The sequence below is a fragment of the Capricornis sumatraensis genome, chromosome 4 (assembly GCF_032405125.1).
Source record: "Capricornis sumatraensis isolate serow.1 chromosome 4, serow.2, whole genome shotgun sequence".
NCBI lineage: Eukaryota > Metazoa > Chordata > Mammalia > Artiodactyla > Bovidae > Capricornis > Capricornis sumatraensis.
The window spans coordinates 101688531-101969083 of record NC_091072.1 but is presented as its reverse complement, the minus strand read 5'-3'; the positions used below and the strand labels follow the sequence as shown (position 1 = coordinate 101969083).

The following is a 280553-nucleotide window of genomic DNA, read 5'->3' as shown; positions in this document are numbered from 1 at the left end:
CAGGAGATCTTCCCAACCCAAGGATCCAATTCACGTCTCTTGTGTCTCCTTAATCAGCAGATGGGTTCTTTACCACTGCACCACCTGAAAAGCCCCATGCAGCATCTCAAAGGGATTAGGCTTCCTGGCAGAAAGGGTTGACATTAAAACAGAGAGAAATTGCAAACTTACCTTCTCTCCCAGACTCACTCTCAAAGAATGAGTTATGAGGGCAAGGCAGAATGGGAAGGAATACTGCCTATGGAGAAGAATACTGAACATCTTCTAGGTTGTTCTGGATCCCTGAACAAGGTGATTGTCATGGCTACACCAGTCATCAGAGGCCCATGTCAGTCATGAAGGCACATGTCTATGAACATGACATCCAACTAAGTGACCCACCTAGAGGCCATGGAGTTTACCTTGCCCTCCATCTCCTTTCTCCCAGAAACACACTGCAATCTTATGCCCTGGATGCCTTTTAGAAGAGAGGGAACTGTTATCCCCTCGAAATATTCCACATGAATGTTCCTTCCTGCCTGTCCCAATCCTTGATTTCTGACATCATCCTTAACTGATGATAAGATGTCCAACTGTCAAGAGCATCTCCCCATTGTCCCCTGTTCTTCTCCCAGCCTGTACCATCAGCTTGATTCCAGACCTCCTTCATATGCCCCTCAGACCATATGAAGCCCAGAGGCCACGCTGGATAGAAATTGGAAAGTGGGCACTTAACAGTCAATGTGGCCGTCCAGCATTGGACCCTCCTTCATTGTTAGGAGAATCCTTCACTTTAGAAGTCTGGCAGGGAGAAAAACTACCTCCTTCTGAGAGCTGAGAACAGTTCTTAACCCCCCACCCAGGCACATGACCCGTTTCCACCAATTGGAGGCACCATTGCCTAACTTTGACCAAAGCTCCAGCGCCCACAAAAGGCAGAGAGCAGCCCCTCTCTCTGAAAACAGCAAAGAATTCTGCAGCTGAAGAAGCAAGTTGCTGCTGTAGAAGTGGCATCTGGTCTCTCATGACAACATCAATTGTTTCCTCAACTGACCAGCTCATGTTTGGGAGTTACTCCTGGTTAAAGATTGATTTATTCTTCAGAGGTGTTTCTGGAAGGCTTCCTGGAATAAGTGACTTGATGTAGTGTTTCCAACCTTCCTCACATCATGGCACACATAGAAAGTGCTCATATTTCAGGGCAAACTGAAGGGGATTTGGAGGCATCTAGAAAGGACTTGCCCTTGGAGGAGGGCATGGCAACCCACTCCCATATTCTTGCCTGGAGAATCCCATGGACAGAGGAGCCTGGCAGGCTGCACTCCATAGGGTCACATGGAGTCAGACAGGACTGAAGAAACTTAGCATGCACACGGAAAGGACTTGATAGAAAAAAAATTCAATGCACCCTCTTTTTACTATATAATTATTGGGAAAACAAAATATATAATAATATGAAAGTTTTTAAATACAGGTTTTACATAAGGCTTCCAAGTAAAATATTTAAACATTTATAAGGAGCTTGCTTCTGTGAACATAATTTTTTGTTTTGTTTTGTTTTGTTTTGTTTGTATTTTTTAATATAAATTTATTTATTTTAATTGGAGGTTAATTACTTTACAATATTGTATTGGTTTTGCCATACATCAACATGAATCTGCCACAGGTATACACGTGTTCCCCCTCCTGAACCCCCCTCCCTCCTCCCTCCCCATACCATCCCTCTGGGTCATCTCAGTAATTTTTATATTAGGTTTTGTGCTTGAAAAATGACTAAACACCTCCTGATCAAAATTTTTTATTTATTTTTAGTTGAACTATAGTTAACCTCTTGATCAAGCCTTTAGAGTATTAATTTCTTAAAATAACTATGTTCATCATGAACGAAAACTGCTCACAGACGTGGATGATAAAAAAATGCAAAACATGTTTCAAAGTCATTCAAAATTTTGCAGTAGTTGAAATTATACCTAAATATATATTTATATTTACTAGCTCTTTCTTTTCTTTTATTTACAAGGGTAATCTTGAAAATCCTCATTGATAATGAAAAAGAATTTCATGTCCAATCATACTTTTCATGCACACTGAACATATGTGCCTTGTTAGCACACCCTCTGTGAAGAGGGCACATCAGCAGGGAACAGACAGAAGATCTAGACGACTGTGGAGAGCTGGACTCTCAGGAAGCCCCTTGAACTCCCCACCCTTCCACCCTGAGGGCCACACCTTGGGCTGTGCACCATGTTCCATGGTCACATGGGAAGCCCACCTCCTCCACTAGTCCCTCCTCCACAGTGGGCAGCAGGACAGGCAGGAACTGGCTGCAGGGAGTAGGCATGAAGGTTGCAGAGCACTTTAGTTGCCCCGCAGCATCTGGGATCTTCCCAGACGAGGAATCAAACCCATATCCCCAGCACTGGACCACCAGGGAAGTCCTTAGTCTTTGAATCTCACACATTAGCCAGTTTGCCCTCTAGGTTTTCACAGCAGTAGCCTATTAAATGGGCTTCCCTGATAGCTCAGTTGGTAAAGAATCCGCCTGCAATGCAGGAGACCCCAGTTCAATTCCTGGGTCAGGAAGATCCCCTGGAGAAGGGATAGGCTACACACTCCAGGATTCTTGGGCTTCCCTGTGGCCCAACTGGTAAAGAATCTGCCTGTAATGTGGGATTAAACAAAAACTTCTGGCAGGAGCATCACTAGGTGTTGCCGCCACTGGAAGCCAGGCTGCAGGAGAGAGTGATCCAGTTGACCTGAACAAACTGCTGAGATGGAAGGGAAAAATGTAACCTAGATGGAGAAGTCTTGAGGCTACTGTAAGAATAAGATCCAGAACAACCTAGAAGATGTTCAGTATTCTCCCCCATAGGCAGTATTCCTTACCATTCTGCCTTGCCCTCATAACTCATTCTTTGAGAGTGAGTCTGGGAGAGAAGGTAAGTTCGCGATTTCTCTCTGTTTTAATGTCAACCCTTTCTGCCAGGAAGTCTAATCCCTTTGAGATGCTGCATGGGTTGCAGCAGTTACAGATAAATATCCTGGAGACAAGGATTGAGAAGATGCGAGATATGTTTAACAAGGACCTAGAAGAAATAAAAAAAGAATCAGTATATAATGAATAATCCAATAAATGAGATCAAAAACATTCTGGAGGGAACCAACATTAGAATAATGGAGGCAGAAGATAGGATAAGTGAGGTAGAGGGTAGAATGGTAGAAATAAATGAAGCAGAGAAGAAAAAAGAATTAAATGAGGACAACCTCAGGGACCTCTGGGACAATGTTAAATGCCCCCAACATTCGAATCATAGGAGTCCCAGAAGAAGAAGACAAAAAGAAAGACCATGAGAAAATACTTAAGGAGATAATAATTGAAAACTTCCCTAAAACGGGTAAGGAAATAGTCACCCAAGTCCAAGAAACACAGAGAGTCCCAAACAGGATAAACCCAAGGCGAAACACCCCAAGACACATATTAATCATGAAGGAGAAATCAAAAGCTTTACAAACAAGCAAACGCTGAGAGAATTCAGCACCACCAAACCAGCTCTCCAACAAATGCTAAAGGATCTTCTCTAGACAGGAAACACAGAAAGGGTATATAAACTCGAACCCAAAACAACAAAGTAAATGGCAAAGGGATCATACCTATCAATAATTACCTTAAATGTAAATGGGTTGAATGCCCCAACCAAAAGACAAAGACTGGCTGAATGGATACAAAAACAAGACCCCTATATATGGTGCCTACAAGAGACCCACCTCAAAACAAGGGACACATACAGACTGAAAGTGAAGGGCTGGAAAAAGGTATTCCATGCAAATAGAAACCAAAAGAAAGCAGGAGTAGCAATACTCATATCCGATAAAATAGACTTTAAAACAAAGGTTGTGAAAAGAGACAAAGAAGGACACCACATAATGATCAAAGGATCAATCCAAGAAGAAGATACAACAATTATAAATATATATGCACCCAACATAGGAGCACCGCAATATGTAAGACAAATGCTAACAAGTATGAAAGGGGAAATTAACAATAGCACAATAATAGTAGGGGACTTTAATACCCCCTCACATCTATGGACAGATCAACTAAACAGAAAATTAACAAGGAAACACAAACTTTAAATGATACAATAGACCAGTTAGACCTAATTGATGTCTATAGGACATTTCACCCCAAAACAATGAATTTCACCTTTTTCTCAACTTCACACGGAACCTTCTCGAAGATAGATCACATTCTGGGCCATAAATCTAGCCTTGGTAAATTCAAAAAAATTGAAATCATTCCAAGCATCTTTTCTGACCACCATGCAGTAAGATTAGATCTCAATTACAGGAGAAAAACTATTAAAAATTCCAAAATATGGAGGCTGAACAACACGCTGCTGAATAACCAACAAATCACAGAAGAAATCAAAAAAGAAATCAAAATATGCATAGAAACAAATGAAAATGAAAACACAACAATCCAAAACCTATCCGTTCAGTTCAGTTCAGTCACTCAGTCGTGTCCGACTCTTTGCAACCCCATGAATCGCAGCACGCCAGGCCTCTCTGTCCATCACCAACTCCCAGAGTTCACTCAGATTCAAGTCCATCGAGTCAATGATGCCATCCAGCCATCTCATCCTCTGTTGTCCCCTTCTCCTCCTGCCCCCAATCCCTCCCAGCATCAAAGTCTTTTCCAGTGAGTCAACTCTTCACATGAGGTGGCCAAAATACTGGAGTTTCAGCTTTAGCATCATTCCTTCCAAAGACATCTCAGAGCTGATCTCCTTCAGAATGGACAGGTTGGATCTTCTTGCAGTCCAAGGGACTCTCAAGAGTCTTCTCCAACACCACAGTTCAAAAGCATCAATTCTTCAGCCCTCATGGGACACTGTAAAAGCAGTGCTAAGGGGAAGGTTCATAGCAATACAGGCTTACCTCAAAAAAGGAAAAAAGTCAAATAAATAACCTAACTCTACACCTAAAGCAACCAGAAAAGGAAGAAATGAAGAACCCCAGGGTTAGTACAAGGAAAGAAATCTTAAAAATTAGGGCAGAAATAAATGCAAAAGAAACAAAAGAGACCAGAGCAAAAATCAACAAAGCCAAAGGCTGGTTCTTTGAGAAGATAAATACAATTGACAAACCATTAGCCAGACTCATCAAGAAACAAAGGGGGAAGAACCAAGTCAACAAAATTAGAAATGAAAATGGAGAGATCACAACAGGCAACACAGAAATATGAAGTATCATAAGAGACTACTATCAGCAACTATATGCCAATAAAATGGACAACTTGGAAGAAATGGACAAATTCTTAGAAAAGTACAACTTTCCAAAACTGCACCAGGAAGAAATAGAAAATCTTAACAGACCCATCACAAGCATGGAAACTGAAATGTAATCTGAAATCTTCCAGCAAGCAAAAGCCCAGGACTGCATGGCTTCACAGCTGAATTCTACCAAAAATTTAGAGAAGAGCTAAACAAAAACAGCTCACAGAAGTGGATGATAAAAAAATGTAAAACATTTTTCAAGGTCATTCAAAATTTTGCAATAGTTGAAATTATACCTAAATATATGTTTATATTTACTAGCTCTTTCTTTTATTTACAAGGGTAATCTTGAAAATTCTTATTGATAATGAAAAAGAATTTCATATCCAATCATACTTTTAAGCACACCAACATTTTCTTCTTTGATGTCAGTATTTTATGTCTAATCAGCAAGAAATCTAAATCTTTTCCCAATGTGTTTATGTGACTTACTCCTCTTCATTAACTGGGTAGTATTGAAGTTATCTATTGCCAGTGGTTCGGAGAAGGCGATGGCACCCCACTCCAGTACTCTTGCCTGGAAAATCCCATGGACAGAGGAGCCTGGTGGGCTGCAGTCCATGGGGTCGCAAAGAGTCAGACAAGACTGAGCGACTTCACTTTCACTTTTCACTTTAACACATTGAAGAAGGAAATGGCGACCCACTCCAGTATTCTTGCCTGGAGAATCCCAGGGACAGGGGAGCCTGGTGGGCTGCCATCTATGGGGTCACACAGAGTCGGACACGACTGAAGTGACTTGACAGTAGCAGTATTGCCAGTGATTAAGACTTCCCAACCCAGGGACTGAACCCAAGTCTCCCGCATTGCAGGCGAATTCTTTACCAGCTGAGCCACAAGGGAAGCCCCCAAGAGCCTATACTTCATGCTGAATCTGTCTGTTCCTCATAATGAATGACTGTTTTTATTATAATACAATTTGAAATTTCTATTGTAATTTACTTCTCATATAAGAATAATTTCACCATTCATCTTTATCCATATTTATGTAATACAAATATTTTTATTATTATTTTTTTTATCTAGGTTTGCTCTCACTTCCTTTATAAATATTTACATTCAAATCAATGAAAGTGTTTTGATTTCCTACTTTTTCATTGAAACATTCAAAACATGTCTTCAAATTTCAATTAAAATGAAATATTTGCAAAGAAGGCAATGGCAACCCACTCCAGTACTCTTGCCTGGAAAATCCCATGGTCAGAGGAGCCTGGTAGGCTGCAGTCCATGGGGTCACTAAGAGTCGTACACAACTAAAACAACTTAGCACCAGCAGCAACAGAGAGTGAATATACCAATGGATAATCAATAAAAAGGTGATCAACCTTACTAGAAATCAATGACAAGTGGTGCTGGGAAAACTGGTCAACCACTTGTAAAAAAATGAAACTAGAACACTTTCTAACACCATACACAAAAATAAACTCAAAATGGATTAAAGATCTAAACATAAGACCAGAAACTATAAAACTCCTAGAAGAGAGCATAGGCAAAACACTCCAACATACATCACAGCAGGATCCTCTTTGACCCTCTCCTCCCAGAATATTGGAAATAAAAGCAAAAATAAACAAATGGGACCTAATTAAACTTGAAAGCTTCTGCACAACAAAGGAAACTATAAGCAAGGTGAAAAGACAGCCTTCAGAATGGGAGAAAATAATAGCAAATCAAGCAACTGACAAACAACTAATCTCAAAAATATACAAGCAACTCCTACAGCTCAATTCCAGAAAAATAAACGACCCAATCAGAAAATGGGCCAAGGAACTAAATAGACATTTCTCCAAAGAAGACATACAGATGGCTAACAAAGACATGAAAAGATGCTCCACATCACTCATTATCAGAGAAATGCAAATCAAAACCACAATGAGGTACCATTTCACACCAGTCAGAATGGCTGCAATCCAAAAGTCTACAAGCAATAAATGCTGGAGAGGGTGTGGAGAAAAGGGAACCCTCTTACACTGTCGGTGGGAATGCAAACTAGTACAGCCACTATGGAAAACACTGTGGAGATTCCTTAAAAAACTGGAAATAGAACTGCCTTATGACCCAGCAATCCCACTGCTGGGCATACACACCAAGGAAACCAGAATTGAAAGAGACACGTGTACCCCAATGTTCATCGCAGCACTGTTTATAATAGCCAGGACATAGAAGCAACCTAGATGTCCATCAGCAGATGAATGGATAACGAAGCTGTGGTACATATACACAATGAAGTATTACTCAGCCATTAAAAAGAATACATTTGAATCAGTTCTCATAAGGTGGATGAAACGGGACCGATTATACAGAGTGAAGTAAGCCAGAAAGAAAAACACCAATACAGTATACTAACACATATATATGAAATTTAGAAAGATGGTAACGATAACCCTGTATGCGAGATAGCAAAAGAGACACAGGTGTATAGAGCAGTCTTTTGGACTCTGTGGGAGAAGAAGAGGGTGAGATGATTTGGGAGAATGGCATTGAAACATGTATAATATCATGTAAGAAACGAATCGCCAGTCTAGGTTCGATGCAGGATACTGGATGCTTGGGGCTGGTGCACTGGGACGACCCAGAGGGATGATACAGGGAGGTAGGGGTACAGGGGTTCAGGATGGGGAACACCTGTATACCTGTAGCAGGTACATGTTGATGTATGGCAAAACCAATACAATATTGTAAGGTAAAAATAATAATAATAAAATAAAATAAAATGTTAAAAAATAAGAAATCAATGATATGTAAAGTGAATAGAATCTGCTTTACACCAACAGAATGAGGAAATGTTGCCAGTGTGAGTAACACTGACATAACTTTTGGAAAAGCAACTTAATAACTAGTAAAGCTAAGTATCAGACATCATTTTTTGGGGGCTCCAAAATCACTGCAGGTGGTGACTGCAGCCATGAAATTAAAAGACGCTTACTCTTTGGAAGGAAAGTTATGACCTACCTAGATAGCATGTTCAAAAGCAGAGACATTACTTTGCCAACAAAGGTCCGTCTAGTCAAGGCTATGGTTTTTCCTGTGGTCATGTAGGGATGTGAGAGTTGGATTGTGGAGAAGGCTGAGCGCCAAAGAATTGATGCTTTTGAACTGTGGTGTTGGAGAAGACTCTTGAGAGTCCCTTGGACTGCAAGGAGATCCAACCAGCCCATTCTAAAGGAGATCAGTCCTGGGTGTTCATTGGAAGGAATGATGCTAAAGCTGAAACTCCAATACTTTGGCCACCTCATGCGAAGAGTTGACTCATTGGAAAAGACCCTGATGCTGGGAGGAATTGGGGGCAGGAGAAGAAGCGGATGACAGAGGATGAGATGGCTGGATGGCGACTCCATGGACATGAGTTTGAGTGAACTCCGGGAGTTGGTGATGGACAGGGAGGCCTGGCGTGCTGCAATTTATGGGGTCTCAAAGAGCTGGACATGACTGAGCTACTAAACTGACTGAACTGAAAGCTAAGTATCTTTTGTAGAAACTAGAATAAGGAAATTAATTGCATTGCTGTTTATAAGTGGGGGAAAAGCAGGAAAAGATCAAGGATCTTTCCACTAGAGAAATGGAATAAATTAATCTACTCATGTAATTGAAATATTATACAACAATTATAATGAAGAGCTAAGTTTTCCTGTTTAAAAAAAATGAAATATTTGAATTGAATCAAATCCCCCATTCCTATTTTTTTAATAAATGGTGGGTTTATAACTATATATGTTCCTGCGTTATCAAATGCATTTCTGATAGAGGAGAACTTTTTTCACTTAGAGGATGAAAATCAAATCCTGCTTATAACATTACACATGTGATGACTTGAGTGATTTTTGCCATATGCTAACTCCTCTATCCATATATTTCTAATCTTTTTTCGCCTCCATTTCCTGTATATTTTCAGTGCCAGGCACATTCAGACACATTCTTACCATAACACAACATCTGGTACTTTACTCTGGGTTGAAATGCTAAGTGATATGGCACTATGGATAGAAGGCACATTCCTGGAAGTCATTCCTGCATCAGGACAACTACCAATAACTTAACTATACTCAAAAGCAACTGTGAACAACATAGATCCAAACACTATCATCCTACCAAACTCAATCTACCCCCAACGCAACTTTGCCTTAGATCTAAAATTATCCATCAACATTTCAACAGTACACATCACAAGGGGAAAATGGGCTGAGGAAGTCATAGAGGAGAGAGACAGAAGTCACAACAGATTAAATAAAATTAAATTTAAAAAAAAAGAAGAAGAAGTTACAGAACTTTCCTGGTGGTCCAATGGCTAAGACTCTGTGCTTCCAACGCAGGGGACCCGGGTTCAATCTCTGGTCAGGACACTAGATCCTCCATGCTGCAACTAAGACTGGGCACAGCCAAATAAATAAATATTTTTAAAAAAGAAGAAGTTACAACAGATTGCAGTTAAAATATATCACTATGTAATTTTTGTAAAAATATATGACCAGAGGAACACAATTGCTAGAATTTTCTGGCCCTTTTAAGGAGTCTGTGCAAGTGGATGGTAAGCATCACAGTAAATCTACCTCCAAGTTTAAGCTTCACAGTGTATCTTCCTCTAAGCAGACACTGTTGTTATACCAATTGCACAAGATGAGGAAACAAAACTCAGAGATGTTGAACAGCTTTCCCTAGGTAACGCAGCTAGAGAATAACACACTTGAGCTTTCAACACTACAGCCCATATTTTTACTCTGTACAGGATTAATTCTCCCTCTGATAATGTGAGTTTAGAGAAAGTAGGAAGATGGGAACAGACAAGGAGGGGAGCTCTCTGGCAGTCCAGTGGTTAGGATTCCATGTTTTCACTGCCCTGGCACTGGTTCGGTCCAGATTCAGTATGTTTTCTCTGGGCAGGGATAGAAATTCACCTTTCTTGTCTTGCCTCAGAGTTACACCAACTCTAGCGGTGTGCCATCACTTAATTCCCAGGCATCTTGCTCATCCCACCAAGCTATAGGACACCACATGACCCGTCATATTCATGAGACTATGCTGACAGCACCTGGAAAAAAGCAAACGGTAGGCATGGTAGATATACATTCACACCAGAGGGCAGGAGATAAGTCCCATCCAATGCAGAGACGTGTCACTCAGTGGGGATGTCAGTGTTAGTCACTTGGTCGTATCCAACTCTTTGTGACCCCAAGGAGCATAGCCCACCAGTCTCCTCTGTCCATGGGGCTTCTTCGGGCAAGAATACTGGGGTGGGTTGCCATTTCTTCCTTCAGGAGATCTTCCCAACCCAGGGACTGAACCCAGGTCTTCCTGATTCTTTACTATCTGAGCCACCAGGGAACCCATTGTGGGAATGTCAAGACATCTCCTCAAATATTAAGGACAAGCTGCCTTACGTTTTTCTCTCTACAATAAGAAAAAGACCTCCTGAGGATCTCGGACTGGGGAAACAACATATAGTTCATATGGATGTGCTGCTTCAAACTACTTAGCAGTTATCTTACAGTCAGAGCATTAAAAGGCTCTCTAGCTGGTCCAGGCCACAGTTCTGCCCTTTGGACCTTCTGAACTACTCAGCAGACTCTAAGAAGCTCCACGGCAGTGGCACTGGACTCTGTGCTAAGTCCAAGTGACAAACCCACATTTGAGAACCAAGGCTTGCCCTTTGGAGCAAATAATTATCACAAAATAGTTCTCAGGCTCCTTATAGGCAAAAATGTATACTGAACACCTCACCACTAAACAACAAGTGACTCTTGAACTGCATGCTCAGAATAGATTGGATGAAATTGTCATCCAAGACAAGGAACCTCTCAGAAACTGAGACAAAACAGCTAAATGTATCTTGGAAGAGATACATTTTGTACATTAGGCAAAAACTAAAGAAATCTGAATGAAGTGTCAATCTTAGTTCCTAGTATTGGTTCACTAATTCTGACAGATGTGTCATACTAGTTTAAGATGTTAAACATACAAGTAACCAGATTTGGTGTATTTGAGAATCATGTGTATTATTTAGCTCCATCCCGACTCTTAGTCCATTTCCTTGCCCTAGAAATTCGACTGCTCTCAACTGGACCATAAAACAACAAAAACTCTCTTAGAGGGCATTTGGCAATAAGTTCTGAAAACTCAAAAAATGTGCCTATATTTTGACTCAGCAATTTTATTTCTAGAAGTTTATGATCAGAAGAATATAAAAGTACACAAGTATAATGACATCTATTCAGCAATAAGTTCAGTTCAGTTCAGTCGCTCAGTCGTGTCTGGCTCTTAGCAACCCCATGGATTGCAGCATGCCAGGCCTCCCTGTCCATCACTAACTCCCGGAATTTACTCAAACTCATGTCCATTGAGTCGGTGATGCCATCCAACCATCTCATCCTCTGTCGTCCCCTTCTCCTCTCGCCTTCAGTTTTTCCCAGCATCAGGGTCTTTTCCAATGAGTCAGCTCTTCTCATCAGGTGGCCAAAGTATTGGAGTTTCAGCTTCAACTTCAGTCCTTCCAATGAACACCCAGGACTGATCTCCTTTAGGATGGACTGGTTGGATCTCCTTGCAGTCCAAGGGACTCTCAAGAGTCTTCTCCAACACCACAGTTCAAAAGAATCAATTCTTCGGCGATCAGCTTTCTCTATAACAAAACAATTAAAACTATTCTCTGCCCTGTTTCCACCCAAGTCAGATCTCCCACCTGGAGTAAAGGCGTTCATGTAGAAGCAGAGGCAACTGACAAGAAAGAGAAAGGTTTGCAGTGAGGAGTCTGGGAGGAAAAAAAGCACTGTCTCCAGAAATTGTAGCCCCAGGAAGGGGCCCTAAGCCTCAGGAAAGACCAGAAGTGCTCAAACATGGCACTAGATGGGTACAGTCACCTTCACTCCTCTTAGCAACCCCATGGATCCCAGCCTCCACCCAATGCATGTCTTTCCAGTTTTGTACCTAAGAACAAGTCAGATTAGGGCCAAAAGAGCAGGCTGCAGAAGCCAAGCTCTGAGCAACAGCGCACTCAAGCTGGGCAGGCTAGGGACCCCGACACACCGCTCAGAGCTGGGGCTTCTTTCTCACTCTTCCTTGAAAGCCTCCAAGGATCAGGGCCTCCAAAAATGAGAGGAGGTCAAGGACTCCAGAGGTATTTCTTCACAAGCCGCCTCATTGCCCCTGTGACCTCCTTGTTCCTCAGAGTGTAGACGAAAGGGTTGAACATGGGAGTGACAACCGTGTAGAAGAGGGCAAGGATCTGGTCCTCGGCCTGGGAGGAGCCTGCCCCCAGCCGCATGTAGGCAATGGTTCCTGTTCCAAAAAAGAGCATGACCACAAATAGGTGGGAGGAACAGGTAGAGAAGACTCTTCGACGTCCCTGAGATGTCGCAACCCCAAGAATGGTGACAAGAATACAGGCATAGGACACTATGATCAGTGAGAAGGGTGTCAGGATAAAGGCTATGGTGATGGCAAGATTGCCCACTTCACCCCAGAAAGTGCTAGCGCTGGCCAGTCTCAGCACAGGCAGGATGTCACACAGGAAGTGGTGGATGGTGTTGGTACCGTGGAAGGGCAAAGTGAAGATGAGGATGGAGTGAGTGGTGCCGGTGATGATGCCCATGAGATAGCAGGCACCCACCAGGCACACACAGGCTCCCGGGTTCATCAGGGTGCTATAATGCAGCGGCCGGCAGATGGCAGCATAGCGGTCATAGGCCATGGCAGTGAGCAGGCCACATTCAGCGATGCCAAACAGTGAGAAGAAATACAGCTGGGTAAAGCAGCTGGCTGGCAGGATGGTGGGGCAGGAGGAGAGGAGGTCGGCCAGCATCCTGGGGACCACAGTCGTGGTGTAGAGCATCTCCAACCCGGAGAAGTGGCGCAGGAAGAAGTACATGGGCGAGTGCAGGGCCGCGTCAGCCAGGGTGAGGAGGATGATCAGCGAGTTGCCCAGCAGGGTGACCAGGTAGACCAAAAGCACCCCCCAGAACAGAGGGCCCCGGAGGGAACCGTAACCCGAGAACCCCAGCAAAACAAATTCAGTCACTGCTGTGCCATTGCCACCTCTCATGTCCCCAAGGCCAGACTGGAAGGGGGAGTGAAGGGGGCAGCCCGGCAACGACAGAGGCCCCAGCTGCAGCAGGGAAGGCATGTGGATAGGTCCACAAGACCCTCCCAGGGGTCAGGAGTGGATATATCAGCACCTGGGCGGCTGACATTGCCCCTCAGGACAGAAGGACAGAAACCAGGGGAGTTGAGGGTGATGACAGTCCCTCCTTGAGGCTGGAACTGGAAAGACACAGAGGATTGGCTCCACTCACCAAGTTCTGGGTTCTGGAAGCAAAGAGATGGGACAGAGAGAACATCTCCCCTTTGGGAAAGCAGTAGAGGATATGGGCAGAAAGCAGGGTGCACAGACAGAGTAAACAAAGCTGGCAGAAGGAGACGGGGAGAAAAATGGATCCAGCAGGAGGCAGGGCTGGAGTGAGAGCAAGAGCGGGAGAGAGAAAGACAAGACAGAGGATCAGGGCTTCAGAGAGAAGGCAGGTGGGGCTTCTACCTGCTCCTGCGTCCACATGGCCCCAGGTCGGCCCTCCCTGCAGCCCAGGAGGGAAGCTCAGTCCCCCAGAGCCCGATTCCCAGAGGAAAGGTGGGGATGGGAACTATCAGGGGAGGCTGAAGAGGGAGAGAGGGACCTGTCTGATGACGGGGAACAAGGGAGCAGCGGCGAAGCCTCTCTAACTCCCTGCAGTCAGGCCTGGGGGCTGGAGTCCACACCCCAAGGACAAAACAGATGCCACAAGGCAAAGGAGTCTGGGTTGTATCCAGGGTCCCTCAGCCAGGCCTGAACGAAGCCAGGTTCAGAAATCTTGTGTTCCAGCTCCCCAGCCAGGGTCTACCTGCTGAACTGCCCAGCTCACTGCCCCAGGGGCTGCCCTCTGCCCACTGCCACAATGAGCCCCTAGGCTTCCTCTTTCCAGTGCCTAGAAACAGGGACAGCACTTTCTCAAAATCCTTCTGTAAGACAGTGCTAATCATTCAAAGACAAGAAACTGCTAAAATAGTAACAGGTCTGACTTCTGCTTGAACTTTCCAACCCACCCCAGGTATCAACATGGTCCCCAGCTACTGAGGAAGAAGTTAGAAAGAGGAAACAAATCTCAGCTGGAATAATGTCACCAACAGCGGGGGAGGGGGGTAACACAAGTGACTAGAGAGGATGCCTCAAACCCTAGTGGCTCAAAGAGTAAGGACCAGAGAGAAATTCCAGTCCTTGGAAAGATATGTATCACACAACCAAGAAAGAAGCTTCCTTTGCCACTGGTTCATCTCCTGTTTAAAGGGGTGTGTGTGTGTGTGTGTGTGTGTGTGTGTGTGTGTGTGTGCACGCTCAGTTATTCAGTCATGACTGACTTTTATACCTCCATGGACTATGGACTTCCAGGCTGCTCTGTCCAGGGTACTTTCCAGGCAAGAATTCTGGACTGGGTTGTGATCACCTCCTCCATGGTGATAGCTCACAGTGAACAATGTCAGATTGGTGATCTCCAAAGAAGATTTAGCTTCGGGACCAGGGACCAGACTTGATCACTCAAGAGTTTTGCGCAGCAGAGTTTTATTAAAGTATAAAAAGAGACAGAGAAAGCTTCTGACAGACATCAGAAAGGGGACAGAGGGTGCCCCTCTAGTCTTAGCAAGAGAGCTATATAATTTTTCAATTGGTTATTACAGTAAATCAGAAGAATGTCTCAAGGTTGTAAAGGTCTTACCAGACCCACCCCCACAATATACATTTTAAGGTAACAGGATTAGTCAGAAGGTTCTCAAGGAAGAGAAACATGTCCTCCAGCAGGATACATTGTTACGTAATACTGAGTACAGACTTTAAACTGAGTTGTTGTGTAATCTTTAACTCTGGGCTTAAAGAAAAAAAAAAAAAAAAGAAAACATTTTCTATGACTAAGACTAAGGAATGTAGAAAAAAATGTTTGTCCTTTCCTCCTCCTCAAGAGTCCCAGACCCCTTTCTCCTCCTCGGGGACCCCGGGCTTCTTATCAGCCTACCTAAGAATTGATTCTCTCAATGGTAGCTCAGCCGGGTAAAGAATTCCCCTGCAATGCAGGAGACGCCAGTTTGATTCCTGGGTCAGGAAGATCCCCTGGAGAAGGAAATGGCAACCCACTGTAGTATTCTTGCCTGGAGAATCCCCATGGACACAGGAGCCTGGTGGGCTGCAGTCCATAGGGTCACAAAGAATCGGACATGACTGAGGGACTCAGCACAGCACAGCAGAGTTCTATGAAATCCTCCTAATTCAAGGCAGTCTCTTGTATTTGGGTTTTTTCTATTTTAGGTTGCAATAGATTTATTTATTAAAAATTCAGGGTTTCCCTAGTGGCACAGGAGATAAGAATCACCTACCAATGCAGGGGACATAGGTTCAATAGGTCTGGGAAGATCCCATATGCTGTGGAGCAACTAAACCTGTGCCCCACAAATACTGAGCCTGAGTGTATTCCAGCCACTGAAGTGTATTCAGCCTGAGTGTATTCCAGCTCCTCAACAAGAGAAGCCACTGCAAAGAGAAGCCCTCACACCAGAACGAAGAGTAGCCCCTGTTGCCGCAAATAGAGAAAGCTGAGCAAACCAACAAAGACCCAGGGCAGCCAAAAATATATATATTAAAAATAATTTTTGTAAAAAATAAATAAAAGACAATTATTTGTTTAAAAAAAATTCAAGACTTCCTTGGTGGTCCCAGGGCTAACAGTCTGCCTTGCAATGCTGAAAACTCGATAGCTGGTAGGGGAACTAAGGTCCCCCATGCCACGCAGTGAGGCCAAAATATATTTAAAAAAAAAAAATTCAAACAACTTAAGTAGATAGTCCACCCTCATGGAAGGGAAGCATAATCCCCACTCTTTAAGTGTGAGCTGTACATAGAGCTTTCTGGAAAGAAGCAGTAAAAACAGTCACTTTACAGAGTAGCCTGGAAAACACCACTTTGTGATCAAGGTCAACATCAGTAGTGTGAAATCAGGTGATAGTGTGCACCTTTGATCTGATGTGATGGGAAAGGCACGTCACCTCTTGGCTTTCCTCCTAAAGCCCATAATTCCAGTTTCTTCATCAGAAAATTTCAATACAGGAACAGACTACAAAATATCTCACCAGTACTCCTCAAAGCTGTCAAGGTCATTCAAAACAAGGAAGCTCTGAGAAACTAAAGAGACATAACAGCTAAATGTACTGTGGTATCCTGGAAGAGGCAAAAGGACATTAGACAAAAACTAAAATAAAATATGGATCGTAGGTAATAATAATGTATCACAGTTAGTTTACCAATTGTGACAAATGTATCATACTAATTTAAGGTGTTACTAATACAGGAAACCAGAAGTGGGGTGTATGAGATTGCAATTTTTCTGTCAATCTAAAACTTTGCAATTTTTCTGTCAATTATCTTTGTAATTCTTCTGTCAACCTAAAACTATTCTAAAAGAAACTTTTTATTTTTAAAAGTTGATTTATTGACATGGAAAAATATTCACAATGTATTATTAGCTGATAAAAAGCAAAGTAAAGAACAGCAAATTGTCCATATAAAATACATATTCTGGTAAATAAATAGAGAGAGAGATAGTTAAGGTAGACATACAACAAAGTATTAACAATGATACGCTTTGGATGAAATGTCCTTGGAGCGCATAACTTACATAACTTTTGCTTGTGATTTTATTAAGTATGTTTTTGACCCACTGATAACACAATAGTAAAAATCATATATGAAACATTAAAAGAAAATGATGAAATTTGTTTTAACATATTTTGGTATTATTAAGTATCTGATTTATTTTCAACCATTTATGCCTACTTATGCCTTTGGAAATGTTTCTTTTTATCAATAGTTTAATTTTTTAGTCAACAAATGAATGTTTCTGATTGTCAGTGCACATTTTTCAAACATAGGTCATAGAAAGGCTGTGAATAGAACACGTAGGCTGTTTTCAGATTTACGATGTTGAGCATGTCTGTAATTTCCAATTTTAAAAAGTTACCAATAAAAAACAGGAAGGAGATGTTATAGAGTCCCATCAATGGACCAAAAAGGCAGATTTTTTTTTTTTTTTTTTTGAGTAGCAGTTTAAATACGGAAGCTGTTCAAATGAGATCACATTGCCCCCGTGTGGTCAATCTCCAAATAGCCACATTATACATGGTCCTCTCTCTGAGCTGTATGGGTGAGATGGTCGAAGGCAGGTGCCTTGAAGATCTTATACTTGTTCAAACTGCAGTCCACAGAGGAGAAAACTGAGGTCTAGAAAAGCTCCTTTAGTTCACCCAAGATCGTTCAGTTGAGAGCGGAGCTGAGCGCACCTGACAGGAAGGAGCCCACACCCCTCAGGTAGGACATTTCCATCTGGGCCCACAGGTAGGTCAGATGATTTCTGCCACACCAGATTCCCACTCCTGGAATACACCTGCTTGCTCTTCCCTGCCTGAGAACCTTTCTCCCCTTCTCAAGTTTATGTCCTGTCTGCCATTCCAAACCACGCACAGACAGACACAGCTCCTCTGAGAAGTCTCTGCTGCTTCTCCCAGAAAAACTACACCCCTCAACAGCCTTCCATGCTGTGTCATCTCAGAACTTAGTGACTTAAAGCAAGAAGCATTTTATAACTCATGGTTTCTGAGTCAGAAACCCGAGTGCAACTTAGCTAGGTGTCTGTGGCTCTCACAAGACTGCAGTCAAGATGGCAACCGGGCTCCCCTTGTCCCAAGGCCGCCCTGGGAGAGGGGCTGCTCCCAGCTTGTGCCTGGGCTGTTGGCAAGTGTCAGGGGCTCACTGGCTGGGGACACCAGTTCCTCACCATCGATGCCAGCTCACTCCATGGGAGCTACCTCCCCTCTGAGTGGCCGAGTCAGGGAGTGATGGAGAGAGTGAGAGAGTGAGCAAGATGAAAGTCAGCAGCTTTTTGTAATCTAATCTCGAAAGTGACAGCCAATTACTTTTGCTGTGCACAATCAGTTAGAATTTGAGCCCTTAATTTTAGCTCTAACACGGCAAGGTTACAAAAAGACTGTGACAGTGATCGTGCTCACACCCTCCCTCCCTCACTCACTCAGAGGAAAGGCATCTGCCGTGTTGTGAGCCCCATGTATCAAGGACCTGGTGCGTCCATTTACTCAAGAGGAGACGAAATGATGACACAAGGGCCTGGGCACCAGGAAGTGGGGTGGCTGGGGGCCAGCTGCAGGGCAGCCTTTCACGTGCATGCTGCTCTGCTACAGTGGACATTGCCCGAGCAATGCGGAGTCCAGCCCTGGGTTAAGTAATCACTTTACTTAAATCCCGTCATCCGCCTAGAGAACCAGGCATCATGATTAATTCTTTGCACTTGAGAAGGCTGAGGCTGAGACACACAATAGGTATGACTTGCCAAGGTCCCACTAGTCAGTGATGGAGCCAGGATCCAAACCCAAGCCTCTGACCCCAGGGGCAAGTGGGTACCCCCAAGTAAGTGTCTTTTCTACCTTAGCTGCCTGCCCTGACCACTCTCCAAGTCAGACTCTTGGCCACTCACAAGCTGTGTGACTCTGACCTCTCAGAGACTAGGTTTTCTCATCTGTAAAACAAAGACAATCCCTACCTCACAGGATTGTCATGAGAATTAAATAATAATACACCGTGTCTGGTGTATAATACAAGTCAGCATTTGGCCACATGAATCAGGGGAGATGGAGAAAGTGAGTGAGTTCCCCACCTCCATTTCCACCCTACTCTGGAAAGACAATAAAATCAAAACAAAAAAGCTGCCCAAAAGATACCGAGATGGAAGAAAGTATGGGACTGAAGGAAAAGTGCCTTGGAAGTCTCCACTTTGAGTGGAGAGGTGCGGGAGGCCCTCTACTCCAGCTGGGAAGGCAGGAAGCAGGCTTTCTTCATCATGTCCTGTGGCCTTTCTCAGAACAACATTTTTTTATTCAGGTGAAAATAGAAATAGGTTGGTTGCAGTATCTAGAGTGTGTGTGGATGGAAGGACATGAGGAGAGTCAAGGAGAGAGAAAAAGAACTGAAGAATAATATGAAAAAGAGAAATGGGATCCATGACTGTCAGTCAACCCCACCAAGATCAGAAGATGAAACTGGTCTCAAGTTGCAGCTGAAAACATTAGGTTAGACCCAGGAAGAGGCTTCCTTGCTGTGTCAGAAGGTAAAGAAGGTGCCTGCAATGCAGGAGACCCCGGTTCGATCCCTGGGTCGGGAAGATCCCCTGGAGAAGGGAATGACAACCCACTCCAGTATTCTTTCCTGGGAAATCCCATGGACAGAAGAGCCTGATGGACTACAGTACATGGGGTCGCAAAGAGTCAGACAGGACTGAGCAGCTTAACACACAGGTCTAGACCCAGGAAACTAGAACTATAGTGGCCTCCACCCTAGCGATCATGAAAAAACACCTAAGTCTAGGAAATCCATGTACCGTGAAGCCCAGACCTTCCTGAATTTCTGGGGCTGAACTTTGACTTTGTGGGGAAAATGGGGAAGGGAAGATATCACAGAACTCTGAGCTCCTGAGAGAGAGCTTGGGGCAAGAGAAGGCTCCTCAACCCCCTGAGATCCTCTTCAGCTCCACAAGTCTAAGCAGTGTCTTGCAAACATTCACAGGCAGCTTAATAATTAATAGGTACTTTCTCCTCTGGGTTGCTGTGAAAGTTTTAACTAGTTCCCCAGGGTCAGCCAAAGCTCCCTCAGACTGGGTCCCTGGTCCCACAACCCCCAGAGCCTCAGCAACAATAATGACCTTAAATGAGAAAATGAGAACTTCTCCAAAAGTACAATGGTAATCACACCCGCAATAATGCCACAATTTGGCAAAACCAATACAGTATTGTAAACTAAAATAAAGTAAAAATAATAATAATAATAATAATAATGCCACAATTGTTTTTGTCCCTCAACATTTAAAAAAAGAAAAAACACAGGGAACTATACCCAGTATTTTGTAATACCCTATAAGGGAAGAGAGTCTGAAAAAGATATACATGTGTATATATATATGTGTGTGTGTGTGTGTGTGTGTGTGTGTATATATATGTGTGTATATATATATATTTGGGCTTCCCTGGTGGCTCGGGTGGTAAAGAATCCACCCACAATGCAGGAGACCTGGGTTCAAACTCTGGTTGGGAAGATCCTCTGGAGAAAGGAATGGCTACCCACTCCAGTAATCTTGCCTGGAGAATTCTATGGACAGAGGAGCCTGGAGGTCTACAGTCCGTGGGGTCAAAGAGTCGGACATGACTGAGCAACTAAGCACTAACCGCCTATATATAGGATTGCATCACTGTGCTGTACACCTGAAACTAACATGATATTGTAAATCAACTATACTTCAATTTTTAAAATAAATAAATAAAAAGAAAATTAATAGTTTGCAGCCTAGCAATGAACAGAGCACTTCAGCAATTTCACGATCTCATTTGTCCTCACCTCACACCTAGAAATAGGCCTCGCAGGTATCACTGCTGTGTTTTAATGACAGGAAAACTAAGGAGCCATGTGACTGCAAAGTCACTTGGCCAACAAGGGTGGAGCTGAGACTTGAAACCTAGAAGTCACACCCCAGGTTCCCGTCCAGGACATACACCACCTAGTCCTGCCTATCTAGACCCACCCACCCCCCCACCAGCTCTGTCCCCACATCTGTGAGGTGTCCTCTGAAAGTCCAGCTCCTTTCAACATCAAGAGGCCACAGTGTCTTACATAGCAACCGAGGAATAGCTGACCTCCTCTAAGAATCCCCTTATCCCTCACCACCCAGCTGGCATCTGGGACAAGAACACAGGCATCCTTTGGGGGGTGGGGGGAATTAGTCCCTGCCCACAGTCCTTACTCTGCTTCTGTAACTTCATCCACCACTCTGCCTAAGAGCTTCCAGAGCTAAGGGGAGACTTACTGTTTATATTTATTAATTTGGTGTTTTCTTTCTTGTTGCACAGCATAAATAGCTTACCAAGACCTATCAAACAAACCCCTCCCCCCCAAAAAAAAAGAGCTAAAATTAAAAGTAGAAGCAATGGAAATAAAGATAAAAAATAAAATTTTAAAACAGAAAAAGAGAGGTAGGGATATAAATAGAGTTAGGAACGAAAGTAAAAAATGCAGACTATAAGACTCATGCCCTCCTAAGGGTGGGTCACAAGTTTGGCTCAAAACTGTTTAGCAATCAACCCAGAAAGGAAAGTCTGGTTAGTTCCAGAGTCTACAGTGTCCGTGAGATAAAACAGAGACAGACTGCTTGGGGCACCACAACTATTCCTGGAGCTAAGACCAGACAGAAGTTTCTCCGAAGGATACCCCTAGAGAGATGACTGTGGTTCACGTCCCTACGGTTCTTTAACAGTGAGTTTGTTGGTATGGCCTCTAACAGCTCAACACAGGGGATGCCATGGCACCAAGGGACACTGGCCAAGGTGGGAGGGACTGGGTACACCACATTCCCTGCTCTGTCCTCATGGGGCTCGAGGTAGGGCAGGATTTCTCAATCTTGATGCGCCTGACATTCAGGGCCAGGTCATTCTTTGTTGTGAAGGACTGTCGTTGCCTTAGAGGAAGGCTGGCAGCAGCCTTGGCCTCTGTCCACTAGATGCCAGTAGCACCCTTCCCCCCAGCTGTGACAAACAGCGTCTCCAGAGGTAGGCAAATATCGACTGGCCCCAGCTGAGAACCGCCGATCCAAGGGTAGAAATCACTGCTCCTGTTTTCTTTGTCTTTTTTAATTTGTTTACTCTGCTGTGTCTTAGTTGCAACACACAGGACCTTCCATTGTGGCCCTCGGACTCTAGTTGTGGCATGGGTTTAGTCACTCCGCAGCACGTGGGATCTTAGTTCCCCAACCAGGGACCGAACCTGTGGACCCCTGCGTCGCAAGGCAGATTCTTAACCACTGGACCACCAGAGAAGCCCCTTCTATTTTCTTTTTAATGTGGAGGAGCAAAGAGGAACCTGGCTTTTTCTTTCCCCTGCTTTTGTTTTTTTTCCATTGGAGGTAATTGCTTACCTAGATAATCTTTGGGCTTTTTAATTTTTGAACTACATATTTTTGCATTGGGTGTAAACCAAACTTATGAGGTGCTTAAGTTGATTTAATCACATTATTCTTGTAATATATATGCCAAATATAGACGTACTTATATATGTATGTATCTTTTAAGACTTTTTATTTTCTATTGGGGTATAGCCGATTAACAATGTTATGACAGTTTCAGGTGAACAACCAAGGGACTCAGCCATACGTATACATGTATCCATTCTCCCTCAAACTCCCCTCCCATCCAGGCTGCCACATAACACTGAGCCGAGTTCCCTGTGCTATATAGCAGGTCTTTGTTGGTTACCTGTTTTAAATATAGCAGTGTGTACATGTCCATCAGGAACTCCCTAACCATCCCCTCCTTCCCCTCTCCCTTCCCCCCAGCAACCATTCTAAGTCTGTAAGTCTAAATCTGTGAGTCAGTCAGTCCATTTCTGCTTTGTAAGCGCATTTGTATCATATCTCTTTAGATGCCACATATAGGGGAGGTCAAGAGGAAACTGCTTTTATTTTTATTTTTTACAGTTTTATTGAGGTCTAATTTATGGACCATAAAATCCACTCATAGAAAATACAGAGTTCTGGGACTTCCCTGATGGGGGGACTTCCCAATGCTGGGAGCCTGCCCAATTCAGGGGGCCCAGGTTTGATCCCTGATCAGGGAAGTAAGCCCGAATGCCAGGCAGCACTGCCAAATAAAATAAATAAATGAATAATTTTAAATATATAGTTTAAAAAAATAAAGTACACAGTCCAGTGGGTTTTAGTATACTCACAGCATTGTTTAACCACCACACACGTCACTTCAGAAAGTTACTCTGCACCCCTTAGCCTTCCCTTTCTTCCCTCCTCCCAGTATCTCTTGGACAGATTTGCCTCTTTTAGGTATTTCATATAAATAGAACGGTGGAGCAGGCAGTGTTTTGTGTCTGGCCTCTTCCACTTAGCATGTTTTCAAGGGTCATCCATGGTGTAGCAGGAATCATTACTGATATCTTTTTGTGGCTGAATAATATTCCATTGTATGGATATGTCATATTTTATTCATCCATGCATCAGTTTAAAAGTACTTGGGTTCTTTACACTTTGGGGCTTCTATGAATAACTTCGCTACAAACTCTCACATACAAATAACTTTTTTTAATTATAGTTGATTTACATTGTTAGGTTCAGGTGTACAACAAAGTGATTCAGTTATACATACACATATACCTATTTTTTTCAGATTCTTTTCCTTTTTATGTTATTATAAAATTCTGAGTATAGTTCCCTGGTGTGCAATGTTTTGAGAGGATATATGTTTCCATTTCTCTTTGGTATATACATAGAAATGAATTGTTGATATGAAGCTCTATGTTGTTTTGTTATTGCTGTTATTTTAAAAAGGAAGATGTATTTGTTTATATTCATTTTTTTAGATCCTACATGTAAGTGATAACATGATATTTGCCTGTCTCTGACTTACTTCGCTTAGTAGGATGGTCCCTAAGGTCCATCCATATTGGGCAGTTGCAATCTTAAAATATTGTCGCTGATTATTTGATCAATGCCCTGATGATAGGGCTTTCCTCACTAACAATAAAGACAAGCCTGGTGAGCGGGGCTTCTCAGGGATCTTCCAGAAAGGTCAAATAGTGACAGCTCTCTGGGGATCTGCTCTTTGGGGAGTGCTTCAGGAACCAGGCAGGACTGGAGTTGCTTGGGTGAGGAGTGAGGTCACAAGCTTTTGTGATATTAGTAAAATGGTCCATTAGACTGACATTCATGATTCCCTATTGTTTTTAGTTCCTTTCTTGAAAGGGGAAATGCAGTTTTCACAGTTTTGAAACCTTCAGAACCATGAATTAACTGACTGCACATCCTATCTACAACCCACATGTGGCAGGCAAGGCCACCCAGAGGGTGAGAGAGGACTAGTCTTCTTCCATTTCTCAGGCTGTGGATGTATCAGAAAATGAAGAAATGCCAGAACAGAGTTACTAAAACATTGGTGTACTTTTTATGTTTATTTTTAACCAATCTAAACTTTGAATATCATCAATAAATGCAAAGACAGTGTGACCTTATTAGGCAATAATAGCAAAGTCCTATACTGGAGGTCTTTCATGAATATAAGCCCTGGGCCATGTAACTTCCCTGGTACCCTGAGTGATAATGAGACCCTTCCTTTCTGTCCTGCTGTGGATTTCTCTGCTCCCTATGGGAGGAAGGGGGTGAAAATTCAGATAAGTAAACCTCCAGTTCTCTCTTACCAGGAAAGCAGCAGCATCCTGGTAGATCAAAGTGGTGCCTCCTCCAAGCAAACCCAAGGAGGTCAGAAGAAGGTCATCCTCCCCCATCCATGGCCATATCTCAGCCCCTGCCAGCATTCTCCTGCCTCTCCAGGCTTCCCTACGGGAAAAAAGTCACTCCTATTGCTATAACGGAGATTTACACCATTCCTTTTCTGTCTGGCCTGGGCACTCTGCACAGAGCAGTATAGAATAAAAAGACTTGATGTCCTGCCTTAACTCATTCCTTGTATCACACAAGCGAAGGAGCCCTTAAAACCCAAGACTTAAGAAAAAAAAGGTTTCTTGTGGAGATTTCCTCTTTCTCCACCCATGTTCAAGTTTCAGACTTTAGCCTTTTAGCCAAATGTTAATAAAACTTTTCGTCTACCAGATTTTACCAGATCCAAAGTGAGGAGGAGTTCTCTGATTTCATGAATGGAGTATGCTGTAGGCAATTTTTTTACAAGTTACCGAAAAAGTAAGCACACCTCACTATAACAAGGATTAATTTTTCTCTCAAGTCAAAAAAATCGGATTCCATATTAAGAAGGCATATATTCCCCCTAAGGTTCAGATTTGGATTCTATTCCTAGCAAAATGCTAGTCTATGCTAGGGACACAGGACTTCTTACCAAGCCTTAGTGAGTTCTGCTGGGTCACACAGCCCTCCTAGGTCAGGTGCCAGCTGCAAGTTCCCATCCTCAACACTCTCCTCTGAGAGAAGAAAGAGGGAGAGCTCGGTAAAAAGAACTACCTGGGGAAATTCCCTGGCAGTTCAGTGGTTAGGTCTCTGTGCTGACAGTGCAGGGGCCACCAGTTCAATCTCTCGTCAGAGAACTAGGATCCTGCAGTGCTCACAGCACGGTCGAACAATCTGGCTTTGACTGAAGCTTTAAGCTGATCTTCCACATCTTGATATTTACTAGGCAGAATAATAACAGCCACACAGTAATATCTTACCTCAGGGTGATGCAAGTGGTTTGCAAAGCGCTCTCGCTTGCATTTCTTCATTTGAGCCTCATCTGAGAGGTAGGCATGACAGATGCTTCCCATGGAACAAACGAAGAAACTAAGGCTCAGATAAATGACAAGCTACATAGCCTGCACATGGTAGAATGGTAACTAAGTGCACAATTTCGGCCTCACAGTTCAGTGCTTTTTATATAACATGTCATTGCCTATAGAGTGTTACTTCTTCAATATTGTTGTGTCTGTTTTGGATGTATGCCTTCACCTTTTTATGCAAGTTGTAAAAAAATAAGAATATATGTTACTATCTTGAGACTTCCCTGGTGGGTCCAGTGGTTAAGACACACTTCCACTGTGGGGGTTGAGGGATCAATCCCTGGTTGGGGAACTAAGATCCTGCATGCCGCAAGGTGTGGCCAGAAAAATTAAATTAAATTTAAAATAAATAAATAACGATATTATCTCAAGATGAGGACAACAACAAAAGGGGAAAAAAAAAAGGAGCGCTCAGTACTTCTTAACAAATATAGTTGGCACGCTAGGTCATATCTGATGGCCTCCAGTATTTTTGCTGTGAAATACTAAAGCATCATATTGCGACATGAGAGAGTGCACACAGAAGTTGCACAACAAGTATGTGTAATGAGAAGAGCACACTGGGTTGCTAGAGGGCTCACACTCTTCTTGTCACTCTCCCTGTGCGTCTTGAGAGTTCCTTGTGACCAGAGGGCATCTCAGCGAAAGTCTGCCAACTGCAGTATAAAGCCGGGCATTCTAGCAGAGCCACCCCTCCTAAAGGTGAAAATACTGCTCAGAGTTGCCAAGAATGATGTTTGCACTAGACATTCTAACCCCTACTCCAACTCTGAGCCTCGCCCCATTCCTGAAGCTAAGGGCCCAGCCCCAGTCCCTGCCTTAACACCAGGAATTATCTCATGTGATCCTCTGGCCTTGACTCCTGCTCACTGACCGGACCTCTGTCTGTCTCGCCTACCAGTTCCATCCAGTTTCACCTTCTGCCTCACTGACTTGGTTTGATCCTCGCTGGACTCCGTTTGGGCTTAATTAGCCATGCCCAGGCACAGGCCCCAGGCAGGTCCTGTTTGACCCTGCAGTGAGGTGCTAAGTCTGTACATCTGCCCACCTAGGCGTCCCTTAAATGGAGGCCTTGCCGCCACTCCTTCCTGAAATCAAGCTCTGGAATGTCCAGGCCTCCCCAGAGAGCACTGCCTCTTGGAGGAACCAAGGGAACCAAGCACCCTGAACTCACAAGCTCCATCTCCCTTTTCAGTCGATAAAGTGGTTTCTTAAGACAGAGCTTCTCAATGTACATACGGACACAGATATGTATGTGAATGACCTGGGGATCTTGTTCTAAATGCAGATTCAGATTCAGTAGGTCTGGGGTGGAACCCAAAATGCTTCATTTCTAGCAAATGCCCCAGTGAAACCAATAATGTTGGCTTTCAGAGCTAGGGGCACTTTGAGGACCAGGGTTAGACACACTAAGTTGTGTCTGATTCTTTTCTGTCCCCATGGTCTGTAGCCTGCCAGGCTCCTCTGTCCTTGGGATTTCCCAGGCAAGAATATATAGCAGAACCCACTGGAGTGGATTGCCATTTCCTTCTCCAGGGGAGCTTCCCAACCTAGGGATCGAACCTGGGTCTCCTGCATTGCAGGCAGACATTTTACCACTGAGCCACCAGGGAAGTCCAGAGTTCTAGAATACTGATTACTGTGGTATTGCAAAATTAAAAACAAACAAACAAGCACAGCAACAGCAACTACAAAACCAAACAGTCCACGGAATCTTGAGTGTGTCACCGCGTGTTTTGTTTTTGCACTAATCACGTGCAGCACTGCTTTATCTTTCACTTAGAAGTTTCCTGCAAGTTTCCTACTCAGGCGTCAGTTCCTTTACAGCACTCATCCATTCTGCAACCTGTGTTGGTGCTACAGGAAATTGTAAGACCATCCTTGTGTTCAACAGGCCCTTACAGGTAGACAGACCTGTAAACCGGTATCTTCAGTGCAATGTGATGAGTATAATAATAGTATTAATATCTGTATATAGCATGAGGAAAAAGAGGCCTAGAACCACATCAGGTCAGGAACTCATCAGGAAAGCCATACCAGGCAATGAAGAGCCTGAGGTGAATCTAACCAAAGAAAGGAGCGAGCCTGGTGTGGTGCAAGGGACCTGCCTGGCAGAGGGAGAAACAGCCCAGAAGTGGGGGAGAGGGGTGGGCTGCGAGGAAGCCTCAGAGAAGAGGCTGCAGTTTCTTTCCATCAGGGGCCGATCACAGAGGGCCTTCTCCACCACGTTAAGGCACTTGAACCTTATCCAGCAGACAATGAAAAAACTATTCAGAGTTTTAAATAAGGGTGTGACATGGTCATGTATGTGTTTTTGATAAAGCATATTTGGCAAAAGTGTGGAGAATGGATTTCAAGATGCCAAACTAAAAACCTAAAGGGAGGGAGGCTCAAGAAGTAGGGGATGTATGTATACTTACACCTGATTCACATTGTTATATAGCAGAAGCCAATACAACGTTGTAAAGCAACTATCCTCCAATTAAATTTTTTTAAAAAAGGAGGGAGAAACCATTAGGAAACAGTTTTCATCCCAGTGCACCAGCCCCAAGCATCCTGTATCCTGCATCAAACCTGGACTGGCGATTCAAAGGGATGGTATGGGGAGGGAGGTGGGAGGGGTGTTCAGGATTGGGAACACGTGTACACTAGCGGCGGATTCATGTTGATGTAGGGCAAAACCAATACAATATTGTAAAGTAATTAGCCTCCAATTAAAATAAATAAATTTAAATTAAAAACAAATAAAAGATATTGAACATAGCTCCCTGTGCTATGCAGTAAATGTGCTAATATTTTATGAGTTTAACCATAACTTAAAAGTACTTCATGGAGCTGTTTAAGCATTAAAGTTAACCTGGGAATTTTCATGTTCCAAAGTAAAAGTTACATTTATGTGTTGTGAGTACAAAGTATGTTGAATTTTAATAGGTCACCAAAATTTAATTTTAAAGTTAATTAATTAATTTTTTTGAAAAAAGAAACAGTTTTCATGGTCCAGAAACCAATGATGGGGGCTTGAACAAAAGCCCTGGTGGTTAGAATAAGAAAGAGGAGACAGATTCAAGATATGTTTAGAAGGTATTTGGAAATACATGGCAAGATTTTGTGGTTTATTGAATGGGGATGGGGTCAGTGAACAGGAGGGTGAAGAATGACTCCCAGTGGTTGGCCTGGGGCAGTTTCACTACATCCAACCAAATCTGAGAGCACAAGAAAGCTTGCTTGTCTGGAGTTCAGGATCAGATCCAATCTCTGTGCTAATGGGTTTCAAATATTTATCTCCAGCCTAAAATGTTCTTCAAAGTTCTAGGTTCATATGTTTAAAATCAGCATGCTAAAACCAAATTCACCATCTTCAACAGACAACATTTCCTTATTCTGACAAATTGAATCCAGTGACCCGAGTCAGAAGCCTCAAAGTAATCTGCTAAGAATTATAAATGCTTAGTGGCTGCCAAGGGCTCTTGGAGAGTTAATGTTCAATAGGTACAGAGTTTCAGTTGGGAAGATCAAAAGTTCTGGAGGTGGGTGTTAGGTGATAGTGGCACAATAATGGAAATTAATTTAATGCCACTGAACTATACGCTTTAAAATGGTTTAAACAGTTACTTTTGTGTTATACTTAGTTTACCAAAACTTTTAAAATGAAAAACGGGATTAAATACCTTCTTATAAATCTCCTCTCTGCCCCCACCACTGTTGTTCCAAATATTATCCCTTCACCGGACCATAGAAAATCCTCTCTGAACTGGTCTTCCTGCCTCCAATCTTTTTTCCTTAAATCAGTCATCAGACAGATGTTTCCAACAAGTCAATCAGATCATATGACTGATTCCCATTACCTATAGACTAAGATCCAAACCCCTTAGGTTAGCAGAGAAGGCTCTCAATGGCATGGACCTTTTCTCAATGATATAGACCTTTTATTCATCCACATGATAGATATATGTTGAATGGTCCCAGACATAGGCACTGGAAATGGCCCCAGGGACATAGCCGTGAAGAGGAAAATATGCTCTCTGACTCTGTAGAGCTTTCTCAACAGAGAAAACAGCAGGGGTTTTTTGTTATAATTCTTTTTCATTTTATTTATGTTTGGTTGCACTGGGTCTTCATCACTGCCTCAGACTTTTCTCTAGCTGCGATGCATGTGCTTGTCCCTGGGGTGGCATCTCTTGTTGCTGCACAGGTGTTCAGAGGTTGTAGCGTATGGACTTAGTGGCCCCACAGCAAGTGGGATTTTTCCAGGACCAGAGATTGAATCCATGTCCCCTGCATTGGCGGGCAGTTTCTTAACCACTGGACCACCAGGGAATTCCCAGATTTTAAAATATAGACAAATTTTTTTAAGTTACAGATTGTGATGAATCTATTGGTCGTGGATGATGTTGTTGTTATTATTGTTTTGGCCTTGGCATATGGGATCTTATTTCCCTAACCAGCCAACAAGGGACAGAACCTATGCACTCTCTGCTCCCTACAGTGGCAGCAAAATCCTAACCACTGGACCACCAGGGAATTCCTTATTGGTCGTTTTTTGACATACATGTTTTCAGTATTTACTACTTGCCAGGCACTGTGCTAGGTACTGGAAATGTGATGAGGAAAAAAAGACACAATTCTTGTTCTTATGGAATGTATTAACAGAGACTAATTAGATAGTAGTAAGAGTACACAGCGAACTATACAAAAGGGGTTTTAATGATCCAGATAACCATGATGGTGTGGTCCCTCACCTAGAGCTATACATCCTAGAGTGCAAAGTCAAATGGGCCTTAGGAAGCATTTCTATGAACAAAGCTAGTGAAGGTGATGAAATTCCAGCTGAGTTATTTCAAATCCTAAAAGATGATGTTGTTAAAGTGCTGCACTCAATATGCCAGCAAATTTGGAAAACTCAGCAATGGTCACAGGACTGGAAAAAGTCAGTTTTCATTTCAATACCAAAGAATGTTCAAACTACAGCACTTCTGCTGCTGCTGCTGCTGCTGCTGCTGCTAAGTCACTTCAGTCGTGTCTGACTCTGTGCAACCCCATAGATGGCAGCCCACCAGGCTCCCCCATTCCTGGGATTCTCCAAGCAAGAACACTGGAGTGAGATGGATGAAACTGGAGCCGATTATACAGAGTGAAGTAAGCCAGAAAGAAAAACACCAATACAGTATACTAACACATATATATGGAATTTAGAAAGATGGCAATGACGACCCTGTATGCAAGACAGGAAAAAAGACACAGATGTGTATAACGGACTTTTGGACTCAGAGGGAGAGGGAGAGAGTGGGATGATTTGGGAGAATGGCATTCTAACATGTATACTATCATGTAAGAATTGAATTGCCAGTCTATGTCTGACGCAGGATACAGCATGCTTGGGGCTGGTGCATGGGGATGACCCGCAGAGATGTTATGGGGAGGGAGGTGGGAAGGGGGTTCAGGTTTGGGAACGCATGTAATAATTAAAGATTTTAAAATTAAAAAAATTAAAAACTAATAATAAATAAATAAATAAAAATAAAAATAAAGAACACTGGAGTGGGTTGCCATTTCCTTCTCCAATGCATGAAAGTGAAAAGTGAGAGGGAAGTTGCTCAGTCGTGTCCGACTCTTAGCGACCGCATGGACTGCAGCCTACCAGGCTCCGCCGTCCATGGGATTTTCCAGGCAAGAGTACTGGAATGGGATGCCATTGCCTTCTCCATTGTGCTTATTTCACATGCTAGCAAGGTAATGCCCAAAATTCTTCAAGCTAGGCTTCAACAGTATGTGAACAGAGAACTTTCAGATATACAAGCTTGATTTAGAAAAAGCAGAGGAACCAGAGATAACATCTGATGGATCATAGAAAAAGCAAGGGAATTCCAGAAAAACTTCTGCTTCTGCCTCACTGACTATGCTAAAGCCTTTGACTATGCGGATCATAACAAACTGTGGAAAATTCTAGAAAGAGACGGGAATACCAGACGACCTGACCTGCCTCTTGAGAAACTTATATGCAGGTCAGGAAGCAACAGTTAGAACTGGACATGGGACAACAGACTGGTTCCAAATAGGAAAAGGAGTACATCAAGGCTGTATATTGTCACCCTGCTTATTTAACTTCTATGCAGAGTACATCATGAGAAATGCTGGGCTGGAAGAACCACAAGCTGGAATCAAGATTGCTGGGAGAAATATCAATAACCTCAGATATGCAGATGACACCACCCTTATGGCAGAAAGTGAAGAGGAGCTAAAAGGCCTCTTGATGAAAGTGAAAGAGGAGAGTGAAAAAGTTGGCTTAAAGCTCAACATTCAGAAAACGAAGATCATGGCATCCGGTCCCGTCACTTCATGGGAAATAGATGTGGAAACAGTGGAAATAGTGTCAGACTTTATTTTGGGGGGCTCCAAAATCACTCCAGATGGTGATTGCAGCCATGAAATTAAAAGATGCTTACTCCTTGGAAGAAAAGTTATGACCAATCTAGATAGTATATTCAAAAGCAGAGACATTACTTTGCCGACTAAGGTCCGTCTAGTCAAGGCTATGGTTTTTCCTGTGGTCATGTATGGATGTGAGAGTTGGACTGTGAAGAAGGTTGAGTGCCAAAGAATTGATGCTTTTGAACTGTGGTGTTGGAGAAGACTCTTGAGAGTCCCTTGGACTGCAAGGAGACCCAACCAGTCCATTCTGAAGGAGATCAGCCCTGGGATTTCTTTGGAAGGACTGATGCTAAAGCTGAAACTCCAGTACTTTGGCCACCTCATGCGGAGAGTTGACTCATTGGAGAAGACTCTGATGCTGGGAGGGATTGGGGGCAGGAGGAGAAGGGAAAGACAGAGGATGAGATGGCTGGATGGCATCATGGACTCGATGGACGTGAGTCTGAGTGAACTCCGGGAGATGGTGATGGACAGGGAGGCCTGGCGTGCTGCGATTCATGGGGTTGCAAAGAGTCGGACACAACTGAGCGACTAAACTGAAATGAACTGAACTGAACTGAATGGCAGAAAGCAAAGAGAAACTAAGGAGCCTCTTGATGAAGGTGAGCGAGGAGAATGAAAAAGCTAGCTTAAACCTAAACCTTTAAAAAAAAAAAAAAGATCATCACATCCAGTCCCATCACTTCATGGCAAATAGATGGGGATAAAGTGGAAACTGTGACAGATTTTATTTTCTTGGACTCCAAAATCACTGCGGACGATAACTGCAGCCATGAAATTAAAAGATGCTTGCTCCTTGGAAGAAAAGCTATGACGAATCTAGACACAGTATTGGAAAACAGAGACATCACTTTGCTGACAAAGGTCCATATCATCAAAGCGATGTTTTTCCAGTAGTTTTTCATGTACTTTTATGAAAGCTGGACCATAAAGAAGGCTGAGCACCAAAGAATTGATGCTTTCAGGGACTTCCCTGGTGGTTCAATGGTTAAGACTTTGTGCTTCCACTGCAGGGGGCACAGGTTCAATCCCTGGTCCGGGAACTAAGATCCCACACACCATGTGATGTGGCCTAAATAAATAAAATAAAATACATTTTTTTAAGAAGAATTAATACTTTCAAACTGTGGCACTGGAGAAGACTCTTGAGAGTCCCTTGGACTGCAAGGAGATAAAACCAGTCAACTCTAAAGGAAACCAACCCTGAATATTCATTGGCAGGACAGATGCTAAAGCTGAAACTTCAATACTTTGGCCACTTGATTTGAAGAGCCTTTGGTAAAGACCCTGATGCTGTGAAAGTTTGTGGGCAAGAGAAGGAGGTGACAGAGGATGAGATGGTTGGATGACATCACCAACTCAATGGATATGAGTTTGAACAAACTTTGGAAAATAGTGAAGGACAGGGAAGCCTGGTATGCTGCAGTCCTTGGGGTTGAAAAGAGTAGGACACAATTTAGCAGCTAAACAACTCTATTCAGAAAGCTGACTGACTGAGAAGATTGCAGACTAATGTTTCAAAATAACTATCTGGATGGATCTAGATGCCAAGTTCTTTTATAGGACAGAGAGGGGGAGGAGTTGAAGTAAAGACCATTATTTTGCAAATATCTCCTGGAATGGCCAACATCAGAAGGAGAGGTGTTAATCTCTTTAGGCAGAGTGACAGGGTTCCCTGAGGCAGGTGGTTATGTATGGTTATAATAACAAAAGCAATGAAAAACAAAGATTAAAGTTAAAGAAACAGATCCATCATGGAGTCAGAATCGTCTCTTCTCTGCCACAATATGTAAGAAGTGGATTTATTTAGAGAGATACTCACTCCACAGACAGACTATGGGCCATCTCAGAAGGCAGAGTGAAAACGTTTACCTCAAAATGGGACTTTGAACCCATGTGCTGGGACTCAAACCCAGCTGAAATCCAGTTTAGGACTTGAACCCTCATGGCCAAGACTTTCAGTCACTCAGTCATGTCCGACTCTTTGTGACCCTATGGACTGCAGCACACCAAGCCTCCCTGACCATCACCAACTCCTGGAGTTTACTCAAAGCCATGTCCATTGAGTTGGTGATGCCAACCAACCATCTCATCCTCTGCCGTCCGCTTCTCCTCCTGCCTTCAATCTTTCCAAGCATATGAGTCAGCTCTTCACATCAGGTAGCCAAATTATTGGAGTTTCAGCTTCAACATCAGTCCTTCCAATGAATACCCAGGACTGATCTGCTTTCGGATGGACTGGTTGGATCTCCTTGCAGTCCAAGGGACTCTCAAGAGTCTTCTCCAACACCACAGTTCAAAAGCATCAATTCTTAGGCACTCAGCTTTCTTTATAGTCCAACTCTCACATCCATACATGACTACTGGAAAAACCATAGCCTTGAGTAGATGGACTTTTGTTGACAAAGTAATGTCTCGGTCTTTCCCATTCTATTGTTTTCCTCTATTTCTTTGCACTGATCACTGAGGAAGGCTTTCTTATCTCTCCTTGCTATACTCTGGAACTCTGCATTCAAATGGGTATATCTTTCCTTTTCTCCTTTGCTTTTGGCTTCTCTTCTTTTTACAGCTATTTGTAAGGCCTCCTCAGATAGTCGTTTTTGGTTTCTGCACTTCTTTTTGGGGGGAATCGTCTTGCTCTTTGTCTCCTGTACAATGTCATGAACCTCTGACCATAGTTCATCAGGCACTCTTGTCTATCAGATCTAGTTCCTTAAATCTGTTTCTCACTTCTACTGTATAATCATAAGGGGTTTGATTTAGGTCATACCCGAATGGTCTAGTGGTTGTCCCCCACTTTCTTCAATTTGTCTGAATTTGGCAATAAGGAGTTCATGATCTGAGCCACAGTCACCTCCCAGTCTTGTTTTTGTTGACTGTATAGAGCTTCTCCATCTTTGGCTGCAAAGAATATAATCAATCTGATTTCAGTGTTGACCATCTGGTGATGTCCATGTGTAGTCTTCTCTTGTGTTGTTGGAAGAGGGTATTTGCTATGACCAGTGTGTTCTCTTGGCAGAACTCAATTAGCCTTTGCCCTGCTTCATTCTGTATTCCAAGGCCATTGCCTGTTACTCCAATGTTTCTTGACTTCCTACTTTTGCATTCCAGTCCCTGATAATGAAAAGGACATTTATTTGGGTGTTAAGTCTAAAAGATCTTGTAGGTCTTCGTAGAACCGTTCAACTTCAGCTTCTTCGGCATTACTGGTCAGTGCATAGACTTGGATTGCCATAATCCAAGTGGTTTGCCTTGGAAACAAACAGAGATCATTCTGTCATTTTTGAGATTGCATCCAAATACTGCAATTCAAACTCTTTTGTTGACTATGATGGCTACTCCATTTCTTCTGGGATTCTTGTCCACAGTAGTAGATATAGTGGTCATCTGAGTTAAATTCACCCATTCCAGTCCATTTTAGTTCACTGATTCTAAGATGTTGATGTTCACTCTTGCCATCTCCTGTTTGATCACTTCCAATTTGCCTTGATTCATGGACCTACCATTCCAGGTTCCTATGCAGTATTGCTCTTTACAACATTAGACCTTGCTTCCATCACCAATTACATCCACAACTGGGTGTTGTTTTTGCTTTGGCTCTGTCTCTTCATTCTTTCTGGAGTTAGTTCTCCACTGATCTCCAGTAGCATATTGGGCACCTACCAACCTAGGGAGTTCATCTTTCAGTGTCCTATCTTTTCGTCTTTTCATACTGTTCATGGGGTTCTCAAGGCAGGAATACTGAAGTGGTTTGCCATTCCCTTCTCCAGTGGACCACATTTTGTTAGTTTAGGACTCTAACCCACATGGCCAAGACTTGAATCCAACCAAAACCCTGCTTGACACTTGAACCCATGTGGTATTGAAACACCTGCTTTCAGGACCTAATGGAGCTCAGGTTCTTGAGGTCTTATCACAGAAAGAATTCCGTGAGAGACAAAGTGTTAGGAAAAAGTGGATTTATTCAGATTCAGAGAGAAGCAAATGCCAAAGGCTGAGTGTGGGCCATAACAGAAGGTGAGTCTGACAGCTGTGAAATGTGGTGTGATTAGTTTTTATTCAGTTCAGTTCTGTTCAGTTGCTCAGTCGTGTCTGATTCTTTGCGACCCCATGGACTGCAGTACGCCAGGCTTCCCCTTCCATCACCAATTCCTGGAGCCTGCTCAAACTCATGTCCATCGAGTTGGTGGTGCCATTCAACCATCTCATCCTCTGTTGTCCCCTTCTCCTCCTGCCTTCAATCTTTCCCAGCATCAGGGTCTTTTTTAATAAGTCAGTTCTTTGCATCAGGTGGCCAAAGTATTGGAGCTTCAGCATCAGTCCTTCTGTTAGGGGAAGCACACTGATTGAATCTGCCCACACTGGTCAGGCACCATAGTAACCATTTGCATGAGTTGTTTTATGACAGGAGACCCTGATAAGGAATATGGAACTGATAAGCCACCACCAACTGGAAGAGTTTGGGAAAGGTCGAGAGGAGACACTGCGTGTCTGTCCACTTTCCAGAATCCCTCTCGCTAGCATGCATCTTGGCTGAGCAATGTGTGTGCCACCAGGAAAGACTGTGAATTAGAGTGATTGGCCAAAGACGACCCTGAAACTAATCCCATCACCATAAAACCTTGAGACTGCAAGCCACGCGGCAGAGCTGTTCTCCTGGGTTCCCTTACCCTACTGCTCTCCACCCAGGTGCCCTTTCCCAATAAAATCTCTTGCTTTGTCAGCACATGTGTCTCCTTGGACAATTCATTTCTGAGTGTTAGACAAGAGCGCAGTTTGGAGCCCTGGAAAGAGTCCCCCTTCCTGCAACACTTCCAATAAATATTCAGGAATGATTTCCTTTAGGATTGACTGGCTTGATCTCCTTGCAGTCCAAGAGACTCTCAAGAGTCTTCTCCAACACCACAGTTCAAAACTATCAATTCTTCAGTGCTTAGTTTTCTTTATAGTTCAACTCTCACATCCACACATGACTACTGGAAAAACCATAGCTTTGACTAGATGTACCATTGTCAGCAAAGTAATGTCTCTGCTTTTTAATATGCTGTCTAGATTGGTCATAGCTTTTCTTCTAAGGAGCAAGCATCTTTTAATTTCAGGGCTGCATTCACCATCTGCAGTGATTTTGGAGCCTGAGAAAATAAAATCTCTTAATGTTTCCATTGTTTCCCCATTTATTTGCCATGAAGTGATGGGACTGGATGCCATGATCTTAGTTTTCTGAATGTTGAATTTTAAGCCAGCCCAATGAGTGGAAGGATTATTCCATCTATTTTGGGAAAGGGGTTGAGATATTCAGTAATTGAGCCACTACCCATTCCTTGGTCTTTTGAGAATGGCAACAATACACGGAAGAACTGTACGAAAAAGATCTTTACGACCCAGATAATCATGATGATGTGATCACTAATCTACAGCCAGACATCTTGGAATGTGAAGTCAAGTGGGCCTTAGAAAGCATCACTACGAACAAAGCTAGTAGAGGTGATGGAATTCAAGTTGAGCTGTTTCAAATCCTGAAAGATGATGCTGTGAAAGTGCTGCATTCAATATGCCAGCAAATTTGGAAAACTCAACAGTGGCCACAGGACTGGAAAAGGTCAGTTTTCATTCCAATCCCAAAGAAAGGCAAAGCCAAAGAATGCTCAAACTACCACACAATTGCACTCATCTCACACACTAGTAAAGTAATGCTCAAAATTCTCCAAGCCAGGCTTCAACAGTACATGAACCATGAACTTCCAGATGTTCAAGCTGGTTTTAGAAAAGGCAGAGGAACCAGAGATCAAATTGCCAACATCCGCTGGATCATGGAAAAAGCAAGAGAGTTCCAGAAAAGCATCTATTTCTGCTTTATTGAGTATGCCAAAGCCTTTGGCTGTGTGGATCACAATCAACTGTGGAAAATTCTGAAAGAGATGGGAATACCAGACCACCTGACCTGCCTCTTGAGAAATCTGTATGCAGGTCAGGAAGCAACAGTTAGAACTGGACATGGGACAACAGACTGGTTCCAAATAGGAAAAGGAGTACATCAAGGCTGTATATTGTCACCCTGCTTATTTAACTTCTATGCAGAGTACATCATGAGAAACACTGGACTGGAAGAAACACAAGCTGGAATCAAGATTGCCGGGAGAAATATCAGTCACCTCAGATATGCAGATGACACCACCCTTATGGCAGAAAGTGAAGAGGAACTAAAAAGCCTCTTGATGAAAGTGAAAGAGGAGAGTGAAAAAGTTGGCTTAAAGCTCAACATTCAGAAAACGAAGATCATGGCATCCGGTCCCGTCACTTCATGGGAAATAGATGTGGAAATAGTGTCAGACTTTATTTTGGGGGGCTCCAAAATCACTCCAGATGGTGATTGCAGCCATGAAATTAAAAGATGCTTACTCCTTGGAAGAAAAGTTATGACCAATCTAGATAGTATATTCAAAAGCAGAGACATTACTTTGCCGACTAAGGTCCGTCTAGTCAAGGCTATGGTTTTTCCTGTGGTCATGTATGGATGTGAGAGTTGGACTGTGAAGAAGGTTGAGTGCCAAAGAATTGATGCTTTTGAACTGTGGTGTTGGAGAAGACTCTTGAGAGTCCCTTGGACTGCAAGGAGATCCAACCAGTCCATTCTGAAGGAGATCAGCCCTGGGATTTCTTTGGAAGGACTGATGCTAAAGCTGAAACTCCAATACTTTGGCCACCTCATGCAAAGAGTTGACTCATTGGGAAAGACTCTGATGCTGGGAGGGATTGGGGGCAGGAGGAGAAGGGGACAACAGAGGATGAGATGGCTGGATGGCATCATGGACTCGATGGACGTGAGTCTGAGTGAACTCCAGGAGTTGGTGATGGACAGGGAGGCCTGGCATGCTGCGATTCATGGGGTCGCAAAGAATCAGACACGACTGAGTGACTGAACTGAACTGGAACTTTCATGGCACTTCTGGGCTTGTCATTTAGCTTGCTGACTGAGGATCAAGTTCTTGTCTTGTCTGCCATCTTGGTCCCATTTGATTCTAATTGGTTTATGTCATGTCCTTGGGCTATATCATTCTTCCAAAAGTTGCGCCCTGCCCACTTCCCTCCAGTTACAAGAAAGTGAAGTGAAAGTGAAGTTGCTCAGTCATGTCCAACTCTTTGCGACCCCATGGACTATAGCCTACCAGATTCCTCCATCCATGGGATTTTCCGGGCAAGAATACTGGAGTGGGTTGCCATTTCCTTCTCCAGGAGATCGTCCCAACCCAGGGATTGAACCCAGGGCTCCTGCATTGTAGGCAGACACTTTACCATCTGAGCCACCAGGGAAGTCCATTCCCGTTACAAAAGCAGCCTTGAACTATGGCATGGTTAGTTTTTATGGACTGGATAATTTCATAGACTAATGAGTGGGAGGATTATTGAAAATTATTTCAGAGGGGGGTGTGAATTTCTAGGAACTGCACCACCACCCACTTTTTGGCCTTTTATGGAGGGTCTGTCCCAAAGAAAGGCAATGCCAAAAAATGCTCAAACTACCACACAATTGCGCTCATCTCACACACTAGTAAAGTAATGCTCAAGATTCTCCAAGCCAGGCTTCAAAAGTACGTGAACTGTAAAATTCCAGCTGGTTTTAGAAAAGGCAGAGGAACCAGAGATCAAATTGCCAACATCTGCTGGATCATCAAAAAAGCAAGAGAGTTCCAGAAAAACATCTGTTTCTGCTTTATTGACTATGCCAAAGCCTTTGACTGTGTGGATCACAATAAACTGTGGACAATTCTGAAAGAGATGGGAATACCAGAGCACCTGACCTGTATGCAGGTCAGGAAGCAACAGTTAGAACTGGACATGGAACAACAGACTGGTTCCAAATAAGAAAAGGAGTACATCAAGGCTGTATATTGTCACCCTGCTTATTTAACTTATATGCAGAGTACATCATGAGAAACTCTGGGCTGGATGAAGCACAAGCTGGAATCAAGATTGCTGGGAGAAATATCAATAACCTCAGATATGCAGATGGCATCACTCTTATGCCAGAAAGCAAATAAGAACTAAAGAGTCCCTTGGACTGCAAGGAGATCCAACCAGTCCATCCTAAAGAAAATCAGTCCTGAATATTCATTGGAAGGACTGATGCTGAAGCTGAAACTCCAATAATTTGGCCACCTTATGTGAAGAGCTGACTCATTTGAAAAGACTTTGATGCTGGGGAAGATTGAAAGCAGAAGGAGAAGGGGACAACAGAGTATGAGATGGTTGGATGGCATCACCAACTCAATGGACATGAGTTTGAGTAAACTCCAGGAATTGGTGATGGACAAGGAAACCTGGCATGCTGCAGTCCATGGGGTCACAAAGAGTCAAACACGACTGAGCAACCGAATTGAACTAATTGATGGAGGGTCTCAGAACTGTCATGGCACTGATGGGTGTGTCATTTAGCTAATGTATTACAATGAAGGTATAATGAGGCTCAAGTTCTATTAGAAGTGGAATCTTCTACCATTTTAGACCTAGTTGGTTCTAACCAGTTTTTATCATGTCCTTATGGCTTTGTCATTCTTTTAAAGGTTGTGTGCCCTGTCCCCTTCCCTCTTGTTTCAAAATGATGTCAGCTACAAATTGGTGCTTGCCAAGGGCATTTGCCATCTGTCTCTAAAGAGATTGAATCTCATCCTCCTGCAGCTGTTAACCTTCAACACACCCTAAAGGGAGTTCAGGGTGGAGAATGAGACACTCTGTGCTCCAAGGAAACTGGTGGAGCAGATCTTTAGATAACTAGTCATTTTCAGGAACTGATTTCAGGATTCCAATCCTTGCATCTTCTCATACCTAAGTGAAGTGAAAGTTGCTCAGTTGTGTCCGACTGTTTGTGACTCCATGGACTTTGGGACCCCATGGAGAGTATTCTGGCCTGAATTCTCTAGGTAGTCTTTTCCCTTCTCCAGGGAATCTTCCCAACCCACGAATCGAACTCAGGTCTCCAGCTTTGCAGGCAGATTCTTTACCAGCTGAGCCACAAGGGAAGCCCAAGAATACTGGAATGGGTAGCCTATCCCTTCTCCAGCAAACCTTCCTCATCCAGGAATCGAACCAGGGTCTCCCGCATTGCAGGTGGATTATTTACCAACTGAGCTATCAGGGAAGCCCTCTCATACCTAGAAAAGTGCTAAATCCCTTTAAGGTGACATCAGCTCCTCGTGACTAGCAGAAAACCTTCTGTAAGATAAGTGCTGGATTGCATTGAACTCCCCCTTCACCACAATCATATATATCGACCTTCCCCCTCTACCTCTCTGGAGCAGTTTCTCAGGGCTACCTGAAGTGCTGTCTCCCAGGTTGCAGTCCTTATTTTGCCCCAAGTAAAATTTGCAACACTCAGGTTGTATATTTTTTTTAAGTTGACAATGACAAGTTTGCCTCAAAACAGTATTCAGTAGGGGTGGGAAGGGAAAGTGGATGAGCATGTAGATGAAGCAAGACTGCCCATGGTTTGAAAGTTGTTGGGACTGGATGATGTATACATGGGTGCATTATACTATTTTATTCATTTTTGTTCAAATTCAAATTTTTCCATTATACAAAGTTTTTAAAAAGAGAGAATGATAAGATACAAGAAGAAGGAGAAAGAAGTCAGGGGGAGGGGGAGATTGAAAGGAAAAAGAAGGAGAATAAATTAAGTCCTAGGTTTTTGCTTGAGCAATTGAGCAATTGATTGTGCCATTATTGAGCTGGTGAAGAGAATGAGCAGAGTTAAACAAGAGGTTTGAGGGGTATCATAAGTCCCATTTTGGACACATGAAGTTTGACACAACCAAGAAACATGCTGAGGAATATGTAAACAACTGAATATGCAAGTCAAATGAAACTCAGAGGGAAAAACTGCCCCAGAGATAAATACGTGGGAAAAATAGCATAGACATGGTATTTAAGTCATGAAAATGAATGGTATTACTTAATGAGAGAATATAGACAAAGGGAGATCCAAAATCAAACCCAAAGAAGCAAAATTTAGAAGACTGAGCAAATGAGAAAGACCTTAAAAGGGGTTGGGGGGAGTCTAAGAAGTAACACCTAGGGGGATGATATAGAAACAAGAAGACTGGGGAGTTCCCTAGTGAACCAGTGGTTTAAGAATCCATCTTCCAATGCAGGGTTGCTGCTGCTAAGTCGCTTCAGTCGTGTCCGACTCTGTGCGACCCCATAGATGACAGCCCACCAGGCTCCCCCGTCCCTGGGAGTCTCCAGGCAAGAACACTGGAGTGGGTTGCCATTTCCTTCTCCAATGCTTGAAAATGAAAAGTGAAAGTGAGGTCACTCAGTCATGTCCGACTCTTCGCAATCCCATGGACTCTGGCCTACCAGGCTTTTCCGTCCATGGGATTTTCCAGGCAAGAGTACTGGAGTGGGATGCCTTCACCTTCTCCACCAATGCAGGGTACACCTGTTCAATCCCTGGTGAAAGTGAAAGTTGCACAGTCGTGTCCAACTCTTTGCAACCCCAAGGAATTCTCCAGGCCAGAATACTGGATTGGGTAGCTTTTCTCTTCTTCAAAGGATCTTCTCAACCCAGGGATCAAACCCAGGTCTCCTGCATTGCAGGCAGGTTATTTACCAGCTGAGCCACAAGAGAAGCCCCAGTCCCTGATCAGTTCAGTCCCAGTTCAGTTCAGTCTCTCAGTCATGTCTGACTCTTTGTGACCCCATGAATTGCAACATGCCAGGCCTCCCTGTCCATCACCAACTCCCAGAGTTCACCCAAACTCATGTCCATCGAGTCAGTGATGCCATCCAGCCATCTCATCCTCTGTCGTCCCCTTCTCCTCCTGCCCCTAATCCCTCCCAGCACCAGAGTCTTTTCCAATGAGTCAATTCTTCGCATGATGTGGACAGAATTTTGGAGTTTCAGCTTTAGCATCAGTCCTTCCAAAGAACACCCAGGACTGATCTCGTTTAGAATGGATTGGTTGGATCTCCTTGCAGTCCAAGGGACTCTCAAAAGTCTTCTCCAACACCACAGTTCAAAATCATCAATTCTTAGGCACTCAGCTTTCTTTATAGTCCAACTCTCACATGCATTCATGACTACGGGGAAAAACCATAGCATTGACTAGAGGGACCTTTGTTGGCAAAGTAATGTCTCTGCTTTTGAATATGCTATCTAGGTTGATCATCACTTTTCTTCCAAGGAGTAAGTGTCTTTTAATTTCATGGCTGCGATCACCATCTGGAGTGATTTTGAAGCCCAAAAAAATTAAGTCTGACACTATTTCCACTGTTTCCCCATCTATTTCCCATGGAGTGATGGGACCAGATGTCATGATCTTCGTTTTCTGAATGTTGAGCTTTAAGCCAACTTTTCCACTCTCCTCTTTCACTTTCATCAAGAGGCTTTTTAGCTCCTCTTCACTTTTTGCCATAAGGGTGGTGTCATCTGCATATCTGAGGTTATTGATATTTCTCCCGGCAATCTTGATTCCAGCTTGTGCTTCTTCCAGCCCGGCGTTTCTCAGGATGTACTCTGCATATAAGTTAAATAAGCAAGGTGACAATATACAGCCTTGACGTACTCCTTTTCCTATTTAGAACCAGTCTGTTGTTCCATGTCCAGTCCCTGATAGAAGAATTCAAATTCCACATGCCACCTGGCAACTAAGCCTAACCACCACAACTAGAGCACCCATGCACCAAAATGAAGACCAAGCGATGCCGAGCAGAGCCCTACAGGGCTCCTGGCATGGGGGCTTTTTTGTCTCCCATTTCTTATAAGCAAGACTTCAGCCTCCATGACCTTTTCTCAGTTCCCAACAGAATAGTTACTAATCATAGGAGGAACAGCAATGAAACCACCTGAGGCAAGATTAAAGGACCAAAGAAGTTAACCAAGATTAGGAGACTGGACCGCCTAAGACCCTAGTGCATACGTGCTCAGTCATGTCCGACTCTCTGTGACCCCATGGACTGTAACCTGTCAGGCCTTCCTGTCCATGGAATTTTTCATGCCAGGATACTGGAGTGAGTTGCCATTTCCAACTCCAGAGGATCTTCCTAACCCAGGGATTGAACTGCCTCTCTTGCTATCTCCTGTACTGGTAACCTAAGACCCTGCACACACCCTAATCTTGTCAGCAACCCCACCTTTTTGACACTTTACAGAAGAAAGAATACAAGACTGTTACTACCTTGGTGCTTATCACATACTCCTGCCTGACTATATAACCTTTCTCTACTCACCAGGGACAGGGGGCACAGTTCTTGAGGTGCTATCCTACCATCTTCCCCCTTTACCTGGCAAACTAATAAAGCCACTCTTTTCTTCTCCTCCATAATTCTGTCTCTGTATTTCTGTTTGGCTTTGGTGCACAGAGAGCCAAGATTTGGTCAATATAAATGCAGCCCCCCAAAAATGAAGAATAAGACTGTTGTCCTCAACATTCAGAAAACGAAGATCATGGCATCTGGTCCCGTCACTTCATGGGAAATAGATGGGGAAACAGTGGAAACAGTGTCAGACTTTTTTGGGGGGGCTCCAAAATCACTACAGATGGTGACTGCAGCCATGAAATTAAAAGACGCTTACTCCTTGGAAGAAAAGTTATGACCAACCTAGATAGCATATTCAAAAGCAGATATTACTTTGCCGACTAAGGTCCGTCTAGTCAAGGCTATGGTTTTTCCAGTAGTCATGTATGGATGTGAGAGTTGGACTGTGAAGAAGACAGAGCGCTGAAGAATTGATGCTTTTGAACTGTGATGTTGGAGAAGACTCTTGAGAGTCCCTTGGACTGCAAGGAGATCCAACCAGTCCATTCTGAAGGAGTTCAACCCTGGGATTTCTTTGGAAGGAATGATGCTAAAGCTGAAACTCCAGTACTTTGGCCACCTCATGCGAAGACTTAACTCATTGGAAAAGACTTTGATGCTGGGAGGGATTGGGGGCAGGAGGAGAAGGGGACAACCGAGGATGAGATGGCTGGATGGCATCACGGACTCAATGGACATGAGTCTGAGTGAACTCCAGGGATTGGTGATAGACAGGGAGGCCTGGCATGCTGCGATTCATGGGGTCCCAAAGAGTCGGACACGACTGAGCAACTGAACTGAACTGAACTGAACTGGGACAGCCTACAGAAGATAATATTTTAAGGAGGATGTAGTAGGCAACTGAAGCTGTTAAGGGGTCAAATAATATATAAGAACAGGGAATAGCCACTGGAACTTGCTATGTGAAGGTCATCGACAGCCATCATAAGAACGGTTTTTATTGGAGCAATGGGTGAGAGGGCGTGGAAGCATGAATTAAATGTGAGGAAATTTAGATAACATTAGCAGTGACTCAAGAATTATGACTGTGAAGTCAATCTATAAAACAGGGTGGTAGCTAAAAGCAGGTGTGGAATCAAGAGAGTTGAGTTTTTATTAAACTGGCATATATTAGAGCATGTTAGTATGTTGAAAGATCCATGAAGAGATAGAGATAAATGATTTAGGAGAAAGAAGAGATAAAACTAACATTAGAATTCATAGTGATATGGGCTTCCTTGGTGGCTGAGAAGGTAAAGCATCTGCCTGCAATGCAGGAGACCTGGGTTCGATCTCTGGGTAGGGAAGATCCCCTGGAGAAGGAAACGACAACCCACTCCAGTACTCTTGTCTGGAAAATTCCATGGACAGAAGAGCCTAGTATGCTACAGTGAATGGGATCACAGAGTCCTGAAGTGATAGAGATAAATGATTTAGGAGAAAGAGGAGATGAAACTAAGATTAGAATTCATGATAGCATTGCTCATAACACAGAAAAAGTCTAAACAACCCAAATGAACATCACCTATGAATACATAAACAAATTGTAGTACATCATACAATGGATGTTGTCTGGACATAAACAAGGTGAAGCATTGAAACGTGCTTCAACATAAGTTAACACTGAAAACATTAAACAATGTGAAAGAAGCCCATCACAAAAGGCTTGATTATAAATAGAATGATTCCATTTACATGAAATGTCCAGAATAGGTAAATCCATAGAAACAGAAGGCAGTTTGGTGGTAATGGGAAAGTTGGCAAAAACAGACTGAGTGCTACTTAAGCCTAGAGTTTCTTTCGGGGGTGATGAAAATGTTCTAAAATTGACTGCTGTGATGTTTGCCCAGTTCTAAACATACTAAAACCACTGAACTGCATAATTTAAATGGGCAAATTTTATGGTATGTGAATTGTGAATTATCTCGATAAAGTTGTTATGTAAGTAATTAAAAAAAGGTTGGGATACAATAGAGACCTAAACAGAGAAATTAACCCTAGGCAGAACAACACAGCCTCCGTTGTAATAAAGGAAGGAAGGACGGGAGAAGATGCAGAAAATCTGTAGGTCTCGTGATAGAAAATAAAGTTTACATCTGATCATTTCTCCCATAAAGTATGAGGTAAATTCATCAACTGGGAGTAAGGATAGAAGAAAAGTTACAATAGGATTGAGGACAGAGGACTCGGTATGAAATATTCATCTCAATACTTACTTAACACTATTAAGTACTTTTATCTCAACCTCAAAGTCCACATCATTCTGAATGGATGCATTAGTCAAGGTCCACTCTAGCAATTTCAAACAGAAGCAATGGAATGTACAGAACGGGTTTGAATGGAGATGTTAGGAAGTTTGAAGAAGGAAAAGGAGGAAAGGATGATACCCAGAGATCATAAGCTGCAGACACCCCAGGGCTGGGTCCCACCAGTTCCTGCTGCTGTTCTGTTGTCAACACTGTCACAGCATGTTCTCCACTTGCCAAATACAGCGGAGCTCGAGTTGCTGAAAAAAGTACAGACTTTGGCTCAGGCTTACGGAGCCTTGAATCACCCATCCCCACTGTGGCTCTAGAACTGCCACTGCCAATAACAGCCACACTGTCCAGCTGGAAAGAGGAGGTGCCCTCTTCTTCCCACAGTCTGATCTCCTCAAGTGCTTACTATTGGCAGAACTCACAAGCAAGGGAGCCAGGTAAATGTAGCCTGCAGACTTTTAATCCCAGAAATATGGAGCAAAGTATAAAAGGGTGGATGAAAGCCTGAGAGAAAAATACGTATAACCTGTGGGACAGTATTAGAACTATTCCTATTAATTTCAAGAACAAGAAAAAGGTATGGCAGAAACCAAAACATCATTGTAAAGCAATTATCCTCCAATTAAATCTTTTTTAAAAAACTACAAATAGAAGAGGGAAAAAAAAGAACAAGGTCAGGAATTTAGTATCCATACTACTATTCCCTGGTGGCTCAGAGGTTAAAGCATCTGCCTGCAATGCGGGAGACCTGGGTCGGGAAGATTCCCTGGAGAAGGAAATGGAAACCCACTCCAGTATTCTTGCCTGGAGAATCCCATGGATGGAGGAGCTTAGTGGGCTACAGTCCACAGGGTCACAAAGAGTCAGACACGACTGAGCGACTTAACTCACTCACTCACTCACTCACTACTATTTAACATTGTTCTGAAAGCATAGTTAAAGCAAGTAAATAAAAGAAAAAAATAAAAGATATAAAAATTGGAAAGGAAAAAGTAAAATCATCATCATTTACACAGATCATTTTAGACCCAGAAAGTCCAAATAATTAAATAGAAACAATTATTATAAATAATGAAAGGGATTTCCCTGACAGTCCAGTGGTTAAGACTTCACCTTCCAATGCAAGGAGTGTGGGTTTAATCCCTGGTCAGAGAGCTAAGATCCCACATACCTCGTGGCCAAAACCCCAAAGTATAAAACAGAAGCAATATTGTAACAAATTCAATAAAGACTTTAAAAAAATAAGTAAATAACATAAACAATGAGAGTATAAGATGACTAGGTACAAAATAAATAAACAAAAATCAAAATTATATATATGTGTGCAAATGGAAACCAGTTAGAAGGTACAAATGAAAAACAGATGTCTTATATTGACCAAAAACTGAAATAACTAGAAATAAACTTAAGAAACATTCGATGTATCTGAAATACTGCTGAGAGGACCAAAGACGATGTAAATAGAGCAGGCATGACACACTCTTGAACAAGATATGTTGGTTCCCTCTAAAATATCGTTAACACTATCCTAGTAAAATGGCCACTGCAAACATCATACTCGTAGCAAAAGACTGAAATCTCCTTGAAAGTAAGGAACAACAAAAGGATAACTGCTTTCACCACTTCTATTCTACACAGCACTATAAGTTCTAGCCAGAGCAATTAGGCAAGAAAAATAAATTTTAAAACAATGAAATTGAAAAGAAAGAAGTAAAATTATCTTTGATTGCATATGATATGATCTTTTATGTAGAAAACCCTAAAGATTACACACACACACACACACACACACACACCCAAAAGCTTTTAAAACTAATAAGCAAATTCAGCGAAGTGGAAGGTTACAAAGTCAATACACAAAAGTCAGTTGCACCTCTATACATGAACATAAACAATATGGGAAAAATCCATTTACAATAGAAAAGAACAAAATATTTCAGAATTAATCAAGGAGGTGAAAGATGTACAATGAAACTATAAACTATTGCCAAATGAGAGACTTCCCTGGCGGTCCAGGGGTTAAGACTCTGAACTTCCACTGCAGGAGGCACAAGTTCGATATTTGGTCAGAGAACTAAGATCCCACATGTTGTATGCAGCTATAAAAAAGAGATAGAGAGATTTCAGCCTTAAAAAGGAAAAAATTCTTCTATGCGCTACAACATGGATAATCTTGAGAACATTATGCTCCGTGAAATAAGCCAGTCACAGGAATATAAACACTGTATGACTTCACTTACGTGAGGTACTTAGAGCAGTCACATAGAATCACAAAGACAGAAAGTACAATGGTGCTTGCCAGGGGCTAGGGCAAGGAGAGAGTGAAAAGTTACTGTTTAATGGATGCAGAGTTTCAGTTCTACAAGAAAAAGAGTTATGGGGATGACTGGGTGATGCCTACACAACAGTGTTAATAAATTTAACACCATTGAAATGTACACTTAAAATGGTGAAGACAGTAAGTTTTATGTTGTATGTATTTTACCACAACCAAAAAAATTAAATGACATTGCCGAAACAAAAGAATATTTGTTGTTGCTATTGTTCAGTTACCAACTCTTTATCCAGATGTTTATGACCCCATGGATTACAGCACATCAGTCTTCCCTGTCACTCACCATCTCCCAGAGTTTGCCCAAGTTCATGTCCAAGAATAATTACACATTCTAAATAAATGAATACATAGCCATTCCACATGCAGGTATTTACACATGGGAAATGCAAGCATATATCCACACAAAGACATATATAAAAATGTTCATAGCAGTTCTGTTCATAATAGACAAAAACTGGACACAACCCAAATGTTCATCAACAACTGAATGGATAAATAATTTGTGGTAAATCCATAAAATGGAATACCACTCAACTATTTTCCGTAAAATAGAATACCACAAATCAGTTTTGCTGATTATCTAAGGTTGTCAATTTTCTTTTCTCTAAATGAAAACTTCCTTTGGCCACTGTGCATGGGGACTACACAAGAGAGAAATGACAATCTAAAATCTCACAAACAGCCTTTTCCAGGGCCAGTGATGGCCTCTGGGGGAGGATGAGTTTAAACAAGGTCCCTGGTTGGGGCAGGTGCTCTGTCAAAGTCCATTGCCTCTGCCCTGCTGGTCAAACCCACTGCCCGGTCCAGTGGGGGCACTTAGGGGAAAGGTGTGGAGACAACTCCTGAGTCAAGCAGGAAAGTGTCCTTTACACAGGAAAAGTGTAAAGTGTAAAGTGTCCTTTACACAGGGCTGCAGTTGGTGGAGCTGGGGCAGCCCCTGGGCCAGTGCCCAGCAGAGAAGTTTTGTGACCCCGACGCGCCCCACTCCCAAAGTTAAGACACTTTTGTTTCTGTGCTTCTATCTGGGGCAGAGGCCTGTTACAGTTTACAAAGCCCTGGGGGTGTTCCAGGGGCACTCAACCAGAATCCCCAGCTTACATAAACTGAGCAGAACCTGAGGCCAGGACGTGCCTATGAGTCAGCTCTGCCTTGGCATTTGGCCCCCCGAAGCTGTGATCTGAGATGGAGCTCCCTTCCCCCTCCCCAGAGCCCTCTGAGATGACCACACACACCAACCTCTTCAACCTGGCAGAGCGTCCCAGAACTCAGGACACACCAGCACCGCCTGTTTCTTCGCCTCCACTTTATTATGCCCCTATGTAATAAAATTTGTTAAACAGCCTGTGGGACTTTGGGATTGGTGCTCTTTGCAGGAATTCAAACATCCACTGAACCCCAGCAGAGAGGAAACTGCCGATTAGGAAACGGAGCAAAGTCCTCTTGCAAGGCGAAAGGAGACTTGCACGCAGGTCAGCGGCAGCTGAGCAGAGACCGGTCAGTCTCCCCAGGGAAGCTCCACTGAGGGCCAGGCTGCCATGGACGCCCTGGTCCGACTCCTGCAGCTGCTGGTGTTTCTCCTGACCCTCCCCTTGCACCTCATGGCTCTACTGGGTTTCTGGGAGCCCCTGTGAAAGACCTATTTCCCCTACCTGATGGCTGTGCTGACGGTCAAGAGCAACCGAGTGATGGAGAGCAAGAAACGGGAACTCTTCAGCCAGATAAAGGGGCTGGCAGGTACCTCGGGGAAGGTGGCCCTGCTGGAGCTGGGCTGCGGCACCGGTGCCAACTTCCAATTCTACCCAGCTGGCTGCAAGATCACCTGCCTGGACCCCAATCCTCACTTCGAGAAGTTCCTGACAAAGAGCATGGCCGAGAACAGGCATCTTGAGTATGAACGGTTTGTGGTGGCTTTCGGAGAGGACATGAGACAACTGGCCGATGGCTCCATGGACGTGGTGGTCAGCACCTTGGTGCTGTGCTCAGTGGAGAGTCCAAAGAGAGTCCTGCAGGAAGTTCGGAGAGTTCTGAGGCCGGTGAGCAGAAAGGGAAGGATCTGGGCACGGAGCAGCAATGTAGCATCAGCCACCCCAGAGTCCAGGGCACCCAGGATGGGGTATCTCATGTACTAGAACATGAGTCACCCATCCCCAACTGCTTTTGATCAGGAGATATGACCAGGGCCTGGATGGGGCAGGATAGAGTGCTGTAGAAGCACACAGCAGAGCCCGAACAAAGTGGGGGCAGATCAGTGAAGGACATCTAGGGACATGGTGTTTAAATTGAGACCCGAGAGATTAAGCAGAGGGTGGAGAGAGTATGGGAAACAAAAGCGCGTTCTAGGTAAAGATGTTAGGAAACATGGAATCCATAACAGGACTTCCATAGTAGCTCAGATGGTAAAGAATCTACCCGCCTACCAGAAGATCCGAATTCGATCTCTGGGTCAGGAAGATCCCCTGGAGAAGGGAATGGCTACCCACCCAAGTATTCTTGCCTGGAGAATTCCATAGACAGAGGAGCCTAGCGGGCTTCAGTCCATGAGGCCACAAAAAGTCGACACGACTGAGCAACTAACACACAGAATCCATAAGATTGGGAACTGGACGTGAAGAGAAAGGAGTTTAGGATGGTTTCCAGGTTTCTGGCATAAACGACTAGTGGAGGGAGTGAAGGATGCTAGAGGGAAGTGCCATCTGCAAGAAAGGAGAAACCCGTTCTGGACTTATGAGGTCTGAGGTGCTATGGAGACAGCCAGGCAAGAGACACAGAGGCAGCTGGATGTCTAGATCTGTAGGTCAGCAAAAGATGTAGCCTGGAGATTTAGATTTGGAAGTCACCAGCTTGTAACTGGTAAATTCCAAGCATAGGGGTGAGATCACCGAGGGAGGGTACAGTGAGGAGGGAAGAGCTGGAGGAGCTCTTGCTTAATAAGGAGCCCAAGTGCAAAGTGTCCCTGGGATGCTGGCTGAGATGTCCGGAACACAGGCATCTGGGTCTCTGGGGAGGGTTCTGAGAGGGCTCTAGGGGAACGTCTTTGTGTCCAATGAGGTCTGTGCCCCTGGTTCTCCACCTCCCCATCTGTCTGCCCACAGCTAAGCTGTCCTGGTCATCGTTTAAAGATCTCTCACCAGGCAACCCCCTGGGTGACCGGAGGCTTTTCACATTGGCTTTGAGTAGACAGGTAGGAGTCAAGGGATACAGAGAAAGTCAAGAGCAGGATGCTATCTGCTCCCTAAACTCACAGACTGGCACCTCCCACTCCACCAGGAGGCTCTGATGGCTTGGTCAGCGGGATGGCATGAGGTCAGAGGAAGGTCGCAGAGTGGAGCAGGTAGGTGAGGTGCCCTCTTCTCTCACAGGGAGGAGTGTTCTTTTTCTGGGAGCATGTGGCAGAGCCACTTGGAAGCTGGGCCTTCCTGTGGCAGCAAGTTTTAGAGCCCACGTGGAGGCACATTGGGGACGGCTGCCACCTCACCAGAGAGAGCTGGAGAGATCTGGAGAATGCCCAGTTCTCTGAACTCCAAGTGGAACAACACCCCCCTCCCATCAAGTGGTTACCTGTAGGGCCCCACATCATGGGAAAGGCAGTGAAATAACCCTTCCCCAAATCCTGCTTCCAGTCGGTCAGTCGGATGATCCCACCTACCCAAGTCTCCCTTCTCCTAAGAGGGATCCAGGCAGACCGAAACCATCCCCCGCCACCCCAATCTCTCCTCCCCCCATGTCTGCTGGGGGGACATCTAACTTCAACCCTTCTTCAGTGAAAAAGCTCTATTCCCACCCTTACCACAGGGAGAAGAGAGTTATACTCTGTCATCTCAACTGCAAAGTCATGCACTGGGTCTCCCAATTTTTTCCCACCCACCCTTAAGACACCTCCCCATCCCTTCCCCGTGTTCCCCCTCCCCTGCTTCTGTGACTACACCCAAGTGCCCCCTGGATGTGATCACAAAAGTCAGCAAAGTCCCTGCCAGGCCCCTGCGCCCCCTCCCACCACCACCTGAGCTGTGGGATCCAGAGAGAACAGGCCTCTCTGGAGACCCTGGGCATGAGGAAGCAGGACTCAGCATAAGAGGTTTTGTCCTCAAATATTTTTTAATAAATAGACAAAATCCACTACATTGATGCTTCAAACTAAGGTCAGAGGAGAGGGGAAGCTAGGGAGGGAAGAGCCCCTGAGTCAGCGACGTAACCTCCTCCCCATCCTCTGGGCTTAAGGCACTTTCGGGAGACAGGTCCTTGGGGTCCCATTATACAGACTGAGTGGGAAAGGGAGGGACTAGAGTCCCTTCTCCCCACTTTTGAATCAGGATACCGCTGCCCTTCTCACCCTCGCCCACGACCCATCCCTGATTTACCCCCTCTCATCTCACAGCATCATAAGGGGAAGTTTGGCGGGGGGGGTGGTCCTCATGGGGGGCAGAGATCTGTGCCCCAGAGGAAAGAGATCCTGCCAAATCTGGATAGGACACCAGCAACCCCAGTCTACCCTCGTCATCCCCAGGAGCCATCTCTGGGGAAGGGGTTCAAGGGGCCTATGGGCCAGGCCAGGGTGGAGAAGGCTAGGCTGTGCCTGGCACCGGGTGCCCATCAGAGCCCAGCTCTGGGTTCCCATCCCCAGCCAGGATGGGGTGGGCGTCTGGGCCCTCCCGCCGGGGGCTGCCCCAGTTGTTCCTCAAGATGGTGCCCGTCTTCTCCTCCTTGAACTGCTGCCGGTCTTCCCGCGGGATCTTCACCGCATGGTACTGGGGTATGGTGGCTTCGGGGTACCGCGCTCGCTTGAAGAATCCCATCTGGAAGAAGAGCAGGCCAGACATGAGGAGCCTGTGGGGCTGGGGTCCCTGGAGCACAGGCCCGGCACAGCCTGGTTGCTGCCCCACTATCCCTTGGACAGAAAGAACCAACGGCGGCCTGTGCCAGAAGCAGCCCACACAGGTGCCACCATCATGGCTGGGTTCCCCCGGTCCTCACGCACACCAAGAGAAAGACCAGGAGGGGCCTGAGCTGCAGGACCAAGGATATATCCCTTGGCGCCTGAAAGAGGGGTTGAAGGTAGAACTTCAGAACCGCTGTCCCAAAGATTTAAACCCCTCTAAGCTTTTTAAGAGATGCAGCAGCGTCCCCGAGAAGACAAACAAGACCTAAGGGAAAATGTGGCTTCCTAGACTCCTGCAAATTCCAGAATGATTCTTCTCAAGCCTCATACACACAATGCCTGCCTACTGGGCAGCATCTCCCTCAGGGTGGGCCCTCTCCTCTGTGGCCCCCCCAACTAAGTCATGAGCATGCTGGCCCTTACATACCAAGATGGAAGTGTGCCCCTTGCACACTCACACTCAAGACTTCCCAGGACTCCGACATGCTGGACTGCATGGCATCTCCTTGCACTTGTGTCTCTGCACTCTCATGCCCAAAAAAAGGCATGCAGGGCACCTCCCAGCACTCCCCACATGCTCACACTCCAGGAGCCCACCCAACCCTTGCACATGCCTCAGGCTGGGTTATGCTCACCCTTATAAGCTCACCCTACTAGTTACCTCCCACCCCAGTTCCTGGAACTCACACCACCCTCATGCAATCTCCTTTCTTCACTTTGCATATTCCTGAAAGCTGGGAGCTCGACTTACACACACATACATACTTCCCGACACATACAAATCTGGACACACACATGCTCACACCCAACAATTACCCCACAGTCCCTGGACCCCCAGCTTCCACAGCTGAGGGCTGCACAGCCAGCCGGGCCCGGTGATAGTTGGTGGGAAAAGATGAGCTCTGGCTGCTCCGATGGAAGAAGCCACACTGGGATGTAAGGGAGGAGGGGAGCAGAGGAGGTGGAGGGTGGGAAGGCTGAGGAAGGATGGGGACCCCATCTCTGCTTTGCCCGCCTTCCGTGGGAGTGAGAAGGAGAGATCTTGGATCCGTTCCTCAAAAGCCTCAATCTCCCTGAAGAATGGCAAGGTTCCCAACAGTCTGGATACCCAGAGGCCTGATGATACACATTTGCCAGAGGCTGTGCCTGGTCTGTGATTGGTCCTGGGGAGAGGGGCAGCTCTCCGGAGGGCCCCCAGGGCATGTGTGGTTCCACATGGCTCAGATGTGGCATTGGTTTGGGGGATGGCCGCTGATGATGGACGTGATTCTCGGTACTGACATATACATGTGTGTGCTCTTATGTGGAGCCCCAGATGCACACATGATTCTGGCTACGCTCTGTGAGCAAGAATGGTTCCATGTAGAGCCTGGTATGTGGCAGCTCAGAGTTCAGTCCTGGAGACAGTTCCCTGGAGGCAGTTCTCCACACTGGTTGGCTTTCTTGGGCCTGGCTTTCTTCCCAGCCTTAGCCACCAGGCTCTGGTTAAATCAGACCACACTTCCCTGCCTCCATGACTTTCCCCTCCCATGGTCCTTCTGAAAGGCCCAGACCCACATTCCATTTCCCACACCCAGATCCTACTATCCCACCTTCTAAGGCCCTTCCAGGGCCACCTGCTCTCAAGCTTTCCCTCCCCTGAATTCCCACTGTGATTTCTCGACTCAGTCCACTGCCTCGTCCTGGACAACAAGGCTCCCCTCCCTGGCTCGACTACAAAAGGCCTGAGAACAAGATCTACATCTGACTTATCCCTGAAACATCCAGGGCCTGATAGAGATATTGGCACACGTGAGTAAGTGCTCAACACAGATGTGCTGAATAAATGGGAGAGTGGGTGCAAGAAGCACACCACAGCCTGACAGGGGAGCCTCACCAGCAGCAGCACCACCCTCCCCAAGCCTCACCTTCCACATGAGCAGCACCAGCAGCGCCAATACCAGCAGCCCGGCTAGTACAGCCAACAGGATGACCCACCAGGGGACTCCTTCTGCCGCCACAGCCGCGGGGTCGAGGTACACCATCACCGGGATCTGGGGAGGGAGGGGCGAAGGGCACAAGGGCTGGAGCAACTGGAGAGAGGAGCTCCCCTGGCCGCACCGCCCCATGAGCCTTGCACCAGGCAGCTCACCACCGTGGAAGCATCTCTGAGCAGCAAGTTCTTGATGGAGGATTTCACGGTGATGTTGGCTCGAACAATCACTTCCAGAGACTTTACAGCTGAGTACTCCTAAGGGAGCAGGGAAAGAGAACCTCCTCCTAATGCCCCATGCGTCCACCTCCCCCCAGCTCCTGAAGCTGTAAATGGAATGGTGCCCAACACAGAAGGTGTTCCTGCCTGCCTCGGGTTGAGAGCATGCTGCCTTTGGACCGGGAGGAAAGAGAAGGAAAAATGGGTCCCAGAGGGGCTATTGGGGAAGAGAAGCCCAGCTGTGCTCTCACCTCCAGGAAGGTGCTGTTCCAGAGGCGGCCCCAGACGTGCAGCACAGCCGCACGGTCAAAGCTATAGAGAGGGCAGCTGAACACCACGCAGTTGGCCGTGCCCCGGGCGCAGTCCTGAGGACCAGGACAGGCAGGGCTCTGAGCTGCTTGGCCCCGCCCCGCCAAGCTGCCCAGGGCCCAGCAACCCTCACAAATGTGGTCACACAGACACGGTCTGCTCAGAGCCTCCCCTCCATCCTTCTAGGAAACCCCCCCTTTACCCCAGCTCTTCAGTATCTCCTGTTTTCCTTTCCTGACTTTAAACTCTCCTCCTCCAAAAAGTTTCCCCAAACTAACCCTGTGGTCTAGAATAGCAGCCTACCCCAAATCTGGGCTATTTGGCTTTGAAATGCATGGGAAGCAGAGAGGAGATCTCTTGACAGCAGCAGGCAGAGTAGCTTCCCCAGTAGATGCATATGTTACCTAATGATGACCTCATTTATTGAGCACCTACTATCTGCAAGATATTTATCTCATTTAAATTCACAACTGTCCTGCAAGGTGCAGATTATTATCATCCCCATTTTTCAAACTAGAAAATTAAAGTTTAAAGAATCTAGTGACCAGTCTCAGATCACACAGCTAGCAAAGCTGGTGGAGCAGATACTTGAACCCAGGTCCAGAGTGGGCAAAGTTGCACTCCTCTGCAAAGCCCAAACTCACTACAGGAAGATGTGGCTGCCCCAGGAACTGCTAAGGGAACTGGGGACTGAGACACTGCTCCTTCCAGGTCTGACCTAAATCCATTTGGTCCAATCTCACCTAATGGACCATCTGCCTAAAAACTAATGTTCTATTCATCACACTTCCCGTACAGAAGAATAGCTTTGAGAGTGTCTGAATTCTCTGCGTCAGCCCTTATTTTGCCCCTGTAGAGTAATTCAAGACTCCTTTGTCAATTTGTCTAAAAGTCATTTTAAGTAAAAGAATCCATTTCAAAATGTTTGTAAGACTTTTTTTTGATGTGGACCACTTTTGAAGTCTTCACTGAATTTGTTACAGTATTGATTCTGCTTTATATTTTGTTTTTTGGGCCAAGAGGCATGTGGGATCTTAGCTCCTCCACCAGCGATTGAACCCGCACCTCCTGCATTGGAAGGCAAAGAACGCCTGGACTGCCAGGGAAGTCTCCCATTTCAAAGCACTTATCAAGAAGGGTGGCCTTGGGACTTCCCTGGTGGTCCAGTGGTTAAGACTCCATGCTTCCCATGCAGGGGACATGGGTTCGATCCCTGGTTAGGAAACTAGGATCTCACATGCCACTGCTGCTGCTAAGTCACTTCAGTCGTGTCCGACTCTGTGCGACCCCATAGACGGCAGCCCACCAGGATCCCCCATCCCTGGGATTCTCCAGGCAAGAACACTGGAGTGGGTTGCCATTTCCTTCTCCAATGCATGAAAGAAGTGAAAGTGAAGTCACTCAGTCGTGTCCGACTCTTCACGACGCCATGGACTGTAGCCCACCAAGCCCCTCCATCCATGGGATTTTCCAGGCAAGAGTACTGGAGTGGGTTGCCATTTCCTTCTCCATCACATGCCACAGGGCACCAGAAAAAAAGATAAAAGATGGCATTTCAGTAGGGCACCAGAGAAAAGATAAAAGGTGGCCTTTCAGTAGAAATCAGTCACCTGGAGAAAGCAAGACTATCCATGTAACAAAGAAACAGCAATTACACGAGTTCATACTACCCCCTGGGGGCTTCATTGGTGGCTCAGACAATAAAGAATCCACTTGCAATGCAGGAGACTCGAGTTCGATCACTGAGTCTGGAAGATCCTTTGGAGAAGAGAATGGCAACCCACTCCAGTATTCTTGCCTGGAGAATCCCTTGGACAGAGGAGTCTGGTGGGCTATCGTCCGTGTGATCGCAGAGTCGGATGTAACTGAACGACTAAGCACACACATACTACTCTTGTGAAGCTTCCTGCCATGCTTTCAACGGGGCCAGGGAAGCAAAGGGCCCCCAGGAAGGATGGACTGTGGCAGGGGAACTTTCTCCCAGACAGATCCCACCAGAGTTGCCCAACTGCTGCCCTCCCCCTGCAAAGGTCTCTTTGCCTGTTTTTGCCTCTATTGCCCATCCTTCCGTATGTAGGAGTCACCTTCTTGCCACCAAGCCAAGCACCGCCCTGATCTGTCCCCCACCCCCACTCCCAACTCTCACTGCCAGCGCCATCCTAGAACGGACAGCACAGAGCCTGCGCTAAGCTGCTTAGTGAGTCCATTCGGAAACATAACTATCTGAAACAAGTAGGAAAAGGGGAGGCCAAACTGCCTGAAAAGGAAAAACAATGAATCACATAAATATACTATCAAGTTAATTATTAGAACTTTTGAAAACCTTTTTGACATGGTATTTTTAACATGGTGAAAACTATGTCAAATTTCCTTATGCAAACTGACTTTTTGCCCGAAAAGAATTCAAAAGAACTACGAAGAGACGTCAGAGGTGGCTAAAACCATCCCACCCCCTCTAAAATGTGACCTTCCATTTAGGCAGGGAAAATTGTCTGCACAGGGAACCAGCTGTAGCTAAGTGCCCTGGTCTCTAGTGAACACCTGGCAGGTGTTGGGGAAGCTGGGGTGGCGGCAGCTGCCCCCAGGTGTGACGTGTCTGGTCAACTTGCCCCAGGTACCTGACCATCACACCTCGCCACAGGCCACCCCCACCCTGAAGCTCCAGGCCCTTTCCCTTGCCCCCACCCTCTGTCATACCCCCTCCGCTCGCCCACCATCCTGGCTGAACCGCATTTGCCCTGTCCTCACCAGGGTGATGTTTTTCCTCTTCTCAGCAGAGGACACTGGCCACCAGGACGTGCTGGGCTCCGGCTGCTCTCGAGGTTCCGGCAACTCCGGTGGCTCCAGCTCCCGCCTCCTCCTGTCCCTGCTGTCCACATCCTGGGCGGGGGAGGGGGCCCAGTGAGGGTCCCTCCCAACGCAGCAAGGAGAGATGGCACCTCTTCCCCAGCGGCTTCCTCCACAGGCCCCCAGCCCCAGGGCAGCCTGCGCAGTCTGAACCCCACACCCCCCACCTCCACACCCCCACCCTGCTTCAGCGGCCCCACCCACCTCGCCTGAGCCTCACCAGTTGGAGGATGTTGGGCCTGGGGGAACAGAGCCCCCTCTGCCCGGACCCCTGCCCGCCTTCCAGCTCCACCCGCATGGGGTACAGCAACCACTTCCCGTTGGCAATCTCATGGGGCCACATGATGTTGAGGAAGGCTGAGCCCAGGGTGTTGAGCGACTGGCCTTGGTTGGAAACCTGTGGGCACAAGAGAGTGTGAAGTAGTAGTGTCAGTTGCTCAGTCATGTCCGACTCTTCGCAACCCCACGGACTGCAGCCTGCCAGGCTCCTCTGTCCAAGGGGTTCTCCAGGCAAGAATCCTGGAGTGGATTGCCATTTCCTTCTCCAGAGGATCTTCCTGACCCAGGGATCAAACTCGAGTCTCCGGCATTGCAGGCAGATTCTTTATCATCTGAGCTACTGTAGAAAATTAAATATATTTTATATCATTTTGTAATGACATAGCCTTGAAATTTTCACACACCTCTAAGAATATCTAAGACTAAAATTCCACTATAAGCCAACTGGATTACCAAGCGAGGAAGAATATTCTTTGTTTACTGCTACACTGACTTCACTTCTGTGTGATTGTGAAGCCTGAAAGTGATACAGACGTGACTATTCAACCTTTCCCTGAAGGTTGGTAACCTGGAGGGCAAGGGTAGCCAGAGCATTGTGTAACTTTACTTGATCTCTGATTCCTACTGTGAACTGCAACCCACTAGCAGTTTACTATTTAGCGGAATCAATTTTACCGGTTACAATCAGCGTTTGAAAAAAAATAAATAGAATAAAATAAAATAAACACCTGGTTATATCACATGCAGTAAGGAAGGAGTGTTCTATAAAACTTTTATTTATGTTAGATATATACATGTTTGGGCTTCCCTGGTGGCTCAGATGGTAAAGAATCCACCTGCAATGCAGGAGACCTGGGTTCAATCCCTGGGTTGGGAAGATCCCTTGGAGGAGGGCACGGCAACCCACTCTTTAATTCTTGCCAGGAGAATCCCCATGGGCAGAGGAGCCTGGAGGACTACAGTCCATGGGGTCACAAAGAGTTGGACATGACTAAGCAACTAAACACATACACATGTTTACTAGAAAATGATATAAAATGTAGAATACCCTAAAGATGCTTAAAAATAGCTGCATTATAGAACAATATATAGAAAAAATCGTGAATAAATCAATAAGGACACTCTCATATGGTGTGCAGAGAAGGTGATGGCACCCCACCCCAGTACTTACCTGGAAAATCCCATGGACAGAGGAGCCTGGTAGGCTGCGATCCATGGGGTCGCGAATAGTCAGACACAACTGAGCGACTTCCCCTTCGCTTTTCACTTTCATGCATTGGAGAAGGAAATGGCACCCTACTCTAGTGTTCTTGCCTGGAGAATCCCAGGGACGGGGGAGCCTGGTGGGCTGCCGTCTCTGGGGTCACACAGAGTAGGACACGACTGAAGTGACTTAGCAGCAGCAGTAGCAGTAGCATATAGTGTGATTCTTTAATAACATGAGTTCACAGATCAGTAGGCTTGAAATGCTCTTGAAGAGCTAAAACGTGAAGTCTCCTAGAAAACCCTGGATCACAGTTTTTATGTGAAAGTGAAAGTTGCTCAGTCATGTCCAACTCTTTCTAGGCCAGAATACTGGAGTGGGTAGCCTTTCCCTTCTCCAGGGGATCTTCCCAACCCAGGGACTGAACCCAGGTCTCCCTCATTGCAGGCGGATTCTTTACCAGCTGAGCCACTAAGGAAACCCAGTTTTTTTATACTTTACCCAAAAAATTTCCATACCCACAAACCCAAAATGTTTTATACATGATTTAGTGGATTCATAGACATGGTAAATTCAATCTAGAATTGTTAAGAACTCCTGCTTTAAATATTTTAAGCGTCTAAAATTTCCTTAGAAAGTAGTAGAATCTCCCCGTCCTTATGGGGAAGCAAAACTCTAGACCTAAAAATTCTGAATGTACTTATGTAAGTAAATGCAAATTTTTATTCTAATCTAATATTTTGCTAAATTCTAGACAGGTACACGAACAGTTCAAAAGACAGAATGACAGAATCCTAATACACAGAACTTTGAATTCTAATGTACAGACAAGGAGAGAATCGTGGAGGGTCTACTGGGAGCTGGTACTTTTTGACATAACAGAATCAAAGGGTGGGTTCTAAACCCATGAGATGGAGGGGACAAGGCTACAGGGAAGGCTCAGGAAGCATAACTTCCACAAAGTCTCAGGATCCTAATTCACGCACCATTCCCTGCCCACCCCAAATCTGCGAAAACCTGGAGATGTCCCTGGGAGGTGTGGGGAGGCCCCGGGCAAAGGGAAGGGCTCTGGGAAGAGGCACTAGCCCTCCCCCAACATCCCCATCCCCCAGCAGAGGGCCCTGTGCTCTCACAGTGAGATGAGACATTCAGTCAGGAACGAGCAGGAAATGGTCAGCTGAGGCTGCAACACAAATACCTGCCCGCAGTCAAGGCCCAGGAGCTAGGGGAGGCCTCAGGCTCGCTGGACCACCAGGCACCAGACGGGAGAAGAGCCACAGCCCCTGGAACACGTCTCAGCATCTCTTCTGTGCCAAGAAGGGAGAGACCTCACCGGGACACTCACCGTGACCTCGTACTTGACCTTGCTGCCCACATCCCGCTCAGACCGCATTGCACTCTCTCCCCGTACCACACCGGAGAAGAAGAGCTGCTGGGGAATGGCCACCCTGGCGAGGAGGGGTTAAAACAGGGGCTGAGGAGGGCTGGGGTTTGATGGAGGGTCAGGAAGGGTCAGGCCAGTGAGGCAGAACCCAGGCCTGGGTCTGGAAGTGGCAGTGCCCACCCCTCCAGTGGAGGTGCCCACCCAGGCAGGGCTTACCCCGTGATGGAGAGCGGCAGCTCAATGAAGACACGGGCACGGGCCAAGACTGGATGCAGCTCCTGCTCGCTGATGCTGGTGAGTGGTGGGGGCAGGTGTGGGCAGCGAGCCCAGGCACCACCCCAAGGGGTCACAGGCAGACAGCAGAGCCCCTTCCCCGTGGACTTCTAGCCAACGGCCCCCACTGTCACCCACCCTGGACCCCCAGCCTTACGTGGCCAACAGCAGCTCCACCTCCAGCTCTGCGGTTTCAATGGTGATCCCTGAGGTGCTAAGGATGAGGTAGAAGGTGACCTAGACCAAGAGTGCAGCAAGATGAGAGTCTGGAAGGGTGAGGGGCTTGAAGGGGGGCCAGGGGTTAGACAGCCACTTGGACAGGGATGAGGGCAGCTGCGGCAACCTGGGCGCCTCTCTTCATGGGGTTCCCCAGCTCACACTCGACATGGGAGGCATTCTCATCAGACAGGCACAGCGGCTTCTCCTGGAGTGGAGAGAAAAGCAGAGGTCAGCTGGGGTAACCGAAGCCCCCAAGACCCCACTTCTGAGAAAGCAAATTCTTAGGTAGGTTGATAAGGAGTTTGGGGCCCTGGAGGAGGAGACAAACCTTTTTTTTCTACATTGCCTTGTCTTAGTCACATAAGACTTAAACTCTGAGTTGTTATGACAACAGTCTTTAAGACTAACTTTCATGAAAAGTGAAAGTGAAGTCGCTCAGTCTTGTCTGACTCTTTGCGACCCTGTGGACTGTGGCCTACCAGGCTTCTCTGTCCATGGGATTTTCCAGGCAAGAGTAGGGAGTGGGTCACCTTTTCCTTCTCCAGGGGATCTTCCTGACCCAGGGATCGAACCCAGGTCTCCCGCAGATGCTTTACCCTCTGAGCCACCAGGGAAGCCCAGAGCTAATGATTACACAACAAAACAACGCATCTTGCTCAAGGGTCTGTTTTTCCTTAAGCTCTGTACCAATGATTATATAACAACAATTTATCTTGTCCAAGGACATTTTTCTCCTTTTTAACAAGAACCTTCTGACTAATCTTATTAATTTAAGATGTATGTTGTGGGAACCAGTCTGGTAAAAGCCTTGATTAGACTAGGGAGGGGGCTAGTCTATCCCATGCCCCTTCTGATGTCTATGTCAGAAGCTTTCTCTGTCCTTTCTCACTGTAATAAAACTTCTGCCACACAAAAGCTCTGAGTGATCAAACCTGATCCCTGATCCCAAAGCTAAATCTTCTCCAGAGGTCACGAATCCGACATCGTTCACTGTAAGCTATCACTGCCACTCTGCCCCAGGTCCTCACCACAGGGTCCAGGCCCCGGACTCCCGAGTAGTGTAGAGCGGCAGGGAGGGTGACCAGGAGCTGGGCTTCATGAGCATCATCCCCATCAGCCTGGGGCTGGGCTGGGTCCGAGGGTAGATTGGTGACCTTCAGCTCCAGGCCGATGACTGGCTGCCCACTCAGAGCAAACAAGGCTGTCGTCCCATCCGCATCCCTGAAGGACCAGATCCCAGTTGCTCTAAGACCTGAACACCTGCCCAGCCTCTCCCTTCCGCCCCCTCCCACAATGCATGGGATTCGCCTCCACCCTCTGAACCTCTCCCTCCACCTGGGCCTCCCTAATCTCCACACACTCAAGAAAGAGTCAAGACTGGAGTCAGGGACTTCCCTCGTAGAGCTAAGACTCCAAGCTCCTAATGCAGGGGGCCTGAATTTAATCCCTGGTCAGAGGACTAGATCCCACGTGCTGCAACTGAGATCCAGCACAGCCAAATAAATAAAAATTTAGGGGCCTTCCCTGGTGGCTCAGTGGTAAAGAATCCACCCACCAACGCAGGAGACATGGGTTTGATCCCTGATCTGGGAAGATCCCACATGCTGCAAAGCATCTAAGCCAGTGGGCCACAACTATTGAGCCTGTGCTCTAGAGCCCGGAAGCCTCAACTACTGAAGCCTGCATGCCCTAGAGCCCAGGATCTGCAACAAGAGAAGCCACCATGATGAGAAGCCTGCGCACCGCGATTAGAGAGCAGCCCCGGGCTCACCCCAGCTAGAGACAGTCTGTGTGCAGCAATGACAACCCAGCACAGCCAAAAACAAATAATAAAATTTAAAGAAAAAAAGCACTGAGTGGTTAGCACTTCAGTATATAACATAAAAATAAAAATTTTAAAATACATTAAAAAAAAGAAAGACTGGGAGTCAGGGAACCACCCTCCTGGTCCCCAGTCCGCCGCTTACTGACCTTGGGCAGGTAACTAAACCTCTCTAGGCTTCCAAGTGGAACTGATAGTAATTCCTACCTCATGGGTTGTGAAGACTGAACAGTGAGGTGTATGTGAACTATATAATTTCAAAAATATGATGAAGGATTATTCTTCCCTGCCAGGTGAGCTGCTATGGGCCCGTCACCACCCTCATCCTGCAAACTTCCGAGCTGTCTGCAGGCCCTCCCCACCTTCCACCCTCCCCTCTGCAGGTTCAGGCCCCTCCGAGCCCTCCCCAGAGGACTTCCTCGGGTACTCTGAACTTTTGCCTTCCCACCCCATCTGCTCCCTCGCTCCCCCTCACATGGGCAGAGGCTGAAACTCCGTGTCACTGACACGGGCGCAGAACCGGGCGTGGACCAGCTGCAGATTGCTCTGGCAGATCTTGTCTTCACCACAGCCTTGCTTCAGGAAGTGGATCTGGGGGGAGATTTGAAGAGGGGGTCCTTCTCAGGGAGTGAATGTGTCGCCAAGGCATGTGGCAGGGTAGGGGACCAGAGGAGTAAACAACCTGGATTCAACTTGCAGATCTGCTGCTTGCCAGCTGTGTGATATTGAGCTGGTCTCTTAACCACTCTGAGCTGGGTCCTCATCAGTAAAATGATGTGAATCACAGTAAAGTGATTACCAGGCCGTGGCAGAGGCCAGAAGGCTAATCCACAGCAAGGACACATTTCCTCGGCCTTTCTTGTGTGTAACCAAGTCCCAGACTTAGAAGATGAAGAGAAGGGAAGAGCATCACTTTTGGACTGGCCATAATAACCAGGCACGGAGCTCCCCTGTCCTCCAGCAGACCAGGTTAGAGATGACCTAAGGACCTTCGAGGCCACATTTGAACACGGCAGACCCCCAGCACCATGGACGTCTGAAAGACTGCCTGACCCCCCCTGACTAGGAACACATGATCATCTAGGCCATTCTACATCTGGGGTCCACCTGTCACAGCATCTTGAGATCTGAGGAATGACCAGGGTGATACGGGAAAGAATTCTGCAGGCTATGAATGAGCGTCACTGGCAAGGGACCATGATATCTATTCCTCCCATTTCTTCCTGGGCTCAACCAGAGCACATGCTCACCTCTGTCCGCTGGGTGCTGGGCTGGTGGGCGTTGAGGATGGGGGTCACTGGGGGCAGCCCCTGACCAGGAGCCTGTCGTCGGAGCCGAGGGGTCTGGAGACCATAGGACAGGGTCACGACAATGGCCCGAAGCTTGTCTTTGACATTCTCCTGGGGAGGGAAAAGACAGAGGTGGATGCAAGAACCAGCCCCCAGGCCCCAGCCCCACCCAAAGCCCCAGCCAGACCTAGGACAGATCCTGAAGCCTGGAAAGAGGCTCTGGGAGATGAAGGAGAGAGATGGAGAACTAAGCTAGAGAAGGGAGAAAAGCCAGGACTCAGGGCTTTGAGGACCACGCAAGAAGATGGACTTGCCATCATCATCTCCAGGGAGAAGAGAACTTGACAGGAGATGCAAGAAGGCAGCAGGTAAGAGAGAGGTCAGCCCAAAAGGGAACCATCCCAAAAGTTGAGATTTTAGACTGAGGTGGAGTGTGTTAGGGAAGAAGCTGAGAAGAATCCAGAAAAAGAGATGATGCAATGACAATGACCCTCAGAGGCCAAGGGGTCAGCATCCACCTGAAGCTGGAGCATGGTGTCTCCACAGACTCGGTCATGCTGGTGTTTCAGCCACACAGTGCCTGAGGACTGGTGCTTGGGGTCATCGGGGCCACGGCTCAGGAAGGTCACACGGGGCACCTGGCCCCGGAGTCTCCGGTCTGTGTCCCCATCTAACACGTAATCCAGGGCTGTGGCAGGTGGGAGAGGAGGAGCCAGTGAGCTGGGGTGGGGGCAGCTCCAATGGGCCCTTCTCTGCACCCCGGAGTGACCCACCCTGAAACCCAATGCAGTGGGCATGGAAGGGCCTTACTCACCCACAGTAGGGCTATAGCTGCTGGGCAATGCGACGTAGCTGAAACAGACCCTCAGGTCCATGCTGTGGGGGCAAATGTAAGGTTGATAGGCCAAGGCCCCTCCCCCACCCTGCCCACTCCCGCTCCAGCCCCAAACTGGGCAGACAGGGGAGAACTAGGCTCTGGAGGCTCCCCTCCACCCTCCCCTCGGATCCCGCCTCACCAGACCAAGTGGCCATTGGCACAGTTGGGCTGTTCTAGGTCGATGGCTCGTGGAAGAATAGAGACCTCATGGGAGACATGGAGGACGGGCCTGGCCCTGGAGAACGGGGAGTCCAGGGCACAGGACACATGAGAACATCAGGCTGGGAAAGGAGGAAGGCCGGAGATCTGGCTCTGCAGAGAGGCTCCGGCCTCGGGAGGGTGAGGGCAATGGGGATGGAGGACTCACCTGAAGAGCGCAGCAGTGTCATCCAGGGAACCCACCAGCAAGTCTGGATAGTGGTTCCCATCCACGTCCAGGCCACCCGACAGGGAGTAGCCAAAGCTCTTTATGCCCACGGCCTCACCTTCCAACACCTGCAGGACCAGACCGTCAGCCCCCCACCCATCATCCCCAGCCTCTGCCTCCCCCACCCTCTGCTGCCAGGCCCCCTGGGTCCACCCACACCCATTCTCTCACCCCAACCCCTCCCCTCACCTGGGATGGCTTGGTGACAACCCCCAGACTGCTCCCGTGGTAGATAAAGACCTTCCCGTCCCCATCGAAGGGAGCCCCCACAGCAAGGTCTGCAGGCGTGGGAGAAAAGCAATCAGACCTGAAGGTGGGGGTGAGGAGGTGCGAGGTCCAGGCCCCAACTGTCCTTCAGTCACTCAGCTCCAAACCCTGTTTTCTATTTTATTGAGAGGCTACTAAGTCCTGGACACCTTGCATGTGTCATCGCTAATCTCTCAACTACTCTCGGCAGCTATCACTAGCTCAGAAAGGGCATACTTGCCCAGGGCCACAAAGCTGGTAAATAGTAAAGCTCAGACAGGAGCCCAGGTTGCTCCTCTCCCTGAGTCCTCAGAGGACCTTGCCCTTGACCTCAGAGGCCTTTCCCCGCCTACCTCCCCGCGCCCTCTCTCCTCATCCCTCAGCCTTTCCCATTCCCAGTCACACCTGGGAAGCCGTCTTGATTGAGGTCCCCCAGGACTGCCAGGCTGATCCCAAACATGGAGTCAGGGGAGCCGCAGAGCCGGAGAGGGGCGACCCCGGCCCAGTGACCCCCCTCGTTCATGTACACATACACGGCACCCCCCAGTTCTTCTTGGCGCTCAAAGAAGTAGGGGGCACCAACTACCAGGTCTGTCCAGCTATGGAGACAGGAAGGCAGGAGGAGGAGTCAGGAGAGGTCAGAGGCCCCTCCCAGCCCCAGCCTCTCCCCGCTGCACTCGCCTCCCTCACTCTCACCCATCATTGTTGAGATCAGCCACGGCCAGCGAGTAGCCAAAGCCGGAGGTCAGGCGCTCCCCGGACAGCGTCACTTCAGGCACCAGGCGACTGGCACTGTCTTTGCGTAGAATGACCACGGCACCCTTGTGGTTGGCACGGGGGGCCCCTGCCACAAAGCTCAGCTCCTCAGCTCGCATCAGTCCCTTCCCCGAGTCGATGGAGAAACCTGGATGGGGGCGACTCACCAGTGAGTTCTCCCCCACCAGATTCCCAGCCAGAGTGGGTCTAAGTTCCCCCACCCCACCCCATCCCGCAGGTTAGAGCCTAAAGGTGGAGGTGCCCCCCCAGGGTATCTCCATCACAGCTGGACCACTCCTCTGCCCCTCCGGACACCTGGTGGTCCTCCCCATCCGGAGACTGGAGCTGGGCACGAGACATGGGATGGGGTAGCCTTGGGGACTGGGGAGGAAGGAGGAAGGCGATGGCTGGGAGGCCCAGGTGGCTTGGCAGCATCAGGAGCTGGGCCAGGGTGCCCCCCATATGATTCCCCAAAACTGCTCTCCCCTCGGCATGCCCAGGAGCCCCCCATCCCTCCAATGCACGTCACTCCTGGCAGGGAGAGGAAGTTTCCACGTGGACAAGAGGGGAGGAAACAAGGGGGAAATGGGAAAGAGCTGGAGTCATCAAACATCCCCCAGGCCTGGTTTCTTCCCCTTCGGCAGAACAATGCGAATGAGACAAGAAGAGGAACTTACCAACACATCTCGACCTTTCTCCACACACGCCCGCCATCCACCCCTCAGAGGTCCAGCCTCCTTCCTTCCCTCTACAGCCTCAGCCCACCTGGATCTTCCTCCACCGAGACCCCTGTTTACAGCCCTCTAGGCTGTCACCCCCGGGGCCTCTTCACCTTGGGCCTGGCCACCAGGCTCAGCTTTCCTCTGCAATTTGGGCCCAATAGGTGTTTCTCCGGGTAGGTGTTGGGGGGCAGGGCAGGAGAGGCGGGGAGGCCAGGCCAAGCCCCCAGGGCCCAGGGGGACGTGGAGGGGAGCTTACAAACCTAAGTAGCTATTCAGGGCCAAGTCGCCGGCCAGTCCTGGGAGCCGGTCAGCAGGGTCCAAAGTTTTATACACCAGCTGGTCAGGGTCTGAGCTATCAATGTTGGTCACAAAGAGCAACCCTGCGAGGGCGGGGCGGGGAGACACCAGGGCAGGGACATCCAGAGGACAGGCCAGAGAGTGCAGACAGAGGCAGAGAGAACAGCAAGGAGGCAGAAAAGGGAGAGGGAGAAAGAGGACGAGCGAAACAGAGAGACCAGAGAGACAGAGACAGAAGGGTGGGAGTGTGGAGGGGGGACAAGAGAGAGGAGCAGAGGGTTAGAGTGGCTCCGGGCCGGGGAGGGGTCCCTACCAAAGTAGCTGTTGGCAGGGACTGGGATAAGGCGGGGGTCCTGCTCCTTCTCACCCCCCGCCTCGTAGGGCCCGTCGTCCAGGTGTGCCAGGTCCGCTGAGCCCTGCACACAGAGCTCCACCCTGGCCGTGCCTGCAAGGACAGACCCGTTAGTGCCCAGGGTGGGGAGTGGAGACCACCCACAGGCTTGGGCGCTCGTTAAGCCCCTCCTTTCCTCTCCAGCCCCATCTCCACCCCCTTCCCAGTCCAAGCTGCCTGGGGTCTCTCTCTACCCCTGGACGTGGCATCACACTCACCACGTGTCAGCCCGGCCAGCGGCAGCGTGCGGAGATGGGAATGGGAGTGATGAGGTGTGGGCTGGCGTGTTGGAGCATGCAGGCCCCGGTTGGGCATGTGGGGGCTCAGGCCAGCATGCTGCAGAACTCTCGGCCATGCGGAGGACAGGAAACGGATGGCCCCAGTCGTGTGCGTGCCGGCGAGACGCAGTGGGAGGCGTGGCGGGGCCCCAGGGCTCCGTGGCGGTGAACACGCAGGCATGCTTGGCCACATGCTGCCCCCAACCCCCTCTCTGAGGTACTGGGACATTTTGGTTCCCTTCTCCCCTCTCTGGGGAGTGACTCACCCTTCCAGTTATAGGTTCCTGGAGCCCCAAAGAGGAGATAGTGGCTGTCAGGGGAGAAGGCAGCCGCCGTGCCCTGCTGGCAGAAGCCGAACTGTTCGTGGCCCTGGGGGCGTCCCTCACAGAACTTCCACTCCCCACCATCCAGCTCATCTCGGACGGCCAGGTCCTGGCTTAGAACAAAGCAGCGGCCAATCACATCCCTCGTCTCCAGGATCTGGTCTACACGCTGCCGCGCCTCGTATCGGTGTGCACAGGTCTGTGGGAGGAAAGCAGATTTGGTCCACCATGAGGGCCAGGACCCTGCCTGAGCCACTGCCCTTGTGCAGGAATTTGTCAGATGCTGCTTCGAGTGCATATGCACACGCATGCATGCACGTGCACACACACACGCCTCTGCCAGCGTCACTTGGGCACCACCTCCCAGCCTAGCATTAGGCAGGTATATGGAATACATTACCCCCATCCCTCTCTTCTCTGAACCCACTTCTTTGCCCTGGCACCAAGAAGTCCTTGCTCCACATTCTCCCCTGGCACCCACAGCATGACTCGGCCACAGAACTCATGCCTCCTTGATCCCCCCAGATGGGACTGTCCACAGCATGCCCAGCTTGGTCCTCTTCCTGTACCTGAGAGCCACCACCTCGTCTGCAAATAATTCCCTCCATCTCCACTCTCCAAGTATTGCTTATTCTGGAAATCCAGACTCAAATCACCCCCACCTGCAGTAGTCTTCACTCTCCACTCCTCCTTTGAACTGGTATAGACTGGGGACCACACCACTCACCTAGCCTTAACCATATTCTGCCCCAAAGGGACTTGTATTATCGTGTTTGTGCATGTCAGTGATGAGAATCTCTGTAACTATGCAGGAGGCTCTCTGAGGCATGGACCAGGCTTTTCCCTGTGTTTACATGTCCTCTCTCAGTTCAATACCTGATACTTAAAAGGTTCTCAGTAAATTTAACACATGGCTGGGTGGATGAACTGTTAGATATTTTTAAATTTATAAAGACAGAACCATGCCTCACACCTGTTTACATCTCTCAGAAGTCATCAGAAGCAGAAAATCATATCATACTGCCAACCTGAGTTCTATAAGCACATCTGTGTGTATGCACACACCATACATACACACAAACACACACTCAACACCCTTGCAAAGCATCACAAGAAGTGGTACCCACTGCCATGATGTTACTGTTACAGAGTCAAACTGTTTTTCCCTCTTTTATTTTTTTTAAATTTTTTTTACTTTATTTTACTTTACAATACTGTATTGGTATTGCCTCCCTCTTTTAAAAAACAAAATTTCATGCTATTTTTCTATAAAATTGGTAAATATCAAAAGTCAAAAAAAAGATATGGTACTCACAACAATCTTGCCCCCAGGCCCCTGGCTCCGAACACTGACTCCCAGCCACTGGTTCTCCTTACTCTCCTTCTGCACATCAGCTGGTGGCAGGATACTGGGAATTAGGGGAGGAAAGAGGAGGCCAAGTCCTCCCTTCCCCTCCTCACATGTCCCCCCCATCCCAGCCCCACAGAGCACTCACCTCCCCGGTCGATGTCCACTCTGTAGCAGTCAGTCTCTTCCAGGCTCAGGGGGCAAGCAAAGAGACCTCCAGTGCGATTTGCCTGCTGCCCTGGCAGGGCCAGAGCCTGGGGAGCGCCCACCAGCAGCCTGCACGATGGAGGAGGGGCAGGAACTAGTGGCCAGCGCCCTCCACCTCCCAGAGCCACCCAGGCCCAGCTCCGCGGTACCAGGCAGAGTGTTGAAGGACTAAGGCAAAGGGCCAAAAGTCAGCTTTCCCACGTCCGGGTACGGGCAAATTCACACACTTGGCCACGCAGTCATTACATTACGTATGCGCATACTATCTGAGTGAGGGACCGCATGATAGTAGACACACACACACACACACACACACACACACACACACACACACACGCACACTGGCAGCCCGAGCAGCCTGGCCCGTACTGCTGATTTGAAAGAACCGCCTGTTCCCAGCACCTGTTCCTGACCAAGCCTTCCTACCACCCCACCCCCACTCCCTGGCCCCATCTCCGAGCTCTGCCCTCCTCCCCAACCGCAGATCAGTTGAAACCTTCCCAGAAATGCCAAGAATGCTGGGAGCAAAAGTAACAGAACCATGAAGTGGCCTAGAGACCAGCTTCCGGGGCCAAGCGAGAGACTACATGTGGGTCCCACTCCCTCACTCCCTATAGGGGATCCATCAAAACCCACCACCCAGCAACCCTGCCAGCTCAAGATTCTGTCAGTCACTCAAAGTGGCATAGAGGTGGAGGCCAGTTTCTCATTCTGTCTCCAGTCCCAGCCCCGTTAGCCCCCTACATCCTGAATCCCCTTTCATCCTTCCTGCGGCTCCCCAAGCCCATTTCCCCATTCCTCCCCACCCTGCCCCCACCCAGCTTTCTCTCCTACCTCCCCCTCAGACTCTTTCCCAGCTACAACGTTCTTGGCAGGACAATTTTCCATGATCACAGCCAAGGCTTCTTCCCCAGGGAGGACTGTGCTGGGAATGGAGGCTGCCTGGGTCCCCTGGGGGGCAGACCCTCAGGCCAGGAGTGAAGGAGAGGATGAGGCAAGGTGATAGGCACCTGGCTGGCTACAAGGATCCTCTCTTCACAGGAGACTCAAAAGTGTCAGCAAGACGAACCTCTAGGCCTCTCTCCCCAACTCATTTACTCCATCTCCCCCACTGGGGCATGGGGCGATATGGCAGACAGGCATCTGTGGGGCGCTGTGCCAGTTCTGATGGGCACAGAGCCACTCTCCCTTCCCACAACTCCTCCTCATCTCCGAGCAGCTGTCATCCTGCATCAGAGCCAATGTCACTAGAGGGGGGTGGGGAGAAGAAGGGGAGACGGCATACACCAGGCATATGTTAACAACTATTTATTGAGAATCTATCATCTGAAAGAGGAGGGCATGGCAACCCACTCCAGTATTTTTGCCTGGAGAATCCCATGTACAGAGGAGCCTGATGGGCTATAGTCCTTGTGGTTGCAAGAGTCGGACATGAACGAAGTGACTTAGCACAGCACACACATCATCTGCCAAGCCCTGTGTCAGGCACTGGTGAGACAAGGAAGTAATATTTATTCATCACCTACTATGAATCAGGTCCTAGGCTAGATGCCAGGGATGTGAGGAACTAAGATTTATGACTCTACTAGGTGCCGAGCACCAGGCTAGGCATGTTACCTGCATTATCTCATTTAATCTTCACGACAGTCCTATGTAAGGATTCTTTGCTTATCTTTCAGATGAGGAAACTCACTCAGAGACATTGGTAGCACAAAGGAATTCAAACCCACATCTGCTTAATTCCAATATCCATGCCTTTTCCACCCAATGACTATGACTGACCACCTTCAGAAAAGGAAGAGGGAGATGGGGAGAGGAGGGTACTCCGAGCAGAAAAAGAAACTAGGTGGCCTGGCTAACCTCCAGACAAGTCCATGGTGCCCCACCTGTAAACACAGAGATGGTGAGCCCTTGGAGGACCCAGGCTGCTTCATTCATCTTTGCATTTGCCCCATAGGAGGCATCAAGCTGTGTTTGCTGGACCCAGATGTCATGCAGACTCACAGAGACACACAGTGTCTCAGTTGGTCGGTGCAGAACTAAGTATCAAGAGAGGCTAACAGTCCACGTTCAATGCTCACATCTCCCCTGGAGGTCACAAGTAGGGGGTTGAAAGAAGGGGAGGGGTCCATACGGAGGAAAGAAGCTGAGTGCATAGCTATGCCCAGCCCCTCTCTTGATGGACAACAGACCAGACCATCCTGCCTGGAACAAGATTTCCCACACACAGCCTCTCCATTCCCTCCACCTCTGCCCCAGCCACACACTCTTTCTTGGCTTCATCCCACGATCCCCAGCCACCCCAGACCTCTGGACAAACAGTAGCCACAGTTGCAGCCACTGTAGAGAGAAAGGCAGCTAGGAGCAAGGGACTGTGTGGGAGGCTAGCTAAGTGGAGGTGAAGGAGTAGCCTTTGCACCTCTTAACTTCCCATTCACTCCAGGCTCTGACCCAAGTCCAGCCCTCTCTGACTCTCTCAATCTGGGTGGCCCTCTGGGGAGGGTGCTTGGCCTGGAAGGTTGGCTCAGCCCTGGGGGTGCTCCGGCCAAGCCTTTGGATCCAGGCTCACTGTAAGGCACTAAAGCTATGCTCCAGCTCTGTGGATCACCATATAAGAAAAAAGGTACCAACACTTTCATACCACCCACACTGGACCTTGTGCTATGCTCAGAATTTTACATATGTTAACAAACCTTTCAATATCCACAATTACTCTATCTGGTGGCTTTCCAGATGGAGTTGGTGATAAAGAATCTGTCTGCCAACGCAGGAGATGCAACAGACATGGGTTTGATGCCTGGGTCAGGAAGATTCTGTGGAGGAGGAAATGGCAACCCACTCCAGTATCCTCGCCTGGGAAATCTTGTGGACAGAGAAGCTGGTGAGCTACAGTCCGTGGGGCCGCAAAGAGTCAGACATAACTGAGCAACTCAGCACACACACACATAGTCTGTTTGGTAGAACCATTGATGGTATTACAGTTGATGGAAACAAATGAGGCTGAAACCACAGAAGGCTGAACTTCAAAGTCTCATCCCTGGGCGAGACTGAAAGACATCCAAATGGGTGAGGTTTTTCGATCAGAGAGTGGTGGGGACAACAACCTGCAACCCCAAAGCCAGGGACTTAGCCAGGGTATCCCACCTCTCATGTGCCACCAGACAGCAGAGCACCGCTTGCTGGAGCAAGAGCAGGGTGAGGGGGTGAGCAGGCCCCTCTGGGAATGCCCCTAGCTTGGCTCTGGGAGACAGAATCAGGGGCCACCTTCAGGGACAAGGGGGAAATGACAAGAGACCATTAAAAATAACCTAGAATTTGCCTGGAAATAGCTCAGAGACTTCAGCATGTCCTAAAAAGGCCTCCAGTCCTGGAACTCTGGCAGATGGGGGGAGGGGGGAGGAAGGGAGACAGAAAAGAGTGAGGAAGAGGATACCAGACGGAAGAAGAGATGAAGTCAGTAGCTTTCCATTGCTCCCAAAGTGTGGGGGATCTCTGACCCTGCTCCCTGATGACAGAGATAATGGAAAAAGAAGATCAGAGCTAGCCCCTAGTCCCTGAGCCAGGGAAGAGAAATGAGCTTTCGTCCCTTCCCTCTGCCCCTAGGCCAATAGCAGGGGGGAGGAGATGGTCCCAGTGGACAGCACTGATCCCAGTAATGGACACTGACTGTGGCTTAGGCACTAGCCGAGGAGAGAAAAGTCCCCTGGCAGGAAGGGGTGGGCCGCTTTCTCTTTCCTGCCTGTCTTTTTAAAATCTCACACAGAGATGGGGCCAATAGTACAGGAATCGTGACAGTCACAGTCCCCACACACGAGTCTATCTTTCTCCCACGGGTCCTGAACTGATTAGAAAATAACCAGAATTGTCCTCTGCCCCTCACCCCTCCCTGTCTCCCCCTACTGCTGAGATTCTTGGAGCTGGAAATCTCCTGAGGAGGAGGAAGGGGAACAGCCTGGCCAGCATCCCCTCTAGATCTCTCACTACTACTGCTGCTGCTGCTACAACTTTGGGGAGCTCTGATTTCTGCCACCCTCTATCTCCAAACTGCCTAGTGCAGAGTGCCAAACCCTCCCAACCTCCCTCTAGTTTTGAGCCACAGAAGCTCAGGTCTCTCCTGGCCTCCCAGGGTCCTGCTGCTCTCATTCCCTCCCATGGCAATGCCCTCGCAGGAAGTTATTTCTGGAGTCTACCCTCTATTCCTCCCATGGTACCCTCAGTCTCTCTGTCCTGTCCTTCACCTGTCCTAAGCAGAGGCGAATTGCTCCCTCCCTGAGGGAGTTCAGCCTCCTAAAGAAGGAGGGGAGCCGCAGGCCCTGAGACTGGAACAAGGATGCAAGTTGGGGTGAAAAGCGAAAGAGGATAGCTCCCAGCCAAGACTAGACTCTTGCTCTCCAACTCATCCCCAAAGCAAGATCGCCTGGGTCTCATATCCAAGGCAGACGAGGCTTCAGGCTGGGGCGCGGGATGTCTGGGGGCAGCCTGAGTCTTGATAAGGTTGGAAGATTGAGAGATGGGGCGGAAGAACGGGGTGGGCATCTGTGGGTCGGGCGCTGGGATTCTGGGCGGGTGCGGTGACTCACCAGCTCTGGGGTCGCGGCTGCAACTGCCGGTGCAGAGCCACCGAGAAGCCAAAGAGGCTCCCCGGCTCGCCCTCCTTGCGCAGGGCGCCCATCACGTCCAGATTGAAGGCGGCAGCCCCTGGGAAGAGCAGTCCGGCGAGCAGGGAGCCGAAAAGGTAACAAATCCCAGGGGTCCCCCAAGGATCGCGGCCCGGAGGTCCCGCCATGGGGCAACCCCTTGCTCGCGCTCCCGGCAAGGGCAAGGAAATATGCTAGCGCCCCGAATCTCAGATCTCCCGAGGAGGATCTCCGGTCTCCGAGTCTCGCTGGTCCTTCAGGAGGTCCTCCCAGTCTTCCACCTCGCTGCCCCTTTACCCCTCTCCCGCCGCCCCAGCACCGGCCAGGACGACCGCAGCGGCCGCAGCCCCTAGTCCCCGCGCTGCTCCCGCCTCCGCTCCCACGGGCGCCGCCCCGGCCCCGCCCTCGCCCCGCCCCCCGGCCCGCGGCAGGTGGAGGCCGCCCGGAGTCGCGGAGGGATGCCCAGGAGGGCGGCTCCGGGTAGGAGCAGGCCTTGCTCCCCACGTACCCGGAGCCCCACCCCAGCGCCGGCGCCGCCCCCGCCAGTGCTCTCCCCTTCCCCCCTAGCTCCTGCCCTAGCCAGCGAGTGATGGAGGCGGCGCCTGGGAATGGGGTAGGAGAATTACGGATAGAAAGGGGTCGAAAAGAGAAGGGGCGAGGGGGGTGAGCCAGGGATGAGAAGTGGATGAGGCTAAAAGACAGTCTGGAAAGGGAGAGACACAGAGAGAAAGAGATGCAGGTGAGTCCGGTGTGGTGCCTTCATGTTCCCTTCTTTCCCCAAGGACACAGAACACCTCTCCTGCTCTCTGAATCAAACCAGTTCCCACCACATCCCATCCCATCCCATTCCTCCGAGCCCAGCAGCGGCAAAGGCTCTGCTAGACACATACATCGTCAGCGTTCGGGGAAATAAGGAAAAGACAGGCAAGAAGAAAGAAAAACTCAGCCGGCCTAGGGGAGGGGAGCAAAGGAGGCGGGTAGAAAGAAAATAGAGCTGGAGAAAGAAGGGTAAGAGTTTGATCACCAAGGAAGGAATGGAGAAAACAGGGGAGAAACGGGGTGGCAGCAGAGGAAAGTGAGCTGGGGAAGGACTGACTGTCAGAGAAGACCAAGGTGGGAGAGACTGCGCCCAAGAGGCAAAGGGATGGGGATGATTGCTCCACCTTCCAGACCCTTCCCAGAACCGTAGATTTCCTACCCTCCACAGAGGAAGGGACTGGAGGGGGCAGCGTCCTGGACTGGCCCTCAGGATCGAGGTGGGGCTTCCCAGGGGTGTCCACAGGGACTCACAAGCGGTGCCTCTGCCTCTCCCTTCCCCCCAGGCTGAGACAAAGGCAAAGGGGCAGGACATTTTCCAGCTCTGCTATTTATAACTCCAACCCAGAAATGGGGCCAAGAAGAGAGATAGGAAATAATTTGGCACAACTGAAACGTCACTTGCTCCCACCTCCCCTTCCTAGGTCTCTCTTACTGGGTGTTGGTGTTGGGTATATCCATGTGCCCATCTTTCCCTCTCTCTCTCTGTCTGGTTTTGTCTCATCCGAAACCCTATCTTTACCCTTCTTGTCTCTGTCCATTGGAATCCTACTAGATTGTTTCTCAGTGTCTCTAATGTTTCCTCTGCCCCCTCAAACACCGTCATATTCGTAAGATTCTCTCTTCTCCCTCTTTGTCTTAAAAGCTCCAATACATGTTCTCCCTAATTCCTCTTCCTAAGTGTCCATTTTCTCTCTTTCTTCTTTTTCCAGGATTATACTTTTAAACAATTGATTTTTAACAGGCTCTCACTCTGCTGCCCAGTGGGACAATCCTTGCCCTGGGTGAGTAACTATACATTTGAGAGTCTGTGCCTCCATCTTGGCAACACTACACTTGTATCCATCCCCTCCAGGGGAGTAGCATACCTCTAAACAGGTGCTCTCCAGGTAACACAGCAGAGTGGCCCTGAGATCCTACTCTTATCATCCCCCAGACATGCCCTCTGCATCCCTTTTCTATCTCAGAGCCCTGACATTGGAGAAGAGCTGATATGAGCATGCAAAAGAGTAAAATCAGATGGAACCCAGACTCCTGACACTTGGCCTAAATATCATCCAACTGGGGTCAAAATGCCTTTAGAGGGGTGGGGGTGGGGGGAAGGAGAGGGTGGGATATATTGAGAGAGTAACATGGAAACTTATATTACCATATGCAAAATAGATAGCCAATGGGAGTTTGCTGTATAACTCAGGGAACTCAAACCAGGGTTCTGTAATAACAGAAAGGGGTGAAATGGGGAAGGAGGTGGGAGGGAGGTTCAGAGGAAAGGGATAAAGGTATACCTATGGCTGATTCATGTTGATGTTTGGCAGAAACCAACACAATTCTGTAAAGTATTTATCCTTCAATTAAAAAATAAATTGATTAAAAATAAATAGAAGTTTTTTTTAAATGCCTTTAGAGCCCCAAATGCCTCCCTCTCTCCACCTGCAGCTCCTGCCTCCCTCCATCTCTACTCTGCTGATTCTTGCTAAATCTGAGGTTGAGATCAGATGCCAAGAATCTGCTTCTGACCTCCTCTGCCCAAATATTTGAGAAGTCACCTCACCCGCCACAGGAGGAAGGAGAAGGAAAGAAAAGAGAGAGAGAGGCCACCCAAAATTAGCCTGACTATAAATAGTGGGGCAAGGGAGGGCGGGGAACACGCAAGAGTCCCAGACCAGCCTAGTAAATTTAGACGTGTAGATTTTCCCTAAAGGAGAAATGAGGCCAGATTTGGAGTGGAGAGCAGCATTGCAGATTGAGGAGGGAATGAAGAAGCCGGAGGAATCCAGAGGACAGAAGAAGCTTAATATTCAAATAAATAATCTGCCAGCGAACCTTTCTTTTGAATTCGGAGTTCAGGAATTCATTAAATTAAAACTAATGCTGATGTTGTATGATTCCATTCACATGACATTCTCAAAATGGAAAACTATGGAGATGAAGAACAAACTAGTGATTGTCAGGGGACAGGGATGGGGAAGTGGAGGTGTGAATATAAAAGGGTAGTACAGAAAGTTCCTTCATGGTGATGGAGAGTTCTGTAACTTAATTTTGGTGGTGGCTACGGAATCCATCTGTGGGATAAAATTACATTGAATTATAAATAAAAGCATGTTAAAAAAAAAACTGGGGAAAATCGAATAGGCTTATAGCCTAGTTAACTGTATAATATCTATGTCAGAGTCCTGGTTTGGATATTGTGCGACAGTTATATGAGGTGTCACCTCTGATGGAAGCTGGGTGAAGAATACACAGGATTTCACATACTACTTTTTGCAGTTTCCTCTGAGTCTACAACGATTTCAAAATAATATCAAAACATTTTTAAAACTTTATAAATGTCCAGATCCAGCAAAGACTCTTGCCATTTTCTGCCAGCCCCTCCCCCCTCTAAGAACCCCTTGCCCTCCATCTGGGCTCCCTATTTTTCAGCTCCCCCAGACCACACACTGCCCAGCTGCCATCTCTAGGTGAGCAGCAGACACTTCCAGAACACACACTGCGGGGTTAACATCTCCCTCCACCTCATCTGGCAACAGAGCCTTGGAGCAGATGTCCCAGGGTCAGCCTCTTCCTCCACAGCATAGACAACATGAGGACTTTCTCACCCCACCCACCTCTCCAGCACTGGAATCCTTCTGCGGGCCTCTGAATGTCTCCTGTAGCCAAAGTCTGAACTATGGGCGTGGCTGGGAGAGAAAGGCTATACATGTGATTGAGGGCAGTCAGTGGGGAAATGACTTGACCGCTCTGGTCTTTGAAGATCCCAAGGAAACCCCTTGTGTCCTGGGGAGAAGGACTGGGAGATCCCTTCCCACGGTGAGCCATTTAGACTGGGCCCCTTTTCTCTGAGCACTGGCCTCAGGCCAACATTTGGAACTCAGCCACACCACCAACGGTCCCCTCTTGAAGCCCAGCCAGATTTCCCAGTATGAGAAGCCTTCTCCACTCACACCATGTCCTGCCTCAGTCCTCACCCAATCCCTAACTACTCAGCAGCTTCCGGCCCTAAGGCTTGGCCCAGCCAGTCAGCCTGAAGCTTGCTAATTAAAGCAAGCTCTGAAAGAGAGGCCTGAGAAGAACCGAGAAATGAGTGGACAAAAGGAATATGGGGGCACATTCACTGATTCTAAGAGGAAAAATAATCTGGGTGGGAAAGTGTAAGCAGAGGTAGGTCAGAAAGAGATTTCAGATTTCAAGGGTCATTTTCCTACTATGCATGCTGCCTGTGTCCATCTCTACCAAGGGCAGGTGGAGCTGAGCCTCAACAACAGTAGAGACTGACATTAGACAGTGAGCCACAGGGGCCCAGATAAAGAGTAGGTGGAGGAAGACCCTGGAGAGATCAGCTGGAGTCCCCAGATACAGGTACCCATGTCCTCTGCTCAGCTCTAGGGCAAAGGAACAGTCAGTGTGTGGGAAAGGAGGGTGGGGCTGATGTCTGCAGAGCCCTGGCAGTCTCTATACCGATTATGAAAATGTCAGGTGGTTGTGCCAAGGGGGTGAGGGTAACACAGGATGGGCCTGGCACTCACCATGAGTCATCCTAATCTTAAATTACAGACTCACCACTGAAACCCCCAACACCAACCCCCCTCATTAGCCCCTGCCCTCTGTTTCACAGGTCCACTTGTCACCATTCTCTGCCACCCCTTCCAACCTCTGCTCTTCTCTCCCAGCTTGGGGAGTGAGGCACCAGGCATCTTCCAGTCTGCCTCCAATTTGCTTGCTCACTGCAGTTGGAAGCAAAAGCCAGAAGGGGGGAGGACTGGCAAGGCTGCCCTGCAGTGCTCTCATTCTTCCCGCTTCTATTGATCAGCTCCTCTCTGGAGTGGAGCCTCTTCCCAAACATTCCTCCCCTGCTGGTATTCCCTTCAACTGATGCTCCACAGGCATACAGAGGCATAGTGACAAGAGACAGGGAGCTGTCCCCCAAAGTGCTCTGGGCCTCCCCCTGCTGGGGTCTTTCCCATGGTTTCTGCAGTATAGTACAGTGGTTACACTCAAGCTCTGGCATCAGATAACCCGGCTCTGTATCCTAGCTCAACCACTTATGTGCTCTATCACTGCACTGCTCTATACCACAGATTCTTCATCTGCACATTGTTATACTTCACACGACTATTCTCAGAATTAAATGAAATAATACATGTAGTGATTCACACATGGTATTAAGTACTCAGGAGATGTTGTTAAAGAAGTATCAATATAATAAGCACAGACAAACACAATATCCAACACTTTTTTTTTAATACTTATTTATTTGCCTGCATCAGGTCTTAGTTGTGGCATGCGGGATCTAGTTCCCCAACCAGGGACTGAACCCAGGGCCCCCTTTATTGGGAGTACGGAGTCTTAGCCACTGGACCACCAGGGAAGTCCCAGTACCCAACACTTTTTATTCAGAGTTTTTATTTTGACACTTAATGTTCTGCTTTCTGCTGCCAGTTAACCACTTCACTCACTAATCCTTTGACAGCTGGGCAGCTCCCTGGGATTTAAGATGCTGTTCCGCAAAGAGTTGAATGAACCGATCAGTAATCTTCAACTCTGACTCAGAAATTCAAGAATGTTCTATTCTAATCAGTCAGCATCCATTTCTCCTCCCCCTGCAAGTACATATAATGAAGTCAATTTTCAACCATGTAACTGAAGTGAGAGAACACCAAAGTTTTGAAAACAGCTTTAGATATGGTTTAGTGCAGTGGTTCTCAACCTTGGGGGCACATTACATTCACCTGAACAACTTTCTAAAAAATACTTGTACCAGGCCTCCACCCTCAGAGATTGGTCACGGACCAAGGCATATTTTTTAAAACCTCCCCAACTGAGTCATGTTTGGCTACGCTGAGAACCGCTGATTTAATCCAATCTTCTAATTTTACTAAGGAGAAAACCAACACCCAGTGTGGATACGCAACTTGCCCAAAGCCACCCAGCATGTCGGTGTACGGGGCACCAAGAGAGAATGTTGTAAGAGCGAGCACGTGTTGGTGATGTTTATAATTTTTTCTCGTTGGGGTTAATCCCAGAAACACTTCTTTAGTTCAGAGAGGTGTTATATAATTTACCTTCTACTTTGGCAGCAGCACTTGTTGTGCTGGTAAGACTGAAATAAATGGGCTCGCATTCCCTGACCACAAAAGGACAGAGATGGAATGGCACATTCACCACACATAGCCAGCCAAATTAGCAAAGCTCCCTAGGAGGCCGCTGGAAATGCCTAAAACGCTGAGGGACTCTGGCGGGGTGGCGAGAAGAGACAGGGCTTGAAGAGGACAGCATTCCCCCTCTAGAGGGAGGAGCTGAGGATTCACTGAAAACCGGCCAGAGCTGCCAGGAGGAAAAGGCCAGGGAAGGAAAAGAATTTCAATTAGTCCTGGGAACCTCTGCTCCCCCAACAACCGAATCATGATAGACAGCCTGGCAACAACAACCTTTTCAAAGGAGATTGAAAACTGTTCTGCAATCAGAGTACTAAAGAAAAAGTCTCCCCACACTTCCCAAAGTGAGTTCCCAATAAAGACAAGAGCTCACCTGCCCCTACTATCATCTCCCTTCCCAGCCAAGATCCTCTCTACCTTATCACCCCAGGTCTCAAGAGGAGGGCGGTTCCGGGCCTCACGTGACATTGCGGCCACGTGACCCCGGCCCCGCGGGAGCCGAGCGGCGAGTTCCAGTTCCGCGAGTCGGAGGGGGGCTGGGCACGCCCTGCCCCGAGCCCGCCGCGACCATGCTGTCCCGCTTGCTGAAAGAACACCAGGCCAAGCAGAATGAACGCAAAGAGCTGCAGGGTAAGCCGAGTATCCAGCCCGCCGTTTTCTCTCCCTCCGCGGCCTAGCCTCAGCCCGGAGCCTGGATCTCAAGTAACGGCCCAGATCCGGGGAAGGGAGCGGGCTTGGAGGAGAGGAAATTACAGGAGCTTTGGTTGGGGGGGAGTTCCGTTCCCCTGCCAATGGCTCTGGTCCCTTTAGCAGCAGTAGCGTCCCCCTAGGCAACGTCCCCCTCGCTGTGGCCGCAGTATCCTAGCCCCGCCCCCTGTTCACGGAACGCTGTGCCGATTGGTCTAGGGGGCCGCTCGTCCTGGAAGTGGGAAGGAAACCTCCTGAAGAGAGGAGGGTGTTGAGGACCCGACAGGACTGGGATTCTTGGAGGCCTGAAACTGCCGAAATGGGGATGGGGCCCCTGTGTCCTGAATCCATGCTGGGAACCCCAGAGTTACCAACCTTTAGGCCAAACCAGTGGGGAAAATGTGCCTGAGAGTCTGGAGTCCTGGTCGCTGCCAAGGACTCGTTAGCGTCCCTGGGCGAATCGCTTCCCTTCTCAGGCTACCAGTTTCCTCACCTCGAAAATGAAAGGGCTTGCTTATGTTTTGCAAGGCCCTGTCAGCTCTGGCACTCTGGAATGACTTGAGGTGTTCCCATAGCTAGCAGAATAGTAATGAATGGGTGGGAAACCTTAAGCATCACTCCTCAAGAAAACAAGTCTCCTGTCTAATCCCTTTTCCCCTTCCACCCAGAGAAGAGAAGGCGAGAGGCCATCACTGCAGCGACCTGCCTGACAGAAGCTTTGGTCGATCACCTCAATGTGGGGTATGAACCTCTTCCCATCAACAGGAACACCCCTCCACCCAAGTTTAGGCCCTGGCCTAGCCTTCAGTCTGCTCCTGAGGGGATGAGCTGTTCCTCTCATTCCCCTACCCTCCCCCACCCAGCTTAACTTTTATGGAGAAAGTCTTGAGTCAGCTCTGACCCCTAACATTGGGCAGGGGGGAGCAGCTGTGGTCGGTGGAGAAGCAGCCAGATTTCCCCTTCCCAACAATAACCTCCCTGGTGCTCACGACTTGATGCCATCTGGCCTCATCCCTTCACCCCTCCAAGTCCAGCTGTCACTTCCAGCGGGAGGGAGAGCACCATCCTTCCCCACAGCTTCCCACCCTCTCCTTCTGCACCTCCCACCCTCTGGCAAGTCTGGAGAGCAACTGGCAGGAAAGAGATGACACAGCTGGTAAGGGTGAGGGCAGAACCTATGCCAGGAGCCACCACAGAGCCAGGCTGACACTCCCCCATCCTTCCAGGTCTCCAGAGACCACCCCTTGCTCCCATCCTAAGTAAGGATGCCAGTAATGACCAGATACATGGGAAGGAGTAGAGAACATTGCCTCTTGACCCCAAGTGACCCAGAAAAGTGCAGAGATGATGATTTGATAGCCAGGCCATCTGTTGGGAGAAAGGAGGCAGGGTGATAGCTTCTACCCAGGGCAAGTGGAATAGCTTGGTTGTGAATTCAGAGGCTGAGTCACCCAAGTGAGCCAGGCAGGGACTGTCATCTTCATTGCTCATCTCAGGAAGATTAGGGGAAGAGAAGGCTGTGGTTGGGACCTCTGATCCCCCCTCCAGTTCTCCCCCTCCACTCAGTGTGAATGAGAGAAAGCAGGAGGTCAGTGGGAAAAATGGGGATTTCAGGAGCTCCCAGGGGAAACTTGAAGCATTGGGAGCCCCCTGCGATTCCTGTTTCAGCTCCTATAACACCCCGCACTGTGACCCAGCTGTCTCCCAAAGAGAAGGGACAGGGTCGACGCCTTCCCTCCCTCCCACATTTGCGCCTCCTGGGCTCTGCTGTGAGGTTGGCCTAGGCTTCTCCCACTTCTCTTTGCTTGGGGCCACCCTATGTCCAGCTTAGAGGGCAGCTAAGCCAAAGCCAGATTAGAAAGCCTTTTGTGTTGCTGCCCACAGCTCCTCTCATTCCCGGGAAAGGAAAACAAAGGCTCAGTCTATCTCAGCCCCTGTCAGGTGTCCTTCCCACTCTCTGGAACAACCACCCCCCCCCCACCAACCCCCTTGCTCCCCTCCAGCCCCCACAGATTCCAGTGGGTGGGGGCACCGGATGTGGAGTCTACCAGCTGACCTAGAGCTTTGGGGTGGAGGATGAAAGATTCCTCAACCAATTAGGGAGAACAATTGCTGCACAATTATTGCGGGGGTGGGGGTGAGGAGGCAGAGGACTGGGGATACCAACCCCTTGGCAGTAATGGAACTGCAGCGAACCGTGATTGAGGAGAAAAGAAAGACTATTGCCTAGAGCAGAAGGAAGAGAGAGTGCGTGTGTGTTCGTTCATCTGTGTGGGCGAAAGGATGACTGGGAGAGAGACAGAGCCAGGAAGCAGCCCTTGGGATGTCTTCTCTTGACCCTGAGTTCCTGGGGAGGGGGTTGCTCTCCCATCCCACCCCGGATTCAGGGAGGGGCCCAATTTCCCTTCCCAACTTCTTGCACCGATCCCTGCCCTCCCAATCATTGCCAGATGTGTCCCTGCTGCTGGATTTTCCCAGCCTCCCCACAGCCCCTTTTCCCTCCCAGCTTCTTCCCCAGTGGTACCCCATCCACCCCCACCAACCAAGTGCACCCTCCCTTCTCTCCCCCAGCTTTGGGAGCTCCTTTCGGGGCAGGAAATGGTCTGTATCTAGTTAACTCTCCTGGGAATCCTGGGAGTGGAAGGAAGGGACCGGGCTCACTTGCGTGCACTCGTAGTCACTTGCCTTACATCCAGGAATGGCCGAAATCCCAAGGTTTTCTCCAGCGTGACTCCTGAACAGCCTACTGCTGCAGCCCTGGGATGTTAGTTCTGGAGACCACTCCCCACCAGCTGGGTGAGATGGCCTCCCTCCTCCTCCAACCTCTAGTGTGGCCCAGGCCTACATGAACCAGAGGAAGCTTGACCATGAGGTGAAGACCCTGCAGGTCCAGGCAGCCCAGTTTGCCAAGCAGACAGGCCAGTGGATCGGGATGGTGGAGAACTTCAACCAGGCACTCAAGGTAAGCCACACTGCCGGCCTCACCAGCCTCATCCTATGACCCCATTGACTCATCCTATGAACCCCTCATCCTATGAACCCCTCAGGGGCTCCCCTCTGGGCTGGGGTTAAGAATGAAGTGGGGGCAGTCCCAGAAAGCCCAGAATTCTGTGGCCTCAGTGCCACGGAAGTTAGAGGAAGAGGTAAAAGCAGCTGGAGGGTCCAAGCAAAGCCCTTTCTAGGGGATGGATGGAATGTGCCCCCATCCAGCCCCTGGAGCCACACCCCACCCACCCTTACTCTTGGGCTCCCGCCCCCTCCCTTCCAGGAAATTGGGGATGTGGAGAACTGGGCTCGGAGCATCGAGCTGGACATGCGCACCATTGCCACTGCGCTGGAGTACGTCTACAAAGGGCAGCTGCAGTCGGCCCCCTCCTAGCCTGCCTGCTCTCCCTGCCCCTACTCCTCCCACCTGCCCCAGGTGGGCAGGAGGGAGGCTGACAGCCCATGAATAAAACACAAGCCTCCATTTCTCCGTGTTTGTCTCTAGGAACTACTAGCTTAGTGTAGGGGGGGGCAGGGATGGAAGATTCAAAGGCTCTTCCTCTTAAGAGACACTACCAAAATTTTGGGTGTCTTTTTTGGGTAGGGACTGGAACTAGCTTCCTGTTACAGTCTCAACTCTCTTCTCCTCCTCGGGCCTGGTACCTGTTGCAGGTACCTTCCGGATTAGCTGAAGGTGGGAGTTCACCACCCCTCCCCAGAGGAGGGCAGTGGGCCCCAACCCAGGACTTCCATTTCTGGCAGAGGAGAAACAAGACAGGGAGCAGGCCTGGTCCAGCTCTGGCTCTCTGCCTCTCCTCGTGCTCACGGCCTCTCCCAGCCTGGTGCTAAGCAGTGTCATGAGTCTGGACCGGGTGGGAGATTAACTCTTGGGTGTGGGAGCACTTCAGGGCAGGGAGGGGGAGGAATGATAGGTCCAAGGTTACTGACAGAGCGGGGCAGCTGCCATCCTGGACAGATACCCTCGTCTTAAGAATCCGTGACAGAGAGAGCCAGGAAGCCCCACTAGAAAAGACCAAGCAAAGGGGGGAGCCGGGCGCTCCTGGCCGGTGCCAAGCCCTGGCTTCAACCCGCAGGCCCAGCTTCCCTGGCTCCTCCTCCCCCACGCCCCCGCCAGCCCCACATGCACTTAATACTTCTGGCACCCAGTCCACCCGCCACGGACTTTGGCCTTAGCTGTAGCTAGTGTGGGAGCCTGGGAAGACCTGGACCACAAGTTTCTCAAGCAAAACAAAAGGAGCAGCTTCAGGTGCTGTAGTACCTGCCAACAGCTTTCCCCTGAGGAGGTAAGCAGGGTGCTGGGGGGAGGGGAGGGGCAGTGGCTCTGAGAAGACTAGTGATATTGATAACTTAAAGCCTAAAGCTTGGCCTGTGTCCCCTCACACTTTATCCCCTTTGATCCTCCACAGCTCCCTGGTGGGCATGCTGGGCGTTAGCCCTACTTGGTAGATGAGAAAACAAGTTCAGAGACACAAGGCAGTGCTCAGCCTCACACAATAAGTTTGGAGCCACCAGGACTAGAATGCAGGGGTCCCTTATGTGTTTCCAAAAACAGGGCTTAGCTGGTTTAGTGGGAGCTAAGAGGCGACAACAAACAAGATCCCTCTGCCCCCATGCAGCTGGTCTGCGCAGGACCCAGCTCATGACCTTTCAGTTAAGTTACCCACAGATACAGGGTCTGCCCAGATCTTCACTTTACTTAGATGAACCATAGTTTGTCTGCAGGTTATCTGCCAAGCAGGTAATTTGTCAATTTGCTCAAACCAGAGACTTCCAGCTAGGCAAGGATCTGAGGGGTGAGGGCTGGCGGGCCAGCGTCAGCTAGAAACGTTCCCCGGCCCAGCCTCGGCTGCCACCTGCAGGTCACCTGGGCTCCAGCCATGTGGCTGCCTCTGCTGCTGGGTGTCTTGCTCTGGGCAGCACTGTGGTTGCTCAGGGACCGGCAGTGCCTGCCGGCCAGCGATGCTTTTATCTTCATCACCGGCTGTGACTCGGGCTTTGGGCGGCTCCTTGCTCTGAGGCTGGACCAGAGAGGCTTCCGAGTCCTGGCCAGCTGCCTGACACCCTCGGGGGCGGAGGACCTCCAGCGGGTCGCCTCCTCCCGCCTCCACACCACCCTGCTGGATGTCACAGATCCCCAGAGCGTCCGGCAGGCAGCCAAGTGGGTGGAAACGCATGTTGGGAAAACAGGTGAGTGTGGCGGGGGCCACGAGGATAGGCATGTGAGGTGTACACACACAGGGGGCTGTGGGAAACCAGAGAGACTGTGGGGGGAGTAACAGGGCTCAGATCCCCCCGGGAAGGAGAGGGGCCATGGGAATGCCTCCCCTACCCCACACCTCTCATCCCTGCACAGGGCTGTTTGGTCTGGTGAATAATGCTGGTGTGGCTGGCATCATTGGGCCCACCCCATGGCAAACGCGGGAGGACTTCCAGCGGGTGCTGAATGTGAACACACTGGGTCCCATCGGGGTCACCCTCGCCCTGCTGCCCCTGCTGCTGCAGGCCCGGGGCCGAGTGATCAACATCACCAGTGTCCTTGGCCGCCTGGCAGCCAATGGAGGGGGCTACTGCGTCTCCAAGTTTGGCCTGGAGGCCTTCTCTGACAGCCTGAGGTGAGAGGGGCAGGGACTCCACTCCCAACTCAGGGGGAGCGTGCTCAACCAACAAATTAGCAGCTGCCCACCACATGGCATGGTGGAGTTTAGGGCTTAAGAGACAGTTTAGGGCTCGACTTCCAAGATTCCGATCCCAGCTTTCACTCGTGAGCTTGGTGAAATTAGTCAGTTACTGTTTTTTTCCGAGTTTGTTCCTCCTGTTAAATCACGATGAGGCCTCCCTCATGAGTGAGTAAAATGAGGGTATATGTGAGGCTCCAACAGAGCCTGGTACATAGAAAATGCCCCCAAAATGCCACTCTTAATGTTATTGTTACCAATGATAACTATTACTTAGCATGAGTACCTTTACATAACACTTTCTCATTCAATTCTCCCTAAAATCCTGTAAGGATAGGTGTTAACACCCTTAGGGGATGGGCTTCTCTGGTGGCTCACACAGTAAAGAATCTGCCTGCAATGCAGGAGATCCAGGTTCAATCCCTGGGTTCGGAAGACCCCCTGGAGAAGGGAATGTCTATCCACTCCAGTATTCCTGCCTGGAGAATTCCATGAACAGAGAAGCCTGGTGGGCCAGTCTGTGGGGTCGCAGAGTCAGATACGACTAAGGGACTCACGCACACCACACAAACATACCCACAGTCACCCAAGCCCACACACTGGGGGGGGCACTGGCACGCCTACCTGCAGAGGCTGGTCCTCATGTCCTCTGGCCCCTATTTAGACAGTAACGTTCAAAGTCCCATGAGAGCACAATGGAGACTCAACAACCGCAGGAACAGGGCCTGAATTTGGAACAGACCTCTGATTCCCTCACGCTGAGCCCGCTTCTCAAGGAAGCCTTCCTCTGTCACCATCACTCAGCAAATAGCATCAATATCCACTTTTGTCCCTATGCCTCAGTCATTTCATTTTCGTTTAATCACCATCATGGAAATATACTTTCAACTTGGACTTGGGTAGTCTGTTCTGGGTACTCCCACTTTCCCCCAGCAAACACCAGTCTAATTTTTCCCCAGCAGAGATCCAGCACTTTGGACCCCGTGTTTTGGAATCTAGGGAACATGATTCTTCTAGTTCAGGAGTTGGCAGATTGTGCTTCCAGGGCCAGATCTCTAGGCAGCTGCCTACAAGCTAATAATGGCGTTTGCATTTTTAAATAGTTACACTATAATCAGTTATATAAGTACCTACATAATATTTAGATCGGCAATACTGAAAATATTTACTCTCCGGCTCTTTAAGAAGTTTGCTGGTCCCTGCTCTAGGTGCTAGAAGAGCATACAAAAGGAAGAAAAACTCAAATAAACCTCCTTGGGACTTCCCTGGTGGTCCAGTGGTTAAGACTCTATGCTTTGACTGCAGGGCGCCCAGGTTTGAACCCTGGTCGGGGAACTAATATCCTGCATGACAGAACATGGCCAAAAAACAAACGCAAATGACGCTCCACCTTCCCTCTGACCCGCTTGCCCCTCATCCCATGGCAGTGGGGACGTCTCTTCCTGTCAGAAATCCTTTTCCCATCTCAGCATCCCTACAATGTCCCTGAAGGTCCTCTCCCTATACAGACAAGAACCCAGAAACCTCTCTCTGCCCTCACTCCAGGCGAGACGTGGCTCCTTTTGGGGTACGGGTCTCTATCGTGGAACCTGGCTTCTTCCGAACCCCTGTGACAAACCTGGAAACTCTGGAGGACACCCTGCAGGCCTGCTGGGCACGGCTGCCTCCAGCCACACAGGCCCTCTATGGGGAGGCCTTCCTCACCAAATGTGAGTAGCTGGGCCCGCGAAGGGGCGCGTGAAGGGAAACAAGGGTGCCGGAAGGCCAGGCCCGCATCAGCCTGCTGGGAGGAAACATGCAGGGCAGTCAGGGAGGGGATGAGGGAGAACGGGGTGCCATAGGAGAACACCCCAGCCATAGGCAACCTGCCCACACCCTAAACTGGGGAGGGGACTGAGAACCCCAGGCGACACGGCCTGGGGGGTTGGAGCAGGACAGGGGACACTGACCGCAACCGTCCACTGGGCTGCAGACCTGAGAGTGCAGCAACGCATCATGAACATGATCTGTGACCCGGACCTGGCCAAGGTGAGCAGGTGCCTGGAGCACGCCCTAACTGCCCGCCACCCCAGAACCCGCTACAGCCCAGGCTGGGATGCCAAGCTGCTCTGGTTGCCAGCCTCCTACTTGCCAGCCAGCGTGGTGGATGCTGTGCTCGCCTGGGTCCTTCCCAAGCCTGCGCAGACGGTCTACTAAATCCAGCCCTCCAGCAAAAGATGGTTGTTCAAGGCAAGGACTCTGATTTATTCTGTCCCCCCACCCTGGTACTGCCTGGTGCCTGGCATAAAACAGTCACTCAATAAATGTGTATTATTCAAAACAAAAAACACTGTGGGTGGGCAGAAATGAAGGTGCACAGTGGGAGTTCAGTTCAGTCCAGTCACTCAGTCATGTCTGACTCTCAGTGACCCCATGAATCACAGCACGCCAGGCCTCCCTGTCCATCACCAACTCCCAGAGTCCACCCAAACCCACGTCCATCGAGTCGGTGATGCCATCCAACCATCTCATCCTCTGTCATCCCCTTCTCCTCCTGCCCTCAAGCTTTCCCAGCATCAGGGTCTTTTCAAATGAGTCAGCTCTTCGCATCCGGTGGCCAAAGTATTGGAGTTTCAGCTTTAGCCTCAGTCCTTCCAGTGAACACCCAGGACTGATCTGCTTTAGGATGGACTGGTTGGATCTTCTTGCAGTCCAAGGGACTCTCAAGAGTCTTCTCCAACACCACAGTTCAAAAGCATCAATTCTTCAGCGCTCAGCTTTCTTTGTAGTCCAACTCTCACATCCATACATGACCACTGGAAAAACCATAGCCTTGACTAGATGGACCTTTGTTGGCAAAGTAATGTCTCTGTTTTTTAATATGCTGTCTAGTTTGGTCATAACTTTCCTTCCAAGGAGTAAATGTCTTTTAATTTCATGGCTGCACAGTGGGAGACTGACCCCATTTAACTCCTAACCTAGGCTGGGGCTTCCCTGGTGGCTCGGTGGTAAAGGATACACCTGCCAAAGCAGGAGAGGCAGGAGACATGGGTTCAACAACCACCACCACCTAACCTGACATCCTCCAGGGTCTCTGGCGTGTTTAGTACCTGCAAAACATCTAGTACCCACAAGGGGGCGCAAGGGGACAGTCTTGTGTGTTTGAAGCTGCACCTAGAGTCGTGGCCACCAGAGGGTACTGTTGGATGTCTCCTTTCTGTGTGAAATAAGGTTGAAGTCGAGTGTTACAAGAGTGGGAATAGTGTGGGAGAGGTGGTGAAGAGGAGTCAAAGCCAAGCTGGGTGGTTTCCATGGAAAAACAGGCACCCACCTCTTAAATTCTTCTATTATATAAAGTAAGTCAAGACGGACATAAACTGGCTGCACAGGTATAAAAGTGACTTGTCACCACCCTGAAAGAAGCTAGGCCCCCTTGAGGATTAGTGAAGCAGGGAGTACTTCCCTGGTGGCTCAGACAGTAAAGCGTCCGTCTGCAATGCGGGAGACCTGGGTTCGATCCCTGGGTCCGGAAGATCCGCTGGAGAAGGAAATGGCAATCCACTCCAGTACCACTGCCTGGAAAATTCCATGGACAGAGGAGCCTGGTAGGCTACAGACCATGGGGTTGCAACGAGTCAGACACGACTGAGCGACTTCACTTTCAGAGGTGGACAGAAGGCCGGGGAGAAGATGTCGAAAGTGGATATAGGCTGGCCTCCCAGGTAGCTGGCCTCTCCCAGGTAGGACCTTTGTAGGGAATCCCATTGACTTGGGAGACAGTTTCATGAACCCTTCAGCACTGAGCCTGGCAGCACAGGAAGGGCAGTGGGCCTCAACCTCCTCTGGATCCCCACATCCACTGCCAGACCAAAGAAAGCCTTGAGCAAAATCCTCCTTTCGCCCCACCCTTTCCCAGAGGTGCCTTTCCCAGACCAGCCTTTCCCAGAGGTGCAAACAGAATAGGGTCCCAGAGGATGGGAACATGGATAAAGAGGGAGAAGGGTTAAAGTATCACTTTTTAAGACAAACTGAGACTCTTTCTCTTTGGGGTCTGAAAAAATAATCCGTTTAATTGAAAAACCTGGAGTATATTACCCCACTCCCCTGGATGAGGGGGCTGAAGAGACAGACCCCCTACATCACCTCATAGCCACTTCGGATGCTCTTCACAAGGCAGCATGCTAAGACAATACCCAGGATCTAGAAGAACAGAGAGATGGGGGTGAAGAGGAGTCAGGGAGGCAAGACAGAGACCCACCCAAGAGACCCAAGAGACAACCAGGGCTCCCCTCCACAGACCAGCCCCCTGCTCAGCACCCTCCCACTGCCCCTAGTTCCCAGATGCCCAAGGGTGCCTCTCACCTCCACAAAGGCAATGCCCAGGGCTGCCGCAGCCACCACCAGCACATTCTTCCTCAGCCAGGCCGCAATCTTCTCCACACAGCCCTGCCGGGTGGCAGGCACACAAAACAAGACCCCGTCAGAAATTTCCCACACCCCCCTGCCTGCCCACCTGGCTCCCCCACCCTCTGTCCCTTTCATCCCATCCCCAGCATTACCAGATTCCCTCCCGATCCCTGGTGCCCAGTTTCCCAGAGCCCCAACCTTCTTCACCTCCACCCCTGGTCCCTCTCACCTCCTGAAACATTTCCCAGCTTCCCCAAGTCCCCTACTATCTCAGCCCCCTTCCTACCTCAGTATGGATGTCCTTCACGACGAAATGAACCCCACAGTTATTAGTGATGTTGACGCAGCAGGAGTCAGGGACTCGACTGGCCATGGTCGGGATCTTCTCCCAGTCTGTGTAGTTAGCCGCCCCGCAGCACTTAAACTGGGGGAGAGTGGAGATATGGGGGGAAAGGCTGTTAAGTGACCCTCCGTCTTCAACATGGAGGTAAGAATCTCCTTCTCCTACACCTGCTCCCAGCAACGCCACTCACATCTTTCTGCATCTTGTCCAGGATCGATGCCGTCTCGTTGGCTTTTGGATAATTCTTCATCTGCTGCCGGAAGTCCTTATTAAATTCTGATCTCACCTGGGAATAGGGAGGAGCACCGTGGAGGTCAGGACTCAGGGCACCTGGGTCCCAGAGCAGCCAGGCCTCTGAGGCAAGGACTTCCCCTTATTCCCTGCTTACCTTGTCTCTAAACACATAGCCAGCAATGGCTGCAGCCACTTCAACTAGCATGATAAGGGACAAGAAGATGGCAAACTGCAGGTGCAAAGGACAGGAGTCAGGTTTGGAGTCTGGGTGGGAGGGCCCTGCCGGTCTCAGGAACATTCAAGGCTTCCCTCAGCCACCCACCCTCCAAACCCTGCCCAGAGAAATGCCCTTTCGGCAGCCCCAGGCACCCACGCTGGCCCACACCCACTCACCGTGATCATAAGACAGTAGTTCTCCTTGCAGGCTCCACAGCAGCCCACAAAGGCCACCAGGAAGAGGAAGGCCCCCACTGCGATAATGACCACAGGCAACAGGAAACTAGGGGTGGCCCCATGGGTCATAGTCTGATTCAGGACGAGCTGGGTCGCTACGCCCACAGCAATCAGTCCCACTGCACAGGCCTGTGAGGAGCAGGGCAGGTCAGGACTCGGAAGACCCACCACCCACCAGCCCCCCACGGTGGAAGGCGGCGGGTGACCCAGGACACAGACTAAGCCCACTCTAGAGAGACTGATTCTCACACCTCCAGGAAACTTTTGACAGTGGGAGAGGAGGCTGACCCATCCTTGCCCCACCGTGTGGGCTAGGCAAACTGTTCAAGGCTCTCTGGGAGAAAGCCATCAGGAGGAACCACACCTTCCTTCAAGCAACTTCTCACAAAATGCAAAAAAAGAGAAGTTTCCAGTAAGCCCTAATCCCAGGACACACATGCCTCACAGAGCAGTGCTTCCTTTGAGCCTCTTCCTATGGGCCTCCAGGGCTCCCAGAATTGCCCTCTCACTATCCTCATCAGCGACCACATCCTCACCAGCTGTGAGAAGGGCTCCTCAGGCCTCATGGGCCTGGGAGAAGGAAGGGGTTAAAGGGGTCAGAGTAGCCGGTCCCTCCCTGGACAAACAGTAGCCTCTCAAGCCAGGAGCCCAGGACTGGAGCAAGAGATGGGCAGAGCCCTTACCCACCCCGAGCGGCCCGGAGGGGTGATGAGGGAATGAAGAGGGATGAAGGGGTGGCGGGAGATAAAGAACAGAGAAGCGGGGAGCAAGGGCACACTCGAGGCGAGGCGTGGGGCGGCGATAGCATCAGAACTGGCAGTTGGCTGGTTGCCCCACTGCCCCATATCAGAGGAGGCTGGGTCACCAGACAGGAAGGGCCCGGAAGGCTTACGGAGGAGACCGGCCATTGTCGGCCCAAACCAGCCTCAGAGGTTCCCGAAAGCTGGAGGAGGGGACGGCCGCGCTGGCTTCGGCTGTAGCCCGGGCTTTTTCCTCCCACATCTGGTCTCCAGCTGCCTTCATTGTTGGCCGCTCAGCCCTCATCCCTCCGGAGCCAGGTCGCCCTGCACCCTGCCAGAGCGCCCCCGCCGGCCCCGCTCCCCACTCACGCAGAAGGCCAGCAGGAGAACGTAGAGCAGGAACTTGACACATTTCATTCCTCCTTCCACAGCCATGGCTGCCTGGCCTGGGACAGAGGGGCGCGCGGGGGGATCAGAACCGGTCGAGGCGGGATCTCGCTTTCCGAGCTCCCCGCCGGCCCTCGAAACCTCCCCTGCGCCGCCCCCATTCCCGGCCCCTCCCACCCGGAAACCCGCGGTCAGATCCACGTCTTCCAGCCCCCTCTTCCACCCGCAGGAGAAGGGTGGGGGCGCCCGCAGCCCAGCCCGGACCCCGCCCCGCCGCCTCCCGGGGGCCCGGGACCCACCCGAGGGCGCCGGCAGCGGCCAGGACCGAACGCCCACCCTCGACCCTCCAGCCCGCAGGTGTTAAACACCCCTCTTCACTCAACCAGTCACGGAAAACTCTCCTCAGCCCCAGCCCGACCCCCCGGTCCTTTTCCCTGGGTTCTGATCACCGAAGAACAGAAATGCGGCCGGCGCCGCCGCACCCCAGCCCGTCCCGGGCCTCCGAAACTTCACCAAGTTGCAAAGTTGGGAGCGGCGGGGAGCGCGGCGGATCTGCGGAGGCCTGGGGCGAGCCCCCGAGCTGGGGGCGACCGGTGACCCCCTCCCCACTCCCCGCCGCAGCCTCGCGGACCCCGCGGCCTCACCTGGGCTCCCGGAGGCTGTGTGCTGCTCTCCCGCCGCCGCTCAGGGGCTCTCTAGCTGCGCCCCCAGGCTCCGGCCCCGCCCGGCGCGCGGCCCCGCCCCGGCTCCAGCCACAGCCCCCTCCCCCGCCGAGTGGCCTCCAGCCTCCCTCATGTGACGCGGGAACAGCTGCGGCCTGAGTCACTGGGCTCACATGGGGAAAGCCAAGCCCCCCGCCCGGTCGAGGCCACGTGGCCCCCGCCCGGAAGACAGCGCCCACCCCCACCAAGCGAGGGCACCCAGGGCAGGACCTCGGGGTGCCTGAGGCCCTTCTGGCGCCCCAGAAAGGGGCCACCTCGGGGTAGGAGAGCGGGACCCGGCGCCGCCTGGATCTCTCTGGCTCAGGGAAAGGGAGGAGACATGTGAAAGCCAAAGGAAGGAGAAGCCGCCCGGAGTTACTCTCTGAGCGCCAGGTCGGGCTGCAGAGCTGAGGCGAGATGACCAGATGGTCTTCAGAAGGCCGCCTTATCCTCCACCCAGAGCCCACCCTCCTCCTCTCGCTCCAACTCCTTTACAGCCCCCGACCCCTACCCCGGAGTCAACAGAGGAAGCTGCTGGCTCTCTGGGATCTGGTGGGGCCAGAATAAACTTTAAGAAAGGCTCCAGCCTCACAGCCTCCAGCGTTCTGGAGTGGGTGTTCCTGTCCCCCTCCTCCGTTTTCTGGGGCTCCAGAGTATTGAGCCGAGAAGTGGAAGAAGCCTTCCCAGGACCATGCCACCCAGCCAATCAGGACACGTCAGAGTCAGGCTCCTCCCTCTGTGGGAGGGTGGCCGAGGTGGCCTCCCACCCCTCCTGGATCTCCCTGTTGCGATGGTCACGCGGGCATGGCATATATACCCTGGATTGCCCCATCCCATCCTGTTGGACAGCCCAGAGGGTAAGGCCAAGAGAGGACTGAAAGGTGAGGGGGTGGTCTCAAGCTGCCTCCCTCCCTGTTAGCCATGGTGGTCTCCAGGAGCTATGTGAACAGTTCAAGAACGTAACCAGCCACTACAACCTTCCCGCCCCGCCTGGGCCCCCGTCCCTTAGATTCTTCTCATCCAGCCTGAAGAACCATTTCCTGAGCCTCAGTATATGTCAAGGAAGGAAAGAAACTAAGAGCAAAAGGAAGGCAATCTGGGCTGGGCTGAGAACCAGCTTCCAGGATCACAATCTTCCAGTAAGACACACCAAGGCCCTTCTGGACCTTGCATGCCTGCGTGCATGCTAAGTTGCTTCAGTCCTGTCCAACCCTGTGCAACCCCATAGACTGCAGCCCACTAGGCTCCTCTGTCCATGGCACTCTCCAAGCAAGAGCACTGGAGTGGATCATCATGTCCTTCTGCGCTTCTGGACTTTGCTTCCCACTTATCACCGCAGGTGGGCTGTGCAGGAGGAGCCAAGATGCTGAAGAAAGGAGTATTCATCTGTATCTGCCAGCCATGTGCTGGGCACAGGGCCAGTGCGGCAAGAGAACTGGTGGGCCCGTCCTGTGCCAGCAGGCAGAAGCAAGCCCACACTGTGAACAGAGGCAGAAACCCCTGGTGACAGCTGGATGAGTTCAGAGGGAGGGACAGGTGGCGCCTCTGCCCCAGAGAAAAACAAAATAGAATGAATTTCACCGAGGTGGTTGGTGCTCTCTGAGGTGTATGTGTTAGTCACTCAGTCGTATCTGACTCTTTGTGACCCTATAGACTGTAGCCCACCAGGCTCCTCTGTCCATGGGATTCTCCAGGCAAGAATACTGGAGTAGGTTGCCATGCCTTCCTCCAGGGGATCTTCCTGACACAGGGATCGAACCTGCGCCTCTTTTCTCTCCTGCACTGGCAGTCGAGTTCTTTACCACAAGTGCCACTTGGGAAGCGCCACTCTCTGAGGTGACCTTAAACAATAAAAGGGCAGTCAGTTCCAGGGACAAGGAAAGGGCCAAGTGTAAAAAGGATTAGTTTTAAAAGTCCATGGCAGGAAACTTCCTGGTGGTCCAATGGTTAAGAATCTGCCTTGAGGTGCAGGAGACACTGGTTCAATCTCTTTTCCAGGAAGATCCCACATGTCACGGGGCAGCTAAGCCTGTGGAGCACAGCTACTGAAGCCTGCACTCCCTACAGCCTGTGTTCCGCAACAAGAGAAGGAAGCCACTGCGATGAGAAGCCCACACACCACAAGTGGAGAAAGCCCACATGCAGCAATGAAGACCCAGAGCAGCAAAACACAAATCAGTTAAAAAAACAAAGCCCTTCCAGTGCAGGGGCATGGGAACTAAAGATCCCTCATGGCATATTGGGGTTGGCTGGCTCCCAGGGCTGGGGAAGGATGTGGTGACAGACGGTGGGCAGGGAGGTGGTCTGCAGTCAAGACTGAGAAACTTTAGCTACCAAAACACCAAGCATAATGCTTGGTCTTTGACTGAATCTTCGCCTAAACAAACTGACTATGAAAGACATTTTAGGAAGAACTTGTCATTCAGTTGCTAAGTCATCTCTGACTCTTTGTGACCCCATGGACTGCAGTCTGCCAGGCTTCCCTGTCCTTCTCCATCTCCCAGAGCTTGCTCAAACTCACGTCCATTGAGTCAATGATGCCATCCAACCATCTCATCCTGTCACCCCTTCTCCTCCTGCCCTCAATCTTTCCCAGCATCAGGGTCTTTTCCAGTGAATCACCTCTTCACATCAGGTGGCCAAAGTATTGGAGCAACTAGGCAAATCTGAATATAACTGAAGATTAGACATGAGAAAATGTTATTGATAGTATAGGAAATTTTCTCTATTTTTTTAAAGATGCATGCTTTAAATATTTTTTTATGCATTTTAAAGATGCATACTTTAAAAATATTTCAGGGTGAAATGTCACATCTGTAATACTTCACAAAACAACAGATGAAGTGAAAAGAAGACAGTGGGACGTGTACATCCACGGCTGATTCGTGTCAATGTATGGCAAAAACCACTACAATATTGTAAAGTAATTAGCCTCCAATTAAAATAAATAAATTAAACTTTAAAAAAGAAGACAGTCTGGGTGACACGACTGTTAAGAACCTAGTGGCTGTGTAGGGTGTGTTCTCAAGGCAAAGGGGAGGGTGGGAAATTACCAAGAGGGTGAACGCCGACCTCCTGCTGAAAGGAGGAATGGATGCTGGTCCAAGAGAGGGCTGATGAAGGCCAGAACCAGGGAAAGGAGGGGACGTCCTGGGAGGGGCCTTTCAGAGAGAAAATCAAAATGGGGTGACTGCCCACCTGTGGGAGCAGAAGAGGAAGTGGGAAGAGTCTGAGATAACTCAGAGTTTCCAGACCTGGGAGCCCAAGGGAGAGGTGGTGGTCACCGAAGGCAGGAGGTGCAGCCGCCGGGGAGAGATGCCCCACCTGGAAGTAGGAATGTGAGACTCAAGAGAGAGGAGCAGCCAGACTAGAGACAGAAAGTGGTACTGAAATTCACAGCAGTCAGACTAGACAGAGAAAGTGGTACTGAACTTCACAGACAGGGTGTCCCTGCTGACTCAGGGGTAAAGAATCCACCTGCCAATGCAGAAGACATGGGTTCGATCCCTGGGTCATGAAGATCCCCTGGAGAAGGGAATGGTATTCTTGCCTGGAAAATTCCATGGACAGAGGAGCCTGGTGGGCTTCAGGCCATGGGATTGCAAAGACTCAGACACAACTGAGTGAGTAAACAACAGCAAATACACAGATGGGTGAAGGCCAGGGCGAGAGAACATTGAGACAGGATTTCAGAAAACCCTTGCGTTTAAGGAAGATGGGGGAGGGGTCAGTAGCAGTAAGTGATCCAAAAGGGAAAGGAAGTTGTGGAGCTGGGCTCCTCACTCTGCCAGGCCCAGTGCCAGGCACTTGGAGCCATGAGTTCTCTCAATCCTAATGACAACCCAGTGAGGGCTGTGTGATTTGTCCTGTTTTGAAAGTGAAAGTGTTAGTCACTCAGTCGTGCCTGGCTCTTTGAAACCTCATGGATTGTAGCCGGCCAGGCTCCTCTGTCCACGGAATTCTCCAGGCAACAATACTGGAGCGGGTAGCCATTCCCTTCTCCAGGGGATTTCCCCGACCCAGAGTACGAACCCGGGTCTCCTGCATCGCAAGCAGATTCCTTACCATCTGAGCAGAGATAAGGAAACTGAGGCTCAGAGACAGGGAGTGACATGCCCTGAGTCCAAGCTAGTAAAGGGCATTGTTAGGATTTGAACCCAGATCTCTGGGGGTTCCGGAGCCTCTACTTTTTCCTCTGTCTCACTCTCTCAGAGGCCAAGAGAAAAGAGAACTTCAGAGCAGGAAGAGGGGACAGTGGCCAGAAGCACTGAATAGTAAAGAAAGGTGAGAAGCAAGAGAAGGCCATTGGGTGGGGTGGCATTTTCCAGAGCAGAGTCAGGGCAGGATCGTGAGCACCCCCTGGGTGAGTGTGGAGGCCTCCAGGCAGGCAGGGGCGGAGCTGGGAGGTGGCTCAGGAGGATGGGACCCTCCTAGAGGAACACCAGGGGGAGGGCTGGAAATGCACCGCAGCCAGGGTGGCGTGCTGGCAGCAGCTGGGAGAGAAAGAATGGGGCCAAGGAGACCCGGGGGAACAGATCTGTGTGGAGCTGGAAGGGGCACGGCAAGAAAAGTCCATTCCTAGTAACATTCCTAGTCATGTTCATAGACACTGTTATTGTTCCACTGAGTATACAGCTTCTGATTCGGAAGATGAAAAAAATCCGGAGATGGATGGTGGTGACTGCTGCACAACACGTGAATGTATTGAGAGCCACTGAACACTTTAAAAACAGTTAAAATGGTAAATATTGTGTTATGTATATTTTAACACAAAATTTTGTATTGAAGTTTAGTTGACTTACAGTGTTGGGCTCACTGCTGCTGTCCAGCAAAATGATTCGGTTATACATATATATATATTCTTTCTTATATTCTTTTCCATTATGGTTTATCCCAGGACATTGAACGTGGTTCCCTGTGCCACACAGTAGGACCTTGTTGTTTACCCATTCTATATATGAAAGCTCAGGGAATTCCCTGGCAGTCCAGTGGTTAGGACTCTGTTCTTCCACTCAGGGGGCACAGGTTTGATCCCTGCTCTGGGAATTAAGATGGCATCACCTTTGCAATGGACATGAACTTGGGCAGACTTCAGGAGATGGTGAGGGACAGGGAGGCCTGGTGTGCTGCAGTCCATGGGGTCACAACGAGTCAGACACAACTGAGCAACTGAACAACAATTGGGAACTAAGATCCCACATGACTCAACACCGCCAAAAGCATAAATAAAAAGTGGAGGTAAAAACCTCCCACTCCATCCCTCCCCTAACCCTCTCCCCCTTGGCAACCACCAGTCTCTTCTCTATGTCAATGACACTCTTTTTTTAAAAAAAGAATGGCCTACCCCGCTAGCCAGGAAAGTTGGCATAGAGCCCTGGGTACCTCTGAGTGGGGAGGCATCTGACCTCAGACCTGGCCCTTCACATCACATCCTTCAGAGCCAACTTCACATCCTCCAGCACCAACTTCAAGGGCTAGTATCCAGAAATGTCACCTGACTACTGGACTTCCCAGGGTAAAGAACCCACATGCCAGTGCAGGAGATGCAAGAGACAGGGGTCAGGAAATTCCCCTGGAGGAGAAAATAGCAACCCACTCCAGGATTCTTGCCTGGAAAATTCCATGGGCAGAGGAGCCTGGCAGGCTACAGTCCAAGAGGCCACAAAGAGCAGGAGATGACTAAGCAACTGAGCACACACATATATACACACACTTGATTAGCTCAGGCTTCTGTCCCTTGGGTGCCTGGCACTGGTCAGTGGTAGGTGAGCTGGGGTGGTCTTCTCCCCTCCCCCTCTCCCCCTCCCCACACAGCAGAACCAAGCTGCTCTCTAGCTCTCCAACCAGACCAGGCTGGAGATGTTTTGACTGCTCGAGTCTGGCAGCACAAATAGGAGACTCCAGTCACTGTGGGGCCAACCCCAACTCGGGGCAAGACCAGCTCACTGCGCTATGGTACCCAGGTGAACATCATTGCCAGTCAGCTCACCTCCTCACCGGGAGGAAAGGAAGGCTCAGAGAGATGAAGCCACGGACTCAAGTACAATCTGCAAGTGAGGACCAGGGTCTTGACACAGCAGCTCTGGTGCCGCATGTACCATGTTCGCCACCAGCAAGCAACACCCTGAGGTCAGAAGCCTTGGTGACAGACAGGCTCTGCCCCACATGAGTAGGTGACTTTGGCTAAACTCTCGCCCTCCCTGAACCGCAGCTTTCTCCCACTTGGGCAGGAGGAAGACCGCTGCCTTCCTCAAGGCACAGGACAGTTGTGAGCATCAGAGGAGAATGAGAGGGATAGTTTTGTTACCTTAAGTATTGTTGCTGTTGTTCAGTCTCAATCAGGTCTGACTCTTTGTGACCCCATGCACACCAGACTCCTCTGTCCTCCACTATCTCCCAGCGTTTGCTCAAATTCATGTCCAATGAGTTGGTGATCTAAGCATCTCATCCTCTGCCCCCTCTTCTCCTTTTTCCATCAATCTTTCCCAGCATCAGGGTCTTTTCCAATGAGTTGGGTCTTCACATCACGTGATCAAAGTATTGGAGCTTCAGCTTCAGCATCAGTCCTTCCAGTGAATATTCAAGGTTGATTTCCTTTAAGACTGATTGGTTTAATCTCCTTGCAGTCCAAGGAACTCTCAAAAGTCTTTTCCAGCACCACAGTTCAAAAGCACCAATTCTTTGATGCTCAGTCTTCTTTATGGTCCAACTCTTACATCCATACATGACTACTGGAAAACCATAGCTTTGACTACATGGATCTTTGTCTACAAAGTGATGTTTCTGCTTCTTAATATGGTGTCCAAGTTTGTCATAGCTTTTTTTCCTGGGAGTGTCTTTTAATTTCATGGCAGCAGTCACCATCTGCAGTGATTTTGGAGCCCAAGAAAATAAAATCTATCACTGCTTCCCCTTTTTCTCCTTCTGTGTGCCACAAAGTGATGGCACTGGCTGCCATGATTTTCATTTTTTGAATATTTAGTTTTAAGACAGCTTTTTCACTCTCCTCTTTCACCCTCATCAAGAAGCTATTTAGCTCCTCTTCACTTTCTACCATCAGAGTGGTATCATCTGCATATCTAAGACTGTTGATATTTCTCCTGGCAATCTTGATTCCAGTTTGTCATTCATTCAGCCTAGCATTTCACATGATGTACTCTGTATGTAAGTTAAATGAGCAAGATGACAATATACCTTAAAAATGATGTCTTAAATGAAATTACAAAACGGAAACAGACTTCAAGAATGAGCTTACAGTTGCCAGGGGAGGGGAGGAAGGATGAGAGGAAAGGATAGTTAGGGAGTTGAGGTGGACATGAACACACTGCTGTATTTAAAATGTATAGCCAACAAGGACCTACTGTATATCACATGAAACTCTGCTCAATGTGTGGTAGCCTGGGTGGAGGGGAGTTTAGGGGAGAATGGATACAAGTATATGTATGGTTGAGTCCCTTCACTGTTCCCCTGAAACTGTCATAACATTGTCAATCGGCTATACCTCAATACAAAATAAACACTTTTTTAAAAAGGAATGATAACTCTTGATCATACTGTTTTGATTTTATTTTTTGATCATACTGTTTTTAGACTCATGGAAGTTCAAATGATTTTGCTTTGAGTAATACCTGGATGCCACCCCCACTTTAGATGGCCAAGGAAAGGGTTGGAAGGGACAAGCCAATCTCCTTTGACACCTCCTACCCACCTTGGCCTTGGCCCAGGGTTCTAGTCCCAGCTCCACCCCACCCCAGCCCCCACTGCCAGGCTGGATCCTCAGCACTCTGCTCTCTTTTTACCTGTTCCTTTCCCTACTCCTGGGGCCCCTAGCGCCTGACCTCTCACCCCTCATTCTCCCTTGCCGGATTCCTGTCCCAACCTCCTCCCAGCCCTGTCACTGTTACCAACGGGGTCAATCAGATACCTGACCCGTGACGGGGCAAGTTGGGCAGGTCCAGCCTAAGGCCTCTTCATGCACCTCCTGGGGCAGGAGCTCCCTGATGTGTGGTTCTGGCTCCAGGACCTGCCCAAGGGGCAGAAACTGACAACCTTGGTTTCTTCTGAGAGGGAGCAAATCAGAATCTGGGAGAAAGGAGAAAGAGGCAATATAGGCCGGGTGGTTAACTAGAATTTCTGTTCCTTGGGGCTGGGTCAGCTCATGCACCAGGGCTTAGTCCCGGAGAAGCAGATTCTGCGCTCACACCCCTCCCTTTCCCAGGCCTGCAACTGGAATAGTGCTGCCTCCTGCCAGCATGGTTGGGCCACAGGACCAGCCTGGGCCTACCGCCCCCAGCAGAACCCCACCACTTGGGCCTGGAAAAGCAGAAATAGGAAAGAAAGACAGGAAGAGGTGGGCAGGCCCAGAGAGACCAAGAGTGAAAGTGGAAAGAGGGTGCACCCCAGGATGGGAGGGCTTGGCCTGCTCTGAGAGGTAGTGGGGAGCAGAGAGGGGCACGGGAGGAAGACGTGACTCCAAGTGATCCTCAGGGTTCCCCACTTGTATCCCACCCACCTCCACCCCCAACCCACCAGAAGCAAACTTTGGGTCCCTCCTCCCAACCTCCTACTTCTCTCAGAGTTCCTCGGGTTCAAAGAGGTTAACACAGCTTCAGGAGATCCAGGGAGGATAATGATAGTTTAGAATGTGGTGAGGGAGAGGATTGTAATTACACAGCAAGCTTCTCTCTGAGGGCTTCAGGGTATGTGGCAAGGACCTGGGAGGATCCATTCCACCAGCAGACTCTCTCCAGCCCAGAATAGCCTCCTCACACCACATCCCCAGAGGCTCCTGCAAGGAAGGCCAGGAGGGGAAAGTTCCTCCCCACTAGGGAATTCCCCTCCCCAGTTGCTTCTCAATGGCCCAGCCCTCCCCCTCCTTGGAAAGACCTGCAGTGCCAGGGAATGAGTCCACCGACCCTAGAATTAGGGCCTTTAGGAGGAAGAGGCAAGAAGAAGTGGGGGGGGGGGGGGGGCGGTCAGGGGTCATGAGTTACTGCCCACTGACTCCAGCTCTGATGGACAAGGCAGTTTGGGTGTGGGGTGGCCTGAACGGTAGCAGTGCCCCTTTACCCTTAGAGTGGTTCCCCCCACGTCCCTCCCACCCAGCTTCCACCCCTCCCCCCACACCGCCCCCGCCCCCGCCCCCGCCCCGTGCTGGAGTCTGCAACTCTGAGAGTGGGCCAGGTGCCTCTGACCTAGAGCCCTGCTGACCTGGCTCCCAGGATTCACAGCTCCTTTTCCTGAGGATGAAACATAACGGCCCCGCTACCCAAGGCTACACGAGCACCTCTTTCCTCCAGCAGCTCCTGAAACCTCATCTCTGCTTCTCTCCCAGCAACTCACAACCTTCAAAGCTCAATGCCTCCCGGTGGGCTCCAACCTACGTTTGCTATGAACCAGTCAGGACCTTAAAGGAGGTGGGACAGAAGGTTGCCGGGGTAACACCCGGAGAAGGGCACCCTAAGCGGGAGGACAGTTGCCTGGGAGACCAGGGCAGTGGGCGGGGCCACAAACCCTGGTTAGCTAGTGTTGTGGTGAGGAAAGAGCTAAATGTCCACATCTCTCCTAACTCCTTTGCCGTAAAGCCAGTAGCGTTCCCTCCTCGGGACTGGGTCTAGAACAGCTGGAAATCTGAAGTTCCTGAAAGAGAACTCCCGAGGGTTACCTGCAACCCGAGGGAACCCAACCCAACATTCCCAAGCTTGAGGGAACTCAAGGAAAGAGGCAAGATGTAGGAGAGGGTGGAGAGAGGAGCAAGCCTTAATACATTATGATAAAGAACTTCTCAGACTAGAAATCTAAAGTGAAAAATACGCCAAGTATGGGGGAAGAAAAAAGGTCCGTTTTAGTCCCACTTCCAAGAAGCAGAAATTCCAGATTCTACCACCAGATGACAGTCTTGCCCACTCATTGGATTAAATGCAGTCCTGGAATCCGCAGGAGGAAGCCAGGAAGCAGAAATCCTTTCTGTGTCACAAGTTCCCAACTCTTGCTCTCTAGTATTTGGCAGATACTCATAACTCTTTCTGGCCATGCATATACAGTTTTCTTTCCCTAACGGGACTCTGACCAGAGCCAGCGAGCAAGATTCATTCATTCTTTATTCAAAGTCACTAAAGAAGATTGCTGGGAGAAATATCAATAACCTCAGATATGCAGATGACACCACCCTTATGGCAGAAAGTGAAGAAGAACTAAAGAGCCTGTTGATGAAAGTGAAAGAGGACAGTGAAAAAGCTGGCTTAAAGCTCAACATTCAGAAAACGAAGATCATGGCATCCGGCCCATCACTTCATTGCAAATAGATGGGGAAACGGTGGAAACAGTGGCTGACTTTATTTTTCTGGGCTCCAAAATCACTGCAGATGGTGACTGCAGCCATGAAATTAAAAGACACTTACTCCTTGGAAGGAAAGTTATGACCAACCTAGACAGCATATTAAAAAACAGAGACATTGCCAACAAAGGTCCATCTAGTCAAGGCTATGGTTTTTCCAGTGGTCATGTATGGATGTGAAAGCTGGCCTATAAAGAAAGCTGAGCACCTAAGAATTGATGCTTTTGAACTGTGGTGTTGGAGAAGATTCTTGAGAGTCCCTTGGACTGCAAGGAGATCCAACCAGTCCATTATGAAGGAGATCAGCCCTGGGTGTTCATTGAAAGGACTGATGTTGAAGCTGAAACTCCAATACTTTAGCCACCTGATGCAAAGAGCTGACTCATTTGAAAAGACCCTGATGCTGGGAAAGATTGAGGGCAGGAGGAGAAGGGGACAACAGAGGATGAGATGGTTGGATGGCATCACCGACTCAATGGACATGGGTTTGGGTGGACTCTGGAAGTTGGTGATGGACAGGGAGGCCTGGCATGCTGCAGTTCAGGGGGTCACAAAGAGTCAGACACGAATGAGCGACTGAACTGAACTGAAAGAATTCTTTGAAAAAATTTCTGGCTTTCTTGGATCTCACAGTGTGAGACTGATAAGTTGGGTGATAGTAATGACTAATTATCTCATTTAGAATTGGGTGTCAGGCAGTTAATCTTCATACCTTATAAAATAGGTCCAGTATTTTTATCTCCACCTTACAGATAAGGAATCTGAGACAGAGAGTCAAGTTCACACAGTCAGAAAAGCGGGACAGCTGCATCTTAAACCCAGGCAACCTCAGTTTGAGTCTAGAAGCTATGTGAGTAAGCCCCACGACACACAGGACGCAGATATAGCTAGGAGAAGCATCTACTGTACACTTGAGAGTCAAGAATGGACTCCTGAAAGACATATCCAAAATCTCATCTATACTGAGACCTGAAGAAAGAGTAAATTGAGGGGAAGGAGGGAGGGAATGGAGGTAAATGGGGGAGTTGTTCCAAGAAGAGGAAACATTTGTGCCAAGATACTGTGGAGATGATCAACAGATAGAGGGCAAAGGCTACATCCAGGTTTCTGACCTAGATGATTGTCATTCAGTAAAATGAAATAGCAGAATGGGGGCACAATTCAGGGGAGAGACATTCTTTGTTTACCATATTTCATCTATGATTGAGGGTGTTTCTAAATGGCAATATCAAGGAGGCATCTGGTCTGGAGTTTGGGCCAAGATTGTTTACCTAGCGTCCTATCTCCTCTGTATGCTCCCTGAAAAGGAGGGCTAAGTTTTTCTATTGTTGTTGTTTGGTTGGTTTTTGTTGTTGTTGTTGTTGTTCTTTTTTCGGCTGCACTGGGTCTTTGTTGCTGCACTGTACCAGGCTTTCTCAAGTCGCAGAGAGCAGGGTGAGGCTACTCTCTAGTTGTGGTGCAAGAGCTGAGCTTCTCATTGCGGTTGCTTCTCTTGTTGCCTAGCACAGGCTCCAGAGCTTGAGGCTCAGTAGTTGTGGCACATGGGCTTAGTTGCTCAGCAGAGCATGGGATCTTCCTGGACCAGGGATCAAACTCAGTCCCTTGCATTGGTAGGTGGATTATTAACCACTGGACCACCAGGGAAACCTGGGAGTAAGTCTTGTTTTTCTTTGCATCTCCTAGACCTGCCACTAGCTACATGTTCAGTAGGGAAGTAAAAACTGGGCCACTTCCTCTGAGGAAGAGAGGTGACACCACCTCTGCTCTCAAGGAGTTTTGAATTTTGCTGAGGAAATGACATCAGAAAAACATTTTGGAGAACAGGATAGGCTAAAGTATGGGATGAAGGTAATCACCACTCTGCAAAATCAGAAAGTAGGGCAAAGAACCATGAAGAAGGAGCCTGTGAACGCCCTTACTGAATGACTGCTGTGTAATCCTCACAACCAGTGAGGGCAGGCAAGGCGATCCTATTTTATAGAGGAAGAATCGATGAAAGGTTGAGATGCTCATGTCTTGGAAGGAGCCAGCTGTCTAAGGTTTTTGTTTTGTTCGTTTGTTTTCCATTCTGCTGCAGTCTTAGTTCCTGTTCTCCAGAGAACAGATCATCTCTTCAATGCTCCCTACCTTGGTCCTCCTCATCCCTACCCAACCTCCTTTCTTTATACCTGGGCCCACAGTTCCCCCTGCCTCATTCCACTCCAGTTCCCAAGCCCAACTCTGTCCTTACACCCAGGGCTCCATCTAGTCCAAAGAGGAAGCCAATGTCCCTCTGTTCTGCTTGAGAAGTCCGGTAATGTTCACCCACTTATTAAATAAGCATTATGTGTGCCAGGAAACCAGAGCTGATCTGATCCCCTCAAATATGTTCATTCTATTGGTTGTCTATTGACCTCTAGAGCTTCATTAATAGAGTTTTTTTGTACAAAGTTTATTATTGGAGACATACCACAACAACAAGTGGGACAGCACACAGAGACACAATTCATTTAGTTAAAGAGAAGCAAGGCAGAGAGAAAGGATGTGGGCATCCTCCCTAGTGAGGAGGACCTGACCTCTGGGCTTTAGACTCAGTAAATCATCCTGGAGAAACTGAGGGTCTGGGAAGAGGTATCCAAAACCAGAGAAACTTAAGCACTTCAGGAGCACTGTAGTAGTTTGGCGCTCTTCTACTCTGCCCTCTGGCTGTACCCAGGGTTACACCTGAAGACTAGGGCTGGTCCTACATCTGGGTGTCTCCCCTGGGGACTTCACTTTCTCCAACTGAGGTCTCTGAAGCCAGATCTCTCTCTCATCCTCGCCCCTACAACTACAAGCCCCTTCTCAGACTTCTGAGCCCTGCCAGATCCAAAACTACACCTGGGAATCCAGAGATCCTGATTGCTCTGCAAGCACAGTGGTCTCTGGCCCTGCTTCCTCTCACTCCTCCTGCAGTGGTCCCCAGTCCCTGCCTTTTCCAGCCTACTGACTCCTTTATCAGTGAATCAAGCCTCAATTTCACATTCACGTTCTTCCTGGCTCCAAGCCTTCCTCTGGTCTCAGGACTTCCCACCACCTCTCCACCTTCTCAGGTTGGCCCTAGTCTCTTTTTCTCCTAGCCTCCCTTGCTAACCTCCATGTCCAGTTCTACCATCTCTTGATCCCCCTGAGGAGACCAGCCTGAAGCTTCTCTCCAGGCCCCTTTCTGATCCTGGGGTTCTTCTCATAGCTGGGGCTCCTCTGGGCTCAAATTCTCCACTGCCTCCGCCTGAACTCTCAGTGCTCCCACCAAAGCTGACTCTCACTGCTGGGCTGTCTGTCTTCCCATCTCCGCTTTACTCTGATCCTCCGCGTCTGCCTCCTCTGTGGGGCTCCCTTGGTATCTCCCAGTCTCTGCCCGCGCCGCCTTCCTCCTCCAGATTTCATTCCCTCTCTCATTCCCGGGCTTCTGGTCCTGCTCCCATGTCTGTGCACCCCTGAATTCCTGTGGTCTGGCCATACCCCCTCTCCTCCCTGGTGGCTCTCTGCCCTGTCTTCTCTAAGTCCCCCACTCGTTATGCCTGTCACTTTCCTTCTCTGTCTCTCTAGTTAAGTCTCTCCTCCCAGTTTCTTCCCCCTCCCCCGACCCTCTTACCCCTGCCTTTGTCTCTCTCATCTCTTCCTCCTGCTCTCTCTATCTCTGTGCCCCTGATCGGTGTCCACTTCCCCCCTTTATCTCTGAGGATCCCCTTGGTCGCTCTGACTCTGACTTTCTCTCCCTTCCTCTCCCTCACCCTAGGATCTCTGTCTCTGCCTCTCTCTGAGTCCTCGCTCCCTCCCTCTCTTTCCCTCGGCTCTCTCCGGCTCCCTCTCTCGCCTCGGATGACAGCGCTGCCTCTTTTGTTGGCTCCGCAGCCAATCGCGGCCGCTGACGACACGGGGGCCGGGGCTATAAAGGGCCTGGCCCGGGCTCGGGCCCCCCCAGCCGCCCGCCCCGGCCGCCCGCCCGCCCCGCCCGCGCGCCCGCCGCCCCCGGCCCCCCCGGCTCCCCCTCGGCCGGGCAGCCCCCAATCCCCACGCCGCCCGGACCCCCTCCTCCCCCTCCCTCCGCCCCCTCCCCGCGGGACTCCGGCGTCCCCGCCCCCCAGTCCTCCCTCCCCTCCCCTCCAGCATGGTGCTCGCGGCCCCGCTGCTGCTGGGCTTCCTGCTCCTCGCCCTGGAGCTGCGGCCCCGGGGGGAGGCGGCCGAGGGCCCCGCGGCGGCGGCGGCGGCGGCGGCGGCGGCGGCGGCGGGGGCCGGGGGGGAGCGCTCGAGCCGGCCGGCCCCGTCCGTGGCGCCCGAGCCCGACGGCTGCCCCGTGTGCGTGTGGCGGCAGCACAGCCGCGAGCTGCGCCTGGAGAGCATCAAGTCGCAGATCTTGAGCAAACTGCGGCTCAAGGAGGCGCCCAACATCAGCCGCGAGGTGGTGAAGCAGCTGCTGCCCAAGGCGCCGCCGCTGCAGCAGATCCTGGACCTGCACGACTTCCAGGGCGACGCGCTGCAGCCCGAGGACTTCCTGGAGGAGGACGAGTACCACGCCACCACCGAGACTGTCATTAGCATGGCCCAGGAGAGTAAGTGGGCGGCGGGGTAGGAGCGGTGGGGTGCTGACTCCCGCTCCGGCTCCGAGAAAGTGAGCGCCTCCGGCTCCGAAGCGGGGCGCTCCGGGTCACTCCGGCCGGAAACCCTTTTCTGAGAAAACTTGATGGATGGGGGGGCGGGGGCTGCTCCACAAGTTTTCCGAGCTGTGGAGATGGGCTGCGGAATTGTGTGCCCGCCCCGCTGCCGGAGGTGAGGGGGCAAACGGAAAGGGTTGCGAGATACCGCCTCCCACCCGTGTTGTGGGGATTCTGTAGCGGAGGGGAGGGGACGGCAACTCATCCTGAAGGGTCCTGGTGGAGAGGCTGGAGAACAGAATCGGCAGGCTCCGGGACTCGCGCAGTCCCAGCCAGGCTGCCGTGCTCTCTGCCTCTCAATGGACCTGGCACCGACTCACCGCCCCGTACACCTTGGGCTTTGCAACGCGCCCCTCGGGCTGCCGAAAACCTGGGGCTCCTTTCCGCCTCCCAGGAATGAGATCCCGAGCCCTGTATCTCAGCCAGGGCTCAGCAGGCACCCAGCCGGCACCCATTCCACCGGGAGCCCTTCTGACACCGGCTCTCCCGAGGGGCCGAGAAAGCCGTGCCTTCTTGGTACTAACAGAGCTCAGAGAACTCAACTCCATGGCGCTGGGGCTAAGGGCACCCATTTGGCAACTCAGACCTTAATGTTGTATCTCATATTCACCCGCCTCTAGCCGCAACCAGGCTTGAGGAGCGAGAGAAAGACTGAGGGAGGAAAAAAATTTGGTAGGAGGGAGGGGAACCCAGGCATCCTAGTCCCTGGCCAAACGTAAGATGAACATTTTAATAGACTTGAGCTGCTTTGAAATTTTATGGCCTGGAAAATCCAGGCCAACACTGCCCCCCCCCAACCCCACCCCCTGCAGCACCCCCAGCTCTCCCAAAGGTCAAATGATGCCCTTTCCCCCTCCTCGCACTGAGGTGTTCCCCCCACCCACCCCACCCCCAGCAACTGCAGGGAACCAGATCCCCTCATTCCCTTGTGGTTTGGCAAAGTCGCCCCCCTCCCCACCAACTGGTTTTATGGCTCTGAACAGAAGAGGGGGAGACTGGTTTATTGGCAAATGGGTCATAAAAAGCTGAGGGCTGAGGGGAGTCCTAGCAGCCCACCCCCAAGGGAGAGGCACAGGAACCCAGGTGTGCCTCTGGGAGGCTGAGTGCCCGACACTGCCACCAGTTTTTCTGTGACCCTAACGCCACAGTACTTGGTTAGGGCTGTAAAGAAAAGCACATTCAAAGGACTAGGAAACTATCCTGGGGTGGGGGTGGGAAGGTCTAGGATCTGGTCTTGAGTTCCTCAGTCTACCTTCTGTTCTTAAGGTTCTGCTTTTATACAAGCAATGGTCAGACTGACTGAGAGCAGAGATGGGGGTTAGAAATCAAGTTAGAAACAAGAGTGGTCGAGGAATTCTGAAGAAGAGTTTGCTGGAAGAAGATGAAAGATATGGAGGAAAGAGATACTTTGGTCTATGCGGTGCGGGTGTGTGAGGATTTCGAGTGTGAGAGATGGAGCTGTGGACTTCCCCTTGCTCATTCTATCCCTAGCATCTCTTAACCAATAGGCCGGAGCCCAGAGGTCGCTCTGGTCGTTGGGATGCAGGAAGTGAACAGATGCTGCACACACAGTTTGGGAAATGCAGGTTAGACTCAGGGGGTGGGCAGAAGGGGGAAGGACACCAGCAGGTGGGGTTTCACCTCGGCTTCTACCCTCCAGCCACCCCAGGGCTTGGATAACTAGGGAACTGGGTCTCCAGCCAGGTATTGTACGTCCCCTTTAAGAGACAAGCTGAGCTCTTAAGAGAGGGAGGGGGAGCCGAGGGGCGGGGAGGGAGAGAGGGGAAAAGGAAAAAGAGACTTTTATAGTCTAATCCCCAGGGACCCGCTTTAATAAGAGACTTGTGCTCTGCTAATCGGGGGAGGTGTTTGTCAGCAGAGATGGCCTCGGCTCCCCTCCCCCTCCCTCCCCTCCCCCCAGCCCTCTACCCTGGACCCCAGCCCCCACCTCTCCTAGGCTGCACTGCCTGCCCTAGTTCCCTCCACCCTCTCAGGCTCTCCCACCCCAGCCTCCATCCTGGGAACCCAGCCCCCTTGCCCTTCAGGGAGCCAAGCCCAGCCCCTCAGTTTCTCTCTCTCCTCCCTACACCCAGAGGCCCCTGCCCTCTCTATCCAACCTCCTGCCCCTAGGCTTTCCAGCCAGGGTGAGGAAAGTGTGTTTGGTGTTTGGGAGTGGGGGGTGTGGGAAGAGGAGGAGGTGGTGAGCAGGGAGGGGGTTGGGCTTTTGCTGAAAATAGTGCAGTGACCTCTCTCCAGACCAGAGCCGCCTACTAAACCTGACCTGCTGCCTGCCACCAACCCGATCAATCCAGCACAGATGTGGCTCCTTCCCTCCCCTTGGGAGCTGGGCTGTGCAAGCACTGGGCACGCTCTCAAGCCCCTGGTTCCCTCTGTGACTCTACCTGTTTCTTTGTTCCTCCCCCTGTATTCTATCCTTTCTCCTTGCCCCACTGGTCTTGGCTGCCTACCTCCTTTCAGCTTCCTAACCCCCATTCAACTCCTTTAGCATCCCTCCTCCTCTCCCAGTGTTCTCCAGCTCCCAAACATATTTCTCCCCCTACCATGATCTTCCCCTCTGCTTCTCTCCTCCACTTCTATCTCTTCTAGATGTCTGTCTTCATCTCTAAGTCTCTTCTCTATTCTTATCTCTCTCACCCTCTCCAGTCTCTTCTTTCTTCTCCTTTCTCTTTCTCCGAATGTCTCCATCCTGTCCCCTTGTGGTACCAACTGTCCTCATATCCACTGGGGGAGAAGTGTATGATGATTCCCAACGGTGGGGATGGGGGACTTTGCCTGAAGGAACCAAAGCCTTAGAAGGATGGGGCCCTGGAACCTAGTCCCCCATCACTAAGCCTCGGGTCATGTTTAGGTAGGGATACATGTTTAGAGTTTACAAAACTAACAATAAACCAACTGAGAAACTACTACTATTTTCACATTCTTTATTTAATGCTCAGCACTCCTATGAAGCAAGGATTATTATCTGTAACAATGAGAAGCTTGGTGAATAATGTCACATATTGGTTAATGAGTCAGGTAGTGATTAAACCCACTTAAATTTTAGCCAAAGAACAGGGTTTATGCCAGGAAGAATTATCGAGGACTTGCCTATGTAATTTAAGATGGGGAGTTTAGGGAGTTCATTCAGCATGTAGTTACTGAGCATGGCCTGGTACTGTGGGAGGCAATGAAGCTACAGTGGTGAGCAGTACAGAAGCAGTATCAACACAGTGTCTGCCCTCATGGAGATTAGTCCTTAATGGTGAAGGCAGGCAGGAAAATAAAACCATCTCTATACTGAAATTAGGCATAGTATGCTATTTGGATTGTTGCTTGTCACTGTCCATCTCACCAGCAGCTACCCTGCCCCAGGGACTCTCCTCAACCCTGAAACTCCACTCCCCAAACTCTACCCCATCGCCCCATCACTGAAACTCCAGCCCCATCACTGAAAATTCAGCAGGAGGCTAACTGGACCACCGGTGCTCTGGAAGCTTGGAGAAGAACTTAGGGAAAGAAAGCTGCAAAGGAACTTTGTGTCTTGGTTCCTGAACATCTGAAGATCAGTGAGCACTTACCTCCCCATTTCACCTGGAGTATCCTCCTAGTATCTCCTAGGGTGGGGAATGGGGGAATGATTATGAAGCAACAAATGATAAATTCTCCATGATTATGCAGACCTGGGCATGATACATATGGACTTGGACTTCTGATCATCCTTTTATGGCTCTGGAAGTTCATTCCTAGTTCTTCCTCAGGCTATTAAGAGTGATAATGGATATTCATAACGAATAGAAACATGATTTAGGGCATTCCCAACTGAGATTAGAAAGGGGAACTGAGAGGAACTGAAATGGAAACAGAAGCAGATATTAAGAATCATCCTTTAAACTCAAGAATGGTCAGATTATGATCCAAAACAAGGGGAAATTGGCCAAAATGTAAAGCTGGATGTTAATGACTTTTTACAGACTTATTGGCACTGGACTGAAAAACCAAAGGAAGCTCAGAGGAGAGAAGACATTATAGTTGATCTGATTTGTTGAACTTTATTTCTGATGCTTTGGGAAAGTAGGAGAAACAATACACAGAGGTAGTTCTTCCCTTTCTTGAAAGTGGAGGCATTAATGGTGAGGAAGAGGAAGCAGCTGAGGGAGCTTTTCTCAGGGTCAAGGGATTGAGCAATCAGGTGCATATGTGCACGCGCATGTCCAACTGCAACCCCATGGACAGGCTTGCCAGGCTCCTCTGTCCATGGATTTCCCAGACAAGAACACTGGAGTGGGTTGCCACTTCCTTTCTTCCCAGCCCAGTCATCAACCCTGGTCTCTTGTGTCTCCTGCATTGGCAGGTGGAGCACCACCCGGGAAGCCCAGATACAATTGGGAGTGCTTAAGTAGTTCCATTCTTCTGGGTGTGTTATTTCTAGTGGGAATGAGGCAAGAAGCCTAGCTTTGAATTCTGGTTTACTTCATGGAATAAATTTAGTCCTTGCTCCCTATCTGGACCCTGGGTTATCCATTCCCGGAGGCCGTCTGCTCTGGGCGAGGGGGCCTGTGCCAGGCTACACCTGGCCACCAGACAAAATAGAGCAGAAATGGGGCAAGGTGACCTGAGGACAGCAGGTGTGGTAAGAAGTTTGGCTTTTATGGGGAGCATCACAGGTTCAGAAAAAGGTGGAGCCCTATATGCTGTGAAAGTTGGAGGAAGGGAAGACTGTACGTGAAGAATTCCCCAATAACTACTTTTGCAGCTTACCTGGTAGACAGGAACCTATGCATTTAAGGAAGGGTTGCAGATTAGGAAGGCCTGATAGAGCCATTATCTTACAAGGAGAGCGGGGGGTGCTGTTCTAGGTACCAGTGATGCAACAGTGAAGAAGACAGGCAGGGGAGAAGGGTAAAGAACTGGAAAACACAGACTGAGGAGTCTGAGCAGTCAATGCCTCCAGGGCTGCTGACCTCCTTCACGAACACTCTTGCTGATACTGTGCCCCCTTCTCTCTTATCAGCCGACCCTGCGGTGCAGACAGATGGCAGCCCTCTTTGCTGCCATTTCCACTTCAGCCCCAAGGTGATGTTCACAAAGGTACTGAAGGCCCAGCTGTGGGTGTATCTCCGGCCTGTGCCCCGCCCAGCCACAGTCTACTTGCAGATCTTGCGACTGAAACCACTAACTGGGGAAGGGACTGCAGGGGGAGGGGGCGGAGGCCGGCGTCACATCCGTATCCGCTCACTCAAAATTGACCTGCATTCACGCTCCGGCCACTGGCAAAGCATCGACTTCAAGCAAGTACTACACAGCTGGTTCCGCCAGCCACAGAGCAACTGGGGCATCGAGATCAACGCCTTCGATCCTAGTGGCACAGACCTGGCTGTCACCTCCCTGGGGCCGGGAGCTGAGGGGCTGGTGAGCAGGGAGCCTGAGATACTGGCAGATATGCATAACCTGGCCCTGAGGAGGTGGGGTGTTGGAAATGGTAGAGCAGGAACTAAAGGGGGTTAGGGACCAGCATGATTTTTCTAGGCCCGGAGCTGACTCTAGAGGAGTGAGGTGGTGGTGGTGATGGTGGTAATAGGGTGCTACCAGTTTTCAGAGATCCAAGGCAGGCCAACAGTTGAAAACTGTATTTGGGGTGAAGGTGTGAGTTAATAGATTAACAGGACAACAAAGATGGGCTGTTGTTGAGACCTTGGGCCAAGGGGCTGATGAGAGTCAGGTTGCCAAGAGAGAGAATTAGGGAAGGTGAGTTTAGGGAGACATAGCTAGCTGGTAAGAAAAGTGGGTAGAAAACGGGCTGGGGAGGGGAGCACTGGAGAAGCTGAGAAACCACTGGTCTCTGTTCTCCTGCCCCTACTGAGGGGCAGGTGAGAAGAAACAGGGAGTAAGAGCTCCTCGAGGCTCTATTACATCTCTTTCTCCTCTCCCTCACCCCCAGCATCCTTTTATGGAGCTTCGAGTCCTAGAGAACACAAAACGGTCCCGGCGGAACCTGGGCCTGGACTGCGATGAACACTCAAGTGAGTCCCGCTGTTGCCGCTACCCCCTCACTGTGGACTTTGAGGCTTTTGGCTGGGACTGGATCATCGCTCCTAAACGCTACAAGGCCAACTACTGCTCCGGCCAGTGCGAGTACATGTTTATGCAAAAATATCCGCACACCCACTTGGTGCAACAGGCTAACCCAAGAGGCTCTGCTGGGCCCTGCTGCACACCCACCAAGATGTCCCCAATCAACATGCTCTACTTCAATGACAAGCAGCAGATTATCTACGGCAAGATCCCTGGCATGGTGGTGGATCGCTGTGGCTGCTCCTAAGGTGGGGGACAGCAGATGCCTCCCCAACAGACCCTGCCCCTAGACACCCCAAGCCCTGACCCCCTGCTCCCCAGGCCCTAGAGCTCCCTCCACCTCTTCAGATGTAACATCACACCTTGTTCCCTGCCCATACGGTTGTATTGCACACCCGAGGGAGGCAGGTGGGAGATTGAGGGGTGAGGGGTTTGGGGGAAAGGGGGAGAGGAGGGGCATGGTCAGGTGGGGAATGTTTGAGGTGAGAAGGTTTGGCAAGAAGACAGAGAGACGTAGAGACAGAGGTAGAGCAGAGGGATAGAGACAGAGGAACAAAAAGAGCAGCAGTGAGAAGGCAAAGGGATAGAGATGCAGGAGAGACAGAGACTAGGCAGAGATAACCATGTGAAAGAGACCGAAGTGGAGTACTAAGAGAAAGCCCCACGCCAAGCCTCCTTTCTTCCACTGGCAAGGTGAGGGGCTTGGTATGGCTGGGGAGGTCCCCTGACTACCATTCTCAGTAAGAGAGGAAATCAAAATCCATTCTTAGCTTCTTCTCTTTCTCCCTCCAGCAGTGGCTGGGGGAAGGAAAGTGAGGGCAGGGGCAGAAGTGAGGATCTGGGAATTTTATTTATTTATTTATTATGACTTTTCATTTTTTGGTATTTCATATTTTGGTATTTGGCTTTACTTAAATAGATGGGCCCCTGCCCACTGTGCCCCATTTGTACCTTATTCCCCAAACCCTGTTCTCCCTCAATACTCACCTACTTAAGCACTTGTTTAAAGCTTCCAGGGTTGAGAATGGGAGTAGAGGGCAAGAGGGCTGACATGGAAGTTTCCAACCCCAAATCACCCTACTTAAACTTCCTGAGCCAAATGGGTTGAACTGAATTCCAGCAGTTACAGAAATGGTAAGAGGTTAGGGTTTAGGAGCTGGGGGGGGTGGGGTGGGGGGAGGGCGGTAGGGAGGGGCTCAACATCCAGGATCTGTATGAGAGCCACAGAACTAACCCTCAGGTCTACCCTCTCGGTACTGACTTCCTTAGGCAGAGGTGTGGCCTGCTTATGCCCAAATTCCCCCCAGTCAAGAGAGAGACCAAAGAGCCTGCGGAATGCCTCTGCTCCCTGCCTCTATCTTCAGGTCCATAAAAAGAAGAGTAGAGACAGCCCAGAGTCTCCAGGTCTGCGAAGGGTCAGGAGGGGTCAAGAAAGGAGTAGGGAGGCTGAAGGATACAGGGCATTTGAATCCAAATCACTGCTCTGGGCTAGGGAATAGAGCCAGCAGACAGAGGTGGAAGGGATTCTGGAAGGGGGAACTTTCGGTCCCCCAACCCCAAAGCTCAGGGTGGAAGGGGGTAGAACAAGGGAGCAGAGTGTCTATAATTATTTTATCTTTTATTTTTGGAATCTAGCAGTACCTGGCAGCAGGGAGGGGATGATACAGTGGGGAAAAGCATCTGACAAGGCCAGTTAGAGCAGAGGTTGGGAAGGATGGAGACTTCCTGCTTTGGAAAGCTAGAAAGCAGGCAGAGACTGGTTGCCACTCCAGGTCACTAGCTGGGCCTATTCATTCCTTTCACAATCCTGACCCATCCTCCTCTGGACTCACTGTGCCTCAGTTTCTTCCCCTCGATGGAACGAGAAAATAGCAGCACCCGCCACAGCCAAGAGATGAATTCTGAGCACTTACCACGGGCACTTTATGGACATAAAATACCTCTCGCTGTGGGACAGATAACCAGGGCACCAGAGTAGTGGTGAAGAGATGTGAGGCTTAGAGGAGTCACAGGCTTCAGAGTACAAGTTCCCCTCTGCCTCCCAGCTGGACAGTGCCTGACACCAAGGAGCTGAGAATCTTCTGATTCATACCCTATCCATACCTCACCTCCAGACCTCTTGGCTCCAGGCAGGAGCCTAGAGGATGTTAGGAGTGGAGGGGGAAAGAACCTTCAGCAAAATGCACTCTGAGTAGAGCCAGCAGTCATGGGTCTGACGCAAACAATACGGAACACAAGTAAAACCTGAGCTGGAAAGCTGACCCGGAAGGCTTGTTCTTCCCGAGAACATGACTTTCCTGCCTGGCCCAGCTGGTGGAAGGGGCAAAGGTATGTAACCACCCTTGGAAAGGTGATGGTGGTGAATTTTGGCATCTTATTCCCATTCCCATAGTGAAAAAGTGAGATGAGGTATTTTGGTACAGGGAAGGGCAAGGGCTCATTTCAACTTGCCTCCTCCCGTGCAGCAGCAGTACTGACCCCCAGTCTCTCCTCTCTGGCCCTGTTCTTCATCACTCCTTCTGCTCCAATCTTGGAGAACAAGATGCACCTGACCACCAACACCATTCACATTTCCTTGGTGGGAAGAAAGGAACAGAGAAGTGAAGAACAGAAGATGCCTCCTCCAAGGTCAAATGCCCATGTCTCTCGATCTTGGCACAGGGTGGGGATTGGGCAATAGGCATCAGGTGACTTCCCTCTACAAATTCTAGAGAGCTGGGGCAGTAGACTTGGAGACACTTAGAATATGCCCCTTTAATGCCACCAAATAAAGACCTTTGGGGGAAGGTCGTTCTCTTATGAACCATAAACCTATGAGTTGAAGTCTCATTCCCCTGGTCTTCCTCACCCCCAAAGAGGCATGGGGTAAAGAGGCTTGGAGGCATAGCCCAGCAAACTAGTGGGAACTAGTAACCCCTCTCACCTTATGATGTGTGTGGACCTGGCCAGTGCCCCTCTGATCATAATTAGTGTAACTATTATTTACTTTGTGTATTTGTTACACCGTGTGTGTGATTGCCTTTGTTTGTTAAGGGTGTCTGAGGAGTATGGGGCTGACAGGGGCACTGGAATGCCGGGAAAGGACCTCTTCACTGAGATCAAGGCTTCCTGAAGGGAACTATTGCAAAAAGGCCATCAGGCAGTTTTCAAGTTATGTGACAGAGGGCAAAGATGGCCATAGGGTGCTCTGAGTTTTGGGATGGTCACATGACACAATCCAGCACTTGAACCTGAAAAAAGAAAAATAAAAGCAGTCAAAGAATTTAGAATTCAGCGTTAAGCTCTTCTCCCTAATCAAGCGCCATGTTTACACCTTGGAGACCAGGAAGCAGAGGATCTGAGGGAGAATGAAACTTTGTGCTTAAGGAGTAAGAAGATGGGGGTCTTTGGGATGAGAGCTGGGGCTTGCAGCCAAGGAAGGTTGGGCAGAGGATGGGCAAGAAAGGGAATCTAAACCAACTTTTCACTGGAGGCTTGATCCTGAACAGTCCCAAAGATTACAAGACCCTCTCCCAGCCTCCACAAAGCAGAAGATCTAAGTCCTCTTGAGATATGATTCAGATAATATCTATCCTATTTTCCTGCAGTTCCCTGACCCTAGGTTTTCGCAACAAAATTTCAACAAAATCCACAAAACCAACCCAACTTTGAACTTCTGGTGTTCCAAGAATGGTTAAGCATCTTAAATACTTTCATTCTACTATAAAAATGTCTCCCGGGTCGCTGGAGCACACTTCCCAGGGCATACAAATTGGTGGGAGGGCGGGGAGCAGTAAAAGAATCCTGCCTGTAACTGCAAGTAGGAAAGTTCCTGTGACATCAATCTGACCCAGAATGGGGGACAATATGGGTTCAGTGTGCCACTGTGCTTTCCCTGCCCTGGCAGTTCGGCAGACTGACCCCACCTCGGACCAACTACCAAGCTCAGGGAGGACTGAAGTGCTACACGCTGTCCTCCCCACCAGGAGCTGCTCTCTCCACACCTACCTCTCACTGTGCCCCCGGTGAAAACAGATCCCCCACCACACCTAAGGTCCACTGTTTCCTACCTTGAGAGAACACCAAGTTACAAGATGATGTTCACCCTCAAACATCTGCAACCGAATGGACAAGTAGCTACCCTATACCTTGTCTCTGCCCACATCAGGGGCCCCAAGCTAAAAACCAGCAGACAGGGGCATTTACAGCTTCTGGTGTATGGTGGAGGAGAAGCTGGCAAGTCAATGCCCCAGCCACAAAGCCGGCTTTCCTGTCAGTGAGCTGGGTGTAAGGGAACAACTGGGACGACTCCCACCTATTCTCTCTCAGAATCCCCCAAAGCATTTGCGTATGTGGTATGCACACACATACATTCTCTCAAACTAGTACACTCAGCCCCCTACCCTCTAGCTGTAACTTATTCAGGAAAAAGAAAGTACTTCTACTATAAATCACCAAGTAAAATTAAGAGCTAATAATTACTGAATGATTACAATATATGATAAGCAAACTATGCTCCTCACATAAATATGACAGGTTCTCACAGCAACCTTCACAATAAGGTTGCTGTTGGCACAGAATTGAAGAGTCAAGGATGATTAAATAATTTGCCCAGGGTCTTGGAGCCAGTTGAGCTAGTGTGGCAGAACAAGGAATTATACTGAAGTAGTTGCTATACAATATTTCATTCTATTAACAGTGATATGAGAGATAGAAAAAGGCAGGGATAACTGAGAAAGGAAAAGAAATAAAGAGAAAGCTGTTATTACTTTAGGCTCAATGGAAGTCCAAAATCGCAAAACTTGGTATTTTTCAGTCCCTTTGGAAGGAAATATAAGAAGAGTGTGTTGACATGTTGCAAGAGAGGGGGACATTAGATTTTGGTGGCGTCCAATAATCAGAGATGAGTGATACTGTCAGGGGGTCCTCATGAAAGAGAACAGGGAAAAACATTTATTACAGAATACATTCTTATATTCTTATTTATTTTAGGTCTTTCCTTCCACCTGATCTGTTTCTCATGTCAGACATGGCAACAGGACTCAACACCAAGAAGCGCTGTTATCCCCATCTTCCTTCCTTATAATAGCCCTCGCCCCCCACAGAAGCTTCTAGCCTTGTATCTTCAGAAGTAAATTCCCAGGATTTGGGGTGGGGGGAAGGGCAGTTTATAGTGATGGTGGAGAAAAACAGAATGATCCTAGAGAACCATAAAAAGGTGCAGATTTACAGCGGAGGAAGCTGGCTCTCTCCCTATCTTTTATAGACTCCCTCACTAAGAGCTTCCAGGTATGCAGAGAATGTCACAGCTTCAAAACAGGGAAAAGCAGCCTGGAGTTAGCCAACTACATCTGGATCCTGGATTAGCCACACTAAAGAGACTGGAAGATAGGAAGGAAGGGTACTTGGATCCCAGATAAAGAACTGCAAGGCTGGATGCCTGTTCTGCTTCTCAAAGGACTTACTATTTTAGGATTGAATTAGTAAAAATCATAGGGATCCTGAACTAGTCATGCTCAGAAAAGTATATATGGAATGATTACAGTGAGACAGGAAGAGGAGGATTTGGTGATCAGACTTGGAGGTGAGACACTTCTGATCAACCTAAGAACAGCTGCTGGAATAGGATGAAAAGGGCTACTAAAAAACCCACACAAGCCTGATGAGCAATTCTGGGCTTCCCTGGTAGCTCAGCTGGTAAAGAATCCACCTGCAATCCAAGAAACCGGAGTTTTATCCCTGGGTTGGGAAGATTCCCTGGAAAAGGGAACGGCTACTCACTCCAGTATTTTGGCCTGGAAAATTCCAGGGACTGTATAGTCCATGGAGTTGCAAAGAGTCAGACATGACTGAGCGACTTTCACACATAGCTGTGTCAAAAATATGGGGAAAGTGAGTTAAGTATGGAGAAGAATGATTAGGCTTCAGGAAGAGAATCCTGGGGACAGAGGATGGGGTGCAGAGTCTGAATACCTTTCTGGAACATTACAGAGGATAAGGAGACAAAGTGAAGAAAACTTCTGAAGGACTCAGCGCTCCACTCTTCTTTATGAGCATCTGCTCTATTCTTTTACCTCTTATTTTGGGTAGAAAACCCTTACTGAATCTATAATCTCTGTAAAGATACAAAACTGAACTAATTCTCTCTGTGGTTCCGTTTTCAGAGAGTAAAAGAGGAAAAGCTAGCTTTAGGATCAGGGCCTAAAGAAAAGGGAAGCAGACAGTAGAGCCCAAGAGAGAAGAGGAGGAAGTTTACTCAACCTTCCCTTTTGCACATGTCTCCAAAGTCTTAGAATGGGGCAAAATTCACAACAAATGGGCAGTCTACATCTGCTCCCCAAGACACCAGTTTTCCTAAAGCATCTAAACTTAGGTCCCTGTCCTCCAGGAACCAAAGAGACTTTGTGGAAAGAGGTTCTTGTTAGGAAGGTGATCAAACATCATTCTTCTATTAATTATAAAACCAGACAGAGGTGTTAGTAGAAACGGGAACAATGAATTAATTACACCACAGCAACATGAGATCTGGTCATGAAACCAAAGTCTTCAGGTAAGGTGCCAGGTTCTTAAGTTTTACTACCAAAACCCAAAGCCCAACCTTATATAGATGTATAGTACTAAAGATTAAAAGGAGAAACCCTATACCAACATGTCCAAAAAGATTAAGCATCAGGTCTCAGATCTACATGAAATTCAAATGCAAATAAGCAGCCCTGCTTAGGGAGAGCCAAATCCTAGTAGGAGGCTTGGCAAGGAAAATGGATTTTAGTAATATCCAAGAAAAACTGCCACCAAAACTGCAAATGCATATTTCTGCAACAGAAGACAAACTAAACTAGCGTAGGGCTTGATCAGAAAATAGAAGGCTCTAGTCTACAGCTCATGTTCCCAACAATCTAGGCAATAATTTTTAGCACCTCTGACATCCTGTCATACTCTGAATCTCTACATACTTTCTTCTAGTTCTAAGGGGGGTACCCGGCCAAACTGCTTTCCTGAACTGCATAACCAACAGGATTCCACATGTTGGCTTCAAATGCAACCAGTTAAGTCACTCTTGAAATTACGGCCTTTCTGGACTCCAGAATAGGCACTCTGCACTCCATTCCATAATAGACTACTAATCTCTAACCCTAGTGTTCATATACTTTGCACCTCCTAAAACTTACACCATTGTATTTTATTCTAATGGGTCATTTCAACCTGTTGAAGCAAAGATTCACGGTGAAACTTGGCCTCTTCATGGAGAATAAAGACGTAAAAGGATGCCTGTGAGTATGAGAGAAGGAAATAAATAGGCTTAAAGGCACATACTCAATCCTTTTCCTCGTTCTCTTTTCTAAAGGATAAAGGCATTATTGCTAATTCTCTATAATATTTGGTGAGTATCTCCTTATCTGGTCTAATCTGGCTCTAAGAACTCAAAGGAGCACCTGAGAAAACACATTGTTCTTTTTTCTATTTTTTTTTTATTAACAAGCAAAATAATAATTAAAAAACAACAACACAACAACAAAACCCTTAAAGTTGGAACTGCAATAAGTCAAACTGCTGCTGGAGTTCACAGATGTACCCAGGGTACATGCTCCCTCATTGCAAGGCAGGACCTAGGCACATAACTGTGCATTTAGGTATGTATGTGACCAGGAAGAGTCAAACAGGTGGAAACCACTGGAGAACAGAAAGCATCAAAAGTTTTTCATCAGGCAATTCCAAAGCGCTCTGCTCTTTTCCTCTTCTTTGCCTATAAAGAAGCAAGAAGAAAAAAATTAGATTGCAAGACAACAGTGGCTCAGGTTCCTGGCTGCTTTAATCCAAATCCACATGGACTATCACAAGGTCCAAGAAGGAGGGAAGGCCACACTTAAACCGGCAGCCAGAGATTTAATGTCTAAATCTCTCAAGTTATCCACTTAGGGCAGTTTGGTGGAAGGTGGTGGGGGTTGGGGGGAGGAAGAAGAAGAGAACAGTGCTCGAAAAGCCAAGATTCCAAAAGGAGAGAGGGCCACTCAGCTGTACAGCAAGTTAGCCTGGAAACAATGGATCCTTCAACAGGCTGGGGAAAGTCTTTCAGTAAGTGGGGAAATGGAAAATTTCAAAGGACAAAAGGCTGACCAACACTGTATCATGGAGAATGTGAAGCGGATGCCCTTCTGGGCAATTAGGCCCAATCAGCAACTATTTCTTAGGCCTCCAAATCCATAGAAAGACATATAAATCTTCAATGATAACAGAATAAATGAGGAGTGGGGGCCGCCCCAACATGGATCTCTTAAAGGAGTCAGTGTTGGAGAGAGGGCACAACATGGGTAGAGGAAGAGAAAGATATTTTTCTTATGTAAGTGACTCACGAAACAGTGCAAGTTCTCACTCTAACCACTGTCCCCAGCAAAGAAGGGGCTTTCCCAAAATTCCATTCCCAAAGGTTTAATTTAGATTAAAAAGGAAAGCTGATCGTGATGAGCCTCTTCTGGGCTTTGTTGGCTTGCTGGTGTTCTGGTTCATCCCTAAAGGTCCCAACCGAGGAGTTACCATCACTATGCTGGTGATCTGTTCAGTATGCCGCTACCTCTTCTGGCTGATTGCAGTTCTGGCTCAACTCAACCCTCTCTTTAGACCATAGTTGAAAAATGAAACCATCTGGTACCTCAAGTATCACTGGCCTCGAGGAAGAAGACCTGTTTGCCAGTGCTCAGTCACTGAGGTCAGGAAGAGAACTCCTCTAGATGTAAAATCACCTCCATATCCAAGCTACCTTCCCTAACACAGCCACTTTGGCCATCAGCTGCCTTAAACGTTCACACAACATTTGAATATCTTATTTTACAATGTGGTTTTTCCTGTTACCTTTTTTACACTTTGATGGATATGCCTATTTAATCTAAACTGTACTGCTTCTATAAAATGTTTATGCCCTCTTCCAAGATTGAAAGTGCTGTTCTTCTGAGAAATAACGTTACTCTCTCCTTGGAATCTGTGGATTTGAAGACGGCTCCTGTCTGCTCACAACGTAAGAATCAGCAGTGGTTAAAACCTGTTGTATGACAGACTCTGGTGGGGCAGTCAGTAGGAGAACACGTTCAGAGGGAAAATCTGTCCCACCAGAATTATACCAATGTATTTAATATATTATACTACTGTCAGGATGGATTTCTTATTTCTGCCATCTTTTGGAATACATTAATTTTCTGCTTTCTAAGGGGAAAAAAAGAAAAGTTGAGTGGACCTTCCCTGGTGGTCCAGTGGTTAAGGTTCCACGCTTCCAATGCAGTGGGCATAGGTTCAATCCCTAGTCAGGGAACTAAGATTCAACATCCTATATGGTACATAGCCAAAAAAAAAAAGCAGAGTGCATACAAGCCCAGCCCACTGCACCTGGATTACTGATACAATTCTCTAGAATCAAATTAAAGTCATCTGGTTCATATAAACTCCATTAGCCTCAAACATTACTACTCCCTTACAAACACTAACTCTCCCAATAAAAGCCATTATTCTTTTCTACTCAATGAAATCCTCATCTGCCCTATCTTGGAGGTCAAATGTACCAACTCAGTGAGCATGCCTGGTTTAACAACAGTTTTCTTGGCAAAGAGGGAGTGATTTTTTTTAATTCATTTACTGAAGGCAGCACAGTCTGTTGTTACATGCATGTACTTCTCTAGCTGTAGTGAGGAGGGGCTTCTCTCCAGCTGCAGCGCATGGGCTTTTCTCTGCAGAGGTTTCTCTTGTAGTGGATCATGGGCTCTAGGCACGTGGGCTTCAGTTGTTGAGGTGCACCAGCTTAGTTGCTCTGTGGCATGTTGGGATCTTCCCAGATCAGGGATCAAACTCATGTCCCCTGAACTGGCAGGCAGATTCTTAACCACTGGACCACAAGGAAAGTCCCAAAGAGGGGGTAATTTTAACCAGAATTAAAACAAGTCTAAGTTTATTTCTAGCTCATCCTGGCAAGCCAGCAAGCAGGCAGACATTTACTTACAACAGGTAATGCTTTATTTTGAATTAGCAGCACAAAGAATGCAAACTCTTAGTTTTTTCTTAATGAAGAATGTAAACTGATCTGATTCTGAAATTTTCACGGTTTATTACAAAACTGACTCTGATGTTTATTCATAGGGACCATAAGATTTTGAGTGTGTAAGGTAACAGATTTAAAGAGGTCATCTCTAGAGATAGATGGAAAAAAATAAATTTGGATTAAATGGAAGAAGCAACATTTCAAATTCCTCATCAGCTAAGAAGTTTCTATCATTATTTTAACTGTTCATGTACACCTTTGCTGACACTTGGTTTCTATTATAGATACTCTTAAACCAGCAAATGATTATTGTCCGTCAATGCCCTGAGCAGTCTGCCAGTGCTCGGTCTCAATGAATGTTACTCCAAAGAATGCCAGTATACGGATGTGTACGTCCTGACAAACAAAAGCCGTTCTTTCATTTTCACTAACCATTTGTAAAGAAAATGATAATAACAAGAAGTCTCATTTGACGACTTCCCCAGTAGTCCAGTGGTTACAGACTGTGCTTCCAATGCAGGGGGTGTGCGTTCAACCCCTGGTGAAGGAACTAAGATCCCACATGCGGTGCAATGCAGCCAAAAACAAATTAAAAAAAAAAAAAAGTCCCATTTGAGCCCAACTGTCCTATTTCAGAGGCAAGTTAGGCACATTGATATTTGTGTCTGGGTTGAATATAGTGGCATTAAATAATGAAAGAAATCTGCTTGGAGATAATTAGAGATATTGCTACTTACTAAATAATTAACGATATGACAAACACTGTCAAACATTTTATGCAGAATCACTTCATGATTAAAATCCTGCTTCGAGGTACCTTTTATTATCCCCCCCTTCCAGATGATGAACCTGAGATTCAAAAAGTTACTATAACTTATACATAATATATTGTAATACTAAGTGGCACAGTCACTTAACCAAGTTTACCTGATTCAAAATCTTGTGCTCTTTCCTACTAGGTTAACTGGCTCTAACAGTAAATTACTAAAGTATACTGCTGGAGTTCAGTAGGGTCACTTTATCCAGAAAACAGATATCAAGCAAAGAACCAAAAATCTTGTCATTTAGGTACCTAAGAAGCAGCAGGGAAATAAAACGTTTTCTCCATTCTGTTTGTCTTTATTTTCCTTCCAAAGGCCCTGTGAAGCATTCCAGGTATATTTTACCTCTGTATCCTCTGTGGTTCCTGTTCCAGCTGAACTTGTGACAATCCCAAACCGCTCCTTCCTCTTTTTCAGCTTTTCGTCATCCTCCGACTGTTCAGGGACAAAGAAAAGGGTTGAAACAAGCTAGCCTCCATTCACAAGATAAATACCAGTGAAATTATAATTTACTGATTATACGCTGGCCAACCTTGTGTTAGGAACTAAGGATCAAAGAAACAGAAAAAAACAGGAAACTGAACAAGCTAGCATATAGCATAATGTCCCTAGAATGACTAAAAACGGCAACCCACTCCAGTATTCTTGCCTGGGAAATCCCATAGACAGAGAAGTCAGGCGGGCTACAGTCCAGGGGGTCACAAAAGAGTCAGACACGACTTAGCGACTAAAACAACAATTCTCCTATAGCATTTTAAAGCTACTATTCATATCCAGCACTGTTCAATATCAGAATCTCATATATATTATATTCCCATCAGGACCTAAACTCTGCCACTTTATCCAACTTTAACAGTTATTTTTTCCTGTTCCACCTTCTTCTCATAGCCTGTCACCAGTAATCAAAAGCCCAGTCCCTAAGATTAGAAACATCTAAAAGTAGGTGGCCTTCCTGGGTATTTCTTCACCCCTAAAAGCATATTCTAGAACTTAACATATCTAGACAAAGATCCTATCCTCTCAGATATCCCAGGAGACCCTCTACTCCATAGACACATAACATTCTCATCATGGGCCAGGACAGTTTCTTTGACCTTATTTACAAAAGGTAACCAAAGAAGGTAAGGTTAAAAGTGTTGAAACAAACTTTGAGCTTACGTGTGGTGCTTCTGAGCTGGATTTAAAAAAAAAAAAAGCCTAAAAAAGTTCGTATTCCTGCAGTAAGTAGGCAGTGTGTGTCTCTGAGTGTCCCAAAAACCAGAGTCAAAATGAAAGGCAACCAAGAGAGCTACAGAAACACAAGAACTTTTAAAATACCTTTACTCTCAAGCCCAACAATGGAGTTGTCTTTGTTCCGCTGAGGAACCTTCTCCTAGTCAAAAGCAAGGTCGCTAAACAGCTTTCTGTGTTCAATCTGTCTAACTAGCCCAGTTCTCTGAACACAGTAGTCAGGACTACTTTCTCAGTCTTACTTTGGTTCTTTCAGCTTGAGAAACGTTCATTTTCTCCCTTGTGCTGCACCTGCCTTCTAGCAAGGAAGAAAGAAGCTAAGAAAAGTTGGTAGCTATTGAAGAACTGAAGAATCCTACACATGAGTTATCATCACTTAATCATAGTGTATTAGTAGAACAGAATACTGCCTACATATATTTGTCTGCCTTTTTCATTATAACCATCAGCAAATCCACAGTGGGCATATAATTAGTGTAATCTAAACTACTGTAAAACACTGGGCCAGGTTCAAAGGAAAAAAGTATTCTTATCTTTAATAATCATAAATTAAAATAATCATGATTATATTATAGCCACTATTATTTGGGTGTGGGTGCTTACTATGTGCCAGGTACTATATGAAGTTCTTTACATGCAATATTTCATTTAACTGTTTTAACAACCTTAAAGATAATAGGTACTATGACATACATAGCAGGTCATTTTACAGGTAAGAAATCTGAGGTTTAGAGAGATTTAACTTGCCCAAGTCTCACAAACAGTTAAGCAGCAGAGCCAGTAATGGAACCCAAGCCATTTTACTCGAGAACCTACTTCTTAACTTTACCAAAACCTCAGGTATCTCACATAAGCATTTCTTTGGAAGAATAGTAGCAGAATGGAAGTAGTGCTTAATTTCCAAGGGAAGAAGGATCACAAGGACCCTTAGCTCAATGCTAAGATCACATCCCCTTTCTACCAACCAGATGCCTCTACTTCATAACCAGGAATCTAGGGAAAGGACTCTAATTAGTAGTCTCATACTTAACATTTTCTCAAAGGAACTTGTTTCTAATTTCAGTTAATTGGCTATTCCATATGTTGAACTGCATGAAAAGAATTAGGGGTTCCAATGAACACAGGCCTCACTATATTTTTCTTTACCAAAACCACTAGGAAGTTTTTCTTAATTTTATCTACCACTACTAAAAGTGAATAAGAGATATAAATGGAAATTTCAAAACGAGAATCTCTATAGAACATTGTAGATGAACAAACCATTTTATTAAGCCTCCAGGCCAAGCAGGAAACAGCTTTAAGGGAAATAAACCAGTCCATTCTAAACAAGATCAGTCCTGGGTGTTCTTTGGAAGGTTTGATGCTAGAGCTGAAACTCCAATACTCTGGCCACCTCATGTGAAGAGTTGACTCAGTGGAAAAGACTCTGATGCTGGGAGGGATTGCAGGCAGGAGAAGGGGACGACAGAGGATGAGATGGCTGGATGGGAGTTGGCGATGGACAGGGAGGCCTGGTGTGCTGCAATTCATAGGGTCACAAAGAGTCAGACACGACTGAACTGAACATAGCCTTTCTGGGCATAGGCAGGACTAGACCGTATCTTGTTGAACTACCACCACAGGATTTTTTCCAATCAATGCAGTGCTAGGGATACTTGAGGCTTCCCTAGTGGGTCAGCTGCAATGTGGGAGACCTGGGTTTAATCCCAGGATTGGGAAGAACCTCCAGAGAAGGGAACAGCTACCCACTCCAGTACTCCTGCCTGGAGAATTCCATGGGACTGTATAGTCCATGGGGTCGCAGAGAGTCACACATGAAAGAGCGACTTTCACAATTCACAGGGATATTTCAGCAAGTTCAAATCACAGAGGGAGATATTACTGCTGAAACCTATCTATTCTCTCAGCACAAACCATAGACCCATTCTCTTCACAAAGTCTGTGTCTAGTTGGAATGTGTGGGACATTTTTTCCTCTGGTTCTCTACTTTGGTATATCCCAGAATGGGAGTTTGACTTTTAAATTAAATTTCCTCCGTTTCTTTTTGAGCTCAAAGGTGAGGAAAGAATGAGGGAAGAAAAAAGAAGGGTGTGTGAGGTTGAGCAGATATATTTCTCTAGCCACTAAGGCTAGTTATGGATTTTCCCTTGGGATCCCTTTTTTAATCCTTTGGTGCCTCTCCTGGAGATCCAGGCAGAGCATCTGCTCCAAATCTACCAGGGGCTTTAAGGTGAGGGGGTGGGGGAAACCATACAGATGCCCCCACCTCCCATCCCCTATGAACAGTCTGTACACACCTCATCCGCAGAGACCAGTGGGGGTTTTACTTATTTTGTGCATGCCTGCTCTTCCTTCCCTACCCAGTGCCCCTCAGCTCCCTTCCTAAAGCCTCTTTCCTCCTTGCGCTGCAGGGAAAGTGCACAACAGGCCCAGTAAATCAACACAGTTCTAATGATCTCTCACTTGACCCTTCTAGCGTGACGGTGTCACATGGCAACAAATGTACAATAAACTTCACTCCATCTTTAGCTCCTTGCTGACAGGTTTTGATTCGTGGGATGGTGACACCCATCTGAGGGAAATTACATCGATCAAAATGCATCTCTCTCTGCATTCATCAGGCCAATGCTCCCCCAGGCCATGCTCAAGTGCATAAAAGGGGTGCATCTGCAGGCAGCTCAGTGTCATATGCATTTGCAAATCTTTCCCTTCTTCATCCCTCCCCTACTTCCCTCCCACAAACCTTCAACAACTAACAAATTCTTTTTCTTTCCAGGCATGCTCTTGAATAGTACTGGAGTCTGAAGCACCCTTATTTGCTATCAAGTGAAAACTCCTCAAAACACAACTTGCATCCTAAGTCAGAAGACAAACGTGTCCTCACTGACTAAACACAGGCATTGGACTGATTGATCCACCTCACTTCCCCATTTTCTCATTCAAGACTTAAAGGCCTGACGTCAATAACTTTAGCACACACGATCCTCACTCACATCTCCCAATAACTGCCTTGTTTTTCTTTTCAAAAGCTTGGAGATAAAAAAAAAGAGAATTGTGTGAAAGAGGAGACAGCCCATATAAGCAGCAAAAGGCACAAAGTATGATATATATTCAATAAAGCCAAATGCTTTCATGAATCACTATCACTGCATTTTCCATCATGGAATAAGATAGTTTCAAACTGAACTCTTTAGAAGACATCTTCAACTTTTCAAAATTCATTTTTCTTCCTGTTTCTCTTTCATATCTGGCAAATCCTTAGATAATCCTTGTACAATGGATATGAAAGGCTGAGACATCCCAGATCGCCCCAAGGTACAAATTATATCTGTGACAATGCTTAGTACATAGGAACTACCATATAGATATTCAATAAATGTTAGGCATTATTTCAACTGCTTCTTTCTGGTGCTTGAAACAAAGTTCGAGACCATCAGCAGCATTCTGAAGCTAATGTCCTTCTTCCACACTAGAAGTGAAGTCATCAGAAGCTATTAAAAGGTGGTCCAGTGGTTAAGAGTCCCGTTCCAGTCCTGGTCCAAGAAGATCCCACATGCCACAGGGCAACTAAGCTCATGTGCCACAACTACTGAGCCCAAGCTCTAGGCCCTGTGTGCTGCAGCTACTGAGCTCGTGTGCTGCAACTACTATAGCTGGTACACCTAGAGCCTGGGCTCCACAGCAAAAGAAACCTACACACTGCAACAAAAGTAGCCTCCACTTGTCACAACTAGAGAAAGCTGGCACAGGGCAACAAAGACCCAGTGTAGACAATAAATAAATAAAAATTAGAAAAGAAAAAAAAAAGTTGTTAAGAATCAGACTCACTATCAACATGACAAAATAATTTCCTTTAGTTGCAAGGCAAATGATATTTGGACAGAGGATCATATTTAGAGTTAAGTGTAGCAGAACAGAACTCAGCAAAACCAGTCTTCTCCATCAGGTACTATTACATCTCTTCCTGGGACCCTAAAAAAAGAAAATTTATGCTACCAGGCTTTACTGATTTCATCATCCCTAACAATTAATGACTACCAAAACAGATATCTATATAAAGTAAGGTCCAAGGGAACTGAGAAAGGATTTGACCTCTAACGCTATAGACCCAATTCCAGGTGCTCTCAAGGCCCTTGAGGAAATGCTTTCATAAATTACACATCAGTTTCTATCAACATCGTCAAAATAACACTGAAACTATAAAATTAAACCATTCATCCACTAGTCATTCAAATATCCACTGAGAGTCTACTCTGGGTCAGACAATGTTCTGGCATTGGGAATAAAAGATGAGTAAGAAAAAAAAAAGATCCTTAACCTCACAGGATTTATAAATTCACAACTGAGTGACTATAAAGATGTGTGCCGTTGTTCATTATATTACTGCACTGTGAGGATCCATGGGGAATTTTTTCTTTCTGAATCCCAGGCCCATAATAATTACGCTTTTGATGAGCAACTTGTTAATTTTTATTTTGAACCCTGTTGCTGTTGTTTAGTTGCTAAGTCGCATCTGACTCTCTGCGATCCCATGGGCTGTAGCCCGCCAGGCTCCTGTATCCATGGGATTTCCCAGGCAATACTGGAGTGGGTTGCCATTTCCTTCTCCAGGGGAGCTTCCCAACACAGGGACTGAACCCTCGCCTCCTGCACTGGCAGGCGAATTCTTTACCGGAGCCACAAGGGAAGCCCTGGTAATCACTGTAAATAGTGTAATTTTGTTTTCCTCTTTGTATTGACTGCTATAAAATTTGGAGTAAAATGTATGGCCTGTCCCTGGCAAGTGGTTTTGAAAATAATTTCTATTCAGAAAGGAGGGGCCAGAAGTATTGAGGTGAGAGAGAAACATGAGATATCAAGAGATGGTGATCAGGGGAACTTTCCTGGTGGTCCAGTGGCTAAAACTCTGCTCCTAATGCAGGGGGCCTTGGTTCAATCCCTGGTCAGGGCTCCCACATGCTGCAACTAAAGATTCGGCACGACACAACCTGGTGCAGCCAAATAAACAAATTTAAAAAAGGAGAAATGGCGATCAGGGTATTCCCTGGCAGTTCAGTGATTAGGACAGAGTGCTTTCACTACTGAGGCCTGGGGGGGGGGGGGAGAGAGAGAGAGAAGGAGATCAAACACCCAGATCCTGAGTTGAAACTTAATAGATAAGATGAAATACAGTTAGTCACAGGGTTGTTACTGGTCCTTGAAGAATTCATTCCTCTCTAAATACAATGGGGTTAATTTAGAAAAAAAAAAAACAAAACCCTCAATGTCCCAAGAAGGAAAAAGAAAGGGCAAGGAAGTACAAGGTTATAGCTAGAAGTTTATCATTTTTTAAAAATCATTTATTTATTCATTTATGACTGCAGGAGGTCTTTGTTACTGTGTGCAGGCTTTCTTTAGCTGTGGAGAGCAGGAGCTACTCTCCAGTTCCCGTGTGCAGGCTTCTCACTGCGCTGGCTTCTCCTGCTGAGGAGCACTGGCTCTAGGCTTCAGTAGTTGCAGTTCCCAGGCTCTAGAGCTCAGGCTCAGTAGCTATGGCCCACAGGCTTAGTCGCCCCCCCAGCATGCTGCATCTTTCCAGATCAGGGATTGAACCTGTGTCCTTTACATTGGCAAGTGGATTCTTAACCACTAGATCACCAGGGAAGTCCTAGAATTTTTAAATTAAGAGTTCCTGTCAATGTTTTCACAGTGTATATACCATAGCCAGAAATTAAGTCCCAAGTGGAGGACCAGCTGCAACAACTGGCAGCCTGAATATCATAGATGCTTTCTAAAGTGATTGCCTCTTTTTATGACAAAAAGTACCAAAGATAAAACCTCTACCCAAATGGAGTTCCAGCTCTATCTTCCAAACAAAACCCGTATCTTCAAGATTCAAATTCAAGTGAACATTTTTCAAAACTTACTAATTTTATCCTGAATCCAATAAAGAATACTGTTTCAAGTTTACTGTGTTGCTCTACCAAAAAGTGTCCATTCTGACTTAATTTAGCACCCCATGGGCTCTGTGTTAAAAGCATTCACCTTTTTCAATCTTATTACCGATGTCACTCTGGATCATAGAGAGAAACTAGGAGAAACAAAACAACAGTGACCCAAATATAACCCAGGCTTATGTAGGGAACCTGAACTCAGTAAATTCTAAAACACAAAGCAAGAGAACTTACTGAATTCAAATAAGAGATATCCTTACTATCCTGATAGGCAACCAAAATAATTAACCAAGCCAGGTATTTTTTTCTGGTCAGCTCACTCACATCATCCCTTCTTATACTGTGTATGAGAAGCAGAAATTCCAATCTAAATTCAGCCAGATATATCCTTACAAGTAGAAAGGGGCATTTCAGGGAAGCTGAGGTACTGCTGAGTTGGAATTGGTCCTTCTCCTATAGCTGTTTTAAAGACTGAGCTATTGTTCACTTCCAACACTGTTCAAGGTAAGAGTCTCATGTATATTCCCATCAGGACCTAAACCATGCCACTTTTTAAAAATCCTTCTTTAACAGTTATTTTCTCAGAAGTCTTTTCCTTGGAGTGATGGAAAGGAGGCTGATAGTGAGCAATGAGGATCACAGTTTGCAAAAAACCCAAATAACTGCCTCTTTTTGTAAATGAATTACCACACTAAGATGCTAACAGTTCTCAGGCCAATCCGATTTTCCAAGGGAATGTAAGGTAGGTGAAGGTGAAGGTAAAGTCACTCAGTCCTGTCAGACTCTTTGCGACCTCATGGATTTCTCCGTCCATGGGATTCCCCAGGCAAGAATACTGGAGTGGGTTGCCATTTCCTTCTCCAGGGGATCTTCCCGACCCAGGGATTGAACCCGGGTCTCCTGCATTGGAGGCAAACGCTTTAACCTCTGAGCCACCAGGGAAGCACCCCAATGTAAGGTAAGAGTAAGGCAAAAAGGAAAGCAGGAGCCTTTTGGTGACTTTCCTGACTTTCACTGCCATGTGACTGATGGCAGGATGAAAAGCAGAGCCTGGGGGCTTTCAGGCGATGGTAGATTAATAATGACATGGCCTTGACTTCCCAGAGGTAAAGGTTATGAAACACTCCAGGGTGAGTGGGCTTCTAATTTCATACTCAAGAGTGAGTGACAGCAACTGATGGTTTTTCTCTCAGAAACACTTCAATGCTTGAACACACAGCTGTCACCTCCCTGCCCCAGTTTCTGAGATTCATTTGAACATGTTTATTCCTGAGCCTTTATGCCAGTCAGTCCACAGAACTTGAGGTGGTCCTAAAGACCAATGCACAGAGCCTAAGCAGGAGTAAAAGTGAAAGACTGGACTAGCAGAGGGAATGCCATGATCTTAGCACACAAAGAGTAAAGAGATACTCCAATACTGCCTGCCACACTCATACACAAAACACATCTCCCAATACTACAATCTTACTTACTCTCAACAATCTTTTAGCTATTAAGATCAGAATCAACTTTCTAGGGCTAGAAGGGTGCCGAAGAACTGTAAAGTTACACCAGAAGTAGAGATGACCAGGAACTTTATCTCCTCTTATCTTTACAGTATCTAAAGCCCCAGTACAGCTCAGAACCAAACACTCTCCTGAGTCACCAGCTCCCATCACTTTTTCTCTTGTCCAAATCAAGCTTCTCCAACCCCCACTCTTCTCTAACCCCCGAGGAGGTCATCTCGGTCTTGCTCTAGCTGACTGTAGGACAAAGCAAGAACATGGAGGAAATGAAGGCTTCACACTTGAGACCCCTGGAAGCCAAATTTCTATTAAAATCCCAACCTCCCTCACTTAAAAGCCAGGAAGCTGCTGCTCTTAAGTGATGCAGAGCTTGGCAGAAATGTCAAGAAGTCAGTAGAGGGAAGCTAAAAACTTCTGAGGGGAAGTGAATTCTGTCTTAACCAAAATACACGGAGAATGAAGGACAACGGTTACCTGAGCATTCAAAAACTTACAATGAACACTAGGAAAACAGTTTCTTTTCACCTGAGATATTTTAAAAGACAGATTTCTGGCTTTACCCCAACTTAATAAATCTGAATCTCAAAAGGAAGAGCCTAGGGAACTGTAAGAGACCCCTGGTAACTGTTACATGCAGCAACAGTTGGGAGTAATTGCAAATAGCTTTGAGACTATACAGATCAACAAAACAAAGCAAACAAAAACTCCCCAATCTCCCAGCCCCAACAGCAAAACCTCACAAAACCAAATAAGGCAGCTAGTCCACTCCAAATTTTCCCCCAAAGTACTAGGGACCTTCCAAAAAAGCTTTTGCTTCCTACAAACAGGTTATCTCAGTTGCAGGAATGTGAAGGGAAAATGAAAGGAATCACAGCTGACTCTTTTAAGAGACACGAGTCATGCTGCCCTCTTAGAACTGAAATAGAGGAGCAGACACTCTTACCAGTGCAGTTCCATACAGGAAGAACATGCCAAAACAAGATCAGGGAACACCTCAGGCATGTGGGGAAGAGAGAGAGGCCAACAGGTTCAGGCACACAAAGGTTTTTTTTTTTGTTTTGTTTTGTTTCTTTTCTATAGAACTGATACAGAGGAAGTTTCAATGAAGTGGAGAACAGACAGAACAGATGCTCTTCTCTTAAGACTCATGTTTTGCTTGTTCATTTAGAGCACTAAAGAGATCCATCATATAAAACCTCTCATCTTGCAGATCTGTTCATCTCCAGTTGCTCTTCCTCCTGAAACATTTCACACCCAAGCATGAACAGGACAGTAAAAATTCTAAAACTGCCTCCTCTACTCTATACCTCAATAAACTTCTCACCCAATAAATACTTTCTAATACCCAGACACCAAGCATTTCAAATATGATCTCCTCCTCAATAAGGTATCTTCACTGCTAGGGATTAATACATTTCTATATCTGTCCCAACAATCTGCTCTGGGGATGAGAAGGTAATGGGTTAAAATATTATCTTTAAAAATATGAGAAAAGAGTAATAAAGGAAAGGGAAGGGAGGAAAGAAGTTAACATTTTCTAAATCTTAACAAGGGACTTTCAGTTCAGTTCAGTTCAGTCACTCAGTCGTGTCTGACTCTTTGCGATGCCATGAATCGCAGCACGCCAGGCCTCCCTGTCCATCACCAACTCCCGGAGTTCACTCAAACTCATGTCCATCGAGTCAGTGATGCCATCCAGCCGTCTCATCCTCTGTCATCCCCTTTTCCTCCTGCCCCCAATCCTTCCCAGCATTAGAGTCTTTTCCAATGAGTCAACTCTTCGCATGAGGTGGCCAAAGTACTGGAGTTTCAGCTTTAGCATCTTTCCTTCCAAAGAACACCCAGGAATGATCTCCTTTAGAATGGACTGGTTGGATCTCCTTGCCGTCCAAGGGACTCTCAGGAGTCTTCTCCAACACCACAGTTCAAAAGCATCAGTTCTTCGGCGCTCAGCTTTCTTCACAGTCCAACTCTCACATCCATACATGACCACTGGAAAAACCATAGCCTTGACTAGACGGACCTTTAGATTTCATTAAAAACAGGGTCTTTGCTAGTTTGCAAACATCACTACCAAGGATCCTCCTATAAAACATCTCATGATCTGATGATGTTCTATCTCATTCCCATTCCCAACTCCAAAATCCATAGGATTTTCTTTGACCCGATTCAGCTCTCAGGCATAAAAAGCAACTTTACTATTTTGGTGAGTACATAAGAAAATGAGCTATGTAATTATCAAACCTTACCTGAATCAAACCCATTTGTATTCTTTAAAATGTTACCACTCCTTAGCAATGTCAACCCAACAAACAGTATTACTCAAGTATTAAAATACATCTTAAACATTCCTATAATGCTACTGCTCTCACATCATGAAGAACTTCTGAACACTAAAATTATGTATCCTCCCAAGAATTAATAACACAAACACATACCAAAATCCCCACCAAACAAACAAACATCATCCCACACTTTTTCCTTCCATACAGATTTTGAAAGACTGACAGATTTGGATTCAGACAGTTGGTTCACATTTCCCCGGAGCTAGGGAGAGTATCTATGGCTTCCCAGGTGGCTCAATGATAAAGAATCCACCTGCCAATATAGGAGACGGGTTTAATCCCAGGGTTGGGAAGAGCCCCTGGAGAAGGAAATGGCAAAATACTCCAGTATTCTTGCCTGGGAAATCCCATGAAGAGAAGCCTGGTGGGCTACAGTCCACGGGGTTGCAAAGAATCAGAAAGGACTGAATGAGCAGGCATAGGGAGATTGGACACCCATTACTCTGCTTAAGACAGCCAGGCTAGCTTACTGGTCACCCCAAAATTAAGACATACAACTAGACATACAATCAGGTATGATTTACAGATGGGTTTTAAAAATCTTATGCTACTAAGAGTGGTACCTTTTAAAAAACTGGCACTCAGGGACTTCCCATGTGGTCCAGTGGTTAAAACTCTGTGCTTTCACTGCAGGGGGCATAGGTTTGATCCCTGGTTGGGGAACTAAGAAGACATGTGCTGTGAGGCACAGCCAAAAAAATTTTTTTAGTAAATAAAAATTAAAAACTGGTATTCAGAGAATGATCTCACCTCAAGAACTTGGTTGGCAAAAACAGTTAAAGATATTTAAAAGTAAAACAGACTCAAAAGAATGTAGTATTCCCCTCCTTTTCCAGAGTTTGTTTATTCCTGGAGCAAAGACTAAGGGGGACCACAGAGAGGCATAAAACTTGTTTTTTATCAAAGTCATCAGTTCTGACATGTTAGAAGAAGGAATGTGAAGACATTAGTGGGGGTGGGGTATCAACCATAGGAAATAAAAAAGACAGTGAGTTTTTCCTTACTACAAACTTTCATACCTCTAGTTCTTTGGGTTCAAATTAGATGAATGAAATAAGAGAAAAATAAAGTGAAATGGTACAAGATTCCACATACCTTAGGGAAATATAACCCTCTATTAGAAACTTCTCAAAAATCTAATTTACAATGAACAGAGCAAAACAGCCATAAATGTTGACATAACACCAAAAATTTCATCTTGCTCCCCCCAATTTTTAAAGTTTTTCCTCTAAAATACTCAATTTATACTCCTAACATTTCTCCACAATATTCTTCTCATCCACAGCCAGGCAACAGAGGGAGGGTAGAAATTGAGCAAAGAAAAACTTGACTCCTATTTCTCTAGTTAAAACTAGAATACATTTTCAACAGTCCTGGGCAGGAGAAAAATTCCATTCTGCGTCTTTGCTCTTCCAAATTCCTACAGCCAAGTGGTTCAACAGCAGTTGAATGGCACACATAATGACATCATTGATTGGAACCATAATAGAAGGGAGTGAGAAGAGCGGGTTGGGGGGGAAGTGGGAAGGAGGGAGGTAAAGATGTATTTGTGTTACAGACAAAAGACAAGTTCTGTTCCTCAGCAGGGACAAATGAAGAACCAGATGAGGGGATAAACTAAGGTCAGAGAGTTTTCCCTATTGTTTCCTCTTTAAACAGCTCCTTTACCACTCCCTCAAGGTTCGTTCCAATGGACGGGTATAGAAATGGACGGGTATAGAAGCAGCATGTATTTTTATCTTAAAGGAGGAGGCAGAAGAAAAAAAAAAGACAAATATTTATTTTAAAATTATTATGAATTAGAAGGGGATTTGAAGGATTGGTTAGATTTTGGCTGGGCCCCAAAAGCTCCCAGAGATGCTGAGGACTATGTGGGGTTAGTCTCTGCTTTTCTGAAATTCATCTTCTCTTGACAGCCACTCTCAACTGCCATCTCTTTCTAATATATAACCTATTCTTATCTTTTCTTGTTGATTAGTATGTTAAAATAATATAATTTTTCAAGTGGAAGAAGCATTTTTTGGGAAACTGACAATCTAGGATGGAGGATGAGGGGAAGTAAATTTTCCCCCAAAGCCCTTTATCAATGCCTGAGAGGATCTATACTGACGTTTTTTCTATCTACAATTCCTACTACCTGCATTTTTCTTGATCTCATGGGGCACCCTGAGAAAAGGAAATAGAGGATTAAGTTTGCACTTGGCCCAATTACTGTTGCTTAAGTATATGTGGATAGAAAGAATCCAAGCCTACTCAGCATGCTACTTTCCCAACTTATCCTGGGATCAAATCTTTTATTTCTTTAAAAAAAATATCCTAAACTCCTCACCATAGCTTATGGTTTCTCAGGGCTCTTATAGTTTCAATGTCATATGCACTGTCCCACAGTTCTTCCTTTGTATTTTTTTTTGGGGGGGGAGGGGGGCAGAATGCTGTGTGGCACATAGAATCTTACTTAGCTCCTCAAACAGGGATTGAACCGTGACCCCTGCATTGGAGGCAGGGAGCCTTAAACCACTAAACCCCCAGGGAAATCCTTCCTTTGGGAAAGGGTTTGTATACACATGCCTAAACTCTAACAAATCCCAATTATAAACTCTGAGAAGGCTGGTGACCAAATTCTTCTTTTTGTTCTTCGTGGCCATGTCATGCAGCTTGTGGGATTTTAGTTCCCTGACCAAGGATTGAACCTAGGCCCCCGACAGTGGAAGCGTGGACTCCTAACTACTGGACCACCAGGGAATTCCCTAAAATTCTAAATCTATAGTGTGAACTTCCTTCTCTCCATATCCAACTGACTAACCTCTATATCAAAACCCAACTGCTGAAAGGGAGAAACAGACATTCATTTTTTTCAGATGGTAGAAGGGAATTGTGATAGAATCAAATAGGCCTTCCAGAAGAGCATGAATGGAGACAAGCCATAATGAAGTCTGTATGCTACAAGACACTGCTACAAGTCCTCTTATAGTTGGAACTAACTCTTTGTCCCAACTTTCTCTTTGATATCTCAACACATTTCAGTGACAAGTTCCTCAAAAACAAGGCAGGTTCAATGTCTCTCTCATTCTGAAGTGGTTCATCCCCACCAACAGTGAGCAAAAATAAAGAATTATACAAATGATTCATGAAACTTATCACTGCAGCCACCCAAGATTCTTCCAGCTACCAGCTTCAGCAACAAGAAGATAGTCAGTAGAGGAATATTTGTTTTCAAGCTTTTTATACCCTGAAACTGTATAACACAGAATATTCACAGTAAAGAAAACTGGCAAAACCCACAAATATGGAAAAAGTAGCCTTTAGGGTTTACAGGTCCCTTAAGATAACTCATTAGGACAGTTATCTATATGAAGAACTACAAGCAGTGAAAACTCAGTAATATCTTAGTAGAAAAGGAAGGAAGATGTACTAACATCAATATTTACTATTACTAATCAAGAATCAAGAAGCCATAACATGCCCCTCACACTGTCAAGAAGGGAGAAAAATATAAACCACACCCCAGTTTTCTGCTTAGTGCCTGGGCCAGATATTTTTGTTTCTTTGTAGTATTTACCTAGTTGGATTTTCTGCAACTTCCTAAAGCATCAATTTTCACTTTTCCAAACATGTTAACGTTTGAAAACAAACAAAAACTATAATCCATTCAAATCAGCTACAGCAGTTAGTAACATATTTCTAAGCCCAGACTTAATGTACTATGACCATCATATATTAACTGAGCTGGCTTCCCACCTATTTCCCTTATCCATTCCTTTGAGAGATGAATTTCTTACATGCCAGGCCAAGTCCTTCACTAAGAGGACTGATCTAAACATTGTTTCTCTTAGGAGGCTTGGAAAACTAACTGAAAGGAAAAAAAGAAAAAACACAACCAGTCAAGCACAAGACTGAAAACTTAGCTGGTGATCAATCAGAACCAACCAGGCAGAGGTTATTTATCTGGGTTTTGTATTATTTGAGGGGGTAGGAGGTTTCTCAGCTCAGAGTCACCATGAGGCTTATAGGAGAAAAGGCATGCCATTCTATCCTCTAATAGTCCAAAGAGTTGGAAGGGACAATTTACAGCCTCTTGTGTAAAAAATGTCTATAAATGCCAGTGCCATTCTTTGCCCTGTCACTTCCCATTATCCTAAACCAATCGGATTCTATTCACTGAGACCTGAGCTAGAAACATGAACGGACAGGCCTTTCTTGAGCAGGGGAAAGAGGGAAGATGACTGGAGCGGGGAGCCAGACTTCTTTAAGTTTCTGTGTATTGCCTAATGTGTATACTGTTGTTGCTTAGTCACTAAGTCATGTCCACTCTTTGCGACCCCATGGACTGTAGCCTGCCAGGCTCCTCTAGCCATGGGATTTCCCAGGCAAGAATATTAGAGTGGGTTGTCATTTCCTTCTCCAAGGTATTTTCCTGACCCAGGGATCAAACTCACGTCTCCTGCATCTCAGACTTTTTACCACTGAGCCACCTGGAAAGAATACAGTATACTTGTGGACCTAAAAGCTGAAATACATGAGCTGTCAAGCAGAAACCAGCCTAGGAAGGATAGCAGATATTCAACATTCTCAAATTTATAATATGCTGGAGATGGTCAGATTATGACAGTTAAAAAAAAAAAATCTGTCACAAACACTATGCTCACTCCTCTCACAGATTCTATCATATCCACTGGTCTGCAGTGGAATCTACTGGAGAGAAAACAGGATGCAACAAGAACCTCAAGCTGGATCAAGGAAACACAAACTCTATGCAATGAGACAATAGGAGGTGGGTCTCTCATTGCCCCTTCTAGGAAACTAGGATGAAGAGGTGGTATTTCCACACCACCTACTAACCTCCATTATTTGTACCGTATCTGTGCCGAGAGAACTGTAAAACTTAAAAGACAGATAACCAAATTACAGAGGAGGCTATACTGGAACCCAGGACCCCAGGATGAAGTGAACATAACTATGCTAATCTGGTTGTTCCATAAATACAAATTTTATCGTATCACTAACCTCTGGCCAACTATACTAGGTTGCAAATCATTTCTGGTGATAGAGAACTGTTAAACACAACACTTTGAACCCAACAACTGTTACAGAAAATGTAGCTGGTTGCAATTTTAGGATCTAGGTCCAGGACACTTAAGCTCTAGGAATAAAAGGTTACTTAAAAAAACAATACTTCCTCTTCTTGGACTTCCTCGTGGTCCAGTGGTTAAGACTCTCCCTGCCAATGCAGGGGACACAGGTTCAATCCCTGGTCTGGGAAAATTCCACATGCCATAGGGCAATAAAGCCCACGCACCACAACTACTAGCTCTGCTAGTTCACCACAACTACTACAGGCTCTCATCTATGTTCTAGAGCCTGAGAGCCACAACTACTGAAGACCCCAAGATGAGAAGTCTGTGCACCACAACCAGAGAGGAGCCCCTGCTCGCCGCAACCAGAGAAAGGTCAAGCAGCAATGAAGACCCAGTGCAGCCACAAATAAACTAATTAACTTAACTCTTATCTCAATCCATTTCCTCTAATTTCTCTCCTCCTACAAATTCACTCTGAAACTGCTTATATTCTACAAGTACTAAAAAATTCTGGGCAATGGAAACAGTGGTCCAAATAAGTGGTCTGATAAAGGATCTCTATGCTACTTTCAAGTATGAAAGCTGTGTGGGAGATATAAGATAGACTTGAGTTGTCCAATGCACATGTGGCTATTTATATTTAAAACAATTAAAAATTCAGTTCCTAGTCACAGTAACTACATTTCAGGTGATAACTACATGTGACTACTGACTAGTATAGAGGCATACCTTGATTTATCATGCTTTGATTTATTGTGCTTCACAGATAGCATACTTTTCACAAACTGAAGGTCTGCAGCAACCCTGTGTTAAACAAGTCTACTGGAGCCATCTTTCCAACAGCATTCACTCACTTCATGTCTGTGTCACATTCTGGTAATTCTTACATTTCAAACCTTTCTATCAGTTACTCTATTTGTTATGGCGATCTGTGATCAGAGATCTTTGATGTTACAGGAGTAACTGTTTTGGGGCACCACAAACCATGTCTAGATAAGACAGTCACCTTAATAAATATGTGTGCGCTGACTGCTCTACCCGCAGGCCATGGCCATTTCCATCTCCCTCCCTCTTCCTGGGCCTCCCTATATCCTGAGACACAGAAATATGGAAATCAGGCCAACTAATAACCCTATAGTGGTGCCTAAGTGTTCCAGTGAAAGGAAGAATTGTACATCTCTCACTTTAAATCAAAAGTTAAAAAGGCATGTCAAAAGCTAGACAGACCAAAAGCTAGACCACTTATACTAAACAGTTAGCCAAGATGTGAATGCAAAGGAAAAGTTCTTGAAGGAAATTAAAAGTGCTACTCCAGTGAACATTAGAATACAAAAGCAAAACAGCATTATTGCTAATGTGAAAAAAAGAATTCAAGTGGTCTGGCTAGAAGATCAAAAAGCCATCAGTTCAGTTCAGTTGCTCAGTCGTGTCCGACTCTTTGCGACCCCAAGAACTGCAGCACCGCCAGGCCTCCCTGTCCATCACCAACTCCCGGAGTTCACTCAAACCTCATGTGCATCGAGTCGGTGATGCCATCCAGACATCTCATCCTCTGTCGTCCCCTTCTCTTAAGTCAAAGCCTAATCCAGAGCTAAGTGCTAACGCTTTTCAAGTCTATGAAGGCTGCTGAGACAGGTAAGAAAGCTGAAGAATTCTGAAGCTAGAGAGCTTGGTTCCTGAGCTTTAAGGGAAGAGCCACATCCATAACATACAAGTGCAAGGAGCAGCAAATGCTGATGTAGAAGCTGCAGCAAACTGTCCATATATATATATATATATATATATATATAAAACAATTAATGAAAATGACTACATCAAATAGATTTTCTATATAGATGAAACAGCCTTATATTGGAAGAAGATCCCATCTAGGACATTCACAGCTAGAGAAGAGGTTAACGGCTTCAAAGTTTCAAAGGACAGGCTGACGCTCTTGTTAGGAGGCTAATGCAGCTGGTGAATTTACATTAAAGCTAATGCTCATTTACCATTCTGAAAATCCTGGGGCTCTGCCTGTGTTCTGTGTATAGACCAACAAAGCCTGTATGACAGCACATCTGCTAACATAGTTTACTGAATAATTTAAGTCAACTGTTGAGACCTACTGTTCAGAAAAAAAGATTACTTTCGAAGTATTTCTATTCCTTGACAATGCACCTGGTCACCCAAGAGCCCTGACAGAGATGTAAAGTGAGATTAATGTTTCCACTCCCTCTCACACAACATCCATTCTGCAGCCTACAGATCAAGGAATAATTTCAACTTCCAAGCCTTAAGAAATTCTTTTCATAAGGCCACATGTAGTGATTCCTTTGATAAACCTGGGCAAAGCAAACTGAAAACCTTCTAGAAATGATTCACCATTCTAGATGACATCAAGAACATTTTGATTCATGGAAAGAGGTAAAAAAAATCAACATAACAGGAGTTTGGAGAAAGTTGATTCCAACACTCATAGTTGACTTTGAGAAGTTCAAGACTTCAGTACAGGAAGTTAACTGCAGATGTGGTGGAAACAGCTAAAGAACCAGAATTAAAAGTGGAGCCTGAAGATGGGACTGAATTGCAGAAAACTGGTAAAACTTGAATGGATGAGGGGTTGCTTATGGATGAGCAAAGAGAGCAGTTTCTCGGGATTACCCTGGTGGTTCAGTGGTTAAGAATCGGCCTGCTGATGCAGGGGACTCGGCTTCAATTCCCTGTCCAAGAACTAAGATCCTATATACTTTGGGGCAACTAAGGTGTGCCACAACTACTGAGCCCACACTCTAGAACCTGTGCTCTGCAACAAAAGAAGCCACCACAATGAGAAGCTTGCATACCACAACTAGAAAAAGCTCTCAAGCAGCAACAAAGAGCCCAGGCGCTGCAATGAAGAGCCAGGACAGCCAAAATAAACAAACTTTTTTAAAAAAGAAAGTGATTTCTTGAGATGAAATACACTCCTGGTGAAAATGCTGTGGATACTGCTGAAATGACACCAAAAGATTTAAAATGTTACATAAACTTAGTTGATAAGGCAGCAGTTTGAAAGCACTGACTCCAATTCTGAAAGAATTTATTCTGTAGGAAAGCCATTAAACAGCACTGCACAGTACAGATAACAATGTGGCAAACCTCATTGTTGTTTTAAGAAACTGCCGAGCAATATATTTGTCTACAACTCCACACACAATCACAGAAAACTAACAAATCTAATCACATGGACCACAGCCTTGTCTAACTCAATGAAACTATGAGCCATGCCCGTGTAGGGCCATCCACGACGGACGGGTCATGGTAGAGTGTTCTGACAAAATGTGGTCCACTGGGGAAGAGAATGGCAAACCACTTCAGTATTCCTGCCATGAGAACCCCATGAACAGTATGAAAAAGCAAAAAGATAGGACACTGAAAGATGAACTCCCCAGGTCGGTAGGTGCCCAATAAAGACTGAAGGCAAGAGGAGAAGGGGACACAGAGGATGAGATGGTTGGATGGCATCACCAACTCAATCGACATAAGTTTAACTAAACTCTGGGAGTTGGTGATGGACAGGGAGGCCTGGGGTGCTGCAGTCCATGGGTTTCGCAAAGAGTCGGACACGACTGAGGGACTGAACTGAACTGACAACTTCACACAGCATATGATTCATATTTTATTATATAAATATTAAACCACATTTAATATTTCCTTCATGATAGCACTTTTTTAAAGCAATAAAGTACTTTTCAATTTAGGCATGTACACTACTTATTTGTGACTCACTTTATTGCAATATTCACTGTACTGTGGTGGTCTGGAACTGAATTCACAATATTTCCGAGGTATGCCTGTATTAGATAACAGATTATTCAACAGAACAACACTGCGTAGAATATTTCTGTCATCACAGAAAGTTTTATAGAACAGTGGTGCTCAGCAAAAAACAGCAAGGACATTTTCTTGGGCATTTTACTGGTTTATGAGGCAAATTAGAGCAAACCACTGCTAATAGGATAATTGTGAAAATCAAGATTTATGATCAATGCTAATGGAATCTATACTCAAAAAGAACATTTCAGAAAGTCACAAGTTTCCAAGAAAAGTGGTCCTTGTAAGAAACCAGATATACTCTAGTATAGTGCTACTCAAAATGTAGTCTGCCTCCTAATGCTTGACCCTCAAACTGTTACCAGCCTGTAGTAAGTTCAGAAACCATTTAAAAACTTCCAAAGAAATTTAACATGTCTTTGACATTTTTACTTCACAAAAGTATCTCTCTGCAATGAATGGGAAAATTTTAAAACCTAGACTTTCACCACAGAATTTGGGAAGCACTACTCTAGAACAAAAGCGTGACAATGAATGTTAGAAAAGAGCTCATACAGAGTTCTCCCAACTACCATTATCTCATTTTAACTCCTTAGAATTTAAAATGGGAACTAAAATCTTATCAATGATCAACCGAAACACAGAAGTTAATTGACTCAAAGTGATAAAACCTGAACTGAAAACTAAGGAAGAAAACTACAGTTTATATTGAGGGTCAAAGTGTCACTATGTTAGGGAACTGCAATTATTTATTACAATTATTTATTCTCCACAACATGGTATTAGGTATTGCTCCTAGTTTTATAGATGAGGAATAAAGTTGAGTAATTTGCTCAAAATTAATAAATATATCTTTTCATGTTTTACTCAGCATCCTGTGGAGGCTGAAAATAGGTCAAATATAGAGAAAGATTCCAGAGAAGGGAAAAGACTGATATCCTTGTGTAAGTTAGGTGGACAGCACAGAGCAACACACAAATTCCTTTCAGGAATGGGTCTATATGGGCTGAGTAGTAGGAGATACAATGTCCAATTCTGTTAATTTTGATTGAACATATAATGTATGGCTGTTAGCATAACTGATGCCACTTTGGATTCATTCAGCTCCTCCTGTCCTTCCACTGACCCTACCTAGACTGTACTGTTTAGTCAATCTCTTCTCTGTCACCAAGGACTTTGTAGTTAATATTGTTTAATGATCATGAGGTCTAGCTGGTCTTTGTGCTATTTAGTCTCTGAAACAATGAAGGCCTTCAACAACGTATTCTCGGCATCCATGAGACTAGTTACCCATTTATAACCCTGACTTGGAAATATACTTCCTGTTTCCAAGCATATACCCTCAAACCTTGGGTTAACTAAATACAAAAAAAGCCCCAACGGCCCCTCCACAGTGTAAAGTACAGCTGCCAATACTTTCAGGTAGCAAAATGCTACCTTATCCTATCTGCTACCTGATCTTACCTGTAAGTAAGTTACCCTCTAATAAACAAATTCACCTATTATATGCAGCTGCTTCATTTTTCAGTATCATGATACCATCTCAGTTCAGTGGGTATCTTTTGTACCTCTGCCTTCCAACACACAAACTAATCCAAATCCCTAGAGGAGTGCAACTGCTGCTGAGATTCTCAGATACTGAGGCCTCATATACAAAAGGAGACAAGATGAAAATCAGGGCCACAGATACAAGGCACCCTTCCCCCTGACCATCTAACAAAACACAAATGACTTTTGGTTTATAATAACTCTTCCCAATTAAGCTATATGTGGTTTAAGAATTATATATTCTGCCTCCCTCTCAACTCCCTTATTTCAGTCCACATAATCCCGGGGACGGGGGAGCCTGGTGGGAAGCCTATGGGGTCGCACAGAGTTGGACACGACTGAAGCGACTTAGCAGCAGCAGCAGCAGCAGACCACCAAATACTCCTACTGAATACTTATGGTCTCAGCATCAAGTTGGGCAAAAAGACATGATGTTGTATTTCTGGTAAACATAAAAAATATAACCCAAAGGAAAGGAAGATGAAGCACAGTTGTGTTCAAGGTTATGAGTCCCATAGGGACACAACTTTTATATGCTCAGCTTTTTTTCTGAGCAAAAGTATAACTACTGTCAGATCAGTTTTTTCCAACTGATTTCTAGAGAGCTAAATGCTTCCATACTTGAGTGGGAAATATTTTTTTTAAATGATGGTTTTTCTAATTTAAAATCAACTTCCCTTAATCCAACTATCACCTCAACAACCAAGAAATATGCTCTCATCCTCACAGAACAAAGATTAATAAGAGACTACTCACTCTAGCATTTTCTCTAATGTGCCTAGCAAAACTCCAAACACAACAAGGTCCTGTAGAATTGATCACTTCACAGGGGATGGTGTCAACAAAGTCATCTTGCTTAAACTAAACAGTGTCAGTTAGCAGAAGGGTAGAAAGAATAAAGTAACTTTCTCAGTGTTTTTCTATAGAACCTCCAAATTTTATTTTCAGGTATCTTTGCCTAATGACAAGACTGTCTTCCCCTGATTATTTAATTTCTAATATACCTATATCAGAAGTTAAAGCAGATGTAACATCACTGAATCCAACATCTTAACTAAGGAAAATACAGACCTTGTTCTAACAGCTAGTGTGGAAGTTATGCAAACAACATCTAGAAAAAAACAACTCTGCAAAACAATTCCCAAACTGTAATCAATAGTGAGAGGAGGTGATAGTCAAAGGACTGCATTAAATAAAGTGCTGAGTAGCCAGTTCTCAGGACAGTCATTTCCAACCTATGCAGCCCCAAGCTGCTCTAATGTTGCAAACATAGTACCTTACCTTTCTGGAGATTGAAGAGACATTCAAACCAAACCTTTGAGCTCTTTCTTTTAGCTTATCCAGGTTAACCTACAAAAACATAGGGGGGAAAACATATTAAAAAAAAATCAAAACAGAAAACACAGAGGTACAAACTATGATCCAAAGCTAAGAGTTCAAATAAGCCTATACAACATCAAAGATACCCTATGTGCCAAATTAGGAAACTAAGCAGCACTCATTCATGCCACTAATTATTAAAAGACCTCTCCTGGAATGCAGTGAGAGATTTAGCCCTGCCTCCTTCATTCATCAAAGGTGGCAAAAGCCTAAGGAGGGTTTAAGATCAAAGTAAGCCAAACACTGCTTGAAAAAGCAAACAAATGTCTAAATCATCACCTCTAAACAAGTCCATCACTCACAGTTCAAAATTGTTAATTTCTATATCAAGCCTTTGCAGGTAATTCTTAACTCGATCTCCTAGCAAACAGAAACTATCGCTGAAGCTCTCCATTCTTCAGAAGACAAACGCACTACCAGTACCCAACTCAATTTTCTTACTTCCTTTTTCTTGGAAGCCTTGATATATAAGATGATATAAGGATATCTGGGACATTTTCTTTACTACTACCACTGCTAATAACTACTACTACTACTAAAACATTTCACCTTCACTTTAATTATTGAACTGTAACTCCAAGAGCGAGATTTCATAAAGTAAAACATATTTCACAGCATCTGTTTGCATTTTCTAAGCATGCTGACAGGTCATAATAGTCCAGAAGACATACTATCCTAGTCTTTACTCTCTGGTATTTAACAGGTAGTGTTGAAAATGACCAGTATCTACAGACAGAACTCATAAGTTGCTTCCACAGATTCTCCTGTGGTAATTAAGAGTTAGACATTATCCAAAAGCCACTGGGTAAGGTCTAAAACTCTACCACCATAGAAGTTCTATGGATTATCCTCTAGCTAACGAAATCTATTCATTTTTTCTTAAGGGGCTGGTAGGAAGGAAGACGTTTATGACTCTGAAGATGCAAGAATTTTCCTGACCTCTCAGTACCTCAAACAATTCATTCTATTCAGAACATAAAACACTGTACTGAAAACAAGTCACCAAATTCATATGACCTGTTTCCTCTATCTGGAAAGAAGGAGGAAATCCCTAACTTAAAACTAACTGTATAGAGTTAAGGTTAAAATAAAAAAAAAACGATTTCTTACCATAGGCTTGGTGTCAGACGACAGGCCTAAAGAAAGAAATAAAAAAAGCTTTATTTTATATTCTTAGAAGTCATAAAGAAAGCTGACAGTCTTGAAATGAAGTTAGATAGGATAAAAATCATATATAGGAAAAATGTCCTTTATCTAATAAAGTTAAAGAAAAGGCAGAGATGACACATAGAGATCATATCTGCATTCACTGCCACTTGGAACATAAAATAGTACAGCCAATGTGGAGAAGTCTGGCGGTTCTTCGAAGAGTTAAACATAGAACTTACCATATGACCTAGCAATTTTACTTATATGTATATACCTCTAGAGAAATGAAAACACATAACCACATAAAAACTTGTATAGGAAAGTTCACAGCAGCATTACCCATAGTAGCCAAAAAGTGAAAACAATCCAACCGTACAGTCAACTGAGGAGCAGATAAAACACAGTACACATCAGTACAACGTCATATTACCCAACAACAAAAAGAAATCCTGAAACAGGGATAAACCTGGAATACATCATGTGAGGTGAAAGAAGCCAGTCACTCCAAGACCATGAATTGTATGATGCTATTTATATGAAGGCAAACTAACATATATAGAAAAAACTTACTGGTTGCTTGTGAGGACAGAAAAAGCAGATGAGAAAAGCTAATGGGTATGGGGTTTCTTTAGGGGGCGATGAATACGTCCTAAAATCAGACTAAGATGATAGCTGCACAACCACCTGAATATATTTTAAAAACACTGGATTATATACTTAAAGAGGATGAGTTGGATGATATATGAGTTATAGTTCAATAAAGCTGTTTAAAGAGAAAGACATATCTAGACAAAGGTGCAGAGCTACTATTATAGACAGTTAAAATTATGGCTACTTAAAGCCAATGTTCTGTCCTGAAATTATCACTTAGAAGCAAGCAGCATATTAGCCTCTAAGGCTCAAAACCTATTCTAGTCAGTAATTACTTACATGAAACTTTTCAGAATTTTAGTTTAAGCAATCTCAATACTGCAACTGGCTCCCTAACCTTCCACTGTAAATTTCAAGTATAAACTCAACTGTTGTTTTTTTTTTTTTTTTAATTTTTAAAATTCATTCATTCATTCATTTTGGCTGCACTGGGTCTTTGTTGCTGCAGTGAGTGAGCAGGTCTACTCCTCACTGAGGTAACACAGGCTTCTCCTTGCGGGGGCTTCTCTTGTAGTGGAGCACAGGCTATAGGGTGCACAGGCTCGGTAGTTGTGGCAGATGGGCTTTAGTTGCATACGGAATCTTTCTGGACCACGGATGGAACCTGTGTCCCCTGTGCTGGCAGGGGGATTCCAAACCACTGGACCACCAGGAAAGTCCTGGACTCGATTTTTACCATAACCTACGTACTAGGAACTATTTACATATTTTTATGTTCACTCATAAAATAATTATTTCCTTTTATTTTATTGGTCAACTTTCCTTTACCGGCTAAGCATTAATTTTACCTTTAGTCTTTCTTCAAATAACACCATTAAATATATCAACTTCTGCTATTCCATTACCAATCCTATGATCTCTCTCCTGATATAATGAAATGTCAGAAAATATTTTGATTTTAAAGCATGTAGCCACAATGATCAGAATTTTGCTGGTCTTTTAAAAGTCATAGTGAAACTCTACAAGATCTTTAGAGGACATTTTCTTAACAGACTTGAAACTTTTAACAGGCCACTAGGAAGTCTGTATTTTATCTGGCAAGTATATTTAAAGTCTCTCAGAATAAGTACTATGTTGTTTTTAAAAAGAGTAACTTTTTTCCCTTAATTTATTACAGATACATGTTCACTGTAAAAAATTTAAAAACTTGAGACAAGCAAAAAGAAGTCATTCTAAATTCCACCAACCAGAGACAATGAATGTTATCAACTTATTATATATCCCTCTAATCTTTTTTCCTATCCATACATGTACTTGTATTGGGATATGGGAACATACTACAAATATTTTATAACTTGCTTTTCCCACTTTCCTGACAAATGGAACAGATACAACTTTAAACAGTATTATTTTAAACATCTTCATGGTCTTCTAACTGTACTATGGTACACATTTACTTAACCAGTTCTCTATTGTATACTACATTGTTTCCAGTTATTGATCACTATAAATAATACAGTGATATAATGCTTGTGGCTAAATCTTTAAGCATAACCAAGATTACTTCCTTGAAAATTCTTAAAAGATAAAAGATACTTTTTCCTCTTGCCACTCATACTAGGTAATACAACACTGGACGGGTACATAATAATTATATGCTGATTTGAGACACCAGAATAAAGCTGGTACTAGAATCTTCTCTGAACATATCCAAGAAAAGGAAAACAAACGTTGGTACTGCTTCTTATTCTCTCAAACTTTAGTACCTTCTCTAAATTGCCCGGAAAGGCTTGAAAATGGCTTTACCTAAACCAAAAAGGTGAATATAACAACCTCTTAAAGGCTGCCAGAGCTAGTAAGTTTACCTTCATTTGGAGAAATAAAATCTGTTGTGCCAAAAAAGTAAAAATATAAAGATGACTTTTTCAGAAGACTCTATATTCTTACCTTTTGATGGAACTGGAGAAATCCCAAATCTGTACAAAGAAAAACAAGCTAAATTTTAGGAAGCTGTTCACACTCCTGGTTTGTATCCGTGTCAAGTGTACATATGGCACTTCTTGCTTGTGATCTCAAGCCTTGCAATCATTAGCTAATTCTAACAACTCCATGAAAGAGGTTCAGTTGACTCTCTTTCTCACCAAGAGTCCAGAGAATTAACTAAAATGTAGCCTTATCAGAACTGGGAGTAACACTCAGTTCCTGTCTTTTTCGTATTACAAAACCCCTGCTTGTTAATAAAACCCAATCTACAGCTACTACATCCAGTCAATAGACATGTTCTGAACAGAGCCAAGAGAGCCTTTATTTTCAGCAATGCCTCTATTCTACTTAAAATAAACTATACTTAAAACCTACCGGACCCCCTCACCTTAATATTATCACTATCTCAGATCTAAATAGCTGGGAACACTCACCTAGCTGCCCGCGCAGCTTTCTTACTCTCCAAACTCACAGGTACATTGAATCGTTCAGCTCTCTTCTGCATCCTCTAAGGGATAACAGACAAAAGAAAGGGCAGAGAAAAATTCAATTCCTGGTTTCGTTCTTTTAAGAGAAAAGTCACTTAGAGATGTGTATCTTTAGAACATCAGGAGTAATTTCTTAAGGTCTAAACTGAGTTATACTGACAATCATAGACGATATCAGGTTGTATCCATCCCAGGGCTTAACTCAACAGCCCTTTCCAGAAAGCAAACACAAAAAGACTATTATTACATCATGTCCTCAAAAACAAAAGAGAAGGAATAAAATAAGACCCACATTCTACATCAAGCCAAGAAGACAAAAGCTGTGTTTAGTTGACCTTTGAAAATGGATCAAAGGAACAGCTTGGTTCCAACACTAGTTGTGTACTCTCTCAGTTAGAAATGAGATACAAAAAAAAAAAAAAACCAGAAATGAAGCGGCATTGTCCTATGCCATCTCTACTTTAAACATACAAAAAAGCCCACAGATCTTGACTGGAACCTAATTTCAGAGATTCTGATACAGAATCCAGAGAAATTTCTATCTCATCAGCTAGCTAGTAGTAACTGGTGAGTGACATCTTTCCTTTTAACTTTTCATCTCTTTCAAGGTACGATCCTCTCAAACTCTAATCCCAGGTTATAAGCATCTTAAAAAGAGTTACCACTAAGACCAGAATACTATACAAAAGATTAGGGCTTCAAAGGCAACTATGCCAGCCCAAATATATTCCCAAGTGTAGCTGGCGTAAAAATGTATCACTACCTAAATCTGTCAATAGTGATTTTCTGCCTATGAGTAAGTATTGTGAAGTGATGACACAGATAGAATAAAGGGTAAAAAACAGAAATATATAGACTGCTCTTCTGAAACAATGACCTACCTCAGTCTGTGGTATTTCAGATGTAATTTTTACCACTTTTTTCTCTGCTGCCCTGGAAAAGAGATTTTCAAAATCAAAAAACTGATATTCTAAAACCGAAACCTTAGAATTGTCTAAGAATTCACCTGAATCATGTTCTCTGTCCCATCTCTCTCTGACACCCTTCAGACCAAAAAAGCATGAAGCCCATCAGATTTTTCAGTTCCTTGTACTGTCATCTATTCATAAAAAAGTTCAAATAACAGACTAAGTTACATTACTATAAGAAAGCAACCAGAAAATAACTGTGGTTAAATACACTGAGCTGAGGGAAATGTTCAAAGGACACTGGAAATCATTTCATTTACTTTTAGGAACTTTAAATGTACTTCTGGACTAATGACTATTCCTCCAACCCTTATTTAAATACCAGCTCTCAATTTTCATCACAATTAATGAGTGCTCTACAAGGTCTGGTTTCCTTCTTTTACAAATCTCTTATATCTCCCATGGGACCATAGCTCCAGCTGGAAAAGTCAAAGTGCGACAAATAAAAATGCCAAAGGGAGTGGCAAGAAAAAAAGGCTAAGGGAAGTTTGAATTAGGAAAACACGCTAAGTTACTAGTCAAAAGGTTTAAGAGAAAACAAAAGCGGAGGGACCAGAGGGGTGGGAGACAAAGTTCGGAAGTACCCAGGATAAATGGAAGGGCATTAACCCTCCACCAAACAACTCTCATAAAACTGTGGGTCATAACCAGTCTCATTAAGGTCCCTTGTTTAGAGACATGGGCGGCCTTTGTTCCAATATCCCGGACACTTTTCCCATTTGATGCCCTGAAAGGTAGTAATGGTTTAATGGCATTTTCAGAGGAAGCAATTCTGGAACAGGAACTTACTCTCTGCTCCATCCTTTTGTTGAAGGTCCCTGGACTGACAGATAAGCAATGGGAGCCCCCTGCTGACCATAACTAAGTCCTGCAATATTTAATTGCCCTGGTTTCAGAGGAGGAGGGGTGGGGAAAAAAAAAAAAACCAAACTAGAAACAGAGGTTATCTTTTTGGAGAATATCAAGGGAAGACAAAGTGAGGAGATCTCCTTTTGAATGTTTAAAGGATTTTTTAAAAGAAATTTCTGATTTTTTTCCATTTCCTAATCATCTTTCCTTCCCCAACCCTCTCATTTTCTTCAGGCTGAAAAGGATATGGAAGTTAAATGTTTTATTTGAAGTCCAATGCCATTAAAATAGCAGTCCTCTTCACCAAACCTCAGGCTAATGACTTCCTCCACATTCCCATCAGTACACCTCATGGCAAAAAGGGAACCTGAGAGGACACTTCCTTCAGATCGGTTCCAACTCCCTAAGGTACAATTAAGCTCAAGCAATAAATACACATCATACTCTGAGACTCAAGTGAAATCTCATCTCTTCACTGAGAAGTTTCTCTCCTATTCACAGTCATACACAAAACATTCTCCAAACTACAGGGACCCCGAATCTTTCTGTACATACTTTAGTCTAACCACTACTATCCCTCTACAAGCAAAAAGACAACCTCTCCCACAGAGTCAATTTCCTTGTTCAGAAATTCACTGATAAAATTAAAGCCCTCTATACCAAGAGAATATTTTACATATTATAAAGATAACTACAAATTCTCAAACTTCACTGTTTTTAACCTACACTGGCTAATTATATCACTGTATTTACTTCACCTTCCTTCTTGCCCTCAGTTCAGTCACTCAGTTGTGTCCAGCTCTTTGCGACCCCATGAACTGCAGCACGCCAGGCTTCCCTGTCCATCATCAACTCCCAGAGCTTGCTCAAACTCATGTCCATTGAGTCGGTGATGCCATTCAACCATCTTATCCTTTGTCATCCCCTTCTCCTCCTGCTTTAAATCTTTCCCAGCACTAGGGTCTTTTCCAACGAATCAGTTCTTCACATCAGGTGGCCAAAATATTGGAGCTTCAGCTTCAGCATCAATCCTTCCAATTCAGGACTGATTTTCTTCAGGATTGACTGGTTTGATCTTCCTGCAGTCCAAGGGACTCTCAAGTCTTCTCCAACACCACAGTTCAAAAGCATCAATTCTTTGCTCAGTTTTCTTTACAGTCCAACTCTCACATCTACACGACTACCGGAAAAACTATAGCTTTGACTAGACAGACATTTGTCAGCAATGTCTCTTCTTTTTAATATGCTGCAAAGTCTGTCACTGTTTCCACTGTTTCCCCATCTACTTGCCATGAAGTGATGGGACCAGATGCCATATCTTCATTTTTTGAATACTGAATTTTAAGCCAGTTTTTTCACCCTCCTCTTTCACTTTCACCAAGAGGCTCTTTAGTTCCTCTTCACTCTCTGCCATAAGGGCAGTATCATCTGCATATCTGAGGTTATTGATATTTTTCCTAGTAATCTTGATTCCCGCTTGTGCTTCATCCAGCCCAGCATGTCACATGATGTACTCTGCATATAAAGGGGTGTCAAAATACAGCCTTGATGTACTCCCTTCCCAATTTGGAACTAGTCCATTGTTCTATGTCCAGGTCTAACTGTTGCTTCTCGACCTGCATACAGATTTCTCAGGAGGCAGGGAAGGTGGTCTGGTATTCCCATCTATTGAAGTATTTTCCACAGTTTGTTGTGATCCACACAGTCCAAGACTTTGGCATAGTCAATGAAGCAGTGAAGTGAAGTGAAGTGACGTCGCTCAGTCGTGCCCAACTCTTTGCAACCCCGTGGACTGTAGCTTACAAGGCTCCTCTGTCCATGGAATTTTCCAGGCAAGAGTACTGGAGTGGGTTGCCATTTCCTTCTCCAAGGGATCTTCCCAACCCAGGGATCGAACCCAGGTCTCCTGCATTGCAGGCAGACGCTTTACCGTCTGAGCCACCAGGGATGTTTTTCTGGAATTCTCTTCCTTTTTCCATGACCCAGCGGATGTTGGCAATTTGACCTCTGGTTCCTCTGCCTTTTCTAAATCCAGTTTGAACACATGCAAGTTCTCGGTTCACTGCTGAAGTCTCGCTTGGATAATTTTTCATTATCCTGCTAGTGTGTGAGATGAATGCAATTGGGCAGTAGTTCGAACATTCTTCAGCATTTCCTTTCTTTGGGACTGGAATGAAAACTGACCTTTTCCAGTCCTGTGGCCACTGCTGAGTTTTCCAAATTTGCTGGCATATTGAGTAGGATCATCTTTTAGGATCTGAAATAGCTCAACTGGAATTTCATCACCTCCACTAGTTTTGTTCATAGTGATGCTTCCTAAGGACCACTTGACTTTGCATTCTAAGATGTTTGGCTCTTGGTGGATGATCATACCATTGTGGTTATCTGGGTCACTGAGATCTTTTCTGTATAGTTCTGTGTATTCTTGCCATCTCTTCTTAGCATCTTCTGCTTCTGTTAGGTCCATACCGTTTCTGTCCTTTATTGTGCCCATTTTCGCATGAAATGTTCCCTTGGCATCTCTAATTTTCTTGAAGACATCTCTAGTCTTTCCCATTCTACCGTTTTCCTCTATTTCTTTGCACTGACCATTGATCCTTCTTGCCATGTAAGTTCCCAAAACCTCTCTATTTTAAAGCTAGCCCAGGACTCCCCTGGTGGTCCAGTGGCCAATGCAGGGAACCTGGGTCAGGGAACTAGATCCCACAAGACACAACTAAAGAGTCTGTATGCTGCAACTAAGTTCCGGTGCAGCCAAATGAATAATTTTTAAAAAAAGCTTGGAGAATCCCATGGACAGAGGTGACTGGTGGGCTATAGTCCACAGGGTCGCAAAGAGTTGGACACAACTGATAGACTAACACTTTCACTCTCAGGATGGAATTTCTGGCTCCAAGTCACCCTTTGAGGAACTGCCTCATTTTGCACTGTTTTGTGTAAAAATAAAGACATGAAGACCAAAAAAACCCAAAAGCTATCCCATTGGCCATCTTTTCAAGGCATGTTATCTAAACAAAAACCTCCTGTAATAGGCAACAACTAAATGGCTTTAGAAAGCAGTAGTATTTGACAAAATCTAATAGAACACAAAAGGAATATCCTCTCTAATACAGCAAATTCCCTGCTAGAAATGTATCCTTTGGACATACTTGCATAAATTTGAAATTAATTGTATAAGGAGGTATAGTACATGTTTTGCAATTATGAATAATCTAAATATCCATCAACAGGAGGAAACTGGTGAAATTACTATTCACTTTTAGAATAGAGTACTATTAGCTGCCAGAAATAATAAAATTCTAAGTTGTTAACAACTAAATATACGTGACGGGTTCACAGGGGTCTATATAGTATTCTCTTAACTTTTTTATAAGCTTGTACTATTGTATAACAAGTTAAAAAAACAGAGACCTACCACTTACTAGGATAATTATCCTCACTTCATACAGCTGATGTGAGGATTAGATGAGAATATATGTAAAACACTTAGAACCTTGCCTACTATTAAACTAATTTTTTTTTTTTGGCCTTGCCACACAGCATGCAGGAACTTAAGCTCCCCAACCAGAGATCAAACCCAGGCCCCTTGCAGTGGAAGCATGGAGTCTTAACCACCAGAATGCCATGGAAGTCTTTACATCTAATAATTAAATAAGGACATTATATGATGATATAGAAAGATCTCCATACGTGGGGAAAAAATCAGGAAACCAACAATATGCATCGTGTATGTACATATACATATACACACACCATATAAAATATTCCAAAAGAATATACTGAAAACATCTGGGAAGTCAGATGGAGGTACAGACAAAGGTATTTAATTTTCTTTCTTTTCTCTTTTTTTTGGGGGGACAGAGGAGCTGCACCACATGACATGTGGAATCTTAGTTCCCCAACCAGGAACTGACCTTTTGCCCCTACATTGAAAGCTCAGAGTCTTGACCACTGGACCACCAGGGAAGTCTCCTTAATTTTCAGTTTATATACTCTTCTATGTACTGTTTATGACTTTTTACAAGTATACATATTGCCCTTTATAATTGATCAGATTAATACAGCTATGAGGAGCAAAAATGTTAAAAAGGACTCAACTGCTTTTAATGTGCTGTGCATAAGATGGCCAGACATTTGTAGGGAAATTCCAAATAAAAGATGTTTATGAACAACCTTGTGCAATAATTTAAATAAATCAAGATCTACTTTTCATTAATACTTTGTCCTCCCTTCCTCCACTGTAAACCAGAAAAGAAGAGAGAATACAGTGTTACTTGAGACATAATCTCTGCCCCACACACTCCTCCCTTACAAAAGTCCACATATGCAGAAAATCTGCACGATTCTCTACACAGAAAGAGAATCATCTATCATGGTGATACAATAAGGCTAAGAGAAATAAACTTTTCATGGACTGAAGTCTCTTGGTCCTAATTATTTATTACATAACCCAAAGACAACTTACTTTCCTTCAGTGGGACAATGTAGTTGAAATGAACTAGACTTTTCTAAAAATGTATGATCTAATAAGAAAAGCCAACAAGAATATTTAAGAAGTAAACAGAGTGAAACACTAAAAAATCCAGCACCATCTGCACTGTATTCATTATTAAAAAGGGATAGTTGGAACATCCCTGGTGACACAGTGGATAAGAATCTGACTGCCAATGCAGAAGACAACAGTTCAAGCCCTGGTCTGGGAAGATTTCACATGCAGCAAAGTAACATGCCACAACTACAAAAGACCAGACACCCTAGAGCTGCAGAGCGCAACTACTGAGCCCTCGTGCTACAACTACTAAAGCCCATGCTCCTAGAGCCTACGATCCACAACAAAAGAAACCACTGCAATGAGAAGACCAAGCACTGCAAAAGAAGAGTAGAACTCCCACTCGCCACAACTAGCCAAAGTCTGCACAAAGCGGTGAAGACCCAGCAGTCATAAATAAATTAATATAAATAAACAAAAAAAGGATAGTTACACATCAACAGTTTTTTCAGGAGGTTCTTCCTCTTTGACAGGCAGTTCTAAGGGCTTTGGTTCTTCTTCCTAAAAACAAATGAAACAAGATGGTTAAAATAAATCAAGAGTAAATACCTGTCAAAAGAAAAACATGAGAACTCCGAAATGAACCACGTTTTTAGAACTTTCATTCCCCCTTTATGAGCCCCTAACAAGTCAGCATTTAAGCCCTCTAATGATTAATGCTCAGCAATGTGACCAAGGCAGTGGCACACTGCCAGGCCAGTGACTAACCTTACTCTCTCCAACTCACCTCTGTTTCATCTCCCAGTACATCTTCTTCATTTGCCTCCTCTTCAGCTAAAGAATATTAAAATATTCAGGTCAAGCCCTGCTACAAAACCATCTTGATCACTGTACTTAGGCTAAAATTATAATCTTTTTGCTTTTCCAAAACAAAATTCAATATGCTCATAAAATTTGCTCCACATGGAGAAGATAAAACTACATATTCTACCTAACATCAATAAAGAGGTTGAACGCCAGCTGGACTAAAGAACTAAACAAGATGAGGTCAAACTACAACATTAACAAAAAGCAATGTGGAAGAATTTAGTGAAGAATTTCTTAAAATAAAAAAAAAATTCCCAGAAGCAAAAGCACTATGCAAAAAACCGACTTTTCAAAACTAGGAAAGGATACCACAGAAAAAAAAAATCATGAAGATATTTGTGTATAAAACCAACATGGGAATAGTCACTAGAATACAGAAGAAATGCCTGTAAACTAACAAGCAACCAATGAGAATTCCAACAGAAAAATGGGCAAAGGAGAAACCCAAAGAACCATAAGCAAAAGAAATGTTTAAACTTTTTAAGAATTGGAAGAATGTAAATTGAAACCACCAACAGATTAGGAAAAATGAGGCCAGAGTGAACCTTCATGTGCTGATAATGAGTTTTACAGAGCAATTCAGAGAAACAGTTTGGTAGTATTTAGTCATATTAAGTAAACATTTATGAATAGCTATTTACTTGCAACCCCATCACTGAGTATATACCCTAAAAGACTCTCACACAAGGATATAAGGAAATATGAAAGTAGTAGTTCAGGAGGCAATACAGAAGTCAGTCACTGAATGAACTGAAGAAAATGTGGTGAATTCTATAAATTATAGAATACAATGCAGGAATTAGAATCAACAGACCAGATGACGACACAGTCACAGTTCACACAAATACATCTTTGGAAAAAAGTGTGAGTACTTAAGAGAAAAAAGTGTGCAATAAAGGTTATGGCCTCATTGCCAACTACATAAAATTACTATAGATCAAACAACACCACATGGTTTACAACCGTAAAGACAAAAAATATGTATCAAGCACATTAGAATTGTTGACTAAGCGAATTTGGACAAAAGAAAAGGGAATAAAAAATTAAAATTAGAGAGGGATGATAGTATGCTTAAATCAAGTATTTTTATCTGTTTTAAAGTGAAATTACAGAATGTCAGAGCTAGAAGGGACCAGAGATTACCTAAGTTTATGGATTTCGAGGGTGGAAACACTGGTCTCACTTCACAGACCAGAACAAACACTCAGCCATGAAAACAGTGGCTGTCCAAAGTTACCTAGTAAATTTCTGGCACAGGAGGAATTCGACTTCGAATCATCCAATTCTCAGTCTAATGATACTTGCTTTACCATACTTCCTTTAAAATAATTAGCTGAAATAAAATTATAACGTCTTTTAAGGGGGAAAGGGGTATTTCATTATAACTACTGTTTTAGATAACAAGAGTTTTCTTGATAGAGTTAATTAAAATCTTACATCATCAAAAACCCAAAGGAAAAAAAGAAATCTTCTGTATGGCAGAGCCTAAAAATTAATCTCCTCACTCACATCACTCTTTGGCTCCACAGGGAACTCACCATGCTCTTCAAGATATGCCTGGAGCCTGTTGATGAGATCTTGTTTTATTCCCTTGGTCTCCAAACCACGAGCAAGACACTCCTGCTTTAGTTCAGCAAGCTGAGAAAAAAGAATAAAGCTTTTCCTTAATTTACAGAATGAACCTGGTGGGGGGAAAAAAAAAAGTAACTCTTACAAGAAAGAAAAAGAAAAGAAAGTTCACCCCATAACTACTGCTCTTAATCCCACCAAGCTTTTAGGTCCACAAGATGATTCACTTTCCCTCAACAACACTCAATATGCAAGAGGACTTTTCTAACAGATGGTGAAGAATAACCCTGCTTTAATAAAATTGTTATCTATTCATACATCTATTTATTATATAAATCTTTAGCTGTATCTGAGCGGAGGGTATTTTTTTTCCCCAATTACTATACTAGTTCATACAAGGAAAGAATGAATCTTTAAGTAGAATATATAATTATCTAAAAGCAGATTCTCCTTACTATTATCCCAGATTCTTTACTTCAAGCTACTATATACATGCATACAAGCCTGATCACCACAGGATTAGGTAGATATGTTAGCTAGCTTAATTCAACAATGAATCACTTAAAGGATCTTTGCCAAAATGGAAAAAAATATGTAATGGCATGCCACAGAGTTCTGCTGAAGATTTTTAAATAAGTAATTTGACTAAAGATCTACTAGGCATGCTTACAACTTTGCAGACACCAGGAGAAGAACTGGTAAATTACTGACAGAACTAAAGCTGGGGGTGTCAGGGGGTGTTGCTGGCTCTTCAGGGAAAACAATGATCCAAAATGAAGATTCAATTTAGAAGAAATAAGGTATACCTATAAAGTACTACACTTATATTCAAAACTTTATTAAATTTATTATATTCAAAACATCATTAACAAAAACAACAACAACAGATGAACAAGATCTGGCCCAACAGTAACTCAAAGGATAAGACCTCAGTCAGGGTTTTAGAAAGACTATAAGCACAAAAAGGGTTAACTACCTTTTGTACTTTGGTAGTTTGCTACCAAAGTAATTCTAGGTTAAAGGTAACTTCAAAAATAGGATCTATATTAAATAATGTAATAGCCTTACTGGGCTCTTTATTATCATTTTAAGGCACATAATGACATGCTGATCCAAGGAGAACAACAAAGAAAAAGGAAGGTTTTAAAAATCCTATATGCAGATCAGTGAACAAACAGGTATGTGTCCTGGAAGACTTTACTAGTTTTGAAGTACAGATCTAAGACCAACCAGTAGAAATTAGAAAGCAGATTCCTATAAAAGAAAGAATGTTGTAACTAAGGAACTATGCTGGTCATCTCTAAAAGGTTTTCAACCAAGGAAGCATTTGGAAATGGAGAGGGGAGCTTTTTTTCTGATTGGGTATTCAGTGAGTAGGACAGGTAGGCAGGGAGGGATACAACATGGAAAACTGTTCTGCTCAAGCCAACAGCTCCCTCTACTGAGAAACACAGTAGGCCCATTAAAAGCATGGAGCATAACAAAGCGTAACAAGGCATCTGAAGTAAGACTACACCAGGTTCAAACTCCAGCTTTAGCACTTACATCTGTGTAGCCTAGGTGAGTAACGCAACCACTCTGTGCCTCAGTTTCCCATGAAATGGGGATAATGTAACAGTACCTGCAGCATAGCGCTGTTACAAAGATTAAACCAGTAAATATCTGTAAAGCATTTACAATAGTGCTTAGCAGCTAGTAAGTGTTAGAAACTGGTTGAAGAGTTAGACAAGATTAGACAGAATCACTGTTTCTCTGATTTCTGAATTTCACAGATCAATATATTTTTAAATAGGTAGAGAGACAGGGCTGCCAACTTTTTATAGCATTCCAGGTTGTGGACCAACACTTTTGTAAACAAATCAATTACGAGAAAATCGGTCATACATTTGGTATGTAGCAGTGATGTCAAACTGCTATAAAAGTTTCTAAAAGCTTACTTTCTTTTTTTAAATTTATCTCATCATTAACCAGTAACAGTTCATGGATGAGCACTGACCTACAAATAATACAGTGAATAGGACTAATCTAGAATCTAGATTCTAAGTGATCTCTAAGGTCCGTTTCTTAAGAATCTAGATCTTTCCCATGGTGGCACTTTATTTTTTTTTCAGTTACTGTGTGTGTATTTAAAGGGTACTGGGTGTTTGTTTATAACACAATACAATTTCTTTACTTTCTGTAACTCCTAATCTTCCTTTTTTCTTCTCCTCCTCTAAGTAACATTAAGGGAAAAGGAATGTAAATATTCAGGCAATTCAAATTTCAACTTTCTAACAGAGCTGTTCCTCCCTTCTCCTTCCTTCCCCAAATTGTGTGTAGATACAGACAGAAGTTTACAAAATCTTTCAGGTAACAGGGAAAGATAGTCAGTGATAGATTCTGCACAGGATGCTGATCTAGCAGACCTGAAGCAGACAGACTGGTACAACTGGTTGTTTAGCATGGACAGCATCCACCACTGCTAACCACTGACCTTGCTACTGCTGTTGAAATCTCAGCCCCCAACTGGCTCTCATTCCCTAACCTCAGGTCTTTGGCTCATTCAGCAGTCTTCTCAGCACCTCCATGTCCCCTTCTCTAGTCAAATGAGAATGTTACATACATTTTTACACACTGTTGCATCACTTTATTATTATATTGTGGGTTCCCCTCCAAAAGGGAAATTGCTGAGTGAAAACAGAATAGCTGAAAATAAAGTCATTTCACACATTTCATTTTGGCACAATTACATTAGTAGTAGAACAAAACCCTTTTAAAACCTCAAATATGGACCTATAATGTCAAATCTTACCCTTTTTATATGCATCTGACTTTAAAATGTTTTAAAAGAATGTATTTAAAAACCAAGATATATTGAGTGAATTGTACAGCATGTGAATTGTGCCTCAATAAGACTATTAAGAAAAAACAATTTATGGAATACTGTACGTAAGATACTAACATTAATGTAAAAAAAAAAACATGCATACACATAACAGTCATACAATGTTTATACAGAAGATGCCTGGGCAAGAAACAGATAAAACACCAGCTGGATCTCAGAAGAAACCTGAGGACAGGTAGGAGAGAAACCTTTTACCATATACCCTTTTTACATCTTTAAAATTGTGAAGTTGAATATGAATTACCTATTCAAAAACTAAATTTGGGACTTCCCTGCTGGTCTTGTGGTTAAAACTCTCAGGTCCCAATGCAGGGGGCCCAGGTTCGATCCCTGGTCAGGGAACTAGATCCCACATGCTGCAACTAAGACCCAGTGCAGCCAAATAAGTGAATTTAAAAAAAAAACCCCACTAAATTTCCAGTCTCAATCCTAAAATCTTATTTCTCAGTATTAATAAGGCATTTTTCACGCTACCTATCCAACCAGCAGGGAAAGGACTGACTGATCAACTAACGACACAATACATTTAACATTAATCCCCATTCATTGCCCTGTGATTTCTACTAATTTACTCATCTTGAATTTTGATTCAAATATTGTTCACCTGTTATCTCTCTCAACTTGGTTTATAAACCTTCAAGGACAGAAGCATTTTATATAATTTATAACATTCCATATGATAGGAATTAAATTTCAAGTATTAATACATGCCAAACAAAAGGCTAAGTCTTTTGAACATCATTTCCTCATTTAATCCTCACAACATCTATGTGGTTGATTTTATTATTACATTTCATAAATTAAGAAAACAAAGCTTAAAGAAACTCAGTAATTTGCTTAAAAAAAAAAAAATCACCCAGCCAGAAAATAGTGAAGCCAATAGCCAGCTCAGATCTCTCTGATTTAAGACCAATTTTAAGTATCAATATGAAGGATGGCTTTCATGGGCACACTCTCTCTTACCTTTCCTCCTCACTCTTTGCTAGCTCTTCTTCCACCCAATCTTGTAAATACAGATATCCACTAAGATGACTTTGGCCTCCTTATCCTTCCACTTGTATCAAAGGCTTTTTCACTTCCCAGAATCCAATCATTGGCAAATCCTGTCAGCACTTCCTTCAAAACAGACACAGAATCTAATCGCTTGTCTTTCTTTCATACAAACTATTGTCAACTCTTCAGCCCTTGAACCTCATTACAGTTTATTCTCAACAAGGTAGTCAGAGTGATCTTTTTGACAATTTAAGTCAAGAACATGTCTCTCCTCTATTCAAAAATCCTCCACTGGTTTCCTATCTCATTAAGGTAAGCCAGAGTCCTAATGATCACCTCTAATACTTTGTACAAGGGTCACGCTTTCATTTACTTCAAGACTTTGCTTAAACATCACCTTCTCAATGAGGTCTTCCCCTCAGTCGCCCTATTTAAAATTATAATACCTTTCTCTTTTCACAGTTCCTCCTATTTCTATTTTTCACTACAAATTTTATTGCTATTTGACATACTATATATTTCACTTGTTTACTGCGCCTCCCTGTAGTAAAATATAAGCTCCAAAAATTTATATATAGAGAGAAATATTTTAATAAATCCCACACCTTTATTTTCAGCTCTTAGCTCCTGAGCAAAGACCCATATTTCCAAATGATTACAAGATATCTCCAAATGAGTATCTCAAAGACATTTATCATTTATGCCCCAAACTGAACTTCATCTTCTCTCCTGCACAAAACTGGCTTCTTCTCCTCCCAACTTAGACTAAAGGTATCACTACTTGGAGTCACCTTTCATTCCTCTCACATTTAACTGATCTAAAAATACTTCTAATTTTATATCCAAAATTTCAAATTCATTCCTACTTTTGAAGCCACTGCCAATAAGTACCCACTGTGTATCAAGCATTATCTTATCAGATACAGGAAAATAATCATAAGCAAAACAAAGAGTTCTTGCCCACATGGAGCTTAGAATCTAGTAGGGAAACAAGGCAAGCAATGATCATACACGTAATATTTAACTGATTCTAAAAAAAGTACAGGGTCCTATAAAAGCATTTAAAAAGTGGTCTGACTGTGTGTGTAGATGAATGTAACCCATCCTACCTAAGGGTTCATTGGATAAATGATGTTTGACTGATATCTGAAGGGAAACTAACAGTTAATTAAACAAAGGCCAACCAGTCCATTCTAAAGGAGATCAGTCCTGGGTGTTCTTTGGAAGGAATGATGCTAAAGCTGAAACTCCAGTACTTTGGCCACCTCATGCGAAGACCTGACTCACTGGAAAAGACTCTGATGCTGGGAGGGATTGGGGGCAGGAGGAAAAGGGGATGACAGAGGATGAGATGGCTGGATGGCATCACTGACTTGACGGACATGGATTTGGGTGAACTCCGGGAGTTGGTGATGGACAGGGAAGCCTGGCATGCTGCGATTCATGGGGTCGCAAAGAGTCAGACATGAATGAGCAACTGAAAGTGAAAGTGAAGTCGCTCAGTAGTGTCTGACTCTTTGCGACCCCATAGACTGTAGCCTACCAGGCTCCTCTGTCCGTGGGATTTCCCAGGCAACAGTACTGGAGTGGATTGCCATTTCCTTCTCCAGGGGATCTTCCCAACCCAGGGCTCGAACCCAGGTCTCCCACATTGTAGACAGATGCTTTATCTTCTGAGCCACCAGGGAAGTCCTGAGTGACTGAACTGAACTGAACTGATGGGGGTGGCAAGAGCAATGCAACCAAAAGCATGTATAAAGGTTATGAGTACTAAGGTATGGAGAAGCAGTCATGCACAGCAATTTAGAACAGGAATTCTGGAGACAGACCGCCTGGATTTGAGCCACCACTTACTAGGTACATGACCTAGGACAAGTTATCCAATCTCTTTGAGCTTCCATTTTTTTCTCATTTTTTGTTTCCTTCAGGCTAAGCCACAAGGCATGTGGGATCTTAGTTCCCCAACCAGAGAGCGAACCTCAGCCCCCTAAAACTGAAGCATGGAGTCTTAACCACCGGACCACCAGGGAAGTCTCCATTTTTTCTCATTTTCAATAGGGACAACACAGGCATTTACCTTACTGCCTTAGGATTATAGTGAGAAATCAACTTTTGTGTACAAACTGATTTGACCAGTGTCTGCCACATAGTAAATGTTAGCAGTTAATGAACAGCCACTCTGATAAGTGAAATAAAGTCACTAGCTGGAATTTGAGAAACTAAACTAGATACTGGCAGGGATATAATTAAAAGGTTCTAAGCAGGGGAGTGACTACTATAATAAAAATCTAACTGGTGAAATTTCTTCCCCTCCAGGCTCCATCCTTCTTACTGCCAAAAGAACACAAACTGGGAAATTCCTAGCAGTCCAGTGTAGGACTCTGTGCTTTCATTGCAGAGTGCCTGGGGTTCCATCCCAGGCCTGGGAACTAGGATCCCACAAGCCAAAGAAAAGTGGCAAAGAAAAAAATAAAAAAACTCATCACATCAGCTCCTCCTTTCAAATTTTCAAAGGTTCCCCACTTTCTGCCTGTATGACAAAAACCAAACACCTTACACAACTTAGAAGTCCTTTTCAGTATCACTCCAATACACCTCCAGTCACACAGTTCACCTACTTTCCTTTTCCAAATGATCTTCAACCACCAACACAAATGTACTTTATGCTTCACTATTACAAATGTCTCACTGTTTTCTTTATCCACCCTTCTAGTTCTCTCATCTGTAGTCCGTTTTCTCACAACTGACTGGAAATCTGGTACTATAACAATTCAAGGCATTTTTCACCCACAATTCAGTCTCTTTCCAACTGCGTTGGAATGACTCCATTTCTACAAAACCTTCACAAATTTGCAGTTGATGTGGCTTTACATTATCAATTCAGATAGATATTTTTCATTCCTACTTCAAAGCTTGCTTCTTTCCTCTGAGACCCCACACTATAGCCCCAAATTCCTTTTATAAAAATGGAAAGGCTTTTAAAAAAAAAAAAAGAGAGATAAACCCTAGGTCAACCCAAAAGTAAGGATCACTCCATGATGAACAGTAGGATCAATCCATGATCAACAGTGGAACCAAACATTAACTGTCTTGGAAGTCAGAATTAAAGGCATGAGTTCTTAACCAGAAGTCCATGGACTCCTCAGGGCTCCAAGGTAATTTTATGAAGCCCCTCAAATTGCATGCAAAGTCATGTGTACATGCCTTTTTCTGGGGAGAGGTCCATACCTTTCATCAGAGTTTCAAAGATATCTGTGACCTCCAAAAGGTTAAGAAGTGCTCTAGAGAAAAAGCAAAGACAAGCAAATATGATTAAAAGAGTGAATCCTTTTTAGGCTATTAGGACTGCCTCATGCTCTCTAAGACTATAATAACCTGAAATCAGATCAGCGGACATTATCCAATCAAAACCGGATTTAACCTGGAACTGACATACAGATTTTTATGGAAGGTGGAACTCCATAAACCAAAACAAAACCTATTAAGGCAAGTCACAAGGCTAGTGACTTACTCGAGGGGTTTCAAAAAATGGAACTAATATAGGAAGAAAACATTAGATCTTATATTCATATTTCCTTTTTATTCCATTCAAAAATTCCTTTTCTGTGTTTCTTTTATAACATACAAACAGTAGTTTGTAGTATACAACATATACTAGTACTAATTTTGGAGAAGGAAATGGCAATCCACTCCAGGACTATTGCCTGGAAAATCCCATGGACAGAGGAGCCTGGTAGACTACAGTCCATGGGGTCGCAAAGAGTCGGACACGACTGAGCGACTTCACTTCACAGTACTAATTTACAAGTTAATATACATATAATGGAAGTAGCTGCTCAATTTTTTACTTGTTATTCTCTTAGCAGAGGACTGATACAATCTACTCATTTCGGTACCAAGTTAACAGTAACTCCATGTTAACACAAAATCCCCCTAGTACAGCTTAGATTCCATGAGTAAGAAACCTATCAACTTTCACTGAAAGTCTAACTGGTGTCAACTAATGTGATTAAGAGGACCTCTCTCTCTTTACTCTTACTCTCCTTACACTTTTTTTTTTCAAGCTCATCAGACTTTAAAGAATCAGTTTTCAGCGTGGGTCAAATCAACCTGGTTTGTCAAAGGTTCCCAGGACGTGAACAAAACATGACTGAAAAATGATGGGAAAACTACCTGTCAAACCACAAATGGACAACTTGAGATACACTTAATTTACTCCCCCCCCCAAAAAAAACAAACCCATCGTTTTCTTCCAAAAAAATAATCTAAATATGAAAAGGCTCTCAAGATTCCCAAGACACAACTTAAAACCTCTTCTGTGATTGAGTGTCACCCAGTGGTGAGACCAAGAGATGCAGGGTCTACCCACGAAATGAAATGGGACAAGAGGTAACCCTAACCTTGGAAACGTTTTCCCAAAATATTACAGTTTTGAGTGACTTGTCTCTGGGGTGGTGGGGCGCAGGGTAGGGGGAAGGCTGGTAGGTGGAGAACCGCGTTGAGAGAACTCGAAAACTTTTCAATCTGGGGTATCTGTGCCTTCACTACCTCTTAAAGTCTCCTAAAGCCCAGGCCTCTAAGGGGAGGCCTCTCCTCGGGTTTCCAAATTTGCCCCGGGGGCGTCACTCCATCTAAAAAAGGCGGACGGAAGCATTTTCCGGATCAAGTCTGAGACCTAGACAGACAGAAATAAACGAAGCTGCCATCCTTTGCTACCGGGAATCTCCACTTTGGACAACAGACAGGAAAGCACAAACCCAGGGGAAAAAAAGGGGTCCCGGGCTCCGCACGGGGCCAAGAGGAGGGGACCACTGACGTAATGCAGTTTGACGAGAAACAAGAAGAGAGTAGAACAGGTTGAAGGCACTTCCACAAACCGGTAGAGAGGTGACGGACGACACCACAGTGGAGGAAGGTGCTAAATAACAAGTAAGGATACAGTAAAACCGTGAGGAGAAATGGGAAAAGAGAAAAGACGTAGTGGGGGAAGAAGGGCGGCACAAAAGAACAGAACTAAGGCCAGAGCCAGAAAATGGAGTAGAAGAACCTTCAAGGAAAAGCCGCCAACCCGCCAGCAAAATTTAGTCTCCGGAAAAGTCCGACCCGGCCCTTCCCCACCTCACGGTACCTTCAGCTTATGAAGCTCCACCGTCTCAGTCGCCATCTTGTTACCCCTCCACTCCGCCAGGCCCCCACCCGCTGCCTCCACCTCCGGGAGCTCCCGCCTCGGCGCCTACAGCCACGGCCGGCCAATCGTTGGAGCTCTTACTCCCGCCTCTTACTATCAACTCTTTCCATTAGTCAATAGCTGGCGTCGCCCTCTCTCCTCCAAGCGGCTTTCCCCACCTCTCTCAAAAGGTGGGACCTGGAGAAGGGCGGGTTCGGCACCTTCCGAACGACGGAAATAGTGACCAATTGTGCGTCCCCGCGGCGGATCGCCAGCCAATGGGTGGTGGCGGCGCTGACCTTGCTCCACCAATAGGGAGAGCGCAGATGGGCGGGGAGGCTGCTTCCTGGAGACCGCAGGTGTAGAAGCAAGCGCCGCGCCCTGACCCGGACGGCTTCCGAAGCTGACAGGTAGGTTTACCGGGAGACTGGGAAGGGGTCCTTAGAAAAATGGTGAGAGGCGAACGAGCAGGGTGGGTGAAGCGGCGGCGAGCAACAGACCGAAAGAGGAGCGCTGAAGACAACCCTAAGGGAAGACGATGAAGGAGAGGGGGCCTGGGAGGAGCAAGGGGGCGAGTTCAAATCATTTCTGAGGTTTAGGGAATTTTAGGTAGAGAGCGGGCCAGATCTGCTTCCTAAACCGCCGTCATCAACTTAAGGGCAAGCACGATTTTAAAAGGACTAAGTTCAGACGATCAGAGCCGCCCTGAAGTCGGGACTAGGGCTCCACCTCTCGAGACGCTCAGTTCACGTCCCTTCCTAGTTCAGAGCAAAAGCCCTGGGCACATTCTTGCAGCTGCCTGCTTACATGCCACGGAGATGAGAGGACGGGGGAGCCCCAGAGGAAAAGGTGGGGACTAAGATAGATTGAAACCAGGAGAAGGGGACGACAGAGGATGAGATAGCTGGATGGCATCGCCGGCTCTATGGACATGAGTTTGACCAGGATGCCAGGCTTCCCTGGTGATGGACAGGGAAGCCTGGCATCCTGCAGTCCATGGGGTCCCAAAGAATTGGACACAACTGAGTGACTGAACTGACGAGTATAGATTAGAAAAGGTAGCTTTACCTCATCCTTCCTTAGTGGTTCCTTGTTTCCCATGACCCTCTTCTGTAATTTTGGGTGTACCTAATGTCTTCCTGGTTCCTTATTAACTTCTTAAGGATAGTGAGATACTTCTGTTACCCTTGCTCCTTGAGGTGCGCCAAGCCTATGCTTACTCCTTCAAGTTACAGCTTAAGTGTAAGGATCAGAAGAAAGATTATCATGTCTCTAACATATAGAATGAGTTCTCATCTTGCCTTCTAAAATTTTTCCCCCAAGTCTTCAGTGTTTCCTTTGTGTGTAATGGGGTAAGTTCTTTCATTCCCAATAGAGTCCGGGGGATTTGGGCTACTCAGGAGACAACTTGGAGAAACAGACTCCAAGAAGGGTGCAGAGGAAATTAAGTTGGTCTCCTGCCTGATCCCCCACTGTGGTAGGATGAATGTGGGGGTGGCTCACAGCGAAGTAAACCCCAACACTCGAGTGATGAATAGCCGGGGCATCTGGCTGGCCTACATCATCTTGGTAGGATTGCTGCATGTGGTTCTACTCAGCATCCCCTTCTTCAGCATTCCTGTTGTCTGGACACTGACCAACGTCATCCATAACTTGGTGAGCACTAAACCATGCCCTTTTACCCACCCCAGGCTTTTCCCAACCAAAAACAATTACTTGGAATTTCTGTCTTCCTTTTGGGATCTCAGCTGAGGGACTACTTTATGCCCTGGTACCTCACACGGTCCCATTTCCTCCTCCCAGGTTATGTATGTCTTCCTACATACGGTGAAAGGGACACCCTTTGAGACCCCTGACCAAGGAAAGGCTCGGCTACTGACACACTGGGAACAGATGGACTACGGGCTCCAATTTACCTCTTCCCGAAAATTCCTCAGCATCTCTCCCATTGTACTGTGAGTCCAGGGGGAAACGGGAGATGCTTCAAAAGCCAGGTACAGAGGTCCACAGGGAACCTTTAAAAACAGTGGACTTCTACTCACCTAGACCCTGTGAAGATACATTAGCTCTAAATCTAGTGAGAACAGTAAAAAGTAGAAGACAGTAAGCAAGCATTACTTGCTGCCTCCTTGATGGTAGGAGAATGGAGAAAGGGCTGCTGCTGCTAAGTCGCTTCAGTTGTGTCCAACTCTGTGCTACCCCATAGACGGCAGCCCACCAGGCTCCCCCGTCCCTGGGATTCTCCAGGCAACGACACTGGAGTGGATTGCCATTTCCTTCCCCAATGCAGGAAAGTGAAAAGTGAAAGTGAAGTCGCTCAGTCGTGCCTGACTCGTAGCGACCCCATGGACTGCAGCCCACCAGGCTCCTCCATCCATGGGATTTTCCAGGCAAGAGTACTGGAGTGGGTTGCCATTGCCTTCTCTGGGAGAAGGGACTAAAAAAAGATAAAACAAGTGAAACAAGTTATTTTACACTTCCAAAGAAGTGAATAAAGGCAGAACTGATGTAAATCTGTGAGAAGTGGTAGCAAAAAGGATTCTAACAGTCACACAGGCTAAAACTGCTTCAGCTGTCATTTGCCACCTGTCATTAACAATTTTTTTTTAAAAAAAGCACAGATTTATAAATCTCCAGTTAAAGGTGCTGATTATCTCCCCAACCCCAAAGTAAATATTGTTAATATAGCTGAAATATTTTTAGATATCCTAGGACTGCATGCAGTAAAACTGGTTATTTAAAATAGAAAAGAAAGTCACTGGAAAGGCCTGAATATGGATAGGGAAGGCCAACTTCATTCAACCTATTTCTTCTCTCCCCAGATACCTCCTGGCCAGCTTCTACACCAAATATGATGCTGCTCACTTCCTCATCAACACAGCCTCACTGCTTAGCGTACTGCTGCCCAAGTTGCCCCAGTTTCATGGGGTTCGTCTCTTTGGCATCAACAAATACTGAGAGATGGGGCTGGGGACATTGGAACAAAGGGCTATAACATCCCCCCTTTCTCTATACAGCCTGAGAACTATTCAACTTTCCCAAACGCCCCCACTGGAAATGCAAACTTTCACAAATTTTCATTGGAAAATGGGGTCCCCTGGGCCCAGCCCTGCTAGGAGCAGGTTTCTTTGAATCAGGAAAGACAGGTGAGGTAAGGGGCAAATCACTCTCCTATAGCAGGAAGCCATGCTTGGGCAGCTTTTTGGTTGATCAAGGTTTTCCCTATCATCCACTCCCACCACCTTCCAGCTCTGTTTTACTGTGTGTTTTCCTCATAATAAAGATAATTTTTTTCATATATGGCTACAGTTTGGTCAGCAGTAAGGGTAGGGAGATGTCTTCATAAAGCCAGAGAAGAAAGATGCAACAATGACTGACTTACAGAACTACAAAATTTCTTTAAGGTATTTTTTTATCCCCCTCCCTTGGTCCAGCAGGAGGTGCCCTTCACTCTAACACTTAGGAAGCAAAAGATTTTCAAATGAGAAAAAGGACTCCAGCTATATGGGCAAAGAAGAGAGGGAAGATACAGGTTGCCAGTTACATATTTATAGAAAGATAATCCCCTGGCTTTAAATAGATATGTACATACAAATATGAACAAACTTAAAAAAATACAAACCCTTGGATCATAAGGGGGCTGCCGGGAGCCCCTTTACCCTTCCCCCTCACCCAAGGGCAGAGGGCATGAATCTTGTTTTTTAAAAATGATTAGTTTTGGCCATCCCTGCAGCAACAAGCATGAAGTTGGGTGATTACCCACAAGGTCAGAGTTCCCACTCTCTGAACTCTTATGTATCTCCTATAATTAGGGTTACATGCTTTCTTGTTCTTTTAACTAGTATACTGGGGCAAAGGAGGGGGCTCCCTCCTGAAATGAGTCAAGAAATATGATAGACTCGTTTGGGGGTGGAGGGAGTGTCATCTGCTCTAAGAAGCAAAAGACAAGATAAAGGCATACAGACCCCAGGGAAATACCCAGTTCCCACACTATGGGAAATACCGTCCAGCCCAGGTCCAGGCCCCAGGTTCTTTGTTCTAGACATTCCCTACTTCTTTGGTATTGTCAGAAGAAAAGATTCAGTTCCTGGGTGCTGGTGGAGGAGGGAGAGTGGTTCCAGGGCTTCCTAAAAGTACTGAGTGAACAATTTGACCTTAAAATTTTCCCTTTTTTAAATATTTAAAAATAAACAAATCAAATTCCATCTGGTGCTGTACACAGCCCTTTTGACTCCCTGACATTGATTGGAGGAAAGAGAAGGGGTGTCAACGTTGGAAGGGCCTCCTCACTTTCTTCCGCCGCTTCGGTTTGGCGTCTCCCTTGGGTACTGTGCTGTTGGGCTTGGAGGCTGCAGTGGCCCCAGGGCTGGGCTGAGGAGCTGCAAAGAAGTTCCCGTTGGACATCTGGCCTGGGGGTACTTGAAAGATCCGGCTCAAGAAATCCTGAAGGTCAGGAGGAGGGGCATCTGGAGTAGCTCTGAGAGGAAAACAGAAGGCATGATGAGGCAAGAGATACTGGAGTCAAATGGTTACCTAGTTCATCTATTTATACATATGTTAAAGACATACTGAGTCAGGTCCCAAACACTTAAATGGTGAGACACCTACATGTCCTAAACAGCATGTCATTGGAAACCATATTCAGAACTAGGACAGTGGATAGATCATTGAGAGAAACACCACCTACCTCTGCCGCCCACTGGTGCCTGGCATCCGTGAACCAAATGAGATGTGATAAGGGACTCTGTGGGTATCTGGGGAGATTCCCACACGCTGGCATCCAGCCCACTCTGCAAGCATGAGAGACAATTAGCCAAAATATCATAGTTCTGAGGATATATGAGCCCATACTTCCAGAGGACAGAAGTATACCTGTGATATCATACACCTTTCCATCCATCAGCGCAAAGTAGGTGATTTTGAGGCCCAACATGCTTGACTCTGCCCAAAAGTCACCTTCCTCAGCAGGATGCAGCCTATTACACTCAGCACAGTATCTGGCACTCTTAGGTTCCCGGTCCATTTCAAACCTCCTGAAATTCAACAAAAGGACAGTTCCTTAATAGTATGTTAAGACTACCTAGAGCATTGCTACAGTCTCATCATTACTGATGTCTCATTGTTACCGACAAGTACGGTTACTGACAAACATCTAAAATTACCGCCACTCAGTTGTTATGTATGCCTATGTACGCCCTGTCCTCAACCTATCTTAAAGCCAGAAATACTACCTTGTCTTCTTGCTAATTCAGATCTTCAATTTCTTGACAATATGGCATAAGTAGAAACTCAGGGTCTTTTTACTTACCATCTGGATCCCACAACTACCAATGATACAAGGAACGTTTTTGGTCACCCAGTCCCTAAACTGGCTGTCCCAGTCCTGTCCTATTTAAATCATACCTATGCTTTCCCTGGCATCGGCTGCACATCATAGTATTCATTGCTTCTTGCAGCTTGGACAGAAACTCATTCACTGACCGGCTCAGCTCATTTTCAGCCATTCGTTTCCTGAGAGAAAAAAGGCTATGTAAGTCAGGATATTGAGTGAGGGACAAAGAGAGACAGATCTATTGGCCTCTAGAGGCCCTTGGCCAGCTAGACAAGCCACCTCAGTTCTGCCTCGGAAAGCCTTCATCTGTAAGTCCAGGGATCTCTGCTATTGAAGGTTATTCATTTACCCTACCTAATAATTTTCTAGCTCCAACTTACATCTCATATTCCTTCCGTCTTTCAGGGTTGCTGACAATGTCCCAAGCTGCCCGCAAAACCTTGAAGGCCTCCTCAGCCCGAGGATGATGGTTTTTGTCAGGATGAACCTACCAAAACAGATTTCATTACATATCCATTCCAAACCTCTCCCCATCTTGAGTCAAAATAACCTCATATCAACAGGTTATTGTTGATAACTTCCTATTTAACACCCTTTTGAAGAATCAATATAGCTTAATGGTTAATTGCTCTGCCTCTGAAGATAGATCTGTATTTAAGTCCTGCCTCTTCTGCTCATTAGCTTCATGACCTAGAGTATTTTATCTATCATGGATTGTTAGTGTTAAATGAGAATACACATGAAGCAGAATACAGAAAATCTGGCACTATGGTGATCCACCACTCTAGTGTTCCTGGAACTGTCCCAGTTTTAGCATTTAAATTTCATGTTTGAGGAAACCTTTCAATTTCAGGCAAACAAGGATGGTTTATCACCCTGTCACACATACTAAACGCTTATATTTCAACTTTGTTGTCAGTCATAGAGTTCCAAAAATCCTCAAATTCTGTTTCTAACTAGGAAATTTTCATATCTACTCAAAATTTCCTACAATGGTTTGCCTTTCTGTTCCAGGTGTGAAATAACATACCATGACCCTCAGGTTTTTAATCCACTTTTCAGCCTTTTCTCCAAGACAAATAATATTCTCACTTCCTACAGTTCCTTGATTTTTCCCATCCTCATTCACCAAAAACAGAGATAAAGCTAGTCTCTTGCAGAATGCTGTCATCTCTCTCATATCCCCAAGCTTACAGAATGCGAGTAATGGTCATGTTAGGCCCTAATAAGGGCAGTGAGAGGCTGTATAAAAAGACTACAGGGACTTGCCTGGTCATCTAGTGGTTAAGACTGTGCTTCCAATGCAAGGGGTGCAGGTTCAATCCCCTGCTTCAATCTTAAGGAACTAAGATTCCACATGCCCCATGGCTTGGCCAAAAAGAGCCCACAGATACTCTGGCCCAGAACAAGGCAGTAACTTCAGGTTATAGGACAGTTCTACTAAGGTTCAGGGAACTTTACTTCAAGAAAGTCAGTTGAAAATGAGAATTTTTGAATGACATTCCCCAAAAGACAAAATCTGCTAAAAGACATGAAGGTGAGAAAAGACCTCTACCATTAGTAACAATTTGAGAGTGAAAACTGTTCCTCACTCTCAGAATAACCCAGGCCATCCAATAAGGGGCATATATTTCCCACCAAACTAATTTAGTTATCTGGTAAGTTTCAGGTCTGGTATTTTATTGTACCTAGAATGGTTAATGGAAACTCTGGTTGCCCATTCCTCTTTCATGTCATGCAACCACTGAGGGAATTTGCACACTGGTATTTTACCAGTCAAGTTCCATACACTCAAATAGTCCTCCAATGGAATTTACACATTACTTATAGTCGTGGACTTCCCAGGTGGCACTAGTCGTAAAGAATCCGCCCTTCAGTGCAGGAGATTTAGAAATGCAAGTTCGATCCCCTGGAGAAGGACTTGCAACCCACTCCAGTACTCTTGCCTGGAGAATCCCATGGACAGAGGAGTTTGGCAGGCTACAGTCCCTAGGGTCGCAAAGAGCCAGACACGACTGAAGTGATTTAGCACGCAGAACGCATTTATATTCCTAACAGTTTTACTTGTACAGAAATAGCAGTAACAATCATATCTAAAAATAGCAATCAAATATCTACTTCTAAAAGCAATTTGATTGCATGCTTGTATTAAACCATTTCCCTCAAGCATTTAAGTCACAACCCCCTATATCCTACGTAATCACCAACATTTTCATGTATGACATACATACATACATGCCTCTCCAAGATTTATGTCCCATTTGCCTTCCCTTTCCCAGCCCGGTTGTTGGTCTTGAGATACCTTTTCTTTCACCTGGTCCTGGAATAATCACTCACGTGTACTCTCTGAATCTTCCCACACTTGCCTCACTAGGAAGGCAGTTGGATTTCCCTGCGTTCAGAAACCCCTCATTTGTTCAGGAGGAACTGATAAGCGTTCTGACTAGGCCTCTTCTCCAACCTACTCAGAGGGATTTCACCTTGATATTCCAGGGTGAGTGAGTCCAGCACTGTCTACTATACCAGGTTCATTTATTTTCATTGAGAAAAAGAATTTCATGATACAAAACTTTAAGAGAAAAGTCAGATCCCCTTTCCAATTCTTTCCTGAGAATTAAAGATAATTTTTCATCTTCAAGTTGATTTTATACTCTCCCTTCCTCTGCTGTTGCTGCTGCTAAGTCACTTCAGTCGTGTCCAACTCTGTGCGACCCCATAGACGGCAGCCCACCTGGCGCCCCCTTCCCTGGGATTCTCCAGGCAAGAAAACAGGAGTGGTTTGCCATTTCCTTCTGCAATGCATGAAAGTGAAAGTGAGTCGCTCAGTCATGTCTGACTCTTAGCGACCCCATGGACTGCAGCCTACCAGACTCCTCCATCCACGGGATTTTCCAGGCAAGAGTACTGGAGTGGGTTGCCATTGCCATCTCTGTCCCTTCCTCTACTCCACCTAAAAATTGTAGTGGAAAATAAAATATGGGAACAAAGAACTGGAAAGAGGGAAGGGTACTCACCATCACTGCCAGCTGCCTATAGGCCTTCTTCAGTTCAACATCTGATGCTGTGGCTTCAACCCCCAACACATGAAAAGGGTTTAGCTCATCCTCAGGAACCCCAGCCATGGTCAAGAGTCGAGCCACTTCCTCTTCAGGCTGGCAGTAACGACCACCAGCTACAGGTGCATTCCCCTGCCTATTGGTCCTCTGTTTGACCCAAGGTAACTCCAGCCAACCCAACTGAACTATTCTTACCAGCTGCTGCCAGGGCCTGCTCTCTCTCAGCAGAATCAGGCAACGCTGCCAGGTGGGAGAAGCCAGCCAAGAGAAGAGCCAGGTGGCTTTACCCCTCCAGCCTAGCCGGTCACTCAATCCTACCAGAAACCGCCAGCCCAACTGTAAACAGCCCAACAAAAGGGCCAGAGCCAGAAGCAGCAAAGCACCCATAAGCCTAAGAAAACGGGTGAACAGCCCTGCCCCATAGCAAAACCCCTGGCTCAGAAACTGGAACATCACCTGGGCCCAGCCCCCCAGCCGCCCTGCCCACACTCCCACCCAGACACGTAAACGGTCCAGATCACTGCCTTTCAGCTGCCTGCATGCATAGATGAGATGGCCACAAGTCTCCACGTACTCCCCCACTAATACTAGCAGTTCGATCAGCCACCAGAAGCCTGCCTGTCCAAGCTGACACAGTTCCTCTGCTCCCCACAATCCCAGTCCTCTGCGTTTATCTGCCTGACTCCGTTTCCGGCCCAGCCGATGTCGACCAGGGGATCTGGGATCTCTTCGTCCACCCTCCCGAGTGTCCTCCTTGGCTGGAACACGGTGCCGTTGTCTCCGGGGTGCAGGTTTCTTTTCACTGTGCACACGTGAAAGATCACTGGGAAACTTAAGAGGTTCCTCTTCATCATATTCCCCTTCCAACTCTTCATCTTCCCCCAAAGCTGGAGAGGTACAATGGTGGCAAAAGTTGCTAGAAGAGTTATCTCCTCCCTCAGAGTAAGGCCCTTCAGGGATTCCAGGGGTTCCCTGGCAGTTACAAGTAGATGGAATGGAAAGGAAAGAAGAGTTCCCATCATCCTGGTACCCAGCCTCATTCTCTCTTGAGAGTTCCTGGTCCACTCCTGACTCTTCTGAAGATGCCTCACTCTGATCAGGGTCCTCTTCAGCCAGAGGGGGTCCTGGACCCCTTGGGGGTCCATGGCTTGGATCCGACCAGTGGGCTGGATTTGGGGGCTGTGTGTACTTAGGACTAGAGTGCTCTGTGAGGCAGCGGGTACCATTAGGGGCAGGCCCCGCTGAGTCCCTGAGTCCTGAGAATGAAAGTATGTCAGGGTCCACAGAGGGTCCTAAAGTCCTGAGGGAGGCACCACCACTGTGGTGGGCTCCACACAACCCTCCTTCTCCGGGGTGCTTCTGGGCCATGACCCCGGGGCTTCCTGAGGATTTTAGGTCACAGCCATCATGGTGACTTCTGATGCCTGTAACAGAGGTATCAAGTGGGGCTGATCAAGGATAGGACCAACAAAAAGGTTAAATAATCTTAAATTGGGTATATATTGAATGCACCCACCTCCCTTGTTTTAAAAATTCGGGGGCAATCATCACCCCAGCAATAAAGCCAATACTACATTAACGGCAACGCTGCTCCCTCCCCCCACTCCTCCAAGCTCCCTTATTATTGTTTCTTTCCCCAGAAAGCTATAACCCTAAAACAGGAGAAAAGGGAGGTACCGCAAAGGGTGTGGTCCTGGGGTCACTCTTGGGAAAAAGGGAAAGACGACCGGAAAGGGGGCCGCAGGCTGCCAGAAAAGGGTGGGGACCGTGCGGCCCTTCAGGAACATCTGGGGGAGGAGCTTGAGACTCCCCCTGACAGAGTCAACCCGTTAACCCTAAGGCTGGGTAGAGGGGATCAAGGTAACATACCGAAGAACGGCGGTAACTCCTCCCCCTCGAGCAGCTGGGCCGAGGGCCAGGGGGAGCTACGAGAGCAGCTCCCCCGGCTCCGCCTCCCGCTCACGCTCTGCTTCCGCCTTCCGTCCCCGCCGCGGCCGCCGATTCGCGTCTACTTCCACTTCCGAGGTCACCAGGGGAGACACGGGAAGGAAAAGTAAAAGCGATCTGCCGAGGTGCAAGCCAGTCCCGCAGGCTAAATCGAACTAGAGGAGGTGGTCCTGGGGAAGCGCTGGCCCCGCCCTTTAAAGGGCCCTCTGCTGCCGCCCTCCGCGTGCTGAACTGGAGTCCCCGAAGGTTGCTCCACCGGAAGCGGAGCAAGCGGGCGCTGCTACAGTGCCTGCGGACTGGGAGCAGATTCTCAGGGTTCCTCTGGCTGTGTTCTTGGGCTTTGCTGAGACCAGGAGATAGAGGAAAGCCACCGAGCCCAGTCTGTTTCCCTTGCAGACAAAATCAGGGAACGTAGAGGAACCACCGCACTGATCCCTTCCCTGCTGCCTGTAACGAGGACAGAGGCCTTTTGGTATCATGCGGGGGTGGAGCGGAGGGGAGGAAGCCCCGGGCCTGCCCCCGCCCTGGACCTCCTTCGCTGGCCCTTCTTTCCCAGCAACCCTCGGCCCCCACCCCCCACCCCAGCGCCTGACCCAGCTGGCGAACTGCCTTGTATAACTGTAGCTCCCACGGCCCGGATCCTCCCCTCTGGATGCAGCTCTCAGGCCCCGTCGCGAAGCGGGCCGGAGGACTGGGAGCGTGGCTCTGCTGGGCTTAATACCCCAGCGGAGGGCCAAAAACCACTGCCCTTATCTGCGTGCTTCTTTGCATTTCGTTTGCATATCAAGATGTTTGGTCGACGCTGACAAGCGCCCCCGCCCCGACGCAGACCCGGGCTTGGGTACCCTCTGTCGGTCCCCTGCTCTACAAACGCCTCTCCGTTAGTTCCCCTTCCAGACCCTCGTCTTGCTCCGCAAGTTTTTCTACCCGTGAACCCCTCGCCGGCGCCCCAGATCAGTAAGAACCCCTTCCTGGGGTCCCCGATCCGGACCACCAAGTTCTCCAGGAGACAATACTCCAATTCTCTGGGAAGTGGAAGAAACCAAGCCGAAGTAGGGGGGCGCTGGGACACCAGTAAGGAATTTGAAAGCTTCGAGTTGCTGAGTCAGCGCATAGGTATTCGGAGACCATTCTCCAAACCTCTTGCGGTTTCCCCAAAACCCCTCCCGGCTATGTCTGGGGGTCTCTGATCCCAGCCTAGAGCAGTAGGCAAACTGGGTCCCCCCCACACACACAAGGAAAAGATTTGGAGGGTCCCGCCCCGTGATGTCACCCCCCCACACACACCCTGTCCCCTTCCTCCACCCCTCAAGCTGGTTGCTTTTAGCTCACTGGGGCTTGGGCTGCCGTACGACTTGCAGGAGTTTAGGGAGCAAAGAACAGAGTGGCCCTAGGGGTGCCCACGCCTGACAGCCGCCCGGACGCCTAAGACTCTGGGCAGGGATGCAGCTGGGGGTCTAGGGAAGCACGTCTACCCCCTCCTTTCCTCAGCCCTGACAGGGTGGTGAGTAGTTAACACCCCCTCCCCAATCTCTCCTTGAATAGGGTCCCCAGACTTCCAAGAATTGAGCAGAGGAGCCCCAGGCACTTCCCAAACCAAGTCCCCTCCCTGCCTGTTAAAATCTTGATATCCAAAAGAAGGCAGCTGAAAAGAAGTGCCTGCACCTACTCTACCCCATTCCTTTAGTGCCCCCAATGCCAGCTCCTCCTTGGTGTTCTCCTTTCAGGAACTGAGTTCAAATCCCACTGGCAGCCCTGACACCCCAGGGAAAGGGAGAGGTAGAAAGAGTCCCACCAGTGTCCTGAGGGGAGGATGTGAGATGCCTGTGAGCAAGGCGCCTGCTTAGTCCATGAGGGATAAGTGGGAATTGGACTGTGGCTGGACGGACACCTTCCCCCAGTAACCCTATCTCCACCTGAAGCCAAGGCTTCCCAACCCTGACAAACTGTCGGTTACTGTCTCTACTTGATTCCTCTTCTGGTGTCTTGATTTTTTTCCCTCTTCTCTCTCTGGGGTTGGAGCAGCTGTTGGGAGACCCCCACCATGACTCATTCTCTCCTTTTCCTTCTCCTCCCCCTTCTACTAACTCCACCCTTCCCAGTCCAGTGGGATGATTTTGAGTCCCAGCTGTAGATGGGACATGCTTTCTTTTCAACTGGAACAGGCTACTGAGCCTTTAGCCCACAGTACCCCCTTCCACAGATGGAGGACTTCCTACTCCTCCCACCCCACCCTGAAAAGCTAGGGAGCCAAGACTCATTACCTGTTAAGATTTGAAGTTCCACTTAATGTCCTTGTTTTAGAGGGTGATAGACAGCTGACCTCTCATCCCTGTCCTGTAGGTTTCTTCAGTTTCCCCAGCAGAACTAAGTTCCATCCTGAAATTGGCCTTTCTTTAAAAGAAAGGCATCCTCGAGGTTCATAGGCACCTGAGTTCCTGCCCCCTTACCCCCTTGCAGGTTTCCCAGCCCCCTCAAGACATTCATGGATGGATAAGAGGAGCTGACACTGATCTTCCCCTCTGTGACAACCTTCTCTTCGGCCATGGAGGAAGCCTTGCTGCCCCTGGCCATGACCTCTGACCCCAGGCCCTTTAATCAACAACTCCCAGAGCCTCCAGACCTGAGATGTGTCTTGCAACCCCAGGACAGTCCTGACCTGGCACCCGCCCTGGTGTGTGCCCTTTGCTGCTGCTTTGGAATCATCTACTGCTGCTTCGGTGAGGGCGGGGCCAGGGTTCTGGGGGGCAGCTGCCCAAGACTGTCACCCTCAGAGATGACGCCAGCTTTCTCCTTTGCTCCTGAGCCACCTCTACTCTGTCGGGGGATGTCTATCTTCAGTGCGTCCAGTGCCGCTCTCGCCGGCTCTTCCATCCCCCACCCACTCACTCCTTCAGCTCTGACCCCTGGCAACCATCATTTTCCCTCCCCTTGCCTCCTACTTCAAAATTCCATTCCCCAGTAACCTGAATTAGCCTGTGCTGATTTATTCCCGTCTACCATCCCTGAAAGGATGAAACCTTTTCTCTATACTTATTCCCCTCAATTCATCCATCTTACCTCCTGATTTGCCCTCCCATCCCCTCACAGTTCCTGAAAACTCCCTGCCCTCCCTAAGATGATCCCTCTCTGCCCTAGGCCTTGAGGTCCCTGGGGGTGCTGCTCCTGACTTCTGCTCCTCTGGTTAGCCATTCCTATCCCTTCTGAGTCATCAGAGCCCAGCCCTGTCGACCCTCCCCCACCCACCCCTTTCTGCCTCTCATTGCCTCCTGCCTCCCTTCCCAGGCTACCGCTGCTTCAAGGCAGTGATGTTTCTCTCAGGCCTGCTGTCAGGAGCCCTGGTGATCTTCCTGCTATGCCATAAGGAGCGAGTGCTAGAGACACAGCTGAGCCTGGAGGTGAGCGCGGGCATTGCGCTCGGCATCGGACTGCTCTGCGGCCTGGTCACCATGCTGGTTCGCAGTGTCGGGCTCTTCCTGACTGGTCTCCTACTAGGCCTAACCCTGGGCGCCGGGTTCCTGCTGGGCACCGAGCCCATCTACCAACCACCTTCAGCCTGGGTGCCAGCTGGGGGGCTGGTGGGGCTGGCACTGCTGGGAGCCCTGTTCACACTTCGGTGGCCACGTCCATTCACAGTTTTGGGCACAGCCCTGCTGGGTGCTGCAGTGCTGGTGGCCTGTGCTGACTACTTCCTGGAGGGGCTGGCGCTGGGCAGTCGGCTGGGCCAACGCTTGCAGGCACTTCCAGCCTTGCCTCCTCTCTGCTGGTATAGCTGGGTCTTGCTGGGGACCTGGCCAGCCCTGGGGGCCCTTGGGGCCCTGGCCCAGTGGAAGCTCATGGATGAGGAACATGGAGGCCACACCAATGGTGAGTTACCGCCATGGTATAGACAGCAGACAACTTGTGTCCCTGGTTCCCAGACTTAAAGAGGTGAAGGGAGAAAATACACTTGAGGGCAAAAAACAGAGGTGTCTAAGGTGTATTAGGCAGGCCACTGAAAAAAAGTTAAAGTTGGAGGAGTCAAAAGTCTGGGTGAGAATGAGAAGAGAAATTGTCAGGAGGTTGGGGAGCAGGGAAGAGTTACTGGGGACTGATGTGAAAGGAAAGGAAGATCTCAGGGAAGTCATGAGGGAAGAGCAGGAGGATTCCAAAGAAAAGTTTCTTTAGAATATCTGGGAGGGGGATGAGGTTTGAGAGAGACGTAACAGGGAAAGCAAATGGGTTTCTCTAGAGTATGAGTATATTTGGGGGTGGGTTTCAGAGTCTAAAGAGGCCTCCCTGAGTCTGTATTGTCCCCTCCCAAGCAGTGGTCTTGAGCCACCAGCGAAGGCATCTCCAGCTCCTCCGGATCCGTCATCAAGAGGCCAAGTGGCACCGGACCTCCCCTGGGGCAGGGCTCTGTGAGGGCAGCTACCGGCGCCAGCTCCCTGCCAGCACACGGAACCCTGCCGACAGTCTGGCTCCAGTGAGTGGAGGCGTGAGGGCGTCTCTGGGCCTGGGGCAGAAGGCACAGGAGGATGGTCAGGGTGGGGGGGGGGTTCTGATCCAGGCCCTTTCTTCTGCCCTGTCTTCCCTGCCCCTTCAGAGTTATTTCCAGAGCCTTCGAGAGCGCCAGCTAGGACCAGGCAGCCAGGCCACCGCTCCCCACACTGTCCTGGACCTGGATTCTGACTGTAGTTCCACTGTCCCCCTCACTGCACCTTCTGGCTCCACCCTCCCGGACCTGAGCCTAAACCTCCACTGATGCCCTCTCCCTGGGAACACTAGGTGGCCTGGGCCTAGGCCCGCAGAATCCACACACAGACTTCCCCACCTCTTGAACTTGGGCATGGAATCTGTGCTCAACCCAGACCAGCCCTGTAGGGATATGTTTCAGGGACAGATAGAGAGGACTCTTGTGGGGAAAGGAGAGGAATGGAAGTATGAGTACCTACCTCTGTCCAGTAACAGAGGTACCCTGGTCCCTAAAGTAACTGACTCCCTAATTCCCTTCAAACAAAACCAAGGAGGGCCATTACCCAAACAGCCTTCTGTATACCCGCCTCAGAGTGCCTCTCAATGATCAAATAAGGAGTATTGTTTTCATAGGACCTACCTATAGAAAATCAGGAAGGCTCCTAAAGCACTTGATAGCTTTTCCATGGGGAGAAGGGCACCAGTGGAGCTCCGGGATCCCTGATTCCCAGGCCCCTCATCAGGGAGCAATTGAGTTCCTGGTTAGCCTTTCTCTCTGGACCCCCAGACACAAGCCCCCTTCTCCTACCTCAGTTGGGGGTAGCTATCCTCCATGGTGCTTCCCTTTCCCTTCTCAATGTGGGGAAGACCACAGGGCACTGCCTGGCTCAGCACCCGCTGTCCCTCATAGCTGGCTTCTTGCTTCAAGCAGAGAGCATTGGCCCACATGCCAGAATCTTGCCCTTTTGCCCAAAGGAGCCTGGTCTTCAGGGGTGTGTGGGAGACAAGTGCCTTTTCTGTCTCTCATTATAGGGGACACTAATCTTTTTAACCAGAATATCGTCCCAGCCACTAACCCGTTCGTTCTAACTCTCCGCTCCCCTGATTCACCTGTCCAAAGTCTGTTCCCTGGTTCGTCAGCATGAAGGAAGATACGACCCTCCCCTGGGCAGCAAGGTTATGATGGGAGGGAAGAAGAACATGGGAACATGTGAATAAAATGACATTGAACACTGAACCTGGGAGTCTAGCCTCTTCTGTTGTTCCTCTTTTCTTTTTTTGCTCCCCCAAACAACGAGTTAGCCATACTGACAAGACCTCTGTCCCTTCAAGATCTGATGAAGGTGCTTCTATCAGGCCAGACTACTATAGGAGTGGCACACACACAGCCAGAGGAAGAACCATTCAGCCCTCTCTTAGGAACATGGTGCACGCTTGCAGTCGCTCAGTCCTGTCCGACTCTTTGTGAGCCCAAGGACTGTAGTCCACCACAGTCCTCTGTCCATGGGATTTCTCAGACAAGAATACTGGAGTGGGTTGCCATCTCCTCCTCCAGGGAATTGAAACTGTATCCCCTGCATTGGCAGGTAAATTCTTAACCACTGAGTCACCTGGGAAGCCCTGTGAACACGGAGTTAACGTTCATTAAGCACAAATGTGCCAGGCACTTCACACACAGTATTTCAGTTAATGCAACAACTCTGCCGGATTGGTGTTAACCTTAATTTTCAGATGGGAAACCTGAGGCTTAGTGAGGTTAATTAACTTGCCCAAAGTCATAAGCAAGTTGATGTGATTCTCAAGGATACCAAAACCATTGCTCATTTTACTGGCCATGCTGTTTCCTTGTTCTTTATCTAGGAAGAACAGGACCCAGGCATTCCCAGGTGGGGCCTGCTGTCAGCTAAACGCCTGATGGATGCCTTTCTTCTACCAATGTCCTCCAGAGAGAAAATGACACAGCTGGAAGTGCTGTTTAGGATGGGGGAGAAATGGACGGAGCTGGAGGCTGAGTTAGAGTCACTGACCAGAAGGGAAAGAGTACAGGGAGGTGGTGACTGGAGCTGGGTCATTTAGAGACTTGAGGTCCATGGTTCATGCTTGTGTTGCAGGAGACATTTGATTGAGGTCTCAGGCCTCTGAGAGAGTGACATTACCAGGGAATGAAAGGGTGCTAAAGTCTGTGACTGAGGGGATAACGTCCAAGATTGTATCTCTGGGTGAGCCGCCAGAGTTCAAGGTGTATCTATGGCCCAAGGAAATGGTATCCAGTGTTATCCTGTGGCTGAATGGTCTATGCCTGTAACCAAGGAATCAGTGTCCCCATCGGATGCAGTGGTGTTTGGGGGACGACAGTGCATCCAGTTGTGGGCGATATCTCTGGGAAAGCCTTTCTCTGCTTGAAGCTGCTGATTGAGGCGCCAGTACTGTTTGCCCTTGAAGAAGTAGACACGGCCGTCCCGCCAGCTCATGGCGGCCGAGGGCTGGTCTGGCACTCCTGTAAACAATCCCTTGGTTGGTTTAGGGTAGCGGCTGAAGTCAGTAGTGGCCAGCTCATCCCACTGCCAGTATCCAGAGCCCTAGGTGTGGGGTAGGCAGCGAGAAGAGAAGGATGACGAGAGAGCTTAGGGAACCCCCCGCCACCCCCACCGAGGTCTACTCTCAGCCCATGGCAACTGCAGAACTTCCCTCCAGAGCAAGTCTTTGCTTTTCCATGGGAGGTAGCCCACCCCTCCTATGAAGGATTTGCCCTTCCTTTGAGCTTTATACCTTAAAGAGGAACACCTTTTTGTTGATAGGCCAATAGAGAGCAGCATCCAGGTTGGGTCCTACCCTATTCAGCTTCTTGGGAAAGCCAGGAGACATCTTGAAATTAATGTAGCGCCACACCTTATCTCCTGAGAGCATATAAGGAAAGAACAAGTCACCTCTGTCCCCAGGTGATAACTTTCAGTTCCTCTGTTCCACCCTCTGAAAACTTCTCATCCCTCCCTCCTTTTATGGCATCTCTAATCACAGGCCCTCCTCAGGTAGCACAGTGTAAACTAGTGCCCTTACCTTTAAAGAAGTGAATCCATTGGGTCCGAGGAGAGTAGACAGCTGCATCCAGGTTTCCTGGGAGCCCCTCCCAGAGGGCAGACACTTGGAACAAAGGACCCAATCCCGAATCTGTCATGGTCCACACATAGTTTCCCTTGAAGGCGTAGGTCTTTCCCCGGGGCCCTAAGAGCAGGAGGTGTGTTCACAAGTCAAAAAGACAGGTATCAGGACTTCCCTACTGGTCCAGCGGTTAAGAATAAGCCTGCCAATGCAGGGGACACGGCTTTGATCCCTGGTCCAGGGTGATTCCACATGCCTCAAGCCCATGTGCTACAACTACTGAGCCAATGGATTCTGGAACCCTTGAGCCACAACTAGAGAGACCATGTGCCTCAACAAATTATCCCACATGAGGAAACAAAGACCTGCTGCCACCAAATAATTTTTTTTTTTAAGACAGCAGTCAAATAAAGACTTCTGGGTATCTCAGGCAGGCTGATTCCCCACATATTCATTCAAGGAGAGGATTGTTAAGGGCAGAGAAGTGTCCAGCCTCTCCTTTGTCATTCACAGCAAATCAGCCCTGTGGATAGCTGCTCCCACTTAGGGACCTCACCTTCTACTCCAGGTGGCTTCCAAGTTGTACTTCCATGTGGGTATAATACCCTCTCTAATAGACATTCCAGTCAAGACTGTTTTCTCCATCTTGCTGTATTTCCAGATGTGTTTAGTGGCTCTCACAGGGCAACAACGGAGGTAATGTCCTGCCTGGCCCATCTTGAATTCAGCTCTGAATCCTCCCTCCCCAGGCCACTGCCTCCATCCATGGCCACTAACCTGTGCCTAGAGTCTAACCTCCACTGATCACCCTGAGGTCCCATGTCACTCCCATTTGTCCAGGTCTCAAGGTCAACAGCCTGCCCCACTGCCTGCCTACAAGCCTGGAGGGAAAGGGTCTTACCCAGCATCACGGCATCCAGGTCACCACTGCAGGGGTCTGGCATGGGACTGGGTTCTGTGGGCACTAGGGGTATAGTAGGGAGTGCCGTGTCTTCCTCCTCCTCCTCCTCCTCCTCCTCTATCTCTGGGCTCTTCTTGCCTGCAAGGTAACATAATACTGCTCAGGGAAAGAACGCAGAGCACTGGCTTCCCCACTCTCCTACTGTAAGTCAAGCTCAGAGGTCGCATAGAGAGAAAAATGAAAACCTGGAGAGCTTTCACTGGTGGGAGAAAAGATCACGTTGATACCAGCAGGAGACATGTTTTAGTTTTGAGAGGCACTAGAAAGGGAGAGAGGGGATTGCTGGAATGTTCATTCTTCATCCACTAGAGCAGGTGTAGGAGGAGAGAGGTCTGGAAGGAAGATTAGACCTGGAAGTGTCAGAAACAGAGCTCCTGGGAGTTCCCTGGGGGCCTAGTGGTTAGGATTCCAGGCTTTCACTGCCACAGCCAGGGTTCAATCCCTGATTGGGGAACTGAGATACCACTAGCCATGCAGTGAGGTCAAAAAAAGAAAAACAACTCCTGAAAATGAAGAAGCCTGAATAATGGGGCAAGAGGAAGAGAAAGAAGCCAAGCCATTTCCCTCCATGAAGATTAGACCTGTGTCTTTATGCTTAAAGAGACTACTGGTCAGACTGACCATCATGAGGACTAGGGGAAAGGACTGACCATAGAGAGCCTGGATCCCAGCCACATCATCAGGGTGCAGCTTGAAGTAGGGCCGGTAGCCAGCGTAGACGGGAGCCATGAGGGCCTGGGCGTATCGGGAGTGCCCCAGCCCCAGGGCATGGCCCAGTTCATGGGCTGCGATGATGCGCAGGTTCACCCCCCGGTAGGTCCCCTCAGTCCAGAGCTCATCTTCATCAAAGTGTACGCTGCCCAGCTCTGGGATGTCGGCATGGGCCAGGACCCGCCCTGGACAAAGGCAAAGGTAGACAGGCAGGAGATCAGAGTCTCCTAGGGTGGAGCATCCCCTGCCTGTTATAAACTCCAATTACTCTATTCCCTTAAAATCCCCCCAAGTAGATTGATTATCTCTTGGACGCCTCTCACTCCTTTCAGATTTCCCTGTCACTACCCCGATCTCTCACGGGTGCCCGTCACTCCGTTCTGTTACCTCCAGTCACTCTGCTGTCTTTGGCCCAGTCCTCCCTGGAGTATGCCTTGAGCAGAGGAACTTAAGCTAAGGAAGAAGGCATAAGCTTCACAGAAACAGGCTTGGTAAGGCCCCAGGGAGAGGATATGTTGCTCCCCAAGGGAATATTAGAAGGTGGTTGGAGAGTGTAGGGTGCAGTTGAGCATAGAAGGGTAGCCTGACATTAAGTTTCCAGAGTCATTGACTCAAGGAGACAGAGGTCTGTGAGGTGGGAGAGCTGAGAGCTGGTGCCTACCGGGCCCGTCAAAGGAATTGGAGCAGTACAAGCTATGGCGGCCATGGAAGGAAAGGCGGATATCAGCCCAGCCAGCCTGCACCTCGCGGAAGGTCAAGGGAGCCACGTTGCTCCAATACTGGAAGGCTTGAAGCAGGGCTGCCCGGGCTGTTGAGGATGGTAGGGTGGACGGTAGGTTCAAGATGCGGAAGGTCAGATGCTTCTTTCTCCAGCGGCCTGGTTATTGAGCCAAAGAATAGATTAGAAGCACAGATACCTTTGCCAGCTCCGGACAGCTCCCCTGAGTGTGAGCACTCACTCAGCAAAGCCATGAAACAACACTTCCAGGCAAGTGGTGATCAGTTGATTACCAGATTACCATCCATTCAACGATGAGCTGGTCCAGACTGTCCCAATGTCACCTGTGCTCCCACAGTCATGACCCCCTCCCCACTTTCCCAGGCTCAGTTCTCACCCAGCAGCAGGTATTTAAGGGTCTTCTGGTTGAAGGGGTCCTCCAGGCCACAGCGGGGCTGCCTCATACGGGCACTTGTGGCGTCATCCAGCTGACCTGAGACTGGCAGCTCAGATGCTTCCTGAAAAGCTCTGGAAAGAGGGAGAGGGATGGTCCAGCAGGATAGGGGCATCTGGAATGACTAAGAAATGGGGATAGCTCTTTGGTCCCCTTTGGCCCGACGTAATGACTGAGAACGGCACTAAAGCTCTGGAGGTGATGAGATCGCTCCAGGATCCAGTCCTCATAATTGGCCTTCCTCTTCTGTTCTGCATAGAAGGCAATACTTCAACGTCACCTCCCTGTGTTCACACTCTTATTTGGGTAAAGTGCTCTCTGGTGTTGCCTTCTTCCTCTATTGCAATTTCTAACCTCCTCCTGCCCTGGGAAGTGTCCTACTCCTGCTCTGAGACTCTCTCACCTGCTACCACCTGAGGGCCTGTCCTCCCTCTGCTTTCTCCCCTTCTGGCTGGACACCCCATTCCCAGTCCAGCCTGCCCACTCTGGGGCAATTTCATCCATCAGGCACCACAAGTATTGTGGCTTTTCAATGGACTGGGAACATATCTGAGAAATGACCCATTAGACCCAAAATATGAAAAGAAAGCTTCAAAACAGAAAGAAATAAACGCTGGATTATATGTCTTTGAAAGGCAACATCATGTCAACAATTCAGCTCCAACTCATACAAATTATACCGCTTGCAGGATGTGACCAAATAATTGTATTTTGTTTATAATGTGGGATGGAGCCTCCAAAGAAGTGCTCAGGGCCTAGGAAGATCCAATAACTGGGCCCTCGTCCTTGACTCCCCCTCTCACCCCTGATTCCACCACACATTCTCTGGATCCCCAAAATGGATGTGAGGCAGGCAGAGGTGGGCCTGGGGATTGGAAAAGGTGAGAAGAGAAAAAGATCTTGTGAACTTGACCCTGTAGGCATGCACCTTACAACCTCTCACCTCAGTGCCTCTGTGACATCTTCTGGCCTGAAGTTGTCAGGTCCTTCTAGAGGCTTCTGTAGGTAACCATATCGCAACAAGTAATCCTATGATGAGGGTAGGGGTCAGCAGATAAAATCAAAAGGGGATTAGTCTCTGGGTGAAGCTTCTACATGACCTAACAGCCCATTAGGATAGGACAGATGTGGAAGGACTGAAGGAGAGGCATCTTAGGGAAGTATGAGGGGAGGGAGTAGGGATAGGTAGGGGTGGATCATGGACTAGAGGAGCAAAGGGCAGGGCAGGCAGTTGTAGGTCAGAAGAGCGGCTTGGATGGGACTAAGGAGCAGTTCCTCCCCCAGCCTGGGTCTGGCTTTCCCAGGAGACTCACCATAGCTGCCTCCTTCTCTCCGGGCCCCACAGCCCGGCATGAGACGGTCAGTGGGAGTAGGAAGCCCAGCCACAGCCGCTGCCAGTTCATGGTCCCACCAGGCAAGAGCTTCAGAGTTTGTGCCCTCCGCTCTGAGAATCCTGGGAACCTGAGGGAGCAGGGCTGGGTTGGGGGGCTCTTCCCTCCAGTTCTTTTCACTCTCCAGTCTCTGGTCCTCTTTATAAAACTTCAAGAGAGGGAAATTGGTGGGGGGAGTGTCAGTAGGAGGTGACTCAGCCCAGAGATGTGTTGCAATTCACCATTAACCCCTGCCCTGCCAGAGAGCAGAAGTCTAGAAGAGCCTTCGACCCAGACCCCAGGGTCTTCTGCTGGACTCAGAAAGACTTCCCATGTTGTCCTGGAGGTGGGCATCCTGCCAGGATCAGAAGCAGAATATCTGCCGAGACTAGAAATAGGGACCAGAGCCATCCTCTGAAGTTGGGCATTCCTGTGACCCAAGGACCCCTGGGCAATAAACCCCTTATCTGTAACTTTCACATCTCCCTGTCTGCTCTAGGACAGGAAAAATAAAACCGAGAGGTAAGGAAGCAAATAGCTTAGGTGCTTGGGTTGCAGATGAAAGAACGAAGGGTGAGATCTCAGTTTCTTTGCATCCAAGACCAAGCTGAGAATTTAAATGCTCTTGAAGCCTACTTGTGTCTGCCTTAATAAAAAGTCATTATTTCAAGCCCTTGATAAGTCTGGAATGTGTGGGTGAGAGTGGAGGTTAACTAGAGAAGGAAGAAGTAAATTCTAGAGCCTGCCCACAGGGAGGTTTGAGACACCCTGCCTACAGACAGGGTGAGATCAATTCAAATACCTGAAATAGGGGAACCAGGATATCAGGCAGGAGGTGTCCCATCCTGAGGGTCATGAGGCTGTGGGAAGGTTCGCAGAAAAGGCAGGCTTTGAGCTGGGCTGTGAAGGCTGGCTATGAGTTGGATAGGGTCAAAGAGTCCTGAGGAACAGGGACAATGCTGGTCTTAAGTAAAAGTGCAGAGAAAAGTCAGTTATGCTCAGTGAGAGGTTCTAAGGGTCTGCTTCATTCACCACTGAGTCCCTAGTGCCCATTCTAGGCTAGCTCAGTGCTTTCGGTGGTGCTTAATAAATATTTGTCAGACGAATGACCAGGGTGGAAAACTGACTGGGAGACAGAGCTTAGAGAGGGTCTTCAATGCTATTTAACATAGAAGAGAAAATTTTACATTAGGAAAACCTACTTCTTTAAAAAAAAAGGAAGAAAAACCTACTTTGGACCCACCAAGTTTATATGACTTTTCCACACTGTTAAACTTCATTGTAATAGAATGAGAAGAAAAAAAAAAAAAAAACTTTGTGTCAGGTGATTTCTGTATTGTGCTGTGCTAAGTTGCTTCAGTTGTGTCTGACTCTGTGCGACTGTAGCCCACCAGGCTCCTCTGTCCATGGGATTCTCCAGGCAAGAACACTGAAGTGGTTCGCCATTGCCTTCTCCAGGGAATCTTCCCCACTCAGGGATCGAACCTGCATCTTCTGCAGCTCCTGCCTTGCAGGTGGATCCTTCACCGCTTGATCCACCAGGGGACCTTTCCATTTCTATTTTATTCCATTTAATTCTCACTGTCCTCCTATGAGGGAATAATTATTCTGGCCATTTTTTTTTTTTTTTTTTTGTCTTTCCCATGGCTTTTTTTTTTTTTTTCAGTATTGTAGTGGTTTTTGCCATACATTGACATGAATCAGCCATGGGTGTACATGTGTTCCCCATCCTGAACCCTCCTCCCACCTTGCTCCCCATCCCATCCCTCAGGGTCATTGCAGTGCACCAACCCTGAGCACCCTGTCTCATGCATCAACCCTGGCCTGGCGATCTATTTCACATGTGATAATATACATGTTTCAGTGCTATTCTCTCAAATCATCCCACCCTTGCCTTCTCCCGCAGAGTCCAAAAGTCTGTTCTTTACATCTGTGTCTTTTTGGCTGTCTCGCATATAGGGTCATCATTACCATCTTTCTAAATTCCATATATATGTGTTAATATACTGAATTGGTGTTTTCTTTCTGACTTACTTTGCTCTGTATAATAGGGTCCAGTTTCATCCACCTCATTAGAACTGATTCAAATGCATTTTTTTAATAGCTGAGTAATATTCCATTGTGTATATGTACCACAGCTTTCTTATCCATTCATCTGCCGATGGACATCTAGGTAGCTTCCATGTCCTGGCTATTGTAGACTATGTTGTGATGAACACTGGGGTACAGGTGTCTCTTTCAATTTTGGTTTCCTCAGTGTGTATGTCTGGACACTTTTTAAGAGAGGAAATGGAGAGCCAAAGAAGGAGATGACTAAGGACATGGAGCTCCTAACTGGCCTGGCATATGTTCAACTCCTTCTGCCAACTCGTAACCTATGCTTTTTCCATTCACCATGCTGACTCTTAGAGCTTTTTTCTGTGAGTGGTTAGGAGCCACTGCAGTTTCCACCATCATTTGTGCATCACACATTTCTATGCCATTCACAAGCATAAGGCAGTAGGGATAGAAATGAGGGAAAGGGTTATTGAACTCATGTTCTCAGTGGGATGCCAGTTCTGAGCCCTTCCCCACACCCCAGGCTGAAAGACTGGCAGGTGACTGGAGAACCCTTCACACCCCAGGAGGGAGGTGGGGGATCCTCCTGATTCATTGTTGCCCTCAATGATGCTGGTCTTCTTGACCCACTCAGCACTCAACTGGTTCACAGTCAAGTGACTAAGTCTCAAATGACTGGTCAGGCAAGCAAGGACAGAGCCACCAACTGATGAGTGACAAAAGCCATGAGTGAGGCCGTGATCAAGGCTGATGCCCTCTGGAAATGAGAGAGCTTGGGAACCAGCCCCCTGCAGGGCTTTTCTCAGCTCTGCCCTTCTCTCCCTCTTTCTATCACCACTCAATCCCTCTTCTTTTGAGAATAGGACATGGGCCAATTGAAAATTATATATTTTTTTCTGATTAAAGTCCTCTCTATTTTTTTTTCTGAATAAGTTATCCATTGCTCATTACAGTAAATTTGGAAAATACCAAAATGAGCAAGGAAGAGAATGAAAACCACCAGTAAAACCCAAAAGAGAACCACTAGCAACATTTTGATGCAGTTACTTGAACCTGTCTGTGGCTCTGAACTCAGCTCCAGCTTTGTCCACCCAGCCTCAGGCCCTGGGTGGGTGGAATGGAAGAGAAAGCGACAGGAAGTACTGAAGTTAGTAGGGGAGGGACAGGAGCTTTGCAGGCTGTGGAGAGAGGGAAAGGAGTAAAGTAAAAAGAATGTGATGGCAGATTACTCCCTCCCTTTAGACACCTCATAGAGGAAAAAAAAAAGCGGGAGTTGGGGAAGAATGTTTAAGAGTATCTGTTAACGTGTTAGTGAGAGAGATAGTTGTTGTTGATGCTGTTTAGTCACAAAGTCGTGTCCGACTCTTTTGCGACGCTAAGGCTTATAGCCTGCCAGGTCGTTTGTCTGTGGGATTTCCCAGGCAGGAATACTGGAGTGGGTTGCCATTTCCTTCTCCAGAGAATCTTCCCAATTCAGGAATTGAACCCTTATCTCCTGCGTCTCCTGCATTGGCAGGCAGATTTTTTACCACTGACCCATCCAGGGATGCCCAAGAGATATGGTGGTTATTATACAAGGTAAAGTGTGGACACTCACTCTGGCCCTGGAAGTCCCTGGGGGATGGAGTCACATTCTAGACATTAAGGAGCCAGAGAGAGAACAGAGAGGGAAACTGTAAAAGCTGCCAAATAGTTTACCTCATTTAAATCTTGACAACATCCCTGTGGGCTGGCATTATCACTTTCTACAGAAAAGGGAGGGCTTCCACATGGCTCAGTGGTAAAGAATCTTCTTGTAGTACAAGAGACACAGGAAGCATGGGTTTGATCCCTGGGTCAGGAAGATCCCCTGGAGGAGGAAATGGCAACCGGCTCCGGTATTCTTGCCTGGAGAATTCCATGGACAGATGACCCTGGTGGGCTACCATCCATGAGGTGGCAAAGGGTTGGACACAACTGAGCACAAGTACAAGACATTCACAGAAAAGGGAACTGAGTCTCTAACAGGTCATTTCAGGTCACACAGCTTGGAAGCAACAGAACCTCAGGCTCAAGCCATGATCTTTGCAGTCTCTCAAGAGTTTCCACAGGCACCCAAACAAACCCCCCAGAGCCAGGAGCTGTGGACTGGATGTGTATGCAGGACTGCATGACTAACTGTTCCCATAATGGTATCAAGACCTCCCTGCCGCCAGTCCCCACCTCTAAGCCATGCTGACTCAGCTCTTTTTCCCTCTGAATTCGTCATCACTCACTCACTGGGGGACATGTGGGAATGTGTGTGATGGGTTAGGACATGCGGTCTGCCTGACCCAAAAAGAGAACTTGAGTCTGAGAGAACTCCTGGTTCTTTGGCTGACTTGATCCCATCCTGCAAACTGGTTTCCCTCTCTGCTGAAGGACTGTGGCAGAAGAGTTTGTATAGAAATATTGTTTAAATTAAAATATTTTAAACAGTAGGAGCAGGAAGTAGGTTAAGACTCTGAGAGTATTCTCTAATGTTCAGGGTCTATGGGGCTGTGGGTGGAGGGCAAAGGTTGTTAGAGATCTCTAAGCCCAGGAGAAGCCAGTTTCTCAAAACATCCCCACCTCTCTTTGACAATATCCTTCCCTGAAGGCTGGACATCCTAGTTAGTATATAAAGGGCAAGTCCGGAGTCTAAAACTGGAAGTGAGAAAAACGTAGGTTGTAACCAAGTTAGGACTGGCCTATACACTGCTCTTGATCTCAAGAAATGTGGGGAAAACAGTGTTAGCTTCTGGCCTGTTTTCTCCTTGGAGACCTGAGGGAGTCAGGAAAGAGGGAAGTTTCCCTGGCTAAATGGGATTGATTTCTCCCCAAGCCGTTACCTTGGAAACCTCTGTTTTTAAGAGTACACCCCCTTACCCTTCCCCACACACACTCCTTTAATTAGTCATGAGTTCCTAGAAGCCAGATGGGAAACGATTTGCCAGGATTGTGCACAGCTGGATCTGTTTAGTAACTGGGAAGTAGGAGGGGCTTGGGGATGGCTCTGGCCTGGCCGGTGTATTCTCTTCCCAGGATGCCCCCAAAGTCCTCAACCTCCATTACAAACACTTTTTGGCATTCCCTCCTGCTGCTTCTCGAACAGCCCCACAGACATTAGCTTGAACTGCCTCATTTGACAGGACATCAGACCCAAACCCCTCAGTTCTTCAGTTCCTGTCAAATGTTGGGGAGTTCAAGATCTTCTCCCCTTCTCCAATTCACAAAGGTATTATCCCACGGGACTCCCCTGGAGATGCTGGAGGCTTCTGCTGCTCTGGCTGGTGATCCCAGCACAAAGCTGAAGGGATGCATGAAGGGGTAAATTCTAGCGTCTGGAACAGGAGGGGAGGAGAGGAACGAGTTTAAGTGTTCTTTCAGCATCTGGAATGACAGAGAAATGATTTTTGCTCCTTCTGGGAACATCAGCCTTTTTCTTAACAAAACTCAATTTTTTTTGTTTTGAGTGTTTCCAAATGAAGTGGGATGTTGGGGAGCACTTTCACCTCCTGTTCTCACTCCGTGACCGCAGGAAACAGATCTGACTTCATGTTTGGGGACTGTCATGGGCCTAGAAATTCCATGTTTGGCTCCCTTTGGTGTTGGCAATGTGTTCGATAGGGGGTTAGCCAGGGAAGGAGTTCAGCACTGACTTCCCCTTTCGAAGAGGGAGGGAGACCATGGAAAAGATCCAAGCTTCTGTTTTCTGTCAGGTCAGCAACTGCTGAGGAGAAGGCTATTGCGGTGAGGAGGCTGCACTTGACCTCAGGGAGGGGCTATGTAGGAAGAGAGTTCTCCTCTGCATCCCCTTTTTCGCCCCTTGCTTAAGGATAGTGGGTGTTCACCACTGTGGTTTTATTTATATTTGTTTATTAGCTGAGGCATGTGGGATCTAGTTCCCTGACCAGAAATCTAACCTGGGGCCCCTGCATCGAGAGTGCAGAGTCTCAGCCGCTGGACCACCAGGGAAGTCCCCCATCAGCACCAGCGTAATTTTGCTTTTGCTTTTTAGTGCATTCATTAATTTGACAATGGGGTAAGCACCGACACGGTAGAAGTTTATCCTGCGCAGAGTGAGGAAGAAAGAGCTAGAGGATTTTAAAGTGACAGAGACACAATTCCCATCTGAGTTGGAGCTGCCAGCCGCTTTGGCATAGTGAGCACTGACCCTCAGCTGTGAAAGAAGTTTAGGAAAAGAGAAATAGGGGGAAAAGAAATAGCAGAGGAAGAAGACCACTGATCCTAAGGAAGACTGTATTCTCAGATTTTTTTTATCTAGAAGCTATTACTAAGTATGTATGCTTGCCTGTTGCCCTTTTTTTTTTAATTTTTTTTTTTTTTTTGCTTTATTTTACTTTACAATACTGTATTGGTTTTGCCATACATTGACATGGATCCGCCACGGGTGTACATGAGTTCCCAATCCTGAACCCCCCTCCCACCTCGTACCCCATATCATCTCTCTGGATCATCCCCATGCACCAGCCCCAAGCATCCTGTATCGAACATAGACTGGCGATTCGTTTCTTACATGATAGTATACGTGTTTCAATGCCATTGTTGCCCGTTTTTGTAAGACCTTAGTGTGTGTGGATGTATTATTACAAGAATGTATTGTAAAAAATAAATTGAAATGTTACGTAATTATCTGCCTACTTGCAAGAAGGAAGCCAAATATTGATGGGATAGAAGCACACTGAGAGGAAAGAGTAGAGAGATCTTTGAAAACCAAAAAGATCACTGGGCACAAAGCATGGCTGGAAACTGATCAGAGTAGCTATGGTGATCAGTAAGTTCAGAAAGAACTGGTTGGCAAGATGTAATCCCTCTGCTATGAGGCCAATGGTGGTGGTGAGCAGTGGCCGAAAGAATGTAAAAGAGAAGCAACAGAAAAGGGTAATTAGGTTAGGGAGCTGAAAGAGCACACGAAACCAAACCCAGCTTGGATTAAGTTTATGTATTGACAGCAAATTGAAAGCGGCTTTTCTGACTAGACAAACACAACGAATGAGCATTCATCTCTCATACATTACTTTGCTTGCTGACTCTAAACTTCTGCCAAAATTCCCTAGATAGGGCATGAAAATAAATGTGTAGAGGGTAGAAGTATATGTAGATAACTGCGGTATTTACTTCCTCAGGTACTTGTCCATCTCACAATGATTACTCCTTCTCTGTCCCCCTTCCACGGGGTCAGATGGGTGGCTTCCAGCAACTATGTTTATGCTATGTAAAACTAAATATAGAATTACATGTTGATAGGTTTTTTTTGTTTTGAGTACTTAAAACTGTCTTCTACTCTCCATAGTTTCTGATGAGAAATCCATGGTAATTCAAATCACTGATCCCTGTATGGTAACATGTCATTTTTCTCAAACTACTTTCAAGATTGGCTTTGATTTTTTTGGTTTTTAACAGTGTGACTGTGATGTGCTTAAATGTGGTGTGTTGAGCTTCTTTATTAATTTTTTACTTAACTTTATCTATTTTTATTGAAATATAGATGATTTATAGTATCATATATTTCATGTGTATAACATAATGATTCACAATTTTTTTTTAATTTTTATTTTTACTTTATTTTGCTTTACAATACTGTATTGGTTTTGCCATACAGTGACATGAATCAGCCACGGGTGTACATGAGTTCCCAATCCTGAACCCCCCTCCCACCTCCCACTGATTCATAATTTTTAAAGCTTAAATTCTATTTATAGTTATTATTAAATATTGGTTATATCTCTGTGCTATACTATATATCCTTATAGCTTATTTATTTTATATAAAGTAATTTGTGCCTCTTAATCACCTATCCCGATCTTGTCCCCGTTCTTTCCTCTCCCCTCTTGTAACCACTGGTTTGTTCTCTATATCTGTGAGTCTGTTTCTTCTCTGCTATATTCATCGGCTTTGCTTTTTTTAGATTCTATATGTAAGCGATATCAAACAGTATTTCTTTCTTGGTCTGATTTATTTCACTTAGTATAATGCCCTCCAAGTCAACCTATGTTGTTGTGAATGGCAATTTTCTTTTTTATGGCTGAGTAGTATTCAATTGTGTGTGTATCTCACATCTTCTTTATCTGTTCATCTGTTAATCAACCCTTAAGTTGCTTCTACACCGTGACTATGGTAAATAGTACTGCTGTGAACATTGGGGTACACATATTTTTTTGGATATATACTCAAGAGTGGAATTTCTGGCTCATATTATAGTTCTATTTTTAGTTTTTGTGGAATCTCCATAATGTTTTTCCACATTGGCTGTACCAATTTACATTTCCTATAACAGTTGTGGAGCACTTTTGATCTGAAAATTTATGTCTTTCACCAAATTTGGAAAGTGTTCAACCATTATTTCTCCAGAGAGTTTTTCACTCCATTCTCTCTTTCCTCTCCTTCTGTGACTCCAATTACATATATGTATATTAGATTTCTGGTATTATAAGTTTCTGAAGTTCTGTTCACATTTTTCAACCTTTTCTTTTTCTCTATAGTCTTCAAACTGAGTCATTTCTATTAATGTATCTTCAAGTTCACCAACTTTTTCCTATCTCTAAAGTGCCGTTAAGATCATTCAATACTTTTAAATTTTCAGATACTCTATTTTTCATTTTTAGAATTTTCATTTGGCTCTTTTTTATAGTTTCTAGCCTTTTAAAAAAAAAAAGAATTAAGCTACAGTGGTGATCATTTTGTAACATATAGAATTACGGAATAACTATTTTGTGCAACTGGAACTAACATAGTGCTGTAGGTCAATTATACTTCCACTTTAAAAAAAAAAAGAATTAGGGGATTTCCCTGGTGGTCTAGAGGTTAGAATTCCAGGTCTTCACTGCCACAGCCTGGGTTCAATCTCTGGTCTGGGAACTAAGATCCCATAAGCTGCATAGTGTAGGGGAAAAAGAATTAAGCTATAAATATTAACAAGTAGTGGATCATAACAGAGCTAGGCAAAGGCACCAATTTCAGAAATAAAATAGTTCCAAGTCTAGACAAAAGAAAGAAAAAAACGCAAAAGGAAAGAAAGGAAGGAAGGAAAAAGAGGAAAGAAAAATCAGGCCAATCAAAAAGAGTTTTGCTAGTCATGGAGGCATTAAAAAGCAATCACAGAAGCAAACATTGGCAATGGCCATCCAAGCCCTGTGTTGAGAAAGTGAATCTTGGCAATGGATTTGAGTACTCAGGCCATTTGACAAGGCTCTTCCTGCTGTGAAAGTAAATGTATCACACAGTGCAGTCTGGGGTCTTCAGTGTTTCTAGTAGTATAATTTACTTTTCAGATCTCAATTTCCAACCTGTGATAGGCTGAAAAATGTGTATCCCCAGAAAAGATTTCCATCTCTGAATCCCTGGAACCTATGAATATTACCTTACATGGCAAAAAAAAAAAAAAAAGTGAGGGAGGGCTTGGCAGCTGTGATTAAGGATTTTGAGATGAGGCGATTATTTCGGATTATCTGTGAAAAGTGAAGTCGCTCAGTCGTGTCCAATTCTGCTACCACGTGGAATATAGCCCACCAGGCTCCTCTGTCCATGGGATTTTCCAGGCAAGAATACTGGAGTGGGTTGCCATTTCCTTCTCCAGGGGATCTTCCTCTGAGCCACCAGGGAAGCGCTGGATTATCTGAGTGGGCACTAAATGTAACCAAAAGAATCCTTACAAAACAGAGCGAAAGACAAATTTCACATACAAAGAGAAGACAGTGTGAAGATGGAGGCAGATATTGGAGTGATGCTGTCACAAGCTAAGGAATGCTGGCACCCACCAGAACCTGGGAAAGGCCAGGACTAGGTTCTCCCTTCCAGCCCTGAGGGGAGTGCTGCTTTGGTGTACCTTGATTTTGATCCAGTGATGCTGATCCTGGACTTCAGGGATCCAGAACTGTGACAGAATAAGTTTTTGCTGTTTTTAGTCACCATGTCTGTGGTAATTTGTTACAGCAGTCATGGGAAACATGCATGTTCACCAAGTGACCTTCTGAATATAATTTGGTGGACCAAATTAGGAGCAACGTTTGTGGGAAGTGCTGATTGTGCTGACTTAAACCTTCTGTTTCTCATGGCAGATGGAATTGGTGTAAATTGGTGAACTGACACTGTAGTTTATATGTTCTGGTTTTTACAGGTCTTGTGAGCTTGACTAATATGAGTCTGACCCCAAAATTTCCTCTCTGCACTGACAAAACCAGATGTTTGAACTTGCAGGTATTTGTAAGATCCCGCCCATGGGAAACATACCAAGAGAATTAATACCATCTTGTGGAGGCCTTTGGAATCATGTATCTGGTCTCTCCTGGTTATTCCATGACCTTACAATCATTTCTCTACTTTAAGACTTCATTAATGACAAATTTATCATGGGACAGACTGTTTAAAAAACCTTCATATTCATTCTCTCATTTAATTCTCATAACAATGTTACAGTCTAAGCGCTGCCAACAGAAGGCAGGCTCCCTGTGCCATGAAGGTGAAGGGCAAGTGCTGAAACAGCATGGTCACTTGGCTCTGGGTGGCCACCCATGAGGACTATAGCATCTTCCACATGGCCTTCAGTGGCAGCTGCCTGGACATCAAGATGCTGAGTGACGACTGCCTGCTGCTGTGGGGCCAGTGCTCCTACTGCTTCCACATGCATAACATCCTCAAGAGGCTTAAAGCACAGCAGGTACGGCAGAGCCCTGTGTGCCCCCAGAATAACAGGTTCAAGGAATGAGGCTAGTGCTGCCCAAGGCCCCCTCTTTGCTCTGAAACAGCCCCACCCCCACAGTGGCTCTGGGTGGCCCTGGTCTCCACTGGCCAGTGCCCTTTGGGCTATGACAGGGTTGAAACAAGGACCAGAGATGCGTTTGTTCTGGTGTTGTTTTATTGACTGATTGATTTCGGTTACACTGGATCTTTGCTGCTGTGGCCAGCTTTCTCTTCTTGCTGTGGGTTGGGGCGAGGGGGCGCCTCCTCTCTAGTTGCGGTACTCTGGCTTCTCATTGAGGTGGCTTCTCTTGTTGTAAAACGCAGGCTCTAGAGTGCTTGAGCTTCAGTAGCTGTGGCTTCCAGACTCTAGAGGGAGGGCTCAATAGATGTAGCACACAGGCATAATTGCTTTGTGGCATGTAGAAACTTCTCAGACCAGGGATCAAACATGTGCAAGCCGATTACTAGCCAGGGTGCCACCAGGAAAGTCCGACATTTGTTTTTTTCCATTGCAAAACTGACACTTTTAGCCAATAAATAAAACTCATTAAACCGCCTGAGCCTGGCCAAAAAAAAAAAAATCTGATTTTTATAGTGGAGGAGAGTAAAATTCAGATTAGCTAAGTGTTTTGCCCTTGGCAACTGGAACTGAGATTTGAACCCAGGTCTTCTGACTCTGAACGCTAGTGGCTAGGGTTTTTAGTTCAACAAACATCTGTATTATGTTTCATTATATACTAGGTATCAAGAACCAGGAATTCAGATGTGAATAAGACTAGCCTTATTTCTACTGCCATGAGGAGCTCCAAATCTACTGCCATAAGGAGCTCCAAATCTAGTAGGAATAAATATGTACAAAGTGCAAAAATGTTTATACCAAGGGCAGAAACAAGTGGAGCAGAAAACTCTATACCTTACATTGTGCATTAGGAACTATAATTCACTGAATTTGTGTTTATATTTGACTGTTTAGTATATTATTATCTGGGACATTATTGCTAGATAAAATATTGTTTTTTAACAGTCCAGTTAAAACAAGCTTACCATCCAAGAAGAGGAACTCTAAGCAGAGGATTGGCATTAAACAAAAACACACTTGTAATTAATTCTATGTCTGTCTATGTTAACTGCTTGATGAATATATAAGTAGTTTACATAGTGCTGTTCTTCCCAATAATTTCTTTTGTTTATAAATCCTAAGTTAAATAAGTCATTCAAATATCATTAACCTTAGAAATAACCTGAATTCAGGATGAACCAGTCCTTTCTCTAGATCAGTTTTGGTGTCTAGATCAGACTAGCTCCTGTTAGGGTGCTAATCTGAGTCATGCAGATTGTTAATCAAGGGACTTCCCTGGTAGTCCTATGGCTAAGACTCCACGTTCCCAATGCAGAGGGCCTAAGTTCAATCTCTGGTCAGGGAACTAGATCCCACATGCTGCAACTAAGAATCTGCATGCCACAACTAAAGATCGCACATGCCATGGTGAAGATCGAAGGCCCTGTGTGCAACCACCAAGACCCGGTGCATCCAAATAAATAAAAAAATTTTTTTTTTTTAGAAAAGATTGCTAATCAAGTGGTGTGGAAATAGTCAATATCCCTGATTTAGGCAGTGCCTGATAACGTAGTCAGTCCCACATATGCTCAGCAGGAGAGGCAAATCAGATTCATATTAATAAATAACTTTAATACATGGCCTATGTGATAAGTACCATGAGAGACATATACAGGGCTATAGAATTTGGAGAAGGAAAGAGTCATATTCAGTTGGAAGATTCTGAGAACAGTTCACAGTGAACAGCTTTTCAGCTGATCTCTGAAGGATGGATAAAACATTTAAAAATAAACTTCATTTCTTTAGTATATTAAAATTCATGTTTATTGTAATAAATTTAAAACAGAAAAAGTACATAAAAGAAAATGTTGCATTTATAATCCCAGTATCCATAAATAACCACTGCTAACATTTTATAGTATTTCTTCTTAGTCTTTCCATGTAATTCAATATTCTTCTTAAAAAGAACTTACTTCTTTTTTTAAATGTCTCTATGGCAGTTTATTGTCCATCATAGTATATTTCATCAATGGCTTGTTTTAGGATATTAAAATTGTATTCTAGGGAATTACCTGGTGATCCAGTGGTTAGAACTTCATGCTTTCACATCTGGGGCCTAAGTTCAATCCCTGATCAAGGAACTAAGATCCCACAAATCGGGTACCACTGCCAAAAAAAAATAAATTGTATTTGCTTTTGTTTTATTTTGTCTCATTTTGTTTCTGTAAAAATACTCTTAACAAAACATTCTTGTGATTAAATCTTTACATATTTCCTTGTATTTTCCTTAGGATACTGTCTTGCAAGAATAATTGCTTTGTCAAAAAAAAAAACCCTTTTGTAGGCCTCTCATTAACATTTTTAAAAATTGTGATAAAATATACATAGTTTAAACATTTTTTAAGTAAAAATGCAATGGCATTAAGTACATTCACAACATTGTGTAACTATCACCACTGTCTACTTCCAGAACTATATTATCTCAAGCAGAAACTCTCTACCCATTGAAGCAATAATTCCCCATTCCACTTCTCCCAGCTCCTATTAATCTCTACTCTACCTATCATCTCTATGAACTTGCCTATTCTAGGTACCTCATTTAAGTGGGATTATATAATGTTTGTCCTTTTTGTGTCTGACTTCTTTCATTTGCATGTTTCCAAGGTTCAATCATCTTGTAGTATGCAGCAGAATTTCATTCATTTTATGGCTAACAATATATATATATATGTATATACCACATTTTCTTTATTCATTCATCTGCTGATGGAAACTTGGGTTTTTCCTGATTTGGAGCTAAAGGCCTCTAATCTTTTTGATAAATTGTCCCTACAAGAAAGCTTTGACAATGTGCACTACCAGAAGTATATATGCACCCATTTCTCTGATACTTATGAACACTATACTCTTTTTTATTAGCAACATAGTAGTAAAATATATCCTATTGTTGTCTTACTTTTCATTCCTGATAAAGACACATTACATTTGGAAAAACAAAGATAGCAGTGCAAGACAGAAGACAATGTCTTTAAAGAATGACATCTTTGAAGTAAAAAAAAAAAGCCAACTATAATTCTATAACAAGGGAAAATTTAATTTTCTGTTTATTTCTGACATGGAAAAGTAACCTGACAGATTAGCTCTCTTGCCATTCAATTAAAAAAACTAGAAAACTACAGAATAGATGAAACAACTGTTTTCAGATATTGGACAAAGGCAACATAAGATCACAATCCCTGAGAGAAGAGGAAAGAAAACAAATTATGTTAGCCTTCAATTCTCCCAACTATTTGATAAAAGATATTCTCCAAACAATATTACAGGGACAGCAAATCCAAGCAGAGTACAGTGGTTTTGCTAAGACGAAGGGACAGAGATTAGATTTGGGGAAGTTTGAGGAGATATGATCTTGTAGAACATACTAGGGAGAAGAGAGCTATGCAAAAAAGGAGCTCCACAAATTTTCATAGTGGCCCTGTGAGTCTTTGACTAATAAATAGACTGCCCATCCGTGGAAGTGCCAGGGGAGATTACATGAAACTGGCCAAAAGTCAACTACCAGGTAAAAAACAACTGCTAAAAAATTACAAAGTGAAAAATTACTGGCACCTACACAGGGATGGCAAAATTTGGGTTCCAACAGTCAGACTGAACAGACCTTGTTGAATACTCAGAGCATTCGGTAGAGATCTCAAAAAACCTATGCCTTAGAAGTAGGACTCTATAAACCTAAGAATAAAATTGCTCTAGACCTATCCTAACGTAGTTTAAATACATGCTTCAAAAGTATCAAGCTGATAGTCAAGTACATTAGCTGCCTGCCAAAACAAAGTCCAATACTCTTTAAAAGAGAGAAATAAAATCCAGAAACTCAACAATGTAACATTTACAATGTCTAGCATCTAATAAAAAATTACTAGACCTGCTTCTTCCAGGCACCAAATAAATTAATTAATTAAAAAAGAAAATGTGACCTATAGTCAGCAGAAAAATCAGACATTAAAAATAGAGTATTGTATGGCTAAGTCCCTTTGCAGTTCACCTGAAACTATCACAACATTTTGTTTGTTAATCAGCTATACCCCAATACAAATTTAAAAGTTTTTTTTAAATAAATAAAAATAGACCCAGAAATGACAGAATTTATGAAATTAATGGCTAAGAGATTTTTTACCATCTATTATAAGTTCAAGAACAAAGAAAACCATAAATAAAATGAGGAAAGAAATAGAGACTACGGAAAGGAAATGGAAAAAATACTGTTATGGCTAACAGCAAATTAAACAATGCAATTGAAAGGTCAGTGATCTTCAAGACATAGAAATAAAAAAACTGCCTAAAGTAAAGTATAGAGAGAAAAGAAAGCTGGCAGGGGGATAAATAGAGCCTCAGTGACCTGTTGGACAATAATCCCTTAGAAGAAATGGAGTAGCCATCATGATCAACAAAAGAGTCCAAAATGCAGTACTTGGATGCAATCTCAAAAACGACAGAATGATCTCTGTTCATTTCCAAGGCAAACCATTCAATATCACAGTAATCCAAGTCTATGCCCAACCAGTAACGCTGAAGAAGCTGAAGTTGAACGGTTTTATGAAGACCTACAAGACCTTTTAGAACTAACACCCAAAAAAGATGTATTTCTCATTATAGGGGGACTGGAATGCAAAAGTAGGAAGTCGAAACACCTGGGGTAACAGGCAAATTTGGCCTTGGAATATGGAATGAAGCAGGGCAAAGACTAATAGAGTTTTGCCAAGAGAACACACTGGTCATAGCAAACACCCTCTTCCAACAAGAAGAGAAGATTCTACACATGGACATCACCAGATGGTCAACACCAAAATCAGATTGATTATATTCTTTGCAGCCAAAGATGGAGAAGCTCTATACAATCAGTAAAAACAAGACCAGGAGCTGACTGTGGCTCAGATCATGAACTCCTTATTGCCAAATTCAGACTTAAACTGAAGAAAGTAGGGAAAACCACTAGACCACTCAGATATGACCTACATCAAATCCCTTATGATTATACAGTGGAAGTGAGAAATAGATTTAAGGGCCTAGATCTGATAGATAGAGTGCCTGATGAACTATGGACTGAGGTTTGTGACATTGTACAGGAGACAGGGATCAAGACCATCCCCATGGAAAAGAAATGCAAAAAAGCAAAATGGCTGTCTGGGGAAACCTTACAAATAGCTGTGAAAAGAAGAGAAGCAAAAAGCAAAGGAGAAAAGGAAAGATATAAGCATCTGAATGCAGAGTTCCAAAGAATAGCAAGAAGAGATAAGAAAGCCTTCCTCAGTGATCAATGCAAAGAAATAGAGGAAACAACAGAATAGGAAAGACTAGAGATCTCTTCAAGAAAATTAGAGATACCAAAGGAACATTTCATGCAAAGATGGGCTCGATAAAGGACAAAAATGGTCTGGACCTAACAGAAGCAGAAGACATTAAGAAGATGTGGCAAGAATACACAGAAGAACTGTACAAAAAAAGATCTTCATGACCAAGATAATCATGATGTGTGATCACTCACCTAGAGCCAGACATCCTGGAATGTGAAGTCAAGTGGGCCTTAGAAAGCATCACTACGAACAAAGCTAGAGGAGGTGATGGAATTCCAGTTGAGCTATTTCAAATCCTCAAAGATGATGCTGTGAAAGTGCTGCACTCAATACGCCAGCAAATTTGGAAAACTTAGCAGTGGCCACAGGACTGGAAAAGGTCAGTTTTCATTCCAATCTCAAAGAAAGGTGATGCCAAAGAATGCTCAAACTACCGCACAATTGCACTCATCTCACACGCTAGTAAAGTAATGCTCAAAATTCTCCAAGCCAGGCTTCAGCAATACGTGAATCGTGAACTGTAAAAAAATTGGCTTAAAGCTCAACATTCAGAAAACCAGATCATGGCATCTGGTCCCATCAATTCAGTTCAGATCAGTTCAGTCGCTCAGTCGTGTCCGACTCCTTGCGACCCCATGAATTGCAGCACGCCAGGCCTCCCTGTCCATCACCAACTCCCGGAGTTCACTCAAACTCATGTCCATCAAGTCGGTGATGCCATCTAGTCATCTCATTCTCTGTCGTCCCCTTCTCCTCCTACCCCCAATCCTTCCCAGCATCAGAGTCCTTTCCAATGAGTCAACTCTTCGCATGAGGTGGCCAAAGTATTGGAGTTTCAGCTTTAGCGTCATTCCTTCCAAAAAACACCCAGGACTGATCTCCCTTAGAATGGACTGGTTGGATCTCCTTGCAGTCCAAGGGACTCTCAAGAGTCTTCTCCAACACCACAGTTCAAAAGCATCAATTCTTCAGCGCTCAGCTTTCTTCACAGTCCAACTCTCACATCCATACATGACCACTGGAAAAACCATAGCCTTGACTAGATGGACCGTTGTTGGCAAAGTAATGTCTCTGCTTTTTAATCTGCTGTCTAGGTTGGTCATAACTTTCCTTCCAAGGAGTAAGCGTCTTTTAATTTCATGGCTGCAATCACCATCTGGAGTGATTTTGGAGCCCAGAAAAATAAAGCCTGACACTGTTTTCACTGTTTCCCCATCTATTTCCCATGAAGTGATGGGACCAGATGCCATGATCTTTGTTTTCTGAATGTTGAGCTTTAAGCCAACTTTTTTACTCTCTTCTTTCACTTTCATCAAGAGGCTTTTTAGTTCCTCTTCACTTTCTGCCATAAGGGTGGTGTCATCTGCATATCTGAGGTTATTGATATTTCTCCTGGCAATCTTGATTCCAGCTTGTGCTTCTTCCAGCCCAGCGTTTGTCACGATGTACTCTGCATAGAAGTTAAATAAGCAGGGTGACAATATACAGCCTTGATGTACTCCTTTCCTATTTGGAACCAGTCTGTTGTTCCATGTGCAGTTCTAACTGTTGCTTCCTGACCTGCATACAGATTTCTCAGGAGGCAGGTCAGGTGGTCTGGTATTCCCATCTCTTTCAGAATTTTCCACAGTTTATTGTGATCCACACAGTCAAAGGCTTTGGCATAGTCAATAAAGCAGAAACAGATGTTTTTCTGGAACTCTCTTGCTTTTTCGATGATCCAGCGGATGTTGGCAATTTGATCTCTGGTTCCTCTGCCTTTTCTAAAACCAGCTTGAATATCTGGAAGTTCACGGTTCATGTATTGCTGAATCCTGGCTTGGAGAATTTTGAGCATTACTTTACTAGCGTGTGAGATGAGTGCAATTGTGCGGTAGTTTGAGCATTTTTTGGCATTGCCTTTCTTTGGGATTGGAATGAAAACTGACCTTTTCCAGTCCTGTGGCCACTGCTGAGTTTTCCAAATTTGCTGGCGTATTGAGTGCAGCACTTTCACAGCATCATCTTTTAGGATTTGAAACAGCTCAACTGGAATTCCATCACCTCCACTAGCTTTGTTTGTAGTCCCATCACTTCATGGCAAATAGATGGAGAAACAGTGGAAACAGTGACAGACTTTATTTAGGGGTCTCCAAAATCAGTGTAGATGGTGACTGCAGCCATGATATTAAAAGATGCTTGCTCCTTGGAAGAAAAGTTATGACCAACATAGACAGCATGTTCAAAAGCAGAGACATTACTTTGCCAACAAAAGTCCGTCTAGTCAAGGCTATAGTTTTTCCAGTAGTCATGTATGGATATGAGAATTGGACTGTGAAGAAAGCTGAGCACCGAAGAATTGATGCTTTTGAACTGTGGTGTTGGAGAAGACTCTTGAGAGTCCCTTGGAATGCAAGGAGATCCAACCAGTCCATCCTAAAGGAAATCAGTCATGAATGTTCTTTGGAAGGACTGATGTTGAAGCCGAAACTCCAATACTTTGGCCACCTGATGGGAAGAGCTGACTCATTTGAAAAGACCCTGATGCTGGGAAAGATTGAAGGCGAGGGGAGAAGGGGATGACAGAGGATGAGATGGTTGGATGGGATCACCAACTCAATGGACATGGGTTTGAGTAAACTCCAGGAGTTGGTGATGGATAGGGAGGCCTGGTGTGCTGCAGTCCATGGGATTGCAAAGAGCTGGACACAACTGAGTGACTGAACTGAACTGAACTAGTTCCATTCATGAGAACTCCACCCTCATAACCTAATCATCTCCCAAAGGTCTCACCTCCTAATACCCTTTGGGGGTTAGGATTTCAACATGAATTTGGGGTGACATGAACATTCAGACCAAAGCAACTGTCTTGATTATTTGATGAAGGAGCTAGGTCTCCATTGGGTAGATGAAAGGGAAATGACCAAAGATTGTTGTCTGATGAAATGATACCATCAATGTTGGACTTAGGGGAAGTAAATCTTTTTGAAGAACAAAGTGTGTGGGACCTATTGGGGAAGTGGGTAGTGGAGAGAGATCTAAGTTGGAGACTAGTTAGTGTGCTTTTGCAGTTGCTCAGACAAGTAGTGACTAAGACACTCACCTAGTTAGGGATAAAAATTATATGACTGTTGTGAAAATCAATAGCCTCAGGCTGCTTTCAGTGTTTGGAGATACTGGATAGGCTTATCTTACAGATGGTCTGGTTAGAGAAAGGTTAGGAATTATTAGCGAGTGAGTGAAGTCGCTCAGTCGTGTCTGACTCTTTGCGGGCCCCATGGACTGTAGCCTACCAGGATCCTCCGTCCATGGGATTTTCCAGACAAGAGTACTTGAGTGGGTTGCCATTAACACAGAGGTAATTATTGAAATCACAAAATTGAAAGCAAATTTACCACGTATTTTTCCTGCTGCCAAGCGTTTGTACTTACTTGCTCTCCCCTACCTTTCTTGAGAAGCTAGTCATGATCTTCTTTAAGATCTAACTCCACCATTTAGCCTCCCCATCCTCCACAGTCAGAATAGCTTCTTTCTTAGCTCTTCCTCAGCTCATTACTGATACCTCTATCACTGCACATTAGATTTGACTAGCACTTAGTGATTTACATGACTGGTGCAAAAGTAGTTGCAGTTTCAGACCATGAGTTTTAAATAATTATAACTAGGCTCAGACACATCTTTATTAATCAGAATAGGAATCATTACAATCAACACATTTTTGTCAATGAAAAATAAGTTTTTTATTCCTATAGTGTAAAAATCCATGCTTCGAGATTCGATGAACTCTTGAAAAGCATTTTCTGCATGCTACTGGTTGTGGAAGTATTTTCACTCTAAAAAATTATGGAGATGCATGAAGAAATGGTAATTGGTTGGTGAGAGGTCAGATGAATACAATGGATGAGGTGAAACTTGGTAGCCCAATGTGTTCAAATTTTGAAGCACTGGTTGTGTAACATGCAGTCGGGCATTGTTTTGGAGAAGAATTTGGCCTTTTCTGTTGACCAGTGCCAGCTGTAGGCTCTGTGGTTATCAGTACATCTCATCAAATTGCTAAGCATGCTTCTCAGGTATAATGGTTTCATGAGGATTCAGAAAGCTCTAGTGGATCAGACCAGCAGCAGACCACCTAACAGTGACCATGACCTTTTTCTGGTGCAAGTTGAGCTTTGGGAAGTGCTTTGGAGCTTCTTCTAAATCCAACCACTGAGCTAGCTGTCCCCTAAAATCCACTTTTTGCTGCATGTCATAATCCAATCGAGAAATGGTTAGCTGCTGTTATGTAGAATAAGAGAAGACAACACTTCAAAATGAATTTTCTTTTTAGAGTTGTGGTCAGCTCATGAGGCACCCACTTATCGAGCTTTTTCACCTTTCCAACTTGCTTCAAATGCCAAATGACCTTAGAATGATCCATATTGCATTCTTTGGCAACTTCTCATGTAGTTGTAAGAAGATCACCTTCGATGATCCTTTCATTTGGTTGTTGTCAACTTCTGATGGCCAGCCACTGCACTCCTCATCTTTGAGGCTCTCATCTCCTTTGCAAAACTTCCTGAACCACCACTGCACCATACATTTGTTAGCAGTTCCTGGGCCAAATGTGTTGTTGATGTTGCAAGTTATCTTGCTGCTTCATAACCCATTTTGAACTAGAAAATTGCTCAAATTTGCTTTTTGTCTAATATCATTTCTATAGTCTAAAATATATATAAAATAAACAAGTAATAAGTCATTAGCAAAAAATGTAACACATTAACATGATTATAATATAAACACATTTATTTAAGAATGTATTCTAATATCAAACAGTAAAGTTCAACAATGCAAAAACCACAATTAGTTTGCACCAAACTTAATACACTGTGCTCATAACTGCCTCTCTCCAAACTAGCCCAATGATTAAGATCCAACAAATAATCAAAATAAACTTTAATCAAACCTAAGATCCAGGATATTTAAAGGTTTATTGTGAGAAATCCTGTTGCAAAGCAAATAGTCTCTCCATAATAATTTTGAAAGTATAGGGACTTTCCTGGTTGTCTAGTGGTTAGGATTCCAGGCTTCCACTGTCATGGCCTGGGTTCAATCCCTGGTCAGGCAACCGAGATTTCACAAGCCACGGGGGCATGGCAAAAAAAAAAAAATCTTAAAATATAGATTCCTCTATAACCTATGAACTTACAAATCATCAAACACCTACTTACAAGTTAATTAAATCTTATTTTAAATCTTTATAACTGTAGGGGCCTTATACAAGGGAACTTGGGCTTTTGGTCTCATACTGAGGTGGCCAATCAAGTTTTCATTAACCTCTCAGGTGTGCAAGGCACAAATTTTCCCTCATCTTCTGTTTTTCCATAAAGCTTATGGCTTCATTCATTCAGCCAAATATTTGAGAATTTACTATATTAGGCATTGGGATGCAACGATAATAAATACAAGCCTAATGCTCCAGGAGTGCATGCTCTAATAAGGAGGAGAATGGCTAACAAGAAAATAAGTGTGACAGCATAATGTAATAAATGGCATTATGAACATTAAGGGTGGAGTGTTAAGGAAGGAAATTAAGACACCTAGAGGACTTCCCTGGTGGTCCAGTGATTAAGACTCTGGGTTTCCACTGCATGGGGTATGGACTTGGTTCCTGGTCAGGGACTTGGTTCCTGGTCAGGGAACTAAGATCCCGGATGCAAAAAAAAAAAAAAAAAAAGACCCCTAAATTAATATTTGAGGGTAACAGAAGTCTTCCCAGGGAAGATAACATTTAGGCAGAGATCCAAAGGTTAAGAAAGAATTGATTAAGGTGACGGGATCAGCAAGAGTATTCTTGGCAGAGGAACCATCAGGGACAAAGGACTAAGGCTCAGAGAGAATACGGCTCATTCAATGAACTGAAAGTAGTTCAACAGAATTGAAGCCATTTGACCAGAGTTAAGGAACGGCAAGAAATAAGGCCAGATTGAGTGGGACCTTAACAGTTCAGCTACAAACTTTTGAACTCTTCAGATAGTTCATTAAGGCTGACTTCCCTTCTATTCTGGTAGTTGGTTAGAAAGATTGTGCTAAGTGACTGTGTGGAAATCAGAGGATACGTGAAAATTAAGTGACAGCTTAATTTCGGCTGTAAATTCCTCTTCTTGTTTGCCCCACAATGCCATCTTGGGGTGGCATCTGATAAGGTAAAACTTCAAAAGAGCTGTCCTGGGACTTCCCTGGTGTTCCAGTGGTTAGGATTTGGTGCTTTCACTGCAGCGGCCCAAGCTCAATCCTTGACTGATGACTTTCAGAAATAAACAGTAAGGGAGATACTAGGGCTCCATTGCTAGGCAGCACAATAATGATAATACATGCAAATTAATATCAAATTAAATTTGTTCTGAGTTACATTTTATTATAACACCAATTTCTGTTCACTGACGTCTGAGCAAACATGGACAGAAATCAGTGTTGCTAATTTGGTGATACATGTAATTTTTTAAAAGCAAAAAGAACACTACTCTGAACACTTATCTTCCTGTGCCCAAATGAAGAAGATAAAACAACTACTAGAAGCTGAAAAGAAAAGAGACAAAGCAAGAGATGTTATCTACTTGAGTTTATTCTGTTCTTTTTAAAAAAAGGAAAAAAAAAAAAGAGGTGAGGGGTGGAAGGGGAGATAACCCATAAACACTGTGAATAGGAACCAAGACTCCAAGACTTGGGTGTACTCCCCCACTCCTCAACCTCAGTTCTCCAAGAGACTCCCACCCACCCAATTTTCTTTTAAACAAGACACCCAAATCAGCAGCAAAGGTACCTGGGATAGTCACTGAGATCTTGAACACTGGGGATAGGAGGGAGAGAGAGAAGTCCAAAAAAACAGGAGTTAGGGGAAAAAGGGAAGGAATGAGGGAGAGGCTAGGCTCTGGAGGACGGAGTCGGGCCATGAGAAGTGGAAGTGAGCCAGTCCGGGGATACCCCTCCCGACTGCTGCTGCCCACGTTCCCCAGGACCCCAGAGAGCCCCACGGTTTGTTCTGCAGTCCATCCCCTAATCCCCGAAGGCCTCACAGGCCCAGCTCCAAGTCCTCAAGCTCCTCCTCCAATGCCCTCCTCCTCGCTAGCTTCTCCAGCTGCTCTTTGCTGGGCTGGCTGATTTCTCCAGCCTGGATCCGCTGCTGCAGCTCTTCCACCTGCCGAAGCTTCTTCTTTAGGTTCTTTATCTTCTTGGCCTTCTCAGTGGTGGTAGCTGAGTCGGATTGGTCTGAGGCGGCCGTAGGCACTGCCCGGGAGGCCTGTGGGGCACTGGGGACCTGAGCTGTCTCTCCCAGGGACACCTTCTCAAGAGTCCGGCTCAAGGCCTCCGCTTCCCCTTTCTCTTGCTGCTGCCGCCTCTTCTCCTTCCGCTTCAGGTTGCGTTTGGCGGTCTTGGAGAGCGCCGGCTCACCGCCTTCAGGCCTGGATGCGGAGATGGGGGCAGTGGCCTCTGGGCTCAGGCCGGGGGGCAATTCTGGTTTACTCTTGAAAAACTTCACATACTTGTTCTCATACCTGTGGGGAACAGTGTCAAAGAATCACTGACTTTTCGAGTCCTTTTCCCAACCTCATAATTTACATCAGCCTTTTCATTTTCCTGCTGCCTTCCTCTCCCTCCAAGCCCTCCCCAGCTTTCCTCAGCTCTGCAGATTGGAGGGTCCCTAAGTTTTGGTGGCTCAGATGGTAAGGCCTGCAATGCAGGAGACTCAGGTACGATCCCTGGGTCAGGATGATCCCCTGGAGAAGGGAATGACAATCCACCCCAGTATTCTTGCCTGGGAAATCCTATGGACAGAGGAGCCTGGTAGGCTACAATCCATGGGGTCGAAAAGAGTCAGACCGAGTGACTAACACACACGTAGGTGCTAAAGCTCTGGATCTCTGAATGCTTTTACAGATTCTGCTGATCAGAGGCCCTAGAAACTGGACTAGTCAGTCATTTGGTTACTCATCCTTCACTCACCCCTGAATCCCAGCCCCCTCCTTCCATTTCTTAGGATCTTGGGACCAGGAAATTCACATGCTCTTTGTTGCTGTATGGGGCCCATTAAATACCCCCACCTCATGCCTAACCACTCACACTGGGACCTCCTCCTGGGGCACATAGCCTTCTTTCACCCTCCGCTGCTTTCGCCAGGTCCCGTCAGGTCGCTGTGTTGAGGCGATGTACTTGCCTGAAATGGGAGAATTAGGTTGGAGAGTTACTCTAATTTTCAAATAGCTCCCAAGATGAAAGAATGCATGAGTGCACAGTTTCCCCCAGTCCCTTCTACTAAATGCACCCAATAAGGCATTCTTTTCTCATATCAACCTTTACTCTCTATTTACTGAGTGCCTATACACTGTATAATACTCCATTCCTGCCCTCAGGGAGTTTCTGTCTTTATAATCTAGTTGGCAAGATGCGGCAGACACAGAGGAAGTTTTAAAAAACACAAGCAACATGAGGACATCAAAAGACAGTACATGAATAAGAAGCCAGAAAGGACAAAAACAAGAATCATAAGAGGGAGAAATAACCAGAGATGTTATAGAAAAGAAGTTTTACTAAGGTGGATGGTTAAAAACATTGGTCAACTTTCAGGAATCCATACTGTAGAAATAAAAGGGCCAGCATACAAGGCTATATGCAAAGGATGCTCACATTATAATAATGTTGCTACATTATTTAAATTAGCAAAAAGCTGAAAACAACTTAAATAGCCATCAACAGATGAGTGACCAAATAGCTGAAGGTCATCCGCAGGATATAACACCATGTTATTAAAAAAAAAGTTAGATACAAATGAACTGACCTTGAATGGTATCCATGATATACTAAGTGAAAATGCAAGCTGCAGGATAATATGTAGAGATCCTCAAACTTTTTTCAGAATCTCCCATACACTCTTATTTTGTAATATTATACATTTCATGATGAAATTTGTTTTTAAATCATAGCCATTAATGTTATCAGAAAACTCTTTACTGTGAAGCTCTTGTGCTCACAGTGGCAGATACAAGTTTTCCAAAATTCTAATTTCCACTTGAAGGCTTGAATTTTATCACTGGCAATAAGCACTGTCAGTTGATTTCCATGAAATGACAGGCTCACTTCTTTCATTTACAGGAAAATGCCTATCAGATACTCAGGTCTGAATTATAGTTTGTCAGTCTTTCTTCCAAGTAAAAATAGAGTTCCATGAAGAGGAAGCTTGTTCAGCTTGCAAGCTGGACAACTGTGCCAGTGCTATTCCTTGAGATGCCACGTCACTTCAGGGGGCAGCAGTGTCTCATGCTTCCCTCCCATTTAATTCACAGAGAACACTAAAAAGACGTAATTTTCAGTTATGAGTAAGTTCTGGGAATATCAGGCACAGCATGGTGGCTATAGGCAGCAAAGCTGAATTATATACTTGAAAGTTGCTGTGAAGAGTTTTCATGTTCTTATCATAAATCAATGAAATGGTAATTATGTGGGGTGAAGGGTATGTTCAGTTCAGTCACTCAGGCATGTCCAACTGTTAACTAACCTTATTGTGGTAAACCTTTCACAACATATGTAGTGTATCAAATCAAATCACTACATTGTACATCTATAACATTGTACATAATGTTTTATGTCATACCTCAATAATGCTGGAAAAATCATAAAAAGGTGTATTTAAGGGCCAGCCAGGGTTTAATCAAATTAATAATTTTTAAACTTTTGAAATAAAAAAAATTTTTGGCCATGCCTCTGGGCATGTGGGTCTTAGTTTTCTGACCAGCGATCAAACCTGTGCCCACTACAGTGGAAGTGTGGAGTTTTACCACTCCACTGCCAGGCAAGTCTACAATTAATAATTTTTATTCCATCATCAAGGACATTCTTAAGTGAAACTGGCATTATTTATTGTAAGCATGTAGCAGTGAAGAACACAGTAACTAGTACAATGTTGGTCCCGCCACCTTGATTAGTGGTAAAGGGTCACAGTTTTACTCACCATTCCTTTTGTACCCTCAGTGCAAACACTTCAACCCAGTAAAAGAGGCAAATAGCATCTTACTATATTATCAAAATAGCTGTGCTTGTAGACCTCTGGAAAGGGGCTTAGGGAATCCCCAAGGCTCCTGGACAACATTTGGAGAAGTGCAGGTGTAGAGGAGGCTCCCATTCTTGTTGGGGCAAGGACAGGCACTTAGAGGCCCTTATGGTTTGTGTACAGGGACAAAGGGAAAGGTGTGGAAGGACACATACCAAGATTATCAAGACCTTAATGCTGGTTACCTTAAGAGGGGCAACCTGGAAGAAGACGTGGTAGAAACCACTAACCTTTAATAACGTAAGTTTCACAAACATATATTTATATCTTATGTTACGTGTGTTTGTTTGTTTGTTTGTTTTACTATAACTTCTGTTTTAAAAAGGGGAGGCAAGAAAATAAAAAAGATTAAAAAACTAAAAAGTCAAGTCTAGAGCCTCCCACATGGATTACACAGTGTTATCTGTGTTCATAATGCAAATATCATTAATAAACTAAAACCAAAAAATATAAATGAAAAAAGGGTAAGATTTGACAGGTATGGGGGATGGGAGAAAGGACAAACATGAGCCAAGAAAGGCTGGATTGCGGGGACGGCCTGGAGTATGCAAGGAGCAGACAACAGAGGTGCACAGGAGAACCAGACAGCTCCTGTTGGGGAATAATGCAAAGCCACGTCAAAAACGACAAATAGGGCCATGTCTTAGAAAGTCTTAAAAACAAGGTCAAGGAATTCGGAATTTATCGGTGAATGAAAGAGGGACACAGAACATCGCTTAGCTGCAACAGCTTAGAGACAAAAATAAAAACTCAATAAAGAGAAAACAGAGGCTCTACTGAGAGAGGACTGAGATTAGGGCTTTGGAGAAAGAATCAAACTAAAGCAAATGAAAACGGAAGGAGAACAGATTCTAAACAGAATCCTATTCTAAAACAAAGTTTCCGACATGGCAGTGTACACGGCCTGGGCAGGAGATGGTGACTAGACCAGCCTGGCTGAATCAGGGCTGATGTAAAGTAAGTGAGAGAATGTTCAGACTTCGAAATGCCAGTTAAGGAGTTTAATATCTGGCACATGGCATGCATTCACTAAATAGCTGTCAAATGAATGAATCTTTTATCCAATGCAGAGTTTTAGGGCAATTAATCTGGCATGATGAAAAGATGAATTGTTAAGGGAAAACATTGGAAACTGGGGAAATCAGTTAGGAAAAAAAGACTGCAATAATCCTGGCATGAGACAGAACTGGCTGAAAAAGGAAAGGAAGAGAATGATGCCAGATACATTATCAAAGAAACAACAGCACTTGGTAATTCACTGACTAGGAGAGGGGTTAAGAGTTTTAAAGTCAAAGACAACACACTTTGTTTCAGTAAAATCAATCTTGAAAATTTAGCATGAGGAAATGGTTCCAACTGGAAAAAACAATGAAAAAAGAGACAGTAATCGTGAAGCCATGGCAGTATTTATAAACAGCTAAAAATTAAAAACAAACCACATCTAGTTATATAGGAATGGCTTACAATACAGCCAGTAAAAAATGATCATTTTAATCATTAATATGATGCAATGGAATGTAAAACATATATATACTATGATTTCTAATATTAAATGTTAGAGTCATAAATTACAAAAAGAATGTGCTATATGCAAAGCTGTTTGGTGACTGGATTATGAATAACTTTTCCTTTCAAAAATTCCCATTAATGTTGTTATATTGTGGGGTTTTAAAAATCTCATTTTGGGTTTCAGATCTAAACAGCTTAGAGAATGAGTACACAAAGGAGGGTGAGATTATTTTTGACCAGGTGACTTATAAAGATTTTATGTAGGATAAAGCAACTTTGTGATCTTGGGAAGACAAGCAAGATTTAGACAGGTAGGGGTAGGGGTGTGGTTATGAGGAAAGAGAAGAGAGGGAAGTATCTCAGGCTTATGCTGCTAAGTTGCTTCAGTCACGTCCAACTCTATGCAACCCCAGAGACGGCAGCCCACCAGGCTCCCCCATCCCTGGGATTCTCCAGGCAACATAAATAAAGGGACAAATTACTCTAGTCATTCACCTGCCTAAATTTCTTCCTGAATTCCTGTTTCCCTCAGCGTATTTGGATGGACATAAAACCACACACAAAAGCCTTCTTGACCCTGGTCCTGCTAGTCTCCAGCCTCTATGCTGCTCTGGCTACTGAAATAGTCACAAATCTCACCTGACTGTGTCTGTAATCTCTATGCTCTTCCTTTGGCGTGGAATAGACTTATCTTTATTCTTAATGACTGCTGGTCTTTAATTTTTATGGGCTCCAAAATCACTGCAGATGGTGACTGCAGCCATGAAATTAGGAGACACTTACTCCTTGGAAGGAAAGTTATGACCAACTTAGACAGCATATCAAAAAGCAGAGACATTACTTTGTCAACAAAGATCCATCTAGTCAAGGCTATGGTTCTTCCAGTGGTTGTGTATGGATGTGAGAGTTGGACTATAAAGAAAGCTGAGTGCCAAAGAATTGATGCTTTTGAACTGTGGTGTTGGAGAAGACTCTTGAGAGTTCCTTGGACTGCAAGGAGATTCAACCAGTCCATCCTAAAGCAGATCAGTCCTGGGTGTTCATTGGAAGGACTGATGTTGAAGCTGAAACTCCAATACTTTGGCCACCTGATGGGAAGAGCTGACTCATTTGAAAAGACCCTGATGCTGGGAAAGACTGAGGGCAGGAGGAAAAGGGGATGACAGAGGATGAGATGGTTGGATGGCCTCACTGACTCAATGGATATGGGTCTGGGTGGACTCTGGGAGTTGGTGATGGACAGGGAGGCCTGTCGTGCTGCAGTTCATAGGGTTGCAAACAGTTGGAAATGACTGAGCGACTGAACTGACCTTTAAAGGTCAAGTTCAAGTATAAACTCCTCAGTGAAGTCTTTCCTGACCTTTCCACCCCAAACCCATTTAGAAGTTGCCCTTTGTGCACCCACATCACCTGTTTTGGCCTTTTATCAGGATCTAATGTTTAACATGATTGTTTGCTTGCTTGAGAGCAGAAACTTTGCCTTTGATCTTCGAAGCACAGGGCCTGAACCATGGAAGACTGTAATCAATTCAAATTAATGAATAAATAAATCTAAATATCATATTAGGGAACAGTAAGAATCCAGCATATTTTGGGCAAAAAACACATGTAATGGGAAAAGAGACTAGAAGTAAGTCAGAATGTGAAAGATATCTACCTCTTCTTGAGCTTGAACTCAAGCTTCCTAATGTGAGAGAACAATGAAGGCCATTAAGGGAGTGGAGATGATCTGCTCAAAGCAGTGCTTTAAGAAGATTAACCTGAAAATGTGTAACATAAACTAAAGGCAGAGGGAAAAAAAAAACCAACAATAATTTCAATGTGAGAAGACTTGATTTAAATGGTCGGTATGGATGTTGAAAAGAAAATGAAAGAGAAATTTATTATTAAGAGTAAGACGGGATCTGCCAAGACTGCCAATATTTGAATGAGAGGAAATCATTGCGCTACAGTGGATTTAATCTGGTGCTTTTCACGTTTTCTCGTATTTTTCACAACATATCTGTGGGTACACGAGCACACAGTAATAACATTCTTCACACATGGATTTTAAATGTTTATTGAATACCTGCTGTTGTGGCAGGCACTGTAACAGGAACTAGTGATACAACAATGAATAAATAAAGCAAGCAAGGGTCTTGCCTTCTTGTAGCATTCATTCTAACGAAAAAGAAAGGTAAGAGCACTAACTGCAATATCACTCTTGAATGTGGACAATTTGGAGGAGAACATAAACTACTGATATACAGAAAATCCAAAGGATAAGACAATTTTGTGAAAATGACTAATTCAACTCTAGGAAGGCAGTGTTTTTACATGGAATTAAGGAGAGACAGCTGGGGCTTCCCTTGTAGCTCAGTCGGTAAAGAATCTGCCTGCAGTGCAGGAGACCCGGGTTTTATCCCTGGGTCAGGAAGATCCCCTGGAGAAGGAAATGGCAACCCACTCCAATATTCTTGCCTGGAGAATCTCATGGACAGAGGAGCCTGGTGGGCTGCTGTCCATGGGGTCACAAAGAGTCAGGCATGACTGAGAAACTAACACACTAACATACAACATAAGGAGAGACAGCTAGAAACAGACGTTTTAAGTAAACTGCATAGAGATTACAGGTGAAGGCTTAAGACTAGTAAATATGGAATGTGAGAAAATATAGGGACAGAAACTTCTTGAACAGCCATCCTAACTGGAAACCCTTGGAGATACAAACAGCTCATTATCACAAAAGAGCACCTATTTTATGTTTTCTTTGGTTTCATTCTCTAGCCTTGATGGTATCCAAGTGAAGTGAGGTGAAAGTCACTCAGTCATGTCCGACTCTTTGAGACTCCACGGACTATACACAGTCCATGGAATTCTCTAGTCTAGAATACTGGAGTGGGTAGTCTTTCCCTTCTCCAAGGGATCTTCCAAAGGTACAGTCAAAAAGGAAGGAGAGATTTACAGATTCCTAAACCTAGAAATAAAAACCATGGGCAGAATATCAAGATTCTTAGGTAGAATCTTTTTTTTTTTTAAGTACGTATTTACTTTTATTTATTTAATTTGGCTTTGTGGGTCTTAATTGTGGTATGTGGATCTACTTCCCTTATTAGGGACCAAACTCAGACCCCCTCCAGTGAAAGCGCAGAGTCTTAACCACTGAACTGCAAGATAGTGCCCTCAGGAGGCATCTTTGAGAGAACCAAAAACAAAGAGGTTAGACCCTGCTACTGTAAGAACTTTGTAAATTGTTATTTCCTCACATCTCTTGTTTTATAATCCTCAATCTGTTTGCTTAAATTGAAAAGGGCCTAGTTTTCAGGGGGGCAGGAAGACAGTGAAGATAAAACACAGGAACGCTTGAAAGAACTCCAAGGGGTGACATGGAAGTGACTGTTAAAGGTGTGTTGAAGCCCTGGTGCCTGCTTCAAAGTTAAGATCAGGGTTACAGATCTGAGCCTGAGGATGACCTCGGGGCCACCAATTATAAGATTCAGGTGTGGTTTCTAACATAGAATATTAAAAAAGAAGATCCAATTCGGAGGAGTGACCCCAGAAAAACAGTCCTGATTATTTTCCTCAAGAAAGAAAAGGTGTCAGCAACACCAGGAAGTAATCCTAGAAAAGAAAGACTGGGACAGTACTATTCCATGGAGACCAAGAGTCTGAAGTTAGGCCAGGTGATTAACAGTATTAAATACTACAAAGGGATTAAGGAAAAGGAGAACTGAGAAGAAAAAGGTTATTGATTTTGGCAATTTGGAAATCCCTAATTATGTTCAAGAATACAACTTCAGAAAAGTAAAGTGGTCAGAAGCCAGACTACAAATTAATTAAATGCAGTAAACATTTATTGAAAGCCTATGAGAAAAATCCTCTACTAATGCAACGGAAATTATCAAGATCAGTAAATCGGCCCCCGCTTTCAAGAAATTTACAGTTTAAGTAAGAAGGGTGGACAAGTTAGGCAAACAAAGAATAAGATAAAAATATAAATGTCTTGGGACTTCCCTGGAGGTCTGGTGGTTAAGACTCCACTCTCCCAAGCAGGGGTCATGGATTTGATCTCTGGTTGGGGAACTAAGATCCCGTATGCTGCATGGTTCTGCCAAAAATATATAGATATAGATATATACGAATGTTTTAGGTATCCTTAAGAGACACTGATAATACTAATAGGAGATTTCAAGAGAATAAATAACCACACCCTATTTGATGGGGGAAAGTGACACGAAATTAGGAAAAACTCAGGGACTTGACCTCAAAGACTATGTAATAGTAGTTAATAATAACAATAGTAAATCAGTGGCTGATATTTGTGTAGGCAGAGAAAGAAAGGGCATTCTAAGAATAACAAGAAGCAAAACTATGGCAGTGTAGGGACTTCTCTGGTGGTCTAGTGGCTAATACTCTATACTCTCAATGCAGAGGACACAAGTTTGATCCCTGCTCAGGGAAACAGATCCCACATGCCATACCTAAGAGTTTGAATGCCACAAGCAAGAGCTAGTGCAGCCAAATAAACAAACATGAGTAAATAAATAAAAGAACCTTTCAGAAGCAACACAATTTTTTTCAAATATTTATTTATCTGACAGAGCTGGATCTTAGCTGTGGCATGTAGGATCTAGTTCACTGACCAGGGATCCAACACAGGACCCCTCCACTGGGAACTCGAATTGTTAGCCTTTGGACAACAAGGGAAGTCCCAAAAACAATTAAAAAAAAAAAAATGATGGCACTGCAAAACTCACAGTATGTTGAAAACAATTAGGAAAGAACATTAATAAGTAGCCATAACACACCAGGAATTTTACATATTCCTGGTGATTCTAGACAATAGGTAGATTATCATCATCTACAGCTGAGGAAACAAAGTCTTCAAGAGATCAAAGATATGATTAAGATCACAAAGGCAGCATGTATTAATATGTGCAATCTGAACTCCTTACATATCAGCACACTGCTATTTCCCTTGCTTTATACTATACTGCCCAGTTTCACTGGAGGATTTAAGCAGAGACATAGTATGTGATGGGCTTTCCTTGTGGCTCAGCTGGTAAAGAATCTGCCTGCAATGCGGGAGACCTGGGTTCAATCCCTGGGTTGGGAAGATCCCCTGGAGAAGGGAAAGGTTACCCACTCCAGTATTCTGGCCTGGAGAATTCCATGGATAGTCCATGGGGTCATAAAGAGTCGGACATGACTGAGCGACTTTCACAATAATAGTATGTGATGATACTGTATTGAAAAGTGGTTTGTAAAAAAAAAAAAAAAAAAGAAAAGTGGTTTTTGCTCATACTAGAGAGGAGTATCTTTAATGTAAGAGCAAATAGGCTGTATGTTAATTTGATAGCCAATTCCAAAAAGATAATAGCAGCTACCCTTTATTGAGTGTTTGCTTCATGCCAATTAATATAAACATTCAGTATCTGTACTAATTTGCCCAAAGTTACAATGTCAGTAAACTGTAGAATTTGAATCCAGGCTGTGGGTTTCGAAGGCTGCTTTTTACACTACTATTGTGTATTGTGTTATAAGTGAAAAAGAATACCAGAAAGTTCAACCTCACTAGTAATCAAAGGAAATAAAAATTAAAACAATAAAAAATTATTTTAATCTATCAAAACAGTAGAATTTTTAAAGATGAGAATTCCAATGTAGTCAAACAAGTGCTAAAACCTGTATTTTCACATATTGTCAATGGTAAAATCCTTTAGAAAGCAATCTAAGCAAGAGAATAAGGTAGTCCTAACATTTAGCAGCATTTCCAAAACATATTGTTATATAAAAACACTACTTCTGTAAGATATTAACAAGGGTTACCCCCCAAAATTTGTTAAGTTTGAGAAATTCTGGGTTAAACACAGGAAAAAAATTTTTTTTGTTCTTATCAACAAAGACTTAAACACATGTTCTTATTCATGTGAATATTCTGATGGGAATATGGTTTACAGTGTTTCCTAAATTTATTTGACCACAGGAACCTTATTTTTATTTTAGCCTTTTATTTTATAGCACATCTCATAGGACTACTAAGTGTTCTGAGAGTTACATCCTGGAAAGCACAGCCATTCAGCATGATCCAAATTATGTTAAACAGATAATGCTATATATGTGCATAGAAAGAAAAACTAAAAGGAAACATTAACTGTAGTCATCTTTGGGCTCTGGAATTACCAAACATGCATGTGACTTATACTTTACACTAGTTATGAAAATATTTTCCAAGTTTTCTATAATCAATATGAATTTTATAATTAATTAAAAATAAATAAAAGTTTGTACCCTCCAATCCAGTAAGTCTGAGAAATCTATCCTGAGAAGAAATCCTAAATGCAGACAAAAACATTCATTGACTTTTTGTAACAAAAATTCTAGAAACAATCTGGATGTCCAATAACAGAAAAAAGGTAAGAGAGGGTGCATGCTCAAACAATAAAACACTCTGCCAGTATTTTAAAAGATGTTTACAAAGAGTTTTTAATAGCAAGGAAAAATATTTTGTCATGAGGTTAAATGAAAAGGCAACATATAAAAACGTAAATACCGTCTGATTAAAAATGTTCTTAAAGTGCACAGAAAAATAAAGATCAGAAGGGTATATGCCAAATTTAACAGTTGACAAATTATACTGAACAAACATTACATAATTAAATTGCACTTGAGCAGTAATCTGGTAACAGTGTGTCAAACTGGAACAGAGAGACAGAGGTAGAACAACTATTTAGGAGGTCATGGCAATATCTGCAGGATAAAGGAAACTAGAATTTTATCAGGCAGTTAGATTGACTCAAGTACTCTGCTTGATACTTTGCACATATAATTTATCCTAAACCAAATCTTTACATAACAGTAACAATCACAGAACCATGTCTTAGGTACTGTCCATGTGCTTCCTTAGGACTTAGGTACTTTCTTAGGACTTCCCTCGTGGCTCATATGGTAAGTAAAGCATCTGCCTACAGTGTGGGAGACCTGGGTTTGATCCCTGGGTCAGGAAGATCCCCTGGAGAAAGAAATGGCAATCCACTCCAGAGTACTCTTGCCTGGAAAATCCCATGGACAGAAGAAGGTGGTAGTCCATGGGGTCACAAAGAGTCAGACATGACTGAGCAACTTCACTTTGTTTCTTTTCTATGTGCTAGACATGTACGTTAATTCATTTAAATTTTAATTAATTCTCACAATAATCCTATAATGTAAGAGTTACTATTTCTATTTCATTGATAAGAAAACTAAGTCTTGGATTCCCTAGGCTTAAAATTCCCAAGCCATATAGCTAACCAATATTGAAGACGGAATAACGGTAATGGCAGCAGGAGGAGAAAAATGATACTTTGATGGGGGGTGGGGTGAGATTGAAAGACAATGCGAAAATAACACCCCAGTTACATTTGTTGATAATAACAAAAACATCTAGTGTTCTGATCTTGGTTTCCTACATCATTCTTCAGTAAAAAGAACAAGGGCTCCTTGGAGAAATGGACGATTTTAGTTCTGGGACAGGAAATATACAAGATGAGCCTGGAGCACCTTCTAGTGTCAAAAAGGAAGCACTAAAAAACAACAAAAACAAAAACAAAAAACCCAAAACAACAAAAACCTACACTGATGAGGGTCTGTCAAAGGGACACAGGGCCAACTAAAAGAGCTCTCAATGTTCAAAGCTGGAAAATCTGAACAGTAAAATAAGTAAAATTACCCAAAGTCCATATTGATACAAATAAATTCAGTTCAGTTCAGTCACTCAGTTGTGTCTGACTCTTTGCAACTCCATGGACTGCAACATGCCAGGCTTTCCTGTCCATCAATAATATTGAATAAATGTATCGTGGAGAAGAGAAAAATCTGTGCAAATGAATTCCAAACAATGGGTATAAATATTACATTCTTAAAGAAGAATAACTCTTTAAGTGTGGACTGTGGATAGTGACTTTCTTCTGAAGCGTACAAAACAAAAAGAAGGGGAAAAAAGTAACTTCACAGTGGAGAAATCTTACAAATACCACCTCCAGCAGATGATGGTAATTATCAAGAGTAAAAAAAAATCTATGTGATACTATGTAACTTCAATATAATGAAAATGTCACTTTACTTCTATGTTCCTTCCCTAAAAAGCACTTCAGTTCAGTTCAGTCGCTCAGTCGTGTCCAACTCTGCGACCCCATGAATCGCAGCACGCCAGGCCTCCCTGTCCATCACCAACTCCTGGAGTTACTTAATCCCAATCTAATCATGAGAAAAACATCAAATTCCTACAGAGGGGATCCTACAAAAATACCTGATCAATACTCCTCAAAACTGTCAAGGTCATCAAAAACAAGGAAAGTCTCAGAATCTCTCAGAGTTGAAGGTGACATGAGAACTAAATCTAATAAGGGATCCTGGAACAGGAAAAAAAAAAAAGGTAAAAACTGAGAAAATCTGAATAATGTATGGACCTTAGTTTATAACACTTCCCTGGTAGCTCAGATGGTAAAGAATCTGCCTGCAATGCAGGAGACCCCAGTTTGATTCCTGGGTTGGGAAGATCCGCTGGAGAAGGGATAGGCTACCCATGCCAGTATTCTTGGGCTTCCCTGGTGGCTCAGCTGATGAAGAATCTGCCTGCAATGCACGAAACCTGGGTTTGATCCATGGGTTGGAATATTGGTTTATTAATTGCAATAATAATCTCATACTAAAGTATGATGTTAATAAGGGGGAAACTGAGTTTAAGGTATATGGGAATTGTCTCTATCATTTTCTCAATTTTTCTATAAATCTAAAACTGTTCTAAAAAATAGTCTATTTAAAATTTAAAAAGGGAGAAATAAAGAGAGAAATGATGCAATAAGTTCATCTTAGGTTGGCTAGAACAACGGTGCCTTTAGCAGAAATAAGGAAGGAAAAACTGCTAATGATTTTGGTCAGACTGGATTTTAGGTGTGACAGTATATCCAAGAATAAAAGCTACTCACCAAACAATTAGAAAAGGGAACTGACAACTCAGGAGAGAAGCAGGTGCTAGAAAGAAGCCATTGTAAAGACTTAAGGAACAGGGAATTTCCTGGCAGGCCAGTGGTTAGGAGATTCATTCAGTACTTTCACTGCTGTGACTTGGGTTCAATCCCTGGTCAGAGAACTAAGATTCCGAAAGCCATGAGGCCAAAAAAGAAAAAAAAAAGTTAAGGAACAAGTAAGCAGTAAGGAAATGGAAATAGTATGTGTGAACCTGATATTCAAATCAAGCTATGAACAGGAAGGAAACGGAAATAACAGACCTTAACTTCTCAATGAAATAGAAAGTGAGGTCAGTTGCCACAGGGAGAAGGGAAAGTCACAGAGCTGAGAAAGGTAGGGAGAATAGCCATGTTAGGATGTAAGCATATGGAGAAAGAAGAACTGGATGCAACTTCCCTGGTGACCCAGTCGCTAAGACTCTGTGTTCCTAAGGCAGAAGGCTCAGGTTTGATCCCTGGTCGGGAAACTAGACCCCACATGCTGCCACTAAGAGTCTGCATGCTGCAACTAAAGATTCTGCATGCCACAACTAAAGACTCAGAGCAGCCAAATAAATTAAAAAAAATTTTTTTTAATAGAAGAATTGGAGAAAATCCATGACCTTGACAGAAGTTAACATTGTTGTATTATACCAAATGTTCTGCAGTCCATGCCTTTTCTCTAGCCATGCGCTATGGCCTAGAAGCAGAAGCCAAGAAAAAAGTTGGTGGGTGTGATTCAAGATAACAGAAGTGCTTGCTTAGTACAGATCAAAATGAATGAAGAAAGCAATGAGGATAGTGACTGGTCACAGAGGTCCAGCAGGCCAGCATCAAAAGTAGTCATAACGGGGATTTCCCTGGTGGCACAGTGGATAAAAATCCATCTGCCAATTCGAGGGACACCAGTTGGATCCCCGGTCCAGGAAAATTCCACATGATGTCCAACAAAGAAGTGCATGTGCCACAACTACAGAGCCCGAGTGCTGCCAACTGCTGAAGCCTGTGCGATAGAGCCTGTGCTCTACCACAAAGAGAAGCCCCTGCTCCCCACAACTAGAGAAAACCCATGCGCAGCAACAAAGACCCAGCTCAATCAAAAATTAATTTTTTAAAAACTAAAAAAAAAGAAATAGTAGTCATAAAGGTGCTGGTAGACTCAATGAAATGAAATGGAAAAGAGGTCAAGGACCAGAGAAACTAAAGAGGGCAAAAAGCTGATTCTATGGGTGTGTGGAAGTAAAAAAGATGACTAAGGAAGTTAAAATAAGTGATGGGGAGCCCTGTCACTGGTGGTGTTCTGTGTAGTAGGATATGTAGTAGGTCCAGATTGCAGTGGTTCTGATGTGTAGCTGGCTTGAAAATTCAAAGGAAAATCAATAATCTCACGTTGAGGAATTATAAAAGTATTGCAGGGACTTCCCTGTTGGTCTAGGGGTTAAAAGTCCACCTTGCAATGCAGAGGACACAGGTTCAGTCCCTGGTAGGGGAACTAAGACCACACATGCCCTAGGGCAACTAAGTCTGCGTGACCCAAAGAAGATTCCACGTGACACAACAAAAATCCCCTGTGTGGATGCAGCCAAATAAATAATAAATATGTATCTGTAAGTATTCCATAGACGCTGAGTGGAGACCCTGAGAAACAGAATGAAATGATATGATACATCTTGTCCTTGTGGGCAGTGGATGTTGGCCCTTAAGTTTTAGAGAAAATGCTACAATTGCATGGCAACATCTTCCAGGAGAATTACAGTGACAGCGGTAGATCGATGATCTGGAAGCAGCAAGGGAAAGCAAAAGAGCAGTGTGATTCCTTCTCTTCTACACGGTCACATGAGAACAGAAGATACCTCTTGGGAGGGTAAGGTGAGATGTCATATCTGAATTTTCATTAAATCAGTTTAAAGAAAACAGTTAATAAGTAGAAATGTACTGGACAATGAGTAATATTTTCAAAAACCACATCAAAAGAGGCAAATTGAAGAAGTACCTACTATGTAGAGAGCAAGAGAAGTTGTACCACTTTGAAAGGTGATGTTGCAGAGAAGTAGCAGAGACTTGGGCTGTCATTAGATACCATATGAGAGGTGGGTTGAGAAGTAACATGGAAGACAAGAAAAGCAAGAGGCATAAAAGGTATATTTTAAAACGGACTGCATGGACCAAAGTACACACACACACACTTCTATAGAATACAAATACACAATAAGGACTACAAAAAACAGTAACTCCTTGCCTTGCACAGCATTTTATAAATCGCTTTCACATATAGTATCTTATTCGACTGTCACTGAATAGATATGCACATTTTTCCTAAAGATGAGAAAATCAGGATGGGGCATAGCCAAAATGAAAATCTTGAGTCCCAGTTTTCAACATATCAGCCTCACATACACAGCAGACACTTCAGCAGCTTGGAAAATCTTCTCTGACTAGAAGAAATAGTGGGTTCTATAAACTTGTCAGAGGACTTGAGAGGCCAATAGACACCTTCTCGTTTACCTTCTACCACCTCAGATACCTCAACTCTTATCACCATCACCAGAGAAGGTACCGAAGGGTGACGGGTGGTGTTATCAAGGAGAGAACTCCAGCTGAAAGTTCTATTAGATTCCTCTTCTCCTCACACCTCTGGACCTCAATGAACCAACAATTAAGATGAGTTAGAGTGGAAAAAGAACTATGTAGCAATGAGGAGGTCTCCAACAGATACAGCTTTGATAAATAGTATGTAAACGGGGCTCCGGTAGGGTAGAAAGCAGGTACACTGAGAGATGGGGGAGGGGAAAAGGGGGGGATCACGAATTGGAGGGAATTGAGAGTGGAGGCGCCCCCAAGGCTGAAGAACCCCAAAGAGATATGGGATTTCCAAGTGCTGGAGAAAAGCTAAGGGCTCGTGAGGGTCCTGGATCAAGGACCAGCATTGAAGGACCCCAGGGCTTGGGTGACCGGAAGCGGAGACCCCCCAAACAAGAGACCAGAAGGGGGCGCAGGTGACACCCCGTAGGAGAGAATGAATGGGGAAGGCGGTCCGGAGGGCGGGGCAAAGGAGGGGCCCCGGGATGGGCGGGGCACAGACCCCTTTCTAAGTCCGAACCCCTGCCCCGAGAGCCCGGGGAGAAGCGGCTCCGCGACTCCCGCACTCACCGCCGGTCTCGTCAGTTACATAGGGAGTCGCCATCTTGAAAACGCAAACCACTTCCGGCGTGAGCGGGCTGGGGTCCCGCCCCCCTCCCCACCGGAAGTGGAGTCCAGATCGTAACAAGCCACCATTTTAGTCTTAAAGGGAGAGTACACCATTTGGTGGACAGAAGTGAAGGAGGCGTAAAGAAGCTGAAGACTAAAATAAGAGCCGTAGCCTCTTTTACTGCCATTGATACCAGTGAGTGTATAGCAGTTCTCTAGGCGCCGAGAGAAGTTCCGAGGCACAGCCCCTATCCTCACCGGCACTCTTCGTCTGTCTAGGACCTGCGGGAGAAAAGGGGGCAAGGCCCACCTGCATCCAGAAGGCGGGGGAGAGGGAAGGCTAGTAAATGAGGAAAAGAAGGTTATTCATGTCCTGGCCTGCACCCAGGTTCCAGAGCCGCTTGGGGATACGGGGCGGGGCAGGCAAACTCCGGGAACGCACTGGGGCGCACCAGTGTTGGGGGCGAACGCAAGACCCCAACTGACCCTCTCTTAGAAGGTGGAGAGGTAGAAATCGCGCGCCGATTGCCCTTGGCCGCTCAGCTCAACCCTCCCGAGAGAGACGCGCGAGAGAGACGTGCAAGGCCGAAGGCGCTGCCTGTCGGTCATTTATCCCCGCAGCTACAGGGTTGCCGGCGACTTCTACGGCTGAGAAGGCGCGGTGGGCGGGCGGGGCGGATAGCCCCGGCCTGGCCCTGCCCCTGGGGCGGCCCCAGGGACTCGGGCGGTGAAGTGACGACGGCCCAAGTTTGCTCTGGCCTTCGACACGGGAGCCTCCTCGGGCTCGCCCCAGGGTCAGAGGGTGAGATGAAGGCTGCTGGGCGGACCCAATTAGTATTCTAATTAAGCTCGGCCAAGTCTCAGCGCTCTGGGGATCCAAATCCGGGCAAAACGCCAATAATCTGAGCCGCACGGTCACTCCCTTTGCAGCCCTGCTCTGCCCCGTGTCTCGCTTCTCTTTAAAGGAACCCAAATGTTCTCCCTCCCCCGCGTTTTTCGGCAGCTCTTGTTCCTTCAGGGCTAAGTCCTGCTAAACTCGTTTCCCCCGCAGCTTGGGAGGGGCCGGCTACAGGTTCCTCTCCTCTCCTCAGGTGTCTGCCCTGCCTCCCCCCTCCCCCCCCCACCGTGTAGTTTTTTCCTCATCAACAGTTTTATCTTCTTCCAAATCCCCACTTTGGTCTAGGTTAATGTCCTACAGAAAAAGTGACCACCTCCAACACTAGGCTGCATGTCCCACTTAAAAAAAAAAAAAAAAAGAAACCCTGCTGACAGCAATGGCTGACTGGGAATTTACTAAAGCTTTGAAATGAAGCTTCAGAAGTTTTATGGGGTCACAGCTTGCCTTCTCTCCCGTACTCCACCTTCCTGACTTCCACCAGAGGCCCAGCTCAGAAAATCTCAAAAAGACTCGTGTAAAAACTGATATGCATTCAATACAGAGTCATTGCAAGTGTTCTAACACTGCCATCCTTAACCCTTCGCCCTTCTTTCACCAATCGTTCTTCAGCCCTGCTGGATCTCCTTTCCATAACCCTGTTACTAATGATTAAAGGTAAGAGTGAGATGAAGTCTCTAACAACTAGAGGAATGCATTGTTCCTGCCTGTACTATCTGAGGTACTTTCTGCAAGAATCAGTCCTAAAGTGGCTCCAGTTGACCACCCAACCCTAGGCCCCCCACTGTGCCCTCAGACATCCTGTCTCAGCTCTGGGGCTGACAGGAAGTGAAACTCAATTTTCTGCATAGCAGACCTGCCTGGGACCCAGCCCTGAGCCCCGGATGTGCCACCTCCCCCCTCCACCCCAGGAGGAAGAGGAGAACGAAGAGGCTGGGGAGAACAAGGCTGTTGTTTTTTCCTTTCCCTTTGTTCTTTGCGGTTTCTTTCTTTCTGATTTTTATGATGTGGTTGATTAAAGAAATGAGCACCTGGAACTGTAGGCATTAGAAGCCTCCTCCTTAGATGTTTCTTGGCCTTTCTTCCTCTCACCCCCGCCAGTAAGTTACTGAGGTATGATGGAGCACAGATCTTGAAGAAGACTCAAGCCCAGAGTATAATTGATTCCATCTTATTCCTTATTAGAGGCATCATCTCATGCCCCACTTTGAAGTCTCAAAAAAAGTCTTAAAGGGAATATCTTTAACTTCATGTAGGAACATAGCTGAGCATGAGAGAGTGAAAAACACACGTTGTACATAGGGTGGTAGCACTACAAATGTTATTTGCGAGGAAAGCTGAGTTCCTTGAGGATTAGTACCATACCAAGATTTCTAGGTGAGGGGCTTAGGAGAATAAAACTGATTGGAAGAGGGGCTACGGGAGCCTGTTCTTACATCATTCAGGATGGCTTACACACATACCCATACTCTTTGGTGCAGTCCCTAAGCTGGGCTATCTATGTCTTTGGCCGTTCTGCAAAACAAAGTACAGGACCTGATGCATAATAATCCTTCAAAAGTGCTTGTGATTCCATAAGGAGATATGTAGGAAGGGGAGACAAAGGATAGAGAGTGGCAGGGTTCTTGTCTTTTTAAGATTAGAGGGGAGACAGAAGCAGAGAGACAGGCTGTCTCCACTCCCTACCTCAGATCTCCAGTTCAGATGCAACAATAATCCTCCAAACCCTATTACTCAGCAGCTATATTTCTGATAAAAATGGAGGGTTCTCTTCCAAGTCTCAAAAGTCAAGAGCTGCTTAGATCCCTGTTTCCACTAGAGGGCCTCATGTATTCATTCCTTCTCTGCAACCCCCACCAAAAATGTGTATATTACACGTGTGTATGTGTGTACTTACACGCACAACATACACACAACACCCAAATACACCCTACCAATCAGAGCTCCCCGCTCCCTACTCTCTACCACCAGGTGTAAAAGGGAAGATTCCAGGAACTCAAGCCTTTGTTACTGTGTCCTATTTCAATGAAGGGTAGGACGGGGTTAGACCGGCATTGGGGCGGGGCCAGGGAGCTGGATGCCTGGGTCCTCAGTTCCTACCAGTGAGTCCCTAGGCCTCTGTCTTTCTCCCCTGCTCTACCAGCCTCACCACCATCCATGCTGCCCCAAGAGCCTTAACTCGGAGCAGATTCCAAACAGGAGAAGCTGAAAGGATCTCCTTTCACCCCGACTTTTGACCAGGGCCTCCACACCACCTGCCAAGGCCAGCAGGTAAAGTGAGAGGGTTAGAGCATATAGAAAGGGTGGACACAGAGGAAAATGCTCTTTGCACCTGAACCTTAACCCCAGAATTAAGGGAAGAATCTGAGTCTTGAGAGGAGTTGTTCTTAGCCTGGGGAAAACAAATCTGAGACATCTGGGGTTTGTGTTTAACGGAGGCGAGAAAACTGGAGGCAAAGGTAGACATTCTCAAACTGTGTCAAGGAGTGTGGAGCCCGCGGTGGCAGGGAAGTGTTTGGTCATAGGATGTGCAGTTTGGCACTCTGGCCTTGCTGCTGAAGCATCTCCTGAGTATAAATTCAATCCATGGTGGACGGAAAGTACTTGGGAAGGAAGTCCCCTGATGGCAGCATTTAGGAGAAGGTGAGACGGTGGCTGAGTGGGCAACTGCCAAGCTGTCTCATCAGGGGGCTCCCCCTCCCATTCCCACCTATCTACGCCTCCCTGGGTTGGGATTCCGGGAGAAGCTGTAAGTTACTGGAAAGACAGAAACAGAGCTGTTACCGGGGCGGGAAGATGAGCAGCGCTGGAATGCGGGGAAAGTGGCACAGACCAGAGCCCTGGAGATCTGGGGATCGGGGGAGGAGGGAATCGGGTCTGGTAAACTAGAAGTTCCCCGAGTTGGGGGCGCTGGGCGCCGGCTGGCGGGCGGGCCGGCCGGGGCGGGGGGCGGGCAGCTGTGTCGTCAGGAGCGGGGCGGCCCCGCGGCGGCCGCGCCTGCCTGGCCCGTCCCCTCCAGCCCAGCTAGAGCTCCAGCTCCCGCGCCGGCGCTCCAGCTCCGACCGCGCGCCCTTCGCATGCAAGGTAGAGACCCCGCGAGCCCCGCGCCGCTTCCCACCCTCCCGCACTCGAGCGGGTCGGGTCGGAGGCCGCGGGAGGGGACGCCCCATGGGCTAGGGTAGGGCTGCTGGGCCGAGAAGGAGGAAGCGTGACAGCTGGAGTGGGTAGCTAGAAAGGTTTGCGCCAGGAGCCGGGGGCAGCAGGAGGGTTGGCCCAGAACCCCATAGGCAGCGTTTTCCCCATACCTTCCCCTCCATCTCTCGGATCCCTGATTACTCGGATGGATGCTGAAGCTGGCTCCTCGGGACCGGAGTCGGAGGAAACTCGGCTTTGGAACCTCCACAGCGCTGCACGGGTGAAGGGTACTTGTTTGGCCCCCTGGTGCCCAGCTTCCCACCCCTCTCCTTTCTACACCTGTCAGCGAGAAGTTTCTGAAACTACCTGGGTCTGAATCCCACTTTTCACCTTTAAATTGGGAAAATGAGGTTTACGGAGGAAGGCATGCAAATATTACCGGGCATCTTCCCAACCTCCTAACCATATGAACCCACATCCCCCAACCATGCCAACATTGTAACTTCCTCCTGTACTACACAGCGACACTCCCCCCAACACACACACACAAAGAGCACCCCCTTAATCAGACAACACTACTGTCTGCGATGTTTGTGGAAGCTTAACAAATTTTAAGGCTTCAAGCCAAATGATTCCTTCTCAGGGGTCACTGATAGCAAGGATGGGCAGGAAAGAAGGGACCCTCCCCCACTCCTCAGAAAGAGGAGGAGGATGCAAACCCTGGAATGGCTAAGGGATTCAGAAGTCCAGGTAATCTGTTCTGGGCGGTCAAAGAGGAGTGCCTGCCCCTTGGGGTTCCTTGCTGATCAGCTTGAGTGTTCTGGGGACATAGTGGTAAACCTACATGACTTTGAACGTGAGCCGTGAGTATTGAAGTGAAAAAGAAACTTTAAATGTTAGCACAGGCTTTGGAAATCATATTTATCTCTCAGTTACCAGCAATTTTAGTACTTAATGTTTAAAATAAGATCTAGAAGAAGACCAGAGACACTAAGATTTAATGGAATGGACTAAGGATGGACTGTCTAGAGTTTGGGTGTGACCTTGAGAGAGTAGTTCTCTCTCTGGGCCGCAGTTTTCTCCTCTGTAAAATAAGAGAGTTGGTGCCTCCCAGCTTGGAAGATGTTCTAGGATTCTCTGCCTCCATGTCAACTTCTTACTTTCTCACCCCAAGTTAGTAGGGGCAGGCAGGGAAACCAGAGGAGGGAAGGGAAGAGTGAGTCACAAATAGCTGGCAGGCTGGCAGCAGACCCCACCCTCCCAGCCCTAGCATTCGCCTGGACTAGCCCAGGTTATAGCTTCAGGGTTGGGATGGAGCAGGACAAAACTGGACTTGTTTCAGATTTTTAAGGCCCTGGACACCTGAAAAAATCCCAGGAGGCTTTATGTCCAAGGTCTCAGCCCAGAGGTGTCGTCGGACCCTGATCGTTTAGTTGCTATAGCCACCTCCTCACCCTCCCAGAGGCAAAGTGCAGGATCTTGATATTACATGTCTGTGCCTGAGACATGGCACAAGTGGGAAGCTGTACAACTGGGCTTCCCTGCCGCTGGGAGTCCCTTGGAATTTATGCCATCCTGGGTCCAAGGCATCATTTTTCCTAATATTCAGATATGTTTCTCTAGGTACCACCCTTGTATAATAACAACAAGCTAATGTTTATTGAGTTCTTTCTCTGTGCCATTCAATTTGCTAAGTATATTGCATGTTTTACCTTGTTTAATCTCCACGTGGTGACTGATTTCTCCAGGTACCCATTTTACGGATAAGAAAACAGGTTCAGGGAGATGAAATAACTCATCCAAGAGCTAGAATTCTAATCCATGCCTATCTAATTCAAAAATCCATTCTCTTAACTTCTACTATATACTACATTTAAGATCTGGAGGGTTTGAAAAGACAGGCAAGAGAGGAGCATTGTGCCTTTCCTGTTTGCCCCTTGCTTGCTCACTCAGTCATTTTCTCTCTCAGATTCCATTTCCTAGAACCCTGGAGCCATCTAAGAATTCCCAGGGGTAATCAGAGGCTAATTAAGCCATACAGGCCCCATTAACCATAAGACAATTATGTATTCATTAGATCTGTTGGCAGGAGAAGTTAGATTACAGTCATTGAAAGGGCCAGATGGGTGGAGTCCTTTCTTCAGAATATTAGTGTCTCAGTACCTGCTTCTAAGTGTTCCCAGAGAGTGTCCAGAATAGGAATGCTATACGTGGTGGTATATGGCAGAGATGTCCCAAATGCAGAGGCTGCAGAGAAGGTTCTTGCATCATCAGAAAAGAAATTTTAGTGGGCCCTAACCGCCTCCTTGAGCCTGCCCCAACAACCCTAAATAAGGGGGCAGAAGTGAGACAGAAGGTTAGGGCCTTGGGTTGAGTACCAAAGTAAGTGGCTTTTAAGCATCATTCATCATCTAACAAATAATTAGTTAGCACCTACTGTATGTGCTCCAGGCTTCCCAGTGGCTCAGTGGTAAATAATCCGCTTGCAATGCAGGAGACCTGGGTTCAATCCCTGGATTGGGAAGATCCCCTGGAGGAGGAAATGGCAACCCACTCCAATATTTTTGCCTGGGAAATCCCATGGACAGAGGAGCCTGGAGGGCTACAGTTCATGGGGTTGCAAAGAGTCAGACACGACTTAGCAACTAAACCACCACCACCACCACATGTGCTCCACGTTTTCTCATATTCCCCTCGCTGTCCAGATGGATGTTCTAGCATCCCATTTATCACTTTTGGATTAATATTCTCCAAATATGACTCCCTAACTTGATACGATACAACTATCTGTACAACTGTTACAGAACACTTAAAACATGATGGGCATTAGGAACTGAGGACAGAGTGGTGAACAAGTCTGATAAGCTCCTGCCCTGTGAAACTTACATTTTGGTAGGAGATGACAAACAGTAAACAAAGAAGCAAATAAATTGACAAGATAATTTCCAGTTGTGATAAGTTCTGTGAAGGAAACAAAAGAGGTTGCTATGTAAAGGAGGGGGCCTGCCTTAGGACAGAATGAGCTGGAAAAGTCTCTTGGAGGAGGTGACATTTCAGCTTAGGCAAGAAGTCATCTCTGCCAAGAGCAGGGAAGGGTGTTCCAGGCAGACAGAACAGTAAGTCTCATGGCCCTGAGCAGGAAAGAACTTCCTGTGCTTGAGGAACAAAAAGGAGGGCAGTGAGACTAGAAAGCAGTGTGTGAAGGGGAGAGTGGAACACAAGGACAGAGGGGGGTGTGGGTGTGTGGGAAGTGGGGAGGGGGGTAAAGGGGCAACGCACCGCACAGTTCTTGGGTTGGAGCCTTGGCGCCTCCACTTGTCACCTGCCATGGGAAGTCCCAACCTCTTTGAGCTCCAGTTTTTTTCATCTATAGAATGGCTATACCAATGATTTCTTATCTCATAGAGTTTGATTTTACTTCTTAATACAATAATAACTACCATTCCTTATAGACCTTCTATATATGCCAGGTGTTATACTAGGTACTTTTCATATTCTTTTTCTTTTTTTTTCTCATACATTATTTGACTTAATCCTCGCAACTATGAAAGATAGACATCATTCTCCCCATTTTATAGATATAACCTGCCCAAGTCACACGATGGTATCAGAGCTAAGAATGGAATCCCCATATGACTAACCCCAGTTCTGTCTGACTCCAAAGTGGTGCTGTACTATGCTAATGTAATTTATTATTGTTACTGCTGTTATTGAATCTTCAAGGCAAGTTGCCCCCTGCAGCTTGGCCCCTGGGTCAACAGTGGTCATGATCCACACGATGGCTCCTCCTTGGTTCCTGAGTCCCACAGCTGAATGCTGGGGCTCCCTAAACACTGCCAACCTAGCAGGGTGGAAAGAAAGCTCCTTCACTCAGCACAACGGTCCTGGAGCTGATGCTCAGCGCCTTCTTCCCCTACCTCCTCCCACTTGTCTCCTGCTTGGGGCCCGCCCTTCCCCAGTGGAGCTCCGCAAGACGCAGACAGGCGGGGCCGGGGCCGGGGCCCGGGGGCCCGGCTAGAGCTGGTTCTTGTCGCGCGCATCAGAAGCGCTAGAGGTCGTTGCGGGGCGTGGGTGACTCTGGGAGTGGTGGCTGAGCGGGGCTGGGGACCAGGGCTGGAGGCGGAGCAATATGGGGTCGTGGCCCGGGAGGCGTGCGGCCATCTCAGTGAGAACCAGCGCAGGGCCGGGACTGCGGATCCCGAAAGGAAGGGGAGATGGGACTGAGCTCAGGGCCGGCCGAAACTGAGATTGCGGAGATTGAGAGTGGAGGGAGAAAAGGTAGAAAAGCGGCCAAAGGACACACCCAAAGAGACGCTGTAGCCTAGGAAAGCGGGGGTGGGGGCGAGGAAGTGAGAGTGGTCAAGAGATGAATCAAGACAGACGGGGAGAAATCAGAGAGCTGGAGAAGGATCCAGAAATGTTGGAGATGGAGTCAAGGATGAGTCAGAGAAACAGACACAGAGAACAGACACTGTCAGGGAGAGATGGAGACACAAAGGAGAGTAACAGGGAAAGGAGGATACTTGGGGAGGGTCTCAGAGACACAGAAGGAAGAGAAACAGTAATAGGAGTGGGGAATGAATGGAGCAGACAGAAGCAAAAGGGCACCGAGAGTCGGTCAGTCCTTCCACATGCTCTTGTCATCTTCCAGAAGTACTACAACCAAGCTGCCTTTGTGTTCATCCTTAAGAAAAAAAGAAAGATGGCCAAGGAGAGGGGCCTAATAAGCCCCAGTGATTTTGCCCAGCTGCAAAAATACATGGAATGTGAGTCTTTCCTCTCAGTCATTCAATCCTGGAGACCTTACCCTTACACAATCCCTCCTCCTCATTCCCCCCAGCCCCTCCTCTTTTCCCTAGTGGCCTTGAGACTGGATTCTCTTGAGATATGCCTGACTGGGAGAAGGAGGGGAGGCAAATGGGGAGACATCTGGGGTCTTAGCTTTCTAGTCACCTTCTCTAAATCTTAACTGCCTGCTTCAAATCTCAGAGAAGAGAAGTAAAGAGGGCAACCACTTTGGAGGATCTGAAAGGTTTTTCTCTCTGTATTTCTCTGTTTTTTCTTGAAGTTTCTTTTTCATCTCGCTGGAATCTTCTTTCCAGTTGGATGTCTGGGGGGGTGACTGGCAGAGGGTAGGAAAATCTGAAGCAGAATAATGCTGTCTTCCCTCTCTTCACTCCCTAGACTCCACCAAAAAGGTCAGTGATGTCCTGAAGCTCTTTGAGGATGGTGAAATGGCTGAATATCTCCAAGGAGATGTAAGTGGCCACTGGGAAATCGTCTCCTTCAGCAATTCCTCCCACCTTTGTTTTTGCTACTTGATTGGGATCCCCAACTTCCAGGGATTATTCTGGCCGAACCCTTACTGTCCTCTCTCCAGATTCTCCCAGCACCCATGGTTACTGCAGCTGTTACTTTAGGACAAAATGAGATTCTGTGAACTCAGGACTTAGCCCAATAAACCACACTTCTGCCTTGGATGCTTCTCTGCATTTATTGTCATGTCCCCACCACTCCCAATGCAGTCCCCAACTCCCATCCCGCAGATCTCCCTGGGGTAATGCTTGCTATCATCATAGGCCATTGGATACGAGGGGTTCCAGCAATTCCTGAAAATCTACCTGGAAGTGGATAATGTTCCAGATCACCTAAGCCAGGCACTGTTTCAGTCCTTCCAGACTGGCTACTACATAGAAGACACTGTAAGAGAAGGTATAGTCACACGTGGGTGGGACTGGGCTGGGCCTCCAGCCCGGAAGAAAAGTCAAATCACGTGGGAGTTTGGGGAGTAAGAGTTGAACTGAGTCACATCTTGGGGGCAAGGTGGTGGGAGGGAGAGGTAGAGGGTAGCCAGGCTGGTCTAGGAGCCAGAGGGAGAAAAGTGAAAGGTGAAAGGGGAGAGTTGAAACAAACAAAGGAAAAGAGAAGAGCCAGATGGAGGGAGCCCCAACCTGAGATCTGCTGCACTTTTTGTGACCAGATGTGGTATGTCTCAGTGATGTCTCCTGCTACTTTTCTCTTCTGGAGGGTGGCCGGCCGGAAGACAAGCTAGAGTGTGAGTTGCCATTCTGGACTGGGAGGGGGGAGGAAAGGTGAAGGGAAAGAGGGCATTCCCTAGCCAGACAAAGGTGGGTCAGAGAATGGGCCCCATTTCCTTTGTTTCCCCAGACTCCTTACACCTAACGCCATCCACCAGAGTCACCCTAGTTTCCATGTCTTGTATATTTTCATGTGGGTGACCTAGGATGTTCTTGGGATTTGGGAGGTGTATACTGTTGCCCCTCCCTTTTTGTCTCCTGTCTCAGTCCCAGCCCCAGCCGCAAGTCCTGGGTTCTTCATCCAAACAGTCTCTCCTTATCTCTTTGTTTCCCCTGGATTCGGTTATGAATTCTTTGGATATCCCTCACAAACTGACCCCTAAAACACCCCACAGTCACCTTCAAGCTGTACGACACGGACAGAAATGGGATCCTGGACAGCTCAGTGAGTTGGGGGACCTGTATGCTGGGCAAGGGAGTATGTGTCCGTTTGTCTGTGCCTTCCTGTCCCAACTCTTCCAGGACCTTAAGAAGAGGAAGCTAGAGGGAGAAGCTGAGTCCTCCAGGACTAAATTTAGGAGTAGGTCCCAAGCTCTTGGGGCTTCCCTGATGGCTCAGTGGTAAAGAATCTGCCTGCCAGTGCAGGAGACTCAGGTCCAATCCCTGGATCAAGATCTCCTGGAGAAGGAAATGGCAACCCACTCCAGTATTCTTACATGGAGAATTCCATGGATGGAGGAGCCTTGTGCGCTATATATACTCCATGGGGTCACAAAGAGCATGACTTAGCAACTAAACAACCAAAACCCAAGCTCTTGACGCCTGAAGTGGATGCTGAAGACATGATTTGGGGACTCTTTTGCAAAGATAAACACATAGGCACTCATTTACTTGGCGGAGGCACTTGAGAATGAGAGGGGGTCTGTGGGTGGAACCTTGATCTCTAGAGAGTTTGGACAGTGGTAGTGAGGTGGGATATGGCTATGGCTCTTACCCTCTTGGCCCCCAGGAAGTGGACAGAATCATCATACAGATGATGCGAATGGCTGAATACCTGGATTGGGATGTGTCTGAGCTGAGGCCGGTAAGGCAGTCCCTTCTGCATGTCCCTTCTTATACTTCCTCCTTAGTCAGTCCTTTATTTGTCCTCCCCCATTTCTGACAGGCAGCTTGGTTGCCCTCGGCTAGGATGGCTAGGCTGAGTGTCCTAGGGGGCAGTAGAAGTGAGGGGTTACTCACCCCAGAAGTCTACCTCCCTGCCTTCTCTGCTCAGATTCTTCAAGAGATGATGAAAGCGATTGACTATGATGGCAGTGGCTCTGTCTCCCTAGCTGAGTGGCTCCGGGCTGGGGCCACCACCGTGCCACTGCTCGTGCTGCTGGGCCTGGAGATGGTGAGTAGGAGAGATTTGTGAGGATGGGAAAAACAGTTGTCTTGGGTTGTGCTTGCCAAAGTTGGCTCTAAGGGCTTAGACATGCCCTAGTGTCTGCTGTGCCCTCCCAGACCCTGAAGGACAATGGGCAGCACATGTGGAGACCCAAGAGATTCCCCCGACCAGTCTACTGCAACCTGTGCGAGTCGAGCATTGGTCTTGGCAAACAGGGGCTGAGCTGTAACCGTGAGTGATGGGGCCTAGAAGTGTGGGAGCAGAGGGGCAGCCCAGCTATCTTTGGGAACACGGTGCTCTGAACTCCGAGAGACCTGGGTTTGAATCCTGGGCTCTGCCAGTGACTGGTTATATGACCTTGTTGTGATTGTTTCAGGTGAACAGCAAAGGGACTCAGCCATACAACCCCCCTCCCATCCAGGCTGGCACATAACATTGAAGAGAGTTCCATGTGCCGTACAATAGGTCCTTGTTGGTTATCCATTTTGAATATAGCAGTGTGTACATGACCTTGCCAAACTCTCTAACTGTCCCTTCTCCCCAGCAACCATAAGTTCATGCATTCAGTCTGTGAGTTTCTTTCTGTTTTATAAGTTCATTTGTATCATTTCGTTTTTAGATTCCACATATAAGGAATGTCATATGATATTTCTCCTTCTCTGTCTGACTTACTTCGCTCATATGACATTCTCTAGGTCCATCCATGTTGCTGCAAATGGCATTCTTTCATTCTTTTTAATGGCTGAGTAATATTCCATTGTATATACATAGCACGTCTTCTTTATCCAGGCCTTTATCCATGGACATTTAAGTTGCGTCCAGGTCTAGCCACATAACATCTTTAAGTCTTAGTTTCTTCAACTGAAGATGAGGTAATATGAGCATTAAATAAGTTGATGCCAGAAAAGTACTCCATTCACTGCCTGTACCTACTATTAAGTCTGCAATAAAAATTAGCTATTATTTTTGGTGGTGTTATATCTGGGCGTCCTTTTACATCATCCAGCTCAGTTTCTTGACACGTGAATGGAGTGGGGTTGAGCATTTGGTAGCAATTGCTCTTTCAGGGGGAAGAGTGAGCAAAAGACCCAGGTCTTGGAGGTGAGTCCAAGTCCAAGTCCACCCCAAACTTTAATTCTGTGCCACACCCTCACAGCAAGGGGTTAGACGTCAGCTGCAATGAGTGATGCTGCCTGGCCCCCAGGTAAGGAGGAAATAAGGGATGAGGGCAGCAGCTAAGGTACTGACCTTTCTCCCTCTGGCCCAGTCTGTAAATACATCGTTCACGACCAGTGTGCCATGAAGGCCCTGCCCTGTGAAGTCAGCACCTACGCCAAGTCTCGGAAGGACATTGGTGTGAGTGATCCCATGCCCACTCAATCACCACCCACATCCTGGTCCTGGGTCTTGACCGTTGCTGCCCTGAGACCTTCCCCGAGTCCCTGCCTCAGACCCTCTCAGACAAGAGATTGCCTTTCTCCCCAAGGTCCAATCACACGTGTGGGTGCGAGGAGGCTGTGAATCTGGACGGTGTGACCGCTGTCAGAAAAAGATCCGGATCTACCACAGTCTGGTTGGGCTGCATTGTGTGTGGTGCCACCTAGAGGTCAGTTTGGGAGCTATCAGCCCAGCCTTGCTCTGGGCCCCTCAATGAGCCGGCCTTTCCACCCCACCCAGCCACCGCACCACCCACCCCCACCTCCTCCAGCACATCTCCCTAACAGCCTTGGTTGTACTAGACTGCAAGTTGACAGGTGATGGGGTTCCCTTCACGATCTCTCCATGCCTGCCTTGTCTTTCAGATCCATGATGACTGCCTTCCAGCCATGGGCCATGAGTGTGACTGTGGGCTGCTCCGAGATCACATCCTGCCTCCATCTTCCATCTATCCCAGCGTCCTGGTGAGACTCTTGGGCAGCACTTGGGAAGGGAGCAGGAGAGCTTCCCCACTTCAAACATGGACACATACAATGTCACTTAGAGCAGAGAGCCTATATTTCTAGGATTCAAGTCAGACTCATCTGTTTATGGAGTCACACAATCCAGTTTTCCTTCCCTCTGCCTCCTTCCCTTCCTAGGCCTCTGGACAGGAACGTAAAACTAGCAAAATAAGCCAGAAGACCATGGATGATTTAAGTTTGAGCACTTCTGAGGCTCTGCGGGTACAGGGCCAAGAGGGCTTCATGGTGGGGACTTCATGGGAGGAAACCTGGATGCTGGAGCCTGCTACCTGGGAGGGGAGGGGAAAGCCTTCTGGGGGGAAGCCAGCCCTCTGCCCCTGTCTCTAGGGTCCATCTTCACTCTGACAAAATCCTGCTTTCCTTATCCTTGTTTTCTTCCCTCAATGCAGATTGATCCTGTTTCTAACACCCACCCACTTCTGGTCTTTGTGAACCCCAAGAGTGGCGGGAAGCAAGGCGAGAGGTGAGGAGAGATAGAATAGGCTTTGTGAAATCGAGGGAGAAGACCAGCAGAGGTTGGGAATCTGTATGTATGGAGGGGACATACCTTAAGGACATTAAGAGTGTGGAGTATAGGGACTTCCTTGGAGGTCCAGTGGTTAAGACTCTGAGCTTCCACTGGGGTGGGCAGGGATCCCATCACTTTTTGGGGAACTAAGGTTCTGTATGCCACACAAAAAGAGTGGAATACAGAATGTCCATCCCCTCCATGAGCTTTCCTTTTTCCCCACACAGGGTGCTTTGGAAATTCCAGTATCTGCTGAATCCTCGACAGGTGTTCAACCTCCTAAAGGATGGTCCTGAGCCAGGGTGAGGATAGATTAGGGGCTGTATCACAGGGTTGGGTGTGTCTGCCTTTCTGTGTACGTTGGAAGAGACCAGGAAAGAGTGCATGTTGGGAGGGAAGGGCCAAGGGAGCCCAGAAAACCAGACTTCACAATGCTGCTTTTGCTGGGTACCCCCAACCCTGAATTCTCTGGCTCATCTTTGCTCTGCGCTCAATGGAAAGAGATAACTTTCTCTCTCTTCACTGAGGAGTGGCTATAAGGTTGTACTTTTTCTAGCCTTAATAGAAGCAAGTCTTTTGACAAAGGGAAAGGGCATTATAAGGAATGAGAGACAATAAGTACTTACTCTGCCTGTCCAAGAGTTGGGTAGACTTAGTCCTGATAGCCTTCCTCATTTTCCCTTTCACCTTTTGTCTCAGACTCAGATTCTTCAGAGATGTTCCTGATTACAGGATTTTGGTGTGCGGCGGAGATGGCACAGTAGGCTGGATTCTAGAGTCCATTGGTCAGTGAAGGGAGAGGCTTCAGGCTGGGCCCGGGGCAGTGTCCCTCCAGAGCTAACTCTCTCCATCCATCTCCTCACCTGCCTCCCCAGACAAAGCCAACTTGCCTTTTGTGCCTCCTGTTGCTGTGTTGCCCCTGGGCACTGGAAATGATCTGGCTCGTTGCCTAAGATGGGGAGGAGGTAAGTGGTTAGAAACTGTTTGGTAGCTCAGCTAGTAAAGAGTCTGCCTGCAATGCAGGAGACCCCAGTTTGATTCCTGGGTCGGGAATATCCCCTGGAGAAGGGATGGGCTACCCACTGCAGTAATCATTGGCTTCCCTGGTGGCTCAGACAGTACAGAATCTACCTGCAATGCAGGAGACCTGGGTTCGATCCCTGGGTTGGGAAGATCCCCTGGAGGAGGGTATGGCAACCCACTCCAGTATTCTTGCTTGGGGAATCCCCATGGACAGAGCAGCCTGGTGGGCTATAGTACATGGGGTCACAAAGAGTTGGGCATGACTGAGCGGCTAAGCACAGGGGAGTGAGGGAGTTGGGTAGGAAGGGGAAGGCACATAGAGAAGGCATTTAGGGGTCGTCTCTGGTGGTCCAGTGGTTCAGACTCCAAGCTTCCACTGCAGGGGGTACAGGTTCAATCCCTGGTTAGGAAACTAAGATCTCGCATCCCATGCAGAGCAGCCAAAAGTTGTTTTTTTTTTTTTTAATTTAAAATAGGCATTTAGGCATCTGGTGAAGAAAAAGTGTTGGTGGAGAAGAGAGGCACAGATAGGTGGGTCCTAAAGTAGATCGTCTCAAAGGAAGAGGGCTCTGGAAGAAGCCAAGGACCTGAGGGGTCAAGGGTGACAGTCCTCTTCCCTATAATCTTGAAAATACTCTTTTGTTTCTCCCAGGTCTTAGAGCTCAAAATCAAAGAAAATGTGGGTGGAGAAGACAATGTGGGAATAAGAAAGAGCTATATGTAAGAGCTATGTACAAGAGTTAAGCCAGATACTGAGTGATGAAGCTAGCAGGGAACTTGGCTGTGGCTCATTCATTTACTCAGCCAATTACAGTTGGCCCTTGAACAGCATGATCTTGAACTGTGCTGATGCACTTACTGAAGATATTTTTTGGTAGTAAGTGTTACAGGATTACAGAGTCCTTGGTTGGTTGTATCCACAGATGCAGAGGAACAGTGGATTTGGAGGGCTGGCTAGAAGTTATACTCAGATTAACCCCTATGTTATTCAAAGATCAACTACAGTCAGAAATCATTCATTCATTCATCATAGTTTTTTTTCCCAAGTCTATTGCAACATTCCCCTTAGGGCTCTCCCATTTCTAGTCTTTTTTTAGAAGAGAAGGTTTGAGGGATGGTATTGATAGATAAAGAGGTCAGTGTGAGGGAAGGTTGAAACTGTCTTGGAATGAGGAAGTTGTCTTGGAGTTGAGGCTCTTGGATTCAGAGTCCAGCTTTGAGATCTCACAGGAGATTATGGAATGGGAGCTTGCTAAGGAGAGAAAGGTATTCTAGGTGAAAGAAGTTGTGTAAGATCAGCAGAGCCACTAAACAACATGGTGGTGCATTTTGGGAAGTGTGAGTCACTCACTGTGACTGGGACTAGGGCGCACAGTGGGCTGTGGGGAGAGGGAAGACCGACTGAAGCGGGGTTCAGATAACGGAGGGTCATGAATGCTGCGGAGTTTCTAACTTCATCCTGCCAGACGCTGAAAGCTGACAGCCCATAGACATGATTCGTGCTGTTTCATACTAGGATGTTTGCCTTGCAAAGTTTTAAACTTTTTTGACCTTGGCTATATCTAAAAATGGGTCATGTATTCTTCAATTCACCATAATCCTCTCAGCTCCCTGCTACTCATTCACTTTACCTTTCTAGCCTCTGAGGCATTTGAATGTACCATCTCTGAACCATGAGGAACTCTGGAACTCATGAAATATATATATAGGTATATATATATATACATATATATATTACTTTCTATCAGTTCGGTCACTGAGTTGTGTCCGACTCTTTGGGACCCCATGGACTGCAGCACGCCAGGCTTCCGTGTCCATCACTGACTCCCGAAGTTTGCTCAGACTCATGTCCATCGAGTCAGTGATGCCATCCAACCATCTCATCCTCTGTCGTCCCCTTCTCCTCACATATTACTTTGTATGTAATAAACTTTTTTTTGGCTGCGCTGGGTTTTCGTTGCTTTTGCAAGGGCTTTCTCTGGTCTCAGCGAGCAGGGCCATCTCCGTCGTGGTGCTCAGGCTTCTCTCTGTGGTGGCTTCTCTTGTTGCAGAGCACAGGCCCTAGGCGCGCAGGCTTCGGTGGCTGTGGCTCTCAGGCTCAGTGGTTGGAGCACATGGGCTCAATAGTTGTGGCATATGGACTTAGTTGCTCTGCAGCCTGTGGAATCTTTCCAGACCAGGGTTCAAACCTGTGTCTCCTGAATTGGCAGGAGAATTCTTATCCACTATGCCACGAGGGAAATCCAAAATTACTCTTCATATAAAATATTACTCCAGAAAGTAGAGATATCTCTGTATATAGTCATTTGAATCTTGTATGTAAACATATGACCATTTTTGGAGGGGTATTCTTAAATTCTCAACATCTGACTTTGTTTCTTTTTTCATTACAGTTACTGTTTTTCCAAACATTTATTTATTTTATTTGGCTGCATTGGGTCTTTTTTCTTTTTTTGGCTGCTCTGGGTCTTCATTGCTACTTGAGCTTTTCTTTAGTTGCGGCAAGCAGGGGTTACTCTCTAGTTGTGTTACACAGGCTTCTCATTGCAAGGCTTCTCTTGTTATGGAGCATGGGCTCTAGGTGCCAGCTCAGTAGTTGTGACACACGGGTTTAATTGCCCTGAGGCATGAGAATCTTCCCAAACCCGTGTTCCCTGCATTGGAAAGCAGATTCTTAACCATCGAACCACCAGGGAAATTCCTGACTTTGGTTTCATTGCAGTATTAGACTCTTTGAAATCATGAACTTTGAATCTTCACTCTTTTTTTTTCTAAAGAAACATACAATTATTTTATTTATTAGTTATTTATTTGGCTGCACCCAATCTTAGTTGTGGCTTGCAGGATCTTTAGTTGCAGCATGCACACCCTTCATTGTGGCGTGCAGGATCTAGTTCCCTGACCAGGGATTGAACCCCAGCCTCTGGCATTGGGAGCTCAGAGTCTTAGTCCTGGGACCACCAGGGATGTCCTTTCACTTTGTGCTTTGCAGATGAGATCTCATAGCAGTTTCTGCTAATTCCATCTGAACCATGAAAATAATTATTTGAATACAGCACTAATGAAAATTTGTGTTGATATTGAAAAAAATCCTAAGATTCGAAGAGGGATTGATGAAAGGAATACTGCTCTGGGAGCTCTATGGAGAATGGATTGGAGGCAGGAAGCAATACCTCAATTGCAGTAGTCTAGTTGATTCCTCAGTGGGTAAAGAATGTGCCTGCAATGTAGGAGACACAGGAGATGGAGGTTCGATCCTTGGGTTGGGAAGAGCCCCTGGAGGAGGAAACAACAACCCACTCCTGTATTCTTGCCTGAAAAATGACATGGACAGAGGAGCCTGGTGAGCTACAGTCCATGGGATCGCACAGAGTTGGACACTGAGCACAGTACACAGTCAAGAGAAGATGAACACAGAAGCAAAGGCAGCATGACCAGTGGAGTCATGAGGGAGAAGCCACAGTACTTGGTACTGATAGACTGTGGGGGATGAGGTGAAGACAAGTCTAAGACATTTTCCAGGTTTGTGAACTAAGCAGATGGGGTACTATTTATTAAGACAGGGAATTTAGAAGGAGGACCAATTTAAGGAAGAAAGGTAGATTCTGTTTTGGATATATTGAGTTCAGGTATCAGTGGAGCCCCCAGATGGAGATGCGTGGTGGGTAGTTAGAACTTGACTTTAGGAATTTAGGAGAGAAGTCAGGGCTGAAGATACGTGTTTGAGAGACATCTGCTCCAAAGAGATAATTGATATCCTCAGAGGAGACTAGTTACCCAGGGAAAGAGATAAGAAGAGAAGGTAGATAAGGACAGCCAGATCCTGGTAAACATTCTATTTAAAGGTTGAACAGAAGAAGATGAATTATTAAAGGAGTCTGTATTAGTGTCCTATTGCTGCTGTAACAAATCACCATGGTGCCTTAAATCAACACAGATTTATTATCATAACAGTTCTGGAGGGCACAAATACAAAATCATTTCCACTGAGCTAAAATCTTGGCAGGGGTGAAAACATACTCAGAGACTTAGAGGACAGACTTATGGTAACCAGGGGGAAGAGTTGGGGGAAGGGATAGTTAGGACATTTGGAATCAACATGTACACACTGCTATGTTTAAAATGGATAACCAGCAATGACCTTCTGAATAGCACAAGGAACTGCTCACTGTTATGTGGTAGCCTGGATGGAAGGGGAGTTTGGAGGAGAATGGATACATGTATGTATATGGCTGGAACTATCACAACATTCTTAACTGGCTATATTCCAATATAATACAGGGCTGTATTTTTTTCTAGAGGCTCTAGGGGAGAATCCCTCGCCTTGCCTTTTCCAGTTACTAGAGGCTGCCTGCGTTCTCTGGCTCATGGCCCACCTTCCAACCAACAGTGTTATCATTCCAAGCTTCTTTGTCATATCTCCTTCCATGATTCTTCTCCCTTGTAGCCTTCTTTCACTTATAATGGACTTCCCTCGTGGCTCAGATGGTAAAGCATCTGTCTACCATTCGGGAGACCTGGATTCCAAGCCTGTGTCGGGAAGATCCACTGGAGAAGGAAATGGCAATCCACTCTAGTATTGTTGCCTGGAAAATCCCATGGACAGAGGAGCCTGGTAGGCTACAGTCCATGGGGACACAACTGAGTGACTTCACTTCTCTTATAATGAGCCCTGTGATTACACAGGGCCCAGCCAGATAATCCAGGATGATCTCCTCACCTTAAAGTCCTTAGTTTAATCTTGTCTGCAAAGTCGCTTTTGCCATTTATTCGCCAATTTTGTAGATTAGGTTGTGGACTTCCCTGAAGGGCCATTGTTTTGCTTACCACAGAGACTAAGAAAAAACAGAATAGGTCCTCTGTAATTTGGTGGTATTTTAAAGGCTAAGTGAGGAGTTTCATGAATTAAAATGGAAAGTAAAGATATACTGTTGGTTTTGGCAGGAATCACTGGCAGTCTTTGCCAGAAGAGTTTCACAGGGTGGTATTGAGAAAGGCAAATTATAGTGGGTTGAACCATTGATGACATGTGAGGAAGTAAAGATATTTTTTTAATCTTTTTTTTTTTCCTGATTACAAAAATAATACATGCACATGGTAAAATAATAATAATAATAATTCAGGACTTCTCCAGTGGTTCAGTGGTTAACACTCCATTCTTCCACTGCAAGAGGCACAGGTTTGATCATCTCAGATATACTTGCCAAGAAAATGAAAGTTCCCTGGAATCTACTCCCTCAAGTTTTGGAGTCTGTTCTTCCATATTTTTCTCTCTAGACACACACTAATATGTATTTAAGCAATAGTTAGTTAGTTAGTTAGTTAAGTCACTCAGTTGTCTCTTTGCAACCCCGTGGACTGTGTAGTCTACTCCATCCATGGGATTCTCCAGGCAAGAATACTGGAGTGAGTTGCCATTCCCGTATTGATGTTTCTCTTTTATATTTTAAATAAATGGTTCATCTTAGTTATCATATTTCAATATGGTCAGGTTCGCCTCACTTTTTCTTACTACTGAGCAGCATTCCATTGTGTGAATATGCCATAATTTATTTAAGTAGCCCCCTCCACCCCCCCTTTTTTTTTTTTTGGTCATACCATGAGGCTTGCAGGATTATAGTTCCCCAAACAGAGACTGAACCTGGGCTTTGGCAGTAAAAGTATCGAGTCCTAACCACTGGACAACCAGGGAACTTCCTAACTAGTCTCATATTGATAGACATCTGGGTAGCATTCAATTTTTTAATCACATACCATGCTACAATCTATCTCTGTACACAGCTGTGAGAATTTCTCTAGGAGAGATTTCTAAAAGTGGAATTGCTGGCTCAAAGAGTATAAACATTTTACTGATTATTTTATCTTTTAAAAATTATACAAATATTGCATCAGTACATTTTCACTGTGAAAGATTTTAAAAAGTAAAATATGTGAGTCTTCACATAAAAGTTTCCTCTTCCCTACCCCCTCACCAAATTCCACATTCCTCCCCAGAGATAACCACTCTTCCCTATTTGCACTCATTTTTCTGTTTACACAAACACACAGAGCTTTTAAACAAACAAATGGGATCACACACTGTCCTGGCACTTCTTTTTTCTTTGAATATGTCTTGGGGAACTTTCCAAGTTATTTCTTAGAGATTTGATTCAGATTATAATAGCAGCACATTATTTCATGGCATGGATTTGGCATAATTTATATAGCTTTCCCCTCCTAATGAATATTTAGAATTTTTTTTTCTTTTTTTTCGCTGTTTTAGAGAGTGAGTACCTCAGCAAAAATCCTTGTACATCCATCCATCTCTATATACATTTGTGTTTCTGGAGGAGAAATTCCTGAAAGTGGAATTGCTGTGTCAGAGAATATGTTTTGATAACATTTCAATAAAAGTTGCCAAATTGTTTTCCAAAAATGAAATACCAATTTATGCTCCAACTAACAGCAGATGAGAGTGCCAGTTTATTCATAATCCCATTAACACTTGGTTTTCTCAGCCTCTTTATAATTTGTCAATCTCATAGGCAACAAAAAGTTAACTACTTTACAGTTTTAATTTAAAATTCTTTTAGTTATTAGTAATACTAAGCATCTGTAATAAGCATATTGGCCATGCATATTTTTTCTTCTGTGATTGGCTTGAGTTGTTTGCCCATTTTTCTATTGACTTTTTGAATATAGTATTTTGTAAGTACTTTTCAAATGTTGGATAAATTAGTCTGTTATATGTGCTGCAGGTACTTTTTCCCAGTTTGTCTTTTTTTAAAGGTGTGTGTTTATTTAACCATACAGAAGTTGTATGTTTGGGCCTTTTTTTCTTTTGGTCAGGACTATTTCTGTTTATTTTATGTCAATTTTGAAAATTCTAAATATATTTGCTTAACTTTTGTTTGATTTCAGAAATTTTTAATTTAATTTTAATATGATTGGATTTATTGGCCTTCTTATTTGGCTCTAAGTTTTATGCTATGTTTTTTAAATTTTTTATTGTATAAAAATATTTAGAAAATAAAAAATTTTATATATTTTTGGCATACAGCTGATTAACAATGTTGTGATAGTTTCAGATGGACAGCAAAGGGACTCAGCTATACATATACATATAGCCAGTCTCGCCCCGCCCATCTAGGCTATACTATGTTTTAAGGCTTTTCCACTCAAAAATGATAAAACATTCACTCATGTTTTCTGCTAGTACAAATTTTGCTTACATTTAAATTCTTTGACCCATCTTGAATTTATTTTAGCATCAGGGGTTGTTACTTCTACATCCAGCACCATTTACTGAATAATCTTTCTTTTTCCATTTCTTTGAAATGTCATCATATACTAAATTCCCACATACATTCGAGTCTATTTCTGGGGCACTCTGTCCTTTACTGTTGAACTTTTTACTCTATTCATGGCATTCATGCCAGTATCAGCCTGTTTTGATACTGTTGCTTTATACTGTGTTCTCTCTGGGAGAAGAGAAAGCATCAGAGAAAGAGATCATTCCCATTCATCACTCATCTTTTTCAGCACTTTTCGTTTTCCTGGCAATTTTCTTTACTTTTCCAGATGAACTTTGGCATTACTGTTACATGTGCACACCCATTGGAAACTTTCACCCTCCATGACAGTGACAGTGTGGAGAAAAGGGTCAGTAAGTGTCTGACCTTAAGACTGGTTCATGGAAGCTGTGACTGAGCACCCTGCCCTTTTGTGCTTAGGGCTGGTAGGGTCTGCAGCACAAGAGCATAGTATCCCTGAGAATTTGTGGATCTGGGAGCTTAGAGGAGTTCCCTCCTCTGGGACCCAGGGCTTAGTACTAACCTGTTTTCTCCCCCATCCTTAGGATATGAGGGACAGAATCTGGGGAAGATCCTCAAGGATTTAGAGACAAGTAAGGTGGTACATATGGATCGATGGTCTGTGGAGGTGATACCCCAACAAACTGAAGAAAAGAGTGACCCAGTCCCCTTTCAAATCATCAATAACTACTTCTCCATCGGTGTGGTCAGTAGAGTGGGGCATGGGCAGGGGAGGGAGAGGAGAGAGTGGGGGTCAAGCAGGGAAAGGCTAGAAGAGGGCAGAAAAGAAAGGTAGCAGCTAAGGGAGCCATGACACAGGAAAATGAGGAGTTGGGGGATAGTGGTGTGATTTGCAGGAAGAGAATGTGGGATGTATCACTCCCAAACTGGAGAGTGAGAGAGAGGGTTCTGTGCTGAGAAAGGAGGCAGTCTCTGATCTCACTTGCCCTGGACTCCCCAGGATGCCTCTATTGCTCACCGATTCCACATCATGCGAGAGAAATATCCTGAGAAGTTCAACAGCAGGTGAGGGAAGGGAGAGTGTGGGCATACACAGTGGCAAGGACCAGCTTTGGCTTCGATGGGCAGTGACACTTCTAGGAAGCCCCTTGACCAAGCTTCCCTGTTCCTGCTGGGACAGCAGTTGGGGGGTTGATGCCCTTTCCCTGTCACTTAATCCATCTCTGCCAGCACTGTATAACTTGTCCCGTCCCTCCTGGGCCTGGCATTGGGGCCAACACAGAATGAAGAACAAGCTATGGTACTTCGAATTTGCCACTTCTGAATCTATCTTCTCAACGTGCAAAAAGCTGGAGGAATCTTTGACAGTTGAGGTGGGTGTGTTGAGAACCAACCCCACATCCTTTTCAGCTTCTTGTATCTTATTAATAATTTCACCCTCCGCAGGAACCCTCAGGAACTTCCCATATTCTTGAACCTATACTTTGACCTCTCAGCTCTCTAATCCTGATTTCCCAAGTACTCAAGAAACACCAGTCCCCCTCATTCTCTCCACCCATTACAAACCTCCACATCCTAGCCTTCCCTGTGTGTTACCTGGTGGAGGGAATGGGCACGGCCATTGTGATGCCATGAGGCAAGGATCTGTGCTTTCCCCATCTCAGATCTGTGGGAAACCACTGGATCTGAGCAACCAGTCCCTAGAAGGCATTGCAGTGCTGAACATCCCAAGCACACATGGTGGCTCCAATCTCTGGGGTGACACCAAGAGACCACATGGCGATATCCATGGGATCAACCAGGCCTTAGGTGCTACTGCCAAAGTCATCACCGACCCTGATATTCTGAAGACCTGTGTACCAGGTAAGAGGAGCAGCCTTGGGAGCTGAGTTGGGGGTGGGTTGGGGGTACTAAGGGCAAGGTATGACTCTTTGGTGGCACCCTGCTTCTACAAAACCTATCTCCCTGCTTCCTACCCCACAGACCTAAGTGACAAGCGGCTGGAAGTAGTGGGGCTGGAGGGTGCAATTGAGATAGGCCAGATCTATACCAAGCTCAAGAATGCTGGACATCGGCTGGCCAAGTGCTCTGAGATCACCTTCCAGTAAGAAAAACTCCAGCTGGGGGCTCTGAGGGAAGGAGTAGGGCCAGGAAAGCAGACAGGTTATGGGAATGGTGGGGAGGGCCTGTCCCAGATCTTCCTTGGTAACAAAGGGGCTAAAAGCCAACCTGGGAACAGAGTTGTGGGACTCAGCTGGCAAAGAGGCCGCCACCAATTTGTCTTGACCTTACACAGCACCACAAAAACCCTCCCCATGCAAATTGACGGAGAACCCTGGATGCAGACACCTTGTACAGTGAGTATTGCCTATGCCTGCCAGAAACTGAACCCCCGGGCTCTGTGGATCCTAAATTTCCATTCCATGGATTCTTTACTTCCTTCTGAGGCCTGAAGTTCCCCTGTGCACCTTCCTCCTAAATCCTGATTTCTCAGCCCCTGGCCTTCCAACTGTGGCCTCTCTAGGACCCTGAACAGATTTTCCCCCAAGTCTCTGCTGCTGTAGCCGCAAGGCACCAGGTCCTGCCTCTGAATGTCCTTCCTTCCCTTCCAGATCAAGATCACCCACAGGAACCAGATGCCCATGCTCGTGGGCCCACCCCCTCGTTCCTCCAATTTCTTTGGCTTCTTGTGCTGATGGGGACATCTCAGCCTCCAAGCCAGCTGTGAACCTCCTTGTCCCTGGACTGTCCTCCCCAGGCTCTGTAAATTGCTGCCACACCCTCCTGCTAGCTCAGGGGGGTGTTCCTTCACCCTCACAGTATTTATTATCCTGCACCACCTCCACTACTCCCCATGCATATGTGCGCGCGCACACACACACACACACACACACACACACACACCACAAATAATACATTGAAAGTGCCTCATCTGAATAAAATGAACTTTTTTCCCCACTGGGATAGCTGTTAAATAAGTGGTATACCTCCTTCCTTTATCTCTCCACTCCTTAAGTGACATAGATTCTTCCAGAAACAAGGAAATAACAGCATCAAGTTCTGAGTCTTTATTTCAGGCAATGGTAGTCTCTGAGGGAAGACCAGAGAAAAGACAGGCCTTGCTCTCTACGTGGGTAAATCATGACGTCACATAAAAGCACTCAGACCTGCTGCCCACTGAGGAGAGGTTTGCTCTCACCAATGGGGCAAGAGCGGGAGACCCAGGGCAGACGTAGCCACTGGGTTCTACCGTCTGGCAGCTGGGGAAGGGGGACTGCTGAGCCTTGCTTCATAAGTCTTCGCCTGATATTAGGAGAAAAGCAGGGATACTGGTTAGTGGTGGTCAATGGCAACCTCTTTGTGCTTCTCCAAAAAAAAAAAGACTAAACCTTAACCCAGGTTGACTTGGCCTTGATCCTGGCTCCCTCCTCTTCTCACCAACAGGGTTTATCCTCTCTTATGTTTATGGTAAGCTCTGACCATTTCCCTCTCACCCTACAATCTTCCCTGCTTTGAGGACCTCAGCCCTCCAGGCCTAGGGATTTGCCTTTCTGGCAGGTGGAGAACTCAGTTCACCAGCCTCCTCCACTGTTGATATTATTCATAACAGCAGTCATTGAGATCATCATTTATTCCACTTTTGTTTCAGAACCAGATGTTTTACTCACATTGTCTAGAGCCCTGAAAACAGCCCCACAGGACAGGTATTATGTTTCCTACTTTTCAGAGGCTCAGAAGGGTTAATCGACTTCCCCAGGGTCCCACCAGCAAGACTGCAGCCTAGACCTGTTGAACTTCCAAGTCTGGGCTGTTTCCTGGACTCTACACTTTCCCAAAGGGGTTGGTGGTTTCTTCCCATGAGGAAGAGTGGTGGTGGTAATAAGGGGTAAGGGAGTGGGAGCAGGATGGCGGGGATCTCACCTGTATATCAGAGATGCAAGCAACAAAGCTGTCAGCACCAGCAAGATGCCCACAAACAGAGGAGCCTGCCTGAGGCCTGCTTCTTGCCCTATGGGTGGAATCCCAGATATGGCTACATTCAGTGTCTGCTTCCTCTAGTAGGTAACCTCTACCATCTCCCCGTGTCTTCATCCTACCTCTTGTCCAACTACCTACCAGGCATGACAAGCTGGGTGCTGACCATCGCCAGGCTATTGGCATCAGCCAAAGACACATTGAGGCAGTAGGTCCCTGAGCCACCCTTCAGAACCTGGTGCAAAACCAGCTGGCAGGCTGGGCTGGGGGGCACAGGCTGACACAGCCGCTGGGCAGGCGGCTGACACCCTGGCGATGAGATGTCCATGCAGGCTTCCTTGGGTAGCCTGGGAGAGATGTCAGCTTACGTCAGGGAATCTGGGAAGGGACACTAGACACCAGAGAACAGGCAGGGGTCACCCCAGGAGTTCTCAGGGCAACCATGGGACACTCACCCGCCTTGGCAAGACACAGTCAGCTCAAATGCGTCTCCTTCGCTGGATGACACAGCCTGTAGGATCTCAGCACTCTCAATACCCTCTGCAAAGTGGCAAGATTTTAAGTCTGAGACTCCTCTATTTATCCTACCCCAAGGCCCATGGCCAGGAAAGTCTTCGGGCTGCCTCCCCAATCCCATTCTCCTGCCTTCATATGAAACCCCTGGGATTTGGGTATTCTTGTCCAGGTGAGTAATTCTTTCCAAGGTGTGCGCTTCCACTGGGCAACCCTAAGCAGCACACGCCTCCCTCCACCAGCTCACGGACATGTAGGCAAGACTCACGGACAATGTCCAGGGTGAGGGAAAAGGAGCCATAGCGATACAGAACACAATCCAGGGGGGCTTGGCGCTTCACCAGGACTAAGGTGTCATCCGGCAGGGGGCTCAGGGAGCCTGGCAGGAGAGGATTAAAGAGGCAAAGTCAAGAAGCAAATGACTAACCTGAAAACAAAGGGCCAACAGGCATTTTTCCAGGTAGAGTCAGAGCTACTGGATCCAGGCTTAGAATCAGACAAGAGCTAAGAACTCTCATTTTTTTAGATAAAGAAACAGGCCCAAGAGAAATGACTGCCCCAGAGTCACAGTGAGGGTTAGAGTCGGAATTTTAGAAATCCCAAATGTTTATCACACCGTACACTGTGCCAGGTCCTGGGTCAGACATCTGACGTGTTAAGTCATTATAGTGTCACTATCTCCCTCCTCCCTTGTTAGTGTTCCAACCACAATTCCAGGTAAACCTACTTTGAGATGGGAATCCAGGGGTGGGAAGTGGTGTCAGAAAGATTTCTGTGTGTTTACACTTAATCAGAAAATGAGGTATAAGTATTATCTGATGATCACATGGGGCTTTCTAGGTGGCTCAGGGGTAAAGACTCCACCTGCCAATGTGGGTTTAATCTCTGGGCAGGGAAAATCCCCTGGAGAAGGGAATGGCCACCCACTCCAGTATTCTTGTCTGGAGAATTCCATGGACAGATGAGCCTGGTGGGCCATAGTCCATGAGGTCACAAAGAGTCAGACACAACTGAGCACTGCCACCTGCTCCCTGAACCACAGACTGCTCCCTGAACTTCTCTTCAGGGAGGGAGAAGCAATAAGCCTTCTCTCCATGGCCTAGGAGAAGGCCCTGTTTTCCTGAACTCTGGATCTATTCTGTGCCATTAAGAGGGACTTAGGGGGTTTTAAAATCAGTGAAGATTCTGAGGGGACTCCACTGCTAAGCTAAGGATTGGGTACCATCTGGGTCCTGAGCAATTCTTTCAGGTCTTCAGAGCAGTGACAAACGCCCACCTCTATGAACTCATTCGTGGTGGCCCCCTTACCTGCAGTACCTTCTGTAGGCATGAATGGGCTGGTATTTGAACCCGCAGGCTCAGGAGTGGACACCTCTCCAGCTGTGGTCTCCACCAGCTCTGGAGTTGTTCCCCGTGTAACCGTGGCTCCAGAGGGCTCTGTAGTTGACACTTCAGGTGTCCTACCTGTACCCTTTGCAGTTGGCATCTCTGCTGGTGTGGTACTTAAGACTTCGGAAGTTGCCACCTGCTCAGGTGTGGTACCTACACCCTCTGTGGTTGGCACCCACTCGACTGTGGTGCCAGGGGCCTCTGCAGTTGGCACCTGGCCAGGTGTGGTGCCTATGACTTCTGTAGTAGGTACTTGGCCAGCTGTGCTTCCAGGGGCCTCTGCAGTTGTCACATGCCTATCTGTGGTGCCTGGAACTGGAGAGAAGCCACAGGAGGTGAGAGGAATGGCAGCCTGCAGCACCACCTGTGCAGTGACTGGGCCAGACTCTAGGTAAGTGTGAGTGGCCATGAGTGCCCGAGAGATCAGGGTCCCTGTACTGTCACCAAAGTCCCAGGTGTAGGAAAGGTCAGCCCCAGCCAAATAGCCACTGGGATCATGGAGCTGGAGGGCAAAGGTCAGAGGCTGCTTTCTCAGGAAGCGCTTGTTCCTTCCATCCAAGGCCTGCAGCTGAGACACACTCACGGAGAAGGGCACCTGGTCTGGGATTGGAGTCAGAGAAAGTGAGAACCATAAGTTCTTTCTTTCAGCTGCTTCTTTCACAGCTATATTTTTCAACCAACTCAAGCTGCCTGGCCCTTCACGGGCTCCAAGCCCCACATCCCTCTGCCCACATCTTCCTGGTTCTGCCCCTGCAAGGTTACACACCATTTCCTCTTTCCCCTATCCTGTCCAGCCCAGCCTCCACACCTTCTCCTGCCCTGCAGCTGGCCTTGTCCCCTCCTCAGTCCTTACCAGTAATGGTGAAGGTTGAACTGGAGTGAGCGAGGGGCACATAGCTCTGGGACCCCCGGCGGTGGTAGACAGTCACTTCCATGTTATGTGTGCCCAGCACGGCCTTGTCTGTCCCAATGCTCAATCCAGACACTGGGCCCCCCAGAACTTGCCAGTATTGGTCTGAGGTTTTTGGGAAGAAGAGTAGGAAAAGGGGTTACTAGTCAAAGGAGACTGGGGCAGGGTTAGAGACGGAACCAGAGAAGGAAGGTCAGGAGATGTATCAAGAATAGTTATTTCAGAGAGTGTAAGCTTGAATATGTTGGGCAGGAAAGGAGTCCTTATGAGAGGGTCCATGGGATGGGACTATAATTGGAGCAGGGCTCCCAGAAAGAAGTATAATAGAATTGACTAGGTGCTGTGGAAGAGGAAGGAGTCATGGGGGAAGTGAAGATTAGGGAAACTCACAGAATTTAGGGATGAGACCAAAAGAAAGGTAGGAAGGAGTGAATTTAAGTGTGAATGAAGGGGGACTCTTACCCCAGGTCTTCCAGACATAAACAAAGCATCTTTTCTGAGATAAAGGGCCAGAAGGGCAGGCCCCGCCATCGGGGAAGATGCAGGTATCATCAGGTTCCTGGGGATATACCAGCTGTCCTCCCCACACCTGGCTCCCTGAAAAGAAGACACCAAGTCTCCCTCAATCCCTGGCATTCCTTACTGTACACCAAAACCTTTAACATGACTCCCAAAGAGGGGCTCCAGGAATACTGCCTAGCTACCAATATACATCCTCCTTGGTATAACTTACTTGGAGTGGTAGAAGGGAGAATGGAAACTATAAAAGATTCCTGTGTATATACTTAAGGGGTTTCGCAGGTGGCTCAGTGGTAAAGAATACACCTGCCAATGCAGGAAACACAGGAGATGAGGATTCAATCCCTGTGTTGAAAGATCCTCTGGAGGAAGAAGTGGCAACCTGCTCCAGTATTCTTGCCTGGGCAATCCCATGGGCAGAGGAGCTTTCGCAGGCTACAGTCCATGGGGTCACAAAGAGTCAGACACGACTGAACCACTGAGCACACACATGTATATTCTTAAACTGGAAACAAATTGGTAGGACATGTATCAAAATGTCTAGGATGATGTGCTCTAGCTAGTGGAATAAAAGTAAAAATAACAACATCAACTAATACTGTAGGCTAGGACCTGGGTTTGATCCCTGAGTTGGGAAGATCCCCTGGAGGAGTGCATGGCAACCCACTCCAGTATTCTTGCCTGCAGAATCCACATGGACAGAGGAGTCTGATGGGCTACAGTCCATGGGGTTGCAAAGCGTCTAAACTAAGCCTAAGCACAGCACAGGGCAGGCTTTATGCTAAAATCTTTATATATTATCACACTTTAATCCTTACAACAACCTTTTAAAGTGTTATCATCCCCATTCTATAGATAAGGGAATGGAAGCATAAAACAATTCAGTGACTTGTCCAGGGTCACATACTCATAACCAGTTTAAATCCAAGTCTATCCAACTTCTATGTCCACTGGGTCTTCTGTGCCCCATTTGGGGAACTATAATTTTTTTTTCTTCTTGCTTTATCTGTGTTTTCTAATTTTTCTGCAGTGAATATGTGTTACATATATAATTTGTAAAAAAAAAAAAAAAAAAGGCAGGAAGAAGAGGAAAAGGGGGAGGATTCCTTGAGTTCATTGGAGATGCCGGGGATACCAGGGATTCTGAACCTTGGGAAGGAGGTGGAGAGGTACTCACCATTGATGATGGTGTTGTTGGCCCAGATGACCTGCCCATCAGGCAACACCTTTTGGCTTTTAGGAAAGTGCAAGGCAACAGAGAAGGAGGCATTTGCCCCAATCAGTGTAGGCCCATCATTGCTGACCTTCAGGGATACGTGGCCACCTGAAAAGGGCAGCTGCGTTAGCTCCTTGGCTTCTCCTCCCCGTATGCCTTTCCCTTCCCTATCTTTCCAAATACATTCAACCCCGTTCCCTTCCTCACCCCATTTCCACCATATCCTCCCTGGAAATTGCCAACTTCCTACCTCTCCAGCAGTCAGGCCCCTGGCTTTCTGTCCACTCTGGATACAGCTGTCTGTTCCATGCTTTAATTCTGAGCTGCCTTGAGACACCAAGCCAGTCCCTGTCTCTGGGTCCTAAAAAGGAAGATATACTATGAGGGCCCTCAAATCATTACTCACTCCTTTCTCAGGGGACAACACTGTCTGTGACACATCATTCATTCTCACATTCAAAGTGCATTAAAAAATATATTTATTTAACTGCACTAGGACTTAGTTGCAGCATGAGGGATCTGCGATTAACTGTGGCATGTGGGGTCAGGTAGTTGTGGCATGCAAACTCTTAGTTGTGACCTGTAGGATCTAGTTCCCTGACCTGAGATTGAACCCTGGTCCCCTGCATTGGGAGCACAGAGCCTTAGCCACTTGATGGACAACAAGGGAAGTCCCTTAAAGTGCATTTTAATCTACTGAATACCCACCACGTACCAGGCACTGGGCTAGGTGCAAAGAACTTAAGAAATGAAAAAGAGAAAAAAAGAAAGAAACGAGAAAGAAATGGTTCTTAAGGGGTTCAGGTTAAAGTATATGAAATAGACATATACATAAATTGCTATAATCCAAGGCATTGCTTAATATGAGCCACAATAGACGTGTACAATGTAAAACAAAATGATAGATTTTAAACAGGTAAATTGCACTCTGGTCGACTGGGGAAGACTCAGTAAATAGTTGGCCTGGGGCATAAAGCATTCTAGGCAGAAGGCCCAGCATGAGCAGATGCATGGAAGTATGGAAGCACATGGCATGATAGGAGACCACTAGCAATGTGGCTGATGTACATCGTGAGAGATTAAGCCAAGAAGATGGAGTGGGGGCTTTGAGTGCCAGGCAAATAGTTTGGACTTTATCCTGTAGGCAAGGGAAATATGATTTTGTTTGTTGTATTGACATATGGCACATACCATAAAATTTACCCTTCAAAAGCTTTTTGAATATGATCAGATTTGTGTTTTAGAAGGATCGCTTTGGCAAGCAGTGAGGAGGATGGACTAGACTAGAAGCAAGTAGAAATTGGGAGTGGGGACAAACAAAATGATTATAACTGACCAAGAAAGAGGTCTGAAAAAAAGTGATGTGATGGCTCTGCATGTGCCTCCCCAAGGTCCAACAGCTATCAGCATTTTGTCACATTTGCTTTATCTATCCTTTATTTTTGTTGTTTGTTTGTTTTTTGGCTGAAGCATTCAAAAGCAAATCCCAGACATCATGTTATTTTAAAACCCTACAAATTCAGTAGGTTTCTGTAAAAAAAAAAAAAAAAAGAATATTTTCTTAAATAAACACAATGTTAATTCACACTTGACAAAATTATCAAACTCAGTCCATGCAAAATTTCATGAAATATAGAAAAATGTCTTCTTATGATTTAAAAAATCTGTATCCAAAAAGTAAGCACAATATTTTAAGAGCCTTGGGTGGACACATATGAACAGAATATTTCCAGAATACAATAACAAACATAGTAAAAGAAAAAGACTTGAAACCACACTGTGAATGAGGGAAGTCAGATCAAGGAGAAGTTCAAAGAAGTCTGTGAGACCAGAGATCTAGAGAAAGGGGGCACCGGGGTACAATGTAGATATTTCTGCACATCACAGACTATCCTCACTCCATCTCTAACATGTACCAGAAACCTGGTTGATTCTCCTGGGGGACGATCTAGAATCATCCCGCTGAATATCTCACCACAAGAACAAGAGAATCATAAGATGCCCCATTCTTTCTCCACTCCCAATCCTCCCTCCTCAGAGCAGCACGAGACATTCCAGACCCTCTCACCACCCCCACTCCTTGCTCCTGTCACGAGGCCCCAATCCCCAGAGCCCTTTCATGTGATGCTCAGCTGAGACCCCTCTGCCTATCTCTTCCAGCCCCAGAACAAAAGCCTTGGCTGTGTTCACCCATGCCCATCCCAAAGAGGGGATGAGGCGCCTCTTTACCCTTCTATCCAAACACCACATTCACTTTCTCCTCACTTTAAATACCCTATCCCAAGTGCTTAAGACAAAGCCTAAATGAGTTTCCACTCATTTTACTACCTTGGCACCCATGTTCCAGCTCACTGTTCAGAGCATCTCAAAATTAGGGCCACAGAGACATACTGTTCTCTCACCCGTCCAGGTAGATGGGGTTGTTTTCAGGTTCAGTCCCAACTGCCTGAACACATACACACCCAAATCTTCATGTGGGGAGGGAGCTCAGTTGCCCATGTCCTCACTAAATCAAATGGATGAGAAACACCTGAAGCACTGCTGCTATCTTCCACTTTAGGGAGAGAAAAGCCAGAGCAGGTGTGTAACCCTAAACTCACACTTGTTCATGTCCACACATCCCACACTCACCTTCTGTGGCCCCTACAGCCAGAACACCCATCAGAGCCACATGGAGAAGGTATTTTCTCAGCACCAGATCCATCCTGTTTTTCCTTCCAGCAACCAAAGACTCTGGGGCATTTGACAAACCCCTGTATAAGAAGGGGGTGCTTATTTGCATAGCCCTTCCTCCCCTCCCTCCAGGCAAATCCTGGGAGGAGCAGAAGGACCTGAGAGACAGAACCGAGGAGGGATCCTGGTCCCTGGACATCATGCTACTCATTGACAGTTTCTGGCTTCACAGGGTCAGTCTCATCTTAAAGCACTCCATCTCCCCTCGCGGGAAAAAATGACTGAAGGGCAGCTACAAAACATAACACGTACCGGACACACAGGGTTCATCATTGGAGAGTGGATTAATCTATTGTGAGTCAAACCAGGAACCTCTCAAAATAACTGTAGAAGCAGTGACCCTGGGTCCAAAAACAGACAGTATTGGGGTAGGCTGAGAGAAGTGGGACAACGACTCTTCGGAGCCCCAGGAAACCCTTACAATGAGATTTCCAGTTTCCTGCTTTCAGAGGAGGCTCCAGGGCGAGGTGGAATTTAATCTTAGGTCAATACATATTTTCCTTAGGGTGGTGAAAACGGTGATTAGAGATCAGGAAATCCCTGTAGACTCAGGACACAGAGAGAAAACTCGATCCCAAATCAGATACTTGGAAAAAGGTGTTCAGCCTCCCCATCCAGATAAAAATTTATCCTTAATACTCCTCGGAACCAAAGTTGCTCTGGGTGGGGTCGTTTGCAGCGAGGGACACAGGGCTGGACCCGCCCTCTCTGACGTAGACCAATAGGAAGATCTGAGGGAGGAGCCAGGGAAACGCGGGAAGGAGAGGCGGGGCTTCTGGTGGCGGTAGGGAACTAGAGGGGGGAGGCGGCAATATTGTTTCAAGTTGGACAAATTGACAAGAGCGAGAGATACACTACGTTCCATCCCGACCTCGGGTCGCGGTGCTGGGCCCTGTTTCCCTCCTCGGCCCCCGAGAGCTGGGTGCCGTTTTCTGCAGGTTCCCAGGCCCCAGCTCCAGGGCCGGGCTGACCGGACTCGCTAGCGCTTCATGGAGAACTTCCAAAAAGTGGAAAAGATCGGAGAGGGCACGTACGGAGTTGTGTACAAAGCCAAAAACAAGTTGACGGGAGAAGTGGTGGCGCTTAAAAAAATCCGCCTGGACACGTGAGTGGCCTCTGTACCCGGGACTCCTGACTCGGGAGCTCCTTGAGTGCCCCCCACCCCCACCTCAACAGGCGGGTAGCCTTCCAGGGACCGGAAGGTAGCAGGGAGGGAAGTCTTTTGAAGTGGAGAGGTGGGTTGAAGGACGAGTAGAGGGTTTCCCGGTGGAGACTATAGGGTAGTGTAGAATCCATGGGAAATTTCCTCCCCAAAGGCGGGCGATGTCCCCAAATGTACAGTCAGAAAGAGTCAGGAAGAGGAAGGAGCCTTTTGAGATGGGATCCAGGACTCCCCGACGAGGAGATGGGTTTTGTGATAAGTGGTAAAGAGCACCCTTATAAATGACTAGACCAGCCCTCAGTGCCCCAACCCCACCCGCATCTTAGAATTCTCTCTTTCAAAAGAATGGCAGTTGAACCTTACTGGCACCTCTAGAGAGGCTGGGTGTTGTTACTTCCACACACACACACTTCTCCCCCTTTTAACTTCACCTTCACCAAGAGGCTTTGCTAACCTAACCCTGGGCAAAGAAGATATGATGATCTTAATGGGTCTAAAAAGACACTTCTGTCCATCCATGATTTAACCCCTGAAGCACCCTTTCTCTCACTTAATTAGGGGATGCTGGGTTGGTGGGGGCTGGGGGTGGGGTGGGGGGAATGATTGTACTGCTGAGGGAAAAGGAATATTTGTAACCACATTCCCATCTCTGCTTTCTCAACTTCTCCAAGTGAGACAGAGGGTGTACCCAGTACTGCCATACGAGAGATCTCTTTGCTTAAGGAGCTTAATCACCCTAATATTGTCAAGTAAGTATGTATCTGGGAGGTGGGAGGTGCTCTGACAGTAAAGGAGAATGTCTTCTGTTTGTATTGTCTGGGCCTTTCTCTCCCTCACGTGTATTCCTGGACCTCCCCCTTCCCTAGGCTGCTGGATGTCATTCACACAGAAAACAAACTCTACCTTGTTTTTGAGTTTCTGCACCAGGATCTCAAGAAATTCATGGATGCCTCTGCACTCACTGGCATTCCTCTTCCGCTCATAAAGGTACTCCTTCTCATCAACTCCTCCCCAACATGGGCATGTTTTGGGGGTCCGGACTGAAGGCAGGCAGTCCGGACTGAGTGATTTATCTTGGTTTCCTTCCCAGCCCTCACCCGGCTACACACACACACGCACACACCTTTTCTTGTGGCTCTTTCACTGCTCATTATGCTTTTAACCCTAGGGCTGGGCAGGGGAATCAAAGAAGTTGAAACTCTAGTAAGTCAACTTAGCAGCTCAGGTGGAAGGTTCTTGAGATGAAACTCGGATAAATGGGACTGGGGGGTACTTGGTAGATGCCTCCAGAAAGCCCTTCCACCTGTTTGGTGGGAGAAATAGCCAGTGAGTCTCTGTTGTCCATTTTTCTGGGTTCCTTACTCCGGAAGCTACTTTCGATCAACCAACAAACATCCAACACACATTTATTGAACACTTTCAATGTGCTGGTCCACGATATGGAACATAAATGCAAAACTGAATGAGACCTGATCTTATCCTCAATGGGTTGACAGTCCAACTGGAGAAATAGCTTGAAAACGTATAATTACACTTTAACTAGTAAAGGCTTTAGTAGAACTTTGGAGTTACAGAGGAGACCCTAATCTGCTCACGGTGGTGGAAAAACAGAGTCTTTTCTCTCCCCTTGTCAGAGCTACTTGTTCCAGCTGCTCCAGGGCCTAGCTTTCTGCCACTCTCATCGGGTCCTGCACCGAGACCTTAAACCTCAGAATCTGCTTATCAACGCAGATGGGTCCATCAAGCTAGCAGACTTCGGATTAGCCAGAGCTTTTGGGGTCCCTGTTCGTACTTATACCCACGAGGTGAGTCCTCCTCTGCATGTCTTCTCTGAACTTCCTGGGAGGTGTTAACAAGGACATTCAGAGAGTTTTTAGTAACGATCTGGCCAGCAGTTTCTCACTAGATGGAAAGTATTTCTGACACCACAAGAGGTCTTAGAGTATGCACAGAATTCATATATTGATAGATACCGAGCCAGGAGACAGGTGGAAGGCATGAAATTTAAAATTATGACCGTTTGCCTCAAGTTTTCCAAGAAGGTTGCAAATTGGGGGTTCAGAATATATGTTCCCCAGAACCATGGATTAGGCTAACTCTGGGCTGAGAAGTTGTACCCAGTTATTTCACTTAGGGGCAATGAGAGTGAAGGGAAGGATGGAGGGATAGAAGTTGCTTGTGAAGAAATTGAGTTAGCAGAATAGTGTTTAGGAACTGACGTGTGGATATCTTCATGTCCTGTACTCTTTTCCTCAGGTGGTGACTCTGTGGTACCGAGCACCGGAAATCCTTCTGGGCTGCAAATACTACTCCACAGCAGTGGACATATGGAGCCTCGGTTGCATCTTTGCTGAGATGGTATGGAGGCATGCCCATGGTCTACTCAGCCCACTCCTTCCCACACTCAAGAACAACAGAACTGTTTCTTGGCCCAGACCCATGGTCCTTCTCTTATCACAGGGTTCTTCCTTTAGAGTAGCACAAAGGGGGTCATGGAGAAAGGAGAGGGCTGTCATCCCTGATGTCAACCACAATGTTAGGATAGCCTCAAACAGCTTAGCATCTAGTATACAAAGCTTATCTCCAAACTGAGCTAAATCATTTCTGCAACTGTGCTAGCTTTAGCCTATATATATTTGGGAAAATAAGTTCCATTTAGCATCTCCTTCATTTGCCTATAGACCTTATTTTAGGGCATCAGGAAGTGGTGAGGCCAGCTGTATTCACCTTATCCACACCTTTTATTTAAACTGCAGACATGTCCCCCCCTCAACCTCTGGCTTTTCAGATTGAAGGATCCCTGAGGCCCAGCCTTATAAGGGAGCTCTCATTCCCTTTAATACAACAGTGGAGTGAGCTGAGTTTTCAAATCAAGTCAGCAGTATGTTTTATGGTCCCTTATCTGGGTTGTATCTGGGGGCATGGAGACCATTAGCCCATATATATAACATGCATTTATCCCCCAGTGCAATACTTTACAATTGCCCATATACGTCTCTCAATTCATCAAAAAATATTTGTTAAGCACCTAGTGTGTACCCAGCACCATGCTAGGTGCTGTGGGGAACACAGAAGAAATGGAAGACACAGTCTCTGCCCGCTGTGCTCATATCTAGAAGTGGCTGCATCACAAGGAGGGGGGATGACCGCAGTGTCTACCCCATACCCCGTGAGTGGCTTGACATCCCTTTGCTACATGTCAGTGGCACCCCAGACATTCATCCCCTCCCAGCCCCACCCAGCCTTGGGGATCTGCAAAGCCATGGTTGGGGGAAGGAAGGAGGGGGTGAGGAGGCAGATGAAGGGACTTCATTGTCTCAGGCTCTGTGTGATTGACCCCATGAAAGACCCTGGGGAGGGAGTCATGGGGCCCTACTGACCTTCTACTGCCTGTGGGAACCTCCATTATCCTTTGGGCAGTTCTGATTGACGTCAATGTCGGTCTTGGCCTTTCCTTTTTCCCCATTTTCAGGTGACCCGCCGGGCCCTATTCCCCGGAGATTCTGAGATTGACCAACTCTTCCGGATCTTTCGGACCCTGGGAACCCCAGATGAGGTGGTTTGGCCAGGAGTTACTTCTATGCCTGATTATAAGCCAAGTTTCCCCAAGTGGGCCAGGCAGGATTTTAGCAAAGTGGTGCCTCCCCTGGATGAAGATGGACGGAGCTTGTTATCGGTGAGACTAGGGAGTGGGCATCCATTTCCTCTTGTTCCCTCCCCCAGGGCAGGGTTTTTCTAGCATGAAGAAAGAATGAGGCCCTGGACTCCTGGTCTCAGCATTTCCCTTGTCTCTGCTTCCCTCTTGTTGGTGCACCCATTAGATACAGGGAGGAGGAAATGGGAACTCAGGGTGAAAGGAATTCTGTTTCCCAGTTTCTCAATACCTGCTGCCCATTTAGTCCATTACCACATTACTGAAGTCAGCATGCATCTCTCCCTCCAGCAAATGCTGCACTACGACCCTAACAAGCGGATTTCAGCCAAGGCAGCTCTGGCTCACCCTTTCTTCCAAGATGTGACCAAGCCAGTACCTCACCTTCGACTCTGATCGCCTTCTCAAGCCCGTACCCCCAGTATCACCCTCTTCTCCAGTGTGAGTGTGATCTGGGTCAGCCCGGGCACTTAGCTCACTGATCTTGTCTGGTTGCCTTAGCACTCACCTGCCCCTCTTACCCAGTCCACTCTGGAGTGATGGGGTGGAGGGAAGAAATAGGTGGAAATGAAAGGACGCTTCAGTATTAGATGCACTTAAGTCAGCCTCCACTACCCTCTCTCCCTCCTCTTAGTTGTTGCTTAAGAGGGCTGGTATTTTAAAAAAAGAAAGAAAGAAAAAAAGACTTTCTCCTCCGTCCACATAGGTTTCCCATCCCAGTCTCTGAAAGCCCCACTATTATTATTTTCTGTATCTGGGATGATAAAGACCCCAAGCCTCCAGAGCCACTGTGTAAGGCCAACTTATAGCAGTGGGGGCTAAGTTGGAACCTTTGAAAACCAAGCAAAACAAAAACATTATGGAGGGGCCTGTTTCAAAGAATTAGGTTAAAAAAAAATAGATCCAACCGGTTTATACCCTAGTTTTAGTGTTTCATCTCACCTAACATCTGGGAGACTCAAGACTCCCAGTCTCTGTGGTCCCAGTGGGGCTGCAGTAGAAATGATGGCTCCTAGGCTTCTTGCCTGTCCCTCCTATGGGCAAGATGTGTCTAGGAGGCTCTGGGACAGGGACTGTGCTTCACCTTGGCCTTATGAGGCAAGTGAAAGGTGTTTGAATTTTTCTCTTTTTAAGATTCTTAAGGTGCTAGGTGCCATCTTCCTCTGAAGGCCACCCTGTAAAAGTTAAGGTTGAAACATCATTTTGAGAATTCTGACACTTAGGGCTGTGACTGAGTGGGGACATTGGGGAAAAAATATTTCTTTAAAAGAAGGATGAACAATTATATTTATATTTCAGGTTATAGTAGTTTTTTAAGTGGGAATGGGTGGGGATTTGTTGCCATGTGCACCTTGGGGTTTGTAATGCAAATATGTTGTGTTTTTTTAAAAAAACCTTTTTTTCTTTTTATGATTTTGTCTCTCTTCTCCCACCTTTTGTCTTTGAGTGTTCTTGCTGTTAATATTATTTGTAATTTAGTTTGTAACTGATTAAAAAAAAGTTCCTAGTTTTACAGTTCATCTCTTTCCGCTTTTGTGTATTTATTGAAAGACTGGTGTGAGAGAGAATATGGATGTGTGTATGTGATAATAGATTTAAGACCCCTCTTAATCTGTCTGAGCACGGCTTCCCATCTCTCTCCATTTCGACCTCTGTGATGCAGTGGACAGTGTACGGGTGGGCGAAGCAGGAATTATTGCCCCCATTTTACGGCTGAGGAAAGTTAAGTTTATGCATTTCCTACTTCACTTTCCCCTAAACCTGCGCGTCTCACCACCCTACCCACCACCTATATCACACACACACATACATACAAGGCTCCAGTTCGAGATTTGCAATGTTTGTTAGGGCTCAGGAGCAGCACTACGTTGGAAGTGAGCTCCAAGGGAATTCGCATTGACGCTGCGTTTCCCAATAAGTTTGCCTTTTTTTCTTTTCTTTTTGCATATTACAGAGTTTTTCAAATATATTTATTCATATTTACATATGATTCTGAATGTATCAACCGTCTGTACGAAAATTATTGTAAAGGGGCTAAAGCCTCCCCAAACTACCAGTTCTTGGACCTGCCACTGTCTCAACTCACCAGAAAACATCTCAGACTGCCTGAGGGCCACCCCCGAAATTCCTGTGCTCTGAGGCCCCAACTAAAAGGAGGAAGCACCGACGTGAAGGCTGCTTAAATTCCCAGGCTCCGGGTCCTTAGGAGGGGTATTTCCCTTCACTCCCGCGAATTTGTCATCGAAGGCGTGGCGCTGGAGGCAGCCCCCACCAAACCCCGGGGGAGGGGCGAAGGTCAGTAGCGGCGTTCCTAAGGCCTCTTTCAACCCCGCCTTGCCTGCCATTCAAGTCCCGACTTTTCGCAGTACTGGTTGAAGTTTCACTTTGACCCGCCTCCATCGCTCACCTGATTAGATGTTTATAAATTAAAAGGCGGGGTCATGAGGGCATCGAGATTTTATTGGTTAAAGTATACGCCTATCAACGGGGTGCCGCCCGCTAGCTTGAGGAGCTCGCCCTTTAGTGGCTCCTCACCTCGTCCATCTTCAAGGTTTCCCTCACTGTATTGGTCTGGGGTCTCGCCTATCCAGTCCTTCGCTCGTACTCGTTGGTGACAGCGCCGAAAGAGTCCCGCCTTTCTCCAGAAGATTGGCGGATTAGCACGCAGAGAGCCCACCCTTGATGGTAGGCGGGTAGTCGTGCAATTGGCTGGGGCCCCGCCCCAGGGCGAGGAGGAGGAGGAGGGGCAGGAGGGTTTGGTTGAGCTGCAGCTGTTTGTCTGTTCGACACAGGCTTGGGCCCGACGGGGGAGACGGAGCCCCAGGTACCGGGCTGATGGAGCCCGCAAGGGCAGGGGCGGAGGCACCCCGGAGAGGAAAGCGGCCTGGCCTGAGGGCAGAGGAGGGTCTGGGCCTCCGCGAGGGGTTAGAATGGCCTACCCGAGAGGGGAGAAGGGGACCAGGCCCCGGCAGGCCTAATGGGGGCGCTGAGGAGGGGGCCGGGCGGGCTGGGAGCCCGAAGTTGGTGAGTCGGGGAGGCGGCCGGGAGGTTTTGGCGGCTGGGCCGTGGGCCGGCGCAGGAGGCCCGGGGCTCGCGTGCGGGCAGGGGCAGGCCTCAGTGAGCGGCGCCGAAGAGGGAGGAGCTGGGGGAAAGGGACTGGGCGGCGGGTGAGGTAAGTCATTCGCCGGGAGGTGAGGAGGGGTCAAACCCGACGTCCAGGCCCCGAGGGGAACCGGGGCGGGACTCTCGAGAGCTCTCTTTGGAAGGGTGAGGGAAGGGCTCTTAACTGGGTAAGAGGCATTCTTTTCAGGTAAAGTGGCTATTATAAAAATAACTAGGGTGCCCCAGAGTTGAGCCGAGAGGGATTTGGGCTCAGTGTGGGAGAATTGACACAAGCGAAGAAAGCTTTCCTAATCTTGAAGACTCAGGTAGCCGGACTGTTGGAAGCAGGGCCACGAATCAGTGATGGGAGCTTCTGGGAATGCTGAAGGGTGGACTGGGGGCCTTGGGTTTTGCGAGTACTCGCGCTTTTGTTCCCATTGGTGTGGAGATGTGGCAAGTTGAAGTTTTCTGGTACTCAGGGTAGACAGTGAAGACAAACTGGTTTTTTTTCTGTGACTGTTGGCAGTTCCCAACTCAGCCCCTACTCTCTCCCTTGGCCTCAAGCTGGTTTAGGCTGCAGTCTCGGTGTTTCTTACCTCCTGTTTCATGTCCTGTGAAAAAGCTAAGAAGTTGGGTTTGGGGGATGTTTGTTCCTTTCTTTCCTGCTTAATAATATGGCCTATATTGGGGACCATATCTCTCACCTGGAAGTGGGGAATCAGTGATTCATTTTCTGCTCTAGAAATGGGCTTAGGTATCCCCAGCCATCCAGAGATCTTCTGACTATAGTTGGTGAAACTTTTGTGGTACTTAGACTTGGGTATTTCCCAGGCAGGTAATGATTATGTGGAATCAAGCCTGGAAATATGAGGTGATATCACAGAGGAAGGGATTTGGGGAAGAGAGAAATTCCATTCCAGAAGGTTGGCATCACCCGTTCTTTGTCTACTTCTTCAGGAGCCGGGGTTTCTGAGCTATTAGAAAGCTGGGTCAAACAGAGGCACTCGGGGAAGGAGGTGAGTAGAGAAAAGGAAGATGGATTTCTAAGACCCAGAGGTCCCTTCCTCCCATATATTTTTAACAGTCTACTGACCTCCTTAGTTCCCCCCATAGATTGGAGCGTATTGGATTTTCCCTTATTATACTTCCTCCTTTTTCCATTTTATACCACTGTATTTTATAACTACTTTCTTTTTAATTAGAAAAGTGGTATGTACATCTTAAAATATTCAGGTTTTATGGAAGTGTAAAAAGTGTAAAACCTCCCACATATACCCCACTCATTTCATCCAGAAAGGTCAGAGATAAGAGACAGCAGATCAAACTAATCTTACTTCACTTTGGGCAATGTGCCACCAAAGGCAATTCTGTTTTCATGTTCCCACCATGCACTGGCTTCTCCTTTCCAGTTTTCCCTTCTGGGATGATACTCTGTTATTTATTGTGCTCCTTCTACAGTTCATTCTTTTATCAAATTCAGACAAGTAGAGAGCTGTACTCTGGGTTATTCCTTCACATTCTTAAACAGACACACACACCCAACTTGTGCACTAGGTATCCTAAGGAAATGCCCAAATAGATGGCCAAAACGTCTTTCTCTTTTATGGGCAGGAAAGAAAAGTTAAAGTGAATCATTTTGTTTGGGAAAATTATTGGCATCTTTGCTAAAGTGAGGAATTTGAGATTTCTGTCCTGTGGTTCATGGTCTCTGCATGTTCAAATTATATGACTCTCCCTTCATTATCCCCAAAGAAGATGGTGGTTCTTCTAAAGGGCCTCTGTGTCTGTCTTTCTATAGTGATATGAGAAGCTTGCAAATTTTTCTGGCTTTGAAATTGGTTTTCCTCTAAACCTCAACACAGCTGGGACATTTTTTTACACCACCTTATTAATTGAATTTGTCCTTACTGGCTTTAGAAGCCCTGTGATGTGCCCAGCCTTTGTACAGTGCCCTTGGAAACCTTGATTGTTGTCCCTCCAGAAGCTTTTATTTTCTCTTCTACAAAGCCAGTTCTAGGGAAATTGTGTAGATGTGTATGTGTTTTAAATCCTCACTAGGCTTTGCCATTTCCTGCATCCTGATGATATCCTGTCCCTTTTTTTTTTGTCCCTTTCTTCTATACATCTCTTCTTATCTTTTCTACCTTCCCCTTAATCAAGGCCTACTTTCAAGAAAAATGATCTAAAATTGCTCCACATTAGGGTGTAAATAACTAATAATCATTTAAAGTATTAATCCTCCTGAGAGTTTTTGCTTTTTAAAGAGGGAGTTAAAGAATGGAAATTATCATTGTAGAATTTCAAACATAGATCTGGAGTTAGAAAAATATATTTGGAGAAGAGGAGTTTCTCATTGCCCTTGAAGTCATACCTCATCCCTTCTTTTTGCCCAGGAGCAAGGATTGCTCTTTTACAGTTGCTTGTTTGTGCTCACTGATATGAATTTGACTTATGAGGGGACATAGGTATGAGAAGCAAGTGCCTGCTCCCTAATCCTACGGCATTTCAGATTGGTAAGTAATAACCAAAGTGTGAGACAGTGCATTTAAATTAAGGAAATGCAACAGCCTGGTTGGAGGAGGGATACCTTAAAACCCTACACAATACACTCCCACTTCCCAAAAGAGTGTTTTAGGAAAGATTTAGTCATTGACTGAACAGTAACTGAGCTGAGTAAGAACCCACCCAGGTGAGCAAAGTGTGTGCAGATTCTAGAGCAGGTGTAGTTTCTGTTGAGGGGCAGAAACCTTTTCAGAGGTATGATTTTTTATTTTTCCTTTTTTAAAACTTATGTTTCTTAAGTTTAGGAATTAATGGAGATATTGAACCGAAGTTTTTTTTTAACACTTAACATTAACTGAAGATTCAGAAAACTTTGTTTTTAACCACAGTTGCCTCAGTGTTACAGTGGGAGGGCTGCATATTTGATGTGATTAGGCCATCTGAAGCATAGTAACGGGTGACAGGAAAAGCAGTTAGCCCATGTGAGTTGCAACAGTACCTTGTGGGCTGGGTCCCAAGAGGGCCCTCTATCCAGGGGAGATGACAAACAGGCGAGAGAGCAATTTGGCCTATTAAAAACATTCCCAAATGGAAATAAGATTCTATCCAGATGGCACAGAAGGGGAGGAGTAGATGGAGGAAGCAAGCTGGATTGCTTTGACATTAATGAACACCTACTAGGGACCCTGACATTGTGGTTTGCTCTGGTGATTGAAAATGACATAAAAAATGGTCACTCTTTTTGAGAAGTTCTTAGTTTAGCAGAGCAGACAGATACAATTAAACAATGTAGTAAATGTTGTGATAAGAACGCAGTCATTTTTATTTTTTGACCATGCCACGTGGCTTGTGGGATCTTAGTTCCCCTACCAGAGATTGAACCTGGGCCCAGGCAGTGAAGGCCCTGAATCCTAACCACAGGACCACCAGGGAATTCCCAAGAATGTAGTCTTAATACTATGGGATTCCAGAGGAAGCAATGGTGAATTCTCTTGGGGTGCGAGAGTAATTATGCAGTTTCACAGAGAATGTGACGTTTGAGTTTGTCCTTAAAACATACATTAGGCGTTTTCTATGCAGACAAAGTGGAAAAAGGCATTCCAGTCTTTCCTAGGTCAATATGAGGGACTTTGCAGTACCATGCTGATAGGAGATTAAGTGTGCTTTTTGGCTTTTGGGGAAATATAGGGAGAGGATTGGAGAAGGAACTGGCAACGCACTGCAGTATTCTTGCCTGGGAAATCGCATGGACATAGAAACCTGGTAGGCTACACAGAGTCAAACACGACTGGAGCTACTGAACAGCAAGGGAGAGGGTAAGGGGAAGTGGAAAAACTCATTTAAGCCCATGACTCATTGGTTAACATTGGATCAGCACAATGAGCCAAGTAGTGAAATTCAGTTTAAGATTTTGGTAACTTAGGGTCTAAACAAAGTTGGAGAGTTGAAGACACTTACTAGCTTCTGTGCTGTCTTTTCTATTCTGTAAATCTCACATTAATCCCACGGCCCGTTGAATTCTGCAGAAATTACCACTTCTTTCCCTAGTGCCCGCCATTGAATTGCTCCTATTTCAGCTGTCCTGGCAGGGGCTGGTCAAGACCTTTTAGAGAAGCATAGTAGTAAGTGATTGCTTCTATCAGAAGGATAAGGGACTAGATTCTAGTTCCCAGGGAAGGCCTGGGGCCTCCTAACTTGTTTTCAGTCCCAAAGGAAGTACTTATCCAAACTGTATAGAAGCAGAAATTATCCAGTCTAAGCTCTTGTTCCTGTCCTGGTACTTTCTTTGAATTTCAGTTCAGCGTTCAGCATCTCCTGCCTCCTTAAGTGGTATAGTGGTATTATAGGAGCAAGAGTGCCTTACTAGGAGTACTTGATAGAAGGATATTTGCTACTAATCTGTTGTGTGATAGCTGGCTGTATGGGCAAGTTGGTTGATTTTATTTGC

At 46.1% G+C, this 280553-nt stretch overlaps 16 protein-coding genes and 1 pseudogene across 40 annotated transcripts; 9 read left to right on the top strand and 8 right to left on the bottom strand.

The window, feature by feature from the left end:
- Positions 1 to 12408: 12408 nt before the first annotated feature.
- Positions 12409 to 13347, bottom strand: LOC138077588 (olfactory receptor 10P22-like). Its single transcript, XM_068969672.1, has one exon. It carries the CDS (start codon positions 13345 to 13347, stop codon positions 12409 to 12411), a length of 939 nt encoding a protein of 312 aa, XP_068825773.1.
- A 37217-nt stretch (positions 13348 to 50564) lies between these two features.
- TMT1B (thiol methyltransferase 1B) lies at positions 50565 to 52625 on the top strand. The gene is given in 2 exon segments (XM_068972154.1): positions 50565 to 51062; positions 52389 to 52625. Coding segments are annotated over 2 exon segments (735 nt in total).
- A 564-nt stretch (positions 52626 to 53189) lies between these two features.
- Positions 53190 to 76489, bottom strand: ITGA7 (integrin subunit alpha 7). Of its 10 annotated transcripts, none has more exons than XM_068971125.1 (26): positions 76175 to 76489; positions 71536 to 71663; positions 71355 to 71434; positions 69983 to 70238; positions 69361 to 69492; positions 69011 to 69130; positions 67969 to 68176; positions 67678 to 67871; positions 67216 to 67304; positions 66967 to 67094; positions 66739 to 66834; positions 66537 to 66598; positions 66241 to 66410; positions 65684 to 65833; positions 64909 to 65024; positions 63640 to 63832; positions 62736 to 62816; positions 62550 to 62629; positions 62336 to 62410; positions 62081 to 62183; positions 59473 to 59649; positions 59154 to 59285; positions 56348 to 56461; positions 56037 to 56135; positions 55813 to 55938; positions 53190 to 53822 (listed from the first exon to the last, which is right to left on the bottom strand). In XM_068971125.1, exons 1-26 carry the CDS (start codon positions 76378 to 76380, stop codon positions 53592 to 53594), a joined length of 3546 nt encoding a protein of 1181 aa, XP_068827226.1. In that variant the 5' UTR covers positions 76381 to 76489; the 3' UTR covers positions 53190 to 53591. The 10 variants fall into 10 exon arrangements, with proteins under 10 accessions (XP_068827226.1, XP_068827231.1, XP_068827232.1 ...); XM_068971130.1 differs by lacking the exon at positions 69011 to 69130 and having other exon boundaries at positions 67678 to 67718; positions 67806 to 67871; XM_068971131.1 differs by lacking the exon at positions 69361 to 69492 and having other exon boundaries at positions 67678 to 67718; positions 67806 to 67871.
- A 6421-nt stretch (positions 76490 to 82910) lies between these two features.
- BLOC1S1 (biogenesis of lysosomal organelles complex 1 subunit 1) lies at positions 82911 to 86559 on the top strand. Its single transcript, XM_068971795.1, has 4 exons — positions 82911 to 83049; positions 83775 to 83847; positions 85936 to 86068; positions 86375 to 86559. The coding sequence occupies exons 1-4, from the start codon at positions 82989 to 82991 to the stop codon at positions 86483 to 86485; spliced, it is 378 nt and encodes a 125-aa protein (XP_068827896.1). The 5' UTR covers positions 82911 to 82988; the 3' UTR covers positions 86486 to 86559.
- Positions 86560 to 87201: 642 nt separating this feature from the next.
- RDH5 (retinol dehydrogenase 5) lies at positions 87202 to 91026 on the top strand. Its single transcript, XM_068971911.1, has 5 exons — positions 87202 to 87395; positions 87877 to 88299; positions 88466 to 88724; positions 90333 to 90496; positions 90760 to 91026. Exons 2-5 carry the CDS (start codon positions 87990 to 87992, stop codon positions 90981 to 90983), a joined length of 957 nt encoding a protein of 318 aa, XP_068828012.1. The 5' UTR covers positions 87202 to 87395; positions 87877 to 87989; the 3' UTR covers positions 90984 to 91026.
- A 1800-nt stretch (positions 91027 to 92826) lies between these two features.
- On the bottom strand, positions 92827 to 96065 carry CD63 (CD63 molecule). The gene is made up of 8 exons (XM_068970927.1): positions 95975 to 96065; positions 95313 to 95389; positions 94144 to 94332; positions 93905 to 93979; positions 93707 to 93802; positions 93460 to 93597; positions 93129 to 93212; positions 92827 to 92966 (listed from the first exon to the last, which is right to left on the bottom strand). Exons 2-8 carry the CDS (start codon positions 95376 to 95378, stop codon positions 92901 to 92903), a joined length of 714 nt encoding a protein of 237 aa, XP_068827028.1. The 5' UTR covers positions 95379 to 95389; positions 95975 to 96065; the 3' UTR covers positions 92827 to 92900.
- A 14431-nt stretch (positions 96066 to 110496) lies between these two features.
- On the top strand, positions 110497 to 117359 carry GDF11 (growth differentiation factor 11). The gene is made up of 3 exons (XM_068971846.1): positions 110497 to 110938; positions 116052 to 116449; positions 116979 to 117359. The coding sequence occupies exons 1-3, from the start codon at positions 110497 to 110499 to the stop codon at positions 117357 to 117359; spliced, it is 1221 nt and encodes a 406-aa protein (XP_068827947.1).
- A 7227-nt stretch (positions 117360 to 124586) lies between these two features.
- SARNP (SAP domain containing ribonucleoprotein) lies at positions 124587 to 172750 on the bottom strand. The gene is made up of 11 exons (XM_068971182.1): positions 172700 to 172750; positions 163664 to 163763; positions 162046 to 162092; positions 161752 to 161819; positions 155834 to 155885; positions 154899 to 154972; positions 154429 to 154457; positions 151852 to 151877; positions 150643 to 150711; positions 128279 to 128368; positions 124587 to 124835 (listed from the first exon to the last, which is right to left on the bottom strand). The coding sequence occupies exons 1-11, from the start codon at positions 172733 to 172735 to the stop codon at positions 124794 to 124796; spliced, it is 633 nt and encodes a 210-aa protein (XP_068827283.1). The 5' UTR covers positions 172736 to 172750; the 3' UTR covers positions 124587 to 124793.
- A 322-nt stretch (positions 172751 to 173072) lies between these two features.
- Positions 173073 to 175972, top strand: ORMDL2 (ORMDL sphingolipid biosynthesis regulator 2). The gene is made up of 4 exons (XM_068971202.1): positions 173073 to 173148; positions 174220 to 174394; positions 174542 to 174693; positions 175561 to 175972. The coding sequence occupies exons 2-4, from the start codon at positions 174221 to 174223 to the stop codon at positions 175694 to 175696; spliced, it is 462 nt and encodes a 153-aa protein (XP_068827303.1). The 5' UTR covers positions 173073 to 173148; position 174220; the 3' UTR covers positions 175697 to 175972.
- A 282-nt stretch (positions 175973 to 176254) lies between these two features.
- Positions 176255 to 183092, bottom strand: DNAJC14 (DnaJ heat shock protein family (Hsp40) member C14). Its single transcript, XM_068970992.1, has 7 exons — positions 182996 to 183092; positions 181085 to 182550; positions 178451 to 178557; positions 178142 to 178249; positions 177611 to 177771; positions 177426 to 177528; positions 176255 to 177215 (listed from the first exon to the last, which is right to left on the bottom strand). Exons 2-7 carry the CDS (start codon positions 182492 to 182494, stop codon positions 177005 to 177007), a joined length of 2100 nt encoding a protein of 699 aa, XP_068827093.1. The 5' UTR covers positions 182495 to 182550; positions 182996 to 183092; the 3' UTR covers positions 176255 to 177004.
- A 677-nt stretch (positions 183093 to 183769) lies between these two features.
- Positions 183770 to 188707, top strand: LOC138078388 (transmembrane protein 198-like). 5 transcript variants are annotated; one of them, XM_068971111.1, is made up of 4 exons: positions 183770 to 184189; positions 186359 to 186940; positions 187378 to 187538; positions 187659 to 188707. In XM_068971111.1, exons 2-4 carry the CDS (start codon positions 186382 to 186384, stop codon positions 187815 to 187817), a joined length of 879 nt encoding a protein of 292 aa, XP_068827212.1. In that variant the 5' UTR covers positions 183770 to 184189; positions 186359 to 186381; the 3' UTR covers positions 187818 to 188707. The 5 variants fall into 5 exon arrangements, with proteins under 5 accessions (XP_068827212.1, XP_068827211.1, XP_068827210.1 ...); XM_068971110.1 differs by lacking the exon at positions 183770 to 184189 and adding an exon at positions 185619 to 185793 and having other exon boundaries at positions 186395 to 186940; positions 187381 to 187538; XM_068971109.1 differs by lacking the exon at positions 183770 to 184189 and adding an exon at positions 185619 to 185793 and having other exon boundaries at positions 187381 to 187538.
- Positions 188708 to 189243: 536 nt separating this feature from the next.
- On the bottom strand, positions 189244 to 195007 carry MMP19 (matrix metallopeptidase 19). Of its 4 annotated transcripts, XM_068970975.1 has the most exons (10): positions 194785 to 195007; positions 194415 to 194500; positions 193415 to 193545; positions 192961 to 193176; positions 192239 to 192484; positions 191529 to 191666; positions 190586 to 190750; positions 190298 to 190425; positions 189828 to 190107; positions 189244 to 189741 (listed from the first exon to the last, which is right to left on the bottom strand). In XM_068970975.1, the coding sequence occupies exons 1-10, from the start codon at positions 194872 to 194874 to the stop codon at positions 189659 to 189661; spliced, it is 1563 nt and encodes a 520-aa protein (XP_068827076.1). In that variant the 5' UTR covers positions 194875 to 195007; the 3' UTR covers positions 189244 to 189658. The 4 variants fall into 4 exon arrangements, with proteins under 4 accessions (XP_068827076.1, XP_068827077.1, XP_068827079.1 ...); XM_068970976.1 differs by having other exon boundaries at positions 189244 to 190107; XM_068970978.1 differs by lacking the exon at positions 192239 to 192484 and having other exon boundaries at positions 189244 to 190107.
- Positions 195008 to 205372: 10365 nt separating this feature from the next.
- LOC138079175 (anaphase-promoting complex subunit 11 pseudogene) lies at positions 205373 to 205624 on the top strand (annotated as a pseudogene).
- Positions 205625 to 217876: 12252 nt separating this feature from the next.
- PYM1 (PYM homolog 1, exon junction complex associated factor) lies at positions 217877 to 234728 on the bottom strand. The gene is made up of 3 exons (XM_068971864.1): positions 234694 to 234728; positions 219085 to 219178; positions 217877 to 218519 (listed from the first exon to the last, which is right to left on the bottom strand). Exons 1-3 carry the CDS (start codon positions 234725 to 234727, stop codon positions 218036 to 218038), a joined length of 612 nt encoding a protein of 203 aa, XP_068827965.1. The 5' UTR covers position 234728; the 3' UTR covers positions 217877 to 218035.
- Positions 234729 to 238636: 3908 nt separating this feature from the next.
- Positions 238637 to 259812, top strand: DGKA (diacylglycerol kinase alpha). The gene is made up of 24 exons (XM_068972229.1): positions 238637 to 238711; positions 243414 to 243528; positions 243947 to 244020; positions 244342 to 244474; positions 244743 to 244817; positions 245196 to 245245; positions 245810 to 245884; positions 246074 to 246193; positions 246304 to 246418; positions 247455 to 247543; positions 247674 to 247793; positions 247990 to 248088; positions 248266 to 248349; positions 248538 to 248611; positions 248884 to 248958; positions 249356 to 249441; positions 249532 to 249621; positions 257517 to 257677; positions 257933 to 257997; positions 258215 to 258305; positions 258597 to 258795; positions 258916 to 259036; positions 259229 to 259289; positions 259545 to 259812. Exons 2-24 carry the CDS (start codon positions 243465 to 243467, stop codon positions 259626 to 259628), a joined length of 2205 nt encoding a protein of 734 aa, XP_068828330.1. The 5' UTR covers positions 238637 to 238711; positions 243414 to 243464; the 3' UTR covers positions 259629 to 259812.
- A 281-nt stretch (positions 259813 to 260093) lies between these two features.
- PMEL (premelanosome protein) lies at positions 260094 to 268158 on the bottom strand. Of its 5 annotated transcripts, none has more exons than XM_068971790.1 (13): positions 268086 to 268158; positions 265705 to 265815; positions 265416 to 265562; positions 264182 to 264316; positions 263663 to 263824; positions 262969 to 263409; positions 262891 to 262929; positions 262729 to 262845; positions 261689 to 261799; positions 261363 to 261447; positions 261049 to 261254; positions 260854 to 260965; positions 260094 to 260235 (listed from the first exon to the last, which is right to left on the bottom strand). In XM_068971790.1, exons 1-13 carry the CDS (start codon positions 268156 to 268158, stop codon positions 260094 to 260096), a joined length of 1881 nt encoding a protein of 626 aa, XP_068827891.1. The 5 variants fall into 5 exon arrangements, with proteins under 5 accessions (XP_068827891.1, XP_068827892.1, XP_068827888.1 ...); XM_068971791.1 differs by having other exon boundaries at positions 260854 to 260941; XM_068971787.1 differs by having other exon boundaries at positions 262729 to 263409.
- An 857-nt stretch (positions 268159 to 269015) lies between these two features.
- On the top strand, positions 269016 to 274443 carry CDK2 (cyclin dependent kinase 2). 5 transcript variants are annotated; one of them, XM_068970074.1, is made up of 8 exons: positions 269016 to 269292; positions 270021 to 270098; positions 270216 to 270336; positions 270984 to 271154; positions 271606 to 271707; positions 272375 to 272518; positions 272822 to 273025; positions 273293 to 274443. In XM_068970074.1, exons 1-8 carry the CDS (start codon positions 269177 to 269179, stop codon positions 273395 to 273397), a joined length of 1041 nt encoding a protein of 346 aa, XP_068826175.1. In that variant the 5' UTR covers positions 269016 to 269176; the 3' UTR covers positions 273398 to 274443. The 5 variants fall into 5 exon arrangements, with proteins under 5 accessions (XP_068826175.1, XP_068826176.1, XP_068826178.1 ...); XM_068970075.1 differs by lacking the exon at positions 272375 to 272518; XM_068970077.1 differs by lacking the exons at positions 270984 to 271154; positions 272375 to 272518.
- Positions 274444 to 280553: the final 6110 nt, after the last annotated feature.

What these genes read in the sequence shown, in the direction of transcription:
- LOC138077588 (XM_068969672.1), bottom strand. Translation starts at nt 13,347, where the DNA reads ATGAGAGGTGGCAATGGCACAGCAGTGACTGAATTTGTTTTGCTGGGG.
- ITGA7 (XM_068971125.1), bottom strand. Translation starts at nt 76,380, where the DNA reads ATGGCGGGACCTCCGGGCCGCGATCCTTGGGGGACCCCTGGGATTTGT. An exon ending in CCATGAAGAGAGGCGCCCAG is followed by an intron (nt 62,630 to 62,735) that starts GTTGCCGCAGCT and finishes CTCTTGGTCTAG; the next exon opens with GTCACCTTCTACCTCATCCT. An exon ending in TGGTGCTGCTCATGTGGAAG is followed by an intron (nt 53,823 to 55,812) that starts GTGAGGCTTGGG and finishes CTCTTCTTCCAG; the next exon opens with ATGGGATTCTTCAAGCGAGC.
- BLOC1S1 (XM_068971795.1), top strand. Translation starts at nt 82,989, where the DNA reads ATGCTGTCCCGCTTGCTGAAAGAACACCAGGCCAAGCAGAATGAACGC. An exon ending in GTCGATCACCTCAATGTGGG is followed by an intron (nt 83,848 to 85,935) that starts GTATGAACCTCT and finishes TCCAACCTCTAG; the next exon opens with TGTGGCCCAGGCCTACATGA. An exon ending in ACTTCAACCAGGCACTCAAG is followed by an intron (nt 86,069 to 86,374) that starts GTAAGCCACACT and finishes CCTCCCTTCCAG; the next exon opens with GAAATTGGGGATGTGGAGAA.
- RDH5 (XM_068971911.1), top strand. Translation starts at nt 87,990, where the DNA reads ATGTGGCTGCCTCTGCTGCTGGGTGTCTTGCTCTGGGCAGCACTGTGG. An exon ending in GCCTTCTCTGACAGCCTGAG is followed by an intron (nt 88,725 to 90,332) that starts GTGAGAGGGGCA and finishes CCCTCACTCCAG; the next exon opens with GCGAGACGTGGCTCCTTTTG. An exon ending in GGAGGCCTTCCTCACCAAAT is followed by an intron (nt 90,497 to 90,759) that starts GTGAGTAGCTGG and finishes ACTGGGCTGCAG; the next exon opens with ACCTGAGAGTGCAGCAACGC.
- CD63 (XM_068970927.1), bottom strand. Translation starts at nt 95,378, where the DNA reads ATGGCTGTGGAAGGAGGAATGAAATGTGTCAAGTTCCTGCTCTACGTT. An exon ending in TTCTCCTGCTGGCCTTCTGC is followed by an intron (nt 94,333 to 95,312) that starts GTGAGTGGGGAG and finishes TGCTCCTCACAG; the next exon opens with GCCTGTGCAGTGGGACTGAT. An exon ending in TGGGCATTGCCTTTGTGGAG is followed by an intron (nt 92,967 to 93,128) that starts GTGAGAGGCACC and finishes CTGTTCTTCTAG; the next exon opens with ATCCTGGGTATTGTCTTAGC.
- GDF11 (XM_068971846.1), top strand. Translation starts at nt 110,497, where the DNA reads ATGGTGCTCGCGGCCCCGCTGCTGCTGGGCTTCCTGCTCCTCGCCCTG. An exon ending in CATTAGCATGGCCCAGGAGA is followed by an intron (nt 110,939 to 116,051) that starts GTAAGTGGGCGG and finishes CTCTCTTATCAG; the next exon opens with CCGACCCTGCGGTGCAGACA. An exon ending in GGCCGGGAGCTGAGGGGCTG is followed by an intron (nt 116,450 to 116,978) that starts GTGAGCAGGGAG and finishes CCTCACCCCCAG; the next exon opens with CATCCTTTTATGGAGCTTCG.
- SARNP (XM_068971182.1), bottom strand. Translation starts at nt 172,735, where the DNA reads ATGGCGACTGAGACGGTGGAGCTTCATAAGCTGAAG. An exon ending in TACTGGGAGATGAAACAGAG is followed by an intron (nt 161,820 to 162,045) that starts GTGAGTTGGAGA and finishes ATTTGTTTTTAG; the next exon opens with GAAGAAGAACCAAAGCCCTT. An exon ending in CTGAAATACCACAGACTGAG is followed by an intron (nt 154,973 to 155,833) that starts GTAGGTCATTGT and finishes GTTATCCCTTAG; the next exon opens with AGGATGCAGAAGAGAGCTGA.
- ORMDL2 (XM_068971202.1), top strand. Translation starts at nt 174,221, where the DNA reads ATGAATGTGGGGGTGGCTCACAGCGAAGTAAACCCCAACACTCGAGTG. An exon ending in CCAACGTCATCCATAACTTG is followed by an intron (nt 174,395 to 174,541) that starts GTGAGCACTAAA and finishes TCCTCCTCCCAG; the next exon opens with GTTATGTATGTCTTCCTACA. An exon ending in AGCATCTCTCCCATTGTACT is followed by an intron (nt 174,694 to 175,560) that starts GTGAGTCCAGGG and finishes TTCTCTCCCCAG; the next exon opens with ATACCTCCTGGCCAGCTTCT.
- DNAJC14 (XM_068970992.1), bottom strand. Translation starts at nt 182,494, where the DNA reads ATGGCCCAGAAGCACCCCGGAGAAGGAGGGTTGTGTGGAGCCCACCAC. An exon ending in ATAGGCAGCTGGCAGTGATG is followed by an intron (nt 178,558 to 181,084) that starts GTGAGTACCCTT and finishes CTGTTTTGGTAG; the next exon opens with GTTCATCCTGACAAAAACCA. An exon ending in AGACGGAAGGAATATGAGAT is followed by an intron (nt 178,250 to 178,450) that starts GTAAGTTGGAGC and finishes TTTTTCTCTCAG; the next exon opens with GAAACGAATGGCTGAAAATG.
- LOC138078388 (XM_068971108.1), top strand. Translation starts at nt 185,619, where the DNA reads ATGGAGGAAGCCTTGCTGCCCCTGGCCATGACCTCTGACCCCAGGCCC. An exon ending in ACATGGAGGCCACACCAATG is followed by an intron (nt 186,941 to 187,377) that starts GTGAGTTACCGC and finishes TCCCCTCCCAAG; the next exon opens with CAGTGGTCTTGAGCCACCAG. An exon ending in CTGCCGACAGTCTGGCTCCA is followed by an intron (nt 187,539 to 187,658) that starts GTGAGTGGAGGC and finishes CTGCCCCTTCAG; the next exon opens with AGTTATTTCCAGAGCCTTCG.
- MMP19 (XM_068970975.1), bottom strand. Translation starts at nt 194,874, where the DNA reads ATGAACTGGCAGCGGCTGTGGCTGGGCTTCCTACTCCCACTGACCGTC. An exon ending in CCTTAAATACCTGCTGCTGG is followed by an intron (nt 193,177 to 193,414) that starts GTGAGAACTGAG and finishes CTCAATAACCAG; the next exon opens with GCCGCTGGAGAAAGAAGCAT. An exon ending in AAAAGGTGTTCCTCTTTAAG is followed by an intron (nt 190,108 to 190,297) that starts GTATAAAGCTCA and finishes CCCCACACCTAG; the next exon opens with GGCTCTGGATACTGGCAGTG.
- PYM1 (XM_068971864.1), bottom strand. Translation starts at nt 234,727, where the DNA reads ATGGCGACTCCCTATGTAACTGACGAGACCGGCG. An exon ending in TGTAACTGACGAGACCGGCG is followed by an intron (nt 219,179 to 234,693) that starts GTGAGTGCGGGA and finishes CTCCCATTTCAG; the next exon opens with GCAAGTACATCGCCTCAACA. An exon ending in CCCCAGGAGGAGGTCCCAGT is followed by an intron (nt 218,520 to 219,084) that starts GTGAGTGGTTAG and finishes TGTTCCCCACAG; the next exon opens with GTATGAGAACAAGTATGTGA.
- DGKA (XM_068972229.1), top strand. Translation starts at nt 243,465, where the DNA reads ATGGCCAAGGAGAGGGGCCTAATAAGCCCCAGTGATTTTGCCCAGCTG. An exon ending in AGTCTCGGAAGGACATTGGT is followed by an intron (nt 247,544 to 247,673) that starts GTGAGTGATCCC and finishes TTTCTCCCCAAG; the next exon opens with GTCCAATCACACGTGTGGGT. An exon ending in GGCGGGAAGCAAGGCGAGAG is followed by an intron (nt 248,612 to 248,883) that starts GTGAGGAGAGAT and finishes TTCCCCACACAG; the next exon opens with GGTGCTTTGGAAATTCCAGT.
- PMEL (XM_068971787.1), bottom strand. Translation starts at nt 268,158, where the DNA reads ATGGATCTGGTGCTGAGAAAATACCTTCTCCATGTGGCTCTGATGGGT. An exon ending in CAACAACACCATCATCAATG is followed by an intron (nt 264,317 to 265,415) that starts GTGAGTACCTCT and finishes TCTTCTTTTCAG; the next exon opens with GGAGCCAGGTGTGGGGAGGA. An exon ending in ACTGTGTCTTGCCAAGGCGG is followed by an intron (nt 261,255 to 261,362) that starts GTGAGTGTCCCA and finishes CATCTCTCCCAG; the next exon opens with GCTACCCAAGGAAGCCTGCA.
- CDK2 (XM_068970074.1), top strand. Translation starts at nt 269,177, where the DNA reads ATGGAGAACTTCCAAAAAGTGGAAAAGATCGGAGAGGGCACGTACGGA. An exon ending in AATCACCCTAATATTGTCAA is followed by an intron (nt 270,099 to 270,215) that starts GTAAGTATGTAT and finishes CCCCTTCCCTAG; the next exon opens with GCTGCTGGATGTCATTCACA. An exon ending in CAGTGTCTACCCCATACCCC is followed by an intron (nt 272,519 to 272,821) that starts GTGAGTGGCTTG and finishes CCCCATTTTCAG; the next exon opens with GTGACCCGCCGGGCCCTATT.